The sequence below is a fragment of the Erythrolamprus reginae genome, chromosome 6 (assembly GCF_031021105.1).
Source record: "Erythrolamprus reginae isolate rEryReg1 chromosome 6, rEryReg1.hap1, whole genome shotgun sequence".
Lineage (NCBI taxonomy): Eukaryota > Metazoa > Chordata > Lepidosauria > Squamata > Dipsadidae > Erythrolamprus > Erythrolamprus reginae.
This window is the reverse complement of record NC_091955.1, coordinates 75,352,510-75,618,948: the sequence shown is the minus strand read 5'-3', so window position 1 is coordinate 75,618,948 and position 266,439 is coordinate 75,352,510. Positions and strand designations below refer to the sequence as shown.

At 39.4% G+C, this 266,439-nt stretch overlaps 4 protein-coding genes across 6 annotated transcripts; 2 read left to right on the top strand and 2 right to left on the bottom strand.

Annotated features, from left to right (window-relative positions):
• Positions 1-41,399: 41,399 nt before the first annotated feature.
• On the top strand, positions 41,400-147,211 carry MYBPC1 (myosin binding protein C1). Its single transcript, XM_070754969.1, has 32 exons — positions 41,400-41,555; positions 53,030-53,105; positions 54,449-54,490; positions 58,801-58,833; positions 59,207-59,230; positions 61,358-61,393; positions 63,210-63,302; positions 68,588-68,736; positions 69,697-69,814; positions 75,764-75,812; positions 82,097-82,153; positions 89,159-89,325; positions 92,340-92,472; positions 95,617-95,741; positions 98,496-98,601; positions 100,234-100,400; positions 102,750-102,912; positions 105,041-105,147; positions 108,219-108,352; positions 111,721-111,880; positions 114,153-114,257; positions 115,889-116,077; positions 122,015-122,149; positions 125,392-125,478; positions 127,909-128,076; positions 128,699-128,787; positions 130,562-130,757; positions 132,825-132,964; positions 133,973-134,132; positions 135,598-135,734; positions 136,860-137,046; positions 146,833-147,211. Exons 1-32 carry the CDS (start codon positions 41,400-41,402, stop codon positions 146,931-146,933), a joined length of 3,789 nt encoding a protein of 1,262 aa, XP_070611070.1. The 3' UTR covers positions 146,934-147,211.
• An 11,961-nt stretch (positions 147,212-159,172) lies between these two features.
• Positions 159,173-179,411, top strand: CHPT1 (choline phosphotransferase 1). The gene is made up of 9 exons (XM_070756289.1): positions 159,173-159,659; positions 163,677-163,824; positions 165,556-165,697; positions 169,087-169,171; positions 171,575-171,703; positions 173,505-173,663; positions 174,435-174,560; positions 176,680-176,790; positions 179,199-179,411. The coding sequence occupies exons 1-9, from the start codon at positions 159,429-159,431 to the stop codon at positions 179,241-179,243; spliced, it is 1,176 nt and encodes a 391-aa protein (XP_070612390.1). The 5' UTR covers positions 159,173-159,428; the 3' UTR covers positions 179,244-179,411.
• On the bottom strand, positions 177,897-189,755 carry SYCP3 (synaptonemal complex protein 3). Of its 3 annotated transcripts, none has more exons than XM_070756290.1 (9): positions 189,705-189,755; positions 188,339-188,484; positions 187,002-187,074; positions 184,635-184,669; positions 182,883-183,000; positions 181,708-181,807; positions 180,137-180,235; positions 179,419-179,523; positions 177,897-179,278 (listed from the first exon to the last, which is right to left on the bottom strand). In XM_070756290.1, exons 2-9 carry the CDS (start codon positions 188,469-188,471, stop codon positions 179,225-179,227), a joined length of 717 nt encoding a protein of 238 aa, XP_070612391.1. In that variant the 5' UTR covers positions 188,472-188,484; positions 189,705-189,755; the 3' UTR covers positions 177,897-179,224. The 3 variants fall into 3 exon arrangements, with proteins under 3 accessions (XP_070612391.1, XP_070612392.1, XP_070612393.1); XM_070756291.1 differs by having other exon boundaries at positions 189,566-189,743; XM_070756292.1 differs by lacking the exon at positions 189,705-189,755 and adding an exon at positions 189,505-189,580.
• A 2,058-nt stretch (positions 189,756-191,813) lies between these two features.
• Positions 191,814-250,272, bottom strand: GNPTAB (N-acetylglucosamine-1-phosphate transferase subunits alpha and beta). The gene is made up of 21 exons (XM_070756288.1): positions 249,997-250,272; positions 245,884-245,969; positions 237,626-237,745; positions 236,936-236,977; positions 232,154-232,359; positions 231,049-231,113; positions 230,615-230,749; positions 224,589-224,750; positions 221,768-221,947; positions 219,602-219,772; positions 216,609-216,732; positions 212,528-212,731; positions 210,498-211,567; positions 208,260-208,459; positions 206,666-206,885; positions 204,402-204,515; positions 201,458-201,543; positions 198,483-198,581; positions 196,913-197,080; positions 195,466-195,556; positions 191,814-193,724 (listed from the first exon to the last, which is right to left on the bottom strand). Exons 1-21 carry the CDS (start codon positions 250,111-250,113, stop codon positions 193,647-193,649), a joined length of 3,738 nt encoding a protein of 1,245 aa, XP_070612389.1. The 5' UTR covers positions 250,114-250,272; the 3' UTR covers positions 191,814-193,646.
• Positions 250,273-266,439: the final 16,167 nt, after the last annotated feature.

Sequence of the window (266,439 nt, the reverse complement as noted above, 5' to 3'; positions counted from 1 at the left end):
AACCAAGGGGAAATGGCAGGAAACTGGCCAGGCCTTCGTGTCGCTCTCAAATTTCCTGGGAATTTTTTCCGGACTCGGGTTCTTAAGTAGAGAATGATTCTTAAGTAGAGGCAGAAAAATCTTGAACACCCGGTTCTTATCTAGAAAAGTTCTTAAGTAGAGGTGTTCTTAGGTAGAGGTACCACTGTATATTCCAAACTTGCAAAATTTCCTGGGAAATTGTTCCAGGCTCAGGTTCTTAAGTAGAGGCAGAAAAATCTTGAACACCCTGTTCTTATCAAGAAAAGTTCTTAAGTAGAGGCGTTCTTAGGTAGAGGTACCACTGTATAGACAATTTGTGATTGTGATGTCTCTTGTAATCCATCTCCTGCCAAAATGAGAAATCTGCTTCTTGATAAATGGATTTTCAGCTTTTTGTTAACAACATTTCAGGTTGCCAGCTCCACTATTGAATGGTGTAAAATATAAATAAGTTCTTTTCCTTCTGTAACATGTTATTCTTGTGCAAATGCTGTGCCACTTTGGTCCTTACTCTGCATTCTTTTCACTCTTTTGTTTTCGACACACAAATCCTCCTTAGCATCCATTACATTGTCAACAGCAGAGCTAATTATGTTAAATGAAAATGGCAATTCATATCAAATTGGAACCTGTAAGTTCTCCCAGATGAGAAATGGTGACCCTAGGTGAGTTATGGGTTCTTTTATTCCTGCAATTTTCTGCAAGCAAGAAAGTTTGCTACTTTTGACATTCCTAACAGTAGTTTAAGGTATTTTGGGCACAGCCATTCATATAATGCTCTTATACACTAAAATGGGGCCATGTCACATTAAAAAAGTAATTGATAGCAGGACTTCTTCATACTAGGAGTCAGAGATTCCCTTCTTATCAGTAGCGGGTTGCTACTGGGATGCATGAGGACGCCACACCGATAGTAAAACCGGAGCTACATATGCAGCTTCGGGTCTCTGGCATGTGCTCTGGTGTGCGTCCCAGCAAGATTTTGCTTCTATGTATGTGCAAAAAGCTAAATCTCATGACAGGATGCACACACACATGAGATTTTGGTAATTTTTTTTCTTCTGCGCATGCTTAGCTGTTTGCAGCATTCAAGGGTCACATGAGTGGGTTTTTTGCATTGTTTTTGTCAGCTTATGGAGTTTTACTTCTGATTTCCGTCAAAAAAAAATCAATTGAAAAAAACGGGTTTACTTAATGGCATTCACTTAACAACCATGATATTTGCTTAACAATGCCTGCATTGTTAGGCATAATCAGGATCTAATGACTCACTTAACAGTGGCCACAATTTACGACCCTCATTCCGGGCTAATATTAAATATGTGTATTAAATATACAGGGCATAATATTAAGTATGAAGTAGGCAAAAAATAATATTAACCTGCATAATTAGTGAATTTACTTGCTGGTTAAGAAGTGAAGATGAAAGTGAGTGTTGTGTATGGAGCAACACTCATGAATTTGCGTGCCAGTCGTGGATTGGCTAAGACGCGACCGGCAAATTCAAAGCGCTGTCAAACCACGCCTCCAGCCCACCTGCCTTTAAAAGAAGCCGCGCGGTTTGCATATAGTCATCATATATACTTAAAAGGTGGTTTGACCATTCCAGGTGGGTACTGCATAGAGATACTCGTGCTACAATGTCTCTGCCTATTCTTGGAACTTAATAGTCAGTGTCTTCTTCCATCCAAAAATAGATTATAATTAAAAACTATAAAAAGCTTTTCTGGCATTCCCCCTCCTCCCCTTTTCCCCCTATACTTTTTCTTTTTTGAAAACTTTCTATTTTTTCTCTCTTAAACTGAAACAAACAACCACTTGAAACAAATATACGGTTGATTTGAAATTATGCTGGAATTACTTGAAGGGATCCAAAATGATAAAACTATAAAAAGCACGTGAAAGAAGAGAAGATGATGTTAATCCCAATAAGGCCATGACCAAATCTCCCCAGACCTCTGGGACTCCTAGGTCTGGAAGCATAGTCAGGTCTTGAAGGTAGAAGTAGAACTCTTGGCTGCATAGCTAGGGGTATAACAAGCAGGAAGAGGAAGATTGTGATCCCGCTGTAGAGAGCGCTGGTGAGACCACATTTGGAATACTGTGTTCAGTTCTGGAGACCTCATCTACAAAAAGATATTGATAAAATTGAACGGGCCCAAAGACGTGCTACAAAAATGGTGGAAGGTCTTAAGCATAAAACGTATCAGGAAAGACTTCATGAACTCAATCTGTATAGTCTGGAGGACAGAAGGGAAAGGGGGGGCATGATCGAAACATTTAAATATGTTAAAGGGTTAAATAAGGTTCAGGAGGGAAGTGTTTTTAATAGGAAAGTGAACACAAGAACAAGGGGACACAATCTGAGGTTAGTTGAGGGGAAGATCAGAAGCAACGTGAGAAAATATTATTTTACTGAAAGAGTAGTAGATTCTTGGAACATACTTCCAGTAGGTGTGATTGGTAAATCCACAGTAGCTGAATTTAAACATGCCTGGGATAAACATATATATATCCATCCTAAGATAAAATACAGGAAATAGAATAAGGGCAGACTAGATGGACCATGAGGTCTTTTTCTGCCATCAATCTTCTATGTTTCTTCTTCTTCTTCTTTTCTTCTTCTTCTTCTTCTTCTTCTTCTTCTTCTTCTTCTTCTTCTTCTTCTTCTTCTTCTTCTTCTTCTTCTTCTTCTTTTCCTCCTCCTCCTCCTTCTCCTTCTTGTTCCTCTTCCTCTTCCTCTCCTCCTCCTCCTCCTCTTCCTGCAGATGCATCTTCTCTCTAATTGGTGCCACACCAGAATGTTGTCAAATGATGTCATGCGGTCAAGAAGGGAGATGTCCGACTTCCAATGGAGCATTTGCACTACCATGGCATGGAGATAGCTTTCGCTCCCCCTTGTCGCTGCCCAGCATTCAGTGTCATACTGTTTGACAGGGTGGATGGTTGTCTTGTATCAGTTTAACAGTTCCTGATTTAACAGTTCCTGCTGTCAAATTAAGCACAGTAACCAAAGATAATATGCCTGGCACAAAATTATGCTTCTTTATCTGAACAGAGAGAGAGATGTTAATTTAAGGTTGGGACAGCCCATCCTTGCGATGAATCTCAGTCAAGCACACTCTGTAGTTTTGGCACACTCTTCTGGGTGCCGAGATGAAAATTCTGATGTGTTATCACATTTGCTAAGGTAATAATAACTTTTAGTACCTTTAACAGCTGGTCTGCAGACAGCTCCAGATTCTTACACATTAATACATGCTCTGAATTGAAAGTGCTCAGCTTTTGGTGGAGACTGATATAACATCATCGGTATGTCATCAGCACCCTGCACTAGTGAAAGCTGCCGCTGGTTTAATGGGACCATAAAATAGTTGTCCTGCTTGTAAAATAAAAACAGGAATCGTGAGGAAAAAATATTACACACAAAAATATTAAGAGCCTCTTGGTGGTGCAGTGGTTTGAGTGCAGCGCTGCAAGCTACTTCTGCTGATCGCCGGCTGCCAGCAGGTATTTTTAATTTATTTTTCTTGAGTATAAATATTAAAAAAAACATGTAAAACATTAAAATACAGATATTAGGCAATACAATATAAACAAAACACACATAACATCCTTTTAAACACTTTTTATGGTAAATTGCATTGATGTCATATTTCCATATATATACAGGCATGTTGAACTGTGTTTCTTTTACAGTTTTCATCTATCAATTTATATAACTGTTAATCAATGTTACCTATTGTTGTGGTTGGCTCTGGCCCAGCTCCTGCCTCAGGGAATGGGGAGGTGGATGCAGGGGAAAATTCAACATGTCACAGACCTGTGTTATTGCCAACAGAATCGGATCAAAGTTTAGTTTCCTCGGACGAAGAAGAAGGTGGGAGTGACTCGGCAGAGGAGGGCTTGGCACACAGCCCAGGCAGTCAATCTTCCTTATCTTCTATAGCTTCGGATGATGACATTTTGGATCCAAGCAAGCGCAGAATTATGCGTAGAAGAGACCAAGTAAGAACATATTACAGGAAATAAGGGAGGCCACCTGTGTTTGGATGGGGCTCCAGTAATTAGGGCTGCTGCTATAAATAGCAGCATGTGGGTTTGGCCATTGTGGAAGAATATCTGTTGCAGTTTCGTCAGGAATCTTGTGTGCTGGACTTTGTTGCTTTTTCACGCCTTTTAAACCAAAGCAGAGCAGCGTGTGTGTGTGTCTCCCTTCGTTGGAAGAAGTAGGGGTGTGAAGTTTCTCCCCAGCTGCGGGCTAAGTACTTAGGGGAAATTGTACAGACTACCTGGTTGTTTTGGGAAGAGTGCTCTTTGCAATACAAAAAGAGTGCTTAGTTTATTTTGACTTTTGTGATAAAGAACATTGTTTTGAATTATAAAACGTGTGTGTGTCTAAAATTTGTATCCTTGAATTTTCGGGAGGCTCCTATCAGAGAGCCCGACAGAACACCTATTATCATATAAATTATTTCTATTCCTCATGTATCCTTACTTTAATCAAAAAGTTTATTTTCCTCTACACTTATAGTAACTATGTATACGGCTCAAAAAAAATAAAGGGAACACTCAAAGAACACATCCTAGATCTGAATGAAATATTCTCATTGAATACTTTGTTCTGTACAAAGTTGAATGTGCACAACAGCGTGTGAAATTGATTGTCCATCAGTGTTGCTTCCTAAGTGGACAGTTTGATTTCACAGAAGGTTGATTTACTTGGAGTTATATTGTGTTGTTTAAGTCTTCCCTTTATTTTTTTGAACAGTGTACATTTATCCATCCTCTTGTCCCTCTGTTTTCTTTCTTTCTATCCATTTGTAAAACATATTCCAAACCTCTAAATCTTTTTAAAAATTTAATATTTTTATTTTTTAAAAAATATATAAACACACACACACAACATAAAATAGGTGCTCTGTTATTAGTGTCCACCACCAGACAAGCTCTAAATCAGTGATGGAGAACCTATGGCATGGTGCCACAGGTGGCACGCAGAGCCATATCTGCTGGCACGTGAGCTGTTACCTTAGTTCAGCTCCATTGTGCATGTGGGTGCTGGCCAGCTGATTTTCAGCTCGCCTGGAGGCTCTGGGAGGGCATTTTTGACTTCCAGAGAAAACGGATCTACTAGGCCCATCAGATGTTTAGAAAAGGGACTGTTTTAGGCCTCCAGAGGGCCTAATGGGGGAAGCCATTTTCGCCGTCCCCAGGCATTTAATTGTAGGTGTGGACACTCACACATGCGCAATAGTACACACATACACATATTGTTCTGCCGGGCTCTCTGGTAGGAGCCTCCCGAAAATTCAAGGGTACAAATTTCAGACACACACACGTTTGAAAATTCAAAACAATGTTCTTCATCACGAAATTCAAAATAAACTAAGCACTCTTTTTGTATTGCAAAGAGCACTCGTCCCAAAACAACCGGGTAGTCTGTACAATTTCCCTTAAGCAGTCATTAAGTACTTAGCTAGCAGCTGTGAAGAAACTTCACACCCATTCTTCTTCCAACGAAGTGAGACACACACACACGTTGCTCTGCTTTGGTTTCAAAGATGTGAAAAATCAACAAACGAAGTCCAGAAAACAGCAACACACGATTCCTGAAGAACTGCGATCAGATACTCTTTCAAAACGGCCAAATCCACACGCTGCTATTTATAGCAGCAGCCCTAATTACAGCAGCCCCACCCAACCACAGGTGGCCTCATTTTCTCTTGTAATAATCCTTCAGTTGTTGTCTGCTATGCATCACTCTACGCATGCGTGGATGTGTCATTAATTCTTGTTCAGAATCCAAGGATGATACAGATGATTGATCTCCTCCTGGGCTGTCTGCCAAACTCACCTCTTCCCTGTCACTCATGCTTCCTTGGTCAGAGGAGACTTTGTCGGCAGATTCCATTGGGAGCAAAACAGGCCTGCGGCATGTGGATGTCTCCCCCACATCCACCTGCACATTCCTTGGGGCAGGAGCTGGGCCAGAGCTAACTACAACAACACATGCTTTCGGCACCCGAGGGGAAAAAAAGGTTCGACATCATGCTCTAAATATTCTGAGTCTTCTTTTTGATTTAATTCAATTGTTAATTCATCTAGCTCTGCACCTTCTAGTATTTTCCTAATGATAACCTTGTCATCTGGTACCAGTATTGCGCTAACAATATTCTTACTCCTGTTAGTATGTGGCAGATCTAATCTCAGTAGGTTCAAGGTTGGCTCACCCTTCCATCCTTCCAAGGTCGGTAAAATGAGGACCCAGATTGTTGGTGAAAATATGCTTATTTTCTGTAAGCCGCTTAGAGAGGGCTAAAAGCACTGTGAAGTGCTGTAAAAGTCTAAATGCTAAACAACGCTAAATGCTATCTTTCAGCAGGAAAAGTTAGCGGAGCAATTGTGTATACCAGTATTAAGTGGTGCTGGAATAAGCTAAGTGTAGCTTCAGTATGAGTAGCTAGAAGTGCTCATTCTCCTTCCTTTTCTAACATCTCTTTTTTCTTTTCTTACATCTTCTTTTCCCTCTCTTAAGCTGCAGTTAACAGTCTTTTGAAAGAAACCGATTGTTGATTTTAAATTGTGCTGAGACGGCATGAATGAATCGAAAGGCCACCCATGGCCCACAGCTACAAATCGCTTATCCAGTCCTAGAGGACATAAGCAGACGTGACTTGATACAAGCTGCTTCAGGATGAATGAAAGGACAGATATAAATGGACTGCATTAATAAATAGGAACAAAATATAGAGGACTGCTGAAGCAAATTATTCAATAAATGAAACTTTGCAGAACGCTGATGTCGTTCAGTTGTTTGCACATTAAAAAAAAAATCAGGGGTTTCTTTCCCTCCACTTCCCCTGATCAATCATATTTCCCATGAGCATTATGTGTAATGTGTACAGCATTTTATGTCACCATATATTGTGCAAATTGGCAAGACACATATCATCTTCAAAGATCTCCATTTGCTATGGCAAGATGGGAGTCACGCAAAGAATCAAGTTGCTTTTGAGGCTGTCAGACAAGTGACCCCTAAAATCCTCTTAAGTGGCTAGGAATGTTAAAGGGTATATCTAAACCACAAGATTTGGACTGGCTAAAAATATTATCTCTGCTCAAGAAAGCTGAGAACTGGCTGCGGAGGGGCAGGTGGAGGGATGTAGGCAGATACTTCAACCAATGAAAGTGCAATATAGATATTTTTATTTTATTTTATTTATTTAATTATCAAGCATGTACAAGGGAGTAGGTATTGATATAAACATAAACATTAGCAAGGCAGGTATAGGTAAATTAGGCAATAGGCAGTGATGGGCTGCCAAAATTTTTACTGCCACACTGCTGGTGTGGCTTATATTGTGGGTGTGGCTTATTATGTGGGTGTGGCCTGATAGTGATTTGACTGGGTCGGGGTGGCTTGATAATCATGTGACGGGGTGGCTTAGAGGACATGTCATTTAAGGGGACACAATCTGAAGTTAGTTGGGGGAAAGATCAAAAGCAACATGAGAAAATATTATTTTACTGAAAGAGTAGTAGATCCTTGGAACAAACTTCCAGCAGACGTGGTAGATAAATCCACAGTAACTGAATTTAAACATGCCTGGGATAAACACATATCCATCCTAAGATAAAATACAGAAAATAGTATAAGGGCAGACTAGATGGACCAGGAGGTCTTTTTCTGCCGTCAGACTTCTATGTTTCTATGTTTCTATGTGCCTGGATGGGAATGGCTTACTGACCAAGATAAATTTTCAAATAGGTGCTTGGACTCTTTTTCATAATTGATTAAGTCACATTATTTGAATTGCTGTTCAGGATTGTGTGTGTGGACTCTCTGGACTTTTGAATTGGACTCAATTTCCCAGTTATTGGGTGAGCAATTGGACTGCATTTAACCTGTGCCTTGTGTATACCAGAAAATCCCTTTGACATTTAAAAAGGGAGCTGTTTCTGTTTTTCTGTTTATAAAACTTTTGGGTTTTCCTTTTATCGTGTGGTGTGTGTCTTCCTGGACTAATTACCCTGTAATTACGGGTGGTTGAGACACGCCGGCAGAACAATTAGACTGTTCCACAAGACACGGCATGCAATTGAATGCTCATAACTCTGCATCAATGGTTAATTACCTATAAAGCCCTACATGGCATCGGACCAGATTACCTGTGGGACCGCTGTCCCAGAGTTGGCCCTCTCCAGGTCATATCAAACAAACCTAGAGGAAGAGCCTTCTCGGTGGGGGCCCCAGCCCTCTGGAATCAGCTCTCCCCAGAGATTTGCACTGCCCCCACCCTCCTCACCTTCCATAAAATTTTAAAGACCTATCTGTTTTGCCAGGCTTGGGGCCACTAGACGCTAGCCCCTTGGCTGACAAATGCAGTATGTTTTCCTGTGTGAATGGGAATGAATGATTTTAAATTTTATTAGAGTTTTTAAAATCTGAAGTGAGTTGGGGGGAAAGATCAAAAGCAACATGAGAAAATATTATTTTACTGAAAGAGTAGTAGATCCTTGGAACAAACTTCCAGCAGACGTGGTTGGTAAATCCACAGTAACTGAATTTAAACATGCCTGAAATAAACATATATCCATTGTAAGATAAAATACAGGAAATACAGGAAAAAGACCATGAGGTCTTTTTCTGCCGTCAGTCTTCTATGTTTCTATGTTTCTAAAAGATTTTTAGCTATATTAATTGAATTTTTTACATATGTATATTGTATATTGTTTTGATATGTTGCTAACTGTCCCGAGTCCTCAGAGAGGGGCAGCACACAAATTCAATAAATAAATAAATAAATAATGCATCCCCCCCTGGATTTATTCTTTGTCCAGTAGAGGGGCTACCTGTGCTATTGTTTCCCCTGCTGTGCTGCTGTTGATATTTTTAACCAGGAAGTTTTATTTATTTATTTATTTATTTATTTATTCATTCATTCATTCATTCAATTGGATTTGTATGCCGCCCCTCTCCGAGGACTCGGGGCGGCTCACAACATATACGAAGACACAATAGTACAGTAATCCAATTAATACACCTAAAAATAATCTTTAAAATAATCTTTAAAAATTCTAACTTTCATTAGCATTCATTCAATAAAATCATACTAAAAACATTCATTGGTCAGGGGTAAGATCTAGTAACCCCAGGCCTGGTGACAAAAATGAGTTTTTAAACTTTTTTCAAAAGGCAAGGAGGGTGGAGGCAGTGCAAATCTCCAGGGGGAGATGATTCCAGAGGGCCAGGGCTCCCCAAAGAAGGCTCTTCCCCTAGGTCCTGCGAGCCAACATTATTTGGCCGACAGGACCCTAAGGAGACCAACTCTGTGGGACCTCACTAGTCACTGGGATTCGTGCAGCAGAAGGCGGTCTCGGAGATAGTCTGGTCCTATGCCATGTAGGGCTTTATAGGTCATAACCAACACTTTGAATTGTGTCAGGAAACAGATCGTTAGCTGTTGTGGTTAGCTCTGGACCAGCTCCTGCCCCAAGGACTGTGGATGTGGGGGAGACATCCACATGCTGCAGGCCTGTTTTGCCCCGGTAGAATCTGCTGATGAAGGCTCCTCTGACCAAGAAGACATGAGTGACAGGGAGGAGGAGAGTGGGGCAGACAGTTCAGAAGGAGATCAATTATCTAGCTCCTCCTTGGATTCAGAACAAGAGTTAATGCTACAGCCACGCATGCGGAGAGCTATGCATAGGCAACAACAACTGAGAGATTATTATCAAAGAAAATGAGGCCACCTGTGGTTGGGTGGGGCTGTGGTAATTAGTAAAGCTGCTATAAATAGCAGCCTGTGGGTTTGGCCATTGTGGAGGATTATCTGATCGTTGTGTTTCCCGACTGCTTTACTGACTTTGACCTTTTGTGTGCTGATTTTCCCCCGCTTTGAAACTAAACCAGGGCAAAGTGTGTTTCACTTTGTGAAAGAAGAAGGACTGTGAATTGCCCCCCAGCTGCAAGCTAAGTATCACAGAACTGATAAGGGACTTGTACAAATTACCAGTTTGTTTGGAGACGAGTGCTCTTTGCTATACCAAAAGAGGGCTTAGGTTAAGTGAATTTTCATTATAAATAACATTGTTTTGAATATTCAAACGTGTGTGTGTCTGAAATTTGTACCTGTGAATTTTTGGGAGGATTCTACCAGAGAGCCCGACAGAACAGTAGCCAATGCAGTCAGATGTCAGAGTTTCAGCCTGGAATATTCTACATGCACTTTGCCATTAAAATATATTTTCCCTTGGTGTGATCAGCTTATCTTGGGCAGCAAGTCAAGGTGCACAACTTTCCCTCACAATAATACTACGCTCAAAATAGTTTTGCAAAGTCACGTGCATTGATCTCAAATATTTCATCAGCCCGCAGTGTTTTTCTTTGTTTGCGTTTCTGGAGAGTCAGTCTCAGTTGGGCAAAGTTTGAGAAGGTTTGAATTCTCTGGGCGCATGATTTTCTTTCCCTCAGTTCTGTGGCTTCTTTTGTTAACATCCTAGGAATACCGTGGGGACATGTGCTTTTAGCCAAGAATAGCCTTGCAAAGTTCAACAGAAATAGAGAGAGAGACTTTTAAAGTGTGTATCGAATTTCTACAATGTCAAGCCAAGCAGGCCGTGAAGTTCTGGACACCGCTATCACTTTTCTCAAGACCGGCTTGGCCCTGAACATCAGAAAAAAAAGATAATTTTAGCAAAACTCACATAATTGAGTGATATGTCCCTGATGAATATTCTCCAGGAACTGCTATTTCATTATTTTTTTCTATCTTGGCATTTTAGTTTTCTGAAAGGAAAAGAGAGTAGCAAAAGAAGAGGAGGACATTTGTATTTAATCATGTCATAATCCTATTTTGAAAAATCTCCTTTATGTATTTATAATTTTACAGAATAATTTGTTCACTTTTGTAGGAAAGGGTTTTGAAACAAAGAAGATTCATTGTTGTGAGCAGCCCCGAGTCTTTGGAAAGGGGTGGCATACAAATCTAATAAATTATTATTATTATTATTATTATTATTATTATTATTATTATTAATTGTTATTATTTAATGTTCTTTAGGACTGAAACCAATGTTGTAGCTAGTTAGAGGAAGAAAGCAAATATTAATGGGTAAATCTCATCTGTGGAATTGAAATGAAATGTTTTTTAGTAAAATATTTATTGATGCCTTGATAGCCAGTCTGGTGTGCTGATAATAAGCCCTATCATGATTTTGAGTGCATGGAATAAGGCCAAGTGCTTTTTTCAGGATTCAAAAAATATAAGACAGAGTCTTATTTTCAGGGAAACTTGGTACCAGGTACACTTTTTTATTCTCTCTGAGTGTTTCAATTTTCCTTAGATGTAGATCAAGGGTGTCAAACTCAAGGTGGATCTGACCAATGGGATGCTTAGATCTGGCCTGTGGGGCTTCCCAAAAAAGAGCGAAGGACTGGACTGCCAGGAAAAAGAGGAGGAAACCCTGGAAGCCCTCCAGAGCTCCGTTTTTGCTGGCAGAGTGCTCAGGCCACCATAGGTGCCCCTGACATGAGTGATGTTTAGGTAGCCATGCCCACCTTAGCCAGTGGTGGGCCACCAATTTCAGCCCTACCGGAGCAGGGGCGCGCACCCGTGCCCGGTGTGTAATTTAGCTTCTGCGCATGCACATAAGCCAAATATTGCATGGCGTGCGTGCGTGCAATTTCTGACATGTTTTGCTTCCACGCATGCGCAGAAGCAAAAAACCCCAGAAATTGGAGAGAAGAGGTAAGAGCTGCATGCCGCGTCACCAGCCGTCACCACGCCCCTCACCCTTACTCCTCCCGCCGCTTGCCCTGCTGCACCACTTGCCCTTGCTCCCCCCGCCACTTCCCTGCTGCGCCCCTCGCCCCTGCTTACCTGATCACCTCCTGCAGGGGCCATGGCACAGGGAGCAGGCTGGGTGGCCCCAATTCTGGCCATGCAGCTTGCTCTATGCTTTCCCGTGCTGCAGTCCTGGGAGATCAAAGAGCAAGCCACGCGCCCGGAGCTGGGAGAGGTCACTTTTGCTGCCGGCATTAGCTGCTACTCTAGGCGCAGCAGCGAAATTCAGTTGCTGTGCATGTGCAGCACCCAAAATCTCTTTCCGGCAGCAAAAATTGCCAGTTTCTTTGCTTCCGGACATGCGCAGAAGCAAAAAACTGACAATTTTTCACCAGAATCACTTCGGTTGCGCATGCATGGCGTGTGCACGCCTGACCGCAACCACTACCGGCACGGGCCTACGCGCTCAGTTTTCCCCAGAGGAACGGGCATTCCGCATGTTCCACCTGGGGCCCATGCCTGACCCTAGTCATTATTTACACAATCTTAAAGCATCTATTATGAAATCTTCCATCCAGGACAGCCATGTGGCTATATCAACTGAACGACAATGGCAACAAAAATGCTAGCAAAACCTTTGTGTGGTTGCAGGTAAATGGCAACCAGCCTCTCCCTTATCCAGATGATATTCTTAAAATACTGTTGCAGCAATCCCAAATGGATTGTTGATGCTATCATAACAAAGCAATGACCACACTAAGTACAAATGCCACTCAGCCACATTTGGATTCATCATGAGCTTGTTTTGTTATGGTTCCAGACTACTAATACCCTTAAGCTTTAGGCTCTCAGGAAGATTTTATTTTTGGAAGAAGAATCTTTCCTGTAAATGAGTTCCAATAATTCCAACAAATGTCCTTTAAAAAAAATAACACCAGATAGAGTACGTTCCATTGTTTCATCTAAAAAAGACCATTGTTGCTATGACTCAAGGCTCTAAAAAAGCTGCTTTTGAACAATGTAACTACAGCAGCAGCACACTCAGATTCCAGTTATAATGTAGAACGGTGCTCAGACAAATGCATTGCATTACTTGAGATAATTTATGTGGACTGAAAAGCAAATACAGGAGTACGATTACACAGAGGAGATTTATCCATTAATATTTGCTTTCTTCCTCTAACTAGCTACAACACTGGTTTCAGTCCAAATCCTATTGCTATTATTTAGTGAGTGTTGTGGTTAGCTCTGGCCCAGCTCCTGCCCCAAGGAATGTGCAGGTGGATGTGGGGGAGATATCCACATGCTGCAGGCCTGTTTTGCTCCCAGTGGAATCTGCCGACGAAGTCTCCTCTGCCCAAGGAGGCCTGAGTGACAGGGAGGAGGAGAGTTTGGCAGACAACCCAGGAGGAGATCAATCATCTGTATCATCTCTGGATTCTGAACAAGAATTAATGACACATCCATGCATGCGTAGAGTGATGCATAGGAAGCAACAACTAAAGGATTATTACAAGAGAAAATGAGGCCACCTGTGGTTGGGTGGGGCTGCTGTAATTAGTGCTGCTGCTATAAATAGCAGCATGTGGGTTTGGCCGTTGTGGAGAATTATCTGATTGTTGTGTTTCATGAATGTCTTGCTGACTCTGGCCTTTGTTGACTTTTCACCACTTTGAAACCAAAGTAGAGCAAAGTGTGTTTCACTTCATGGAAGAAGAAGGGCTGTGACTTTCTTCACAGCTACAAGCTAAGTACTTACAAACTGATAAGGGACTTGTACAAAGTACCAGGTTGTTTTGGGACGAGTGCTCTTTGCAATACAAAAAGAGTGCTTAGTTTATTTTGAATTTTGTGATAAAGAACATTGTTTTGAATTTTCAAACGTGTGTGTGTCTGAAATTTGTATCTTTGAATTTTTGGGAGGCTCCTACCAGAAAGTCCAGCAGAACAGTGAGTAGTTTATTTTGACTTTTGTGATAAAGAACATTGTTTTGAATTTTCAAACGTGTGTGTGTCTGAAATTTGTAACTTTGAATTTTTGGGAGGCTCCTACCAGAGAGTCCTGCAGAACAGTGAGTAGAAATCATTTTCACTTCTTCAAGGCAAAGTCTCTCTCTGTCAGCCTTCCAATTAGCATATGCGAAATAAATCAGAAATACTGCATTTTTCAGAATATAAGACGCAAAATAGTTTTGGGGGAGGAAAATAGGGAAAAGAATCTGCTTACCAGATATTCATCTGGATATCATCCTAAGTCTGGTCAGCTTCAGCACAATATTTTATTCCTTTAAAAAAAAACCCTTATTTGGAGAGAGTAACAATGAAAGAGCTTGTAAACAGGTAGGAACTGGGAACATCATTAGTACCTGGTTAGGGTTGGAAAGAAACATTTGGAGCAAGTAGAGCAATGAAAAAAAGAACCTACAAAGACAAGGTTTGGAAAGCATTCTTGGCAAAGAGTAACAGTGAAAGAGCTTGCAAGTGGGTAAGAGCTGGGAACATCGTTAGCACCTGGTTAAGGCTGGAAAGAAACTTATACAGAGCAAGTTAGAGCAATGAAGAAACCCTGCAAAGATTTAAGGCTTGGAAAACATTATTTGCAGAGAGAAACAACGAAAGAGCTTGCAAGGTAAGAGCTGGGAAGATCCTTAGCAGCTAGTTAGGGCTGAAAAAAATAGCTACATTCAGAGTATAAGTCACACCCAAATTTTCAGCCTCTTTTAGGAAGTAAATCATGCAGTCACCCCTCCCCAATTCCCACAGTACTATTCTACTTGTGGCAGGCCAAAGTCTCTAACTCAAAATGATGGCTTCAGCCTGACATTCTGTCTCTCTCTCACTCTCTCTCTCTCTCCCACTCACTCTCTTTAATTTTGTTTGCTGCCCATTTCACCATAAGGTGTCTCTGGGGGAGCCCCCACCCTCCTAGCCTTTCGTAAGCTCCTTAAAACCCACCTCTGTCGTCAGGCATGGGGGAATTGACATGTTCTTTCCCCCTAGGCTTTAAAATTTATGCATGGTACGCTAGTGTGTATGATTGGTTTTTAACTTTTGGTGTTTTTTAAATTAATTTAAATATTGGATTTGTCTTACATTGTATTGCTATTGCTGTGAGCCGCCCCGAGTCCGCGGAGAGGGGCGGCATACAAATCTGATTAAACTTAAACTTAAACTTAAACTTACAACATTAAAAAGAATAAACCAATATGACAAAATGTAAGATTGAAACAATAGTAAAATACAAATTGTCAACTATAATTAAAGTTGATAATTGAATTAAAATTATAATTAAAGGGAGGAAGTAGATGAGTGGGGATGGGTGGGATCTATTATTAATCTATCTACTATCTCCAGTGTGACATTTTCCCCATTGAAGATCTTGGCATAGATGCCAAGAGAGAGGAGTTTTTAGGCATATGTTCTGGGAGTGCTCAGTAGTACAGAAATTTTGGAAAGTAGTGCAAGATGAAATGAACAGGATGTTAAATATTAATTGGACAATTACAAAAGAAATAACAGTACTGGTAAAAAAGGGAGATTTAAGAGAATTTAAAGAAATAAAAGTAGCAGCATTGCTCAAGCAGTAATTGTATTGGGTTGGAAAGAAGCAGCAAAATGGATGATACAGAATTGGTATTGGTACATGATGGACCACATTTGCTTTGAAATTATGGAGGTAAAGATAAATATGTATAATGAAAATAAATTGAAAAAACTGATGGAACGATGGGAAATGGTGAGAGGTTATATGACAAGTAGAATTCGTGATCTAGCCATAAAGAATAAATTAGAATCACTCTTTGATATGTAAATAGAATGCAGATTCCAGCTTAGAAGAATATTAAAGATGTTAGTACAGGCCCTCCAATTGGTGGTGGGGTATATATGTATGTTGTCAGGTGATGGGTGCACCTTTACAGGACACTGTTTTTATGTTGTATGTATGCAGTTTGTATGTTTTGACATTTAAAATTAATAAAAATAAATTTTAAAAAAGAAGATCCAGGCCAACTGGTAAAGCCTGGTCTTCAAGCTGCTGTGGAAGGTCAGGAGGTGGGGGCCAGAAGCTCTCCTCTTGGGCCCCACCAGCCAGAATCCCCTGACTTATGGGGTTTACAGCTCTGCTGGCAGGGGTGAAACGGACCAATCCCGGTGGGATGAGACAATCCCTCAAGTAATCTGGCCCTATGCCATGACTATCTTTTGCAGTGATGCACATTCTCCCACTACCAGCCCATTGGATCACAATAAAAAAAAGATTTTTAGGCACTTGTGTAGCAAGTTTAGATTATTGCAACGCACTCTACATGGGCCTACCCTTGAAGAGTGTTTGGAGACTACAGATAGCTCAGAATGCAGCCGCATGAGCTGTTGTGGGTGTTCCAGATAAACCCATATAATACCAACCCTCCGCTACCAATTGGTTTCCAGTCACAATTAAAGGTGTTGATTATTATCTATAAAGCCCTGCATGGCTTAGGACCAGTCTATTTGCCAGACCATCTCCTGCCATATACCTCCCAGAGATCTATTAGATCACAAGGAGTTGGCCTCCTCCAGGTCCCGTCAACTAAACAATGCAGGTTGACAGGCCCACATGGGAGAGCCTTCTCTGTGGCTGCCCCGACCTTATGGAATCAACTATCCACCCCCACCCTCGATGTCCGTACTGCTCCCATCCTTCTGCCCTTCTGAAAGGCTGTGCCAGCAAGCCTGGGGGCCTTGAATGTAATATCTTATCACGTCCGAATGTAACTGATTTTGTATGTATGTGGGTTTGATTGGACAGTTGATTAGAGTTTATTATGGTTTTTACTGTTCTTATTCCTATATTTGACTTTGTTTATTGTATGTACTATTTGTACTTGTATTTGTATTTATTAGATTTCTATGCCGCCCCTCTCCGAAGACTTGAGGCGGCTAACAACAATAAACAATATTTACTGTTGTAAGCCGCCCTGAAGGATTGGGCAGCATAGAAGTCAAATTAATTAAATTAAATTAAAATTGGCAGGAATGAGCTTGGGAATTATACATGCATAAACAACACCCTTACTCAATAATAACAACAACAACAACATCAACAACAATAACAACAACAACAACAATAATAATAATAATTTATTAGATTTGTATGCCGCCCCTCTCCACAGACTCGGGGCGGCTCACAACAATAATAATAACAATGTGACAATGTAACAAATCTAATATCTAAAAAACATCTAAAAACCCGTCATTTAAAACCATACAACACAAGCATACCATATATAAAACTATATAAGCCTGGAGAAATATCTCAATTCCCCCACGCCTGGCGATACAGGTGGGTCTTAAGCAATTTACGACAGGAAACTTTGCCACCAGTGTTCAGTTATTCTAGTCGGAAGTAATTTCAATAGTCACTACAAATGGATCTGCGTATTTCAAACTGCGTAGCCCTATTTTACTGCAAGAATGAGATAAACAAAGCTCATATTATTACTGAGTACCGCTACAGGAACTGCTATGATCTGCATTCTTGCCCTTTAACATTCTGAGAGAGTGTTATAAACAATCTATGTCTTTCCAGAGGACAAGTGACCTATCCACAATAACCTCTCTTTAAGCCGTGCGATTAATTTCTTCATTGTATCCTTTTCCACCCTTGGGGTCTCCTGATATGTTGAAAATCCCCTCTTCCCCCAACAGTTCTATTGCGAAGCCCAGTGACATCTGGAATCTTGTAGCTGGAAGCTACTAGTCCAGTCCTTGCCTTTGCTGCATAGTTTGACTTCTCCCGATAATACTGCGAATCGTATTAATTTAATAATAATAAATCTTAGGATACAAGCAACAAGTTACAGTCATACAGTCCTAAGTGGGAAGAAAAGGGTGATAGGAATGATGAGAAAAAAACTAGTAGAAATAGAAGTGCAGACTTAGTAAAAAGTTGACAGTGTTGAGGGAATTTTTTGTTTAGTAGAGTGATGGCGTTCGGGAAAAAACTGTTCCTGTGTCTAGTTGTCTTGGTGTGCAGTGCTCTGTAGTGACGTTTTGAGGGTAGGAGTTGAAACAATTTGTGTCCAGGATGGGATGACTCAGTAAATATTTTCACCACCCTCTTTTTGACTCGTGCAGTATACAGGTCCTCAATAGAAGGCAGGCTGGCAGCAATTTTTTTTTCTGCAGTTCTGATTATCCTCTGAAGTCTGTGTCAGTCTTGTTGGGTTGCAGAACCAAACCAGACAGTTATAGAGGTGCAGATGACAGACTCAATGATTCCTCTGTAGAACTGTACCAGCATCTCTTTGGGATGTACCAGTCTTTTGCCTTCTTATTCACAGAGAAGACTTGTCCATTATTTTTGATTGAAGAAGAAAACCATTATCACTTCCATTAGTGCTCCTTGTCTCAAGCAGCGCCACTGAAGCCAGCCATAATCTCCGGTCCCAGAAGACAAGCATTCTACGTTCCTCAAGTTAAGGAAAGCATTCTGAGCAACCCTTCCACCCTTCCACCTCTCACAATACTAGACAACACAGTATCAACAGTAGAGACCTTCAAATTTCTAGGTTCTATCATATCTCAAGACCTAACATCAAAAACATCATCAAAAAAGCACAACAAAGAATGTTCTTTCTGCGCCAGCTCAGGAAGCACAAACTGCCCAAGGAGCTGCTCACACAGTTCTACCGAAGAATCATTGAGTCTGTCATCTGCACCTCTGGTTTGGTGCTGCAACCCAACAGGATCGACACAGACTTCAGAGGGGAATCAGAATTGCAGAAAAAACAATTGCTGCCAACCTGCCTTCCATTGAGGACCTGTATACTGCACGAGTCAAAAAGAGGGAGGGTAAAATATTCACTGACCCCTCACATCCTGGACACAAATTGTTTCAACTCCTACCCTCAAAACGTCGCTACAGAGCACTGCACACCAAGACAACTAGATACAAGAACAGTTTTTTTTCCGAATGCCATCACTCTACTAAACAAATAATTCCTTCAACACTGTCAGACTTTCTACTAAATCTGCACTTCTATTCTACTAGTTTTTCTCATCATTCCTTTCACCCATTTCCTCCCATGTTGACTGTATGACTGTAACCTGTTGCTTATATCCTAAGATTTTTATTAATATTGCTTCTTCATTGCTTATTTGACCCCTATGACAATCATTAAGTGCCGTACCACATGATTCTTGACAAATGTATATTTTATTTTATGTACGCTGAGAGCATATGCACCAAGACAAATTCCTTGTGTGTCCAATAACACTTGGCCAATAAAAATTCTATTCTATTCTAAATTATCCATCAAAGCACTAAAAATAGTTAAGTAGCATTGCATATTCCTGATCAGACTGTCTGTCTGGACTATAGTGATACAGGGGCGGGGTGTGTGTGAAACGGCAATTCTCTATTGACTGATCTCTCATCTCTAAAAGCAGTTGGATAGCTTGGCAAACCGTTTGATTCTGCATGTTGTCTGTGGACCCACAGGTCTGAAATTAGAAAGTTATAACTGATCTCCTCAGCCACATGAAATGCAGCAGAGATTCCTTCCTAAAGCCAAGGGGGGCAGTGGCTTCAAACAACAGATGTAAGCTGAGCTCCCATAACTGTCAATTTTCAGAGGGTTTACATTGATGGGAGGGGAGGCGCTACTCTGATTGATATTTTAAGGCTGTATATAAAATGGAAAAATTCTTCCCACTCTTTGCTCCTCGTACTAGCCTGCACTTGTATCTGGGGGGGGGGCTCGATGATTCTTTGCTCTTGTATTTGCACATACTGGGAATAAAGACAAACTGAGACAATGCCAGAACCCACTAAAACAGCTGGTAAGTTTAACTGTTTTTTTAAAAAAATACATGCATATATCAACAGTGAAATTCAGAAATGTACATTTTCAAACCAGCTTGCAAATGCAGAGAAATCAGAGAAGGCACACTATGTTGGTGCTATATCGAATTTCTGTTCGCGGACACCTGCTAATGTATGCCATTAGTGTGAAACTAAAACAACTTACATGATTATTTAACCACATTTTAATGGCTTTTGTAAATAAAGATTAGAAAGCTCTGCCTAACTGGAAAATTATGATTTGAGATGTGTGCAAGTTTTCTTATCAGGATTGTTGGCAGTTGAATTATTATTCTATTATTACTACTTTTATGATTGTATTTAATTTTTATGAAAGCATGCTATCCTAACATATGCAAATCGGGAGATTCAAGAGGATAGTTTATTTGAATTTATACAAACTCCATTGATTTTTATCCTAATAAATAAACTATAGTATAGGTTTACAACATAACATGGGTGATATATAGATAGAGATAAAGGTAATGAATGAAAATGTAGTCTTTGTAAGTTATGAATTAAATTTCAAGGATGTTACTTTTTATCCTTGCCTAAAGTTTGGAGAAGCACCTTATTTCTTTACAACAAAACTTTTACAAAAGAACAAATTTATGAACATTTAGTCAAGCACTGCACAGAGATTGGGCAGATTGTCTACTTATTTCTTAACAGCTAGCTCTTGAGGTTCCTCAACTTTCATTGTCAGAAGTTCCCAACAGCCCAACTATTCTGCCTTTCCTCATATAAAAGTACTTCTTCAAACTCCGATAGCTCCACACCAAGACTCCTTTGCTTTGTACTATTCTTTTAGGAATACCTAGACCACATATAGACCAATTCTAAGGACTAGAAAACATTTGGAACCACCATAGACTTGTTTGGAATTTTGAGAAGCTGTTATGCGCACTCTCAAAAAATGGTTGTGCAGCATTTACAAATTGGCTGACAAAAAGGGTTTGATCATTCACAAAGCATCTATTTACAAGGTTATGAAGTACTGACATTGCTGTTCACCACCCCACCACCACCATTTGAATGTCCTGTATGCCCTTTGGCTACTTTCTCCATGCAGGTCAAATAAAGGACTACCTACTGGCCACCCACCATTCCATTTTTAAACAATACCTCAGAAGCCAGTGTGCAGAGGTATTCTTAGAAGTAAAGATGACCCCGATTGTTGGCACCTTGCTTTGTCACATCACATTATTTTTTTCTAAAGCTAAAATAATAAAAGGTTGAAGTCAGAAGTGACAAGGGTGACTGCAAGTACAATGTACCCACAGATCTTCTAATGCTTTTCAGTGTTGTGTGTATTCTTACTGGGAACAAAGTTGAATTTAAAGCTATTAAGACGAATGGGATTACTGTCAAATTGGAAAGAAAGGGTGGGGACTTTCCTTCCAATATGAAATATGAAAAAGACACAACCTTTTATTTAAGACCTAATTTAGGCATTATTCAAAAATACCTCCTGTGAGATAAATACAGTATACCATTTTTAATCTAGCAAGATGGAAATGAGATTTTCGTGGATAATTTCCATGTGTGAAGGCACCATCATTATTGCTCTCTGGATTGAGAGAACATATGAAAAAACCCCGTTGTTATATTAGCAACTCACACACACTGTGATATGTTTCAAGTTATTCTGTTTGTTTCATACTGTGAACATAATTCCCTTCCATTTTAGAGATGTGGAAATACTCTCTGGGCATATTAGATAGTGCCACAGTGGGGATTACACCTTGTCTGTGAGTCTGTGACAGGGGTGTCCTGAGTGTTTTATGAAGTGTGCTTTAAATGATATCCTTATACAGCTAGGTGTGTTTGACACCTCACCATCTTGTATTCCATTTCTTTCTTTTTGCATCCTATGCTGATAATATGAGTTGGTCTATGAGCCGGTTATGAATTTTATCACCTATTTTGATTGGAACGGTGGATTGAATGTGTACTTTTTAAAAAAAAAATATTTCTAGCTGTGACTTCAGTTGTGACAAGCTAAAATCTATCATATGGTCTCTGATTTAATGGACTGCCATGAGGTTTGAGACATTTGTTTTGAGCATTTGTAGTTAACTGTCTGAATGTGGTTGAAGCCACCCGATTATCATAGATGTTGGCTTTGTGGTACAATCTGCTGGTTTTGTATAATCTGGAGTATTATTATTATTATTATTATTATTATTATTATTATTATTATTATTATTATTATTAATTAGATTTGTATGCCTCCCCTCTCCGAAGACTCGGGGCAGCTCACAACACTAATAAAAAGGCAATAGAACAATAGAACAAATCTAATAATAAAAAGATATATAAAACCCCAACAATTAAAAACCATACAGCACATACATACCAAACATAAATATAAACGCCTGGGGGAGATGTCTTAGTTCCCCCATGCCTGGCGATAAAGGTGGGTCTTGAGTAATTTGCGAAAGACAAGGAGGGTGGGGGCCGTTCTAATCTCCGGGGGGAGTTGATTCCAGAGGGCCGGGGCCACCACAGAGAAGGCTCTTCCCCTGGGGCCTGCCAAACGACATTGTTTGGTTGACGGGACCCGGAGAAGGCCAACTCTGTTTGACCTTATCGGCCGCTGGGATTCATGCTACAAAGTTACTAGCTGATGAATTTTAAGTTAGGGATCTTTATCGTTATTTTATTCTGTTACATTCATAAGGAAAGGTTACACTCTCTCTTTTTTGTCTCTCTCATTCTCTCTCAATATACAACGGTTAGTTCCTAATAATTTTTAACATTCCTCTATGGTCAGGAATAGCTCTTGTTGTAACCTAAAGACAACATTTAGTAACTCTTCAGAGTCAGAGTGACATTTAAATGAATTTAAATTTAAATGAAGAATGATGTTTAAGCCAGAGTGACATTTAAAAAACAAATAAGGGGTCGAATCTCATGTTAACCTATTACAGTTAGTATATTATGCCAAACACCCATCACTTTCCAGGATTAAGATCTAATTGTGTTGTGAGCTATTATCTCCTTTCTGTCAAACCATGGAGATTAGAGATCTTTGGATTAGGTAGCAACAGGAAAGATCAATGGTTAAAATGACCTTCTCCAACACGTGGAAATTATAGACCCACTATATAATTATAGTCCAGTAGTCTAAGTTCAGGACAGTTCATTTTCTGCAGCATTGGAAGAGTGTGGAAAGCAAATTACTGTTTTACTGATATTTAAAATATTAGCTATTTTAAATTCATGGGTCTGTGATTTAATTGAGAAGTTTGTTATATACTTTGTTTGTTGGCCTATCAAGTTTATAGGCCACTATTATACATGAACATATATATGCTCATAGGTGGTACGAGGTGACACAGATTGGCTTGCTTGCCAAGCTGTTTAGTTATAAAGTTTTCTGTTCTCAATAGAAATAAGAGGTTAACATCTCTGGAAGCTATAAGGATTTTAGCACCTCAAAATGGGACTCGGCATCGCAGACAGGGCTGAGTCCAAGGCAACTAGTGTTGACAGGCTGAAAGGATTTATTTTCTTGGTGCCAAAGCTCTGTAATCAGGACAATGTATGAGGTACCTTCCCCAAAATAGCTGTATAAAATATGTGTGCAAATTTGAAAGCCCAACTCCTATTCAGGTCTTCCTTTTAAGGCATTCTATTTGCAATGCAAATGGAATATATACAGTAAATCATCATAATTTATCTTCAGGGCAGGGTTAAATTAGTTGGAAGTCTCCATTATCGGACATTACTTTAATAGGTTGATTTGTGGATTGCGATAGAAATGCAAGTAGTACTATATCCATAGCTGAAATGCTAAATTGTGCCAATCTCATGATTTATCTGTTCTATGGTTGTTAAGCCAGAAAATAACAGCTGATAAAACTGAGCATCAGTTAAGAAAAACTCTGTTCCATTGATCTATAGTTCTTTGAGTAGAAGCATCACTGATATTACTCAACATAATAGATCTTAATAATAGGTTAAAATGAAAAGAGTCTGGAAATGACATACATCAGCACCCGTCAATCTCTTGCTATGTGTAGTGGTGCCATTGTGTGTTCACAATATTTCTTGCAATGCTGCATATTCAGAATGTTTAAATCTCTTGCACACAGTCACAAATGGGAGATTGCTAGAGTCAGAATTGTTCGCATGAATGCAGAACAGCAGTTCTCCAAATGGCCTATGTGTTTGCAAAGACAGATGCATGCAAAGATAGATGAAATATTAAATTTATGAATAGAAACTACAACACCTACAACATTTTCACTTTCTGAAGGGGAAGTTATCTGCCTCAGACTCTTACCATCAGCTTTCAATGCACAGAATGACTTGTGCACAAGAGTTTTGGACTAGAATTGTATTATCTCTCTTGTAATGTAAAATATAAATCAATGTTGTTCAATTAATAATGTGCTGGAGTCATTGATTGGCTTTTTATTTTCTCTAGTAAGCTGTCAAGTTCACACGATTGGTAAATCAATTCAGTTTATTATCTTTAGTCGGCAATGAATTCATGCCTCTATTTTTATTGTTCAATAGTTTAGGGATTCTGAAATTATGCTCCAAATACTATACATCAAATAAATTCTTTGCCTGTATAATTTGCTTTAATCTTAATTTTAAAGATCTGTCTGTCTGTCTTTGTGCCTGCCTGCCTGCCTGCCTGCCTGCCTGCCTGCCTGCCTGCCTGCCTGCCTGCCTGCCTGCCTGCCTGCCTGCCTGCCTACCTATCTATCTATCTATCTATCGTGTGTGTAAATATAAAATTTGGCTCCCTTTTTCCTGAACATAACCAAAGATCTCACTAGGATAAGGCAGTCATCTTGAAGCATTGTCTAGGGTTAGAATTTGTTTTTGTAACTGCAAAAGTGCAAGGATATAGTTTATTTTGTTCTTTCGGCATTTGAAGTAAATGTATTCTAACAGAATTGAATTTAATGATCAGGAGATTATTGACTTTAGCAAATGTATGACATTTAGAATAATCAAATTTCCCTTTTTAGCTATAAAGTTTCATGCAAAGATTAAAGGAACAAATGAAAAACAATAATAAGATACCATTCTTCAGAAAGAGTTATTGGCTATAACATTGTTAACTGCTAATGAATTGCTATATAATGGCTCATTGGAACAGCATAATAGAATGAATGACTAACTAAACATTTGCTTATAGACAGTCAATCTTTGGAGGAACTTTTTCTGAAACTGAAAAAAAATTAGTTTCTAATTGACAGATAAATGGAGCATTTAAAAAAGATTGTCCAGGGTTTTTATTTCTCCTCTGCCACAAAGATACAGATATGAGAAAAGTTCTGCGGACTTTGACTCTTTAACATTAAGCACTAAGAGCTATGCTGTCCGACATTTTTCTTCCTTCCTTTTCAGGGGTGTCTGACTCATATAAAAAGGGGGATTGGGCTTCAATTGTGTGGCCTCAGGCATCATTTTGACATTTTTCGTAAGCTCTGAGGACGTTCCTTTTTCAAGAGCTTTCACGCAATTTATTCTGCATCAGTCAGACAATCTAGAATCCAACGCTAGTGCAGGACGTTGGGATTTTGGAAATCTTATAGATTTTAGTTGACTTTCAGCCCAATGTACTTGACTACAAAAACAGTCTGACAATGCAAGCAAGTCAGACTAGTTTAGAACACCATCTTTCAGCTGTGGCGAGGGGAGCGTTTGCCCGGGTTCGCCTTGTGCACCAGTTGTGGCCCTATTTGGGCAGGGAGTCTTTGCTCACGGTCACTCATGCCCTTATCACCGTGAGATTCGACTACTTCAATGCTCTCTACATGGGGCTACCTTTGAAGAGTGTTCGGAAACTTCAACTTGTCCAAAATGCAGCCGCGTGAGCAGTCTTGGGCCTTCCAAGAAATACCCACATCTCGCCATCACTCTGCGGACTGCATTGGCTACCGATCAGTTTCCGGGCACAATTCAAAGTGTTGGTTATGACCTATAAAGCCCTACATGGCACAAGCCCAGATTATCTCTGAGACCGCCTCCTACTGCACGAATCCCAGCAACCGGTGAGGTCCCACAGAGTTGGCCTCCTTAGGGTCCCGTTGACCAAACAATGTCAGCTGGTGGGACCTAGGGGAAAACCCTTCTCTATGGAAGCCCTGACCTTATGGAATCAGCTCCCCCCAGAGATTCGCACCACCCCCAGCCTCCTTGCCTTCCCAAAAAGCTTAAAAACTCATCTTTGCCACCAGGCTTGGGACTTTTAGATCTTCCCCCTGACCACTGAATGCTTAAGTATGATTGTTGAATGTTTGGTCGATAAGTTTTTCTTTTTATTGTTTTTAATTTGTAGTATTAATTGGATTTACATTATTGTCCTGTTTTTATATATGCTGTGAGCCGCCCCGAGTCCTCGGAGAAGGGAGGCATACAAATCCAATAAAATAAATAAATAAATAAAATAAAATAAGTGTTTGCAGAACATAGAAAGTGTTGTGTCCAGAGGACAGTTAGGCCTTGTACCCACCCCATATTCCTTGGGCGGGAAAATACTACAAGGTGATTGGTTGGCCGAGCCTGGCAGCCTGGGGTATATATAGCTGCCAGGCACGGCCATGTTTTGTTGTTGTCTTGTTCCATTCTGTAAACCGTTACCTTCTGCTCTAATAAAAAGAACCGTTACTTACTCTAAGTCTGCAGTCCTTCATTCTTGCAAGACTATAACAGAAAGTTTTCTCTTACAAGAGAAGACATTTTAAGTTAATTTACTATGATTTCCCCCACTTCTCTCTATGTACTGTCAACAGGAGAAGCAGAAATCAATGGTAAAGACAAAAGAAAAGAGATTTTATGAATAAAGGTTGCAGTGTTCAGATGTAGTAAAGCGGAAGAAATAAATTCTATCACAAGGTGATAGAACTCACAAAATCTTTGACGTTATTTCTATCCATTATACTTGGATATTGTTCTTACTTCAAAACAAAGAAAGAGTGCTCTCATCAATGTGCCGGTTTACCACATGTAGGTTTAAAAAAAAATACTTATTCACTTTCAGTTGAGATTGTTCTCAGGTCAGTTCTCTCAGTTGTGTGGAACAGTTTAAATATAACCCAAATATTATTTTTACTAGTGCTTGGGGGCCTATTGTGAAGCAGTACCATCTACCCCAAAGTGGAAAACACTAAGAGAAATAATAGATCATGCTAAAGAATCATCACGAAGACTTCAGGTCTCCATATTTATTATCCAGGCATTTTAGGTTCTGTAGGAGCCAATCAGAAGCACTGTTAGAACAGATTTAGTAAGCTGCTACTTTTTAAGGATGAGGGAGAATGTACTTGTGTAGTTAATCTAGGCATGCTGATAAATTATAAGGTTGCCATGAAGGAGATCTCAGGTTCAGTGCCTGACATATTAGTTTAAAAGAATCAGATTGCAAATATTTGGAAAAGTCCCAGCTGGACATGATGGATAGCTGCTGTTAAAGTAAATTCTCGCCTAGATGGAAAATGATCGGAGTACAGACTTACTCTTTCAGTAATGTTCTTTGTATTTCAGGAAAAAAAATTGGGAGAGCAACAATGTATTTCATTTCATGGCAATTCCCTGTACAGTGATACCTTGTCTTACAAACTTAATTGGTTCCAGGACAAGGTTCTTAAGATGAAAAATTTGTAAGATGAAACAATGTTTCCCATAGGAATCAATGGAAAAGTGATTAATGCGTGCCAAAAATTCACCCCTTTTGCCAGCCAAAGCGCCCGTTTTTGCGCTCCTGGGATTCCCATGAGGCTTCCATGCATGGGAAACCCCACCTCCGGACTTCTGTGTTTTTGCAATGCTGCAGGGGAATCCCAGTAGGGGAATCTCAGCATCCCAAAAATGAGTGCTTTGCTGGCAATAGAAGTTCAGAGGTGGGGTTTCCCAGCGAAGGGAGCATCAGTGAAATCGCAGCATCACAAAAACACCGAAGTCCTAGAAACCCCACCTTCAGACCTCTGTGTTTTTGTGATGCTGCGATTTCATTGAGGCTCCCCTCGCTGGGAAACCCCACCTCCGGACTTCCATTGCCAGCGAAGCACCCATTTTTGCGTTGCTGGGATTCCCCTGCTGGGATTTCCCTGCAGCATCACAAAAACACGGAAGTCCAGAGGTGGGGTTTCCCATGGAGGGGAGCCTCAGGGGAATCCCAGCAGCCCAAAAACGGGTGCTTCGCTGGCAACAGAAGGTCTGGAGGCAGGGTATCCCAGCAGCGGCGGGGGTTTTTTAAGGTGAAAATAGTTTGTAAGAAGAAGCAAAAAAATCTTAAACCCTGGGTTTGTATCTTGAAAAGTTTGTATGACGAGGCGTTTGTAAGACGAGGTATCACTGTATTTGTCCTCCAATAGCCCTTCAGCTCTGCATTTATACTCAGTTAACTTTTAAGTCTGTCTGATCTAATATGGAAAATAATTCTATTTTATCCCCAGCAAGAACAGCTAACAATCTATATTGCCTGCAATTCTTCAGAGAGAGAGAGAGAGAGATTATTCACATCTTTATCCCCCTTGCTCATCATCTTAAAATATTTTAACTTACTTGGATGTTCATTGCATTCATATACAGTGTTATTTCTTAAGAAAAGATCACAGTCTCAGATTGTATGTTGATTTCTAATTGGTCATTTCCTTATGCAGTGGTCTCCAAACTTGGCAAGTTTAAGACTTGTGGACTTCAACTCCAAGAATTTCCCAGCCGGAGGAAGTTTCTCAAGCAAGTTGCCAATTTTGGAGACCCCTTTCCTTATGTAATAGACCCTGCAGTAGAAAGAGGACTTAACTTCTGCAGGGAGGTTAGAGTTAGATTTACTGATACCTCGCAAGTATGTTTTCATGTTCAACTCCCACACTTCCTCCTATGATATTAAATTAATGTTGACCTTCAAAACTCCCACTCATCATGTTTGAATCTAGATTACTAAATATATGCATCTCAGTTAAAGACAATTGAAGTAGGCTGTTGCTAAATTGGTAAACACTGGAAACTATACCAGCCAATTTTTGAACACAAGTTATAAGTCATTTAGCTCACTATCAACTCCTAGGTCTACTTTAAGCTCTGCCAAGAGTTCACCACTTTGGGAATACATTTGATTATTATTCACTGTACATTGGATCCCTTCCCACACATATTACAATTATCACAAACTACACTGCTCAAAAAAATAAATAAAAGGAAAACTTAAACAACAGAATAGTGATCCCTCAATTTTCGCAGGTTCAAACTTCGCGAAACGGCTATACCACGGTTTTTCAAAAAATATTAATTAAAAAATACTCCACGGTTTTTTTCTATACCACGGTTTTTCCCACTCAATGACGTCATATGTCATCACCAAGAGTCACTTCTCTCTCTCTTTCTCTCTCTTTCCTGTCATTCTCTGCTTCAATCATTTTCTCATTTCTCTTTTTTTCTCCCCTTTTTTCTATCATTTCTCTCTCTCTCTCTCTACCTTCCACTCTCCCCCCTCTTGCTCTCTCTCTCTTTCTCCCTCTCTCTCTCCCTCTCTGTGAGCATGCCTGCCCCGCCTCTCCTGCAGCCCACTTGCTGATAGCTGGGACGAAAGTGTTCTCAGCTAAGGGACTGTGAGAGGGGCGGGGCGGGCAATCTCAAAGCGCTCAGAGTGGAGAGCGGCCGAATGAGGAGGATGAGAAGCCGTAGCCGCCAGCGCTGCTGCAGGAGGACCCGTGTCCCAAGAAAGCCGGTGAGAGGGGTGGATCGGGCCGGTGGGGGGTAGCGGCGAGGGGGTCAGAAGCGCTGGGGAGGTGGGGGCAGCCGACGTTCAAAACAATCTTTGCCGGCCTCCGCACTTTCGTCGCTCCCCGCCCCCAACTTCAAGCCCAGCTCCTTGCGCTGCCTTGAAAAAGGGTGCATGGGGGTAGTTTTTGGCTGTCCATAGCCAAAAATGGTGTTTTTACTTCCGCACCGCTATTTTGCGGAAATTCGACTTTCGCGGGCAGTCTTGGAACACAACCCCCGCAAAAATCGAGGGAACACTGTATAACTCCAAGTAAATCAAACTTCTGTGAAATCAAACTGCCCATTTAGGAAGCAACACTGATTGACAATTAATTTCACACGCTGTTGTGCACATTCAACTTTGTACAGAACAAAGTATTCATTGAGAATATTTCATTCATTCAGATTTAGGATGTGTTATTTGAGTGTTCCCTTCATTTTTTTGACCAGTATAGTTTGGAAATTTCTCATTTGGGAAGGAGCCTGAAAAGTACCAGCCAAAGCATTGCTCTCAAGTTATTCAATCCCAGTCCTCAACTAACCTACATTGAGCCATGGTGACACAGTGGTAGGAATGTAGTACTGCGGGCTACTTCTGCTGACAGTGGGCTGCCTGCAATTTGGCAGTTCGAATCTCACCAGGATCAAGGTTGAGTCAGCCTTCCATCCTTCCGAGGTTGGTAAAATGAGGACCCAGATTGTTTGTGGGCAATATGCTGATTCTGTAAACCGCTTAGAGAGGGCTGTAAAGCACTGTGAAACGGTATATAAATCTAAGTGCTATTGTTATTCCCTGAAAGTTACTAGACTTGAATCTCAACAGACACTTCTGAAAGAAGATATTCCCATAGTCACACTATTGTAATACTTTGTTGAACTTCAGGTCTCTGGCCTGAAGCCTTAACCACTTCAACAAACTGGCTCTCGAGGTTATCTTAAGTTAATTCAAATCTTTCATGGGTTGACATTAATCAGTGTTCTTGGAAAGGTACAGATGTCCACAGGTACAATATATGTAATAGTCAAGAAGAAAAGTGGATAAAGTATTCACCTGCTGATAGAGATGAAGATTTGTAAAAATTCTCCCAAAGATAATCGTTATCATATTTATACTACAAGTTGTTTTTGTGTGTGGATAGATAAAATAATCCAAGTAGTATATACTTATTTAATTTTAGATTACTTTTTGGTACAAAATGTAGTTTTAAAAGGCTTTTGAAATAGCAGGGAGGACATACACCAATGCAAACATAATCATGATTTTATTTTCCTACAAAATGGGATCTGCTGTGCTCTTAAAGAGGAGAACAATTAAAGTCTTTCTTTAATTGACTGGTTGCACATTTTCTAAATGTTCATTTAATTATCTATGTTTGCAGAAAATTAGAGAAATAGCGCTCTAAGCAAATATTTTACAGTCAAGGCAGCAGAAGCAAATTCAATTTTATTTCCACAGTATAATCATGAAGATGCTTTGTTTTAGTTAAACGTAAGTGGCAGAATATATGAATGGCAAAAAATTATGTGCCTTATAGTTAAAATAATAATTTTAACTATGTGCAAATTGTTGTTGTTGTTATTGTTATTATTTATTAGATTTGTATGCCGCCCCTCTCTGAAGACTCGGGGCAGCTCACAGCATACAATATAAAACAGTGAATACAGAGACAAATCTAATTAATTAAAAACTATGTAAGCTAAAAAACCCAATATATTAAAAATCAACCAACAAATTCAAATTGCAGACATCACAGGGGGTCTAGATCTAATTGCCCAGTTCTGATGACATAAGTGAGTCTTAAGACTCTTGCAGAAGGCGAGGAGGGTAGGGGCAGTGCGAATCTCCGGGGGGAGCTGATTCCAGAGGGCTGGAGCCCCCACAGAGAAGGCTCTTCCCCTTGTCTGGTTGACGGGACCTGGAGAAGGCCAACTCTGTGGGACCTAACCGGTCACTGGGATTCATGCGGCAGAAGGAGGTCCTGAAAGTAATGTCTATAGCCATGATGGTGAACCTATGGCATGCGTGCCTAAAGTGGCACATGGGGCCATGTCGCTTGGCATGTGTGACATCGCCTGTCCCTCTTTTGGGTTTCTGGCATGCATACATGCACAACAGTCAGATGGCCTTTATGCATGTAGCAGTGTCAGAAACTGGAACAACTGGTCTTCAATTTTCTGGCATGATCATATGTGCCAGCCTGCTGATCATCATGCGTGCATGCATGCCAGTAACCAGAAGACAAACTGGCCCATGCGCATGTAAATGCCAGAAACCAAAAGTTCATTTTCCAGCATGCTCATGCACCCTGGGCAACTCCTCTTCTGGGTTGTAGTCTAGATCAATGTTTCCCAACCTTGGCAACTTGAAGATATTTGGACTTCAACTCCCAGAATTCCCTGGCCAGCAAATGCTGGCTGGGGAATTCTGGGAGTTGAAGTCCAAATATCTTCAAGTTGCCAAGGTTGGGAAACACTGGTTTAGATGAGTGAGTGAGCATGCTCCCTTTTTAGTACTCGGTGCTGAAAAGATTCGCCATCACTGGTCTATAGCTTGAAAATTTATTGACAGATGTTTTATGAGACCACTTTATAATTTTCATTATTTCCATCACCCCGTTCTCTTTTTCTTCTGCCCTTCATATATCTGATAGAATAGCAATGGTTGCCTTTGCCAACACTTTGGGGGCCACATTTTATTTAAGTTCCGTAAATAAAGCAATTTATCATGCACTATCATGCACTTTGCAATTAATCTGATTTTACATTTAATCCATATGGGCAATCTGGTTCTTGTTTGTAGATACAACTGAGTATAGTAGATATAAGATATTTTAGATTGGATTGTGAAAAGGTGTGTTTCATAGATCTTTGCAAATCTGGCATGATATTGGTATCAAAATTCTACATTAGTATATATTTACTTTTCTCCTACTGTATATATCATTATTTTTCCCAATTTGATTGTCAAAGAATTAAAAACCATTTAGGCTGAAAGAGAGTACTATTTCTTATTTGGATTAGCTCGGATAAAAATGTGATTGATGAAAACCACAAATTTAAATAGAAATGTTCCAATGTGGGCATTTAGGTATTTATTTATTGATTTGATTGATATGTACAACCAACTTGTCAAAGTTACTTTGGGTGTTTCACAATGGAATGGAAGAACAAAAAAACCATAGGCATTCAAACAAAATCCAGCAAACACTTGGAAACAAAAAAGACAGTATTAGAATAACCAAATGAAATAATGACAAAATAAAATTGATAAATAATTTATTTTTAAATATTAAATCACAGTATAATGCACACAGGGAAATAATGCAGGCATATGTTCTGTTTCATATGTCTGCTTCTATTTCAGTGGCTGCCAGTCCAAATCTGACAAATAAGGAATCATAAGAAATAAATGAAGTTTCCCACGATCAGACAATAATTTGAAGAGGCATAGAGTCATTTGGTCAAAAACACCACTACAGCAGGGGTGGGCAACCTATTTACCACCTGTGGAATTCAACATCTAGAATGGTTGGCTCAGGCATTGGGGGAATTGAAGTCCACTGATCATAAAGAGGCTTTAGTTACCTATCCCCTCATTAGAGAGATGCAGGGTTAGCAATAGTACTTAGACCAGAGGTCTTCAAACTTGGCATCTTTAAGATTTGTGGACTTCAACTCCCAGAATTCTCCAGCCAGCTATGATAGCTGGAGAATTCTGGGAGTTGAAGCCTACAAGTCTTAAAATTGTCAAATTTGAAGACCTCTGACTTAAACCAATACAGTGGTACCTCTACCTAAGAATGCCTCTACTTACAAACTTTTCTAGATAAGAACCGGGTGTTCAAATTTTTTTTTGCCTCTTCTCAAGAACCATTTTCCACTTACAAACCCAACCCTCCAAAACTGTAACCAGAAAAGCGAGGGAGAAGCTTCCGGGGAGCCTCTCTAGGAATCTCTTTGGAGGAAACGGCCAGAAAAGGCAGGGAGAAACCTCCGTGGGGCCTCTCTAGGAATCTCCTGGGAGTAAACAGGGCTTCCACCCTTCCTGTGGTTTCCCCAATCACACACATTATTTGCTTTTACATTGATTCCTATGGGAAAAATTGCTTCTTCTTACAAACTTTTCTACTTAAGAACCTGGTCACAGAATGAATTAAGTTCGTAAGTAGAGGTACCACTGTATACTATTTCACAATGCTTTACAACACTCTGAATGGTTATAAATTTCAGCATATTGCCCCCAAACAATCTGGGTTCCCATTTTACTAACTTTGGAAGGATGGAAGGTTGAGTCAACTATGAGCCTGCCAGGATGGAACATCTGACTGTGGACAGAGTTAGCCTGCAATACTGCATTCTAACCACTGCACCACCACATAAGAACACCAATTGTATGTGTTTGTCCAACCAACCCATTTTCAAAATTGCAAAACATACGGCCATATCACAACATGAGGTTCAGCAGTTGAAGATCAGATCTCATATTTGGTGTGGGATTGTCTCTAAATCATGTACAATATCATATGCAAGGCAAGGCAGATGAAATCTCATCTAATTTTCCTAAAGTTTGCAATATCCACTTGTTTTTTTTGAAGTGCTTCTGGGAATCCAGAGGTTCCCCTGATATTTATCAGCACCCTGATATATAAATCTATATTTGCATCTGTGTCTACATCCATACCATCTCTTAAATTTGTATCATTATTGAGTGGCATATTTTCTTCAGATCTGTTTCTCTTTAGTCTTTTTCTTTAAAAAAAAAATAGCCATGCAGTTTTGTCTAAAAATAAGAATGATGGCAATGCATAAGCAGTCAACAAATACTCAAGCAAGAATCAGGCTCCTTGGTGAACTTGGCTATTGGTGTAAATCAGGATTCATAATCCTCTTCTTGGATGGCTAAACCATGAAAGCATTTCTCTGTGCAAACAGCTGTGCTTTTACTCTCTTAATTAGATGTTGCATCTTGATATTCTAAGCATGTTCTTCTAGCAGTATATAAAGCAGAGATGGGTTACATTTCCAACCTTATAGCATTTAGCCTTCTTCAACAAGGCTGCCTTTGAAACTTCAGGTCAACAGAGACAGTAACACAAATTTAGACTGACATTTATTGCACGCCTTATCGGATACTGGTTTCCAGTACAAGTGAAATTGCTTGAGCAGATCTGCTTTAGATTTTGTGTGTTGTATTTGTTAGGGAGTAGTCCAATCACACTTGGCCAATAAAAATTCTATTCTATTCTATTCTATTCTATTCTATTCTATTTGTTAGAGCTACCTTGTGCAGTGGGAGAGGAGAGAGTTCTGTTTCACATGTCACCTGGCCATCCCATCATCATTTAAGCCAAAGGTCTTCAAACATGGCAACTTTAAGACTATTCTGGCTGGAGAATTCTGAGAGTTGAAGTCCACAAGTCTTAAAGTTGCCAAGTTTGAAGACCTCTGCTCTATTGGGAAGGTCTAGCTTTTGGTTTCATTTCTCTGAGAAGAGAGAGCAGAGTCTGATCCGACCCAAAGGGGTGGGACAAGCATTCTCCAGTGGTGGGAATTCCAAGGCATTGATCCCCCACAATGGGTGGGTGGGCTGTAGTTCACAGGGAAGGGGAAAGGGAAGCTATGATGGCTGGAGAATTCTGGGAGTTAAAGTCCGCAAGTCTTAAAGTTGCCAAGTTTGAAGACCTTTGATTTAAACACTAACCTTTGCTTCAACATAGCCTGTTGGGTACTATACAATGATAAAATGTGCATTAAGATAAAGAAAGGTATAGGTAGAAACATAGAAACATAGAAGACTGACGGCAGAAAAAGACCTCATGATCCATCTAGTTTGCCCTTATACTATTTTCTGTATTTTATCATAGGATGGATATATGTTTATCCCAGGCATGTTTAAATTCAGTTACTGTGGATTTATCAGCCACGTCTGCTGGAAGTTTGTTCCAAGCATCTACTACTCTTTCAGTAAAATAATATTTTCTCATGTTGCTTTTGATCTTTCCCCCAACTAACTTCAGATTGTGTCCCCTTGTTCTTGTGTTCACTTTCCTATTAAAAACACTTCCCTCCTGGACCTTATTTAACCCTTTAATATATTTAAATGTTTCGATCATGTCCCCCCTTTCCCTTCTGTCCTCCAGACAATACAGACTGAGTTCATGAAGTCTTTCCTGATACGTTTTAATTTGTTTATTATTTTTACTTTCTTAAATATTTTGAAGTATGTACTGTAATAAATAAAATCTAGACTTTATAATTGATATAGCCTGCATGATAAACCATTGAAGTATACATGAAATTAATTTGTTAATGGGAATAAAAGCATGTACTAATTTATATACTTGAGACAGATAGTCTGGTGTATAATTAATATAATATAAATATAGTGACTTTAATGCTAATATAATGCTAATATCTGTATATACTATTATTAATTTAATTTTCTTTGATTTTCTTCTGTACTTACTATTGTGTTTTCTTTCTTAAAAGTGGAAAATTAATTAAAATATTTTTTTAAAAAGATTGTATGATACAGGAAGAATATTGGTTCTGCCCCAGTGTGCAGAAGTGACCTGTTGACTGAAGCATAGACCTGTTGAGTCACAACTGGCAAGAATACAGAAATAAGGCTGTGCAGTGCAGCAGGAGAGAGATGCTAGAGAGTCTGGAGTCTGACTCCTGCTGCCTTTTTCATCCATCTCCGTGGAGGCAATGGCTTTCCCGATGCAGTGGGAGTCTCCCTCCCACAGCCTCAGGCAACCTCTTGCCCCTCATCAGCTGTTCAGTCTGCACACAAGAAGCTAATACCCAGAGGCTCCAGTTCAAAGCTGAGGAGGTGGTATCCTGGCCCATGAGATTTAGGCCTGCCTGAGGAGTAGAACTTGATCCCTCTATTATGGCCGAGGTCGATACCCTTTGAGAAGAAGAAAAACGAATTTTGCCATAAATATCTCCTTCGTTTTAAAACTTAGTTTATACCTTAGAAAGAGATTTAGAAAACCTGAATGGTCAAAATGAAAGGAAGGCTTAACTTTTCAGTTATTAGATATACGTATTAAATCCTGCTTTCAAAAAACCCAAAATGCATAGATAGTCTTTGGCAGACATAGAGATGAGGCCTAACTAGGGATGGGCTGCCAAAAGGTTTACCGCCACATTGTGGGTGTGGCTTATTTTATGAGTGTAGCTTGATGGCCATGTGACCAGGTAGGAGTGGTTTGCCAGCCATGTGACCAGGTGGGAGTGGCTTGACAACCATGTGACCAGGGTGTGGCTTAAAGGTCATGTGACTGGGTGGGAGTGGCTTACTGACCAAGATAAGTTTTCAAATAGGTGCTTGGACTCTTTTTCAGTTGATTAAGTCACATTATTTGAATAGTCACAAAAAGGACACATGATAGACAGCATTATTTGTTGAGGAGCACAGTAACATTTTAAGGTTTTGTACCGAACCCACATGGTTCAGTATGATAACAGATTAGGCAAGTAGCTCAATTTTCTTTAATTGCTATAAAAGTTCAGCTCTAGACAATGATTAAAATAGTTAAAGCGTTTATGGATAAAAACACACTGTTTCATTATTTCCTATTTTAAAAGTAATTAAGGATGATACTAAGGAGCTAGAGAAGGAAGGACAATTTTAAAAACTATTAAGCATTCAATAAACTTATTACCCCCACTGCATTTTTTAAGTTCTTAAGACCCATCTCTGCCATCAGGCATGGGGGAAACTGAGACATCTCCCCCGGACCTATACAGTTTATACATGGTATGTTTGCTTTTAATAATGGGGTTTTTAGCGTTTTTTAAATTATTAGATTTGTTCTTACATAGTTCTTGTTATTGTTGTGAGCCGCCCCGAGTCTACGGAGAGAAGCGGCATACAAATCTAATAAATAAATAAATGAATGAATGAATGAATGAATGAATGAATGAATGAATAAATAAATAAATAAATAAATAAATTTCTCCCCTCCCTCCGTGAGGGTAGCAGCACATTACTCGGCTAACTCTCTGCTATAGATGGAAGGGATATAAAGAAAGGAATGTCCATGGGATGTGTCCTGAGGAGACCTTCCAGCAAACTTCCCTTAATGCGACCCAAGACATTCTTCTGCAACAGATACATTTTGGAAATGCAGGCTGTAGAATTTGCTGCTACATTGAGCCTCCAAATGTTTTTCTTTCCATGGGTTCATTCTTTGTTTCTCAGAGTTGTATTTCATAGGTGTACCCAGAATTCCAGAAAATGTTCAGAACCATGAATTTAACCCCATTAATATAAATAGATTAAGTGCTAAATATAAAAAACTTTTACGTTAAAACTTCTTTGAAACATCTTCAGGATCTTATTTAAACCCCCATAACGGGATGCCAAGATGTGACCGTACAACCACATATAAACCCTAAAAATGTTGCATATTTTTAAATGTTACATAAATAATGCAGATTACATCATCATCTCTGTCATGTATATGATAACATTAAATAAATATTTGCTCTTTCAGAAAAAGAAATAGCCATAGCCCTCAGAACCTGCCAAAGCTATCCCAGTGTAATTCCTAGTAGGAAGGAGAAATAGTAAAATGCGTGACTGGTGAATATATCAATGCAGTGGTTCTCAACCTTTCTAATGTCGTGACACTTTAATACAGTTCCTCATGTTGTGGTGAAACTTTTGCCAGACCCATCCTAGACTACTGCTCATCTGTCTGGAACCCATACCACATCTCAGACATCAACACCCTTGAAAATGTCCAAAGGTATTTCACCAGAAGAGCCCTTCGCTCCTCCACTCGAAACAGAATATTCTACGAAAATAGACTAACAATCCTGGGTCTAGAAAGCCTAGAACTACGGTTCCTAAAACATGATTTGAGTATTGCTCACAGGATCATTTGCTGCAATGTCCTACCGGTCAATGACTACTTCAGCTTCAACCGCAACAACACAAGAGCACGCAACAGATTCAAACTTAATACGAACCGTTCCAAACTTGACTGTAAAAAATATGATTTCAAAAATCGAGTTATCGAAGCGTGGAACTCATTACCGGACTCAATTGTGTCAGCCCCTAACCCCCAACATTTCTCCCCTAAACTCTCCACGATTGACCTCTCCAGGTTCCTAAGAGGCCAGTAAGGGGCGTACATAAGTGCACTGGTGTGCCTTTCGTCCCCTGTCCAATTGTCTCTCCTTTCTTTCACTTATCATATATATTTTCTTTCTTTCATATATTTTCTCCTCTAAGTTCACTTTACCCTTATATATATTACTACATGTCTATTTTTCTTCCTATGCATTTGTGTATTGGACAAATGAATAAATAAATAATAAATAAATAAAATAAAATCCCGGGCTACTGCCTGGACGGGGGAGAACGCAGTGGGGTAGCAAAAATGGAGCTCCACCCCAGAGCACCCAATTTGCATTGAAAGATGTTGAAAGAAAATGCCCCCAGTGTGGTAGTAAAAATTATGGTAGCCCTTCACTGCCCTCAGTGCCAGTTCTCCCAAGAGAGCTTTAAGCTGATTGGCAGAAAGGTCAGAGGGACACCCCCACTGTAAATGCCTGATTGGTCAGGTTGTAAAAATATCTTCCAAGGTGCCAGAATAGAAGCTTTAGTTCCTAACACCATGGGAAATTTGTCTTTTCCCCTGGTCTTATGCAACCCCTGTGAAATGATTGTACAAACCCCAAAGGGGTCCTGACCCTGAGGTTGAGAACCACTGATGTAAGGAAAGAAAATCACATTTAATTTGTCTCTAGCCACTTTTTCTGATTGTGGATCCTGGGTGGTCAGTCAAAGGCTAAATGAGGTACTTGGCTCAGAAAAAAAATGTGTCACCTTCAAACTTGATGACTGCTTTTAAGTTGATAGATACTCTGTTGGAGGACAAGACAATTGATCAGAGCCCAAGAAGAAAACAGAGCTATCTATTTAATTGCATGCATGTTGTCTTGATTCTTTAATTATGGGTTTTTAATTGGGTTTTATAGTTTTAGATTGTATATTTGACTTCTTTTTATTTGTTTTTGCATTTATATTATTATTGTAAGCCGCCCTGAGTCCTTTGGGATTGGGCAGCATAGAAGTAATAAATGAATGAATGAATAAATGAATGAATGAATGAATAAACAAACAAACAAACAAACAAACAAACATGTCCTCGGAGAGAGGCGGCATACAAATCTAATAAATAATAATAATTATAATATTGCTTTACCGCCTTCTGCCGCACGAATCCCAGCGGCCGGTTAGGTCCCACAGAATTGGCCTTTTCCGGGTCCCATCGACTAAACAATGTCGTCTGGTGGGACCCAGGGGAAGAGCCTTCTCTGTGGCAGCCCTGACCCTCTGGAATCAGCTCCCCCCAGGGATCAGGACTGCCCCCACCCTCCTTGCCTTTCGTAAACTTCTTAGAACCCACCTCTGTTGTCAGGCATGAGGGAACTGAGACATCCCCCCCCCCTTGCCTATGTAGCTGTATGTATGATATGTTTGCATGTATGCTTTTTTATATATTGGGGGGGGTTAGGCTTTTTAATGTAAAATTGTTGTTTTAAACTTTAATATTAGATTTGTTACAGTATATTGTTTTTATCATTGCTGTGAGCCGCCCCGAGTCTGCAGAGAGGGGCGGCATACAAATCTAATTAATAATAATAATAATAATAATAATAATAATAATAATAATATAAAATTGTTTTATTGTTTTATGACATAATCCTGGGAGTCCTTAGAATAAAGTGCAATGATTCTGTTGAATGCTTGTTTTGACTGATTGTTTTTTCTTGCAATTTTTCACCTCAGAACTATTGGTTGCATGTTACTTGGAATAATCTGAAAAGGTGGCAATATCTTGTTAACCTTGTAAATTAAGATGGTTTAGCACTAGCTATTACTTGAGCAAAAGACCTCCGGGGAATAGCTGAGTTGTAGAATAGACTGAAAAGTCAAGAAACAACTTGGAAGACATTGGTAGCCAAGAACTATGGTATTCTGTTGTGGTTAGCTCTGGCCCAGCTCCTGCCCCAAGGACTGTGGATGTGGGGGAGACATCCACATGCCGCAGGCCTGCTTTGCTCCCGGTGGAATCTGCTGATGAAGGCTCCTCTGACCAAGAAGACATGAGTAACAGGGAGGAGGAGAGTGTGGCAGACAGCTCAGAAGGAGATCAATGATCTCTCTCCTCCTTGGATTCAGAACAAGAGTTAATGATACAGCCATGCATGCGGAGAGCGATGCATAGGCAGCAACAACTGAGAGATTATTATCAAAGAAAATGAGGCCACCTGTGGTTGGGTGGGGCTGTGGTAATTAGTGAGGCTGCTATAAAGAGCAGCGTGTGGGTTTGGCCATTGTGGAGGATTATCTGATTGTTGTGTTTCATGCCTGCTTTGCTGACTTCGACCTTGGTGTGTTGCTTTTTCCCCACTTTGAAACTAAACCAGAGCAAAGTGTGTTTCACTTTGTGAAAGAAGAAGGACTGTGAATTGCCTCACAGCTGCAAGCTAAGTATCACAGAACTGATAAGGGACTTGTACCAATTACCAGTTTGTTTGGAGACGAGTGCTCTTTGCTATACAAAAAGAGTGCTTAGTTTAAGTGAATTTCCGTTATAAAGAACATTGTTTTGAATTTTCAAACGTGTGTGTGTGTCTGAAATTTGTACCTGTGAATTTTCGGGAGGATTCTACCAGAGAGCCCGACAGAACAGGTATTCTTACTGAGAAAATTTCACGAATGTACAGTATCTTTGGTGTTCTCAGAAACTGAATTTTTTTCCTACTGAATACATTACACTACATTTTTGAAAGATTTCAAATCAAGGCGGAAAAAATATTACTACGAGGGTCACCTAGAAAGTAATCCACCACATTTTTTTCCTCAACCTATAGTAATGGTACGAATGCAAAACTTTAGATATACATTATTTGAATTGTCAGGAGTGCGTGTGTAAATTTTGCGTTTCTTCAGACAGATAGAGTAGCTGCAGCAGTGTTTCAAAATGGCGTCTGTAAGTGATGTACGTTACAAGCAGCGTAGCGTCATTGAATTTCTCACTGCAGAGAAAGAAACTGTTTGGAACATTCAGAAACATTTGTGTACAATTTATGGAGAATCTACAATCAACAGAAATATGGTTAATTGCTGGGCACAGAGGGTGAGGCCATTACAGTGCAGAAATGGCTTCGTGACCAGAACAAGGAATGGTACCGACAGGGCATACACGCCCTTGTGTCTCACTGGAGAAAGGCCATAGAATGGGATGGAGATTACGTGGAAAAATAGGAAGTGTAGAAGAAGCATCATTCTTTCTTGTGTGTAAGTTACCTTTAAAAAAAAAAAAAAATTTGTCCAATACACAATGAAGGTTAAAGAGAATAAAAATGTAGTAATAGTAGTAATGTATATCAAAGAAAGGATAGAAGAAAAGTTATAAGAGTCTACGGAGAGGGGAGGCATACAAATCCAATAAATGAATGAATGAATGAATGAATGAATGAATGAATGAATGAATGAATGAATGAATAAATCAAATAAGTCAATGAAGAATAGGGGAAAAGATATATGAATGGAAGAAAAGATATAGGACAGACAATTGGACAGGGGACAAAAGGCACACTAGTGCACTTATGTATGCCCCTTACTAACCTCTTAGGAACTTGGAGAGGTCAATCGTGGATAGTCTAATGGAAAAATGTTGGGGGTTAGGGGTTGATACTACGTAGTCTGGTAATGAGTTCCACGCTTCGACAACTCGATTGCTAAAGTCATATTTTTTACAGTCAAGTTTGGAGCGGTTAATATTAAGTTTGAATCTGTTGCGTGCTCTTGTGTTGTTGTGGTTGAAGCTGAAGCAGTCGTTGACAGGCAGGACGTTGTGTTCAATAAATAATTGTTGAAGAAAAAAACATGGTGCATTACTTTCATACTTTCTAAAACGTAAGATTTACACTTCCAGGGCCTTAAGTCTTCTCTTATTCTGCCATTCTATTACAGGTATTTATAATCTTTTTGGTCATGTTCTATGTTTAGCAAGGCGTACCTTGAGCTTTCCTGGCTAAAACTGTATTGACATTTCCCCAGCCTTGGCAGCTGAGGAGGGTCCTCATGATTTAATGAGGAAAACTTCTCCCCGAGGGGATGAAATGCTTTGTCAGGCATTCAGTGTGAGGAACTGATCCATATTCTAAGCCTCCACAACACTTAACCAGAGAACCTTGTAAGGCAACTGAATGGTAAAGAATGACATTTAGGGAATTCACTGAGCATGCTGGATCAGAAAGCCTGAGCAGCTACAGAAGTCACATATCGTCTTTTTTAATTGTTCTTCCTTTCTTGGCAGAAAAGTCAATCCTGAAAGCTAATAGTCTGGTTAACCTTTGGTCCTGGGCGCTGTGATATGTTTACTGCTGGCTTCCTTCAAAACTGAAAGTAGCAGCCAAGGACACCTTACTGTTGATAGATAACTGAACCCTGCAGTCCAGGTTAATTGCTAACTGAAAGAGGCACTCTACTACAGACCTACTATGTTCAGCAGATGATACTAGTGCCAGTTCTTGCCTTCCTTTTTAGACTAATCTTGCTCTTATCTTCAAGTAGGCTGCTATTGCCTACTCCTATATGTGTCAGGCTGCATCTCAAGTTGAGGGTTGTCCTTGGTCTTCCGAGTGACACGTTGGAGACTCCGTTCAAAATATGAATGTAACTAGGACCCAAAAGTACGTAAGACAAAGCCAGGACATAATTTAAATTTAATAATTAAAGATCAGCTCCTCTGCCGTTTATCAGTGTCTATCTCTGCATCTCTAAAAGGACTTCTGAAGAGTTTAAGGAGCTAAGCCGATTAATCTTAAGGTCAACTTCTAGAATAGAAAATTTGTAATATTTATTTTGAACTTCCCGTTCTTAGAAGCTTCTGTCTTGAAGTCTGCTTGGTTCCTGGCGTTTCCTCCATCCCACCTGAGATCAAAGCATCAGGATGCCCTATATTCTACATCCAGGAGGCAGAATAACAGAATCAGAAGAGACCTTAGAGGTCTTCTAGTCCAACCGCCTGCATGAGCAGGAGATCCTATACCAGGAAAGTCAAAATGGCAACCCATTGGCTGGAAGCATCACTCACGGACCATGTCCATCTCAGCTCCATGAATGGGGGAAACGTCATGAAAAGTCACATGATGGCAACATGGTGTATGGTATAGACAAATGGATGTCCAATGTCTTCTTAAAAACCTCCAGGGTTGGAGCACCTACAACTTCTGAAGGCAAACCGCTCCACTGATTAATTATTGTCACTATCAGGAAATTTCTCCTTAGTTCTAGGTTGGTTGTGTTTTAATTAGTTTTCATCCATTGCTTCCATCCATCTTTAGCAAATACTTTGACCTCCTCTTTTTTGGAATATTTTGGAATATTTGAGCCCCTCAAATATTGGAATACTGCTATATTGTCACTTCTTTTCACTGGATTAGACATACCCAGTTCCTGTAACTATTCTTCATATGTTTGAGCTTCTAGTCCCCTAATCTTCTTTGTTCTTCTCTTCACTCTTTCCAGAGTCTGAATATCTTTTTTATACAAATGATATCAACGCATCCTTCGATCTTGATTCTATCCAAGGATTGTATTGAAATGAAGCAGGTGATAAGGAGAAGGGGTGATCGCTGAAGTTAAATGTGACTATTCCAAAATAGTACACAAATCATATAAAGGAGAAAATGTGGACGGTGGAGATTTTAAATGAATGGTTTAAAAGTCAATGTAGAAACAAAGCATAATGAATTCAGGATTGCAAAAAAAACCCACCCCTCCCTAAGAAAGTGACAGAAATCAAAATCATTATTAATTGATTGATTATATTCCATTAAGACTCAGGAGCTACATAATTTCCCCCCCATGTGATAAATTGTCCCTAACTGGTCCTTCAAGTCTTCTCGGTATACAAGAATTTGAAAAACTCAGTGACTAACAGTAGATTCAAGAGTGACAACATAAACTAACTTGTGAAACTTTGAGAACTCTTGAGAAATGCTATTGAAACATGGAATGTTTTTAAACGCATATAGTGTTCTTACAACACCGAGGATGATAACTGAGTGTTGTTTTTTATTTTTTATTTATTTTAAACAGTTTTTTATTTATAAAACAAATTTTAAAAATAGACAAGATATACATATAACATAGAAACAAGTAATTGACGGATATTCTAGTATATAAATTTAAATTCCCTTAGTTCTTGCTTCAGTGTTCATCTTAAAATATAAAGAACAAAATTATACATGTGTGTGTATATGTATGTGTATATATGTATGTATGTGTATTTGCATCACTCGGGTTCCCTTAATTTACAGTCCTGGTGGTCCTTTTCCCCACCAATATTATAATTTATTCCAGATTTCAATGTATTCAGTTTCATTTTTTTCCTTTCAATTCTAACGTCAGTCTATCCATTGATAATTGAGTGTTGTTTGGACACTTTGAAACTCCCTGTTGAGGAATTTCTGTTTTGTGTCTTTTACTGCTGGGAGACAATGTTTAGACTTGGGCAGGGTTAAGTATGCAAACTGGTTTTACTGGTGAGTTGAGATGAAGTAGGAACTTCAGTTATTTATTTAGAAATGCCCCTTTTTTCACATTTTTAGGTAAGTTGCCCTTTATATTATGTTTCCAAACTGTCAAGTTAAGAAAAGCAGCACAAACATTGAGAAATGTTCAAAGGGTTATGGTTCGTGTTTTCATTTAGAGTGAAGAGCCTAAGTTTAAATCTGTATTCAACTACAGAGATCAGTAGGTGACTTTAAACCAGTTGCTCTCTCTCTCTCTCTCAGTCCTTCCAATATCTGGAGGCATTTGGTGGAAAAAAGGATGCTAAAGTAGGTGGACCAGCAGGTACCTCTTTATGATAAAATTATAAAGATTTCCTTTCTGAAATGTTTCTTCATAAAACAATAACAAGAATGTTATACAAATGTAGCTAAACTAACTCAGAGGAAAATATACAGATAGTCCTCAGTTTATGACCATGTAGTAGTTTATGACTTACAATACTAAATGATGTCATGTTACATGAGGGCACCTGATGGTATGATCTTCTTTTGCCATGGTCACTACGTGAATTTCCCCCTTGACTTTGCTTGTTGGAAGTCAGTTGGGAAGGTTGTGTTGTAAGGGGATGGGACTTTTTGCCTCTGCCAGTTGGATGTAGCTCTTTCCTCCGCAGCAGCTTATCGGCCGCTGCCTTCTCTCCCTCGCCCAAAGGCCCCTAGCTCTTCGCCCCAGCCCTTTCGTCACAAAAATCCACATTCAGCCACAGCCTTTTGGCCACATGGGACAGTTCGCCACCATCCAATCAGAACAGTTGTTACAAAATGCTACTTTTGAAAGGAAAGAATGGTACAGTTTGCTCCGGACTTCCGTGTTTTTGTGATGCTGCGATTTCGCTGAGGTTCCCCTCGCTGGGAAACCCCACCTCCGGACTTCCGTTGCCAGCAAAGCACCCGTTTTTGCACTGCTGGGATTCCCCTGCAGCATTGCAAAAACACGGAAGTCCGGAGGTGGTGATTCCCATGGAGAGGAACCTCAGGGGAATCCCAGCAGTGCAAAAACGGGTGCTTCGCTGGCAACAGAAGTCTAGAGGCGGGGCATCCCAGTGGCAGCGGCTTGGGTTTGTAAAGTGAAAATAGTTTGGAAGAAGAGGCAAAAAAATCTTAAACCCCAGGTTTGTATCTCGAAAAGTTTGTATGACAAGGGGTTTGTAAGACAAGGTATCACTGTATTTCTATGGAAGCTTCAAACCAGCCCTTTCTGCTTACACTAGGACCTTCTATTATAAATAATATAGAATAGCATATAAATTTTTATTGGACATGTGTGATTGGACATACAAGGAATTTTTTTGGTGCACATGCTCTCAGTGTACATAAAAAAAAAGTTCATCAAGAATCATAAGGGGGGGTTGCCACTCCTGCCACTACCCGTGCACTGTGTGTGCAGCTTCAGGTTATTGGGATGCACCCGTGTGCATCCTGGGGAGATTTTGGTTCTGCGCATGTGCAGGAAGCAAATTCTCACGAGGGGATGCGCATATGCATGAGATTTTAGTGACCTTTTTTGCTTCCACGCATGCACAGAAGCAAAAAATCACCAAAATCTCTCTCGCACACATCACCTTGGAAGATTTTTCTTCCTGCACATGCACCGAAGCAAAATTTAATTTAATTTAATTTATTATATTTGTATGCCACCCTTCTCTAGAGACTCGGAGCAGCTCAAAACAATAACAACAATGTAAACAAATCTAATACATTAAAAAAATCTAAAAACCCATTATTAAAACCATACAACACATACCATACATAAATAATATAAACCCGGGGGCTCAATTTCCCCATGCCTGATGACATAGGTAACTTACGAAAGGCAAGGAGGGTGGGGGCGGTTCTGATCTCCGGGGGGAGTTGATTCCAGAGGGATGGGGCCACCACAGAGAAGGCTCTTCCCCTGGGCACCACCAACCGACATTGTTTAGTCGATGGGACCCGGAGAAGGACAACTCTGTGGGACCTAATCGGTCACTGGGATTCATGCAGGAAAAGACGATTCTGAAGGTATTCTGGTCCGATGCCACCGGTATCTCACCGGTACACATATGTGTGGATACCAGCGAACCAAAGTTGCGCATGCAGCTCCATTTTTAGTACTGGTGCAGCCTACTCCCAATACTGAATACAACACTTAATGATAGTCCAGGTATATATAAGCAATCAAATCATATTAGGAACCAGTCAACAGGGGTGGGCTGCTGCCCTGACCGGGGGGGGGGGGACACAGTGGGGTAGCAAAAATGGAGCTCCACCCCAGAGCACCCAATTTGCATTGAATGATGTTGAAAGAAAATGCAGGGCGTCCTGCATAAGCCACGCCCACAGTGTGTATCATTGTCCTTTCACACCAAGGAAAAGACAATAATCTGATTTTTGTTATCAAACTCCTTGCCCTTCAGGGTCATCTGGCAGTTCCAATTTGCTTTTTTCTTCTGCTGCACAATTCAAAATCCTTCACAAGGATCAAAGAAACATAGAAATATGGAAGATTGACAGCAGAAAATGACCTCATGGTCCATCTAGTCTGCCCTTACACTATTTCCTGTATTTTATCTTAGGATGGATATAGGTTTATCCCAGGCATGTTTAAATTCAGTTACTGTGGATTGACCAACCACGTCTGCTGGAAGTTTGTTCCAAGCATCTACTACTCTTTCAATAAAATAATATTTTCTCATGATACTGCTATTCTTTCCCCCAACTAACCTCAGATTGTGCCCCCTTGTTCTTGTATTCACTTTCCTATTAAAAACACTTCCATCCTGAACCTTGTTTAACCCTTTAACATATTTAAATGTTTCTCATGTCCCCCCTTTCCCTTCTGTCCTCCAGACTATACAGATTGAGTTCATTAAATCTTTCCTGGTAAGTTTTATGCTTAAGACCTTCCACCATTTTGTACCCCATCTTTGGACCCGATCATAAATGCAAGCATAGAGTATTAGTATCCTTAACACTCTGAAATATTAGGCATTTGGTGGTATGCGGATCCCAATCTAGAAACATTTTCAATCTTAAAGCCTAATTGCTGTTAATAGGCCCTTTGCACAAAAGTATTCAATTCTGTTCTTAGCCCTCTAAATCAGTGTGGCCATTGCCTTTCCTTGGAGTCCCACAGATTAATAAGGCTGTATTTTGACTGCTCTGCTTTGTAAGATTCCTCGGTCTTGATTTTTTCATACTTTGCATAATTTTCGATATCCGGATCAAGTCCCCACCTGTGTCATGTTTTATTCTGAAGCTAAAGACAAACATTCCTGCTCTTTCTCATAGGAAGGCAATTGAGCTGCCTGATAGTTTCAGATGAACTTATTTCAAGCTCAGTTAAACTCTTTCTTTTTCAAACCAGAACTTACATCGTTTTTCAGATGGAAAGGCATGCTCTAAACTCGACTGCAGGAAATACGACTTTAGTAACCGAGTAGTTGATGCATGGAACTCACTACCGGACTCTGTAGTATCATCAACTAACCCCCAAAATTTTATCCTTAGATTATCCACTGTTGGCCTCTCCCAATTTTTTTAAAAAATATACTTTATTAGTTTATTAAGAAAAAGGAAGGGGGATGGGGGTACAGAATGGTAAAAGGGATGCAGAGGAAGAAACATTTGTCAAAATAACATAAATACGTTGTTGTATATTCATTTCAGACATTTCAGACATTTAACTGTTAGTATTTATATTGTATTCAATATTTAGCATTGTATATTCTTATATCTATTAAGTATGTTGATTTAAAGATAAGATAGTGTTTGGATATATATATTAAGAGATAAGTAGAGTAGTAGTAAGAGATTTGGATAGGAAAAGGGAAGAGAGGTAATACCTGCAGAGTAGCAGGCGTGTGTATTTTAACAACATATTTTACTTGGTTATGTATAGTAGATAGTAGGAATACGACTTTAGTAACCGAGTAGTTGATGCATGGAACTCACTCGCGGATTCTGTAGTATCTTCAACTAACCCCCAAAACTTTATTCTTAGATTATCCACTGTTGGCCTCTCAGGATTCCTAAGAGGTCAGTAAGGGGCGTGCATAAGTGCCCCTTAGTGCCTTCCATCCCCTGTCCTAATGTTTCTCTTTTGGTAGTACCATGTATATAAATATTATATCTTTGTATACCACCAATACATTTGTGACAAAACAAATAAATAAAATAAAATAAATAAATAAAGACATTATCTGAGAATATTATTGAGCATTTTATTTCCAACCTCTTTCCAAATGATTCCTAGCATCGACAGTGCATTTTTCTTCCATCCATGTACTAGTCTAGTGGATATCCTCAAAAAACCCTCTAAACTTTTGGGGGAATGGGATTTTGCTCTGCAGAATCCATGCAGATTTTTCTCCCCTAGTTATATAGTATTTTTTCTTTGATTAGTACCCATCATGGAGCAGAAATTAAACAGATTGATCTATAATCTCCTTTGGGACCATTTTTAAAAATCATTGTCACACTGGCTGCCTTCCAGTTCTCTCCTACTGAGGATAAATTACATACATGTATTTTGTAAAGGGCTCAGCAATTTCACAACTGAGGCCTTTAAAAATTCTTGGGTGGATGTCATGAGAGTTCAGCAATTTATTACTGTAGTGTTTACACTCTAAAGAGGTCCCAGAATATCTTCTCGTTACCTCAATTGGCTTCTCTCAATTGGAGACATAGAGATCTTTTCCTACACCTTCTGTAGAAAATACATAGGTCAAACAATACATAGCTCTCCAGAATTGTCGCAAGCATGCACGCACCCGTCAGTGTGAGATTTCGCTTCTGTGCATGCACAGCAAGTGAAATCTCTTGTGCATGAGATTTCGCTGATTTTTGGTGGGGTTTTTTGCTTCTGCACATGTGCGCAAGTATAGAAATCACCGCAAATCAACAGAATCTCCCGTGCACGAGTGTCCTTGTGTGAGATTTCGCTTGCTGCGCATGCACAGAAGCGAAATCTCACACTGACAGGTGCATGCATGCTTGCGACAATTCTGGAGGGCTATCGGTAACGGCTGGTAAGTGGAACCCTTGCCTGCCAAGCACCTAAATTTTGATGATGTAACACTGTTAAAACTGCAACAGATGTGTAAGCAGTAATGGGCAGCGAAAATTTTTACTGCCACAATGTGGGGTGTGACTTATTTTGTGGGTGTGGCTTGATGGTCATGTGACCAGGTGGGAGTGGCTTGAACTATCATCATCGGTCAAGTGAACTGTTGAGACCTTGATTTACAACCTCACCAGTGTCACTCTCGCAGGTGACAATTTGCTTCGCGTTTCCCATGCTCTCCTTCCTAGGTCGCCCCGTGCCTCAGGCTGGGTAGCTAAGCGAATGGGCGCCGATCAGCTGTTGAGAAAAGAGGGGGAGGAAATGGGCCCCCTGAAACTCCTGCCGGTGTTAGTCTCCCTGCTGCTTTCTGAGCAGGGGGTAGAGGATGGGAGGGTGGGATAGTCAGGTAGAACTGGGCACACAGCTTTATTTGCGCCAGTGGAACTACGTTCCACCCCATCCTGCCTGCTGCCCACCCCTGTGTGTAAGTACTGGTGTGGGTGATGAGTAAGAGGAGGAACAGCTGGGTCCAGTGCCTGACGTGAGGATGTGCGGAAGACAGAGTAAAGGAGAACCGTGGTAAACTTATCGGCTGGTCCTTGGGATGGAAGAGCCACTGATGCTAACTGCATCTCACCTTAGCCCTGGGGATAAAAGGCCAGGGGCAGAGATGAATAGGTGTGGCAAACAACTATTCTTTTTTTATTTGAAATAATGTTTATTAGTTTTTCCAAGTTTTAAAAACAACATTACTATAGTTTAATACAGATCTATGCCTGATTTCTTATGTTTGTTACATTTCTTATACCAACTCTTTATAGATACATATGTTACATTACATGTTTATGTATTCCTGGTTTTTTTTAATACGTTCTTTCACACTTTATCCCTGATGAACAACTATTCATCTGCCCATCAACCAGCCACTTATTAGCCTGCTGTGTGTGAGAGACAAAGAAGTTTTGGGGGATTGCTGGCGCTCCTTATAAAGGGAACGTTTAGTTAAATACAGAGAACTTGTCGTGTTTGGGAGCCAGATCAGAACAACCGGTCATAAGTCACTTTTTTCGGGATATAAATTTTCACTTTTTCCCATTACCTTCAAGCTAGACAAATAGTTGTAGGCCGAGGACTATGTACATACAATTTTATGGGAGGATAATTAAAGTCCATTCATAGCTTTCCTAATTTTTGTCACTCAAACAGCATGTGAAGAAACTGCATTACTATCATTAAATGTCAGTGGGCTCTTAGCAAATGCTAGTAAAATAATTCCTTCTGGGAATTACACGGCAGCTTCATCTAATATTGCAAAGAGGAGGAAAGCTGAGAAGAATATTTTAACAACATCTAGACTGGAGCACCACCACAGTATTGCAGTAGGACAGTGATGGCAAACCTTTTTTTCCTCGTGTGCCGAAAGAGCATGCTCGTATGCTATCGCACATGCACAAGTGCCCAACCCATAATTCAATGCCTGGGAAGGGCGAAAACAGCATCCCCCAGAGGCCCTCGGGAGGCTGGAAACAGCCTGTTTCCCAACTTCTGGTGGGCCAGTAGGCTCGTATTTCACCCTCCCCAGGCTCCAAAGGCTTCCCTGGAGCTGGGGGAAAGTAAAAACGCCCTGCCTCATCACCCCGGAGGCTCTCTGGAAGCCAAAAAGGCCCTTTGTGTGATCTAAAAATCCACCGTCCTGCAAAAAGCATGTTGGACCTGAGCTAGAGCAATGGCTCGTGTGCCAGCAGATATGGTTCCGTGTGCCATAGGTTCACCATCACTTCAGTAGGATAATGCAACTCATTCAAGAAGGGTTCTATTTAAAACACGCTGCACAAAATACCCTTCCATGCTTGTAAACCAAAATTAAGCCTCTGGGCAGTTGAGTTGTATCCCATGTTCAGTTGAGCCTGCGGGAATTCTTAGGATGCTATGTAAGACAAGGCCCTCATACCAACCATCCCTGTTGTCCCCCACCTAAAAAATCTATTGCAGATGCTCAGGAGCTAAAGTTGTCTAGGTAGGATTAAATGTTCTAAATCAAGGACAAAGTCATGTGTGCGAGCACTACGGTCCCAAAGCCAGCTGTTCAATGATCTGTTGATGCAACCAATGATTAATAGAAATTTAGTTTTGTAAGTTAGCGGTTAGTAGCTTTTCCCCCCTGTTGGGGCAATATCTTGGACAATGCATGTAGAGTTGCCTAAAATTCAGAGTTAAAAATAGGTGGGGATAATTGTTCTCTAAAATCCCCTTGTTTATTTGTCTTTCTGACAACATTTCCTCTCTCCCCCAAACAATGGATTATATGGGAAGAACAGAAGCCAGACAGATCATAAGAGGGGGCAGGATTTTGTACTGGCTTCTTTCACAGCAGGTTGGAAATTAGACTGAGGTTCCATGAAATCAGACCAGAGGCTACATGGAAAAATGCTGGAACCAACCCTGTTGCCAAGCCTAGTTTTGCTTAGAGGGAAAGATATTTTTAGTTGTCCTGCGACCAATTTTTCAAGACTTGGAGGCAATGTGGATTGTCAGCATTTGGGGGAATAATCTTTTTTTGTATTAGATATTTGCTAATACAAATATCAATGTTTGCCTAAAAAATAATAAATAATAATAATAATAATAATAATAATAATAATAATAATAGCTGGTTATTAGAGAAAACAAGGGGAAAATGTTCTAGTAATTTGCTAAAAAAAAAACCCAACCTCCTGAAATAACGCATTACAATGTAATAAGCTACTACTATACTGTATATGCAAATAGAGCCCAGTTGTGTAGGTATTTATAATAAGAACAATTGACATGATTTTTAAAACTGTCATAATGCAGAATTTATATTACTCTACAGATATTCACTTTATTGATTAGCCCTTGGGCCATATCAAAGTGCAGAGTTCCAGACATAAATTATTACTAAAATATTTTTAGTATATTACTAAAACAGAAACATCATTGTGTATATGTCTTTTCTTTCAGAAGGTTATAAATATCTTTCTTTTAACATTTTCAGATATACCAGATATACCAGTAAAAGAAAGTGCACCTCCTCCAGGTTAGTAAAATGTCTGCCTGCCTGCCTGCCTGCCTGCCTCTATCTATCTATCTATCTATCTATCTATCTATCTATCTATCTATCTATCTATCTATCTATCTATCTATCTATCTATCTATCCATCCCTCCCTCCCTCCCTCCCTCCCTCCATCCATCCATCCATCCATCCATCCATCCATCCATCCATCTAAAACAGCAGAACATTGTAAAGGTCTCATTAGGAACATAAATAAGTGATTAGCTCTTTAAACTTGTTCTACCACACATTAATATTTTTGTGTGTGTGCTGTTGAATTTCTAAGAATCTGAGTTTCTGTTGACTACAAGGAAACATCTATCCTGTTTTTCAGCAGCATCTTCTGAGATGTAAATCTATGTCTACTGAGAATTTGCTGATAGTGCTCCATTCAAATAGTAGGCCTTGCTTAGCTTTTTCAAAATCAATGAGGGATACCGAACAATTGCTGTTGTATCCTTGGGAAAATTATGGAGGTTTATTTTTAAAATAAGCCATCATAGTCCTATTCTAGTACATGAAGCAAATGCCGTCTTTCATATTTTTCTTCATCTCTATTGATTAGTCTGATCAATAGAACGTATCAGGAAAGACTTCATGAACTCAATCTGTATAGTCTGGAGGACAGAAGGAAAAGGGAGGACATGATCAAAACATTTAAATATGTCAAAAGGGTTAAATAAGGTTCAGGAGGGAAGTGTTTTTAATAGGAAAGTGAACACAAGAACAAGGGGACACAATCTGAAGTTAGTTAGGGGAAAGATCAAAAGCAACATGAGAAAATATTATTTTACTGAAAGAGTAGTAGATGCTTGGAACAAACTTCCAGCAGACGTGGTTGGTAAATCCACAGTAACTGAATTTAAACATGCCTGGGATAAACATATATCCATCCTAAGATAAAATACAAAAAAATAGTATAAGGGCAGACTAGATGGATCATGAGGTCTTTTTCTGCCGTCAGTCTTCTATGTTTCTATCATATTTTAAATAGAGGTTTTTCTCATAACTATTGTTAGCTGATGCTGTTGCATTATTTCATCTCTTGCACAAGTATCCATGTTTTAAGTGCAAACTAATGGAGACTGTCATTCACCACATGTAAATAGATGCCATTCCAGTCTTTAGGAGACTGCATGTTAACAAACAAAAAAAGTAAAGATCCAGATTCATGCTTTGGTATTTAGGTTATTTGTAATATTGCTATGGAGTATCCCAATAGTTCAGTTTACCCATTTAATACAATTTGAACACTAGTAGCTGAAAAATGCACAATATTTATGATCAGGGCGTTTCTTTTAAAAATGTGCTTCTGTTTCCCATATAGTAGAAACCAATGCTCAGGAAGATGGGAATCCCCCAGAAAAAGGTGAGTACAAATATTCTTCAAAAGCAACATGAGATTCTACAGTTCAGGTAGATGATGTTTCTGTTCTTTCTTGTTTAGTCCAGTCCCCTATTGCAGTGTTTCCCAACCTTGGCAACTTGAAGATATCTGGACTTCAACTCCCAGAATTCCCCAGCCAGCAAGTGCTGGCTGAGGAATTCTGGGAGTTGAAGTCCAGATATCTTCAAGTTGCCAAGGTTGGGAAACACTGCACTATTGGATTTGAATTTCATTTCTTTAGAGCCAACATTTAGAGTCAACATTTACTCAGTCTTTTCTCCCTTTTCCTTTATTAGTTGATTTGATCTGTTTTGTGCACTTTTAAAAATAGATATAACACATTCCATTTTTCTGGATAAAGTAATATGTAGACATTTATGATTAAACAACTTAATACTGGATTATTGTAGTATACATTGCTATACTCTGTCTAAAATAAAATCATTAAAATATGTAATTCCATCATTATTCAACATTTGGGTACACACACACAGCAATTGTTTGTACATATGTAATATGCAATATACCTATGTAAAAATGTTTCTCATATATTTTATTCTCTAATATGCATTTATTAACATCCTTTTTTTCCCTAGAAAATATAGCAACTACAATATTCCTGTAACTTGGAATACTAACATTAATTTACTAATACTGTACGTATTCTCTAAATTCCATCAGGTATCCAGCTATCTAATGAACCCTCTTTTATTTCATTTTAACTTATTCTACCCTGCTTCTATTTTGTCAACACATGGAGTATGTGGTTGCAGTTTCTATGAAATCTGTCTATGATATCTTTCTTGCTTTCTAGAATACTTTTGCCATTTTTAAAGTTGGACCAACAATGACAGATATGGAAAGAAAGCAGAGGGAAAAAATTCCATCCCAGTTTTCAACTGCCTTATATTTTACAAATGATAAATAAGTTGTCCTTTTCCTTCTTTCATACTATATTCTTTTAATAACCATTGCAGTAAAGGTATATACACAGACCATCAGGAGAAACCCTGGAATCACTGGGTGTATTTCTACTTTTGTTACTTCTTTATTACATATTTTATGTTTTAATTCTACTTTTTATATTTGTAGCACACGTTATGTCAACACATGCTGAAGAAAATACTGATCAAATGTCCAGTTAAGGGAAAGGATTTTCTAAAAGTCAAATAATCCATAATTTTAAAAGAAATTGAGATGTGATTAAAGCCAAATATATTTTTGAAAAATAATGTTTGAGCCACAGTAACTGGATTCATATTATCCAGTTTCTCAGATCTCCCAACAAAATAGTAACGAGTCCTACAAAATATTGTAGCCATATGATAGCATCCCTGATTGACGGAATTTCAATTGTATCAACATTTCTCTTTTTCCTATTATTTCTAATGAATATCAATGCTAAAAAACCCTGGCAATTAGATTTCTCAGTTTTCAGCTATGTATTGGAAGTGATGAAGATTTCAGACACATCAACTGCCTTCTTCTTGCTTCCCTATTTTTATGCTTTTGATTGAAAGGTAGTTAGTTAACATCAATACCACTGGGAAGGCTAATTTCTGGGCCTGTCCCCGAGCTAAGGTACACTTCAGGCTTCCTTCCTTTGTAACGAGAAGCAACAGTTGAGAGCTGGAAATTTTGAAAGACTGAGAGGAACAAATGCTTTGTTTATGTCTGCCTAAGAGTGGCACTTAAAAAGGATCAGTGCTCGGTGCATGAGACATCCAAATGGGAGCGCTGAACAGGTGATTGAAGCCCCACCTCTTTTAAATGCAGTGCAACACAAGTTTTATAAAGACCTGGATTTCAATCACGTTTGTGGGTGCTATATTTACTTTAAAAAAAATACACACACAATCACACACATACAGAGAGAGAGAGAGAGAGAGAGAGAGAGAGAGAGAGATAGAGAGAGATTGTCATTGCCCCAAATAGCATCTGAAAAATATTTTATTTTATTGATTGATTGATTTGTCCAATACACAATGAGGGTTTTAGTGGTATACACATAGTAAAATACATGATGAAGGTTATAGAGGAGATACTCATAGTAAAATATATCTAAGAAAGAATAGAAGAGAAGATATAGGAATAGAACGTATCAATGAAAGAATAGAAGAAGAGATGTAGGAATAGAAGAAAGATATAAGACATATAGGAGAGCAATAGGACAGGGGACGGAAGGCACTCTAGTGCACTTGTACTCGCCCCTTACTGACCTCTTAGGAATCTGGAGAGGTCAACCGTGGGTAATCTAAGGATAAAGTGTTGGGGGTTTGGGGATGACACTATGGAGTCCGGTAATGAGTTCCACGCTTCGACAACTCGGTTACTTAAGTCATATTTTTTACAGTCAAGTTTGGAGCGGTTAATATTAAGTTTAAATCTGTTGTGTGCTCTTGTGTTTTTGTGGTTGAAGCTGAAGTAGTCACCGACAGGCAGGACATTGCAGCATATGTTCTTGTGGGCAATACTTAGATCTTGTTTAAGGCGTCTTAGTTCTAAGCTTTCTAGGCCCAATAAATCAGATTCCAGTCGAATTCTCTCATCCAAGGTTCGATTTATTATCAGAGCCATGTTGGTCACACCGTTGCCATCCTGATATTAACTTCCTTCCAGTACCCCACCCAGGTTAAGATTCATCCCCCCGTCCCCACACCCACAAGTTTATCACGAGGACCAGTCTGAGTGCAGGGACCTCCTCCTTACATCCACTGGTACAGATGACCTTGGACTCTAAGGAAGGAATTTGTTGTGGCTGGTAACTTTCCCTCTCATGAAACTACCTCTCCAAGTTCCCATAATACTATTCTACTGTGGTAGGCCAAAGTCTCTAACTCCAAATGATGGCTTCAGACTGACACAGATATTCCCAGATACATAGTCCAATCTCTTCTTAAAAACCTCCAATGTTGGAACACCATGATTTCTGGACACTAGTCATTTCACTGATTAATTGTTCTATGTCAGGAAATTTCTCCTTAGTTTTGGAATGCTTCTCCCCTTGATGCGTTTCAATCCATTGCTTCTTGTCCTGCCTCCAGTTTGACTCGCTCTTCCTTGTAGCATCCCTTAGATATTGGATCACTGCTATCATGTCTAGGGTTGACCTATCCAGATTCCTAAGATGTCAATAAGGGGCGAGTACAAGTGCACTAGAGTGCCTTCCGTCCCCTGTCCTATTGCTCTCCTATATCTCCTATACCTTTCTTCTATTCCTATATCTTTTCTTCTATTCTTTCGTTGATATGTTCTATTATTATATCTTCTTTTCTATTCTTTCTTAGATATATTTTACTATGAGTATCTCCTCTATAATCTTCATCATGTATTTTACTCTGTGTATGTATATATATACCCACTAAAACCCTCATTGTGTATTGGACAAAATAAATAAATAAAAATAAATAAATAAATGTCACCCCTAGTCTGCTTCTTAATAGTGCAATCGTAATGTTTCTTAATATCATTGTGGAAGCAATTATTATTGGATGAAGTCCTCATTATTGGTTTTAATTGATTTCAGTTTTAGGGCTGATTAATTTACAATGAGTAAGTGCTTAAAACTTAATTCTTCCTTTGAAAGGAACGGAACAGTGAATTCGCATTCTGTCAAAATGCAAACTTCTAATTTGGAAGAAAAGCCTTTTAAACTCAATAGGCATGTATATAACATTCTCTAAGGCTGGGTTCACACAACACACACTGTATAGCAGTGTTTCCCAACCTTGGCAACTTGAAGCTCTTTGGACTTCAACTCCCAGAATTCCCCAGGCAGCATTCGCTGGCTGGGGAGTTCTAGGAATTGAAGTCCAGATATCTTCAAGTTACCAAGGTTGGGAAACACTGCTGTACAGGATAGGTTAGCCAAGTACGATACCCGAGTCCATAGAGCATAGTATATCCAGAAACATAAATCTATAGTTTGGGAAACATGATGGCCTTTTTGCCATAATATGCTAAGACAATTACTACATTTCTGCAACAGGCTGAATATATTAGCCTTCTCCTCCTTCTCCTTTCCATTCGTTCAAACTGTGATCTTTCCAACCCTTTTTAGTTTACTGTAACATGTTATGCAAACCCAACCCTGTGTCTTAATTTTGATAGAAATAATAGGCATGCCGTTTGCTATTTTTACATAGGTTTCTTAATGCGAATGAAGAAAATTGTTTTATTTCAGCATTTTTTTTAAAAAAATTCTTAATTATATTATTTTTACCTCTTTAAATAAAAAACAACCCAAAAGATCATGGTGATGAATGTATCTGTGGTACACATTTTACTTGCAGACGGAAACGTCACTGAAACAACTTCTTCTTCAGGTCAGATATATGGTTGACCTTCATTTTTCCTTGTAACTTTTTTTGCATTCCATTTCCCTCCTCAGTTTTTGTATTTTGTGTCTAACAAACACAGCCATTTTGAAAGCTCCCATTCAAACCCATGTGTTAATAATCGATTACACATCATCTATCCCATTTTTGTTCTTGCGTGAAGCATTAAAGTTGACCATTGCTCGATCCCATAAAGCTTTCTCCACAAATTTACCTTTGTCAATACCAGCAACCCAGCTATCATAGTCTTCCCTTCCTTCTATTACAGGTTTCTTATTTTCTTCCATTTTTACTAAACTCCATTGTTGCTTTTTCTTGTCACAATTCTCTATTTTACCTGTTATGTATTTCTTTTTTACAGATGAAGAGGATTCTTCAGCAACAGGTTAGGAAGACTATTGCTTTGTAAATTCAATTATTTTTGAATGCCCCTCATTTGATTTCACTAGAACTTCCCAATAAGAGAATTTGAAAGGTTACTTTTAAAAACCTGCTATCCTTTATGAAGAAATATATTTCAAAATGCCTTAAGGAAGATTTTTAAAAGTAGCCTAACAATAATTTATTTGTTATATTTATACACAATTTTTTTATCATGATAAAACTCAAGAATAAGTAACTCATGATGAGTGGATTGATTAATGAGAATATAAATGGTTCTGCTGAGTCAGATGAAAAACTAGATTGTTGTTGTTGTGATTCAGTCTGAGGCTCCTCAGGGAACGGCTGGAACTCTGCCGGCTCCATGCTCAGAGGGGGAGGGGGAGGAACAGGAGGAGGAGGAGGACCAGGCAGACGGGGAAAAGGAATGTCTGGACGAGGAGGAGGGAGAACAGCCGGAGACCCCCGGGGGGGAGCTCTCCCCAGTGAGTAGCCTGGAGTCATTAGATGAGAACGCACAAGCCATCATAGATATGAGGCAGAGAAGGGCAGCACAAAGAAGGGGACAATTAGCCAGGTATTTCCATCCCTAATAGGCAACAGCTGGGTTTGGGTGTGGTTCTCCTCAGAAAGGTTGAAAAGACAGGCCCGCCCTTCCTGTATTGTGGAGAGTTATCTTTTGGGAGTCCTGTGACCTTGCTTCGATCCTTGGCGTCTCTGATTCTGGCTTGTGGCCTCGAAGGCTGAAAACTTGGGGAAGGCGTGGGTTTTATTATCTACAGTGGTGTGTGTGCCAGCAAGAAGCCTGTTGTATTGTCTGGCCGTCGTGACTCTTCTGTGAAGCTTCACAGCATTCCAGTTTGTAAGAACAGTTTTTGTTATCTGTGTTTGTTTTCAAAGATATAAAATGACTTTGCTTTTTACCAGCGTGTCTGGATACTCTTTTTAGTTGGTGTTGGCGTCTGGGGGAACCCAGACAGAACAGTTGTAGCCATAAACCTCCAAGGTAGAAGCAAGAAATAGGGTAAATGATCACCCAGGTATCATGGTATCATCACATATAATGCAAGTTGTGTCAAATATCAAGGCATGAATAATTGCACTATTGGTGCGATGATGTCATGAATGCTGTGTCATCATTTTAACGTCATGAGGTTGATAACTATGCCGACCCAAATGCAAGCAAGGGACATTCTCTGAAATTACTAGCAGAGCATATCCTCAGATTTCTCTGCCCCTGGAATGAAAAAAAACATTCATCCATTTTGAAGAGACCATACTTTAAATTTAAGAAGGAAACAAAATAAATGAAGCTACTCTCTGTCTTTGTTACTTCTGCTCTGTTGAAATTAGGAATATTTGGGAATATCATCTGAGGCTCTATCATAGGCATCCAAAGCATTTTGGAGTGAATTGCCATAATAAACTTATAGTAAATAATAATATCACCACCAATGGAAATCTTTTCTACAGGTAGGATTGCTCAACCCATTATCATACCAGGTGCTGTTCAAAGACCCCATCTGCTCTGCTTCAACAATATGATGTACAGTGTTCTCTCGATTTTCGCGGGTTCAAACTTCGCGAATAGCCTATACCACGGTTTTTCAAAATATATTAATTAAAAAATACTTCACGGGTTTTTTTCTATACCACGATTTTTCCTGCCCGATGACGTCATACGTCATCGCCAAACTAATAATTTTTGCAAATAAATAACAAAAAAATAATTATTGTTAATAAATAATTATGTTTATAAATATCAGGATCACTAATTGTCTTATGCAACGGTGAGTACCAGTAATAATGATGAGTAAATGGTTGTTAAGGGAATGGGAAATGGTAATTTAGGGGTTTAAAGTGTTAAGGGATGGTTTGTGATACTGTCCATAGCCAAAAATGGTGTATTTACTTCCGCATCTCTACTTTGCGGAAATTCGACTTTCGCGGGCGGTCTCGGAACGCATCCCCCGCGAAAATCGAGGGAATACTGTACCTTTAAGAAAACAATTCATTACATCCTATAATTTTCTTCCTTCCTTTTAAAATAAGAAGGGTCCACAATTCTACATAGTCAATTAAGCAATCAAGATAATAACTTTGAATCATCCAGTTTATGCTTACTTTTCAGATGGTACAAATAAATCTGGAGAGAGAAAGGACTCAGGTGAGATACGCTAAAACTGAAAAGAAGAAAACAAAACTCAAAACATTCCAATTTTTATTACCCATTAACAGGTTTTTTTGTAGCTTCTTTTTTTTTTAGTTGCAAAGTGGTTTATGCTCATCATAACTTTTTATTCTTCTTTTTTTAACAGATCTAGATAAAAAGCCTGCTTCAAAGGTTCCTGAAATCCTAATATGCAAGCACAGTTTCTTATGATTGAGGGCTCTTTAACCTTGTGCCTGGAGAGAAGTTTGAAGCCTCCAATCATATGAAGCTTTGGTGTACATTAGTACACAGTGGTGTTTCAAATTAGCTGTGATATAAGAAATGGATTTGGAAAAACTAAAAACTGACTTTTATTCATATACCACTGTAACTCATTTTTACAGTACATTGGGTTCTTTTATCATCTACACATGGGCAAAGCATTCCATGCATGTGCAGAAGGTAAAAGAACTCAAATGGTGGTGCCCAGGTGGGTAGGCGGAGCTTCGTGCTCCAGGGGCAGGTTCCTAAATGTTATCTACCATTCTGTGGGCATGCCTTATTTTGTAGGTGTAGCTTGATGGTCACGTGACCGTGTGGGAGTGGCTTGCCAGTCATGAGACTGGGTGATGAAGGCTTGCCAGTCATGTGACCAGGTGGCAAGAGGTGAAGGACCCATAGACTTGAAAATGTGTCAAGCCGTACAAACAGAAAATGTTTTTTGAAAATTTCTACCTCCCTGTTCTCTCTACCTCAAAAGACACCAATCCAAAACAATATTTTATTTAATTAGCTTCAATTCGGCTCCACTGTGCTGTGTAACTCCCTCACCGCCATTTTCATGCCCGCGAAGAGAAATGGCTCCTGGATTTCCAGTCTACGCAAGCCCCGGGAATTGCGGCAAGGAAGGCCTCAACTATTCCCTGGACTTGTGTAGGTTACTCCTGCCCTCTACCCAGTGATGGGCTACCAAAATTTTTACTACCACACTGTGGGCATGGCTTATGCAGGACACCCTGCATTTTGTTTCAATATCTTTCAATGCAAATTGGGCACTCTGGGATAGAGCTCCATTTTCACTACCCCACAGTGCCCCCCTTCCGTTTGGGCAGTAGCCCACATCTGATTATCTACCTATATAAAGTATATGTACACACACGCGCGCACAGCTCTTCTAAAATTATACACATTCAACCTTATTTACTGCGATAGGAAAAACATACCCAGAGCCCAGAAGGGAATTTTTTTTAAAAAAATCTATATTTTGCTACCTGACCAAAATTTTGCTACCGGTTCTGCATACCTGACCGTACCTGTAGAAGCCCATCACTGCCCCTACCATCCACAGTAACATCACCAGCGACCTGCCACTACCAGTGCAGGCGCACTCAGACCGCAATGGTAGGAACCTACCCCTGTCGCGCTTCCTTCGCAACCGGCTCTCCAATGACCGACAGGCCCAAGCGAACCAAGAGCATTTCACCCCTGATGCTATGTCTCTTAAGTCTTGAAACACAAGGAAGTATTCTGTGTTCATTACTGAAACAATGAAGCCATTCAAATTGTAAAGACCACTGTAGAGACTGTAACTGACAAATATAACTCAAATCCCTAGTACAAAACTCTATTCCATTCATAAGTGTGTGTTCTGTGTGACTCTTTTCTTGCTTCAGTAGCCTTATCTTACCTTGGAAAAGAGTTATGGGAAGGGCACATCTATCTTTAATAAATAATATTAATGTTTTAAAAAAAAGCAGAATCCCAGGTAAGCATTGCTTAATTAATAGGTTTCATTCTGACAATGGCTATTTCCCCTTGTTTTCCACATTAGTGGTATCATCTGCAGGAGAAGAAGGAGAAAAACAAGATTCCCAGAAATCTCTTCTATTTGTGGAAAAACCAAAAGGTGGCTCGATTAGTGTCGGTAAGTGTAAAAAGAACAATTGCACCTGCAATCAGTGGCTGGCAGCCACTTACCTCGCTACCCGGACGATCCTTGGCAGCCGGCATGGGCATGCACGGTCCCAACACATGCGCCCCACACGAGATTTGGCTATTTTTGCTGATATTTTTGCTTCCGCACATGTTCCTAGGCCAGGAAGTCTTTGCTCACAGTCGCTCACGCCCTTATCACTTTGAGGTTCGACTACTGCAATGCTCTCTACATGGCGCTACCTTTGAAAAGTGTTCGGAAACTTCAAATTGTGCAAAATGCAGCCGCGCGAGCAGTTATGGGCCTACCAAGATATGCCCATGTCTCTTCAGCACTCCGCGGACTGCATTGACTGCCAATTGGTTTCCGGACCCAATTTAAAGTGTTGGTTATGACCTATAAAGCCCTACATACTATCTGCGGGACCGCCTTCTGCCGCACGAATCCCAGTACCCAGTCAGGTTCCACAGAGTTGGCCTTCTCCAGGTCCCATCAACTAAACAATGTCATTTGGTGGGTCCTAGGGGAAGAGCCTTCTCTGTGGGGGCCCCGGCCATCTGGAATCAATTCCCCCCAGAGATTCGCACTGCCCCCACCCTACTTGCCTTTCGTAAGAACTTGAAAACGCACCTATGTCGGCAGACTTGGGGTCCCTAGACTCCAACCTCTGCCCAGTAAATGTATTGAATGTGACAGTATGGATGTGATTGTTCGTTTTTAAATGACTAGTTTTAAGATAATTTTTAAACTAATTATTCTATTAATTGGCTAGAAATGTTTTATATTGTATCTTTTTGTTTGTTGTGAGCCGCCCCGAGTCCACGGAGAGGGACGGCATATAAGTCCAATTAATAAATAAATAAAATAAATTTCCACTACCCAGACAGCCCATGACCGCCTGCAACACTGTTTATATCTACTTTGCAAAAAAGGACTTACTTCTCTGTAAATGTTTGTAGGATTTGATTGCATATGTATGCATGATATGGTTCGTGATAGAGCTCACTGTACTTATGAATTAACATTGCTCAGGCACCCCTAGTCAGTGCATGCAGTTATAATGCACCCATTCAATCGTATATTTAGCTTGCCCGTCGGCAACATTCAATCAGAATCTCTTTCCCGTGAATTGAAGCTATTCTTCCATGTCCTGCACGCAGAATGAGAAGAACATGTCTTGACCTTCCCCAGGGTGACACATCCTTTCCAGCATTGTAAGAAGGCTATCATGTTTCCTCTGAGGCATATTTTCTCAAAGCTAAATTTACCACTGCTTTAAATCTCTTTTCATAGGATTTATCTTTTAATCCCTTGGTCGTTTTCATTGCCCTTCTCTGAACCTACACCAATTTCTCCCAATCCTAAAAGTCTGGCGTCCAGAATTTGCTGATGATCCAGCCTCAAATTGCATTCTCACCTCTCTGCTAGTCCATGATCAGTTTCCAATTTTTCTAAGCTATTTTGCAGCAGTAATAATAGACCTTTATTACAGTCAAAAACCATCAATATAATAATAATAGTAATAATAAAAATTAAAAATTAAAAACAAAAACAAAACAGAACATCCAAGAACCGTTTCAGATTCTTAGAATCTAGACATTTTAGTATCTCTTTGATCCTAGTAGCAGATTCCTGGGTGATAAATGTAGTCCTTGACTTACAGCAGTTCGTTGACCATACAAAGTTGGTCGTCACCCAAGTCAACAAAGACATGCTAGGTGTTGAGGTTCTTGGACATCTGGAGGCAAACGACTTACAAAACTCATGACTTTTGGCTGACCAACCAAAATTGAGCCATTGTAAATATACAAAAGATGTACATATCTCGCTATGATGAAGGCACACATTTGCAACGAATCCCCACTGCTACTGTGCAGAATCTGGCCACCTGTGCTTTAATTTTGGCCTGTTCGTCTTTAAGCAGCCACTGGAGATAGGTAGTGTCTAAGTGGCCAGGATACCTTGCAATTAGTGGCATTTTGCACCAGTGCAGTTATCCCATCCTGTACAGCAGTGATGATGAACCTTTTTTTCCTTGGGTGCCAAAAGAGTGTGCGTACACAGTATCGCACATGCGCAAGTGCCCACACCCATAATTCAGTGCCTGGGAAGGATGAAAACAGTTTCCCCCACTCCTCAGAGACCCTCTGAAGGCTGGAAATGGCCTGTTTCCCAACTTCTGGTAGGCCCAGTAGTCTCGTGTTTTTTCCTCCCCAGGCTTCAAAGGCTTCCCTGGAGCTGGGGGAGAATAAAACTGCCTTTCCCCATTCCCCCAGAGGCTCTCTGGAAGCCAAAAGCGCCTTCCCAGAGCCTCTGTTCAGGCCAAAAATTTTATTTATTTATTTATTTATTTATTTATTTTGTCCAATACACAATGAGGGTTTTAGTGGGTATACAGTGGTCCCCCGATCATTGCGAGGGTTCCGTTCCAGGACCCCTCGCAATGATCGGTTTTTCGCGAAGTAGCGCTGCGGAAGTAAAAACACCATCTGCGCACCATCTGCGCACCATCAGCAGCGAGGAGCCGAAGATTGGGGTTTCCCCACCGCCCACGCAAACACCTCGCTGCCGCTCGCCCGCCCTTCGCCCGCCCACGCCGTTCGCTCACGCCGCTTCCCAGCTGAGTCCTGAAGCCAATTCGCTTCAGGACTCAGCTGGGAAGCGGCGCGAGCGAACGGCGTGGGCAGGCGAAGGGCGGGCGAGCGGCGGGTGCGCGGGCAGGCAGGCGGCGGACAAGCCGTTCGCTCGCGCCGCTCGCTCGCGCCGCTTCCCAGCTGAGTCCTGAAGCCAATTCGCTTCAGGACTCAGCTGGGAAGCGGCGCGAGTGAACGGCGTGGGCGGGCGAAGGGCGGGCGAAGGGCAGGCAGGCAGGCGGCGGACAAGACAAGCGGCGGGCGCGGCAGCAGCAAGGAGTTTGCGTGGGCGGTGGGGAAACTCCTCGCTGATGCCCGCCGCTCGCCCTCCCGCCAGCAAGAGGGGGAAGACCCAGGGAAGCCGCCCAGCAGCTGATCTGCCCGGCGCCATCTACGCATGCGTGGCCATAGAAAAAAAGGGCGCGCATGCGCAGATGGTGTTTTGACTTCCGGGTTGAAAAATGACCATATAGCCGTTTCGCAATGATCGGGATCGCAATACCCGGGGGATCACTGTATATATACATAGTAAAATACATGATGAAGGTTATATAGGAGATACTCATAGTAAAATATATCTATGAAAGAATAGAAAAGAAGACATAGTAATAGAACATATCAATGAAAGAATAGAAGGAGAGGAGATATAGGAATAGAAGAAAGGTATAGGAGATATAGGAGAGCAATAGGACAGGGGACAGAAGGCACGCTAGTGTATTTGTACTCCACCCTTACTGACCTCTTAGGAATCTGGATAGGTCAACCATAGACAATCTAAGGGTAAAGGGAAGACACTACAGAGTCCGGTAATGAGTTCCATGCTTCGACAACTCGGTTACTGAAGTCATATTTTTTACAGTCAAGTTTGGAGCGGTTAATATTAAGTTTAAATCTGTTGTGTGCTCTTGTACACACATGCATGTTGGAACTGAGCTAGGCCAACCGCTCGCGTGCCAGCAGATATGGCTCTGCATGCCACCAGTGGCATCCATGCCATAATTCGCCATCACTGCTCTAAGCCATTTTACACCAGTACAGTTATCCCATCCTATACAGTAAACTGTACACTAGTAGGGTTATCCTATCCTATATTAGTGCATGTGGATTTTTTTTTAAAGGGAGGAACTTTACACTGGTCCCGACTCAAGTTCATGTTACTTGCTGATCCTTTTCTTTTAGCCAATAGTTTCTCTGACATCTGAATTATCTACCTATACCAGTGATGGCGAACGTTTTTTGATTCAAATGCCAAGAGGGTGCATGTGTGAATGATAGCATGTGTGCACATGCCCATAACCATAATGCAATGCCTTTTCTCCACACATGCGCACAACCCCCCCCCCCCCCATTGCAATGTGCACAGGCCTCACTGAAGCCTCTGGACTACTGGTAGGCCCATTGGGCTGTTTTTTGCTGTGCCCTGGGGAGAGAGAAAAACGGTCAAACAAGCCAACCGGAAGTTTGGAAATGAACTTCCGGTTGGCCTGTTGGCCCATTTTTCACCATCCCCAGACTTCAGGAAGCTTTCCTGGACCCTGGGGGGAGTGAAAACAGCCAAAAAAGAAGGACAAAAAACCTCCGGCCTTTTATTCTAAAAGGCATTTATTATGGAAGAGGGTAGTATACATGAACATTGATATGGAGGAGATTTTGAGAACATTGAAACATTATGATCTAATTAATTTGATGTGATTAAGAATAGTAACAGCCTTAAATGTATATTGGCTAACAGGTTTTTAAAAAAATTCTTGTCATATAAGGAATTGGAATAATTATTTTTTGTTCAGAGGTCAAATGGAAAGGTTAATCTATGTTAATCTATGTATACCGAAATTGCAAAAATGATATACTGTAATGTAACTTAAAATTAATGGTATCTTTTTTTCTGTACACATGATTGGAGAAGAAAAATTAAAAAAATTAAAAAGAATTACCATCCCCCCCCCCCCCCGAAAAAAAATATCCACTGGCCTTTGCGCGTATGTGCACTGGAGCCAACATAGGGCAATGCCTCATATGCCCTCAGATATGGCTCCGCATGCCACCTGTGTCAGACGTCATCACTGACCTATACTTTTCCTTTGAGGCCATTTCTTCTTCCCATATCCTTTGATTTTCAGTACACTATATTTGTAGCCAAGTGGGCTGTTAATGTCATAGAGGCATCGCAAATTTGCAATGATGCAAATTATTAAAAAGGAGTGGGTTTTTTTACAAAGTGAAAATAATAATAAAAATTTAACAAAAAAATAAAGTAATTAAAGTAAAAATAAAAGAGATGTTAACTGTTCAATTAGCGAACCCACAAGAAGGACATACTCTCGGGAGAATTGAATTCCCAGATTCTATTCTATTCTATTCTATTATCATTTTTTTCCAGCTATGGCAAAAAGTCTATAAGAGGTTTCAATCACTGACAAATGTTATTGCCTAAGATTTTTATTTGTTAGGGATTTTTTATTCCCTAATTAAACAAGTCTAATTTTGCCTTTTCTGCAATTTTTTTAACAATCACTTTTCCATTGCATGCTTTTCGGTCTTTCCGGCTTTAGAATTTGGTATTTAAATCTCATTATATGTGTCAGATATTCCCTACAGATAAATTCTATTTTGATTTATGTTGGCTGGCTTGCTTGTTTTCAGGGCAAAATATTACATTCATAGCCAAAGTAGAAGCTCAGGATCTTCTTCGGAAACCTACTGTTAAGTGGTTTAAAGGAAAATGGATGGACTTGGCAAGCAAAGTTGGAAAGCATCTCCAATTAAAAGAAACATTTGAGCGACAAACCAAGGTATGTGTATATGTATGTATGTATGTATGTATGTATGTATGTATGTATGGAGAGAGAGAGAGAGAGAGAGAGAGAGAGAGAGAGAGAGAGAGAGAGAGATATGAGCTATTTCAAAGTACATCATTCAATATGCAGTATATTTACATATAAAAAAATATTCTCAAGTTTTGGACCAAATTGTCGTTTGTAATTCTGCTAATCTGCAAATGTTAACACCACAACAAACATACCCCTAAGGAAAACAATTCAATGGTGGTGGGTGGGAGCCTTTGTCTAAAATCACATGTTTGGAAAAATAGAAAGATGATACAGTAATTGATCAAAATGATTCTTGTGATTTTACAGTGATGAATTGTCTTAGAAGCAGTGGTTCTCAACCTGGGGGTCACGGCCCCTTTGGGGGTCGAACGACCATTTCACAGGGGTCACCTAAGACAATGTGAAAAGACAAATTTCCCATGGTGTTAGGAACTAAAGCTTCCATGGAACATATTTTTACAATCAGACCAATTATGTGTTTACAGTGGGGGTGTCCCTCTGACCTTCCTGCCAATCAGCTTAAAGCTTTGTTGGGAGAATTGGCGCTAGACTTATGGTTGGGGCTCACCACAACATAAGGAACTGTAGGCTCATAAAATTTCTGGGAAATGGGGGGTTGCTGTGATCAAAAGGAAAAACTATAACAGACCTGGAGTCAGTATAATTGCAATCCAGTTTGGAAGACCCAAAATTGTTGTCATCTTCTGGATGGTGAGAAGAAGATCAAGATTTTGGTTTTGGAAATCAATTATGAACAGATTAGTGTGTCAAAATAACAGAACTAAGAAATGTGAAAAATAACTTTAAAAATCAATCCATTTCATTATGTCAAAATACAAGATGCTCATAAGTAGGTGTGTTTAATTTCCAATTATTCTTGCGATTTTATATGAATAATTGCATTATACCTTTGGGTTTCAGATGTATACATTTGAGATGCAAATCATCAAAGCTAAGGAAAACTATGCAGGAAATTATAGATGTGAAGTAACATATAAGGATAAAGTTGACAGCTGTTCTTTTGATCTGGAAGTCCATGGTAAGAATATTTTTAATATATATATTTTAAAATATAGAATATGTATCACATATTAAGATAAAAACTTATTTATGTTCATATGTTTGTTAGTCAAATTTTGTTTATTTCAATTTAAATATTTAATAAAGATTATTTTTTTTAAAAGGTAAAAACTTCTTTTCCCAAAACTAACCCTGAATTTATTTCTCTACGCCATGTTAGATTTCAGATCCTGTAATTCCACAGACAAATTAGATTAACTCTGTGGGCCAGTGGGATTATAGAAGACGAAATCTATCCCAGGCTTGGGAAGGCTACTTTCTATTTACTTAAATTTTAAATGGCTTCCAGGCTAAGCATTTTCTTCCATATTTGAAAATTATCCTGCATTTTTAGCACTATTCAAAGATAATAAGCAGGAGTATGCCATCCTGAACAACTTTTTAGAGCTGGAATTGAAATCTATTTTAAAGGGTTTTTTGATTTGGCACTATGAAGTGGGGTTGAGGAAACTAAACTCAGAAAGACAAAAAAAGAAGAGATCAAAAGACTCATAGAAGATGAAAGCATCAAGAATTAGACAAAATATAATTTGTTACTACATCCCTAGAGTTTTGTACCTGTGTCCTGTTCTGTCGGGCTCTCTGGTAGAATCCTCCCAAAAATTCACAGGTACAAATTTCAGACACACACACGTTTGAAAATTCAAAACAATGTTCTTAATAATGAAAATTCACTTAAACCAAGCCCTCTTTTGGTATAGCAAAGAGCACTCGTCTCCAAACAAACTGGTAATTTATACAAGTCCCTTATCAGTCCTGTGATACTTAGCTTGCAGCTGTGAGGCAATTCACAGTCCTTCTTTCACAAAGTGAAACACACTTTGCTCTGGTTTAGTTTCAAAGCAGGGAAAAATCAGCACACAAGAAGTCAAAGTCAGTAAAGCAGTCATGAAACACAACAAACGATCAGATAATCCTCCACAATGGCCAAACCCACAGGCTGCTATTTATAGCGGCCTCACTAATTACCACAGCCCCACCCAACCACAGGTGGCCTCATTTTCTTTGATAATAATCTCTCAGTTTTTGTTGCCTTTGCATCGCTCTCCGCATGCGTGGCTGTATCATTAACTCTTGTTCTGAATCCAAGGAGGAGCTAGATAATTGATCTCCTTCTGAGCTGTCTGCCACACTCTCCTCCTCCCTGTCACTCATGTCTTCTTGGTCAGAGGAGCCTTCATCATCAGATTCCACCGGGGGCAAAACAGGCCTGCAGCATGTGGATGTCTCCCCCACATCCACAGTCCTTGGGGCAGGAGCTGGGCCAGAGCTAACCACATGTCCCCATTTCAAAGATATGTCAGTCCTATCTGGAAGTAAGACTGGTATCAATGTATTGGCATTTAGCTCCTAGGCTTTGGGATTTCTGACAATAATTTTTGATATACAAGACCCATTAATTTGGTCATGGTCTAATTGAAACATCCAGGAAACTTAAAAGGAAAAACGTCTGAAAGTCTACAGGACAGAATTGGACCACTATTGTATCCCAACAACTGGTACTGAGTAGCTAACGGCTCCTGAATGTGAAAGCTTCATGTAACATTTTGGCTAATATCCATGGAAAGACCTATCTATCTCCATCATATTTTAAAACACTCACTTTAATTCACAGTTGGCGGGAGAAAGGATTCAGAATATCTTTGAGCTGGTGAGCTCAGGCTATAGCCTTAAAGCAATTATTTCTGAAGCTTGCTGAAGTATTCGGTTTATATTTGGACAAAGTGGATACCGGGGCTGACGGATCAAGACTTTAAATTTATCCTTTTGGGAATGTCAAAAGCAGCTTTCATTTCGACTTGAGCAAAAGCTTTTTCCATTAGTAGATCATCACGAAACCCCAAAAGAAAGGAGATTAAGTCTTAAACTCCGTTGAAACCAAACTTTTCCTATCATTGTAGACAAAAGGATGAAATAAAAGGCCATCACATTTTGAATTATTTTAGCATAGGTACAGTGATACCTCGTCTTACAAACGCCTCATCATACAAACTTTTCGAGATACAAACCCAGGCTTTAAGATTTTTTTGCCTCTTCTTACAAACTATTTTCACCTTACAAACCTACCGCCGCCACTGGGATGCCCCGCCTCCGGACTTCCGTTGCCAGCGAAGCGCCCGTTTTTGCACTGCTGGGATTTCCCTGAGGCTCCCCTTCATGGGAAACCCCACCTCTGGACTTCCGTGTTTTTGTGATGCTGCAGAGGAATCCCAGCATTGCAAAAACGAGCGCTTCGCTGGCAACGGAAGTCCGGAGGTGGGGTTTCCCAGCGAGGGGAGCCTCAGTGAAATCGCAGCATCGCAAAAACACAGAGGTCCGGAGGTGGGGTTTCAAGGACTTCAGTGTTTTTGCGATGCTGCAATTTCACTGATGCTCCCTTCGCTGGGAAACCCCACCTCCAGACTTCCGTTGCCAGAGAAGCACTCGTTTTTGCAATGCTGGGATTCCCCTGCTGGGAGTCCCCTGCAGCATTGCAAAAACACAGAAGTCCAGAGGTGGAGTTTCCCATGAAGGGGAGCCTCAGGGGAATCCCAGCAGTGCAAAAACGGGCACTTCGGCTGGCAAAAGGGGTGAATTTTGAGCTTGCACGCATTAATCGCTTTTCCATTGATTCCTATGGGAAACATTGTTTCGTCTTACAAACTTTTCCCCTTAAGAACCTCGTCCCGGAATCAATTAAGTTTGTAAGACAAGATATCACTGTATAGATTTGTTAGCAAAAGAAGAAGAGCTGACATAGAAATGTAAGCAGAATTCTCCTTATTATTGCATAATGAAATCATCAAAACACCTTAGAGGTGTCTATATTAACACACCCTATTCTATATTTTTCTAGGAGGGTGAACTGTTTTTCCCAAACAGCAGATGTTGGAAAGTGGGATAATAGGTGTTGAATGATAGAACTGTCTTTGTCAAAATCATTTGGTGAAACTCCCTGTGCAAAGAAATGTTGTCAGTTCTATCTTTTAGAAATGAAATGAGAGTTGGAGAAAGGGCCATGTTTGAATTCCTCAGGGAGTAAACTATCTTAGGCTGTCTTTGTCTCTCAGAATTATTTGATGGCAGTCCAAGAGCAGAGCAGCAACCTCGCCATTGGTTTAGTATCCCAGTTGACTGAAGTTTACAAACAATGATGAAAACCTTCTTAGGGTATATTTTTAAGCCTCAGCCCCCAGCTTTAAAATGAAGCACAGATGGAAGATCAAAACCTAATACTTGTCTAGCATGTTTAGATCTGTCTAAACCTTATAAGAGAACCAGGTGTAGTGGTTAAGGCATAAGGTTAAAAATTGGGATATTTTGGACATAGAGCCAACTGGGTGACTTTGAGTCAATCACTTTCTCTCTCTCAGCCCTCAGAAGAAGGTAATGGCATGTATCTTCTGAAATCTTGCCCCCCCAAAACTGCAGAGATTTTTCCAGGCAGTTACCAGGAGCCAATACCGATTTGAAGGGAGGGGGAAAAAATGTCCTATGAGAATTTTCAGCATATAATTTATTTATGGATTAAATTGAGTCCATCCAAGATCAAAGGATTTAGATCTCAGTACGCCACAACTCCTGGAATTTTGCTAACCATATGGCTGTCAATAACATCTAACCAAGCCTTCCAAATATACAAGACTTGGATACTTGGAAGTCCAGTATCCAAGACTTCCAGGACACACACAGAGATGTTCACCCTAAGAACACAAATCTATCAGATTTCCAAGGTCAGGACCTTCAAGCCAGGGGTGGGTTCCTACCGGTACAGTACAGTGTGGGCACTCTGGTAGCAGCACACTGATGATGTAATTTAGGCGCGACGGGTTCTATCCCTTCTATTTTTATATCATTGTGTTTCTGGTTATTTAAAAATTCATCATCTTTAGAAAACAACTGTAACTGTTTCCAAAATATACAGTTAGTCCTTGACCTAGGACCACTATTGGGCCCAAAATTTCTGTTGCTAAGTGAAACAATTGTTAAGTGATTTTTGTCCCTTTTTACAACCTTGTTTGCTTTCTGAAAACTATTGATTATATTTATTTATTTATTTGATTTTTTTTTAATGCCGCCCTTCTACTTAGACTCAGGGAGGCATACAAATCTAAATAATAATAATGATGATGATGATGATGATGATGATGCAAGTGAAGCAGACAGTGGAAGAAGAGAAGCATGCATTAGCTGACTATGTGAAGGGGAGCAAAGAGTCAGCGTTGATGGAGGTCAACAATAGGAAGCTTCACAAGGTGAAGCAAACTAAGGACCAGTACAGAAAAACTGTAATTCAATGTCGTATGGACAGTTGGCAGAACAAAGCATTGCATGGGCAGTTCTCGGAGAAGATTGAAGGCAAAGTGGATAAAGAAAAGACCTGGTCATGGCTTACCAGTGGAACACTCAAAAAGGAGACAGAAGGTCTAATACTGGCGGCACAAGAACAGGCCATTAGAACAAATACTGTCAAAGCCAGAATTGAAAAATCAACAGACGATCCAAAGTGCAGACTCTGTAAAGAAACAGATGAAACAATCGATCACATACTCAGCTGCTACAAAAAGATCGCACAGACTGACTACAAGCATAAACATGATGCTGTGGCACAGATGATCCACTGGAACTTGTGCTGGAACTACCATTTACCAGTGGCAAAGAACTGGTGGGATCATAAGCCCGAAAAAGTGGTCGAAAATGAGCAAGCAAAACTACTGTGGGACTTCCGACTTCAGACTGACCGAATTCTGAAGCATAACACACCAGACATTGTGATCGTGGAGAAAAAGAAAGTATGGATCATCGACATTGCAATCCCAGGAGACAGCAGAGTTGAGGAGAAGCAGCTAGAGAAATTAGTGAAATACGAAGATCTAAAAATCGAACTGCAACGACTCTGGCATAAGCCCGTGAAAGTGGTCCCAGTGATACTTGGCACGCTGGGCACAGTGCCAAAGGATCTCAGCAGACATTTGAAAACCATTGTAATTGACAAAATCTCCATCTGTCAATTGCAAAAGGCCATTTTACTGGGATCAGCAAACATAATTCGCTGCTACATCACGCAGTCCTAGGTGCTTGGGAAGCACCCGACTGGTGATGAAATACGAAATCCAGCATAGTGATCTTGTTTGCTGTGTTGTACTGACATAATAATAATAACTATTACTATTATTGTTATTACTATTATTGTTATTACTATTACTATTATTACTATTATTATTATTATTATTATTATTATTATTATGTCAATACAACACAGCAAACGAGATCACGAAATCCAGCATAGTGATCTCGTTTGCTGTGCTGTATTGACATCATAATCATAATCATCGTAATCATCATCATCATCATAATATTGCCCCCACAATCCGGGTCTTCATATTATATCATGCAACTGCAGGGCAGGCTAGTAGTTGTTGTTTTTTTAACTCCACATTCTAAGGCTGAGAGAGAATAACTGACCCCCAAATCACCTGGATGGCTTCTATGCCTACCAAAAATTCCAACTTACGTCTCTTTACTCATAGTCTTGCACTTTAATTAGTAGACCACGCTGATATTCATTTTCTTCCTCTCTTTCATATATAATTTCCTTGATTATTATATTTGATTAAATTGCAGATTCAGGCTTTCAAAATTGCTTTCATTTTAGGAAGGAACTCTTTTATTATTTTTAATATTTATCATTTCAGGTTAAACTGTTCTGAATAATGAATTATGCTGCAAAGAGGTTTATAATACTGCCGAGGGTTGGATCCTTTTGTCATTTGCCAATAGGATTCTGTTCACCTACATTTACATGAATGTGACCATATCACATTCTAAATCAAATAAATGCCATATGTCGCACAGTAATGCTCTGCCTAAATTTAACCCTTGAGAAATTTCAAAAATGAAAACTTTAATTTTTTATTTATTTTTTTAGAATCGGTGTCTACACCATCAATAGATATCCGGTCTGCATTCAAAAGAAGGTAATTTTAAGTGATCTTGGAAACATCTTCAGTAATAGTAATTGAAAACGTCACACAAGGTACACTATCTTTAAATCCCCTTTGCAGGAAATAGGTTCAAACAAATCTAAAACGACCGACTACTTTGATTGTTCCCTACAAAACTCTTTACCTTATTTTTTTTGTTCCAAAATTGGTCCAACATATTAAGCAACTTCCAATTCTTCACAAAACAATTGAAAAACATGATCTATAAGATCAGATCAAACAGAATGTGTAGTAATATGTCAGAGCTTAAAATGTTCCTAGCTCCTTCTGTAATTATCTGATTGTGAGTTCCACAACTTTTTTAGATTTAGGGCGAGAAATTTAGGGGATCTGCTCCCGATATAGAAAAGTCCTATAATCCACTTTCCTTTCACTTCCTACAGTAGCCTCCAATGGTATATTTACACAGGTTGCTACTTAGTCAAGAAGATAAGGAGGATCCATTTTTTCTGCCAACTAATTTGATATGGTCTCCTTTGACCAGTCTTACCTACATGGACAGATCACTTTGACATATTAAAGAAAAAGGAACTGGCGACAAGAGTGTAAATCAGTTGTGGAACTTATATTTCCTTACACCTTCACTTAAGAAGCAGTTGAGAGAAGTGACTTTGCTTCAGAACCCGACCACCTGTTACGAGTTAGAACAGACTGTGAGATTTAACCTTACAGGCAGCTTGACTAAATGTGAAGTAAAAAACAATTGAGACTCTGATTTGTAAAATGATCTTTTATGGTTTAAGACCACTTAGATGCACCATATGTAGGGCACCACATGCCTTAGAATTATTTAGACTTAATAGCTTTTTAAAAATCTATTGCCACAAAGACATATTATTTTTATGTATAAAATCACATTAAAATTGCAATTAAATACAAGCTATATTTATTTATTGGATTTGTTAGATTTGTATGCCGCCCCACTCCGTAGACTCGGGGCGGCTAACAACAGTAATAAAAACAGCATATAACAATCCAATATTAAAACAGTTAAAAACCCTTATTATAAAACCAAACATACATACAGACATACCATGCATGAAATTGTAAAGGCCTAGGGGGAAAGAGTATCTCAGTTCCCCCATGCCTGGCGGCAGAGGTGGGTTTTAAGAAGCTTATGAAAGGCAAGGAGGGTGGGGGCAATTCTAATCTCTGGGGGAGTTGGTTCCAGAGAGCCGGGGCTGCCACAGAGAAGGCTCTTCTCCTGGGTCCCGCCAAGCGACATTGTTTAGTTGATGGGACCCAGAGAAGACCCACTCTGTGGGACCTAACTGGTTGCTGGGATTCGTGCAGCAGAAGGCGGTCCCTGAGATAATCTGGTCCGGTGCCATGAAGGGCTTTATAGGTCATAACCAACACTTTGAATTGTGACCGGAAACTGATCGGCAACCAATGCTGACTGCGGAGTGTTGGTGTAACATGGGCATATTTGGGAAAGCCCATGATTGCTCTCGCAGCTGCATTCTGCACGACCTGAAGTTTCCGAACACTCTTCAAAGGTAGCCCCATATAGAGAGCATTACAGTAGTTGAGCCTCGAGGTGATGAGGGCATGAGTGACTGTGAGCAGTGACTCCCGGTCCAAATAGGGCCGCAACTGGTACACCAGGCGAACCTGGGCAAACGCCCTGGTAAAGCTAAGGAGGAATAGAGTAGAAGAATAGAGGATAGAAGAATAGAGGAGAAAGGGAGAGCTAAAGACCATGAATATTTGAACAAGCTAATCTTTGTTCCTTAAAAAACCTGATTAGATTTTTTAATATAGTACTGTATTTTACAGTTTTTCAAAAATGTTGTTGCCGTATTTTTTGGAGTGTTAGACATACCTCTTTCCTCCCTAAAAGAGACTGAAAATTTGTGTGCATCTTATACTTCAAATGTAGCTTTTTCAAAGCGTTCCCCCCCCCCCCAGCCCTAACTAGGTGCTAATGATCTTCCCAGCTTCTTATTCCCTATGAAGGTTTTTTCCTTCCCTAAATTTTTGCAGGCTTTCTCAGCCCTAAGCAGGGGATAAAATAATATGTTGAAACTGAACAGACAAAGGACGCTAGCCACATGAAAACCTGATAGGTAGATTTTTCCCCCTATTTTCCTCCAGCAAAATTAAGGTGCGTCTTATACTCTGAAAAATACGGTACTTTTGGACCATTTTCCCCCTTCCATTCAGTCATATCTGATTCTTGGAAACTGCCTAGTCAAGTCCCTGCACTTTTCTTAGCCATTTTTTCCCAAAGTTACTTGCCGTTGCTTCTTTCTTGGAACTGAGAGAAAGTTACTGGCCCAAGGTCTTTCAGTTGCCTTTGTGCCTAAAGGCAGGACTCGAACTCACAACCTTCTGGTTTCTAGCCTCATGACTTCCCCACTATTCCAAACTGGTTCTCAGGTATTTAACTACGAATCTCTCATTATTAAATAAATTTGAGCAGCTGAATCCTTTGTTGACTACAACTCCATTCTATACAACTCCATGAAGACCTCCTGGTTCCTCCACTGAATCAGAAGCAGTAATGGGCTGCTCCCCTCATCCCTGGGTGGTAGTAAGTTTATGCACTATTTATTGAATACTTAATAGATTTTTTTTTATTGTCCTTCCTTCTCTAGTACCTTAATATGATCCTTAATTACTTCTAAAATAGGAAATAATTAAATAGTATGTTTTATCCATAAACCCTGTAATCATTTTCATCATTATCTAGAACTGAACTTTCATAGCAATTAAAGAAAATTGAGCTACTTGCCTAATCTGTTATCATGCTGAACCCTAAAATGTTACTGTGCTCCTCAACAAACAATGCTGTCTACCATTTGTCCTTTTTGTGGCTATTCAAATAATGTGACTTAATCAACTGAAAAAGAGTCCAAGCACCTATTTGAAAGCTTATCTTGATCACTAAGCCACTCCCATCCAGTCACATGACCTTTAAGCCACCCTGGTCTCATGATTGTCAAGCCACTCCCACCTGGTCACATGGCCAGCAAGCCACTCCTACCCAGTTACATGACCATTAAGCCACACCCACAATGTAGTCGTAAATTTTTTTGCAGCCCTTCACTGATCAGAAGGAAGCATTTGATTCTACATGAACTTGAAACTTCTCTATTTATTTTACCGGCCAATATTCAGGTTCTAAGATAAGAATTGTAAGGATCTGACAAGGTGACTTTGGAGAAAATATTCTGAAACCTTACAAAAAAAGAAAGTTTAGATGCAGGCCTTGAACCCTAGAAAGGAGAAAGTGATGTATCAAGAATAGACTCAGCCTGGCTCCTCCCTGACTCCTTTTGAGGGAAGGGAAAACACAATCAGACTTATATATATATTCTTTGAACATAGCCTATCACAAGAAAGCATGGTTCTAGTTCTCTTGTGGAAACTGTTTTCTGATCTAAACAATCTCACAGAACTGATTGTCAATTGTTTTTAAGAGGGCAAAAGAAGGCTTTTATAAAGTTTTAAAAAAGATTTTATACCCAGCAAAAAAAAAATAATCAATGCCATATTAACTTTTTCTAATATTCTTTTAAATAAGCAGAAATATAAAATTCTGTTTCAAGAAACTACCAATTGTGATGTCATTTTTTTTTTTTAAAAAAAAGATACGTCTACTTAATTTTGTTCTCCATCTAGTATTATTTCTGGTGACTTTGAAATTTGATGTTGCAATCGATGTGGTGGAAGAGAAATAAACAGATAACAGAATAAATGCAGGTTGCATGTACATTAGTGCAAGGGAATAGAATGTTTTAGCTGTGTGGCTGGTTGGTTGATTGATTGATTGATTGATTATATGCTATCAAGTCAATGTTGACTTTTAGCAACCACATAAATACATTTTCTCCTTGACAATTTGTCGCTCACCTGGTCTTTCGGATCTTCCAATGATGTTCCCATTGCAGTTGCTATTGAGCCCACCTACTTTATCATTGGGTTTCCTCTTCCTTTTCCTTTCACTTCCCCAGCATTAGAGCCTCCTCCAGAGAGCTAAGTCTTCATGTAAAGTAGAAGATCCTGGTCATTTGCATCTCAAGTTTTGGGTTGATCTATTTGTTTGTTTTGAGATTATCCATGGTATTCTCAAGAGTTTTCTTCAACACCAGATCTCAAAAGTGTCAACACTTTTTCTATGCCTCTTCTTCAAAGTCCAACTTCACTTCCATAGTAGGTCACGGTGAATACCCACTGCCTGAATTATTCTGATTTTTGTAGACTTAGACATATCCTGGCATCTGAATGCCTCCTCCATGATCTTTATAGTTATTCTGCCAAGTACCAGTCTGTGTTTATTTCTTGACTTCTTATTCTTTTACTATTGATGTTTGATCCTAAAAGAAGATGCTATCTCCCACTTCAATATCTTCTCTGTCAATTCTAAATATGGCTGTTGTACCTGTTGTCTTTAGTTTGGTCTTCTTTAAATGTAATTACTATGTTTTCATGGTGGTTTTTATTGCTAGAGCTTGCCAATCCCTTGCATTTTCAGCTATCTGAATAGTCTCATTAGTAAAATGTAGATTGATGTTTCTTCCTCCAGTTTTAAAACCACGCTCAACTTTTTCCAATCCAGCTGTCTTAATACGCATTCAATGTATAGGTTGAATAAATACACAGTGATACCTCGTCTTACAAACGCCTCGTCATACAAACTTTTTGAGATACAAACCCGGGGTTTAAGATTTTTTGCCTCTTCTTACAAACTATTTTCACCATACAAACCCAAGCCGACGCCCGGACTTCTGTTGCCAGCGAAGTGCCCATTTTTGTGCTGCTGGGATTCCCCTGAGGCTCCCCTCCATGGGAAACACCACCTCCAGACTTCCACGTTTTTGCGATGCTGCAGGGAAATCCCAGCAGCGCAAAAATGGGCACTTCGCTGACAACGGAAGTCCGGAGGTGGGGTTTCCCAATGTGGGGAGCCTTAGCGAAATCACAGCATCACAAAAAACACGGAAGTCCAGAGGTGAGGTTTCGAGGACTTCCGTGTTTTTACGATGCTGCAATTTCACTGATGCTCCTTTCATTGGGAAACCGCACCTCTGGACTTCCGTTGCCAGCAAAGCGCTTGTTTTTGCGCTGCTGGGATTCCCCTGCAGCATTGCAAAAACACGGAAGTCTGGAGGTGGGGTTTCCCATGGAGGTGAGCCTCAGGGGAATCCCAGCAGCGCCAAAACGGGTGCTTCGGTTGGCAAAAGGGGTGAATTTTGGGCTTCCACGCATTAATAGCTTTTCCATTGATTTCTATGGGAAACATTGTTTCGTCTTACAAACTTTTCACCTTAAGAACCTCGTCCCGGACCCAATTAAGTTTGTAAGACAAGGTATCGCTGTATTTAAGGGAAGAGAATATAAAGCGTTTCTTCTCCCGTAGCCATGCAATAGGAAGAGATAATTCCCTATTCACACACAGACAACAAAACAACCTAGCTCTCCCCCTGCCACTTTTTTAAAAATTACCGATATACACTGGTTTACATATTTTCCCAGTTATTGCCTAAGCAGGCAAGCCTGGTTTCAAGCTGTTGAATTCAGTGCCAAGGCAATCCTTAGAGAAGCAAAACACATTAAACTCTATTTATAAATATTTCAGTGATAGTGTTCATGCTCAATATGTTCTAAACATGCATTTGTCTATTTTTAACTATCTTTCGCTATGGCTTCCCATTTTTACAATCATGCAACATGTTATGCATGTGAGGTAGGATCTCAGCTTCTCAGATTCTCCTTGCTAACTAGTCTAAAAAGAAACTTAATTCATTTTGTACAATTTTGCATTGTTTTGTACAGCGCGAATAACAATGCAAGTATTTGATTAATACTTAAAGCAGAGTTCAACATAAGCCCTTTATTTTATTCATCGATGCATTTTTAGGTACGCACACTGGAAGCTGTTAAAAGCCCTGTGTGCTAACTCACCTTAAAAACACGTTTGTGTTACACAAACATATAACACAAATTGGGGGCAAATTTATGATTCTACTTACAAGAATTTGCCTGAAACAGGTATAACCTGGAGCAATGCAAATCTTTGTGTTCATGTTTCACAAGTGCTTGTTGCAGAAAGTGTAAATCCTGTGAAAAAGAATACAAGTTTGTGTTGACATAATAGTTTTTTTCTTGTGTGTCGGCATATATATTGCATTGGTAGGGCAGCTAGGATATATGCAATATGTATTGTTTGACTTTCTGCATATTAAATGAAGACTTGATCTTTTTTTGTTTGTTTGTTTGTTTTTGTTTGTTTGTTTGTTTATTAATAACAGTGGTGAAGGACAAGAGGATGCAGGAGAACTTGACTTTAGTGGTCTCCTGAAACGTAGGTGAGAACCAAGCAATGGAGCAATGTTTATTCAAAATGGTTAAGTTCGTGCATAGCAACTGTCAGGTGTAGAGTTAATACATTCAGAAAATGTTACAGGTTTTCCTTTATTTTATAAAAGCTGAGTTCTCAAAAGAACAACGCATGTTTAAATTTAAGTCAGCACATTGACAAGAAATGAGTTAAATCCTAGGACAGTGATGGCGAACCTTTTTTCCCATGGGTGCCGAAAGTGCACGGGCGTGCACTATTGTGCATGTACAAGTGCCCATACCCATAATTCAATGCCTGGGGAGGGTGAAAACGGCCTCTCTCTTCCCCTGGATGGCTCTGGAGGCCAGAAATGGCCCGTTTCCCAACTTCTGGTGGGCCCGGTAACCCATTTTTCACCCTCCTCAGGCATTGGAGCCTGGAGAGGGCAAAAATGTCCTCCCCTGTTCCCCCAGAGGCCCTCTGTAAGCCGAAAATGCCCTTCCATAGCCTCCATGTGAGCCGAAAATCAACTGGCTGGCATGCACATGCACATTGGAGCTGAATTAGGGCAATAGCTTATACGCCAGCAGATATGGCTCCGCGTGTCACCTTTGGCACCCTTGCCATATGTTCGTCATCACTGTCCTAGGATATAATGCTATTTCTTACAGTTGAAGAAATTATTCAACTGTAATTATTATTATGCTTTAATAATTACATTGAAGTATCTCAGATAAATTGAAGTATAACATAAGATGAAGGTTTTTTGTGTTTTGTCTGGCATGCTTTTTCCTTCCTATATGGAGAGGAGAAATTCAAACAAATGATCCTGGTATGGAATTTTTATTTTAAAGAAAATTAAACTGACCTGGAGAATTCATTTTCTAAGCATACAGACCACAGAAGAAAACTTTTCTTACCCTGTTTTCTGCTAGAATGCTACAAAACGATTTACTAATCATTTTGTATAATAACTGTACATGTTTTCATAGGGTGACTCTAAACATAAGCATCTCTCTGGAATTTGAGAAGGTGTTATAAAACGAGACACATGGAAATATTTTTTTAAAAAAATTAGAATAATCCAAGAAGCTGTCAGCTGTACTTAAAATCCTGTGATATGATTAACAACACAAACAAGTGTTCAGGCACTTGTATTTTTATAGTTCTATATGGTTTTGATTTTCCACACTCTATTCTGCTACAACAGACTACAAGAACAATAATAGTTAAGACTGACAAGACTGAGATCCCGTTTCAAGTTTGCGTGGTGAACATAGTTCCCCACTACATTTATTTTATCAATAAAATAAATGTTGTGACCAGCTCAGATCAAAAATCAAGTAAACAGCCCAAACAAAGAACCTCCAAGATAATTTTTACCAACATTGACAGGGCAAACCATTAAAAAATTAATTGAGAATAAACTCCATTCCTTACTAGCACTGATGATGTTATCTAATTTGTGTAATGAAAAGGTTTAGAGTCACCAAGGATCTTTCATTTCTTTTATTTTCTTTCTAATGGGATTAGTAAGAGAAAGAGCACTTGGATTTGTATACCACTTTATAGTGCTTTACAGCCCTCACTAGGCGGCTTAGAGCCAGCACATTGCCCCCAAGAATCTGGGTCCTCATTTTACCCACCTTGGAAGGGTGGAAGGTTGAGTCAACCTTGAGCCAGTGAAGATTGAAGGAATCAAACTCATAGCAATGGGCAGAGTTAGCCTGCAGTACTACATTCTAACCAATGCGTATCACAGTTCTTACCCTGTTTCCCCGAAAATCAGTCACCCCCAAAAGTAAGATATAGGAGAGGTTTCGTAGAATTGCCTAATATAAGGCATCCCCGAAAGTAAGATGTAGGAGATGTTCCATTTCGCACCATTCCCGAACAGAACATATATAACACTGCTGTCCATAAATTGCATCCCAAAACGCTGCATCAATCAGATTTAAAACACATCCAACATGCATCAAACATGCAGCTGCGTGTTTGGATGCGTTTTTGTTGCAGCAGGATACAGAATACAATTCATTGGAAAAAAATAAGACATCACCTGAAAATAAGACGTAGCACATCTTTGGGAGCAAAAATTAATATAAGACACTGTCTTATTTTCGGGGAAACACGGTATTGTATTGTGAGCAATTGGGGTTTATTCAGAGAAGGATGGTGGATAAATCAAATTCTTTTATTTTGTGCTTTACATTCAAGTTGACTGGCTGGATAAGTCCCCAAAGTTTTATTGACAAGATTTCAGGAGTCGCTTGCCATTGCCTCCTTCCTATGGCTAAGAGAAAGTGATAGGCCCAAGGCCACACAGCCCAAGTCTAGCAAAACTAGAATTAACAGCCTGCTGGTTTCCATTCTAGCGCCGTAACTTTACAGATAGTCCTTGAGTTATGACTGCAACTGAGCCCAACATTTCTGTTGCTAAATGAGACAATTGTTCAATGAAAGATTCACCACTTTACCATCTTCCTTGCCACATTGTCAAGTGAATCACTGAGATTGTTAAGTTAGTAACATTGAAGTTGTTGAATGATTCTAGCTTCCCTATTGACTTTCCTTGTCAGAAAGTCATAAAAGGTGGTCACATGACCTCAGGATTCTGCAAGCATCACAAACGTGAGCCAGTCGGATGCTGCAACAGTCATAAATGTGAAAAAAGGGTCATAAGTCACTTTTTTCATTGTCGTTAACTTCGAACAGTCACTAAACAAACAATTGTAAATCAAGAAGTTCCTGTATACCTAAACTGATTCCAACGCTTTTAAATAAAATTAAATAAAAACACACATGTGGAACGGGTAGTATATGACTCCAAAACATAGCAGATACTGTTCTCCAATAAATTATTTTAAAAGTTAAACCAAGCTTTTTAAAAAAAGTTTTAATTCTAATTTTAATTAATAATTTAATTTTAATTCCTACCAGGTCTTCATTCTTTCTTTCTCTTTCCATATGTATATTTCATACGCTTGGCTTTACTTTTATGGTTTTATGATTTCCTACTAAGATGCAACTTAATGCACAGAAAACCCTTTCATTAGAGTTTGTGATAGTGTGAAATGATGACTTTGGATAACATTAATCTTGTTGCATATGGATATAAATGTCTCTTTATTGATGTGTAGAAATGTATTGTTATGTTGATAGTGGAATCATGCTTTGAAGTGAATCTGAGGACTTCTCTTAAATATTAAAAATGAAACTTCAATCTCCAAGAGTAGGATACTGACAATCAAGAAGAGCATTGAAATAGGCATCTACTTCCTGTCTAAGCATAACTGAGTTTTGCTTTATTAACCTAATTATTTTTTAAACAGATCTCTAGCAAATGATGCAGTTATTCTCACTTCCTAAAAAAAATTGTTAAACATGGTCTGATTTTTAAAAATTGATTTATCAGTCAACTTGCAACATTCTTTTCAATATATAACTTCAGTGTTTTATGCCAAATATAATATTCTAAACTTATTTAACTGGGTTTTTGAACTGCTATTTTTAGAGGTTTAGAATTTCTGAAAGTTTACTCAATACGTTGTGCAGAGTTTAAGCCACTAGTGTTGGAATATCAGTATCAATTTAAAATTTAATGCTGCTGATTTCAATAGAACAGAAGCCAAGTTACAGGCAGTTCTCCACTTACAACCAAAATTGCAAGTCAGTTTTTAAGAGAATTGCATCCGATTTTACACCTTTATTCCCATGGTTGTTAAGCAAATCACTCCATTGTTAACCAATCACATGGTTTTAAATTGAATCCAGGGTTGGAATCCCTGTTGACTTTGCCTATAAAGAAAGTTGGTTGAAAAGGTGACCACATGACTCAAGCGTTGCTGTTTTCCTAACACATGAATTTTGATCATGTGATCATGGGGATGCTGTAATAGTTGTAAGTGTGAAACCTGGTCGTAAGTCACTTTTTTCAGTGCTGTTATAACTTCAAACTTATGCTAAACATAAGAGGACTATCTATTTATGGATTGATGTAGGGCAGTGATGGCTAATCTATGGCACGGGTGCCACTGGTGGCACATGGAGTCATATCTGGCCCAAGCTTAGCTCCAACGTGCATGTTTGCGGTGGCCAGATGATTTTTGGCTCACACAACGGCTCTGGGAGGGCGTTTTTGGCTTCCAGAGAACCTCCGGGAGGTGAGGAAGAGCATTTTTACTCTCTCCCGGCTCCAAAGAAGCCTTTGGATCCTAGGGAGGGCGAAACATGAGCCTACTGGGCCCACCAGAAGTTGGGAAACAGGCCATTTCCAGCCTCCAGAGGGCCTCCGGGAGGGGAAGGTATTTTCACCCTCCCCGGGCATTGAATTATGGATTTGGGCACTCTTTTGGCACTCAAGGAAAAAAAGGTTCGCAATCACTGATGTAGGAGAAGGAATGGCAGACATTGGGAGTAGAATCTCTACATAGTCACAAACGCACTAAGTCCAAATTCTGTTGAATTCAGTGGATCCATATCTAACTCCTAGTTTCTTGTGCATACACATGAGGAACAACCAATCAGTTAACTCAGTGGTATCAAATTCACAGCGTCACGGCATCATCACATAATGTATCATGACCTTTTCCCCCTTCGCTAAACCGGACATGGGCGTGGCCAGCACGTGACACATCTGGCCCGTGGGCCGCAAGATTGACAGCCCTGGCTTAACTGGACCTTAACATGTCGACTTGATCTTTCACACTTGTCATGATGTCAGATTACATTATAGTCTGTATCAACGATCAATATCCTAATCATTAGATAAATCTGACCCTTTGCCTTGCATCAAATAGTGGCCAAATTCTAGATTAAACTAACAGTGGTGATGTAATCAACTAAATTTCAAAGGCAGCTGGATATGTATTTAAGTATATATATCACTTGCTGGAGAAAAAGAAATAAATATTAGAAGCTAAGTACCTTTAAAAATTTAGTTGTAATGAATGTACCAGTAGTAGTTAATGGCAGGAATTTACTGATTTGGGCTTTTTAAAAATCAAAATGACTAAAATAGTTTTACACATATTTTAATGACTTCTTTTTTTAAAAAAAACCAGACTATGGTTAATAAAGTATTTTCTGGGAAGAGAGAAGAAAGCTGCACCACTTGCTGGAGATTGGTCCTTAAAAAAATGAAAAATCCTTCTATTATTCACCCAACCTGTCTTTTCATTTATGAAATATAATTCTGGTCTCATCAAGATGCTCTCTGCTGAACTAATGAACAAATCCCGATAGAAGCACCATCTTTAATTAAATGAAGAGGCTGGAAAACGCTTGATTGCTATGATTTGAAAATCAGAATGCATCTTATTATTGATTAAAAATAAATGTGCACATCCTTATTTTGATTCCTGCTAATAGTGGCAGGTGGCTGCCTGGTAGCTTCCATAACTAGAAAGCACAGTCGAACTACTGGAATGAAAAAATGTCTCTTGAATGTATGGAAGTTCTACAACATGCTTATACACTGCTCAAAAAAATAAAGGGAACACTTAAACAACACCATATAACTCCAAGTAAATCAAACTTCTATGAAATCAAACTGTCTATTTAGGAAGCAACACTGATTGACAGTCAATTTCACATGCTGTTGTGCAAATGGAATACAGTAGTTGTGCAAATGAAATATTCAGTGAGAATATTTCATTCATTCAGATCTAGGATGTGGTATTGGAGGGTTCCCTTTATTTTTTTGAGCAGTATATTTTGATATGACTTTTGGAAAGATACTGCAGTATTCCATCAAATAGCCATGCTCAGCAAATTCTAATTGTAATAAATAAATATGCCATAAATAAAACCACTATCTTAAATATTAATGCCATAATTTAATTGCCTTAATATTTATTAGCTGCTTCCAGTTTTCTCATATATTGACAAGGTGATCGTGTAGAATTGCAACAGGTGTTGACTCACTATGTTGTCATATTAAAAGAACATAAGGTTTTTCTGCAGTGTGGTGTGATTATACCAGCTATAGTCATTGTTACCATCTTTAAAATATGAAATGATTTCATGAAGCAATTTTTAAAAATAATCTTTTCTAATAACTTTTATCTCGAGAACTGTTTATTCCAACACAGTTCTCTCTTAATTAGAGTGTAAGATTAGCATGAGACTTATGGATACGTTTTCCTCTTATGAAAGTTAATTTTTCTATGTGCAAGTATTGTATCTGAGAACAGTTTCTTTAAGAAACAGTTTTCTTCAATTATATCAGGATCGTACCAAACTAAAAATTAAAGAGTTATAAAATCCATCCTTTGTTAACCTGGTGTTATCCAGATGTGTTGGACTTTGATCTCCATGACAATTGGGAATTCTGGAACATCTACAAAAACTTCTTAGGTGGCGGGGGGGGGGGGGAAACCAGGTTGTAGAAGGCTAATTTCAAAGTGAATTTGTAAACAGAATTCTTTTGAAGGTATCTGCCTTCCATGTTGATCTCACCAATCCATCCTTGCCAAAAAAAATCTAAATATGGCAGGGGATAGCAATCTAATTGTGATAATGATGTCCTTAGAATCAAGGGCATCATTAACTAATGTCCTTTTTGTAGGTTATTAAATGGCATCTCATTATGTTTTGGACTAAAATATTAATAGATGTTTTCCATGCCTAATTCCTGATCCAACTAATCCATTTGTTGTCCATCCCAGACCCTTCACATTTCCTATTTCTAGCACACCTCATAGTTTTGAGACAATGCACAATGCAGACTTCTAGTTTCATTCTTCTGAAAATGCATAGGTTTTCAATTCAAAGGGCTAATTCAAGATCTATAATATACTGCCCACTGAAGACACGGGGTAAGTGTGCATCCTGCTATTCTCTTCCTTTCTGCTATTAAGATCTTTAACCGTATAACCAAACCCATTCCTAAGCCTAACTAAGCATTTCAGTCTTTAGTCTTCTTTGGATTTGATTTCCAGTTGCCACATTCATAAATGTACGAGATCTCATTAAACTGGGCCACATCCCTTTATTTTTCTTGGTTTTTTAAAAAATCTTTGTTCCTGATTAGGGAATTTAAACAGGAACCAGAAGAGCCAGATATAGATGTATGGGAACTCTTGAAGAATGCAAATCCTAATGACTATGAGAAGATTGCATTTCAGTATGGAATTACTGACCTGAGGGGTATGCTGAAACGTCTGAAGCGCACTCGGCGGGAAGAGAAGAAGAGTGCAGGTATCAATCGCTTGGGAATGTTGTGTCTTTCTTCCCCCAGGAATCTCCCCTCACTCTCTCTCCCACACACAAATCTTCCTTTAAAGCTTTCAGAAAAGAACATAGGGGAAGGTTTGGTAGGGAAGGTTTGCCTATTTGCCGATGACTCTAAAGTGTGCAATAGGGTTGATATTCCTGGAGGGGTCTGTAATATGGTAAATGATTTAGCTTTACTAGATAAATGGTCAAAGCAATGGAAACTGCAGTTTAATGTTTCCAAATGTAAAATAATGCACTTGGGGAAAAGGAATCCTCAATCTGAGTATTGTATTGGCAATTCTGTGTTAGCAAAAATGTCAGAAGAAAAGGATTTAGGGGTAGTGATTTCTGACAGTCTCAAAATGGGTGAATAGTGCAGTCAGGCGGTAGGGAAAGCAAGTAGGATGCTTGGCTGCATAGCTAGAGGTATAACAAGCAGGAAGAGGGAGATTGTGATCCCGCTGTATAGAGCGCTGGTGAGACCACATTTGGAATACTGTGTTCAATTCTGGAGACCTCACCTACAAAAAGATATTGACAAAATTGAACGGGTCCAAAGACGGGCTACAAGAATGGTGAAAGGTCTTAAGCATAAAATATATCAGGAAAGACTTAATGAACTCAATCTGTATAGTCTGGAGGACAGAAGGAAAAGGGGGGGACATGATTGAAACATTTAAATATGTTAAAGGGTTAAATAAGGTTCAGGAGGGAAGTGTTTTTAATAGGAAAGTGAACACAAGAACAAGGGGACACAATCTGAGGTTAGTTGGGGGAAAGATCAAAAGCAACATGAGAAAATATTATTTTACTGAAAGAATAGTAGATTCTTGGAACAAACTTCCAGCAGACGTGGTTGGTAAATCCACAGGAACTGAATTTAAACATGCCTGGGATAAACATATATCTATTGTAAGATAAAATACAGGAAATAGTATAAGGGCAGACTAGATGGACCATGAGGTCTTTTTCTGCCATCAGTCTTCTATGTTTCTAATTGGTTTTAATTAAGCAACTCCATTGCTTTTTACTGAATAAAACAAAGTTGGTCTTCCTGTATATCAAGATCAACTCAAAGCCTAAACATGGAGTGTTTAGATCTGGCCCATGGGGCTGCCATGGAAATAATGAAGGACTGACCGGTGGTGTCTCTGCCAGTGAAAACACACGCGGCCCTCCCAAGCTCCATTTTTGCTGGCAGATCACTTGGACCACCACAGTTGCACCTGACGCGAGTGATGTTGAGCTTGGCCATGCCCTCTGGCCACACCCACCTGTCCCTGCCAAGGTCAAACACATCTCTCAATGGAATTGAGTTTGACACCCCTGATGTACATTATCAGTTTAAGTATACAGCTCCACGAGCAATGACAACTCAACAGTTTCTCCACACATTTCTCTGATAATGAAAGAATAAACCATAAATACTGATAATGATAAGCTATATCATTATCTTAGCATGCGGCCCTATTCTGCCTTCTGAGTCTTTCGCTTTGTTTTCAAATCATTGCATACTAGACACAATTCAGTTAAACTGGATCTCCAGACTCCATATGTTTGAAATAGAGCTAATTATGTAGAAAGAGGTACTGAAATTTATTTATTAGATTTGTATGCCGCCCCTCTCCGAAGATTCGGGGCGGCTCACAGCAACAGAACAATACAAACCCAATAGTTAAAAACAGTTTAAAACCCTTAATATAAAAAAACAATCATACATCTCATACAAACCATATGTAAAGCGGGAACGGCCCAGGGGAATCAATTTTCCCATGCCTGACGGCAGAGGTGGGTTTTAAGGAGTTTGTGAAAGGCAAGGCGGGTGGGGGCAATTCTAATCTCTGGGGGGGAGTTGGTTCCACAGGGTCGGGGTACACAAAGTACACAATTACAATAACTTGGGAAAATTAGCATTAGCATTTAGACGTATATACCACTTCATCCTCTCCAAGTGGTTTACAGAATCAGCCTATTGCCCCCAATAATGTGGGTCCTCAATATACCCACTTTGGAAAGATGGAAGGCTGTGTCAACCGTGAGCCAGTAGTGAGATTTGAACTGCTGAACTACAGCTAGCAGTTAGCTGAAGTAGCCTGCAAGTCCTACACTCTAACCACTGCGCCACCCCGGCTCTTAAGATTGGGACCCTTCCTTCCCTGTCCCTGTCCAAATTGAGTTTGGGGGAGGAAATGTTAATTCATGAGGAAGTTCGTATTTACCTAGTGTATAGATGAAGTTCATTTTTATCTCATCTGTAGTACATGCAGCAGCAAAAATACAGATGAGAACAAGATATTAGTGAGGTTGTTTGCTTCTCTTTGCTACCATCTGATATTAACCTTGAGATTTGGTTATGACCTTTAAAGCCCTTCATGGCACTGGACCAGAATATCTCCGAGACCGCCTTCTGCCGCACGAATCCCAGCGACTGATTAGGTCCCACAGAGTGGGCCTTCTCCGGGTCCCGTCAACTAAACAATGTCGGTTGGCGGGCCCCAGGGGAAGAGCCTTCTCTGTGGCGGCCCCGACTCTCTGGAACCAACTCCCCCCAGAGATTAGGACTGCCCCTACTCTCCCTGCCTTCCGTAAACTCCTTAAAACCCACCTTTGCCGTCAGGCATGGGGGAACTGAAACACCTCCCCCGGGCATGTTTAATTTATACATGGTATGTTTGTGTGTGTGTTTGCTAGTAAATGGGGTTCCTTTTAAATATTTCTAAATGTTTTTAAAGCTATTTGGATTTGTTATGATGCGCTGTATTTTGTTGTGAGCCGCCCCGAGTCTGCGGAAAGGGGCGGCATACAAATCTAAATAATAAATAAATAAAAATAAATACATTTGCAGGTCAGATGTGGAAACTCTACTGTAATAAAATATAATTTTAAATAATCAGCTAGAACACTTCATTTCAATTTTGTGAAGTTAAATGTCAACTTTTACTTTCCAAAGGCTTTCTTTTTTAATTGAATGCCCATCATCTTTTTTCACTCAACAGCCTTTTCTAAGATTCTGGACCCTGCTTATCAAGTGGACAAAGGAGGTAGAGTAAGGTTTGCTGTGGAGCTGGCTGACCCAACAGTTGAACTGAAGTGGTATAAAAATGGCCAAGAAATACGACCAAGTGGAAAGTAAGTATGTGCATTGACTTAAGTATAAAGAAGCTTTCTTACTCTTATTTCACTGAAAGAGTAGTAGATCCTTGGAACAAACTTCCAGCAGACGTGGTTGGTAAATCCACAGTAACTGAATTTAAACATGCCTGGGATAAACATAGATCCATTGTAAGATGAAATACAGGAAATAGTATAAGGGCAGACTAGATGGACCATGAGGTCTTTTTCTGCCGTCAGTCTTCTATGTTTCTATTCTATTGGTGATGTAACCGTGGTTGCTTATTAGGCATTAGTGAAAAGTCATTCATGAATATATGGGCCTAGGGACAAGCCAACTTGGTGACATGGGACCATGGCTTCATTTATTTACTATGCAGTTTTAAGTTTATTTATGTTTGGTTTGGAATCAGTTTTGACTCCTCGTGACAGGTCCATTGAAGGTTTTTTAAACATCTTTATTCTTTATTGGCCAAGTGTGATTGGACACACAAGGAATTTGTCTTGGTGCAGATGCTCTCAGTGTACATAAAACAAAAAGATACATATGTCAAGAATCATGAGGTAAAACACTTAATGATTGTCATAGAGGGTCAAAAAAGCAATGAGGAAACAATCAATATTAATAAAAATCTTAAGGATTCAAGCAACAAGTTACAGTCATAAAGTCATAAGTGGGAGGAAATAGGTGATATGAATGATGAGAAAAAAACTAGTAGAAATAGTAGTGCAGATTTAGTAAATAGTTTGATGGTGCTGAGGGAATTATTTATTTAGCAGAATGATGGTGTTTGGGGAAAAAACTATTCTTGTTTTTTTATATTTTGATAGCGGCAAGGATAGCTTATGCCCAGCTATGGAAAAATGAAAACATACCAAAAGAAGGAATGATAATTTAAAAAATTATGGATTGTGTAGAAACGGGCATGCTAACAAGGAAATTAGAAGGGAAAGAGGATTTAGAGGATTATTATGGGATAAATTTTACAATTGGTTAAAAGAAAGAAATGACAAAGGAAGTGAAATTAAATAGAAATATAGCCCGAACGATTAACAATAGATATAAAGCAACTTTATTTGAAGTTTAAATAAAAATGTGCAAGCATAAATGTTAACAAAATAATTTTAAAATGTACATATCTCCGATTGAACTTCTGATAGAAATGGGGATATAAGTATCCAAAATGTATGTTTTTGTGTTTCTTTTCTGTGTGTGTTTTAATCGAAAAATAAAAAATAAAAATAAAAATCCCGTTCTTCCATGTTTTTTAGCACTTTATGTTGGAAAAGAACAAAGGAGTCTACATTGTTTTAGAGAAATTGTCAATAAAAAAAATTCAGCGAAGATTACTGCTCCTTGTTCTTGTGGAAGCTCTCTCCATCACTGTTCATTAGCAATGAAATCTAGGAGCAAGGAAGCAAGAAAACAAGATGATCTAGTTAATAGGACCGCTGAGGAATTAGTTTGAATGTCTAGAACCCCTTTAGTTCAGTGTTTAATATTGGATTAAAGGCGGCATAAAGCAGTGTTTTTCAACCAGTGTGCCGCGAGATATGGTCAGGTGTGCCGCGAAGCTCAGAGAGAAAGAAAGCAAGAGAGAAAGAAAGCAAGAGAGAGAGAGAAAGCAAGAGAGAAAGAAAGCAAGAGAGAGAGAGAAAGCAAGAGAGAAAGAAAGCAAGAGAGAAAGAAAGCAAGAGAGAGAGAAAGCAAGAGAGAAAGAAAGGTAAGAGAGAGAAAGCAAGAGAGAAAGAAAGCAAGAGAGAAAGAAAGCAAGAGAGAGAGAAAGCAAGAGAGAAAGAAAGCAAGAGAGAGAGAGAAAGCAAGAGAGAGAGAAAGCAAGAGAGAAAGAAAGCAAGAGAGAGAGAAAGAAAGCAAGAGAGAAAGAGCGAGAGAGAGAGAGAAAGAACAAGAGAGAAAGAAATCAAGAGAGAGAAAACAAGAGAAAGAAAGAGAGCAAGAGAGAGAGAAAGCAAGAGAGAGAAAGAACGCAAGAGAGAGAGAGAAAGAGGGGGAGGGAAGGAGAGAGAGAAAGACATAGAGGGAGGGAGGGAGGGAGAAAGAGCAAAAAAAGAGGAAGGAAGGAAGAGAAAAAGAGATGGAGAGAGAGAGAAAGAAAGAGGGAGGGAGAAAAAAATAGAGTGAAGGGGAGGAAGAGAGAGAGAGAGAATTTTTTTGTCCAAACTTTTTTTACACCCCCACCCCCCCGCTCAATGTGCCCCAGGATTTTGTAAATGTAAAAAATGTGCCGCTGCTCAAAAAAGGTTGAAAATCACTGGCATAAAGGACAATATAGTCCTCCTTTAAGTTAACCTTCTGACCCAAGTGTGAAAGGATTTCAAATTCCAAAATATAGTCTGCATCTTTTTCAATACTTTCTTCCCCAAAGCCCAGGACTTCTCTTAAGAACGAACTGGCCTCAATACATCAAGTCCAGACTATTGAGCAGCTGCAGGATGGCAATGAGATTTGGTCATTATTGACCTGAAACAAATGTGAACCAATGACCTTAAGGTGAAAGGCACTATATCCCATTACGTACCCCATGAGCCATATGGCCTACCAGAAATGTTGGCTGCTTGGCCCCAGCTATTATTGTACTTTTGAAAATATGTCAAGAGTGCAGGAATGGAACTAGGCTCCTGTTACGGTTATTTCCATCTTCCCCGAGCTAGGGTTTCAACTACTGTTGTGTTCAGAACTCTTGAAGTTTGCAATGCATGTTTCCCCATGAAAGTTTTAGGGCCAATTGTTTAATCTGTTTTTGCATCAGTCTTGGCCCCAAATGCTAAAAAAGCACTGGACCTGTGGACATGGAGGCATTTGGTACAAAAAATATCCGCCAGAGAAGAGACAAGAGAATCATTTTTGATTAGGGGAAAATCCCTCATTGTTGTCAAGACTACAGCAAGAAGGAAAGGGCTAAATATATCCACCTCCAAATTGCTACCATGATCCCTAACTTCACATAGCCTATCTATCTATCTACAGTTTAAAAAAGAAACCTGAATGCCAGACACAGTGACCTAATTAGATAAGTGTTTTTGAATACCTCCTGTTGCATCAATCACTTTACAGTGAAGTGCCCACTTAGGATCTGAAGGCTGAAGAATCATTATATCTTCTAATAATTCCAACTTTCTTAATCTGCCATTTCCCCATAGATACATATTTGAACACAAAGGTAACGAGCGAATTCTATTTATCAACAACTGCTCGCTGCTAGATGATGCCCGTTATCATGTCACAGCTGGAGATGAGAAATGTTCTACTGAATTGTTTGTTAGAGGTACAGTAATGAATCATTGTTGTTATTTCAAAGCTTTGTTCTATTTATTTAATAGAGTGAAATTTCAATTCAATGCTGTTCAATAAAGTATGTTAGATTTCAGATTAAACACAGACAATTTAAACTCAAGTTTATCTCCATTTAACAGACAATCACACTCATTTTGCAGACAAATGGGGAAATTTCAATAAGCTCTAAAAAATGGAGGATCCAATATATCTCTGCAGAGTTCTGCTGTTATTTCTGGTTGAATGGGTGGGTGGGGATCTTAGAATCCAATGCAAAGTAGATCCAATTGTATAACCCTAACATGTAATGCCAACTAGCCTCTGAAATCCCCGAGAACTTCATTTTTCCAGGTGCTATATAGGAACTTGGTCTCTCTGATTCAAAGAAAGCTATAGCATGAGAAATCACCTAATATCAGAGATGGCTTGTTTAGGAATAGAATAGAATAGAACAGAACAGAAACATAATTGGACATACAAGGGATTTGTCTTTGGTGCATAAGAAAAAAAGAGATAAAAATACATTCATCTAGAATCATAAGATGTAACACTTAGTAATAGTTATAGGTTACTAATAAGCAATCAAATCCAACTAGAAAAAAACAGAATATACAATATGCTCGTAAAATATGCTCGTAAAAATACAAGCAGCATGGTTATAGTCATAAGTGGGAAGAGATAGGTAATAGGAAGGATGATGATGATAATAATAATAATAATAATAATAATAATAATAATAATAATAATAATAAACAATAAACAACAATAGATTGGGATCGCCAAACATAATTCGCCACTACATCACACAGTCTTAGGTGCTTGGGAAGCACCCGACTGGTGATGAAATGCGAAATCCAGCATAGTGATCTCGTTTGCTGTGTTGTATTGACATAATAATAATAACAATAATAATGATAATGATAATAATGATAATAATAATAATAATAATGTCGTCTTAGTAAATACAGTAGTTTGACAGTGTTGTGGGAATTACTTATTTAGCAGAGTGATGGCATTCGGGGAGAAAATATCCTTGTCTCTAGTTGTTCTGGTATGCAGTGCCCTATAGAATTGTTTTGAGAGATATGCAGGCTGCTATCATCAATTGACTGATTTATTATTATTATCATCATTTATTGGATTTGTATGCCGCCCCTCTCCACAGACTCGGGGCGGCTAACAACAATGATAAAAAACAACATGTAACAATCCAATTAATAAAACAACTAAAAACCCTTGTTATAAAACCAAACATACACACAAACATACCATGCATAACTTGTAGTGGCCTAGGGGGAAGGAATATCTTAACTCCCCCATGCCTAGCGACATAAGTGAGTCTTGAGTAGTTTACAAAAGACAGGGAGGGTGGGGGCAGTTCTAATCTCCGGGGGGAGTTGGTTCCAGAGGGCCGGGGCCACCACAGAGAAGGCTCTTCTCCTGGGGCCCGCCAAACGACATTGTTTAGTCGACGGGACCCGGAGAAGGCCAACTGTGTGGGACCTTATCAGTCGCTGGGATTCGTGCGGTAGCAGGTGGTTCCGGAGGCAATTTGGTCCAATGCCATGTAGGGCTTTAGCTTGGTTTCAGTGAAACAGAGAGCTGCTGAATTGTAAAAATCAGAATTGCATCTATTTAAAAGAAGCATTTCATCCATCTTATTAGTGAATGAGGTAAATTAATCAGAAAGAGTGAAGGGAGAGGGAGTTTTATCCCACTTTTCCTTAGTCTATTCAAAATTCCCAGTTGCTTACTCCTTTTCTGCCTCCGGTGTCTCTTCTATTTGTTTTTGTTTATTCATTGTTCAGAGGAAGTTGCTTCTTCCTCTGATAGAACATCTTCTGCATTTGTAAAGACGGGGCGAGGGGGAAGTCACAGAAACCTGCCCATGAAGGGAGCATTGCTTGATGCTTAGTGGTTTTTTTCTTGAGTATCCTCGTCGCCACTGTTAAATCAGGAGACTGGAGACCATGGGCTAATAACAGCTCTTTTATTAGATTAGATTAGATTAGATTTATTGGATTTATATGCCACCCCTCTCCGCAAACTCGGGGCGGCTCACAACAATAATAAAAAACAGTACATAATAACAAATCCAATGCCCACCAATCTAATTACAATTTAAAATTCATAAATTCATAAAAACATAAAAACAGTCCCAATAAATATAAAAAACAGGCACACAGTCAATCAGTCAAATGGCAAAAACAACATGGGCAAGGGGCAGAGAACGATCAGGAGTGTTCAGCTCAGTTCACAGTCTCCAACAGAGAACAGCGGCTCAAGCCGCGTCTATTTATACTTTTCAAAAGTGCGGGAAAACCATTTGACAGTTATTTGATTTTGGCGGCAAGTCTATTTGACTTGCTGCGCCTTAACCAATCAGCGATTGGCTTTCAACAGTTTAACAAGACATAACAAAGTCCATAGTAAATCACAGATGATAAAAAACAGCAAAACTATCAGAGAGCATTTCACCATGGCTGTCATTGGCTGCAGGCTTTGACGAATGAAGGCAAATATACGTGTCCCAGGATAGGATCCCATCTGGGTCAATTAATGGGACCAGAGGTTTTATCTTCTGAGTTTTCAGACTCGTGCTGGAGCACCTCTTCAGGGAACGCCTTTCTAGCAGGGTGTGTGCTATTCTATGTGTGGTGTTTATAGGGTCTGTTGTAAGTGGATTTTTTAAAAAAGAGTCTTTGTGATCATTTGTTTACAATATTATTTATTTTTCTTCCTTCAGAGCCTCCAGTAATAGTGACAAAAGGCTTGGAAGATACCAGTGGTTACATTGGTGACAGAATAGAACTACCAGTTGAAGTGTCTGAAGATGATGCAAATGTGAAATGGTAGGCAACTTACGTCTTTCTTTCATAAACATTTTAAACCCGAATTCACGAATGTCAGGGGTAATGAATCAAGACAGTCGCACCTAATTTCACTCCCATTTTTTTTACCTGAGTTTGATTATGACTCTTTAGCTGAATTGGATCGTTATGAACCAAACACCATTATATTTTCTAAAGTAGAACAAAAGAGCCAGAATGCACATGGAATTATGCAGCAATAAGAATTTTGCATGTCTCTATGTAGAGTATTTCCCGGGAATAAAGAAAACGGAACTTCTATGGTTCATACCAGGTGAAGGCTTCAATGTGCACATATACGAGATCCCTTCTAGATGCCAATTTGTTTTATTTAGCTATTGAAAAAAAGTTGGCGAAATTTAATAACAGTGTGGAAATGATGGTAAAAACTCTTGCATTAGATAGATTAGGTCTTATGACCAAAATAACCCATCCAACTATATAGAACTATGATTTTGCTAAAAGTGAAAACCAAAAATAATTTTCACGCTTATCTGGTTTCTGATATATATATATATCAGAAACCATACATATACGTATATGTAGGTCTTGGTATATGTCTGGGAAAGGACCCGAATACAGTGTTTCCTCGATTTCCGCAGGGGATGCGTTCCGAGACCGCCCGCGAAAGTCGAATTTCCACGAAGTAGAGATGCGGAAGTAAATACACTATTTTTGGCTATGGACAGTATCACAAGCCATCCCTTAACACTTTAAACCCCTAAATTACCATTTCCCATTCCCTTAACAACCATTTACTCACCATTATTACTGGTACTCACCATTGAATAAGACACTTAGTGATCCTGATATTTATAAACATAATTATTTATTAACAATCATTATATTTTTGTTATTTATTTGCAAAAATTATTAGTTTGGCGATGACATATGACGTCATCGGGTGGGAAAAACCATGGTATAGGAAAAAAACCGTGAAGTATTTTTTAATTAATATTTTTTGAAAAACCGTGGTATAGGCTATTTGCTAAGTTCGAACCCGCGAAAATCGAGGGAACACTGTACACCAAGACCTACATACCTATACGAAAATGAAACGTGAAAATCTACGAAAACACACACACACACAAAATGGTGCAACATAGATCAATACCATGCACCTTTGTATATCCATGCAGTTACAGTACAAGCTTACCTATCTTTGATCATAATCACAGATGCTAGTATGCTTATCGTTAAAAAAACAAAACTAAGTTAAACTCTGCAACTTTATACCTGAACCTACTTGGTCAAAATTTCCCCCATCCCACTATCCCTATACCATGCTTTTCTTCCCCCCCCCCCTTTTCTTTTCTTTCTTGTTTCATTTAAAAGATGGCTTTTTTTCCCAATCAAATAAAGATTTTGATTGGATTTGGATTTGGATTTATTGGATTTATATGCCGCCCCTCTCCGCAAACTCGGGGCGGCTCACAACAACAATAAAAAACAGTACAGTACATAATACCAAATCCAATGCCCACCCATCTAGTTACAATTTAAAATTAATAATCTCATAAAAACAGTATATATAAAAAACATGCCCTTTTTTAAAGCAAAAGTAATTTCAAGTTAATCATAACGTTTTGAATTGTTGTTGTTCTTGTTCATCAGGTTTAAGAATGGTGTGGAGTTGCCCCTTGATAGTAAATCAAGATATAAAGTTAAAATCGAGGGTAAAAAGCACACTTTGATTATTGAAGAAGCAACAAAAATGGACAATGCAACTTACTCAGTCATGACAACCGGAGGACAATCGGCTGCCAAGCTCAGCGTTGGTTGTGAGTGAAGATTGTATTTCTAGTTTATTAGCAGGAATCCTTTTTTAAAAAACAATATTTACTATTAGCATGTCCTTGTCATCTCATGAATAGGCTTTGACTGCTTTGAAGATAAATTGGTATGCTAATTTGCTAAGTCGTAAATTATTGGTGAACAATATGGTTAACAAATTAGTTGTATACGTGGAAGGTTTGCATGGTAACATCATAAATCTATGGGGATTAGCTTAACTATATCTTATGTACTTACAGAGAATACGGGGGGAAATGCAAATTATACTAATTTACATATATTGAGTATTTATTGACAATTTATTTATTTATTCATTTATTTGTCAAACAAGTATAGTATTATAGTACATATTAACATAACATAAAATAACATAACATAAGTGGTGGTGCCGTGGATATTGCCTATCTGGACTTCAGCAAAGCCTTTGATACGGTTCCACATAAAGAGCTGATAGATAAATTAGTGAAGTTTGGACTCAATCCCTGGATAGTTCAGTGGATTTCAAGCTGGCTGAAGCATAGACATCAGAGAGTTATTGTTAATCGCGAGTATTCTGAGCAGAGACAGGTTACAAGCGGTGTGCGACAAGGGTCTGTTCTGGGTCCTATTCTTTTTAATATGTTTGTGAGTGACATAGGGGAAGGTTTGGTAGGGAAGGTTTGCCTATTTGCCGATGACTCTAAAGTGTGCAATAGGGTTGATATTCCTGGAGGGGTCTGCAATATGGTAAATGATTTAGCTTTACTAGATAAATGGTCAAAGCAATGGAAACTGCAGTTTAATGTTTCCAAATGTAAAATGATGCACTTGGGGAAAAGGAATCCTCAATCTGAGTATTGCACTGGCAGTTCTGTGTTAGCAAATACTTCAGAAAAGAAGGATTTAGGGGTAGTGATTTCTGACAGTCTCAAAATGGGTGAGCAGTGTGGTCGGGCGGTAGGAAAAGCAAGTAGGATGCTTGGCTGCATAGCTAGAGGTATAACAAGCAGGAAGAGGGAGATTGTGATCCCGCTATATAGAGCACTGGTGAGACCACATTTGGAATACTGTGTTCAGTTCTGGAGACCTCACCTACAAAAAAGATATTGACAAAATTGAACGGGTCCAAAGACGGGCTACAAGAATGGTGGAAGGTCTTAAGCATAAAACGTATCAGGAAAGACTTAATGAACTCAATCTGTAAAGTCTGGAGGACAGAAGGAAAAGGGGGTACGTGATCGAAACATTTAAATATGTTAAAGGGTTAAATAAGGTTCAGGAGGGAAGTGTTTTTAATAGGAAAGTGAACACAAGAACAAGGGGACACAATCTGAAGTTAGTTGGGGGAAAGATCAAAAGCAACGTGAGAAAATATTATTTCACTGAAAGAGTAGTGGATCCTTGGAACAAACTTCCAGCAGACGTGGTTGGTAAATCCACAGTAACTGAATTTAAACATGCCTGGGATAAACATATATCCATTGTAAGATAAAATATAGGAAATAGTATAAGGGCAGACTAGATGGACCATGAGGTCTTTTTCTGCCGTCAGTCTTCTATGTTTCTATGTTTCTAAGTAGAATGTAGTAATAGAAAGGATAATAAGACAGTAGGACAGGGACATTAGGCACAAAAGTGCACTTATTCACCCCCCCCCCCTTACAGACCTCTTAGAAAAAGGGAGAGGTCAATTGTAGGTAATGTAAGGTTGAAGGTTTTGGGGTTGGGGGAAGCAACAGCAGAGTCAGGTAATGATTTCCAGGCGGTGACCAATTACTACGTACAAACTCCATATATTGAAAATATAATCTCAAATTGTTGCATTACTATTCTTTTTACGATGTTTATCACCTATATCACACTATGGAAATTGTATTCTTCCTTCTTTATTGTTTGCCACTTTGTTTGTTTTTCAGTTTATGTTGTTTTTGCCTTTTTAAAATGTATAATAACCCATGAAAAATATTTGTTAAAAAGAAGAAGATAAGTTGGTACGAACGGTACCTTTAGTTGATCCAAAATGTGATGGCCTGCCTGTTGACATATCAATAGGAGATTAAGTAATGTAACATTTGTACGGCAAGAATGGTTCTGAGTCTAATTCAACAGATTATCACTTTTAAATTCCTCTATCCTTGATACCTAGATACCTAAGGAGAATCTTTCCAGTCTAAGTGTGATCTATCCTATGATTCTGAGGGCGGATACATAAAGGGAGATGGGAACTTAAACTTTTATCTTCTCAAATGCCGCCACCCCCCCAAAAAAAAAATTGGAATCCCATTCCTCTTGATCTAGTCTGGTGTCACTGACTAAATAAAACTTAACTAGCAGTTTTTCATTCCTCATTTCTTAAGTGAGGCCACTGAAGATATTGCATCCACTGGAAGATCAGACCGTCAGGCTCGGCAAAGAGATCTCTTTGAAGTGTGAGATTTCTGAGAACGTAGAAGGAAAGTGGTACAAAAATGGCCAGCTGCTCCAGCCCAGTGATCGCATCAAGTTGTATCACAAAGGAAGGTAAGCTTTTAACTTACACCAGGAGAAATAATGATAGTAAAAGCAATGGATTTTGTCAAAGATATTTGTGAAGTTTGTTTATTTTTATTTACTTTTATTTATTTAGCTTATCAAACATGTATGAGATAACAGGTATAAGCAGTAATGGGCAGCCAAAAATTTTACTGCCACACTGTGGGGTGTGGCTTATTTTGTGGGTGTGGCTTAATGGTCATGTGACTGGGTAGGAGTGGATTGCTGACCATGTGATCAGGTGGGAGCGGCTTGAACGATCTTCATCGTTCAAGTGAACTGTTAAGTCCTTGACTTACAACCTTACCAGTGTCGCTCGCTGGGGTGGCAATTTGCTTCACGTTTCCCGCGCTCTCCTTCCTGGGTCGCCCCCCTGCCTCAGGCTTAGTAACTAGGCGAACAGGTGCTGCCAGAATCATAAATGCTGCCTTCTGCTTGCACCTCAGATGGGAGGTGGCCACGTGAGGCTGGAGGGGAGAGAGGGAAGCTCGGCCTAGGCCAGGAAGGAGGAAAGAGGAAAAAAGCAAGGAGTACAGACGCAGCAGCAGCAGCAGCAGGGAAAAAAAGGAGAGCCAAGCCAAGACCGGTAATCCAGGAAGTGACAGCCGCCAATCAGCTGGAGCTACATGCACATCTTCATTTCCACCAGTGGAACTGCATTCCACCCCGTCCTGCCTGCTACCCACTCTTGGGTATAAGTAAAAATATGAACATGAGCACAGGGAATAAGTATGAATAAATGGGGACAGTAGGACAGGGCCAGTCGGCACAATGGTATGCTTATGCATGCCCGCTTTTACAGACCACTTAAGAAATTGCGTAAGGTCCACCATAGACAGTTTGAGGTTAAAGCTATGGTGATTTAAGGAAGCAACAATGGAGTCAGGTGGAGCATTCCAGACAATTGCAGCTGATCCGAGAGATTAGAATTGCCCCCACCCTCCTTGCCTTTCGAAAGCTGCTTAAAACCGACCTCGGCCGCCAGGCATGGGGGAACTGAGATATACTATCCCCCTAGGCCTTTACAATTTTATGCATGGTATGTCTGTATGTATGATTGGTTTTTATATAATGGATTTTTAACTGTTTTTAGTATTGGATTTTGTTATATACTGTTTTATTGCTGTTGTTAGCCGCCCCGAGTCTGCGGAGAGGGGCGGCATACAAATCCAATAAATAAGTAAGTAAGTAAGTAAGTAAGTAAGTTAGTTAGTAAGTAAGTAAGTAAGTAAGTAAGTAAGTAAGTAAGTAAATAAATAAATAAATAAATAAATTTACCGCTCTATTGAACCAGGATTTTTTTTTAAAAAAAACACATTTTGGTCTAACGATTATTGCTCCAAATGATTCCATTCATGCTTCAGATAAAGTTGGCAATGATCTAGTTGTGTGCAAAAGTCTGTGGTTTCCAGTTTAGTTGTCCTTTTGTCTTTACCCTCACCCAGTTTCTCCAGGGTGGGGCCCTCTGCCCCATGTAGGAATAAGAATACAGTGATACCTTGTCTTACAAACTTAATTGGTTCTGGGATGAGGTTCTTAAGGTGAAAAGTTTGTAAGACGAAACAATGTTTCCCATAGGAATCAATGGAAAAGCAATTAATCCGTGCAAGCCCAAAATTCACCCCTTTTGCCAGCCGAAGCGCCCGTTTTTGCACTGCTGTGATTCCCCTGAGGCTCCCCTCCATAGGAAACCCCACCTCCGGACCTCTGTGTTTTTGCAATGCTGCAATTTCACCGAGGCTCCCCTCACTGGGAAACCCCACCTCTGGACTTCCGTTGCCAGCGAAGTGCCCATTTTGCGCTGCTGGGATTCCCCTGCTGGGATTCCCTTGCAGCATCACAAAAACACGGAAGTTCGGAGGTGGGGTTTCCCATGGAGGGGAGCCTCAGGGGAATCCCAGCAGCGCAAAAATGGGTGCTTCGCTGGCAACAGAAGTCTGGAGGCGGGGCATCCCAGCGGCGGCGGTGGGTTTGTAAGGTGAAAATAGTTTGTAAGAAGAGGCAAAAAAATCTTAAACCCCGGGTTTGTATCTCGAAAAGTTTGTATGACGAGGCGTTTGTAACATGAGGTATCACTGTATTTATTTTGGTTTCCTATCTTGACTTTTTTTCATAGAATCCATCGGTTAATTATTGGTAGCTCACTGGTAGAGGATGATGGTGAATACACGTTTGTTCCAGATGCCTACAATGTCAACATCCCTTGTAAAGTTCATATTATAGGTAACTCCTATGTTTTTCTCTTTTTTTGATTCTGTCATGTATTTCTATAATAAGACAAATGCACAGAAGTGACGTGATGTTCCTAAAATGGACTGGTTGTTGAATGTTCTTAAAGTCAACTGAGTTATAACTGTCTTGCCATGTTAGGACCACAACTTCAAGATTCCCAGGCAGTAGCCAGAGTTTCTAGTCTATTTCTTGCATTTCAACCTTATGGAATTCTAGAATTCTACATAATTTGCAGTGATCATGTTGGCCATTTCTACAGTGAAATTGTGTTTTAAATATTGTAGAAAATGGCCTAGTAGATATTGATCTGGACTGGAATGAATCAGGAGGAAAGCATTAAAGGTGTGGAATTTATTCTATGCTGTGGAATTAAAGCCCTTCATGGCACCGGACCAGAATATCTTTGGGACCGCCTCCTGCCACACGAATCCCAGCGACCGGTTAGGTCCCACAGAGTCGGCCTTCTTCGGGTCCCGTCGACTAAACAATGTCATCTGGCGGGACCCAGGGGAAGAGCCTTCTCTGTGGGGGGGCCGACCCTCTGGAACCAGCTCCCCCCTGAAATTAGGATTGCCCCCACCCTCCCTGCCTTTCGTAAACTCCTTAAGACCCACCTCTGCCGTCAGACAGGGGGGAACTAAAACACCTCCCCCTTGCCCATGTTGTTTTGTTGATTGATTGACTGTGTGCCTGTTTTTTTATATATATTGGGATTGTTTTATGAAATTACTAATTTTAAATTGTAATTAGATTGGTGGGCATTGGATTTTTATTATTGTTGTGAGCCGCCCCGAGTTTGTGGAGAGGGGCGGCATATAAATCCAATAAATCTAATCTAATCTAAATCTAAAGGCTTTGACAGCATTGAATAAAGTAAATATTTATGTGACTACTAATAACCACAAGTCACAACATTAATGATGTCATGCCCCATATAGATAATATAGTGTATCTATCAAGAAGAGGCTTCATCTTGATGAAGGTTTATGCAAAGGACTTCTTCATAACAATATGATGCAATAATCTGTCCCCTCTAAAGCAGGAATGTCAAACTCACAGCGTCATGATATCGTTGTGTGATGTATCATGACCTTTTCCCACCTCGCTAAACCAGGGATTGGCGTGATCGATCTGCAAGTTTGAAGGAAGTGAAAGTGTTACATTGCTTCACTTCACATCACCCTCTGGCCTCCCAAAGTGCATCGCATCTTTGCAGTGACAAGGCAACACAATTCTCTTGATAAAATGCCTTTCCCCCCCTTTTCATTTACGGCAGCTTTGAAAGGTGGGAAAAAGTCAGACATATGCAGTAAATGTAATTTTCTAGGTTTCACACCCTCGGAAAATACACCTGGTTAACTTCTTTTAACTTTTAACTTCCTTTCAACTCCAACCAAGGATACACTGTCCATTTAGGGCTGACTAGATCACATCGTATTTTACTTACTTATTTATTTTTACTTAGAGATGCCAGGAAGAATGGAAAGGAATGGAATGGAAGTGTGGAGTGGAATGAAAGTGTGGAGTGGAGTGGAGTAGAATGGAATGAAATGGAAATGTGGAGTGGAGTGGAATGAATTTTAGGGCTGACTAGAGCACATCATAATTTACTGACTCATTTATTTCTACAGTACTTAGAGCTGCCAGGAAGAATGGAATGGAAGTGTGGAATGGAGTGGAGTGGAATGGAGTAGGAAATGAATGGAATGGAATAGAATGGGAGTCCTGACTATAGCACACTAAGGAACTAAACATATTGATGCTTTTTTATTATTGCATCTGAACAAATCAGTTTAATAATAAGTATTTGGGACAATACATAGGAAGAACTGATTTAAAAATAATAAGGAATATATTAATTTTTTAAAAAATGTATATTTAGACATTGTTTTTTTTTGCTATCCTCGGTATCGTATGATAATTTTTCCAGAGGTATGTTTGAACCAGAGACTAGAACACAATTATTGTATGTCGAAGCATAGTTTATGGCAATGCTGGAGATAAACACAAAAAGACATCGGATTATATGCAAATCAGGGTGTACACATGATTAGAAATAGCAGCGTGATGTGGCTGTAGCACATCATGTATCTAATGAAGTCAATGTCAGGGTTAGGGTGTAACTATGAGATAAGAAAGCAGAACTGTAACGAACCAGGGTTGAAAGACCAAAAAAAGCCATAATTCATGTACATAGTTTCTTTTTTGAGGAGTTAATGTTACAAGGTTAATCAAACTGTTCCTACTTTTCAAAGTCTATCTTTGCTCTGGTAACATTTCTCAGACACTGTCATAATTGCTCACCTTCTAAATGTTTTTTGGGTTGAGTTGACAATTCATTTTCCCTGGAAACGTGTTTTTGGGCAGAGGGTGACTGCTAAATTTGATACTATATAACTGAGCTACTGCTACTAGCATAGTTCCCTGTAAGCTGAGCAGTGAGCAATCGCTCACTTAAAAATCATCATCAACTCAGAGTTTTCCAAACCTGCCCAGAAGCCGAGAGGGAAAGAGTGAGAGGGAAGGAAAGAGAGAGGAAGAGAGGAAGACAGAGAAACAGATAGAAAAAAGAGAGGAAGGAAAAGAGAAAGAAAAAGAATGGGAGTAAGGAAGAGAGAAAGAAAATCAAAATCTAGTTTGAAACTAGCTCAACTATTTAAGTGGCATTTTGATATTGATAGAGTTGCCCTATTATGAGCTCACTGTTATAGACACACAGTACAGTATTTTATTTTGAAATTCTCTGAGGCAAAACAGGGTGGGTTTTTTATTTGTTTGTTTGTTTGTTTGTTTAATATTTCTGTGCCGCCCAGTCCCAAAGGGACTGCCGCTCAGACACTATACTTTTCCGCCCACCCACCCCAAAAGATTAGAGGGAACACTGGCTACTAGCTCTAGGAAGGTTAGGGGTGTTTAGCTTGACTCTCAAAACTCTTCTTCAGCATATTACACTAATTCTGGCTTTGTATGTATGAAGACGTTTCTCCATTCTGAGAGGGAAATGTCTCTTCTATCACACATTCAAATTTTGAGGTGTTTTCCTAAGTACCTTGGTTTTGCAGATCCTCCTAAGCTTCACCTTGATGGCCTTGGTGATGATAACACGGTAACAGTTGTCGCAGGAACGAAATTACGTCTTGAAATCCCTGTTTCTGGGGAGCCTCCACCAAAGGTTACGTGGAGCAGAGGAGATAAGGTAAAATTGTAACATCTTAAGTCCAATCTTTTAAATAAGTTGTAATAAAATATGCAATGGCATGAAAGGGCTGGCTTAGTGGTTAGAAGGCGGTACTGCAGGCTAATTCTGCTGACTGCCGACTGCCACAGTTTCGCAGGTCGATTCTCACTGACTCAGCTTTTTATCCTTTCGAGGTCGGTAAAATGAGGGCCCAGGGAAATATACTCACCTTGTAAACCGCTTGGAGAGGGCTGTGAAGCACTGTGAAGCAGTATATAAAAGGTATTAGTGGTTATTGAAATGGATGTCCAGTTTGGCAGGTCGATTCTCACTGGCTCAAGTTTGACTCAGCCTTTTATCCTTTTGAGGTTGGTAAAATGAGGACCTAGAGAAATATGTTTGCCTTGTAAACCACTTAGAGAAGGCTGTAAAGCACTGTGAAGCAGTATATAAAGGATATGGTGGTTAATAATAATAATAATAATAATAATAATAATAATAATAATAATTATTATTATTATTATTATTATTATTATTATTATTATTATTATTAATTGGATTTGTATGCCGCCCCTCTCCATAGACTCGGGGCGGCTAACAACAATAATAAAAACAGCATGTGACAATCCAATAATAAAACAACTAAAAACCCTTATAATAAAACCAAACATACAGACAAACATGCCATGCATAACTTGTAATGGCCTAGGGGGAAGGAATATCTCAAGTCCCCCATGCCTGGCGGTATAAATGAGTCTTCAGTAGTTTACGAAAGACAGGGAGGGTGGGGGCAATTCTAATCTCCGGGGGGAGTTGGTTCCAGAGGGCCAGGGCCGCCACAGAGAAGGCTCTTCCCCTGGGGTCCGCCAAACGACATTGTTTAGTCGACGGGACCCGGAGAAGGCCAACTCTGTGGGACCTTATCTGTCGCTGGGATTCCTGCGGTAGCAGGCGGTTCCGGAGGTAATCTGGTCCAATGCCATGTAGGGCTTTAAAGGTCATGACCAACACTTTGAATTGTGACTGGAAACCGATCAGCAGCCAATGCAAGCCACGGAGTGTTGAGGAAACGTGGGCGAATCTTGGAAGCCCCACGATGGCTCTTGCGGCTGCGTTTTGCATGATCTGAAGTTTCCTAACACTTTTCAAAGGTAGCCCCATGTATTGAAACAGATGTCCAAGTGCCGCCTCTATGTTGGTTGAGGCAGGCGGGGTTTCCCTTGGGTACCATTTGTTCGGGGTCAAGGGAAAGGGAGGGTTTTGCCTTCTCTTTCTACTCAAGATCCCCATGGACAATCAGTGGGCCACTGTGTGACACAGAATGTTGGACTCGATGGACTTTGGCCCGATTCAGCATGGCTCTTCTTATATTCTTATAAATCTAAGTGCTATTTCTAAAGTACTCAGAATCTCCTTTACCAATAAGTACCATGCATCTGAACTAAATTCAGGAGGGGTTGAAAGCTGCCGGAGTTGCAATCACATCTAACAATCTACTATCAGATAATTAAGTACTGTATATTAGGAACCATTCATGAAATAGCACAGGTATCCAGAAAAGATATAGGATAGAAGGAATAATTGGTATCTTTGGGAGGTGACAAACAGGTAGTCCTCAATGTGCCACTGATTGGTTAGTTACCTGAAGTTATAATGGACCTCCCAATGGATACTTATTATCTGGTTCTGAACTTCCAATAGCCACACACATCTCTATAATCATGATGGTTACTTGCGAAACAATCTGCATTTACAACCATTTTGAGTGCCCATAGTCACACGATCACATCTTATAATTTTACCTCAACAAAACTAAATGCTATTGCTGTTGCCCATCATGGTTGTAACATGGTTCACTGTGGAACGGATCTGATTTTATGATATTTTTGTGGTGGCCCATAGCTAACAATTGGTTCACTTAACGATCACCACAAAAATATCATAAAATCAGATCGGTTCCACAGTGAACCACGTTACAACCATGATGGGCAACAGCAATAGCATTTAGACTTATATACCACTTCACAATGCTTTACAGCCCTCTCTAAGTGGTTTACAGAATCAGCCTATTACCCCCAACAATCTGGGTCCTCATTTTACCCACCTCGAAAGGATGGAAGGCTGAGTCAACTTTGAGCCGGTGGTGAAATTAGCACTGCTGAACTACAGCTAGCAGTTAGCTGAAGTAGTCTGGAGTGCTGCTCTCTAACCACTGCACCACCACGGCATCTCCACTAGGATAACCAGTAAAATTAGGCAAATGTTAAAAATGTTAAAAATAGATCAACATTCTTTAAACGCTTTCTGCAAATTTCAGTCAACTATGAAGGATGCCCAGAGGCAATAGTCAAAAAAGCCAAAATAGCTGCTGTAATGGTGTGATCAAAAATCTAGACTTCACATTTGATACATTAAAAATAGACAGCGCTTCAACCACACCATTCCCACTGGCATGCTGCGTTGTTGTTTTTTTTAACCATACCCAGCAGATAAGACTGTCTACTATCCCTCCTACTTGATAGACCATTGCTTCCTAAATGTTTTCAAAACACTCATGAAAAAATGCAGGTAGTCCCTTGGTTAGGAACTGCCTCATTTAGCAAACCGTTCACAGATATAACTGTGATTTTAAAAAGTAATCTTGCAATCAATCCTGGCATTTATAACCTTCACAGATCTGTAAAGCCAAGTAATGCTGAAGCCAGATCATAAGCACAGTTGCGGCTTCACTTAGTGACCACTTTGTTTAATGACCGAATTGCCAGTTCAGTTGTGATCACTGAATAAGGATGTACAAATGAGAAATATTGCTAGACATTACAGAGCTTCCTTAATACAAGAGTAGGGAGATAAATTTTAAAGGATGCAAGTATTTTTGCAGGGAGAGTTCAATAATATCTGGGCCTTGGGCACAGTGGAATATTTCTTGCAAAATAACCATTTATTAATTTTCCTTCATTAGTTCAAGTGATTTCTCCACCGCGCACACTTTCTCAATAAATAGATATGCTTCCAAATTCAAACAAAGTGGCAATCATGTACTTTTAATTGTTCTAAGAAAGCCTTGAGGGCACATGTTATGCTGTAGCTAGTCTTTAAACATAAAGATGTTTAGGTGACATGATGCTTTGCTTTATGGTATACCAGCCTGTCATCCTGATTTAAAAAAAAAAAAAAAGGATTGTTAAAGGAAGCACAAAGCCTGAGGTATCAAGAATGTATCCATGGAGTATTTGACAAATTCCTTGCTACATTTGTGCAATTTCCATATGATTTATCCCAATGAAATTCTAATTCTTGATTCTCTGATGGTTTCTGATTCTTCACCCCCACTTTAAACTATTTTTCTTCCCCTACCCTATTCCCTTTTGCAAAATGATTGACAGTGGATCATGGATTCTGCATCCAGAATACGGGCAGAGAATTATCCAGACAGCAGTTGTTTGGTGATTGATTCTGCTGAAAAAGATGACTCGGGTTCTTATAGAATAATGCTGAAGAATGAAGCTGGAGAAGACTCCGCCCACATCAATATCAAAGTAGTTGGTAAGTCAATGCAGTATATGGCTTTTATACTGAACTTGCACCAATGCTCTTCCTATTTCAGCCTTTTCCAAACTGATGCCTGATGTTCTGGAGACCTCACCTACAAAAAGATATTGACAAAATTGAACGGGTCCAAAGACGGGCTACAAGAATGGTGGAAGGTCTTAAGCATAAAACGTATCAGGAAAGACTTAATGAACTCAATCTGTAAAGTCTGGAGGACAGAAGGAAAAGGGGGGACATGATCGAAACATTTAAATATGTTAAAGGGTTAAATAAGGTTCAGGAGGGAAGTGTTTTTAATAGGAAAGTGAACACAAGAACAAGGGGACACAATCTGAAGTTAGTTGGGGGAAAGATCAAAAGCAACGTGAGAAAATATTATTTCACTGAAAGAGTAGTGGATCCTTGGAACAAACTTACAGCAGACGTGGTTGGTAAATCCACAGTAACTGAATTTAAACATGCCTGGGATAAACATATATCCATTGTAAGATAAAATATAGGAAATAGTATAAAGGCAGACTAGATGGACCATGAGGTCTTTTTCTGCCGTCAGTCTTCTATGTTTCTATGCCCTCCATAAGTGTTGTGACTTATGTTGTGAAATTCAATGTAGATAAAAGTAAAGTCTTACATTTAGTCAAGAAAAACCAAAAGTACACATACAGATTGGGTGAAACCAGGCTTAATAGTAGTAACTGTAAGAGGGAGCTTGGACTCTTAGTGGACAACCAGTTAAATATGAGTCAGCAGTGTGCGGCAGTAGCTCAAAAAGCCAATGTAATCCTAAATTGCATTAACAAAGGGATACAATTAAGATCAAGTGATGTATTAATACCACTCTATACAGCCTTAGAAGGACCACACCTGGAATACTGCACCCAATTTGGTCACCACACTATAAAAAAAGATGTCGAGACTCTAGAAAAAGTGCAGAGAAGAGCAACCAGGATGATTAGGGGACTGGAGACTAAAACATACAATGAAGGGTTACAGGAACCGGGCATAGCTAGTCTAGTGTAGAGAAGGATCAGGGGAGACATGATAGCAGTGTTCCAATACAGTATTTGAGAGGCTGCCATAGAAAGGAAGCGGTCAAGCTATTTTCCAAGGCACCTGAAGGCCAAACAAGGAATAATGGATGCAAACTGATCAAGGAGAAATTCAACCCTAAAAACAAGGAGGAACTTTCTGACAGTGAAAACAATCAACCAATGGAACAGCTTGCCTTTGATGTTGTCGGAGCTTCATCCCTGGAGTCTTTCAAGAAGAGATTGGACTGCCATTTGTCAGAAATGGTGTAGGGTATCCTGCTTTGGCGGTGGGTGGTGGTGGTATTGGACTATGACCTACAAAGCCCCCTCCAAAGCTGTTAATCTGTGAAATTTATTAAACTCCTATAATTCTAAATCAGCATGAAAATTGACATAATGACTTAGAATTCTGCAATAGAGTACGTTTCAGTCATTTTAAAGTGTGTTGCTTTAGCTTTTCAATGGCCTCTGAGTTAAAATAGGACTCAAAGTTATTTTTCCCCAAATGAATTTCTTTCTCATTCAGTAGAGGCTTTAGATTAGATTAGATTAGATTAGATTAGATTTATTGGATTTATATGCCGCCCCTCTCTGCAAACTCGGGGCGGCTCCCAACAATAATAAATAAAATAATAATAACAGTACACAGTAACAAATCCAATGCCCACCAATCTAATTACAATTTTAAGTTAAAAAAATTCATAAAACAATCCCAATATATATAAAAAACAGGCACACAGTCAATCAATCAAAAGGCAAAACAACATGGGCAAGGGGGAGATGTTTTAGTTCCCCCATGCCTGACGACAGAGGTGGGTTTTAAGGAGTTTACGAGTTTAGGCTGGAAACCTCAGCAACTTTCAGTTGTGTGGACTTCAACTCCCAGAATTTCTGGCTGAAATCCATGCATTTGTAAGGTGCTGAGTTGAGAAACACTGATATAGATTATAACATTTGTAACACTTCATTAAATGTTATCTGCTTAATGAAAACCTGATGTGAAATCCCAAGTAAATAGGTATTCCAGCCAATCTATTGAAACTAATGGGATTTAGCTTATTTGTGGTTAATTTAAATTCCATAATGTAAGTGAGATTGAATTTTTGCTTAAATTGAGTCCGGATATTTGTCCAATACATGTATAGCTATAAATAATTTTGTCTGAGATGAACAAATACTGTATATTTGCTTTTCCAGTAAAACTCTTAACAACTTAAAACTTCTGATTGCAACAGATATTCCTGACCCCCCAGAGGCACCCATTGTGACTGAGATAGGAGAAGATTGGTGTATTATGACCTGGGAACCTCCAGCCTATGATGGTGGATCTCCTCTGTTAGGTATGTAGACCACTCATTGAAACTGGTATTTTAATGATTTTGTAAAATTATTCAGTGGCTGTTTGAAATGGAAGTATACACTATTCATAAGCAGAAGGGTTTCAACTGAGAGTTTTTGCTCAAGGAAATGTGTAAGTTATATTATAATTATTTAGATGGCGTGGAGGTGACCAGGTGAAATGGGTCTTCTGAAAACTCAGAAGATTAAATCTCTGGTCCAGTGGTGAAATCTATTTGCCTTCCCTATTGGTTCAGAAGCGCATGTGTGCCACCATCAGACACACAAAGAAATGGTGATTAAAAAAATATTAGACAAATATGCGCCAAATTTAGCAAATTAACATATGAGATACAAAACCAACAAAATAAGGACTATTACAAAGTGTGGAAAAAATATACAACTGAGTGGAAGTTAAGAAAAAGATATAGCAAATAGAATTGTAAAAAATAAATCTTGTAAATATATAAATCGTAGATGTTCAATGTTGTATTGTATGATGTCTAAATGTTTGTATGTCAAACAAAATAAAAATAAATATAAAAAATAAAAATAAATAAAAAACACTTTTTCACCCTTTGCGCATGTGCAGAAAGCTTTGCACATGTGCAAAGGGTTAAAAATAAGAAAATGGTGACTTCTGGGCGGGTGGGCGGAACCTTGTTCTGCCGCCACTACGGGTTCGCCAAACCACCAGTGGCCGCCACTATGAATACACATAATAATTAATAATAATAATAATTTATTAGATTTGTATGCCGCCCCTCTCCGAAGACTCGGGGCAGCTCACGACAGTGATAAAAACAATATAACAATGGGACAAATCTAATAATAAAAATATATAAAAACCCCAATAGAAATATATAGTGAGCTTGTTAATAATATGTGTTGAGTTACCTTGCTGAAATATGAAAAAAAGAGATTATGATCCCACTATATAGAATGCTGGTGAGACCACATTTGGAATACTGTGTTCAGTTCTGGAGACCTCACCTACAAAAAGATATTGACAAAATTGAACGGGTCCAAAGATGGGCTACAAGAATGGTGGAAGGTCTTAAGCATAAAACGTATCAGGAAAGACTTAATGAACTCAATCTGTAGAGTCTGGAGGACAGAAGGAAAAGGGGGGACATGATTGAAACATTTAAATATGTTAAAGGGTTAAATAAGGTCCAGGAGGGAAGTGTTTTTAATAGGAAAGTGAACACAAGAACAAGGGGACACAATCTGAAGTTAGTTGGGGGAAAGATCAAAAGCAACATGAGAAAATATTATTTTACTGAAAGAGTAGTAGATCTTTGGAACAAACTTCCAGCAGATGTGGTAGATAAATCCACAGTAACTGAATTTAAACATGCCTGGGATAAACATATATCCATCCTAAGATAAAATACAGAAAATAGTATAAGGGCAGACTAGATGGACCATGAGGTCTTTTTCTGCCGTCAGACTTCTATGTTTCTATGTTTCTATATATAAATTGGTAGCATTTCACCTCTGCTCTGTGGCTGTTGATGGACCCTGATTAGATCCTGGAATAGATCCTCTCCATAACAATTGCATTTCCCCTTTTTGGAAATTTTGAGCCCTCAACTAATAGTTTTATATTTATGCATATATTTTTATTTAGGATACTACATTGAAAGGAAAAAGAAGCAAAGCTCCAGGTGGATGAGATTAAATTTTGATCTTATTAAAGAAACAACTTTTGAGCCCAAAAAGATGATTGAGGGAGTTGCCTATGAGGTGCGTGTGTTCGCAGTCAATGCCATTGGGACTTCGAAACCAAGCATGCCGTCAAAACCTTTTGTGCCTCTAGGTAAGTAAATCATATCTACGTATCTAATTATGCATAACTTTTATTAAATGTTTTCATTGCAATACAGTACTGCAGCACCCTGGAAATTATTTAAGAATACAGGAGATATTCATTCACATAAAATCCAGAAAGATAGTTGATTTAATTCAGTTTCAGAGAAGATTTCAGAGATCTTTAGAAATAGGAAGCTGGAAAACACATTAATCTTTCTCACTTGATGTTGCAGTCATGATGCTTTGAGGAAGCAAAGTTAAAGCTACAGGCTTGCTTTGACTGCACAGACTGGAATATTTTTAAAGACACCTCTGCAGATCTAGATGAACTCACAGTTATTGTAACATCGTATGTCAGCTTCTGTGAAGACCTACGTGTACCAACCCGGAACGTGAAAATATACAGTAACAATAAACCTTGGTTCACAGCCAAACTCAAGCAGTTACGTCATTCCAAAGAGGAAGCCTACAGAAAAGGTGATAGAATGCTGTACAATCAGGCCAGAAATATATTAACAAGGGAGATCAGAGCAGCAAAAAGGAACTACTCTGAAAAGCTAAAGAATCAATTCTCAACAAATGAACCAGCAAACATGTGGAAAACTCTCAAAAACATCACCTATTACAGCAAACCACCTTCCCAAGCTGAAGGAGATCAGCAATTGGCAGATGACCTGAATGTGTTCTACTGCAGGTTTGAAAAGAAACCTCAACCACTTATGTGCACAACCTCCATCCCAGACACACCAACAACAGCTAAATCTTCTACAACTGAACCCATCCCATTGTGTTTACAACCCCTAGTGATCACACAAAAGGAAGTGAAAGATCTATTTCTCAGACAGAAGCCTGGAAAAGCACCAGGCCCAGACAAGATAACTCCTTCTTGCTTAAAAGTCTTTGCTGACCAATTGGCCCCCATCTTCACCCAAATCTTCAACAAATCACTAGAGTTGTGCTATGTTCCTTCCTGCTTCAAACGCTCGACTATCATCCCAGTGCCAAGGAAGCCCTCCATCAAGGAACTGAATGACTACAGACCAGTTGCTCTAACATCTGTAGTTATGAAAACCTTTGAAAGGCTAGTGATGTTCCATTTGAAAGCCATCACGGATCCACTATTAGACCCCCTGCAATTTGCATACCGAGCAAATAGATCAACAGATGATGCTGTTAATATGGCTCTACACTACATCCTTCAACATCTTGAATCTCCAATGACCTACGCCAGGGTCCTCTTTGTGGACTTCAGTTCAGCATTCAATACCATTGTACCGGACATTCTCTTAACCAAACTAAATTAGCTAGCGGTACCTGTACACACTTGTAAGTGGATCACAAGCTTCCTAACAGACAGGAAGCAGCAGGTGAAGCTAGGAAAAATCACATCAGATATATGTACAATTAGCACAGGTGCCCCCCAAGGCTGTGTACTCTCACCACTTCTCTTCTCTCTATACACTAATGACTGCATCTCATACGATCCATCTGTTAAACTACTGAAGTTTGCAGATGATACAACAGTGATCGGACTCATTCGAGACAATGATGAATCCGCATACAGACGGGAAGTTGAACAACTATCCTTGTGGTGTGACCAGAACAATCTAGAACTGAACACACTCAAAACCGTAGAAATTGTGGTAGACTTTAAGAGAAACCCTTCCACCCTTCCACCTCTCACAATACTAGACAACACAGTATCAACAGTAGAGACCTTCAAATTTCTAGGTTCTATCATATCTCAAGACCTAAAATGGTCACCTAACATCAAAAACATCATCAAAAAAGCACAACAAAGAATGTTCTTTCTGCGCCAGCTCAGGAAGCTCAAACTGCCCAAGGAGCTGCTGATTCAGTTCTACAGAGGAATCATTGAGTCTGTCATCTGCACCTCTATAACTGTCTGGTTTGGTGCTGCAACCCAACAGGACCGACACAGACTTCAGAGGATAATCAGAATTGCAGAAAAAACAATTGCTGCCAATCTGCCTTCCATTGAGGACCTGTATACTGCACGAGTCAAAAAGAGGGCGGGTAAAATATTTACTGACTCCTCACATCCTGGACACAAATTGTTTCAACTCCTACCCTCAAAACGTCGCTACAGAGCACTGCATACCAAGACAACTAGACACAAGAACAGTTTTTTCCCGAACGCCATCACTCTACTAAACAAATAATTCCCTCAACACTGTCAAACTTTCTACTAAATCTGCACTTCTATTCTACTAGTTTTTCTCATCATTCCTATCACCCATTTCCTCCCATGTTGACTGTATGACTATAACTTGTTGCGTATATCCTAAGATTTTTATTAATATTTCTTCTTCATTGCTTATTTGACCCCTATGACAATCATTAAGTGTTGTACCACATGATTCTTGACAAATGTATATTTTATTTTATGTACGTTGAGAGCATATGCACCAAGACAAATTCCTTGTGTGTCCAATCACACTTGGCCAATAAAAATTCTATTCTATTCTATTCTATTTTGTTTTGGTCTGGTCTGACGTACTGGAATGCCATCAGAAAGAAATCCCTTTACCAGTAAAGTTGACTAATGTTAAACATAATTATTACTGATTATTCAATATTGGCTGCAGTTTTATTAAATGAACACATATTTTTCATCAGAAAGTGTTCTGGTTTCTGGTAGAAGTTTAGTAATTACAAATAACTCTCATTAAATGCATTATTTCATGAATAAAGCAATTCCGTTTATTTCTCTGCTCTCTTGTACTTCAACACATTCCAGACATCAATCGGTCCATTATCTCTCTTCTAGCTGCATTCCTCACATTCCTTTTCCTGCTTCACTTGGACAAGATTTATTTCCTAACTACATATCTATAAAAAATAGCAACACTGACTAAATACAATACAAAATACTTTGGCTTACTTTAGCGTGGCGAAAAAAACCCCTCCATATTTCTTTTCAGCAAAGTTGAAACTTCACCCTTCACTAGCCCCCTGACGTGCCAAATACCTCACTACAACATTTAACCCATTCCTCTCCTTAATATCTTCTTCCAGACCTTTACTCTCTACGTTTCTGAATCCTTCTGAATTTAGGGTTAACCCAGCGCGCGTCTGATTCTCCCTCGCTAGATCCTGAACTCATAGCCCCATCCTGTGGCTGGCCTCCCACCTGTTCTACTACCTGTAACCCCGGGCCCCCCACTACTTCATAAACACTATCTGAATCTGAGTCCTCAATACTGATCAAGAGTATGTACAACAGAAAGTATTACAGACTTGTGTAGGATCATATGTTCGCTGTTTCACAATCTCAGAAACTTTAAGGTGCATGGACTTCATTTCCTAGAATTGCTAGTTGAGAGCAAATTCTCAGACTTGAAGTCCACATCTTAAAGTCGCCATGGTTTTAAAAACTGTAGTTTAGACTCCTACAACCTTCTCAATAGTATCCAATTTACAATTTCTAAGGTTAATAGTTGTTTCCTGTGCTAACTTTTGTCTATATTCCTCATCTTTAACAGCCATCCCCATTCTAATCCTTATTCCATTCACACTGCCATTTCATTGCTCTTATCTGTGTTTTGATTATTTTAAGACGATATTTCTTTTGAAAAATCAGATTTTTTCAATTGTTTATGTTAGCGACTACCAAAGATGAGCTCAATGGTTCTAAAGGGAAGTGTTTTTAATAGGAAAGTGAACACAAGAACAAGGGGACACAATCTGAAGTTAGTTGGGGGAAAGATCAAAAGCAACATGAGAAAATATTATTTTACTGAAAGAGTAGTAGATCCTTGGAACAAACTTCCAGCAGACGTGGTAGATAAATCCACAGTAACTGAATTTAAACATGCCTGGGATAAACATATATCCATCCTAAGATAAAATACAGAAAATAGTATAAGGGCAGACTAAATGGACCATGAGGTCTTTTTCTGCTGTCAGACTTCTATGTTTCTATGTTTCTAAATATCACCTGTTCTAATGAAAACAAGAGAAGTGTACAGATAATGAGCTATCATCTCATATCATCTCGTATTATCTTCTGTATTTTCCTAATCAAAAATTATTTAGATTAGTAATGCAACACTGAAAGTCTTTCATATGCTTGTTAATTTTTCAGGTGCTGTAAGATTCTTTGTTAACTAATATAACAAGCATGAACTTTGTTTAGTGACCTGTAAGAGATTATGTATACTTTTGTTAAGTAAAAATTTTGTTAATAAATGAAAGTCTTACATTTAGGCAAGAAAAACAAAAAGTACTCATATAGACTGGGTGAAACAAGGCTTAATAACAGGAACTATGAGAGGGATATTGGAATCTTAGTGAACAACCAGTTAAATATGAGCCAGCAGTGTGCAGTGGCATATGAAAAAGCCAATGCAATCCTAAACTGCATTAACAGAGGGATACAATTAAGATCAATTGAGGTACTAATACCACTCTATACAGCCTTAGTAGGACCACACCTAGAATACTGTACCCAATTTTGGTCACCACACTATTAAAAAGATGTTGAGACTCTAGAAAAAGTGCAGAGAAGAGCAACCAGGATGATTATGGGACTGGAGACTAAAACATACAATGAACAGTTGCAGGAACTGGGCATAGCTAGTCTAGTGAAGAGAAGGACCAGGGAAGTATTGCCCACAAGATCATATGCTGCAACGTCCTGCCTGTTGGCGACTACTTCAGCTTCAACCACAACAACACAAGAGCACACAACAGATTTAAACTTAATATTAACCGCTCCAAACTTGACTGTAAAAAATATGACTTCAATAACCGAGTTGTAGAAGCGTGGAACTCATTACCGGACTCCAAAGTGTCATCCCCAAACCCCCAACACTTTACCCTCAGATTATCCACGGTTGACCTATCCAGATTCCTAAGAGGTCAGTAAGGGGTGAGTTCAAGTGCACTAGAGTGCCTTCCGTCCCCTGTCCTATTGCTCTCCTATATCTCCTATATCTTTCTTCTATTCCTATATCTCTTCTTCTATTCTTTCATTGATATGTTCTATTACTATATCTTCTTTTCTATTATTTCTTAGATATATTTTACTATGAGTATCTCCTCTATAACCTTCATCATGTATTTTACTATGTGTAAATAGATATATACTCACTAAAACCCTTCATGGCACCGGACCAGGGTATCTACGAGACCGCCTTCTGCCGCACGAATCCCAGCGACCGGTTAGGTCCCACAGAGTGGGCCTTCTCTGGATCCCGTCAACAAAACAATGTCGCTTGGCGGGGCCCAGGGGAAGAGCCTTCTCTGGCCGGAGATTAGAATTGCCCCCACCCTCCTTGCCTTTTGTGAGCTCCTTAAAACCCACCTCTGCCGTCAGGCATGGGGGAACTGAGATATTATTTTCCCCTAGGCCTTTACAATTTATGCATGGTATGTTTGTTTGTATGGATGTTTAGTTTTACAGTAAGGGTTTTTTAGTTGTTTTTAGTATTGGATTTACATGATGTTTTTTATTACTGTTGTTCGCCGCCCCGAGTCTACGGAGAGGGGCGGCATACAAATCCAATAAATAAATAAATAAATAAATAAAATAAAATAAACCCCTTATTTTGTATTGGACAAAATAAATTTTAAAAAAAAGACATGAAAGCAGTGTTCCACAGAGAGGAAAGGGTCAAGCTAATTTTCCAAGGTGCCTGAAGGCCAAACAAGAAATAATGGATACAAACTGATCAAGGAGAGATTCAACCTAGAAGCAAGGAGAAATTTTCTGATAGTGAGAATAATCAACCAATGGAACAACTTGCCTTCAGAAGTTGTGGGAGCTTCTTCAGTAAAGGTTTTCAAAAAAAGATTGGACTACCATTTGTCACAAATGGTGTAGCATCTTCTGCTTGGGTGAGGGTTTGGATTAGATGATGTACAAGGTCCCTTCCAACTCTGTTAAGCTAACGTCAATATTCTCTTTTGTTGCCTTTAGCTGTCACAAGTCCTCCTACCTGCCTGGCAGTTGACAATGTCACCGATACTACAGTTACCATGAAGTGGCGACCACCAGATCAAATTGGAGCTGCAGGTTTAGATGGTTATGTTATAGAGTATTGCTTTGAAGCAAGTAAGTCCCAATCATATTTTATGCAAAAGATAAAATATATCCATTTTTTTCTATTCGACAACAGCGTTAGTTTTATGCGTCAATGTATGTAAAATAAAAGATTCCCCAAAGTAAACTAAAAAAACAATCTTTTCAAAATTTGTGTTGAATTCATCACAGAAGAAATTCTTAAGTGACTAGTAAGCTATGTATTGTTCTGTTCTATAAAGTTTCCCAACTGTTGAAAACAGCTGGCTGTGGATGATTTGTGTCACTGATTATACTTAAGATATGTTGGATTTTTAAGAATGTCAACCTACGGACCAGATTGTAACTTCCAAATGGTTCTCAATATCTCCCAAATTCTTAGACTAAGTCTTAGTCTTAATCTACTTAGTCTAAGTAGAAAAGATATTGATCTGAAGTAAAGATCAATAATCAGCTAGAAATTTTAAGGAACAGGGCAGGAATGGAATGGAACACAAACATGTTGTATTTGATGATGATGATGATGATTATTATTATTATTATTATTATTATTATTATTATTATTATTATTATTACTGCTACTGCTTCTGTTGCTTCTACATTTATGGAACAGCTCAATAATAATTCAGAAATCTCATGCTCCATAAATCTAATGTTAACTGATTTATGAGTGTCGTTAGCCTATATAATTCCTGGCTCATAAAAATTTAGCAGATGGTTTGGGAAATTTTCCCAAAGTAGAAAAATGGAGAACACATCTGGAACATAGCTAATAGCTTCCAATTTATATTTTGTTCTCCTTAACAAATGATTTATCATTTCTTTCTAGCAAGAATTTAAAAGCTTAGCTCTCTTATCTTTTGTTTTTTCCTGTCAACATGGATCTGCTGTACAAAATATTTCAGGCAATTTTAAGCCTCATATTTGGAATGTATCTGTTTTAGAGCAGAGATGTAAAATATTTTATGCTATAAAAGTAAGATGTGTTGTTTTGCTAATTATTATAGCTAAGCAGAAATAGTTTTTCCAGACTTGGCCTTGAAAAAGAGAAAGTATCATTTAGGTTAATTGGCTAGGCAAAAGATTTCTCTCCTACTGGAGTTTAAATTTCTTCCCGTGTTGCTAGCCATTCTCATATGGAATTAATTTTCAAAAATAGAAATTATATTTTAAAAAAGCAAGTAAGTAATATTTTACTAAGCTAACTACGTACATCAAGAAACAAAAGAGCCTGAACACTGAGGATATACAGTATCTCAAATGTAGATTGTACCTGCCATTTTGACATGACCTACCTTAAATAAAACACAATAATGATGTATTTTACAAACAAAGGTGGTATATAGCCTGTATATTCTTTTTATCTTTGCATATCTGAATATAAATTATACATGCTACATACAGTATGTACTGTCTGTGTATATATATGCATGCAAATACACAGACACAAAAATAATGCTACTCATGTATATATTGTAATGTTTAAGAACAGAACAATGTAAAAGATTATTTACTTTGTTATATCTCTTGTTATGCATTGTTTCTTTTGTTTGTCTTTTGTAGTATCTGGATTTCTGTATTCTTCATCTTCTTTTCTGCAGAACTTTTCTTTCCACTAATGTCTCTATAAAACTTAACCTCTTACTTGGATCTTCAGCAAACTTTTTCTTTAACAGTCAATCTTTCAACTCCATTTTTTCAGTTCTACCTTTTCTTGCTTATACTTATTTATTCTATCAACCAATCTCTCTTTTCTCTGCTTTTCTCTCTTGCTTGCCTGATCCCCTAGAATGGGGTATTAGTAGAACCACTTTAATCAAAGGCAAATTTTATCTTTAAAAAAATCTTTTCAAATATACAAAACCAACCTTAGAAAAATAGACAAACATCATGACTGTTTAAAAGTTAATGAAATATACTCTTCCATCGGAAACAGTACTATATTGTAAATAGACCTATTTAAATAACTTCAAAGGATTGAACAACAGGATTGAATCACCAGAATGGAATGAAAAGTTTTTAAGAACTGAAAATAAAGGAGCAAAAGTATCCCTTTCTCCTGTTTTGTCACAGATTACCAACAATGAAAAATAGATGAAATAAAAATAAACTTATTTTTGTACATTTTAGAGGTAGACATTACTCCAAAGTGTTCTTCAGCTAGTGAAAAACATTATCATGAAGAGATCTCCATATTTGCCTTGCATATATTTTTCAAATTTATCTATATGATACTTCCTTCAAACCTATCACTCAGTGGAGAAAATGGCACACAATCTCCTGATTTGATCCAAAAACTATTATATGATAAAATATTGTTTTCTTATCTGCTGCAAGGAATCGCTAACAGAAGCATGGATTCTGTTGAGATCACTGTACCAATCCTGTGGCTGACAGATTCATGATATGCCTCAGAGGTAATCATCCACATCCTGCATATAAAAGTTCAAGGCACACCTATCCTTCCTACGTTCAGTGCAAGGTACAGGATGCAAAAGGCAGAGAACTTCAGATGCCAACATCATTTGCTATAATGTCCTTCCTGTCAATTTCAACCAAAACAACACTCGAGCGCACAACAGATAGAAACTTAAAGTAAACCGCTCTAAACCCGACTGCAGGAAATACGACTTTAGTAACTGAGTAGTTGATGCATGGGACTCATTACCAGACTCTGTAGTATCATCACCTAACCCCCAAAACTTTACCCTTAGACTATCTACTGTTGACCTCTCCCAATTCCTAAGAGGTCAGTAAGGGGCATGCATAAGTGCACCAGAGTGCCTTCCATCCTCTGTCCCAATGTTTCTCTTTTACTAGTATCATGTATATAAATATTATTATATCTTTGTATACCACCAATATGTACTTGACAAAACAAACAAACAAACAAACAAACAAACAAAATAAATAAATAAATAAATAAATATCCTGGAAGAAGTACTGGCAGACCCTGAGTTTCTGAAAATCAATGGATTTCAACAATAGCCTTGCCAACCATCTTAAACCTATATATATATATATAGCCCTCCATGTATATCTTTCTTCTTCTTCTTCTTTCAGTTTCCTCTTGCTTATCTTGGAGTATGCTTTAATTTTCTCTTCCTCTTAAATCTCTTTTTATGAATGGATGCCTTTTGCTTATCTCTCCTCTTCTGCCCCTACATTTCTCAACTGTCTTCATTTCTGACTCTATGGATGCTCAGCTATAGGGGTCCAAATGGCACTTTTGCCTATGACTGTAAATCCCCATCTGTGCTTTCCAAATCATTTAGGTCCCTCTGAATCTGGTTCAGAGCAAAATATTAGTGATGATACTGCCGGGGGCCAAGGGCAGACGGAAGAGAAGACACCCAAACCTTGTGAGTGTTCAGCATCAAGCTTTTTCTCCCCTTCTTTCTCGCCTCTTTTCATTGTACCATTTTTCTTTGAATCAGTGGTTGGAGCTGAAACACTGGGGTGGGGGGAGACACAAACTATGTTTTATCCTAAAGGAGTTGCCGGTGCCCCACATAAACGCATACTTGGTTTTATTGTCTTATCAACTCTGTGATCATCACAAGCTCCTCTTCAAGGTGCAGTACTTACTAACAGAGAGTACTAACTAATTATGCTATGCTTGTCCGAAAATGGATGTCTTTGAATTAACAATAAAAATGAATCCACATAAGGTTACCAACAGAAGTATGTAATGCTGACTTTCTGAAAGGAAGCCATAAACCGGGAGGTAAAGTATGCAAGATATTTAAATCTTCTTACTGAAAGAGCAATAGACATAGATGGATAGGGAAGTAGATTCCAATAAAATCAATGTAATTTGGAAAACCTGGAAAATGAACAAAGGGCTGAATTTATACTTTAATACATGTAACTGGTTTTCAGCTCATGCCTTTATTTATAGTATCTCTATAAGATACATCATCATTATGGTTAGACACAAAGACTGGATCTGGGATTTTTATCCACCTATTGAGTCTTCCCCAAGGTTGCTATTATTATTTTGTAAGTGGAAAATGAAAAGTAAGAAAGATTGGATGAAAAAAAAATTGAATGTGGACAGAACCTTTCCAGAAACTGGCTGGCACATTCTTAAAAATTGAGGTCCATTTGGGTGGACTTCCTGCCTTTTGCTGAGGTCGCATAAAGTAGCACGGGACTAACTCTGTTCAAAGTAGTGAGCAGTAAGGACTTCATCCCAATGCCTGAATAACCAAGGGATCCCCTCTCCTCAGTCAGCTTGACCATGTGCCCAAAGTGAAATCTCATTTGAAGATGCTTGCCCGGGCGAGATTTTGGCAACTTTTGCCTTGTTTTGCTTCTGTGTGCGCGCCCGCCCTAACCCGGTAGGAATAGATAAGTGGAGCCCTTCATTGCCCTGCGGCCACTACCCTGTGAGCCCCCAGACCTTGTGGTCTAGGGGGGCAAACTCATTATGAGGTGCAGCAAATCCTCAAGTCAAGGTGGCACAGGAGACAACTCCAATACTTAATCAAGTGGAAGGGCTACCTGTTATCAGAGGCTAAGGTTGAGAAACCCCGGTTTAGAGGTTCTTATCCAATGGCCCAGTTACTAAAGCACAAAAAATCTTTTATAGCTTGAATCTCTTTTTTGCAAGAAGATATTATTTAAACTGCATTGAGTGCTACTTCTTTTTTATTTTATCATAGAATGCATCTTTGGTATCAAAAGAACTTTTTAAAATAACATTGCTAGTTGAGTCCTTCGAAAGTGTTTTTGTCTGTGTAAGAGATTTATGTTGCCTTTATATTTCTGTTGTCTGTCAGTAAAATTGGTTGTCAGTAAAGCCATGGTAAAAAAAATGATTACAGAGAAAAATAAAAATCATATTGTAATGATAGAATAAGAGATTTACGTTTATATTTGCTAAAAAGAAAATAGTAAGTTTCTTCTTTAGGTTTATTTTCTTTTTTTTCTTTGTTCTAAATATTAGTTTCTGCTAGCTTTTATTTTTCATTTAACATTTTTAATAAAGTTATAACAAAATCACAGTTTGCATCACATAATAATATGCTGTTTATGCAATGTGCAGGTAAATTAACTCAGTTTTCATGCAGTCTTCTTAATCCTGCTGATAATAGTAAACTAACATTTGAAAATTGAGGAGTATTTGCTTGCTGGAAATTCCCCGGGGTTACATTAACACGCAACATATTTATATTAGGATTAAATTAGATTACTCTGCTTGCTCAGAGTACTCAAAGATTTGCAGGATATTTTGGAACTTTGGCATTTCCTTGAAAAAAAAATGCTGTCAAACAGAAGGGGGAAGGGATTGTTGACCAATCACAAATCTTTCTTAGTGAATATAACACGTATGATGCAGAGTGAAAATATAGATATGGAAACCTCTTCTTTTAAAAAAATAAATAAATAAGGAAATCGTTAAGATCCACAATTTGAATAGATTCTATGTGGAAATGCGTTTTTCTAACTGAGAATTATGTTGCTTGCAAATTAACATTTCTCTTAAAAAGACAGTACAATAATATTGATGGCCTGGCCTTCAGGATTATAATTATTTCTTGATCGACTATCTGTCTGTGCTTGTTTGTCTTGTCTATTGATTCTTCTTTGGAGGCTAGTAACATTCGTTTCTTCCAGTTGCACCACAATAGGAGCTAATGACCTGACCACAAAAATGCAAAATTTCATGACATATACTTCTAAAAGCAATTTTTTTTAAAAAAAAAGAACCATATTTCATCTGTCTTTCAATGTAATTCTGAATGTTTTTCTTTCTCTTTGTCTTTCTGTTTTTATTCCAACTTTAGCGGAACAATGGATTGTGGCCAATCCAGATCTAACAGATAAAACAAAATTCACCATCCCTGATCTTCCAACTGGGTCAAAAATCTTTGTCCGAGTAAAAGCAGTGAATGCTGCAGGCGCCAGTGAGCCCAGGATGCATCCACAACCTATTTTAGTTAAAGAAGTTATAGGTGAGGCTCATCGTTTATTTATAACTCATATAAGCATTGATAAAAGTTATTTTTCCTTTCCTAATAGCGGTGTCATTTTTGCCCATTGCTTTGATTTACAATGGGGGGGAAATCTAGTAGTGAGGAACCAATGACATCGGTTTTGTAATTTGTTAAGCAATATAGTTAATTTATACTTTAATCTGATTTATTTCCTGTTTTTTAAAAAAAATGATGTTTAGGTTTATTATTTTAAAATTCCTAAAGTGATAAACAAACTGAAGACTAGCTTCAGGTAAAAAAAGGTTTGATGGTACAAATTGGGGTCTGGCTTATCTATTTTGTGAGCTCTTAAGAGCCTTCCTCCTTACAACGTGTAGGCTATTATCCTGTCCAATCAACTTTCCTCTTTCAGATTTCTTTGTTATGTTAACTATAAAAAGGGATGTCAGCTAAAGATCAGGGTTCTCTCTTTTAATGAGAGGAAACCCTTTTTTAAAAATATTACGATAAATTCCCATCTCAGTTTGTCTCATTGGAAATTATGCGTGCCGAGGCACGAGCCTGAAAAACCATATCTGGCATTCAATTGCCATATTTTGATCTTATGAATTAAGAAAGAAATTTATTTCTTTAAATTAAGAACCTCCGAAGATTCGTCTGCCGAGACACTTAAAGCAAACCTATATTCGAAGGGTTGGAGAAGCTGTGAATCTTGTTATTCCTTTCCACGTAAGGAATGCACGAGTGTTTGTGTGTCTTCATGTATGTGGTTCTACATCTAATCCTAGGTGTTGTGTATGTAATGGGTAAAATTCAGCTGGTACTATCTGGTAGGGACGACTGCGTGAAGCCCCGCCCACCACACGAATGTCATTGTTGTGACTATTTTCATCTTATGCGCATGTGCAGAATGTTTTGTGCATGGGAATTTAGTGAGTAAGCGCATAGCAGGCACATTTGCAAGTCAGTAGGGCAGGTAAGTGAATTTCACCCCTGGTGTGCAACTTATTTGTTTGTTTGTTCATTTATTTAATCTGTGGAGGGGGCGGCATACAAATCTAATAAATAGATAGATAGATAGATAGATAGATAGATAGATAGATAGATAGATAGATAGATAGATGGATAGATGGATAGATGGATAGATGGATAGATGGATAGATGGATAGATGGATAGATGGATAGATGGATAGATGGATAGATGGATAGATGGATAGATGGATAGATGGATAGATGGATAGATGGATAGATGGATAGATGGATAGATGGATAGATGGATAAATAAATAAATATTAGACTTCTATGCTTCCCAATCTCAGGGTGGCTTACAACAATATAAAATACAAAAACAACTCATACAAATTCATACAATTTGGCCACGATAGTTGTTAATTCATGGCCCCCAGGCCTGCCGGCAAAGCTAGGTCTTAATGGCCTTTCGGAAGGCCAGTAGGGTGGGAGCAGTACAGACATCGGGGGGGGGGAGTTGATTTCATAGAGACGGGGCGGCAGCAGAGAAGGCTCTCCCCCACGGCCGCGCCAGCCTGCATTGCTTAATCGGTGCAGCTCGCAGAGCTGTGAGTGCCCGGCAAAGGCAGCGCTTATGGACCAGTCGGCCACCCCAAAACATTGGCTTGATTAAGCTGGCCTAGCCCTGAGTCAAAAGAGAGTCCTAACCACAGTAGCCTATGCCTGTCTAACCAAAAACAGGTTACACTGAGTTAAGTGTGACTTACTCCCAGGTAAGAGGGTAGAGCAGCCTCCCCCAGCCAATTTATTTATTTATTTATTTATTAGATTTGTATGCTGCCCCTCTCCGTAGACTCGGGGCGGCTCACAACAATAACAAGAACAATGTAAAAAACAAATCTAATAATTTAAAAAACATTTAAAAACCCATTATTAAAAGCAAACACACACACAAACATTCCATGTATAAACTGTATAGGCCCGGGGGAGATGTGTCAATTCCCCCATGCCTGATGGCAGAGATGGGTCTTAAGAACTTTACGAAAGGCAAGGAGGGTGGGGGCAGTTCTAATCTCTGGGGGGAGCTGGTTCCAGAGGGTCGGGGCCGCCACAGAGAAGGCTCTTCTCCTGGGTCCCGCTAAACGACATTGTTTAGTATGACGGGACCCGGAGAAGGCCAACTCTGTGGGACCTAACCGGTCGCTGGGATTCGTGCGGCAGAATAGTTTGCTTGCAGATTATGATAAATAAAATAATAAATTTTAACACTAAAATTCCATTGGGTCCCAGATCGGAGAGTTAGGGGGTGCACAAAATGTTTACTTCTTCCTGGAGGGAGGGTGTAACATAAAATAATTGAGAAGTACTGGCTTCAATCAGCAGCTCACTTGTTTTAATTGGCATTTCTCTGCTATTCAAATATATTTAAGGAATATCTCAAAAAAGAAATAATAACCACGGAACATCTAATAAATAAATCTAATAAATAAATCTCAACGGATAAATGTCTGCGGTTTTTTTTTTTCTTCCATAGGGAAGGCCAAGACCAAAAGTATCTTGGAAGAAAAATGGTACCCATGTTGACAAGAACCAAATTAATATACGCAACAGTGAAAATGATTCCATCATCTTCATCCGAAAAGCAGAGAGGAGCCATTCTGGGAAATATGACATGAAGGTCAAAGTAGATAACCTCGTGGACAAAGCCACAATAGACATTCAAATAGTTGGTATGTATTGAAATTCCCTCTGAGTATAATATGGTGTGTTATCTATAATTTGACTACACTTTCGCCTTAACATAACATAAAATGAGGCTATTTTATATAGGGAGCAGGATAAAAAAGATAAGAAATTGTGGAGGGCTGGATTAAGTCCATAGTCTGGAGTCTTTCAGGCCTCTTCTATAATTTAAGAGTTTGTAATAAGCTACATTATGGTCCTTACTTTGCCACTGCTCCGCATTTTCTGGTGCACGTGTCCCCTTGTGCAATTTTATATCCACGCCTGCTCCGTAGCTCGAATCAACCCGAAACACAGCTGAGCAACTAATCAGCTGTGTTTCCGGCAAAGTAATAAAGGTCGGTATAGACCTGGGGGCAGGTGGAAGGTAATAATAAAAATAGCAATAATAATTTATTAGATTCGTATGCCGCCCCTCTCCAAAGACTCAGGGCGACTTACAACAATAATAAAACAGTGTGACAATGTAAACAAATCTAATATTAAAAAAGCATCTAAAAAACCTACCATTTAAAAACTATGCAACACACGCATAACATACATAAAACTATAAAAGCCTGTGGGAGATGTCTCAATTCCCACATGCCTGGCGATATAGGTGGGTCTTAAGTAATTTGCGAAATACAAGGAGGGTGGGGGCAGTTCTGATCTCTGGGGGGAGTTGATTCCAGAGGGCTGGAGCCGCCACAGAGAAGGCTCTTCCCCTGGGGGCCGCCAGACGACATTATTTAGCCAACTCTTTTAAAAGGTCCCTTTTAAAAGGTCCCTTTTAAAAGCAGCGAAAAAGAAACATATTTCAAAACAGTAAAAAAAAACAAAACTAAAAATCACTAAAAAAGATGGTGGCGCCCATGGACCAGCACCAATCCGGTTCAGTGATGTCACCAGCGGGTCCCTACTGGTTCAAGTGATCCAGTCCGAACTGGGAGGAACTGACCTCTATCTTTACCATATCTTTCTTAACTTTGGCCTCTTACAAACCAGAGTTAAGACCAAAGCTACATTTTGTCTGGATATGGAAGGCCTACAGTCGAACAGTTAAAACATAGTCTTGCCTGTAACAAATATAGTTTCTGAGGATGTCTTCGGGGAGCACAGAAGGACAAATTCTGACGCATGCATAAAGAGGCGTCACATAAATGGTGCAATTTACATATGTCATTACAAACATCCCTAAAATCAATATGTCTTGGTATCAGTACCGGGTCCCTACCAGAACCAATGAGGACACCACACTGGCAGTAAAACAGAAGCTACGTGCGCAGCCTCAGGTCTCTGGCATGCGCAGATCCTGGCAAGATTTTGCTTCTGCGCATGGGCAGGAAGCAAAATCTTGCGAGGGGACAGATGCGTGAGAGAGATTTAAGTGATTTTTCTTGCTTCAGCGCATGCATGGAGGTCTTCTAGTCCAGTCCCCTGGTCAGGCAGGACACCATAACCATATACAGTGGTACCTCTACCTAAGAATGCCTCTACTTAAGAACTTTTCTAGATAAGAACTGGATGTTCAATATTTTTTTGCCTCTTCTTAAGAACCATTTTCTACTTAAGAACCCGAGCCCGGAAAAATTTCCCAGGAAATTTGAGAGCGGCACGAAGGCCCAGCCAGTTTCCTGCCATTCCCCCTTTAATCCCGGCCCTCTCAGGCTTTTCTGGGCTGCCAGAGGAGCCTTTCGATGGTGCTTGAGGAGGCTTTGGCAGTCCAGAGCGAACAGAGCATTTTCCTTTCTCTGGGCACTTGGAGAGGGAATAAACCTCTGCCAACGCCCAGAGAAAAAAACCGCTCCCTTCGCTCTGGGCAGCGACTGTTCTCCTCCTCTTCTTCCTCCTCCTCCTCCCACCCAAATTCAGAGCTTTTATTTCTTTCCTAATGGGTTTGCACGCATTATTTGCTTTTACATTGATTCCTATGAGAAAAATTGCTTCTTCTTACAAACGTTTCTACTTAAGAACCTGGTCACAGAATGAATTAAGTAGAGGTACCACTGTAACTAAGAAAACCTGGAAAAATGTCTTTTACCTGTACTGTTAACATTTCCTCTTTACTGTTCCAGATCGTCCAGGTCCACCCATAGCAGTAAAAATTGCAGATGTCTGGGGAGAAAATGTTGCTTTGGAATGGACACCACCAAAAGATGATGGCAATGCCAACATTACTGGTTACACAATTCAAAAAGCAGACAAAAAGAGTATGGTAGGTAGACTTTCTAACATGGCAAAATTCAGAATAAGTCATTTGTGAATCTAAATGACTTTTGAAAACTGGAACTTCTGCCATTTAAATGTGTCTTAAACTGATCTTTATAAAAGACCTTGTGTGAAAATGACAAATATCTTTGGCAATAGCATTTAGGCTTATATACCACCCCGTAAAGCTTTACAGCATTCTCTGGGTGGTTTATAACATTGAAGCTTTATTTTCAAATCACACCCAATAATCTGTGTCCTCATTTTACCAGCCTCAGAAAGATGGAAGGCTGAGTCCACCTTCAGCCAGTGTTCCCTCTAATTTTTTGGGGGGGTGGGCAGAAAAGTATAGTGTCTGAGCGGCAGTCCCTTTGGGACTGGGCGGCACAGAAATATTAAATAAATACGGTAAATAAACAAACAAACAAACAAACAAAAACCCCACCCTGTTTTGCCTAAGAGAATTTCAAAATAAAATACTGTACTGTGTGTCTATAACAGTGAGCTCATAATAGGGCAACTCTATCAATATCAAAATGCCACTTAAATAGTTGAGCTAGTTTCAAACTAGATTTTGATTTTCTTTCTCTCTTCCTTCCTCTCTTTTTTCTATCTGTTTCTCTTCCTCTCTCTCTCCTTCCCTCTCACTCTTTCCCTCTCGGTGTCTGGGCAGGTTTGAAAAACTCTGAGTTGATGATTTTTAATTGAGCGATTGCTCACTGCTCAGTTTAGAGGGAACTATGCCTTCAGCCCCAGACTATGGGCAGAGTTAGCCTGCAGTAGGCCACCCTATATTACTATTACATTGTTCGAATGCTAATGTACCAATAAACTTCTTTATTTAATATTACATATCTCAATTGTCTTTCAATGAGGGGAATGCTAATAAAATTGCAGTCATTCTTCAGGCTGTAGCGTAATACAGAGAGATAGAATTGATATCTCAGCCAGGCTACCCCTGTGTGCATAACTCTTATGGCATTACAAGCTCAGGTTAATGTGTTCTATCTTTCAGGAATGGTACACCGTCATTGAACATTATCACCGGACTGCTGCTACTATTACTGAACTTGTCATCGGAAACGAGTATTTCTTCCGCATTTTCTCTGAAAATATGTGTGGCCTCAGTGAGGATGCCACAAGAACAACAGAAAGTGCTGTGATTGCTAAGGATGGTTAGCCAAATTCCTGAAATTATCCAACACAAATATGGCAATGGAAATCAGCTAAAAAGGATATGGGAGGCTTATGTTAATCTATTAATTATATTAAACTGGCATAGTTTTAGCAACCACACCATTTTGTAGCATAGCCAATCATGTTAGTAGTTAAATGGTGAAATATTTTATTCTTTTTTTTAAAAAAATGTGTAGTTTGGAGGGAAAGGATAAAATAGTGGAGATTCTGTTCTTGTTTGACCTGTAACACAAACACATCTACATTTGGAAGAAAAAAATGTTAACTTTTTTTTCATGCATCCCATCTGCTAAAAAGTGTAGGCATTATATCTAATTTGCAAAAATACTGATTGGAAGCAAGGTGTCCCATGTGGATATTGCATAACATTGTCCTGTAGGTTCTTAGTAGAATTGAATGTACCATAATTATCAATATCAAGCAAAAATCATTTGTGACTACTGACCTCTTTTGCATAGAAAAACATGGTCAGGAAAGTGACTTAATTTTTTCCAGTAACAGCACTTTATTCAAAACTATTTAAGTGTTCTACACTCAAATCTTCCTTAAAATTTCTCTTGTATTGGCAGCATGAATTAAATGTCCATAAAATCCATAAATCTTCCTTAAAATAAAGGATTTTATGGACATTTAATTCATGCTGCCTGTACAAGATAAATTTTCAGCATCTATTCACAACACCAGTATAAATTAAACATGGTGTTTTGCTACCTTGGAAGGAGAAGAGATGTGGTTAGTTCACATTTTAGGCAGCAATAGTACATTTTCATCCTTTTCTTGAAAAATAATCTACAATAAATCAGGTGAAGAACCCAATGATGGAAAAAAGCTACTAGCCAATCAGAATGTCAAATCAATCAAAAACATTTCCTTCCTCTAATCTCATTTATATTCTTGGAGGTTCAAGATGACATACTTCTTTTTAATCTCTCCCAACAAAATCAATGGGCAAGAAAGATGAAGAATTTTTGCTTTTTAAAAAAAAAACCTGTATAAATTATAGGCAATTAAATTATGAGTCCACAAAATATAGAATTTCTAAAGGTCCGTGTTCAATTTTTTAATATTTATGCCATCTATAAATATGATGAAAAAAAGTTTGAACTCATATTCTAGAACTCTTGAAGGAAGGAATTTTTGATTGTGTATCTTTTATTGTGGATAGTTTATAAAGTAGGTTGCAGACAGTTGAACAATATGTACTATGCAAGATTATAGGTCAGCTGCAGAGGTTAGCTTCATGACCCAGGAAATAAAGTTGCTGCTTTTAAGAAGAAGAAACACACACTATATTTGCCTGTCAGTGCTTTCACAGGCTAGACCTGAAGTACACAGTTCCATGATTTACTGCTAAACTTTCTTCTTATGTAGGTAGCAATTGGGGAAGGGAACATGTTACAAAATTCTGCCTTTTCGCAATTCTTGAACCCTTCTCTTTTGCAGGTAAAGTGTACAAAAATCCAGTTTATGAGGACTTCAATTTCACTGAATCACCAATGTATACTCAGCCTTTGGTTAATACATATGCCATATCTGGTTATAATGCAACTTTGAACTGCAGTGTCCGAGGAAATCCAAAGGTAAGATGCTCCTCTATTAAGAATCACAAGAAATACACAAGAGGGTTTAAAAAGATGTGGATAGGACAAATCACGTACAACAGTATTTCTCAACCATCCGTGTGACTTAAGTGCGGACTTCAATTCCCAGAATTCTCCAGCCTCCACTAAGTAACTGGTCATAAGTCAATAATTATCTATATGAGAGTTTATTTATTTATTAGATTTGTATGCTGCCCCTCTCCGTAGACTTGGGGCGGCATACAAAAGAAAGGTTATCATTTCTTTTAAGATTTCCTTAAACAGAAAATTTATTTACGGTATTCATTTGTCAGAACAAATATAGAATTATAGTATGAATTACCATGACATAAGTATAAAGTAAGAGATAAAAAGGATAAGACAGTAAGACAGGAACGGTAGGCACGAAGGTGCACTTATGCACGCCCCTTACAGATCTCTTACAATAGGGGAGAGGTTGATTGTAGATAGTGTAAAGGTTGAAGATTTTGGGATTGGGGGAAGAAACAACAGAATCCAGTAGTGAATTCCAGGCGTTGACCACCTATTGCTGAAATCGTATTTTCTGCAGTCTAGTTTGGAGCGATTTACAATTAGTTTGTATCTATTACGTGCTCTTGTGCTGTTGTTAAAGGTGAAGTAGTCGCTGACAGGGAGGACATTATGATATATGATTTTATGATCAACAGTTAAATCAGTTCAGAGGGGGCATAGTTGTAAATTTTCTAAATGTAGTATTTGAAGTCTGGAGGAGTAAGGTAATTTGTTATGTGAGGAGTAGTGAAGGACTCTTCTTGTGAAGTATTTCTGGACTCCTTCAATTGTATTAATGTCTGTTTATGCAGTGTGGGTTCCATACAAGTGAGCTCTGAGCTGTATTCAAGAATTGGTCTGACAAATGTTTCGTATGCTCTGGTTAGTAGATCAGTGTTTCTGCAGAAGAAGCTGCGTAGAATTAAGTTTGTAACTCTTAGTGCTTTTTTTGGCAATGCTGTTACAGTGGGCTCTGGCACTTAGATGATTGGAAATGAGATCACCCACTTTATTCATATCAGATATTAGGATTATGCTATGAAAAAGGAATTTGATTCATTAATTAATTTCCTATCTTCTCTTTCTGTGTAGCCCAAGATAACATGGATGAAAAATAAAATCATCATTGTGAATGATCCACGGTACAGAATGTTTAGTAACCAGGGTGTTTGCACACTGGAGATTCGGAAACCCAGCCCCTATGATGGTGGCACATATACTTGCAAAGCAGTCAACAGTCTTGGTGAGGCTGAAGTTGAATGCAAATTGGAAGTCAGAGGTAAGATGGTAACTTTCTTTGGTATTAACAAAAAATAGCCTGGAGGAAGTTGTCTTCCTCATGATGACAATTGTTGCCTCTTTTGCTTGCGGGAAAACATCAATAAAATATTAAAAGAAGAATATGAAAAGAATAAATGACAGATTGATTCCATGGAAAGCAATAGCAATATTTGGATCAAATATTTATGCTATATGGAGAGTATGCAACGTGGCATTTTGAATATCATAAATATATCTGCACATCCGTCATAAATACCTCTTCAGGATGTTTCGAGAGTAAAGTAATACATAAAGAAGATTAGCAACTGGATTATAATGTTCCATTTTTAATTTTAAAATAATCTAGTTACAAACAGACCCAATCTAAGGAACAGTTTGAGGGTTACCTTCTTTCACTGAGCTTGTACAAATACTCTGTAGTACATATTGTCTGTAGAATCTATATACCGTATTTTTCGGAATATAAAACGCACCTTTTTCCTCCCTAAAAGAGGCTGATAATTTGGGTGTATTTTATACTTTGAATGTAGATTTTTTTTTCCAGCCCTAACTAGCTGCTAATGATCTTCCCAGCTCTTACCTTGCAGGCTCTTTCATTGTTTCTCTCTACGAAGAATGTTTTCCAAGCCCTAAGAGTTTGCAGAGGTTTTTTCATTGCTCTCACTTGCTCCGGATAAGTTTCTTTCCAGCCCTAACCAGATGCTAACAATGTTCCCAGCTCTTACTGGCTTGCAAGCTCTTTCATTGTTATTCTCTGCAAAGAATGTTTCCAAGCCCTAAGACTTTCCAGGTTTTTTTTTTTCATTGCTCCAACTTGCTCCGAATAAGTTTCTTTCCAGCCTAACCAGGTGCTAACAATGTTTCTAGCTCTTACCCGCTTGCAAGCTCTTTCATTGTTACTCTCTCCAAATAAAGTTTTTTTTAAAGGGGATAAAATAATGTGCTGGCTAAGGACACTAGCCAGATGAATACTTGGTAAGCAGATTCTTTTCCCTATTTTCCACCCCAAAAACTAAGGTGCGTCTTATATTCTAGTGCATCTTATACTTTGAAAAATACGGAGAGTCTAGACTCATTAGTTTCTGCCTTTTGGCATTGTCTAGCTTTTGTTTCTGACTTACTCCTCAATCTTAATTAGCTCCAAAATTATATTGTTATCACATTGAAAACCCAATGTGGCATTCATTGCCCATATAACACATCTGATTTAGTTAATATATTATTAGGTTATTATTTTATTTGCTTTGGAATTTGTGTACTTTCTTTATCTTGCTCAATGACTCAAGCAAGATAGAAGTGACCTATCTTGGGGCAATGTAGTATTTACATTTCCTGACTGTCCCGGGTCCTATATTAACTGTTTTTCTGCACAGAAGCTATGCCGTCATTTCAAGGCGTTCACTCTTCCATATCACATGATAATAGAACTACAACTCATTCATAAACATCTAAACCAGTGGTTCTCAACCTTTCTGATGACGTGACTCCGTAATACAGTTCCTCATGTTGTGGTGTGACCCCAACCATAAGTCTAGTGCCAATTCTCCCAACAGAGCTTTAAGCTGATTGGCAAGAAGGTCGGAGGGACACCCCCACTGTAAACGCCTGATTGGTCGGATTGTAAAAATACGTTCTAAGACCCCAGAATAGAATAGTTAGTTACCTAAGAACATGGGAAATTTGTCTTTTCCCATGGTCTTAGGTAACCCCTCTGAAACAATCATTCCACCCTCCAAGGGGTTCCAACCCCCAACTGATCTACACTTATACTTTCTGCAAATTCTATATGTAGTTGTTTCATTTCAATCTAGCAAAGAATGCCACGGTGGGAGATTCAAGTTGGGTAGTGTCCATGGCACTAATAACCATGATTTATGTGCTCCATTTCTGAGCATTGAGACACTTTAGAGCTCCAAATGTTAATCCAGTTTCCTTGGAAAGAAGCTACTGAAGGCTGATAGGTCCTTGACAAATATAACCAAATTTCTTTTTCACATTCATTTTCTTCCTTTATTTTTCCCTTCATTACCTAGAGATGGAAAGACTAAAAACACTCCATACTGAAAGCTTGGTTGCCAATTTTTTGCAGTCATAAAGAGATGTCTGCTAAATATTTCACTGGATATTTTTGTTTTGCTCTCTCTCTTTTTCTCCATTTTCCACTTAATATTTATTATTTGAAATCCAATACTTTTAATTCACTGCCTGAATGATCATCAATCATTAGAGCAGTTCATTCTGCTAAAAGTGGTTGGACATGTACTCAAACAGCCTTCCAAATTTAACAGTCATCAGTTAAATTTTCATTGATTTCAGAGTTAGCCCCATTGGTTATCAGTGGGAATTACTCCTGAACAAATATACACTTAGCAAGGAGTTGTACTCAGCAATCTTCAGTAAACGTATGATGTATATAAGGCTTTCATATGAAGCAGTGAAGGGCCACCAATATTTTTACTACCACACTATGGGCGTGGCTTATGTAGGATGCCCTGCATTTTCTTTCAACATCTTCCAATACAAATTGGGTGCTCTGGGGTGGAGCTCCATTTTCACTACCCCACTGCGTTCCCCCCCATCCAGGCAGTAGCCCACCCTTGATATGAAGATACATTTCCAGATACTCAAAATCACCTGGTTTCACACAAACTAAGTACCTTCTTTTGTTTAATTTATTTTAATGGGGGTTTGGGGTGAAGCAGTGAAGGGCTGCAAAAATTTAACTACCACACTGTGGGTGTGGCTTATTCATGGGCGTGGCTTGACGATCATGTGACCAGGGGTGGCTTAAAGGTCATGTGACTGGCTTAAAGGTGGCCAACTTAACGTCATTCACGTCAAGGGTATGGGTTAGAGTTAGGGTGCTTGGCCTCTCCTCGCCTCAAAGAGATACAATTTCCCTTACTATTACTGAACATCCAAAATATACTATTTAACTCTATGTATATATGCCATATGTGTACGTATGTATTACACACAGGCACACAAAAATATAAAAAGTGTATGTACACACATGCACGCTCAGCTCTTCTAAAATTATACACATTCAACCTCATTTACTGCGATAGGAAAAACATACCCAGAGCCCAGAAGGGAAAAAAAGAAAAAAAATCTATTATTTTATATCAGTTCTGCGTACCTGACCAAAATTTTTCTACGTAGAGCCCATCACTGGGTGAAGATATCAAACACTGTAAGAGTAAGGAAAAACAAGAACTTTAATGCAGAAAAATAATCATTTATGGTGGTTTTGTGATAATCATAACTAGGCCCCAATTTTGTTTTTCTCTTTGCACTTTGATTCACAATTCCTTGTACTCTGAAAGTTGGAAGTGCTTATGCATCTACTACAGTCATCTGTAAATGGAATCAAAGAAATCTGATGTGTAAGATATTTGAATTTGCCTAAGCCCTTGATACCACAGTAAAAGGCTTAACCCCTTCCCCTGCATTTTTCCTGGGTAAAGATTGCTTCTGAAGCAGTCAATATTTCTTTTCCTTTCCTGCTGAAAAACAAAAAATGGCACCTTCTGGATGTGTAGGGAACCTTCCAGAATGGCAAAGTTTGGAAAAGTCAAAGCCAACTTATAATAACTGTTTGGAGTTGTGGGAGAAATGATATTGTTTTACTGTTAAATTTTGCCCATTGTTTATTCTCTGTTCCTAACCTGCCCAAATATTCACCTGTGATGCCAAAGAGAATAAACTACAAGAAACTAGATATCTCTGATATTCATCCATGGAATTCATCCAACAATGATGAGAGAGACTCTGAACATTATATTACAGTGTTCCCTCGATTTTCGCGGGGGATGCGTTCCAAGACCGTCCGTGAAAGTCGAATTTCCGCGAAGTAGAGATGCGGAAGTAAATACACTATTTTTGGCTATGAACAGTATCACAAGCCTTCCCGTAACACTTTAAACCCCTAAACTGCAACTTCTCATTCCCTTAGCAACCATTTAGATTATTACTCACCATGTTTATTTATTAAAGTTTATTAAAAAAAATATTTATTAAAGGTGGATGAAAGTTTGGCGATGACGTATGACGTCATCGGGTGGGAAAAACCATGGTACAGGGGGGGAAAACGCAAAGTATTTTTTTATTAATATTTTTGAAAAACCGTGGTATAGCCATTTCGCGAAGTTCGAACCCGCGAAAATCGAAGGACCACTGTATAACATTATATAATCATATTATATTAAATTATATTCTTTATAATTTTAAAAAAACAATGATATGACTAAATAACTTATTTTATTTTATTTTCAAAGAATTGGCAGATGAAAAAAAAGATAATGCTCATTGCCATTAAAGTCAGGCTGACTCAGATATTTTCAATTGAACAAGTCACTTTGGATCATTCCCAATGCTATAATTAATTATTTCCAATAAATGCTACTGGCATCAACAGAACTACCCTAGATTGTGTACTCTGATTATGGTGCCCTAAGATATGTAGATGCTTTAATATCACTCACTGCAATTTAATATTGGACATAATGTTTATTTTCTTTCTATGTGTTGGAAGCTTAAAAGAATTACAGCTGGTGTTGTAGTTCTGAAAGAAAATAATATTATTAAACAGTGGTGCAATAGAATGTAAAAGGAAAGTAAATATTCCTCAATGAATCTGCAATGATATATTATGAAGAAATGTTGCCAGAAAAAACAATCTTCTTGAAGGAACAGAAACTGGTATTTAAAACCATATTCAACTGGACATTTTATCCATTTCCTATTAGATAAAACATGTTTGCATGATAAATGTGTATTTCAGACATGTTCTTTACCTTTGCACCATGGCATAATTCTATGGCATGGGCAAAGGTCAAATTAATCAAGACTATACTAACTAATGTCTAGATAATAGCAACTAAGTTTAAATTTTCATTTTTTAATAAATATATAACTTTATTTCCATGTTCTTTTATTTTAAAAAATACATTCTTAATCAACGTCAAATAGATTTTTTTTAAATGACAAATGTATCATATCTGAAACAGTATTTCTAAAATAATTTCTATTCAGAAGAACAGAATTATGAAGAATAAAGCTGAATAAGTAATAAACAGTCTCTCAGCAATCACATCCTCAGTGTTTCAATTGTCAAGTATAGAAATGATAACATATACCGTAATTTAATGGTATATTAAGAAGGTCCAGAGAATAATCTATGATAGACACAATGAAATTTACTATTGAGGAAATACAGGAATGTGCAGTAAATTATATAAAGTGAATTATAACCTGTAATATAATGATTTAGTAGCTAACTATACTGTGTTTTTAAGAAAACATTTTTATCCTATAAAATGCATGGTTTAAAAGGCTAATTTAGAGTAAATACAGCTTTGTTGTGCAAAAGTATATACTGGAATGTTATCTTTATATGGTAATGCTTGATACATTTGCCTAGTAGTTATTCAAATGAAATAGATAGATATAGATGGTTCAATGCTATGCATATGGCTTTTTCCTATACTGAGAAACACTCTAGATACACTTGTGTGCGTGTGTGCGTGTACTTTTATATCTGTATCTCCAATTTTAATTTTAATTAAAATATTTTAATTTAGTTTAACCTAATTTTTGTTTTAGTCTTAGATTAGTGACACAATTGGATTGGCTCCTTTATATCTCTTACGTTAGTGTGGCAGCCAATCATTTGTGTTGTGCATAATTAATTAAGCTTCCTACATTAATGATAATGCTGAAAGTGTGCTAGATCCCTTCATCCTTTGACTTCCATTGTCTTTTCATTCTCTCTCTCCCTCTCTCTTTCTCTTTCTCTCCCTCTTTCTCTCTCTCTCTCTTTCTCTCTCTCTCATGTTTTACATGACTAAGCGATTAAATCATCATCTTTTCATTCCTGTGGACATATTTTCACTCAATAAAATCTGTGCGTTTGTGTTTAGGAAGTAAAGTGCTTAAAACTTCTTTCTCTCTCTCTCTCCTGTAGTTACACAGTAAGGATTTTTGAATGTATAGTGTCATCTAAGGTAAGCTTTCATATGGTCTCTGCATATGAAGCTTATTTCTGTTGTCATGTCATACAAAACCCACCAAAGTATGGCATAATTTTCATTATGTCATTTAATGAAAATGGGGTAGTAAAACCAATGTAGCAATGGACTGATTATTTGTACTGTGCTAATTAACAACTCTCGGCTGAATATGCTGAATCAATGTTTGTGATAGCAACTCCCGCTGTGATACCAACACCTACTAACAAGCTGTAGAGGAAGTGATAAAGCATGGACCAGGTTAACAGCTTACTATACATAAATAAGCATAAATCACAGCATTTGAACCGTCTAATGCCAGTTATTTGCCCAAGGTTCAAGCAGCTAGGAAGCAATACCACTTAATTATACCCAATTCTTAATCTCCTTTTGTTGAAAATGTACACTGCAGCAATTTTAAAGAACTAGTTTAAAAGCATGCTAGATTTTGTGTGTCAGAGCATAAAAATGTGAAAGAAAGAAAGAAAGAAAGAAAGAAAGAAAGAAAGAAAAAAGATCTTTGACAACATCCTTAATTGCTCTACGTTAAATCAAGTTGTTTTGTTTTAGCTGGGTTGCGCGCAAATTGTCATTTGCATTTTTATTTGCTTGAATGTGCAATATATGTATATCTGTGACAGTAGAGTACATCGTAAACAATATAATCCATAGAGCTTTGAAAGAGTCTTGCATTTGAGATTAATGGTGCAAACATTCAAAGGTAAGTTCTTTTTAAAAGGGCATGGTTTCTCTCTCTCTAGCCAAGGCTGTCTTAAAAGCATTTCAATGTTTGTTTGTTTGTTAACTATTGTTACTTCACTGAAGCTCAGCAAACCTAAGGTAACTCTTCCCGGAATTTAGACAATTACTATGGCCTAGATCCTGTACGGAATTCTCGTGATACCAACATTGCAAAACAATCCAAGAACATGAGCATGAAGTTACTAGATTTCACTAGGTTGGCACCTTATGCATATTCTTACATTACTGGTCTGGTAGCTTTTATTAAAGTCCCACTGCAACATTATAATATAAACCATTCCCACCTAGATAGGCTAGTTTCAATAGCTGACAAATGTGTTATGCGGTGAAGGTATTGATAGGGAGGTCATTGACTGCAATAATACCATACATTAAGACGGTGATCATCAGCTTCAAAATGGTTGGCACTGATGGGCAATCAAAATCCCATCCCCCCTGCATGTGATGCATGTTTAAAAGGACTAAGGCTTGGACTGCCCACTTGCACCCACCATTTTGGGGATGCTGACCCTCCCCTAGTTATAGCTCAGTGTAACAGAGTTACTAGGAATTGTAAAGGAGAAATGTGGAAGCAAAAACAGTCACATGGTTAAAATGTAATAATAATATAATAATAATAATAATAATAATAATTATTATTATTATTATTATTATTATTATTTATTAGATTTGTATGCTGCCCCACTCCGAAGACTCGGGCAACTCACAACACAATACACAAGTGTTGGTATGTCTCGGTATAGCTAGGCTATGAGACCTTTGACATACACTGAGCAGAGAATTTTAACAGAGTGTGGATGTGTGGTAAAGCCAAAGAACAAAAAGACAGACTTAGTTATGTTACGTATATACAAAACAGAAACAATCCACAACAAGCACTAAGTCATACAATATAATAAGCACTAAGCAAACACACTCCCCCCTCAAGGCAAAGCAAAAGTGAATGAGGGTTAAAGCATCATTGAGGGAAGGAGTACTGGCGCCCTCTTATGGCGAACCAGCCCAAAATATTTAAAGTGGTAGTACAAGAGACTACAATAGGTATTTTACAATGGCAAACCCTAACAACCATGTACCTTGTACTAACACAATGTACAAATCCAATATTAAAAAACAGATTAAAACCCCTATCATAAAACTTAATCACACAACCCAAGCAAACCATACATTAAATCATAGTAGCTAAGGAGAATATCAACTTCCCCAAGCCTGGTGATATAGGTGGGTTTTTAGGAGCTTGCGAAAGGCAAGGAGGGTGGGGGCAGTTCTAGTCTCCTGGGGGAGTTGATTCCAGAGGGCTCGGACCGCCACAGAGAAGGCTCTTCCCCTTGGTCCCGCCAGATGGCATTGCTTAGTCAACGGGACCCAGAGAAAGCCAACTCTGTGGGACCTAACCGGTCGCTGGGATTCGTGTGGCAGAAGGCGGTCCCGAAGGTGATACTGATAATATAGGTTCAATATCATTATTGTTGACAGAAGAAAGGTGTTGGGTTGCCCTTGGTATTTACCTTTTGAATATTCTTGATGCTATAACCATTTTTATTTTATTTTGGATGGCTTTCACTATGCGGATCCCCTGAGTCTCCTTTCTTCTTCTCCTTCTGCCACTCCATTATTCCAATAATTAGAATAGGGCTAAGCAACTTGGCTTGAAGAATTTACAAAGACTCACACGATGAGTCTTTGATGAGTACTTGACAACTTTACAGCCACAAGAATAAGTTGACATTATTGGCAGCAACGACATGCTGGATCCATCACATCCCTCATCCAATGGACAATGAAAATGGTCAATGGAACATAGAAGTCCTGACCTATCATTCTTGGAAGAATTTATTTCATTCACATGCAAAAAAAAAAAGTAGCAATTAGAAAGCCATCCCACCTAAAAATCCTAAACCAGTGATGGCAAATCTTTTTTTCCTCAGGTGTTGAAAGAGCTTGTGCATACACTATCGCGCATGTTCAATACTTCAATGCCTGGGGAGGGCGAAAACAGCCTCCTCCACCCCCTGGAGGCCCTCTGGAGGCCAGAAATGATCTGTTTCCCAACTTCTGGTGGGCCCAGTAGGCTCGTGTTTTGCCCTCTCCAGGCTCCAAAGGCTTCCCTGGAACCAGGGGAAGGTAAAAATACCCTCTCCCATCCCGACAGAGGCTCTCTGGAAGCCAAAAACGCCCTCCCATGTGTTAAATGTGTGAGCCAAAAATCAGCTGGCGGGCACATACATGCACGTCAGTGCTGAGATATGGCTCCACATACCACCTGTGGCACTTATTTATTTTATTTATTGGACTTATATGCCGCCCCTCTCCGAAAACTCGGGGTGGCTAACAGCAATCATAAACAGTATACAATAATAATCCAATACTAAAAGCGAATTAAAAACCCCTTAATATACAAAACCAAACATACATACAAACATACCATGCATACAATTGTAAAGGCCTAGGGGAGAAGAAATCTTAATTCCCCCATGCCTGGCGGCAGAGGTGGGTTTTAAGTAGCTTACGAAAGGCAAGGAGGGTGGGGGCAATTCTAATCTCTGGGGGGGGGGGTTCCAGAGGGCTGGGGCCGCCACAGAGAAGGCTCTTCCCCTGGGTCCCGCCAAGCGACATTGTTTAGTTGACAGGACCCGGAGAAGACCCACTCTGTGGGACCTAACTGGTCGCTGGGATTCGTGCAGCAGAAGGCGGTCCCTGAGATAATCTGGTCCGGTGCCATGAAGGGCTTTATAGGTCATAACCAACACTTTGAATTGTGACCGGAAACTGATCGGCAACCAATGCAGACTGCGGAGTGTTGGTGTGACATGGGCATATTTAGGGAAGCCCATGATTGCTCTCGCAACTGCATTTGTGCCATAGCTTCGCCATCACTGTCCTAAACTTATTTGCACTACAGGAAGCTCTGCTAAAATGATGGTGCATTGCTCCTTTTGTAATTGCACAGTCATGTGCAGGTGTAAAGATCAAAGCTATCCTTTTGGTTGTTTTCATAATTGTCTTGTCCTCAGGTGGTCTCTCATTCTTCCGACTACTACTGCAAGGGGTACCTCCGCATATCGCCCAGTCCTATATGAAAGAAATGGAAGCAAGCATGTATGGAAAAAAATAAAACCCTGGCCCCAGCGCTTCTCTGCTTCTGCACCAGAAACTGCTAGACACTCTACAGCCTCTCATTTCTCCCGCGATCCTCCTCAATCGTATATATGGCACCTTCTGTCTTCCTCTCCGATGATGATGGTGGAAAGAAAAATGCACGCATGGATTGCCTTTTTTTTTTTTTTTTTGGAAGTTGAATGAAATAAGCCGACGCTTACCTGCATTTTGTACCACTGTGTATTCCTGTTCCCTTCTCTTTCCCCTCTTCTTTTTTAATGCAGAAAACAAGGCAAGCTAAACCAATGTTTCCCAACCTTGGCAACTTGAAGATATTTGGACTTCAACTCCCAGAATTCCCCAGCCAGCGAATGCTGGCTGGGGAATTCTGGGAGTTGAAGTCCAAATATCGTCAAGCTACCAAGGTTGGGAAACACTGAGTTAGACAAATACGCATGAAAGCTCATTTGTAGTTTCTAATTTGTATATTTTAATTTTTTTGGAAAAGCAGATGCTGCCATATCCAGTAACAATGGAATCAGTACATACAGTACCTCTTTTGATAACCAAGTAACAAATTATAGGTTGACATGTCCCGTGTACACATGATTTACAGCAGTTAACCATTAATTGAGCTGAATGAATCTCAAATTAAACAGGTTTTTCCTGTTGTTCATTTGTGAAACCTATTTCTTTGCGCTACTACCGGGGATATTTTTGGTGATGTATAATAAAGCTGAAGTGTTTATGACCTAGCCACATATTTGGGATTCTTATGATTATTTTGTGTTATTTTGTTTTCATAATTGTCTTGGCTTTTTGTTTGCAATCACAAACACTGGATTGCGGGCTGGGAGGCAGATACACTCACGTATATACAGTGGTACCTCTACCTACAAATGCCTCTACTTACGAACTTTTCTAGATAAGAACTGGGTGTTCAAGATTTTTTTGCCTCTTCTCAAGAACCATTTCCCTCTTACAAATCCAAGCCTCCGAAACTGTAACCGGAAAAGGCAGGGAGAAGCCTCCGTGGGGTCTCTCTAGGAATCTCCTGGGAGGAAGCAGGGTCGGAAAAGGCGAGGAGAATCCTCTGTGGGGCCTCTCTAGGAATCTCCTGGGAGGAAACAGGACCAGAAAAGGTGGGGAGAAGCCTCCATAGGGCCTCACTAGGAATCTCCTGGGAGTAAACGGCCTCCACCTTCCCTGTGGTTTCCCCAATCGCACACACTATTTGCTTTTACATTGATTCCTATGGGAAAAATTGCTTCTTCTTACAAACTTTTCTACTTAAGAACCTGGTCATGGAACGAATTAAGTTCGTAAGTAGAGGTACCACTGTATTCCTGTCCATTATTCCATTTGGGGTAAGCACTGTTGTATAAAGCACATAAGAAAGGAAAATTAAAGGCATCGTTTTACACAAAGAAACATCATATAAGTGAATTACACCAACTCCATTCATTATGCCTCTCCATACCTGCAAATCTTCTGGGCTTTCATCCTGACCATTTATCACTTCACACATCTTGCAAACTTTATCCAAACACAACTTTCCCAGTCTTCTCCTCTCAATACATTCAGTCTTTCCTCATACACTTATTTGGCGAGTCGGTTCTCACTCTCTCTATGAACACACTTCCTCATCTTCCTGGTCACAAATGTTTGTATCATTTATTCAGCACTTAATTCTTTCTCGACTCTATCTTTTCTTGCTTATTACACCCACATCTTAAGTACCCGCTGCATTAAATGTTTGTGTTTTTATATCATGGCAAACTCTCATTTTCATATAGCAAAGTTTGCCGAAGCTCACTATGAGCAATTTCAATTCTTTACACAAAGTTGCTAATAGTAACTGACAATAGAATAGAATAAGAATAGAGTAGGGTAGAATAGAGTAGAATAGAATAAGAATAGAGTAGAGTAGAATAGAATAGAATAAAATAAGAATAGAATACAGTAGAGTAGAGTAGAGTAGAGTAGAGTAGAGTAGAGTAGAATAGAATTCTTTATTGGCCAAGTGTGATTGGACACACAAGGAATTTGTCTTGGTACTTATGCTCTCAGCGTACATAAAAGAAAAAGATACATTTGTCAAGAATCATGTGGTACAACACTTAATGATTGTCATAGGGTCAAATAAGCAATGAAGAAACAATCAATATTAATAAAAATCTTAGGATACAAGCAACTAGTTACAGTCATACAGTCGTAAGTGGGAGGAAATGGGTGATAGGAATGATGAGAAAAAACTAGGGTGCCATATCTGCCGGCATGTGAGCCATTGCCCTAGCTCAGCTCTAGCATACGTATGCACCAGCCAGCTGCTTTTCGCTTGCACAGAGGCTCTGGGAGGGCATTTTTTGCTTGCAGAGGGCCTCTGGGGGGGGGATGAGGGAGGGCATTTTTGCCCTCCCCAGGTTCCAGGGAAGCCTCTGGAGCTTGGGGAGGGTGAAAAAATGGGCCTACTGGGCACACCAGAAGTTGGGAAACAGGTTGTTTCTGACCTCTAGAGAGCCTCTAGGGGGGACGACAGGGGACGCAATTTTCGTCTTCCCCAGGCATTGAATTATGGCTGTGGGCACTCACAAAAGTGCAATAGGTACACACACTTTCAGCACCCAAGGGGACTGAAAGTGGCCTATAGAATGTTCAAATTATTAGACTTATTTTTTTTAAAACTGCTTTATTATTGTTCTAGACATCTTGACAAAATGAAGGTTTTTTTAAATAAATGCTTGATCTGAAGAGTGCTATTCTATCTTCCAGAACACCACATCAATTTTAAATATCTGTAAAAATATAATCTGAAATGTCCCGTTTTAGTATTAAGTACAGTGATCTCTCGGTTAGCGCGGGGGTTACGTTCCAAGACCTCCCGCGCTAACCGATTTCCGCGTTATATTGGATGCGGAAGTAAAACCACCATCTGCGCATGTGCGCCATTTTTTTCATGGCCGCACATGCGCAGATGGTGGAGTTTGCGTGTGGGCGGTGGGGAAGACCAAGGGAAGATTCCTTCAGCCGCCCAACAGCTGATCTGCTCCGCAGCGCGGAAGCAGCGAGGAGCCGAAGATGGGGTAAAGGCAAAGGGGAAACCCCATCTTCGGCTCCTCGCTGCTGCCGCGCTGCGGAGCGGATCAGGTGTTGGGCGGCTGAAGGAACCTTCCCTTGGTCTTCCCGCTTGCCGCTTGCCAGTCCACACACGCCCCCCTGGATGAGCCGGCCACAGGGGCGAGGGGTGGGGATGAAGGGGCAGGACTTCCCGGGCGGAAGGCATGCTCGGCTCTGCCGCTCCAGCCCCTTTCGGCCGAGCAGCCAGGGAAGTCGAGCCAGGCGTGGCGGCGGCAGCGCTGCTTCTCCGGTCGCCCGGTCCTCTCCTGCCTCCTGCGCCGATGTTCCCCGCTGCGACGGAAGGCAGTCGCTTGGCTAGGGAGGCTCGGCCGAAAGCGGCTGGAGCGGCAGAGCCGAGCACGCCTTCCGCCCGGGAAGTCCTGCCCCTTCATCCCCACCCCTCGCCCCTGTGGTCGGCGGGGATGAAAGGGCAGGACTCCCTGGGTGGAAGGCGTGCTCGGCTCTGCCGCTCCAGCCGCTTTCGGCCGAGCCTCCCTAGCCAAGCGACTGCCTTCCGTCGCAGCGGGGAACATCGGCGCAGGAGGCAGGAGAGGACCGGGCGACCGGAGAAGCAGCGCTGCCGCCGCCACGCCTGGCTCGACTTCCCTGGCTGCTTGGCCGGGGAGGCTCGGCCGAAAGCGGCTGGAGCGGCAGAGCCGAGCACGCCTTCCACCCAGCGATTGTTCCGCTGCCGCCAGCATGGCCTGGCTGGCAGCGGAAAATGTAACGGAGCCCACGGGGGATTCGCCTTCCTCCCACCCGCAGCCGAGACTGATTGTGGGCTCCTTTGCAACCTCGGAGAGCTTCCGGGGCATGAAAGCTCACGAAAACCAGGAAGCTCTCCGAGGTTGCGAAGGAGCCCACGATCAGTCGGCTGCCGGCGGGAGGAAAGCGAATGCCACGGGGCTGGGCTCGGCTCCCCCCTCGGCTCCCCCCCTTACCAGCCCCGCCGCGGAAGGCTCCATTCTGTTCCCTGCCGGCCCGATTGAGCGGCCGGCGGTCTCCATTCAGGGAACAGAATAAAAAAAAAATTTAAAAAAAAAAATTTTTTTTTTTAAATAATATTTTAATATTTTATTTTTTAAATAATATTTTTTGAAAAACCGCGTTGCAGCGTTTCGCGCTAATCGAGAACGCGCAAGTCGAGGGACCACTGTATTAGTATTAAATATTGGTATTAAGATAAGACAGCTGAGTTAAGCCCTGACTCAGTCATGTTTGGAGTAATTAAATAATTGGGAGGAGTTAGTGTGATTACATTTAAGAAAACTTTCTGGGATTAACATACGGTGGTACATCTACTTAAGAATGCCTCTACTTAAGAACTTTTCTGGGTGTTCATGATTTTTTTGCCTCTTCTTAAGAACCATTTTCTTCTTAAGAACCCAAGCCAGGAAATTTGACAGCAGCACGAAAGCCCGGCCAGTTTCCTGCCATTTCCCCCTTAATCCCGGCTCTCTCGGGCTTTTCTGGGCTGCCAAAGGAGCCTTTCGGTGGCGCTTAAGGAGGCTTTGGCAGTCCAGAATGAACGAAGCATTTTCCTTTCTCTTGGCGCTTGGAGAGGGAATAAACCTCTGCCAGCGCAAAGAGAAAAGAAACGCTCCCTTCACTCTGGGCAGCGACTGTCCTCCTCCTGTTCTCCTTCCTCCTCCTCCCACCCAAATTCCAAACTTTTATTTCCTTCCTAATGGGTTTGCATGCATTATTTGCTTTTACATTGATTCCTATGGGAAAAATTGCTTCTATTTACAAATTTTTCTGCTTAAGAACCTGGTCACGGAACGAATTAAGTTTGTAAGTAGAGGTACCACTGTACTGCCATAATGTACGTACATTTCTCCAATTCTTTGCTATTTCTATGGTTCAGGCATACATTCACAGAAATACACAGCAAACAGTGTATATCATCTGTGCTGTTTGCTTTTTTTTGCTATTTGGCAAATTGCTGGGAGGCAGAGGCCTTTTTTCCTTGTTTTTCTCCCCCCAAACTAAAGGGTGTCTTATACTCTGAAAAATACAGTACATCTGAAATTCAAAATAATATAGGAGTGCCTGAAAGATCCATTGCAATCCTTTAGGTCAATAGATACAAAACCAATTTTAATTATTTACTTTATGAACAATTACTGCAATACTTCCCAAACTCAAATGAAGCATTTTGAAGGAAATTATGCTGATCAACTTCCTTATTTCTGTGAAACAGGCCGAGGCAATGGGGACATGCAAGGCTACTAGACCTAAGCAGAACAAAATGTATTTTGGGTTCTTTGTATTATGGCTACTATGTAATGGTTTGCTGCCCAGATCTGATAACCTTAGTTTGTATAATTGATTTAGACTTCAGAGAATGCTTTCCAAGTATTCTCTGAAATATGTTCTGCATCTCAGATGGTCCACAATCTATATGCACTGTTTAAAGTAATAAAAGTCTCTCTTCTTCAGGAAAACTTGATACGTATTTGGAGGCCCCTTTCTGCAAAAATACATCCAAAGACCACAAACACACTAGAACAAAGGTACGCAAAGCTGGCTCTTCTATGACTTGTGGACTTCAATTCCCAGAATTCCTGAGTCAATCATGCTAGCTCAGGAATTCTGGGAGTTGAAGTCTACATATCATAGAAGAGCCAACTTTGCCTACCCCTACACTAGAATGTTATTCTTCGTATGAGGACTGCAATGCAATACAAGACACCCAACTCTTTCTTCAATGACTTGCTTACAGCAGGAGTTTCATAGACATAAACATGATACAGCTGAAAAGTGGCTTTATTGCATATAAGAAAAAGGCCATTTGTGCAAAAACATTCTGCGCTTCATAGAACACAGAAATCAAGTTTCCTAATATGTATGTTCCAGAGTTTAAATTCTAGGGGTCTTTGAATCAATGGACTTGTGGTCCCTCTCCCCTCCCACCAAAACTTTCAGTCGTAGACATGTGTTAGATGTTTATGTATTTTTCTGTCTGGACAGATAATTCATTGGTTACATCTCACTAGCTGAGTTGAGTTGTGTTGAGTTGAGTTGAGGAGAGGAGAAGAATAGAATAGAATTCTTTATTGGCCAAGTGTGATTGGACACACAAGGAATTTGTCATTGGTACATATGTACTCAGGGAAACCTGTACATAATAATTCAAGGTGTCATAATCATGGTATTAGATGCAACAAAAGGATTAAATAGAACAACTGCTTCCTAATGTGCCTGGAACATGAGACTTATGATGACAGGTTCTGGAAAAGCATTTCAGTTTGATAATTATAGGTACCTTCTTTCATCTTGTGCTATCTAGATATCAACTCTTGTCATTGCTAATTTGTAAGGGCAGTGACTCAAGATGGGGGCAAGAGGAGGCGACTATAGCAAACATGACCATAGTTTAGTACCATGCACACCCTTCTATGTGAAAATATGGGGTGTAGTTCAGTGTGCTGTTCATATCCAAGCAATCGGGTTCCAAAGGTTAAAAATAATAATAATATGATCAACAATATATTATGTGGCTGCAACCAAAAGTAAACCATGCAATTTTTGTCTCTTCATCTCCCAGTACAATAGATACAACTTTTTTTTTGTACATGTATGTAGAAATGCCCCTACATGGTGATCACCTAATTGGCAAGACCTGCTGAGCCCTGGTTTACTTAACCTTTGGTTTGCTCAAACTAGCCTCCTGAATTTGCCCGCTGGGCTAATCCACACAACACAGGTAAATAAACACAATGTTGAGGCGCAACGTAACGCACCCACAGCCTTCCGGATCACCTCAGAATAGAATTCTTTCTTGGCCAAATGTGACTGGACACACAAGGAATTTGGCATAGAATTGAATCGAATAGAATAGTATAGAATAGAATTCTTTGTTGGCCAAGTGTGACTGGACACACAAGAAATTTGGCCTAGAATAGAATAGAATATAATTCTTTATTGGCCAAGTGTGATTGGACTCACAAGGAATTTGGCCTAGAATAGAATAGAATAGAATTCTTTATTGGCCAAGTGTGATTGGACTCACAAGGAATTTGGCATAGAATAGAATAGAATTCTTTCTTGGCCAAGTGTGACTGGACACACATGAAATTTGGCATAGAATAGAATTCTTTATTGGCCAAGTGTGATTGGACTCACAAGAAATTTAGCATAGAATAGAATAGAATAGAATTCTTTATTGGCCAAGTGTGACTGGACACACAAGAAATTTGGCATAGAATAGAATAGAATAGAATTCTTTCTTGGCCAAGTGTGACTGGACACACAAGAAATTTGGCATAGAATGGAATATAATAGAATTCTTTATTGGCCAAGTGTGATTGGACACACAAGAAATTTGGCATAGAATAGAATAGAATAGAATTCTTTATTCGCCAAGTGTGATTGGACTCACAAGGAATTTGTCATTGGTACCTGTGCTCTCAAGGAAAACATTTCAGAGCGTTTCACCAAGGCAGCCTTCTCCTGGCGCCATCTTGGATTTTAGTGCCATAAGCATCAGTGATGCTGTGTACCATCTCCCAGTACAGTAGCATTTCACGGGTAGCTTCTATGTTCTGTAAAATATTTAAAAATCAGACATAAAAACAAGCAAAGGAAACTAAACTGAAGATTTTTGGGAAGGGAAAAAAGCTTAAAGATGGATTGGAGCTGGTGTTTTGGGTATTGTCACAAGAGTAACCATCAGAATCATGATAATTAAGAAGTAGAGATGAGTGATTAACCCCTAATAGCCCCCTCCAGTTCATGGAAAAACCTCACTCCACAGAACTGGTCCATGGTGCCCAAAAGGTTGGGACCTGCTGCCTTAACACCCTTACCTATTAAAAACTGTCATTTTCCCAAATACCATCACTCTGCTAAACAAATAATTCCCTCAACAAACTATTTACTAAGTATGCACTACTATTACTACTATTTTTTTCTCATCATTCCTATCACTCATCTCCTCCCACTTATGACTGTATGACTGTAACTTGTTATTACTATTATTATTATTAATTAGATTTGTATGCCGCCCCTCTCCATAGACTCGGGGCGGCTCACAACAATAACAAAGCAATGTAAGAACAAATCTAATAATTTAAAAAACACTAAAACCTCCATTATTAAAAGCAAGCATACACACAAACATACCATGTATAAACTGTATAGGCCTGGGGGAGATGTCTCAGTTCCCCCATGCCTGACAGCAGAGATGGGTCTTAAGAACTTTACGAAAGGCAAGGAGGGTGAGGGCAGTTCTGATCTCCGGGGGGAGCTGGTTCCAGAGGGTCAGGACAGCCACAGAGAAGGCTCTTTTCCTGGGTCCTGCCAAACGACATTGTTTAGTCAATGGGACCCGGAGAAGGCCAACTCTGTGGGACCTAACCGGTCGCTGGGATTCGTGCGGCAGAAGGCGGTCCCGGAGATATTCTGGTCCGATGCCATCAAGGGCTTTATAGGTCATAACCAACACTTTGAATTGTGACCAGAAATTGATCGGCAACCAATGCAGACTGCAGAGTGTTGGTGTAACATGGGCATATTTGGGAAAGCCCATGATTGCTCTCGCAGCTGCATTCTGCACAATCTGAAGTTTCCGAACAGTTTTCAAAGGTAGCCCCATGTAGACCTTTTCAAAGGTAGCCCCATTGTTGCTTGTATCCTTAAGATTTTTATTAATATTGATTGTTTCCTGATTGCTTATTTCACCACTATGACAATCATTAAGTGTTGTAACTCACGATTCTTGACAAATGTATCTTTTGTTTTATGTACACTCCGAGCATATGCACCAAAGACAAATTCCTTGTATGGCCAATAAAAAATTCTATTCTAAAAAAAAAAGCAACAGTACAGATGAATAAATATCTTCAGCATTTATTCTATACTTTCTTTTCCATGTGACATGTTTCTGAAGTGGATACTTTTTTCTACCATTTATATACTGGTGCAGTAACTCTGTACATTAAAATATATGAATACAAATCATATTATGTATGAAATAAACATTCAAGCTGTCATAATCGTGATATTAGCTGCAACAAAAGGATTAAATAGAACAACTGCTTCCTAATGTGCCTGGGGCAACTGTAATCTAATGCAAGGCTTATAATGACAGGATCTGGAAAAGCATTTCAGTTGGATAATTATAGGTAAGGCAAACATGCTGATATCAGCTGTCTTTCCTCCTTGTGATATCTAGGTATCAACTCCTGCCACTGCTAATCTATAAGGGCAGTGACTCAAGATGGGGGCAAGAGTAGGCGACTCTAACAAACATGAGCATAGTTTACTACCATGCACACCCTTCTATGTGAAAATATGGGGTGTAGTTCAGTGTAGTTCATATCCAAGCAATTGGGTTCCAAAGGTTAAAAATAATATGATTAACAACATATTATGTGACTGCAACCCAAATTAAACCGTGCAGTATTTGTCTGTGCTTCATCTCCCAGTACAGTATGTATGTATGTATGTATGTATGTATGTATGTACTTACTTACTTATTTATTTAATTTGTATGCCGCCCCTCTCCGTAGACTCGGGGCGGCTAACAACAGTAGAAACATAGAAACATAGAAGACTGACGGCAGAAAAAGACCTCATGGTCCATCTAGTCTGCCCTTATACTATTTCCTGTATTTTATCTTACAATGAATATATGTTTATCCCAGGCATGTTTAAATTCAGTTACTGTGCATTTACCAACCACATCTGCTGGAAGTTTGTTCCAAGGATCTACTACTCTTTCAGTAAAATAATATTTTCTCATGTTGCCTTTGATCTTTCCCCCAACTAACTTCAGATTGTGTCCCCTTGTTCTTGTGTTCACTTTCCTATTAAAAACACTTCCCTCCTGAACCTTATTTAACCCTTTAACATATTTAAATGTTTCGATCATGTCCCCCCTTTTCCTTCTGTCCTCCAGACTATACAGATTGAGTTCATTAAGTCTTTCCTGATATGTTTTATACTTAAGACCTTCCACCATTCTTGTAGCCCATCTTTGGACCCGTTCAATTTTGTCAATATCTTTTTGTAGGTGAGGTCTCCAGAACTGAACACAGTACTCCAAATGTGGTCTCACCAGCGCTCTATATAAGGGGATCACAATCTCCCTCTTCCTGCTTGTTATGCCTCTAGCTATGCAGCCAAGCATCCTACTTGCTTTTCCTACCGCCCGACCGCACTGCTCACCCATTTTGAGACTGTCAGAAATCACTAAAATAAAATAAAATAAAATAAACAGTATATAACAAATCTAATGTTTAAAATAATTTTAAAAAACCTTATTTAAAACTAAACATACACACAAACATACCATGCATAAATTGTATAGCTTTTTTCTGTACATGTGCATAGAAATATTCCTACATGGCGATCACCTAATTGGCAAGACCTGCTTTGCCCTGGTTTACTTAACCTTTGGTTTGTTCAAACTAACCACCTGAATTTTCCTGCTGTGCTAATCCACACAACACAGGTAAATAAACACAATGTTGAGGTGCAGTGCAATGCACCCACAGCCTTCTGGATCACCTCAGAATATAATTCTTTCTTGGCCAAATTCCTTGGACACCACAAGGAATTTGTCATTGGTGCATATGCTCTCACTGTACATAAAGGACAAGATACATTTCTCAAGAAACATGAGGTACAACACTTAATGATTGTCATTACAGGGGTCAAAACAGAATCAATGCAACTGGGTCTGTCGCCCTCCGGATGTCTGAAGATGACCGAAATCACCCCACCTTCTCCAGACCAGAAGAGGGGCGAGAGAGAGATGTAAACCATCTTCTTTAAAACTTCCAGTGTTGGAATATTCACAAGTTCTGGAGGCATGCTGTTCCACTGCTTAATTGTTCTGTCAGGAAATTTGTCCTTAGTTCTAAGTTACTTCTCTCCTTGTTTAGTTTCCACCCATTGCTTCTTGTTCTATGCTCAGGAGCTTTGGAGAAGCTCCTTCTTCTTTGTGGCAACCCCTGAGATATTGGAACACTACTATCATGTCTCCCCTGGTCCTTTTTTCATTAAACTAGCTATGCCCAGTTCCTTCAATGGTTTTCCACTCACAATAGAAAACCCTACACAACTAGACTTACAATCCTAGGTTTAGAAACCTTAGAACTACACTGCCTTAAACACAACCTAAGCAAAGCTCATAAAAATCATCTGCTACAATGTCCTTCCTGTCAACGACTTCAGCTTCAACCACAACACACGAGCACAGAACTTAAAGTAAACCGCTCTAAACTCGACTGCAGGAAACTTTAGTAACCAAGTAGTTGATGCATGGAACTCACTACCAGACTCTGCAGTATCATCACCTAACCCCAAAAACTTTACCCTTAAACTATCCATTGTTGACCTCTGCTGATTCCTAACAGGTCAGTAAGGAGCGTGCATAAGTGCACCATAGTGCCTTCCGTCCCGTCCTAATGTTTATTCTTTTATTTTTTTACTAGCATCATGTATATGAACATTATTATATCTTTACATACTTCCAATACGTACTTGGCAAAACAAATACAATAAAATAAATGTTTTAGCCTCCAGTCCCCTATTCATCTTTGTCACTCTTCTGCAATTTTCTACATCTACATCTGTCTATCTATCTATGTATCTGTGTATGCATCTATCTATCTATCTATCTCTCTCTCTCTCTCTCTCTCTCTATCTATCTATCTATCTATCTATCTATCTATCTATCTATCTATCATCCATCTCTATCTCTGTCTGTCTATCTATCATCCATATTTATCTATGTCTATCTATCTGTTTATCTGTCTATCTATCTATCTATCTATCTATCTATCTATCATCCATCTCCATCTATCTACCTACCTACCTACCTACCTACCTACCTACCTATACATATAGATATGAAGGAGCCAATCTAATTGTGTCACTAATCTAAGACTAAAACAAAAAACAGGTTAAACTAAATTAAAATATTTTAATGCAAATGAAAAGTGGAAATATAGATATAAAAGTACACGCACACAAGTATATCTAGAGTGTTTCTCAGTATAGGAAAAAGCCATATGCATAGCATTGAACCATCTACTGTATATCTATATACCTACTTTATTTGAATAACTACTAGGCAAATTTATCAAGCATTACTATATAAAGATAACATTCCACTATATATTTTCCACAACAAAGCTGTATTTACTCTAAATTAGCCTTTTAAACTCTGCATTTTATAGGAGGGGGGGCCTGCGGAGCCGAGGAGGTTCCCCCCCACCCCGAACCGCCCCCGGAGACGGAGCGGCCGCGGTTCCCAGCCTGCCCCTTCCTGCCCGCCTCCAGCCAGGCCAGCGGGCTTCCCCGCCCTCGGCTCCTCCCGTCGCGGCCGCGCGATCGCTGGCTCGTCGGGAGGCGAGCCCGGGTCAAGCGGGAAGAAGGCGCCATGGCGCTCCTGGAGCCGCTAAGCGGAGCGCAGCTGAAACGGCTGGAGCAGCACACCTACAGCGCGTCGGGGCGCTCGCTGCTGGAGCCACCGTTGCAGCTTTTCTGGGCTTGGCTGGTGGAACGGACGCCGCTCTGGGTGGCCCCCAACGCCATCACGCTCACCGGCCTGGGCTTCACCGTCGTCCCTTCGCTCATCCTCATGTACTACTGCCCCAGCGCCACCGAGGAGGTAGGGTCGTCCGCGCCTGCGCCGTCGCCCCTCGGGATTCGCGCTTCCTCTGCCCTGTCCCGTTTGGGAAGTTGTTGGTGTGGGCGCACGGGTAGGCAAAGTTGGCCCTTCTGTGACTTGTGGACTCCAACTCCCAGAATTCCTCAGCCAATCATGCTAACTCAAGAATTCTGGGAGTTGAAGTCCACAGGTCATAGAAGAGCCAACTTTGCCTACCCCTAGTGTGGCAGAGGGTCACATTAGGGTTACCAGGCGAGGGGAAAGCCTGGGCTGCCCCGTATTTCAAATATTCCAGGGTTCAGTCAGTGAAGGGCTACAATTTTTTTTACTACCACACTGTGGGCGTGACTTGTTTTGTGGGCGTGGCTTGCCGGCCATATGATGGTGTGGCTTAAAGGTCATGTGACAGGCTTAAAGTTGGTCATATCAAGGGTTAGGGTTAGGATGCTTGGCCTCTTCACCTCAAAGAGATACAGTTTCTCTATCTATTTGCTCTGATTGATCATCCAAAATATACTCTTTAATTCTATGTATATATGCCATGTGTGTACATACATATTACACACAGGCACACAAAAATATACATTATCTACTATATAAACTGTATGTGTATATACACACACACACATGCACAGCTCTTCTAAAATTATACATATTCAACCTCATTTATAGGAAAAACATACCCAGAGCGGAAAAAATAAAATTTCATAGATGAGTGAAAGCAAATAGACGAGATGTAATAGCAAATAGCACTGTAAGTTTAATAAGGATATTAAAAAAAGTTTATATTGAAGTTTTTCAGGTGATAAAAGTAAAGGGGGCAGCATTGTTGGATGATAAATATCAAAAGTAAATTTAAATTCTTTGTATTGTATTGAAGATTGAAGATATATGATACTATATTGTCTATAAGTGGAGAAAAATAAACAATTTTTACCCACAAAAAAAGAAATTTAAGCAGCTCACCAACTCTGTGTGTGTGTGTGTGTGTGTGTGTGTGAGTGTATTTATTTGTTAGACTTACAACATGCCTTTCCTGTGCTAAGGCGTTTAGGATTGGCACTTTGGACTGGTGATCTTTGAGCAAAGTCACAGTATGCACAAGGTTTTGAGCTTTTTAAAATTTATTTGTAAAATTTATATGCCACCCAACTCCAATGGGACTCTGGGCACCTTACAATAATAACAATATTTAAAGGACAATGTAAAAATACGACTTACAATAATAACAACAGTTAAAAGGCAATATAAAAATACATTCATAACCCTTTTTAAAAAAAAACCATACATGCTCTCAATCATTCATGGCCGAATCAAGATGATAATTTAACCGCCCCAGGCTGTTTGAGTAGAAGCTAGGAAAGGGCTGATTTTAGACATTTGCCTCTCAGAAAGAGAAATTTTATTCTCGTACAAAACAAGGTTTGTATTTGCATGAGACCCATAAAGATACAGTTTCCTTTTTGTGGAGTTTCACTGCTGATGGCTGCGTAGATATCTTAACTTCTCAACAACAGTAAGGAAGTGATTATTGGTTGCTGTAGCTTCCCCTTCCTTTTTAAAGTTCCCGAGCTAGTTTTCTTGCTTCTGGGAGTTTCTGATAATCTGTATCTAAGGACTAATTAAGTCTGACCCTGAACGGTTTTTTCCAAGGTTGACTAGATCTCGTAGTTTATGGTGCAGATTATTATTATCGCCTGAATCTGCTGCAGAATGAAGGACTCTTGGCTGAGGTTGATATATTTTTTTATGTGTTCAATTTCCATAGCTGCCCATCTCAACCAAGTGACTCTTGATAGAAACATAGAAGACTGACGGCAGAAAAAGACCTCATGGTCCATCTAGTCTGCCCTTATACTATTTCCTGTATTTTATCTTAGGATGGATATATGTTTATCCCAGGCATGTTTAAATTCAGTTACTGTGGATTTACCAACCACGTCTACTGGAAGTTTGTTCCAAGGATCTGCTACTCTTTCAGTAAAATAATATTTTCTCATGTTGCTTTTGATTCCCCCCCCCAACTAACTTCAGATTGTGTCCCCTTGTTCTTGTGTTCACTTTCCTATTAAAAACACTTCCCTCCTGAACCTTATTTAACCCTTTAACATATTTAAATGTTTCAGTCATGTCCCCCCTTTCCCTTCTGTCCTCCAGACTATACAGATTGAGTTCATTAAGTCTTTCCTGATACGTTTTATGCTTAAGACCTTCCACCATTCTTGTAGCCCGTCTTTGGACCGTTCAATTTTGTCAATTTTGTCAATTCCATCTGTCCATCCATTACTCTGGGGGGGGACTTCTGACCCCCTCACAGAGGGTTCGCAACTTGGGCATCCTTCTTGATCCATAGCTGACATTAGATTCCCATCTTTCAGCTGTGGTGAGAGGGGCGTTTGCCCAGGTTCACCTGGTGCACCAGTTGTGGCCTTATCTGGATAGGGAGTCACTACTCATGGCCGCTCATGCCCTTATCACCTTGAGATTCAACTACTGCAAGGCTCTCAACATGGAGCTACCTTTGAAGAGTGTTCAGAAACTACAGATCATGCATAATGCAGCTGCGCGAGTGGTCATGGGCCTTCTCAGGAATGCCCATGTTTTTCCGACACTCTGCAGGCTGCATTGGCTGCCAATTGGTTTTCGGACATAATTCAAAATGTTGGTTATGACCAGTGAAGGGCTACTAAAATTTTTACTACCACACTGTGGGTGTGGCTTATGCAGGACACCCTGCATTTTCTTTCAACATCTTTCAGTGCAAATTGGGTGCTCTGGGGTGGAGCTTCATTTTCGCTATCCCACTGTGTCCCCCCCGTCTGGGCAGCAGCCCACCCCTGGTTATGACCTATAAAGCCTTACATGGCATTGGACCAGGCTACTTATGGGACCACCTTCTGCCACATGAACCCCAGCAACCGGTCAGGTCCCAAAGAGTCGGCCTTCTCCAGGTCCCATCCACTAGACAATGCTAGTTGGTGGGGGGCCAAGGGGAAGAGCCTTCTCTATGGGGGCCCCGGCCCTCTGGAATCAGCTCCCCCCAGAGATTCGCACTGCCCCCACTCTCCTCACCTTCTGTAAAAATTTGGAGACGCACTTGCCGACAGGTCTGGGGACACTAATCATTAGCCCCTGCCTATGGATGAATGTATGTTGAATGGAAAGTATGTTGGCAGACTAGAATGATTGTTTTTAAATTAAATTGGGGTTTTAGGCTGGTTGCTTTTAGTTATTATTTGATTTTAGAATTGTATTGCTTTTACATGTTGTAAGCCGTCCCGAGTCCTCGGAGAAGGGCGGGATCCAAATCCAAATCCATCAATCAATCAATTAATCAACCACAGTAGAGCTGTGGTTGTAAGTTGAGGACTACATGTGCTAGCACAAATAGAATAGAATAGAATAGAATTCTTTATTGGCCAAGTGTGATGGGACGCATAAGGAATTTGTCTTGGTGCAGATGCTCTCAGCGTACATAAAAGAAAAAGATACATTTGTCAAGAATCATGTGGTACAACACTTAATGATTGTCATAGGGGTCAAATAAGCAATGAAGAAACAATCAATGTTAATAAAAATCTTAGGATACAAGCAACAAGTTACAGTCATAAGTGGGAGGAAAAGGATGATAGGAATGAGGAGAAAAAATTAGTAGAAATGGAAGTGCAGATTTAGTAAAAAGTCTGACAGTGTTGGGGGAATTATTTGTTTATAATGATGTTATAATGATGTATAATGATAATGTTACCTAGTTAGGACAATGAAATATCTGCAAGAAAACAAGAAAAGTCCAAGAGTATCAAGGACCCCTTCATTTCAACTCTGAGCTACAAATAAATGATCTACTGTTGACCTCTCCCCTTTTCTAAGAGGTCTGTAAGGGGCGTGCATAAGCGCACTATTGTGTCTACCATCCCTGTCCTTCTGTCCTGTTATCCTTTTTAGCACTTTTTAATTTATTTATATAAATAAATAAAATATATATTATCCTTGATTGTTTCTGTGTATTTGTTTCAGGCTCCTCCTTGGGTGTTCCTCTTTTGTGCATTAGGACTCTTTATTTATCAGTCTCTGGATGCGATCGATGGGAAGCAAGCCAGAAGAACAAATAGTAGTTCTCCTTTGGGAGAATTGTTTGACCATGGCTGTGATTCTATTTCCACAGGTAACATTTTCATTAGTTTAATCTTGCATTGTGGAACGATAAGAGTTGGAAGGAGGTCTTTTAGTCTAACCCCTGTAGACAATCCCCATTTCTAATCAAAATATAGGATTGCTTCTCTCTGTGAATTCAATCCAGGCCTTTCTAGGGAATTTCAATGCACCCCATTCTCAAGTTCATTCTACAAAACGTCTGGTGTAAATGAAGCCACCTTAACACTAGAACTGCAAATTGCTTGCAGGATGAAGGGAAAAGTGATTTGGTGTGGGGGGGGGCGGCATGTAATACCTTTCTGCAATTCTTTAAATCAATGGTTCTCAATCTTTCTAATGCCGTGATCCCTTAATACAGTTCTTCATGTTGTGGTGACCCCCAACCATAAGTCTAGCACCAATTCTCCCAACAGAGATTTAAGCTGATTGGTCGGATTATAAAAATATGTTCCAAGGCGCCAGAATAGAATAACACCATGGGGAATTTGTCTTTTCCCATGGTCTTAGGTGACCCCTGTGAAATGCCCATTCAACCCCCAAAGGGGTCTCGACCCCCAGGTTGAGAACCACTGCTTTAAATTGTGTCTTTTCCCAACATCTAGTAGCAACTCCAGAGGGCTGTCATGGGTCCTGAGGGGAGGCGGGATTCTTGTTATTCTTCCATTCTAGTTGTTTTTGAGTTTACACTTGCTATGTGAGCTATTTTCTGGTTTGCCAAATTCCCAAGTATTTAACCTTTGTTGTTATCTAAATACCCATTATTCTTTCCAGTTCTTTTTTTGGTTTTAAAAAAAGGTTATTATCTTTGTTTTACTAATTTTGAAACTTGATATTTTACCAAATTCCTCCATTTTTTGTATTAATTTATGCTCTGTTTCTAATGGATCTTATGTTTCATATTCAGTCTTTGTAGTGTTGTGAAAGTTTGGTTTTTTCCCCACAAGTGAGTTTAGTCCATTTATATTTATTGAAAGCATCTTAATTTCCTGCTCCCTTTCATTACTTATACTGTATACAGTTTTTAGTTTTCTTGTGGTCCTTGTCCCTGTGTTTTTGTTCCTACATCCTCTCTTTCTATTTATTCTTTTTCCTGTTACCTTCTTTCTACTCGTGGTGTCTTTTAATAGGGGTAAGAAAACAAATGAGGTTTCTGAGATGGGTAGAATCTACTAGTTCAGTGATGGCGAACCTATGGCAAGGGTGCCACAGATGGCGCACGGAGCCATATCTACTCACACATGAACTGTTACTCTAGCTCAGCTCCAATGTGCATGTGTGTACCGGCCAGCTTATTTTTGGTTCACACAGAGGCTTTGGGAGGGCATTTTTGGCTTCCAGAGAGCCTCCGGGGGTTGGGGAGGGCATTTTTACCCTCCTCCGGCTTCAGGAAAGCCTTTGGAACCTGGGGAGGGCAAAACTGGGCACACCAGAAGTTGGGAAACAGGCCATTTCTGGCCTCCAGAAAGCCTCCGGGGGGAACTGAGAGAAGCTGTTTTCGTCCTCCCCAGGCATTGAATTATGGGTGTGGGCGATAGCGCCTGCCCACACTCTTTTGGCACCCTAGGAAAACAGCGTTTGCCATCACTGTACTTGCTAATACAGGGTTTTCCTCCCCTACTTAGCATAGCTTCCATTTTACTTATCAGTGAAAAGTTAAGTACTAGCTTTAGCCAAAGTCTTAATTTATATATTTTACCAAAAACAGCTATGAGATATAACCTAACTTAATTGGCCTTTTCAGTATTCGTTGGCGTGGCAGCCTGTATTGCAATTCGTTTGGGAACAAATCCAGACTGGCTCTTTTTCTGTTCTTTCACTGGGCTATTCCTGTTTTACTGTGCTCACTGGCAAACCTATGTCTCGGGCATACTCCGATTTGGCAAGTAAGTGGATGCCTGGATAATTGAATTTGCAACTTGTCTTTAGAATTGCTGTCACCCTCAATTGGGACACCACTTGTTGCTTTTTTCCCCTCCCTAGGAAAAATGTTATTTGTGAATTTCATGCTGAGTTAATAGTACATGAAATAAGATGATAATACTTCACAAACAGGCGGGGATTCCTCTTCGCCAGCGCTACCAGAATGCTCCCGGCAACCGGCATGGGTGCGTGGGTGCATAGGTGCAAGATTTGGCTTCTGTGCATGCGCTATAAACCAAATCTCATGTGAGGATGCATGCACAAGTGAGGTTTTGGTGATTTTTGCTGATATTTTTGCTTCCGTTCATGCACAAAAGCAAAAAACCACTGAAAATGGGTGAAACCGTGAAACCTCATGCGCGAGAGCATCCTCACGTGAGATTTCACTTCTGGCAGATGCACGAAAGCTAAATCTCATGCACAAAAGCTAAATCTCATGCACAAAAGCTAAATCTCATGCACAAAAGCTAAATCTCATGCATGCATGAGTCGGGAGCATGGAGATGCATGCACATCTTCATTTTCCCCTAATGCAGGGGTCCTCAAACTTGGCAACTTTAAAACTTGTGGACTTCAACTCCCAGCAAGCTGTGCTGGCTGGAGAATTCTGGGAGTTGAAGTCCACAAGTCTTAAAGTTGCCAAGTTTGAGGACCCCTGCCCTAACGGATCGCCGATCCCACTCGTACCGGGTGCAACCCGCTATTGTTCACAAGGTACACTGATCAAAAAAATAAAGGGAACACTCAAAGAACACATCCTAGATATGAATGAGTGAAATATTCTCATTGAATACTTTGTTCTGTACAAAGTTGAATGTGCAGAACAGCATGTGAAATTGATTGTCCATCTGTGTTGCTTCCCAAGTGGACAGTTTGATTTCACAGAGGTTGGATTTACTTGGAGTTATATTGTGTTTTTTAAGCGTTTCCTTTATCTTTTGGAGCAGTATAGTTTGAAAGTTATGAAGATTAAGTGGGAAGGATCAAAAACTTTCGCAGGAAAGGTCATGAGATAATAAAGATGAGGCAGAAACCTTAAACATCTGCTGTTGCTTTCAGCTACCAAGATTGGAACCAAAAGGGGATGAAAAGAGCCCAGATGGCACAACTGTTAGAATACAGTATTGCAGGCTAACTCTGCCTGCAGCCTGGAGTTCAAACCTGAAAAAACTCAAGGTTGACTTGGCTTTCCATCCTTTTGTAGTGAGGAACCAGATTGTTAGGGGCAGTATGCTGACATTGTAAACCATTCAGAGTGCTGTAAAGCACTGTTGAGCAATATACACTGCTAAAAAAAATAAATAGAATACTTAAATAACACAATATAACTCTAAGTAAATCAAACTTCTATGAAATCAAACTGTCCACTTAGGAAGCAACACTGACACTCAATTTCACATGCTGTTATGCACATTCAGCTTTGTACAGAACACAGTATTCAATGAGAATATTTCGTTCATTCAGATCTAGGATGCGTTGTCCGAGTGTTTCCTTTATTTTTTTGAGCAGTATATAAATCTAAGTGCCATTGCTATTTTTTTTTAAATGGTTATCAAGAGAACAGTCCTCTGTCGGAAGGTATTGTCATTTGAAGGGACTGGCTGGTTTGGATTTAATCCCAGTTTAGATAGAGGACCATGAAAAGAGAAAATAGGCTTACTAGTATCCAGCAATTTGTATTTGGTTAGCAGCAGGCAAGTAGGTAGATGTGAAGCTTGGCTCAGATATACCACGTTAATGATTTTTAATCACAATTTGTAGAATGCATCAGGATTAGTTGGATTTACTCTCAGCATTAGAAACAAAGCAAAACACAGATGTTGCTTTATAGTGCAGGATAAGGCATTCAATTACTTTTATATTACCCTTAGCACACATATTGAGCCTAAGTAAATTGGTGCTTTATCGGTTCTCCTTTGATGTATGAGGGTCGCCCAGAAAGTAATGTACCACATTTGTTTCCTTCAACTATTATTTAATGAATGCAATGAAACTTACACACAAGAAAGAACGATGTTTCTTCTGCACTCCCTATTTTTCCACGTAATCTCTGTCCCATTCTATGGCCTTCCTCCAGCAAGACACAAGGGCGTGTATGCCCTGTTGGTATCACTCCTCGTTCTGGTCACGAAGCCATTTCTGCATGGTGCAAATCATCTCTTCGTCATCCTCAAAATGTCTTCCATGACTACCCGTAGTTCTGTCGACTGCAGATTCTCCATAAACTGTACACAAATGTTTGTGAATGTTCCCAACAGTTTTTTTCTTCGCAGTGGAAAATTAAATGACAATACGCTGCTTGTAATGCACATCACTTACAGATGCCATTTTGAAACACGGCTGCAGCTACGCTGTCTGAAGAAATGCAAAATTTACACACACACTCCAGACAATTCAAATAATGCATATCTAAAGTTTTGCATTCGTACCACTACTGTAGGTTGAGAAAAAAAAATGGTGCATTGCTTTCTGGGCAACCCTTGTATAAATGACCACCCTGTATAAATGAAGTGGGTGTTACATCCAGTTTTGGATCTGTTATGTTTTTGTTTATGATCCCAATTCAAAATTTCAATTGATTATAATCCAAGTTTGATTTATAACTGTCAATTTTATTCCAAACAGCTGCTTTTAAATTAAGGGAGTTTAACTTGATTTTCTTTAATAAAGCTCTGTCTTCATGCTGCACAGTAAACAGTTCTGAAAGGCAGAGGACTTTCAAAAGTAGTTTTTAATATGGCAGCAAGTTGATGATTTAAAAGGAAAAGTAATTCTAATCTAATTCCATTTCTTCTTCAGCTTCCTTCTTCAGTTGCTGGTTTTAAATCTAGTATGCTAAGTATCTTTGTTTTGATACATTATAGGATCCCTTTAACGGGATATAGTGCAAATACCATTCTCAACTGCTCAGGCATCAAGTATTATCTAGAGCAGTGTTTCCCAACCTTGGCAACTTGAAGATATTTGGACTTCAACTCCCAGAATTCCCCAGCCAGTGAATGCTGGCTGGGGAGTTCTGGGAGTTGAAGTTCAGATATCTTCAAGTTGCCAAGGTTGGGAAACACTGCTCTAGAGCATAGATGAGTTTCCATTACTTTTAGAATAGATAAATTTTCATCTTACTTTGGGTAGGAAGAGATAGTGATGCTTTATTTATATTCCAGCTATTATTTCTGCCAGTTCATACATTGAATTAGTAAAATATAATTATGAGAAATACATTAAATTATTAAGCTACTTTCATTATTTATTTATTTTAGAAAAATGTTGGATTGATTTTTGGTAAATGTTTTTTCCATTCATGAAAGCAATACATGATTCAATTTCTCCCCCCCCCCTTTTTTTGTTCTAGAATTGATGTGACTGAATCTGAAATAGCTATAATGTTGATATTATTGTTAACCTCATTTGGTGGAACAAGAATATGGGACACAAAGGTAAGTCAATATGCCTACAGATTTCTGAAACATATTGATATTGATCCTTTCTAATTCTTTGCATTTTGTTGAACATTGATTTCCCCCCCTCCCTTTTTAAAATAGGGTACTTTTATATGTTTATTGTAACATGCCTTTTCCCATGTAGTATATTGTAACTTCTGCACTTGTAATGCGCTTTCCAGTGCATGAGTTTAAAACTACATAAAGGAAAAAGACTCCATATGCTATAATTAAAGTTTGTATTAAATCACTGCAATTATTTAAACATATGACGTTACATAATACTTCCAGTTCTGTGTTCATTATTAAGTACATGTTGCCAGCTGAACGTTACTCAACATTCATGTAGCATTCAAAGGTATACTGAATTTATTGCTATAAATCAACAAGATGTATTTCCCTTTTACAGTATTTTCTTTAAAATTCAAGGTAAATTATACTCCTGCTGCTTTCAAATCTGGACTATTTTGCCAATATGGTAGGGTTGCAATTACAGAAAAGTAATGAGAACTACTATTCAAAGGAGACATCAGCTAGGATGACTTCTTGAAAATTTTGAGAATTACATCCTCTAGATACAATTTTCTCAGGTTTGGTAAATCTGATTTTTTAAAATAGTGATATCTTAGCTTGCCTGGACTTTTCAGCCATTTAGAAATCCAGCACATTGAGTAAAAAATATTAACTGCATTGTAAGGCAATAATGAAACTACTGCACACGTATTTGTATTGTTATAGTATATACTTTCAATATTTTACATTTATAAACATTTAAACAATTTGTAAGAATCACTTTGACTGGCTTTATTCTTGAAACTGATTTAATATTCTGGCATGCTTGAATTATTGAATACCTCCATGAAACAAATTCAGTTTCAAGTTTTCCTTTCGGAAATATTTTTTTACTCCCTGAAGCTACAGTAGACAGCCAAACTACTCAATTTAAAATTATCTTCATGGCACAAGTTATTTTTATTGGAATATTTAAAATACAGTAATCTCGGAAGTAGCAATGTAGGCAACTTTGTGTTCTGAAATGTAACCAACTTGGTTACAGGATTCATTTATTTTGCTTTTCTTTTTAACCTTGTGCTGCTTCTTGGAAATTTCCTTCAAACTACAGCTGAATAAGAAAGGTAAATATTTATGCTAAGTTGTATTAGCTGTAGTATATGGATAGTATCATCTGATCTAAGCAAAATGGACAGGTGCTATTTAGGTTTAGGTTTAGGTTTATTGGATTTATATGCCGCCCCTCTCCGCAAACTCGGGGCGGCTCACAACAATAATAAAAAACAGTACAGTACACAATACCAAATCCAATGCCCACCCATCCAGTTCCAATTTAAATTAATAATCTCATAAAAAACAGTATATATAAAAAACAGGCACACAGTCAATCAATCAACAAAACAACATGGGCAAGGGGGAGGTGTTTTAGTTCCCCCATGCCTGACGGCAAAGGTGGGTCTTAAGGAGTTTACGAAAGGCAGGGAGGGTGGGGGCAATCCTAATCTCAGGGGGGAGCTGGTTCCAGAGGGTCGGGGCCCCCACAGAGAAGGCTCTTCCCCTGGGTCCCGCCAGACGACATTGTTTAGTCGACGGGACCCGGAGAAGGCCAACTCTGTGGGACCTAACCTTTCCTGAGGTGTTTACCTCTGTATAGATAATTGAACCTGGAGGAACTATTCATTTTCTGAAAATGTAGTATAGTACATAGAGAGTTCACATTCAACAACCATTCAAACTTACAATGACCTTACAATTCCACTGAACAAGGAGACTTAAGAGCAGTCCTTGTAGTTGCAACCATCACAGCACCCCTGTAATCACAACTGCAATTCAGGCGCAATTGTTGGAAGCATCCCAGGGTTATGTGGTCATCATTTTTAACCTTCAGTGCCAGCTTCTGACAAGCAGAGTCAAGGGAGAAAAAGGCAGGAAGTTGCAAAAGAGGATTACGTGATATTGTGTCGTAATGACTGCAAGGGATTTGCTCAACAACAGCAACTGGAAACTATTTAAATTGTCATTGTAAGTTGGAACAGTCGTATAATATTGCCCTTTATGCATGCCTCCATTAGCAACAGAGTTGCTGCTCTCAATTACTCTTGTTAAGCAAAGACTATCTCTCTGCTAAGCTATACAATCCGTTCACGTTGCTTAAGAATGTTCTTTTTCTTAATTCCAAATTCTGTGTCATATATAATTGTAAGAGAGTTGAAAGAATAGTTTCTGTGTGTCCCATCCTTCAATCATAATCTGGGATCGATAACAGAATTTCTGGATGTGAGTGGCATTTGCTTATAAGCAAAGGAAAATGGATAGTTCAGATAAATTGCTATGTTTCAATAGTTATGGAAAGTTTTAAACCTTTTAAATGATCATTTTCTTTACAAGATCCCTCTGCTCGAACTACAGTTGAAGTCATTACCTATTGCTGGCTTTGTTGTGGCACTACTTTCAAGTTATTATTATTTCCGAGTAATCCTTGGAGGAGGAGTGGGGAAGAATGGCTCTACAATAGCAGTAAGTATTTGTAAGATGTTAATTGTTGGGTTAATGCAAATTTTAATTAATGTTAATGCTAATGCAAATAGTTTTTGAGTGCTATTATGTGTATTTAGTTTTAAAAAGCCTAAAATCCAATATTCACTGTGAAATGTACTAGTAAAATTATGGTATAGCTTGAATTGCTCTATAGCTTCATATTACAAGGAAGTGGAAAGGAGATAATACAGCAGCTATGCAGTTTCTAGATCAGATTATTTGTTTAATTCTTAAGTATCTGTGGAATTTTTGCTCACTCTTGCTAAGAGTTCTTAAAACAGAGCCAATCAAGCAACTTACCAAACAATTTGATACTCCTTTTTCTACTTCTAACTGATGCAAAAGCCAAAATCCTCTTTAACGATTTTAATCAACTATTGGGACACCCTAGCTTTTACTCTTGCTGACAAAGTTAAACTTTCTGAAACCACTTCTTCAGAAATTGCTCAAAGTGATAGTGGCAATGAACAAGGAGGATCTACATCCATCCTCAAGAGTTTTGATTGTCATGCTGTTCCCAGTCATGTGATTATAATTTGAGTGCTTTGTTAGCTGACTCACGATTACATAATTACAACCAGCCACATTTGCAGTCTTTCCTGCCAGCTTCCCACAAGCAAATCAATGGGGAAACTAGCAGAAGGTTGCAAGTTGCACCTGTAAGTCACTTCCGCTTATTTTTCTCACTGATATGTATTGGCACTATAGATAATGAATGGGCCTGTATATTCTGTGTAGCAGCCCTCCAAAACCTGGCCATGATCCATAACACCTACCTATGGCCACTAACCCACATTCTTGCCTGCATCCTCCACTAGACAGACTGTATTCAGAAGCACCTGTCCGCAGCCTCTGTCGGCCTTTGATTCCATTGATATGTGTCCATCGGTAGCACTCATCCACCACCTGCATTTCTCAACAGGTTGCTTGCCTAAGACTTGGTCATTTGAGGTATTCTCTTAGGGACTTGCAGAATCTCTGGGTTATGATGGCAAACAGGATGCAGTCACGATACTTTGATTTAGGAATATATTGCTTGGTGGCGGAAATTTTGGTACCAATTGCCATCACAAACTTGCCCCCAACATTTCTTAAGAGTTAAATTGTTCTGGGAGATTCCCCAGCTGGTTCTAAAACCATTTGGAAACTTCAAATGGTGAAAAAAGCTATTTGCCCAATTTTCATCTTCCAGTTTCAAGATATTGTTAAATTCTGGGTAATTCAAAATTCTGTCCCAAAGGTGCTTTTTCAAGAGGACTTTCTGGACTTTCTGGGGGTTTTTTTAAGATGTTTCGCATCTTGACTGGGAAGCAAAATGTCTTCAAAGAAAAACCAGAAAGTTCAGTTGCCTCTTGAAACAGCAACTTTGGGACAACCATGACCTGGATGGCTCAGAATCTACATAGGCACTCAAAATTCTGACTTAGTATTTAAAGGTCTAAATCGTAGAATAGGGCAGATTTCTTCCATGTTTCTTCTTACATGCACTTTTTTTTTGTAAAAATAGATTTGATTCAAATTTAGTAGATCATATCATTTTCTAGTTTCTTAGGTCTAATATATTTTTGATATTTATGTTGTAATTTATCGGTTACATTTTAACATTTAATTGTGTTTACTATTATTATTTGAGCTATAGAGAGAAGTAACAGAACATGCCTTACTATACATATATATATATTATATATAGCATATAGTATATAGAAACACACGCGCGCACACACACACATACATAGAGAGTGAATTTATTGAATTTATTATATATCTTTATGTATTTCAGGGAACAAGTGTTTTATCTCCAAGCCTCCATATTGGTCTAATTATTACATTGGCGATAGTGATCTACAAAAAATCCCCAAGTCAACTGTTTGAAAATCATCCTTGTCTGTATGCCTTAACTTTTGGATTTGTGTGTGCAAAAATTACACAAAAATTGGTGGTAAAACATTCTTGATATTTGTTATACATATAAAATGTTTATCTGATGTATGCTGAATATTTTAACATATTAAATAATGCTACAAATCAAGGATAATGTGATATTAATGAAATTGTCAAACTAATACTGTAGTTTGATGCATATTCATCAAGAAAACAAGTCCTTTGAGTTCAGTTCAGTTTATTTCCAAATTACTATGGTTAGGATTGGAGCTAATGTGGGCAAACTGAACATGTTTTTTAAAAACTATTTAGATATCTAGAATATGATGATCATATATAGATTCAATTTAAAAAGTGGACACTTACTACAAATTATGTTTTATTAAGACAAACAAGACAATGGTTTCATGGTATTGTTTTTGCCAAAGCAAATACAGTACCTGGAAAACAATATAGTTTCAGATTTAATTAAGGCCATATTTACCAGAAAGTCCACTGGGCTGTATTTACTTCATGTAAATCCAGTTTTAATAAACATGGAATATATATTGTATATTACAATTCCTAGTCTACATCAAGCTTATTAAAGTCTATATCTGTGATTATGTGTACCAGTATCAGCAGACAAAATCTGTTTAATATTTTTTGCAGTTTTTATTAAGAAGTGAATTCTTACAATTCTTACTGAGTGTACATTTTAGATCAATTTGAATAGTTTTTGATTTTATAGCATTCTAATGTCTCCCATAAGAGTTCATAGTATATTGCAAAATGTTAAATAGGATCTAAAAAGTTTTCATTTAGTAGATAATCTAATTTCTGTTTATAGGTAGCACACATGACAAAAAGTGAGATCTTACTTCAAGACACAGCATTCATTGGGCCAGGCCTCTTATTTCTAAACCAGTACTTCAGTTGTTTTATTGATGAATATATTGTTTTATGGATAGCACTGGTAAGTAAATGTATTGTATTGTTATGTATAAGATTACACGTAATGATTATAATTTGAATTTTGAGTGGATTGTCTAATTTATAAATCAAGAATTGAAACATGTATTTTAAAAACGGAAAGAGACCAATGTAATTGGAGATGAAACGATTTCGTAAAGTTTAGAAATTTTCTTAACAAAAAAGATCAATATGCTTTATTTGTAACAAGGCATCTTGATGAGGAAAAGGCAAAGATGGTTGTGATCCTCAAATAATGGATAGTGATTCTTCCAGAGGCAATAGAGGAAAAGAAAATTTAGAATCGATCTACCTTGAAAACGTGAATTCTTTGTCTTAAAATAGCCTTCTCAAAGTATATAGTCTTATAAAGAAAATAAGTTATCATCCCTTATCTGTCCAAACTATGTTAAGGTTTATCCAAAGTAATATAGTTTTAGACAAAATGAGATCCTGAAGAAGAACTAAGGTTATTGGATCACGCTGAATCGATTATATTTAATTTTATACATTATAAGAATTCTGTTTTCTTTTTAATAAGGTTTTTTTTTAGTGATTTTAAATTATTAAATTTGTTATATATTGTTTTGTTGTTGTTGTGAGCTGCCCCGAGTCTACGGAGAGAGGCAGCATACAAATCTAATAAATAAATAAATAAATTTATATGTTATATAAAATTTTATACATTTTATAAAATTAAAATATCTTCAAATGTCTTTTAAAAAGACACCAAAAGACATAAACTAAAAGAATCACATTAATAATAAAAGTGATTGTGAGTTATCAGCATAGTCATGAAAGGATGAATAATAGATGTTGATTGTGTGGGATCACTGACATAAGAAATCCAATACCTTTACTATATTCCTAGAAACTCTATGCAATGAAGCATAATTATCCAAACATGTAGGAAATACTAGGAGATAGGTTAAATACAATTAACACGCATCCTTTCCAATTGCTCCCCTGAAAAGCTGGCCTACATATCAGCCTTATTGAAATACAACTAATCCCTTTTAAGCAGACCTCAACTATTGCAAGGACAAAATAATAAAGTGAAATCTTCTTTCTATAAAGTCATTTCTATAACTCATTGGGAATGGGATTTCTATCTGAGGAGAAATCTGGCTCCAGCAAAGATACATTGAAAAGGAAGCTAAGTTAATTTGACCAAAAAGTTGTTTTCCTTGAATACTTTTTTTTTTTTTTGGGGGGGGGGGGGTGTCTGTATCAGACACTAGTCTCTTAACTTTTTGAACATAAAAAAATATTCGGCTATTATTTGAGGAAATGTTTGCAGAAATTCCATCATACCATTAGATATGAAAAAACTTATAAAAATGAATTATTTCCCCTAATTTCTCAATGAGGATAAAGACAGGCTCGTCTCATATCTTTTTTCATATAATCTGTATTACCGTTTTACATTTATACTGATCAATATGCTTTTCAGCCATAGACCACATTTCCTTTGTCTCCCATCTAAATCCAGCTTGAACCTGCTTAACTTTAGAGCTTGTTGTTTATTGCAGCCGAGAGGTTCTAGCAGGCTTTCTTGTCTTCTCTGGGAATACCCTTAATTAAACTCAGTTTTCCAGACTCTTTTATGGGGGAAAAAGTAAGGGAAAAGGTAGAATGTAACTGAAGAGAGAAAAAAGACTTGCATCACATGATTTAGGATTTGCTGTTAACTATCAGTGTGGATTAATGTTTCCATTCATGAAATGCATCTTTTCCAAATGTATAGGTTTTATAAGAGTGAAATGTACCATTATATTTGCATTTACTAATTCAATACCAACTCAGAAGGGGAGTTAACCATTGCCTTTCTGTTTCATTCATTCCTCTGTAATTTACTGGATGCACAATTAGAATTCTCTCTTCCTGGGGGATGTAAAGGAGAGAAAATTAAAGTTCTGGAGAAAAACATATTTTCTATAATTGTACAACACAGTAAAATATTAAAAATACTGCAATTCTCACTTGATTAGCAACTTTTTTTCAGTTGGCTTTATAGTTTAAATTATCTAATATACCTAATAGTAGGAGGATAAAAGGAAGAATTCTGTTGTATGCAATAGCTGCTGTAATATTAACTTGTAAGCTTTCCCCTTCATCTCTAGTTCATCTCGTTGTTTGATTTGCTGAGATACTTTACTGGAATATGCATACAGATTGCTGCTCACCTTCACATACAAGTCTTCAAGCTCTCACCTCCTCAAGCTCTTGAACAGGTTCAGAATCATAATGAGTGATTTATAATTAAATGTGAAGAGAAGTAGGGAAAAATCTTGAATTATAGAAAATATTGTATTTAAAGAAATATAAACCTGAAGGTTTTTAAGAAAACCAAATATATGAAGGAATTCATAAAATTGCAAATTAAACTAAGACATATAGTTATTTTGATCAGAATTATGGAAGCTTTTGTTAAGAAACCCCTGTTAAAAATCTCTGTGTAAATACTTTGTATACACTTTCAATCATAATGTAATGTAGATAATGTAGATAACCATAATATAGATAATCCCTAGCGCTGACTACTCAATGAATGAATTTGAATTTTTAGGAGAGTAAATTTGCCATTAGTGTATACTACAAAAACAGCATAATAATTCATTCAACATTCTGTAAAGTCCTGAGCTTTGCTAAAATTTGCTAAAAATTTAATAAATGTAATTAAAGAAATTAGTGATTAAAGGATATGGTATTCTTTTCTGGCTGTATAATAGTTTGCAGTTTTGACTTCCAGTTAAAGTTTGTGGTAGACAGAAAGATTTAAACATTTCTCCTGTAGTGCTCAGATTACAATGGCAATTGGGACCTGAATTCCCATCCTTAAACAATACAGTCATAAAACACAGATTGTCACTGTTCCAGCTGGCATTGCTAAATTTCATTGGCTGAAATTTTTGACCAGTTTCCCAATTGACTTACATGTGGGCAGCTAGCAGGGAACATAAAAAATAATGATCGTGTGATCAGAGATGCTGCAATGGATAGACGTATAAGGAACCATCTTAAGTACCATTTTTTCAATGACACTGCAACTTTGAATCGTTGCTGAATGAATGGTCATAACCCAAGGATTACCTGTATTTGCTTTTCATCGGATGAAAATACAGGATTGGATGCCCTATTTTGCTATTTGCAAATTGCAACTTCTCAGATAGCGGTTTATAAAAAAGAAAATTTGGGAATGGTATGAGAAGAGTAAGAATTGCAACAGAGTCTTAAATATAAGATGGAATGAAATCAATATTTTTTAAAGTGTGAAGCCATTCCATTTTTGAGCATAAAATATCTGGTTATGGAAAGCAAATGTAATGATGTAGAAGCCATGTCTGAACACATTTAATAGGCATTATGCTTGATTTCAAAAATATGTTTCATCTTAGTTTTGACACTATTTTACACAAACACACACATATTCTCATTTCTATTGTACACTTTCATAAGGGAATCAGTCCCAAGTGGCCACTGCTTATATATTAAGTAAAAAAAATCCAATCTGCATCATTAATTATAACATCTCTCAAGAAATTAGAAAACCCAAAAGAATTATAAGAATAATCTATTACCTTAAGTTTTAAATGAGGTATAAATAAAAAGGCCTCATAAGGTATTTATGTAAAAATTACATTTGCAGATTCAGTTGAAAAATTGCCATTATGCAACCATAGTGAATTCTATATAGAAAATCATAACTTAATGGCATCAATATAATTAGTAAGTGCCAAACTTTGATATTTAAATATAATCAAATATTTCAAGCAAATTTTGGTGAAAAATGGAAGAAATATACTTGATTTTTAAAAAATCAGATGTAAAACTCAAACACAATTCTAAATTGCTTTAATTATTCCATAACTATGTAAATACTGCATCGGTAATGTTTAAATGTTTTTAGAACTATGTGTAAATTACCTTTTCAAATTTTGATTTGAAACCTCATTGAATCAATCTTTTGGTATTTCAACTGATGATAAGAAATATTTCAGTTGGCATTTAATGCTTTCTTATTCTATATTCGGTATCACTCCATTGATGCTTTAACAGTTTTTAATTTAATTACAAGCTTAATGTATCAATTTATTAGCCCATGACATTTCTTTCAAATAGAACATTATACCACATATTCATACCTTTAAATTATTACAGTACTAAATCTGAAACACATACATTGTAACATTTTACTATATGATAGTAAAGAATTTGTAAACAATATTGTTCAATTCTTATGTTAAAGCACTTTACTTTTAATGTGTATAATGCCCCCCCCCCTCCAAGCATTTAGGACTTTTTCATTTTGACTTGAATTTCCAATTGAGTTAATGGACTTTTGTAACCACTGTGCCTAACTAGGGATAAGTCTACAGTATAGGTATTTTTAAGTTTACAAACACTATCATAACCCAGGAATTTACATTTGTAATTTGAAAATGAAGGAAACATGTATGTTAAGATAAAAGAATCATACTGTGAAAAATGAAGAAAAAAAACAGTAATTGTTTTTATTACTTGTTGATTTCTCTTGTAACAATGGAATATTCAAGACACATGTAATATTTAACATGGAATGTGAAACAGTCTCTTTTCTCCTCACAATGGCTAATGTGTATAATTGTATCGTATTATTTAGGTACAAGTTGTTTCTCCATTGAATCATCAGTATAACATGGACTGAAGAGATTTGCGAACAGTTGCCATCTCTTGCTGTTGCTGTTATGAGAAAGAAAGAAAAATATATTGATCAAATGCAACATTTTGTATCACAGTTCTCTTAGCTGGTGAATTATAAATATTGTTTATTTTTTCTATTTAAGTTGCTGAAATTTTCATAAATCAGTATTAATACTTACCGTGTCCATCATGATTTTCTTTTGCCACATGGACATTTCTTTGCGAAGTTCACTTTGTGCCCCTGCTAAAAGACTTTCATGAGTCTTTTCCATGTCTTCCATACTCTAAAATTAGAATTCACTTTCATGACAACCAGATAATAATTCACATCAAGAAATCTCTTGCATTTGTAAAGTATATATATAGAGTAAAGTCACTAAACCCTCGGAATGCTTAGTATTTTGAGAAGCATAATCTTGGAAATACGGAACACGTTAAACACCTTAGCAAGCTAGCTAGAAAGAAAAATCACTAAATGCAACATTTATGTAATGTATGAAGAAAGTGTGAAAGTGGAATATAGTTGATGAGATAATACATATTATATAAGAAATTTGTCAGGAATGAAAATGGAATGTTATCAACACAGTACTTATACTTGTACAATAAGTACTTGTACTTGCAGTGTTAGACTGATCGCAAAATTATATGATGGAACAAAAATTAGTAGAAATTTGGTTAAAGAAAGTGGTAACAAATCTAAATAGTTAATATCTAGTAGTAGAGATGACTTTCATTTTAAAGCATAAATGTCTTGCTGTGTCTTTAACCATATTATTGCAAGTAATACGCACATCATATATACCGTGAGCACCATTATGAAATTTTAATTGAAAACTACACAAATATGAACTTGATAAAACTATGTCCAAAATTACAATTTGATTTTAAAATGACCTTTATAAACTGCTCATACAACTGCTTAATTGTTTTCAGCCTTTGACTTTGAACTATTCTTGCTTGCTGGAAAGCTTTCTGTTGTTGTCGAAATACATTCTGAAGGGGAGAAAGTATAATGGTTAATAAGTTGATATAATTCAGTTATAGACATTTTCTTTGTTAACAAAAGACATCAGGAATAGACTTACTCCATGTAGGATGGTGCATATTTTAAGTTTAAAAACTGTGTGTGTAAACCTAAATTCAACTTTAACCTTCAATTTTCAAGTTTATTTGGGGAAAGTGATCACTTACAAAACAATTTGGACAGTTAATTTGAGACTTAGTTGTGGCAGAAAAGAAAATTACATATCTGACCTACCTAAAAAATCTAAATCTCAATTATTTTTCATGGTTAAGCAAACCTTATAAAGTGCTTGACTTTGCTAATTTTACTTGAATCCTAAACTCTGAAGAAATAATTTTTTTCAGTTAGTAATACAGTACACGCAATTCTAAATCACTGAATATTTCATTTTTGGTTATTGAATGATAATTGATAATGATAATTCAATAACTAGATAATAATCATCTTGATTATTGCAATGCTACCCTTGAAAAGTGTTCAAGACTTCAGTTAGTCCAGAACACAGCAACACTCCGTGTGCTGCATTGGCTTCTGATTGGTCTCCGGTCACAATGCAAGGTGTTGATTATTACCTATAAAGCCCTACATAGTTAGAACCAGACTATTTACAGGACTGTCGCCTGCTGTACACCTCCCTGCTACTAATTAGAGCCCACAGGGTTGGCCTTCTCCGGGTCCTGTCGATTAACAATGCCGGTTGGCGGCCCCACAGGGGAGGGCTTTCTCTGTGGCGGCCCCGGCTCTTTGGAACCAACTACCCTCTGAGGTCTGCATTGCCCCCATCATACTGGGTTTCTGAAAAGCCTTGAAAATCTGGCTTTGCCAGCAGGCCTGGTAACCATGATAAAAGTCAATTCTTTATCCAGCCGAGACATGAATTGATTGGGATGTATGGTGTATGAATGCAGTGATTAAACTGTACAGTTTTTATTATTATGAAATGTTTTTAACTATTTATTATGAATCATTTTTTATTATTATGACAGGTTTTAATCTGCTTATATTGTTTTATAATCATTGCTGTAAGCTGCCCTGAGTCCTCGGAGTGGGCGGCATATAAACTCAATTAATTAAATTAAATTAAATAATTTCTCCTATACAAGCCATCTTTAACTTACGATCATAATAAGGACCAGTAGTTCCACTGCAGTAAGGTGGTGGTTAAGTGAGTTACACTAATTTTGTGTCAGAGTTAACTGAATCACTGCAGTTAAGCGAATCAGTCATTAAATGAATAGGGTTTTTTAAAAATCACATGACCATGGGGAGGCTGTGATGGTTATAAGTGAGGACTGGTGGTAAGTCACTTTCAGTGCAGTTGTAACTTTGAATAGTCACTTAAACAAATGCTTGTAAGTTGTGGGATACTTGTATCACAGGAGGAAAAAGGAGAAGTCAGCATGGTATAGCAATCTGGCTAATATATTAGAAGAAAACAAACCACTAGCTTTTCTTCCTGTTCCTCTGCTTTCTGTATATCAGCATCCCATTGTTGAAATACGTGCAGGAACTGCTGAGAGTACTCATGGTTAACCTTTTGCCTGCAATATACAGTATATTTATCATTACAAAGAGTGCAATATGTAATATCTTGTAAAATAAATCCACAGGAATATGAAATTGTCGTTTTAACAGACTAAATTGACATACCTGAGGGGACTCCTGGAACATTGCAGACTTTAATGCTTCAAATATCAATATTGTGGCATTTTAAAATACAGTGGTACCTCTACCTAAGAATGCCTCTACTTACGAACTTTTCTAGGTAAGAACTGGGTGTTCAAGGTTTTTTTGCCTCTTCTCAAGAACCATTTTCCACTTACAAACCCGAGCCTCCAAAACTGTAACCGGAAGAGGCAGGGAGAAGCCTCCTTGGGGCCTCTCTAGGAATCTCCTGGGAGGAAACAGGGCCGGAAAAGCCAGGGAGAAGCCTCTGTGGGGCCTCTCTAGGAATCTCCTGGGAGGAAACAGGGCTGGAACAGTTGGGGAGAAGCCTTCATGGGGCCTCTCTAGGAATCTCCTGGGAGGAAACAGGGTCTCCACCCTCCCTGTGGTTTCTCCAATCGTACACATTATTTGCTTTTATATAGATTCCAATAGGAAAAATGGCTTCTTCTTACGAACTTTTCTACTTAAGTACCTGGTCGCGGAACAAATTAAGTTCATAAGTAGAGGCGGGTTTTTTTAATGCTTATTTTTAAATTCCTGTGTTAACGCAATCCAGATTCAATCATAATTTACAAGTAGTGGTCATGTGACCATATTTCTAGCACTTGGGAACTGCATTTATGGGGTTTGCAGGATCCTGCAGTCAATTTATGTTTTTGCACGAAACTGGCCTTTACTGGCAAAAGCTAGCCCATAGCAAACAATTAGTTCGCTTAAAAACTATCTTCACTTAATGATCATAGGGTTTTGCTTTACAATGTGCTCACTTAATGACTGTTGCAAACAAGTTTGTAAAATGAGATCAAGTCACATGGTGACTGGCTTTATAATGGCATTGACTTATGACCAAAATTGCAAGCTCAATTACAGTCATAAGTCAAGGACTAGCTGTAAAGAATTAAGTAATTATTTTCCTGTGAAATATATATTGCTCTTGAACTAACTTACCTTTGTTCCTGTTGTGTTTTCCAAACGAATTCTATTTTCTGGTTGCTTGTTTTAAGGGAAGCCTTTGTATACATTTCTAATCTTTTTCTTTTAGCCAGAAGAGCTTTGTTAATGTCCGCTACAGTAAGATAATTGTTATTTTTATCAAGAAGGTTTAACACTTTGTAATAAATCCAAACATTACTATAGCAACTTTTCAGACTAATTTTGAATATTGTACACCTAACTGTGGTATTTTCAACAAGCCAGTATACTGATAAATACTAAGTCATTAACATTATCAAATAGATAAATTCTACAACAATACCAAACTGTACTGTAGACAGAATGTGTACTAATGTACAATGATCAACAGAAAAAGCAGTAAATTAAGATTTTGTTACAGTACCACTTTATATTTGGGTGAAACTTTTTTCAGTACAGCCATTTCACTGTTGAAATGAAAACCAAACTGGAACCACACTGTTTACCATATGTGCTTTTATTAACACTGCAACTAATTAAGTAAAGTTTAAATGATTAGTGAGTAAATTCTATAATAAACTACATATAACAAGAAACAATTTATTTTGGGGAAGAACATGATGCACATGAAGATCAACATTTTGCTACTTTGCTGCAGACCATCATACTAATAGGTGCAGAGAAATAAAAACAAAACATAGACTTTAGACTGAATATTGATATATTAATTCAATGTTAGCTGACAACTTTGAATATAGTAATTATTTTTACTTACTACTGATGTTGCACTTCAAATATTAATATATGCTAAAGAATCTTATGAACTGATTTACCCAGTTTATATTATTGTTACTTATCCCTCCACACTTACTGGAGAAATTACAAAACCAGGAAACCAAAAATATTTTGAAGAATGTAGAACAGAGTTACTACAGGGTGCTTTCCAAAATTAATGCAATTTTTTAAAAAAAAAAGTAATTTATTGAACAGATTTGCACAAAAACTTAAAATTCTTCAAAGTACTGTCCTTGGGCCTCTACACCTTTTTTCCAGTAACTCTGCCATGACCGGTACGCGCCCTGGAAGGCGTTTTCGGAGACCTCTCACAAGGTCTTCATCACGGCTGATTGGATCTCTTCTATGTACAAAAAACACGCCTGGCCACAACGCGCTACGAGTTCCTGGCCTAACACCAGGTGCCAACACTGCCCCACCCCACCCCCACCCCATAGTCGTGACATCGGCCCAGCAGACCTCTTCTTGTTCCTAGCCCTGAAAGGAACCTGTTTTTCGTCCATAGAAGAGATCTAATCAGCCATGACAAAGACCTTGTGAGAGGTCCCGAAGATGCCTTCCAGGTCGCGTACCGGTCATGGCAGAGTCACTGGAAAAAAGGCGTAGAGGCCCAAGGACAGTAGTACTTTGAAGAATTTAAAGTGTTTGTACAAATCTGTTCAATAAATTACTTTTTTTAACCAAAATTGCAATACTTTTGGAATGCACCCTGTAGTAACTCTGTTCTACATTCTTCAAAATATTTTTGGTTTCCTGGTTTTGTATTATACATTAACTCCTTCATCTTTGGATTTTTTCCCATCCACTGGTAAGAGTCATGGTCAAAATTTCAAGTACATATAGTTTTAGTATTTGTTGCCTGGTCCTATCTGGGTCTGGTCCCAGTGACTGACCCAGATACTATAATGCAATTTCATCCTGTGACATTTATATTCACCACCTTCATGCATGTATAATACTGTAATAGATATAAGAGTATTTTCAAAAACATACCTCCAAATCGTTCCAGCATATTCTGCACTTCTCCCCTATAAAATAGATCAATTTATAATGTACATTATAAGAAAATAGATTTATATTTTTCATATTGTTCTGTAGCAACAAAATATTTATTTAATATAGCATGACAATTACAGTTAATATACACCAATATATTAAATATATAAAATATGACACTAAAACATGTTGGCAAAATCAATACTGTGAATGACACCTATCAATATTAAAAATAACATAGAAAAATATAGATATTATTAAATGAAATTACTGAAGGCGGTAGCTGTGAAGAAATAAATAACAGCATTATCTTTAAATTATGGTTACTAAATTCCTCAGTTCAATGAACATTCAGCTAATTCTGAACCAAGCCTTTATATTATTATTATAATAGTCAAATCATTAAGTACCCTGTTTCCCCCAAAATAAGGCATCTCCTGATAAGCCCATTGGGCTTTTGAGTGAATGGCAATAAGGACATGCACTTTTTTCAGGGCTCAAAATAATATGACAGGGTCTTATTTTGGGGGAAACATGGTATGTGGCCTGTATTTAGTATGTGTGTATTTTATTGCAGCCACTTTGTCTGAACTGGATGAGATTATAGGATCAAAGGTAGGATATTCAACAATGGCATTTTATTTATAGCTATTGCTAGTATGCTAATCTTTATTTTGCTTTTCATAAAAGTAATTGTGGGAGATTAAAAAACAATCAAATTTTGTATTAGTTCATTTACTTTACTATACAAAAAACCCCCCAAATAGATCTTTATCAAATGAAATTTGGATTTCAATTTTCAAATCTACAATTTCTTTCTTAGAAGCAACTCACACTTAATTCAGTTAGATTTAATACCTATTTTTACTGTGAAAATAATTGTGTTTTTCAATTACAATATATCTGTATTAAAGAGCTATTTTAATATTTTAAATTAAGCTATACATGCAGTTCTTGTGTTACAAAGGCAATTGGGTCTGGAATTTCCATTGTCAAGTGATACAATCGTAAATCATGATGTCACATGACTGCTTAGAAAAGACAATTGCCACTATTCTCATTGGCCTTGTTAGGCAAGGATCATGGATGGTTAAGCAAGAACTTCCTTGCAATTTCCTGCTGGGTTCCAACAACCAATGTCAGTGGAGAAGCTGGTAGAAAATTGCAAGTCTTGGTAGCTTGCAAGGAGGTTGGGAGATAGATAAGTGACTACTGCCAGGTGGGGAAGGATGGAGCCGGGGTGGCGCAGCAGGTAGAGTGCTGTACTGTAAGCCACTGAAGCTGACTGTAGATCTGCAGGTGAGCGGTTCAAATCTCATCACCGGCTCAAGGTTGACTCAGCCTTCCATCCTTCCGAGATGGGTAAAATGAGGAGCCGGATTGTGGGGGCAATAGGCTGGCTCTGTTAAAAAGTGCTATTGCTAACATGTTGTAAGCTGCCCTGAGTCTAAGGAGAAGGGCGGCATAAAAATCGAATAAATAAATAAATATGCTAGTGGCCAAGAAGACAGTGTTAAGTGCAGCAAGGGTCCAGGAGGGGTGGGGGAACGGCATGTGAGATTTATCTGAACTACTTGTGATTTTCCTTGTTCACTTCCTGATTTTCTTTGTGTGAAGTGAGGATCATAAATTGCAATCTCATAACTGCCAAAGCATGGAAACATTATAAGTGCAAGCTAGTTGTCAAGCACCCAAATTGTGATTATGTGACTGCACAGGTACTAGAATGTCTGGAACTTTGAGTCAGTCATAATCACAACTTGTCCAGCATCATTGTAACTTCAAATGGTCAATGAATACGTGGTTGTTAACCAAGCACTGTTTGTAACTTAGGTATATATTGTTAAAATCTCTCATATACCAGAACTAATATGGAGCTCAGCATATCTGGTCTGAAAAATTCAGGAAAATTTGTTTGTTGCAAACAGTAGGTGTCTTCTGTATTTTTGTTATCTAATGTGCATCCCGTTTTGCATCTCAAATATGGTGTACTATTCTATTAGCATTTATTACATTTATAAATTCTGCTCTATGTGATGGTTATAAGTCAATTACAATTCAATTCTTGGGTATGAATGCTTGAATTTTCTTACATTGGTATTTTTTTTAATCCAATCCAGTAATTTAACAAATTCTTAATTGTTTCTATGTAAAATAAAAATCTATATAAACATGCAATAGACATTTTTTTTGCAATGCCATTTGACACTGACAATCTTTCTATGCAACATTGTCTCCGAGTTGTTATAAAGAGAAAATTACTTTACATTGTCACCAAATTTGTGAAAAGATTTATACATATGCAGCTCATATACTGTATAATTATATTTAATATAACAGCTTGCAAGTAAGAGAGCAATTTACCCAACATCCTCAACTCCTGCATGAGGAGTGGCTGGTCTTTTCTTCCCATGTTTATCAATCACTGGAACTTCATCTTTACAGAAAAGCAAAAAATAAATTTAATTAACTGAATCACCAGGAAAAGATGAAAGAAAACAGATCAGTCCTTAGTATTCTTCAAGCTGTTCAAACCTCTTCAAACACTGAGTGTATCTTGTAATGCCCACTTAAAAGCATGAGGCCAATGAAGCTGTGACATGGTAATTATACTAATACAATCATGTTTTTGATACTCAAATTTAAACATTAAATCTGTATAGTTCTATGCTCAGCCTGATATATTAAATTATTGTGTTATTATTTATATCTCATCTGTATTATTTTTGTAAATAATGCAAGATGACACAATAAATACTTGTTCCTCCTATTTTTCCCACAGTAACCCTGATGTAAATTGGACTGTGTGTGTGTGTGTGACTGGTCCAGTCACTCAGATAGCTTTCCTTATCTTCTGAGTACATTTTTCTGTAGACAACCAATAAAAAAGTAAAATAATGAAATAAGTTGTATTTCAGAAGAAAATAGAGGGGAGTGAACAATAATTGTATTGTTCCATTGATATCTGCAATATTTAGCCTAATACCAGATCTCCCAAATCCCAGAATTATTTCCTGTAATATTTTATTAATTATTCTGAAGACTGCATTTAAAGATTGTACAAAAAAGTTATACTACTAAATCATACAAAGACTTTAGGGTCAACACACAAAATTGTTTCATTAAATATAAAAATGTTACTTAAATTCTAGTTAATTTTTAAAACATGGGGTTTTTTGGAGAATCAACTATTTTTTTCCCAGCACTATACTGCAGTGACATACTCATGATAAAAATTATGCAAAAATCTTAACTGAAATAAATTACAAAGCATGTCAGGTTGTAAAGACTGTGTCCAAAAGTTTTGGTATAAAGTAAGTTTTAGGGAGTAGAATTTTGTTTAAATTGCCTTGATTTTTATTGTTGTTTTTAGTGCAACAAACTATGACACACACTTCAGAGCTCTTCAGAACACAGTTCAAATGCCTCTAAATCACTAAAAATATAACAGAATTCTGCTATTTCCACTCCCATGAGCACAATATGAATACAATATTTTTTAAAAAATAAATGTCTATCCAGTTGTTTTGGTTCACAACAAGATGATTGTTGACAATTGTTTACTTTGTTGAGTCTACTTTCCACCTCTCAAAACCTGTCTGTAGATAAATTTCACATGACAGATAATTGAGTTTCTAAACAATTGATACTTGGTGTACTCATAATAGTGGATTTTTTAATGATTAAGCTGACTACTGCACCTTCTCTAATATCATCATCAGAACCACTCAGTTGTTTTTTTAGGTCATCTTCAAATTTATAGATATGTACAGCTGCACTTTCCTGTGCTTGTTTGGTTGTTTTTCCTGTGGATTTTCTTCCTGGTGGTGCCATGATTTTCTAAATGCTGTAAAATTTACATAAATGCACATCAACTTTCAAATGTCACATTTGTTTAGTTAAATCTCAGTTGTATCTGGCATCTTTCTGTAAAGCTACCCTAATTGGCATTCACTGCTATGTCCCTTAAGTACAGAATTTCTTAGACATTAGTGAGGTTATGAAAAAAATACTATTTTTTAAAACTCAGCCATTATATATAAAACAACTCTATTTCATCATGCAAGTTTAATTGAATAAACCAACCTCATAAATTAACAACTTAATTTATTTTAATTAAACTGCAAAACAAATTAACAAGTACAATTTTATTATTATTCCAGCTTTATAGATTTTGTTCCTGTATCAAATTTAAACTGTTGGCTCATTAAAGTTCTTTGTGAATCAGTTGCAGCTCTCAATACCCTCATGTTTCAATATTTAAATACTGCAACTGGAAAGTCCAATATGTTAGAAAAGAGAAGTCTTTAAAAAGATTTTAAAAAGCTATCACCAGAAATTTTCCTTTATGCTTTTAAGCTAAAGTAGCAGTTGAAGGACACACGGTATTGCCAAGATTATAGTTCTACATTTTCTTTATTACTCTGGGACTGGTTGTTGCCAACTTGGGTGTACTGTAACAATAGTGAAACACTGACTGAAAAATAAGAGAGACCGTAGTGTTTTGGGGTTTTTTTAAGTGTCAAGGCTGTAGGTTAGGATTTTATTTGTATTAAGACTGTAAAATTCTCTATACTGTACCTTGCTGGCCTATGAGTTACGTTAACGTTAATAAGTTTGGATTGGAGCATGCAAGGCACACTTAAAGTCTACATTATAAATAAAAATCTGGAAGAGGTTTAATAAATGCGATGTAAGCCTTTCCTGAGCATCCTATTTCCTTAATCGGCCTGTCTTTTACTTCGCTCTTCCTGAAATAATCTCTCCCCTGTAGATGTGCCCCTTTGAGAGGAAAAAAGGACCGCGCAAAACGCGCCCTCTGCTCCCACTTCAAAGCAGCCAGTCTCTTGTTTCCCGCCAAAATCACCTCAGAGCCGAACTGGCGGCCCCACTTTCTGCCCGAGCTCATCCCCCTCCCGTCCGCATACCAGGCCAACAGCAGCCACCGGCCGCTCACACACATGCCCCACGCCTGGATTATCCCTCCCGAGTCCCGCCCCGGTCCTTCGTTCTCGTCCCCGAAAAGTGGAAAGAGCCACGCTGAGAAGAAAAAGACGCCGCCCGCACCAGGCTCTGCTCTCCTTGCACCTTTCCCGCCCTTTCTTCAAAGGGTCCGTCTGTGCTTGCGTCAGAGAGGGCGGCGAGGAAAGCCCACGTGACTCGCGAGGGAGCGTTCCAGGCCGCGGATAGTTAGTCACTAACGAAGTTGGGGGGGTTTCGGTGCTTTCTTTCTTCGCCACCATTGAGAATTGGGGAGAAAGGACATCCCCTGAGATAGGGATCATATTTATATTATATATCAATAAAAATGAATAACACAAGGTTGCGAGATAGAGAGAGAGAGGGAGAGATCTGTAGAAACACATTACTATACAAAACAGGCACAACCCAAATACTGTACAACTTTTTCAACCTACTGCATGTCTGCTTGGCGTTATTTAAACCTAACCTGGATGCTATTCATCTAAACACCTGATCTAGTTCACGAAGCCTTAAAATTCCACTCCGCAGTGGAAATTTCACTCTCCCTCTCCCTCCCTCATCTCTCTCCCATCTTTCTTTCCCCCTCCTTCGTTCTCTCCCTCCCTCTCAACCAGGGGTGGGCTACTGCCCGAACCGGGGGTGGGAATACAGTGGGATAGTAAAAATGGACCTTTACCCCAGAGCATCCAATTTGCAGTGAAAGATGTTGAAAGAAAATGCAGGGCATCCTGCATAAGTTAGGTCCAGTGTGGTAGTAAAATTTTTGGTAGCCAGTCAATGCTCCCATCTCTCCCCCTCTCCCTTCCTCTCATCTCCCTCCTTCCTTCCCTCCCTCCCTCTCATCTTTCTCTCATCTCTCCTACCTCCCTCTCATCTCCTCCCCGTCTGCTTAATACTTTTCCCTGCATGCCTTCCCATTTTTAGATAGTCATCCAGCATCAATGTTTGGGTGAAGGCACTTGAAGCCAAACTGTGAAGATTGGAAACAGCTCAGCAACCTGAGAAACGATGGCTTAATTTAAAGAGAAAATAAGGCAAAAGAGATAAGAACAGTTTTACCACTGCAAAAATTTTATTAATAGAAAGCAAGCAGAGACCATTTAGTTTTCCTATTTCCTTACTGTACAGAAGTACAGCTATAGAATTTTAAGCTGCCCAGTCGTTCAGCTGATGAATGAATGTGTGCATATATACACACAATAGGTAACTCTAACTTTACTGGAGTTTGATGGGAAATCATAAGACTACCAGAATTGGGGGTGTCATCTACTATTTGTCGATGTTTTCATTCAGATTTGATAGCCCTAAGATTGTCATTTTGTACTGAAAGTCAAAAGGTGGTCCCAGTCAAACCTAGAGCATACACATGGTAGCAAGGTGCTGGGTGGCTATTCCAATTGCCCGATTCACAGCTTAAAAGCATACCAAAAAAAGCAAAACAAGTATATATTCTTATTGGTGAAATGAATATTGTTAAAATGCATTTTCCATGGCTGCATTTTTGTTCATTTTTTATGGCCCTCAATAGTGCTTGTTTGCATTTTCCCTTGAAAGTAATCTTAATCTTTAAAAAATGTAGCCAGCAGCTGTAACACAAATCTATTATACATTCACTTTGGTTCCAGGTACACAGTGAACTTTGGACTCCAGTGGACTTACTGGAGAAGAGGCTAATGCTGGGAAAGATTGAAGGGGACAACAGAGAATGGGGTTGCTAGATAGAATCATTAAAGAAGTCAGCATTGGCTTAAATGGGCTCCAGAGGATAGTGGAGAACTGGAAGGTCTGAAGGAACGTTGTTCATGGGGTCACCATGGATTGGACATGACTTTGCGACTAACAACACCACATAATGAACTTTACTTTTCCAGTAGAACTGGGCATCTATGACAATTGTATTCCTTGCGCAGTTCTGATTTCAACTTGGACTCAAAATAAATGGCAGCAGTCATACTTTGTTACCAAATTTGGAAAACACTGCAAAGATGTAGAAAGAAATCCTTATAACTTATCTTTTTCGAGCATTAACTCCATAAATCATTCACTTTTTTCTTCTTTCAGGAAAAAGTTTACAGAAAGTTTCGTGTTTTTAAAAAAAGTACTTATTGTTTTTTCCTGATCAAACAGGTCAGTTTTCTCATTTCCAAATGTTAGTCTTCATCATTTAATAACTGAAATAACCAAGTACAATAATGCTTTTTATTGTTCATTTTTATTTAAAGTTTTTACATAGCTAAAAGACATATAAAGAAAAGAAAGAAGAAAAGGGTAAAAGAAAAAGTGCAGCATAGATTACAGTTAAAGGGGGGAAAGCCCCATAGTTACAGAAGTGACTTCTACCATTCTTTATATCAGTTACAAACAAACTTCTTATCTCTCCGCCACTCTTTGCATTGTAACAATCTCTTCAGCCCTTTATTCAATTTTTTAAGGTTGTGGTATAAAATGGTTTTTTTTAAGTTAAAAAGAAGTTACTTTACAGAAACTGATTAATCATGTATCTTTCTAGATAATTGAAAAAGTTCCTTTTTATTTGGAAATACTTAACAGTATTCAGAAAATTAAATCTCTGATCATTCATCGACACATCCTCCAGAAAACATTTTAAATCACTGACACTATTAAAAGAAAATATATTTTACAACATATATACAATGAAAAGCTTTTATCTTCATTATTAAATGACTGATGCAATTTAAACTCTAGTAAAGTTATTCATGACTGAGGACTATCCATTCAAAATATATTTTTTAAATTACCCTTTTTTGTTCCTCCTGATTTTGGAAAATTACAGATAAAGCAGATTACAGAAGAAATCTCAGTTTTCTAAAAACATGATATGAGAAATTAAGTCGATATCGTGCTAATACATTTACAAAGCAATACAATGTATGACAAAATGTAGCCACCCATTTTTACTGCTAAAATATACATGGTTGCATAAATAATAGTTACATCTAAACCTCTTTACTAGATTGTAACCGTTAAGTGTTAATTCGGCATTCAGTTATTAATGTGACTAAAAATTTGATTGAGCAGCAATTTACATTATGATCAACAAAGGCATTACACTGGCAACAGATTTGAACAGTATTTGTGTACCAATTTTTTTTGTACCTAATTGCAGAAAATATAGCAACAAAACTGACATTCTTAATCTTTGAGAAAATAGTCTATAGTTGAACCCATTATATATAAATACAATAAGTAGGTGATGTGTAAATTGGAAGTAGGGAAGCTAAAGTAGCATTTTTGCCCCTTTGTGTTACAAGTGCAAGATTCACAGTGGTTCCCACAGATGAACAATAGGACTCTAACCCTGATAAGGATTCCAGTTGTGGCCCAATGCTGCCAGGGAACTCTGTCAATTTAAAGATTACTCGCATATTCATAAAGGCATCTGGAAACTGATCCTATTTTGGGCTTCATATCACATTCTTCCTTCTCTTGTTGAATAATCTACAGATAAGGATCTTCAAATTAGTAATATAAATACTCCTATTGATCTAATTGGCTGCAGCAAAGAATATCATGGCATACTTGTGATAATGATTTTGATGTCTACTTCCCATCCTTTGATTAATGGGATGCAGAATTAGTGCCCATAATTTGTATATTTTCTGATTCAGAGAGCAAAATAAACAAAGTAAAGGAGTAATCAAGTGGTTAATAGTTCGTTAAGACCTTCCAACAGAAGCTTAGAACACATCTAATAGAAACACAACTTCCCAATATTATATTTCATTGGCAACGGATGCTGCAATAAATGCAGCTGTTTTTCAGTAACCCTTTTTATGAAAAGGATAAAGCATTCAGAAGATCACTTGTGAGTCACAAACATTTGAAATCTGGAAATGCGATGCTTCCTGCCTCACAAACATATTTTCCCTTTCTCGTAAATTCAGTAGCATGGATCACACATAGAAACACAACAATAAGGGAAGGGGCCACTTCTCCAGAAAGAACTAAAGACTTTACACGCTTATCACATGTTGAGGTAGTCTGATTTATAAATAAGCATTCTTTTTACACTTTCATTCGTTCATAACAAACTTCTTTCTGAATCCTCCTCCTTGGAAAAAATTTTCGTTTAAGAGCTATTAGCTGTAAAATAAAAAAACAAGTTATTTTTTTAAAACATTGATACACATGATCATGTCACTATATTCTATAGCAAGGGTGTCAAACTCAAGGCCCGGGGGCCAGATCTGACCCGTGGGGTGCTTAGATCTGGTCTGCGGGGCTGCCCTGGAAACGGTGAAGGACAGGCCCGCGGTGCCTCTGCCAGCAAAAATGGAGCTTGCAAGGGCTGCTGGCGGGGGGGGGGGGGGGCGCTCCCAAGCTCTGTTTTCACCGGGAGAAGGTTGGAGGAGGCTGTCACAGGCAAAAACGGAGCTCGGGATCCCACCTTTGCTGGCAGATTACTTCGCTGGCAGAGCATAGGTGCCCCCAAGACGAGTGATGTTGCGCTGGCCATTCCCAGCCTGGCCACACCCACCCCAGCGCCCCAAAGTCAAACACAACCCCAATGCAGCCCTCAATGAAACCCAGTTTGATAGCCCTGTTCTATACCCTGGAAACTTCTACCAAAACCCTGCATTTCCAACATCTGCATTTCAGAGGCAAGACTATTTTCCTCTAGAAAGTGTGGCAGACTTTATAGCATAATAACAACTTTATAGCATAATTTCCCTTTGAGGAAAACCATGGAACCCTGTATAAAATGCCTTTGAAACTGTTATATACATGGTTCCCCATTAATCTAGAAAGTGACACATTCCATCAAATCGTTATAACAATTCTAACCATGATTTTTTTTCTGGGGAAAAACAATCTACTCAGTCTTTCTTCCCGAATAGGCTATTGGTATTATTGAGGATGAATATACATATCAATTTTGGGCTCCAGCCCTTGAGTCAGATATCTATAAACGTGTTCATAAAACATGTATAAGCAACACCTAATAAATTCAAATGTGCAGTTGTAAAGAATGCCCATCCTAAAAACTTGAAACTAAGAACCTTTGTTCTCATGACTGCAACATCAATGCTTTTCATAGAAGCAAAAAAAATAGAAACATAGAAACATAGAAGACTGACGGCAGAAAAAGACCTCATGGTCCATCTAGTCTGCCCTTATATTATTTCCTGTATTTTATCTTACAATGGATATATGTTTATCCCAGGCATGTTTAAATTCAGTTACTATGGATTTACCAACCACGTCTGCTGGAAGTTTGTTCCAAGGATCTACTACTCTTTCAGTGCAATAATATTTTCTCATGTTGCTTTTGATCTTTCCCCCAACTAACTTCAGATTGTGTCCCCTTATTCTTGTGTTCACTTTCCTATTAAAAACACTTCCCTCCTGAACCTTATTTAACCCTTTAACGTATTTAAATGTTTCAATCATGTCCCCCCTTTTCCTTCTGTCCTCCAGACTATACAAATTGAGGTCATTAAGTCTTTCCTGATATGTTTTATGCTTAAGACCTTCCACCATTCTTGTAGCCCGTCTTTGGACCCGTTCAATTTTGTCAATATCTTTGTGTAGGTGAGGTCTCCAGAACTGAACACAGTACTGTATTCCATAAAATAAAAAGTGAAGAGGTCATTTTAGGGACATTTTTTCTCATCTCCACACCCATTGTATCCCCTTACATCTTCTATTACTTTTGATGGATTCATTTCCGTAACTGTTTGATACTGTAGAAACCACACAACTGGTGGCTGGTACAACAAGGTAAAGATTTTTGACCTTAGGATATTATTTTATTTCCCCATATTTGAACTTCTGCTATGCAGTGATTGGTCTCCCAGGAAGAATTCAATGTGGGTAGATTTACCTGCTCAGCAAAAAATGAGGTCACTGTGAACACAATCAATGTGACCAATACACAATGTGTCCAGAATTTCAGCTTATCTCTGTAGGCTCTCCTAAGTAAATATGATAAAAACAAGTAAGATTTTTTTTAAAAAAATGAATGATTAAATCCAACATACCAGTGAAAATTTATGTAACCAAAAGATTACTCCCTATACCAGCGATGGCAAACCTATGGCACGGGTGCCACAGTTGGCACGCAGAGCCATATCTGCTGGTATACAAGCCGTTGCCCTAGCTCAGCTCCAATGTGCATGTGTGTGCCAGCCAGCTGATTTTTGGCTCACACAGAGACTCTGGGAGGGCATTTTTGGCTTCCAGAGAGCCTCCAGAGGATCGGGGAAGACATTTTTACCAACCCCTGGTATGGGGAGGGCAAAACACCAGTCCACTGGGCCCACCAGAAGTTGGGAAACAGGCCATTTCCAGCCTCCAGAGGGCCTCGGGGGAGGGGAGCTATTTTCACCCTGCCCAGACATTGAATTATGGGGGTGGGCACTCATGAATGCACCCACACTTTCAGCACCCAAGGAAAGAAAGGTTCTCCATCACTGCTCTATACAAAAGGATGCTTTCAACAAGCTTTGGGGAAGCCTTTTTTAAGAACTAAAAATAAGAAGCCAACACTCTGAGAAGTGGAAGGAGAGGATTCCCCCATCCTTAATTTTAGATTTGTGCACTACAGGTAGTCCTCGCTTAATGACCAATTGATTAATTATTTTGAAGTTATCTTAGACTAAAAAAAGTTATACCACCACCACTCCCATATCCACATACATGATTGCATTTACATGATTGCATTACATGATCACAATTTGCAACTTTTTTGTCCTTTTCAAGCAGAAATTGTTAAATTAATGACTTCTTGGTTTGTTTAATGACCGTGTGATTCACTTAATGATTGCAGAGACTTGCTTAAAGAATGTCGTAACAATGGTCAGTGAGCTGTTGGACAGTATTACTTGGTGTGTTTTGTTGACGTTTAGGTGGTTCAGGGTGGGGAATTTGGGGGGGGGAGTTATTTTATTTTATTTTTTGGATTGTTATATGTGTTGGGACTGGTCTCTAGTGTCATGCGACTTTATCTATCTATCTATCTATCTATCTATCTATCTATCTATCTATCTATCTATCTATCTATCTATCTATCTATTGGTTGGATTTTTATGTCGCCCTTCTCCTTAGATTCAGGGCGGCTTACAACATGTTAGCAATAGCACTTTTTAACAGAGCCAGCATATCGCCCCCACAATCCGGGTCCTCATTTTACCCACCTCGGAAGGATGGAAGGCTGAGTCAACCTTGAGCCGATGATGAGATCTGACCCACTGACCCACAGATCTACAGTCAGCTTCAGTGGTAATAAAAAAATAATAATACTTGCATATCAAGGGTGCTGAAGGACTCACCATTCCTGAAGCTCCTGCGTATGAAGAAACCGGTTTCGATATTCTCTTGGCAGTTCAAATTGGGATGGAATAGGAAACATGGATTCATAAAAATCCCTAAGAACAGCCTTTACAGTCTGGGCATCCTTATGATTGTGATCAATGTTGTCATTAAGACAAACAAATTTTCTGCAAAAAAAAAACACATCATAAAAAAATTTATTGGTGCAAAAATCAACTTTGCTTTTTAATTAGCTATTAATCTCAATTGATACATTCTCCTATTTCAGTTAAAAGCAATGAGATGATCTTACATTTCAAGCTAATATAAAATGGTTGAGAAGATCCACTACATAGAACACTAACCATCTGTACTTACACAGATATTTAAGTCTCTTTGTACTACCTTTCCTTTACATTACTAAAAGATTTATCTTCTTTTTGTACATAGTATGTATTTTACAGAGAACTAGCAGTATTTGTTTTCCTAATATAAGAAAATGGTTTTAATCAGTTTTTGTCATTATTAGTAATGTGATAGAAATGATGTATAACGATTCACAGAGAAAAGTAAAATTAAACCATATTGAAAGATGAGAACTATAAATCCATTAGCAATTTTAAAACATTCAAAATTAATCAAGGGAGTGAAAGTCCTGCTTAGTTCCAGAATGCTGTTATTCCTAGTCTGGCAGTGATTTTGGACAGCCTGGATTGAGTGTCACTCAAAATTGCCTGTTTTGCAGATCTTTAACACAAAAAAGAGCCTATAATGAGATACCCAAAGACTCAGATAACCAAGCTCATTGCTGCTCAAAATTTTAAGGTTTACATCTACTATCTTCTGAAATCAGGAAATAATTGGCAATTTATGCTGACCTTTCATATACTCACAGTATGAGGCACTATTAACAATCCAACAACTATGTTTTCTATCAACTGAAATCTTTGGCCTCCCTTCAAGGAGAATGCAACAGAGTGCATTATAAGACATGATACAACAAAGGCATAGATAATTCTTGAAGATCGGAGGCATTCAAGAATGGCCACAGCTGACATACTTAACACAACTGTACATTCTTTGCAACTTGTTTCCCCAAAAATAAGACCCTGTCTTACATTTTTTGAAAATAAGCCCTTGGCCTTGTTGCCATGCACTCAAAAGCCCGATTGGGCTTATTATCAGGGGATGTCTTATTTGAGGGAAAACAGGGTAGTATTATATGAATACAGTGTTATATGTGAAAATCTCTGTAGATGCCTTCCTGCTCTCTCATAAACTTATTCAAACCTTAAAAGTGACAGATAATGCAATAAGATTCCTATTTAAGCTCTGGAACAATCTCAATTTAGAAATTAAACAAATCAAAGGCAACTGGGATATTAATAGTTTTGATCATTATAATTGTGTTTATTAAAAGATGCTTAAATGGTCATTAAATGAGAATAATTGAAAATCACTAAAATTTCAGTATAATCTAAAATAAGCATGAAATTATAAGTTAAACCATCAACAATCAAAAGCCTATTCAAAGTATTTCTTCTAAGAGATTAAAAAATAAGAGATTAAAAATTGATTAGAAATGCAGACCTGGGATTTTTCCGTATGTCATCAAGCTGTCCAACTACATGAGAAACATTAGTACGGATCATTTTGAATGCTACTTCTTCTTCTCCCATGATTTCAAACCTTGATGATATATATAAAAAAACGTAAGCATTAGCAAAATAATATGAACTAGGAAATTAAAGGAAAGGCATTATCCTTTTCTTCATAGTTCAAGTCAAGAACAACTGAGTTGGAGTCAAATTCATGGCCCTATAGAGTCATGGATTTGACTCCATACAGTCAAATTCTATGGAGAAATGCTTGCAATCTTACCCCGTCTCCAGGAATAACTAATAGCTCTTTCAGCACTATTATAGTCATACTTCTTTCATCTGCTCTATTTTCTGTTTCTACCCTTTCACCTCCCTCAATTGTGTCAAAATTTCATCCACTTGCATCCCTCATTCAACTTGCTGATTATTTCAAGGAAGTAGCCAGCTTTTATTTGATCCAGAACTGTCTGATTCATCCTTAGTCAGTCTGTGATATTTTAGTAAATACCTCCAAATGTGAAAAATTCTATTTTCTTCCATTCTTTCCCATATATCCGTTAGAAATTACTTAAAACTCTAAAGGTTAACTCTAAAGAGCCAGGGTGGCGCAGCAGGTAGAGTGCTGTACTTCAGGCCACTGAAGCTGACTGAAGATCTGTAGGTCAGGGGTTCAAATCTCATGGTTGACTCAGCCTTCCATCCTTCCAAGGTGGGTAAAATGAGGACCCAGATTATGGGGGCAATATCCTGGCTCTGTTAAAAAGTGCTATTGCTAGCATGTTGTAAGCCGCCCTGAGTCTAAGGAGAAGGGCGGCATAAAAATTGAATAAATAAATTGAATAAATAAATAAATAAAATAAATTCATATAATGCAGAGATAGAGACATGGAGATCTGCTTTCTTCATAATGACCTGGTGTGCCGCTTGAGATGAGAAAAGGCATCTGTATTTCCTTCTGTGTGACAAAGGAATGTATTGTGCTTGCATCTGCATTTCTGAACTCTCATGTTGTATTTGTGTGTATGTGTGTGTTGAAAAATGGGAAAGACAGGCAGGGTGAGCTACGTATGCTTATCTCTGTTCAAGAGGTCTTACAATGGAAGAATTAGGAGAATCTGAGCCACTGCCCAATTGCCTCTCCTATCAGGATGAGTTAGGGCAAGAGTCTGCAACTGCAGTTCCAGAGTCATATGTGGCTCTTTCATCCCTCTGCTGTGGCTCCCCTGTCACTTAAAATATGCATCAGAATCACCAATGTGCGACACTCGCCGGCATGTGATTTATTGAGCATTTCAACCCATTTTTTTTCTGGAGTTCAGAATGTTTTTTGTTGCATACAGAAATAAAAATGTGTTTTCTATGTAGCAGGTCACTGCTTTCATATATGCAGCACACTATAGTTTTTTAATATAGAGCATAAAGATAAAAAATGATATATGCAGTGTTATCTTCATTTTAGGATGTCAAAAGGGTTTTGGGGCTCCCAGTGTTTCCTTTTCTGTGGGAAAAGGGTCCAAAGGATCCTGCCCATTTTTGAACTTGATCTTTCTTTTGCTAGCTTTTCCTCACCCTGTCCAGGATAATTACTACATGGAGAGGTTTTAAAATCAGAGTTCTGGTCCTTTTACATTTATTATTTATTTATTATTTATTAATTCAACCATTCCCAACCTAATTTCCTTCTTCTAGTTTGCAAATAATAAAACCAGGATGTAGCATCTCCATTATCAAAAAAAGTCAAATTGGCATCTGTGACCACACAATCAAAGTGTTACCCTTTTTGTATTTGTATTTATTACATTTGTATGCCGCCCCTCTTCCGAAGACTCGGGGCGGCTAACAACAATATAAAAAGACAATGTAAACAAATCTAATATTAAAAAACAATCTAAAAAACCCCAATTTAAAGAACCACTCATACATACAAGCATACCATGTATAAATTCTATAAACCTAGGGGGAAGGGAAATTTCAATTCCCCCATGTCTGATGAGTTTAGGTTTTAAGGAGCTTGCAAAAGGCAAGGAGGGTGGGGGCAACTCTGATATCTGTGGGGAGCTGGTTCCAGAGGGTCGGGGCCGCCACAGAGAAGGCTCTTCTCCTGGGTCCCATCAAACGACATTGCTTAGTCGACGGGACCCGGAGAAGGCCAACTCTGTGGGACCTAACCGGTCGCTGGGATTTGTGCGGCAGAAGGCGGTCCAGGAGATATTCTGGTTCGATGCCATGAAGGGCTTTATAGGTCATAACCAACACTTTGAATTGTGACTGGAAATTGATCGGCAACCAATGCAGACTGCGGAGTGTTGGTGTAACATGGGCATACCTTGGGAAGCCCATGATTGCTCCCGCAGCTGCATTCTGCACGATCTGAAGTTTTTATATGGGATACACATTTTTAAAAATGCAAGGCTTCAACCCTTGATGGCACCCCTGCTAGTTAAATTTTGCATCTATCGCTATTATTGAATAACTTATAATGAAGAGACCTACAGTAGAAAATTATTGATTAGAGTTTAATTATTATGGGCATATGGCATAATTAAGGCTAATCATTCTACGTATCACACAGTAGTGGGTTGCAAATACTGTCACTACCGGTTTGTTTCTGCACCTGCACGGAAATGCCCTGAGTTGGTGGGTGGAGCCTCCCACCACTGCCACTACTGGTTTGTTGAACCAGGCTGAACCAGAAGCAACCCACCTCTGATATCACTACACTAGGTGCCATTGAGGGTTTATAGTCCTCTTATGAAAATACAATGTTGCATATTAAAGACAGACCTAGCATCGTATATATTCAAATCCTTTTAAAAAAAAATAAATTATTTTCACTTCTATGATGTCATGCTTTGTTACAAGGTGGCTTTAAATCTGAGTTTTTCAAAACAAACACAGTTCATAGATGGTTCTTTAGTTATTTATTATCATTGTGGCAGTTTAAGTAAAATAACACATCAATACCTATATTTGTTTTTGTCCTTATATGCTTTGCGAATTCTATCAGTCACTAGTTTACAGTTCATTAGCAGACCTTTAGTCACTGGAGGCTGGAAAAAAAGAAATTATGAAAAAATATGGATCATTACCTCTATATTTTTATTTTCAGTTAGAAAAGGTTGCTGATATTTTTTTATTTCCACAAAGAACTAGAATTTATAGCATTTATTCAGCAAATGTCAAGACATAATTCTAATATTATACAAAATAAGGTAATTTTAAAAATAATTGCCCTCATTTCCATATTTCATATATACATATATATATATATATACATATATATGTGTGTGTGTGTGTGTGTGTGTGTGTGTGTGTGTGTTACAGTACGCAATGTATTCTCCAGCAGGGAAGAAAAATGCTTGTCAATCTTTGAGAATCAGAAAATACACCAAGATCTGAGCAGGGATTCCTAATTCCAGTTAAATAACATTTGCTGGCAAAACTATAAATAATTCTAAAAACACATCCATTCTAAAGTGATTTTTTTAAAATAAAAAACCCCCAGACTTACATCTTATACACAGAAACCCAACTGAAACAATTCAAATAAAAATGTGAAGATTCTACAGCAGTGGTTCTCAACCTGGGGGTCGGGACCCCTTTGGGGGTCGAATGACCATTTCACAGGGGTCGCCTGAGACCCTGGGAAAAGACAAATTTCTCTGGTATTAGGAACTAAAGCTTCTATTCTGGCATCTTGGAACATATTTTTACAATCCGACCAATCAGGCATTTACAGTGGGTGCATCTCTCTGACCTTCCTGCCAATCAGCTCAAAGCTCTGTTGGGAGAATTGGCGCTAGACTTATGGTTGGGGGTCACCACAGCATGAGGAACTGTATTAAGGTGTCGCGGCCTTAGAAAGGTTGAGAACCACTGATCTATAGCATCAGTAGTATATACTATTGTAAGAGAGAGGCTGTCAGGTCAAGGGGAGGAGTCAAGTGGGGCAACAGTTTAGAATTTCTATGTGGTCACAAGAGGATTAAATCCAATTTCTCCCTTACTGTTGACCCTTGTCCAATTTTATCCAAGTGGAACATTTTAATCTAAGAAGATTCTTGTGCAAAAGCTTGGGCAATAAATCAGTAATTTTGAATCTTCACACATGGACTCGGTTGTTTGTACCTGACATGTATAGTGGTATATAAAAGTATAGTATAGTACATTTCAAGCACGTTTTTCTTTAAAGATGAAAATTGCAGCTTAATAGAAATCATGAATGTTCTTAAGTACCCAAAGGGGACCATGAAAATATTATAGAACTGAGCTTTTTGTACATTGTAAGATGTAAAGCATGTAAAATGTCTTATACAGTGGTACCTCGAGATACGAGTTTAATTCGTTCCGGACCTGGGCTCTTAAGTCGAGCAGCTCTTATCTAGAACGACTTTTCCCCATAGGAATTAATGTAAATAATTTTAATTGGTTCCAGCCCTCAAAAAACTCACAAAGTTAGTCTAAATTATGCAGAAAGACATGTTTTTAATGAAGAAATGTACATGTACATATAAATGAATAATGAAGTTTCTTTCACTTAACTTGTAAACTTTCTTAAACTTTTAAATTTACATATGTTCAACTTCTCTGCCACCCAATCCTGTAGGACAGAGGTCCCCAACCCTTTTTGCACCAGGGACCGGCTTTAAGCGATCAAGAGAGGAATGGGTGAATGAATGGACGGAGGGTGGGAAGGAAGGAAGGAAAGAGGGAAGGGACAGGAACAGAGGAAGGAAGCAAGGAAACTTATGAAAGGGGAGAGTAAGAGAGGAATGAGTGAAGGGAGGGAGGGAGGGAAGAAGGTGGGAAGGAGAAAGAAAAGAAGAAATAGAGGAAGGGAAGGTAAAAGAGAGAAAGAAAAAGAGCAAGAAAGAAAGCTGCAAGCACCCCCCCGAGCCCCCCAGGCCGGCTGCAACCTTTTAAAACACGCGCGCCGCTTCGCAGCTGTCTCCTGAAGCCGAACGCGGAAGTTAGCGTTTGGCTTCAGGAGACAGCTCCTTGGCGCTTGTATCTCGAATTTGGGCTTGTAAGTAGAACAAAAATATCTCTCCCCTCCCAGCTCTTATCTCGAGTTGCTCTTAAGTAGAGCAGCTCTTATGTCGGGGTTCCACTGTATCTCATTCTGCCAAAGACTTTGTACACAATTTCACGTTCAATATTTTCCTATTTCCATTTTTTTATTTATTGTCAAATTTTGGATTATTATCCCTTGGAGTAAGAATTTGTTTCCTTATTATTTATAAAGTATTTGAACAGAATCATGGCATTTAGGGTCAGCAGAAAAAAACTATACAGTTCAAATCAAATATATGCAGTTTAGGATTGAATTGAGGAGTTCTTAGTGTTATCTGAGCTTAGTTGTTTGCCTGTAGAAATTTCATTACCTAACTAGGTAACATCATCAGTGGATGATTACTGATCAACATCACAGTTGTTATACAGTTCAATTCCAGGCAATGGAAAATGTTAGTTTTGTGATGAATTAAAAATATTATTGTTAATTTCCAAAATCTAATTTAATATAGTTGTAGAAAATTTGAATTCATGAATTGCAGTTGTTTCATACTATTATTGCTATTTTTTCTTTCCCTAACAAGATTTTCAGAAGTAGTTCTGGTGAGAGGAAGCACTCTATTTATCAATGAATGAATAAACAGAAAAATATGGATATGTTCATTCTGTTGACATATAAAATGGAGATTGTTTCTTATCAATGAAATGAAGCATCTTTAAACATGCATTTTTCACTATGGCATCTAACAGTTTATTGAATAGAAGATATTTAAGTATGTTAATTTAACAATGTTATCTACCACAAATTATATATTTGTTGCAAATTAATTTTGTCTGATATGACTGCCTGTACAAATTAAAGTCAGAACGAACTCACATTATAGCAGTTGCTTACCAGATTGGGATCGTAGTATGCTTCTTGAGTTGGTGGTATGATGTTAATTCGAGTTATATTTAATGGAAGGGATTTAGAACAATTTATTAACATTTGCTCCAGTCCTGTTAAATCCTAGTAAGACAGAGATAAAAAGGGAAAGGGTTTATGCATTTTTCCTACTGCAATCTTCACAGTCTTAAAAATATAATAAATATAAATGTGATTCTCTCAGCATATTAATCTGTTTTAGCATCGTGGTGAAAGCTGCCCAACCTGTACACAGTTTCTGCTTGAGATGCAAATAAGTCACTCCCCCAAAATTCAATAATATTTTTTTGTAAGATTGGATAATCAAGAAAAGGATAGGCAATAGTCTTTCTTCCTGTTTCTATAAAAAAGGAATTTTGGTATATGGAACAACATTCAACAATCTGAAATGGTATATTCAAAATATATTCCAAACTCTCTGAGAATTAAGATTCAAAATAGGATACAGTAGTCCCTTGCTATACCGCGCTTCACCTACTGTGGCTTCACTTCATCAAGGGTTTCTGAGGAAGTCGATCGGCAGATTTAAACAGCCTGCCGAACTCGATCGGCAGGGTTTTTTAAAAAAAATAAAATCTAAAATTGTAAATACTGTATTTAAATACTGTATCTAAAATAAATACTGTGTGGGAAGGGTTTATAAACACTTAAAACAATGAAAACTTACCAAACAATTACAATATAAATACTTAAATAAGTACTATCAGTCGATAAATTCCCCATCGCGGATTTCACCTATCGCGGCCAGGTCTGGAACATTACACCAGCGATAGGTGAGGGACTACTGTACTTCATTTTAAATAGCTACCAAAAGTCACTTTAGAAATATCATAGGAACCTATGTATCAGTTGGCAACTGTCTTCTCCTCAGTTCATGTCACAGAATTTTATTTTGTTTATGAAAACTCTATTTGCTTCAAATTAGCACTATTTATCTTTTAACCTTATACACTCCCGTACTCAACAACTCTGTGAAACAGTTTACAATAAGATTCCCCCAACATTTATGAAATAAGTTCCATGATTGAATGAGATTCTAAATCTAGGGATTCCGAGTCCTAGGTCAACATTAATTTCTATAGCGACTTTTACATCCCAGCTGCAAAGTGGAATTGTTTTCTTAACCACGGTTTGAATGTAGCTCGCTTAAAACTTTCCACAATTAATATCAACCACTGCTTATCTTGTTCAGATGATGCAAGCTGTGGTTCATTAGAAGTAGAAAAAACACTTTTTATGTTTTTACAGAAAATACAAGCCTGGGAGAGGTTACTGTGCTGACACATATGGTAGAGGCGATATTTTAAATGAATATAGTTGTATCATTTGTCATATGTTTAAAAATATAATTGGCACAATCCTTTAGGAAGATACCTTTTCATTTCACTCATTGAGCAAGATTCAGTGACTTTCTGTGAAATATTTTAGAAATGTATTTATTGTATTTATTCAATTTTTATGCCGCCCTTCTCCTTAGACCCAGGGTGGCTTACAACATGTTAGCAATAGCACTTTTTAACCGAGCTAGCCTATTGCGTCCACAATCCGGGTCTTTCTTTCTTTCTTTCTTTCTTTCTTTCTTTCTTTCTTTCCTCCCTCCCTCTCTCTCTTTCTTTCTTTGTTGGATTTGTATGCCGCCCCTCTCCGTAGACTCGGGGCGGCTAACAACAGTAATAAAAAACATCATGTAAATCCAATACTAAAAACAACTAAAAAACCCTTATTATAAAACTAAACATCCATACAAACAAACATACCATGCATAAATTATAAAGGCCTAGGGGGTAGGAATGTCTCAATTCCCCCATGCCTGACGACAGAGGTGGGTTTTAAGGAGCTTACGAAAGGCAAGGAGAGTGGGGGCAATTCTAATCTCTGGGGGGAGTTGATTCCAGAGTGTTGGGGCCGCCACAGAGAAGGCTTTTCCCCTGGGCCCTGCCAAGCGACATTGTTTTGTTGACGGGACCCGGAGAAGGCCCACATCCACCTCGGAAGGATGGAAGGCTGAGTCAACCGTGAGCCGGTGATGAGATTTGAATCGCTGACCTACAGACCTACAGTCAGCTTCAGTGGCCTACAGTACAGCACTCTACCTGCTGTGCCACCCTGGCTCTTATGTATGAAGCCCACTCAGAAAACTACTTTGGCCAATTAAATTGCATGTTCGTAAAGCTGAATCTAAACCCTACTTTCTGTAATTATATGGAAGAAGATGCTTGTTGTTTTTTAATTACCTGCAAACTTAGAGGGAGTTCATGAATTCTTGTGGCCAATGTACGAATTTCCCGGTCAGATAAGATTCCAGAGTGATCTGTATCAATTTCATCAAAAACCTGGGAAATATTGAGTTGCTGAACTGCACTCATGAGATAATAGAAATATGAAAAGGCAAACTGCATATCTTCAGAATGGCGTACTTTATGAAAGGAAGTCTTGTCAAATTCTTCAGGAAAACTGTCCAGAAAAAAAGAAATTAATCACTCACATTTGCAGTTTGAATAACTATTTCTAGTAGCAAAAGCACTTCAGACTTCTATACCGCTTTGTAGTGTTTTACAACTTTTTCTAAGTGATTTACAAAGTCAGCATATTGTCCTGCAAAAATTAAAATTGTTCAGACATGACAGACATTTGTTAAGATTTGTTATAAGTCATTCTTCTGCAATGTCAATCCTAAGCATGTGTCATGACATCTGTGCAACTCAGGTCCTACAAAAATCAGACCTTTTCCTATCCTACTCCCAACAAGAAGCCCTATTCCAGTGCATTTATACAGTGGTACTTCTATCTAAGAACACCTCTACTTACGAACTTTTCTAGATAAGAACCGGGTGTTCAAGATTTTTTTTGCTTCTTCTCAAGAACCATTTTCCACTTACAAACCAGAGCCTCCGAAACTCTAACCGGAAAAGGCAGGGAGAAGCCTCCATGGGGCCTTTCTAGGAATCTCCTGGGAGGAAACAGGGCCGGGGAGAATCCTTTGTGGGGCCTCTCTAGGAATCTCCTAGGAGGAAACAGGGCCGGAAAAGGCAGGAAGAAGCCTCTGTGGGGCCTCTCTAGGAATCTCCTGGGAGGAAACAGGTCCGGAAAAGACAGGAAGAAGCCTCTGTGGAGCCTCTCTAGGAATCTCCTAGGAGGAAACAGGGCCGGAAAAGGCAGGATGAAGCCTCTGTGGGGCCTCTCTAGGAATCTCCTGGGAGGAAACAGGTCCGGAAAAGACAGGAAGAAGCCTCTGTGGAGCCTCTCTAGGAATCTCCTGGGAGGAAACAGGGCCGGAAAAGGCGGGAAGAAGCCTCTTTGGGGCCTCTCTAGGAATCTCCTGGGAGGAAACAGGGTATCCACCCTCCCTGTGGTTTCCCCAATCTCACGCATTATTTGCTTTTACATTGATTCCTATGGGAAAAATTGCTTCTTCTTACAAACATTTCTACTTAAGAACCTGGTCATGGAACGAATTAAGTTCATAAGTAGAGGTACCACTGTATATGCAAAAGTTGCCTTTCACATTGTCATCCAATCCATGGCTTCAGAGGCAGGGGAGTCGAGTATATTGACAGCAGTCATACTCTCCAATCACTGAATATTCAAAGATATTTGCCTGGAACAGCTTAGAAAAACAACGACAGCCCTACATCATTTTAAGACTCTGAAGATAACTGAGCACAAACCATGCTAAGTGTGTATATTACAATGAGCTTTTATAATATTTCAAGCAACCAAGAGCTATGATTATTTAGTCATAGAGGGTTTCAAGTAGAAAAGCCAGAGAAAAATATTTAAATAAATAAACAGAATTCTTAAGGAGGCACCCTTCCCCATTGGACTTACAGATCATGTAGTTCCTGCATGACTTTTCGATCAATCATATGGGGCATATGAGCAGGGACTTTCCGAGAGGTGAATCCAAATTTTCCATTTAGAAGCTTATTTACATATCTGAGGGAATCAGCAAATGTATCTTTTAGCTGCCTTCCAACAAGTTTACTTTCTATAAAATAGGCCAGCTCCTTCTTTAATGATTCTTCTTCCTAAAAAACAAGGGCACAGATCATGCTCACATAACCAAAAAAATCTATTCAGCTTGAATATTTTTTTTTTACTTAATCCAAGAGCCTAAATTACTTTCTTAACCCATCTTTGTTTATAACAGTGATGGCGAACCTAAGGCACGGGTGCACAGGTGGCACGCGGAGACATATCTACTGGCACGCGAGCCGTTGCCCTAGTTCAGCTCCAACGTGCCATGTGTGTGCTGGCCAGCTGATTTTTAGCTCACACAGATGCTCTGGGAGGACATTTTTGGCTTCCAGAGAGCCTCCAGGGGGGTGGGGGAGGGCGTTTTATCCTCCCCGGCTCCAGGGAAGCCTTTGGAGCCTGGGGTGGGTGAAACACCGGCCTACTAGGCCCCCCAGAAGTTGGGAAACAGGCCATTTCCGGCCTCCAGAGGGTCTCCAGGGGTGGGGAAAACTGTTTTTGCCCTACCCAAGCATTGAATTATGGGTGTGGGCACTTGCGCATGTGCGGTAGTGTGCGTGCATGTTCTTTCGGCACCCGAGGGGAAAAAATGTTCGCCATCACTGCATTATAATTGGTTTTTAAATTAATTGCTTAATTTAGAGCAGGGATCCTCAAACTACAGCCCATGGGCGGATACGGCCTGCCGAGGCAATGTATCTAGCCCGCGCAGTGGAATTCAATCCCGCCCGAGCCTCACACCTCCCAGCTGTTGTCCCTATCTTCTAGCCCGCAAAGGTCTGTTCACCGCAAAGGTAAGGCTGAAGGGCATGGGCCAGCAGGTGGGTGGGGGCAATATTGGCGGTGCAGCCATATGGTCCTTGGCCACCCCAGCAGCTGTGCTGAGGAGTCTGGGTGAAGATATATATATTATATATTTATATATTTATTAGATTTATATGCCGCCCCTGTCCGGAGACTCGGGGCAGCTCACAACAACAACAAAACAATATACAGAGTACAAATCCAATATAAATTAAAAACTAAATTTAAAGCCCATAAATATTCAAAACAATCATTACTGCACAATCATACCATTCTCATGTATTACAGTCAGGAAAAAAGATGGTAGTGGGGGGAAGAGATAATTATTCCCCCCATGCCTGGCGACATAGATAGGTCTTCAACATCTTGCGGAAGGCGGGAAGAGTAGGGGCAATTCGAATCTCCGGGGGGAGTTGGTTCCAGAGGGCCGTGGTCGCCACAGGGAAGGCCCTTCGCCTGGGTCCCGCCAGACGACATTGTTTAGTCGACGGGACCCGGAGATGGCCAAGTCTGTGGGACCTGATTGGCTGCTGGGATTCGTGCGGCAGAAGGCGGTCCCAGAGGTCCCGGGGGAGAGTACTAAGCACACTCAGCCTTACCTATCAGCCCGTGGGACATGTAAAGCTAACCATGGCTGCCCGCAAACGTAAGGCCAATAGCAGTGGAGGGAAACATGTTTGTGCCCACTGCACTTGGTCAAAGGGCGTGCGCTGGTGGGTGCATGGGGACCTGAGAGCTACACAGGGATGGCTTACCCAAAAGAAGTACAGCAGAGCCTTGCAGTTCTTATCTGCTGGTAAGGCCCCTCCTCCTTCTCTCCCTTTGACCTTTCTGCACTGTCCTGTTTTTCCAAACACCCAGGCTGGACCAGGCAGCGATTCCCAGGGAGACGCCCCAACCTAAGAGCCTCAGACTGGATCCCTCCCACTGCAGAAACTGCTCCTGCCCCATTCAAAACAGCCACCCGGTGCTTCTCTCAGGCATCAAGCGGCACAGCAAGCGGCTCTTCCAAGAACCAGGGGAGGGAAGGCAGGCGCACCAGTGGAGGAGATGGGCTCAACTCAAGACCTAACAGGACTAAATTTGAGTCTCTTCAGTATGTCCCAACTTTCCATTTAAGACTGACTTTTGTACAGCAACCAATTCACATGTGTCTTTCTTTTGATCACTTTATGAACCTTTTAACTGTCTTGCCTAAAACAGAATTCTTTAAATTCACATTTTGGCTAATGTTCCAGTTGACTTAATAAAAAATTGCTAAAATATTTCAGTCCTTTGGATACTCACATCAAGAAGATCTTGGAAATACTTATGTTTTTCCCATGGCAAAAATCCTTGATAATTCCCAGTGTAATACTGTAATTTTCTTCTCGGACCTTCTACGATATCTTCCTCAGAAAATGGCGGATTTACATCTATTTCTTTCTTCTTTTGTTCAATTATCCTTTCCTGGATTTCTGTCTGCAGAAGGATATTCAAGGCTTTATCCTGGGACCTGTGCTTTTTATCCACATTCCTAACAACAGATGTAGGTTTCGGTTTTACTGTAGAGCGGTTGTTTAAATTGTTGGTTACCCTCATTTCCACCAAAATGCTACTTGTTGGTGCAAATCCTGGTATTTTGCCTTCATCGCCATTTTGGAAACGTCTCTGCGAAAGCATGGCCTTCCCAACCATTTTCAGCCCTTTGTCCCCTGTCCTTGATTCCTCAAGATCATTTAGCACCGACTTTGTTTCTGAAGGCATCAATTGGAGTGATCTAAAGAGAGCAGCCTTGGATAGATTATAACCTTTCTGAGTGATATCGCCAACTATCAGCTGCAATTCCAAATTCTGCAGAGCTATCTTTACATCTTCAGGGAGAGCAGACATATTAACTGCCTGAATTACCATCTCTTCATCTAAATTATTGGACGTATCGTTGAGACGTTTTTTAACTCTTGGGAAACGTCTTTCTTCAGGAATATTCTCAAATATCATTTCCGCTTCTGGCTCTGAAGTTGTAGCTTTCAAATCTCCCGCAGGCTGCTGAGTGGCAGTTGTATTCGACTTGGATTCCTCCCTAGTATCCACTTCTAAGGTTATTTGCATCTTGAATTCTTCCTCATCTTTACTTTGAAATGTAAGATTAAAATGAATCACAGTCGCATTCATTCCACTGTGCATTAGCAGGTGGATTGTCTTCCATTTGTTAGCAATAGAAGCATGGCGTATGATTGGGTTGTCACTATAAGCGCCTTCCAGCCCTTTCTTGGCTATTTCAGCAAAGCTGAAATAAGGTAGACATTCACCTTTCGGGATGATATAATGAGTCTGATTCTTTTGAAGAGTCACTTTGTACAGCTCACCAAGGTGATCTGGAAGAAGAGAGTAGTGTTATTTACATACTGTATTTTTAGGAGTATAAGACGCAACTTTTTCCTCCCTAAAAGAGGCTGATAATTTGGGTGTGTCTTATACTCTGAATATAGCTTATTTTTCCCCAGCCCTAACTAGCTGCTAACGATCTTCCTAGCTCTTATCTTGCAGGCTCTTTTATTGTTACTCTCTGCAAAGAATGTTTTCCAAGCTCTAAGTCTTTGCAGGGTTTTTTTTCATTGCTCTAACTTGCTCCAAATAAGTTTCTTTCCAGCTCTAACCAGGCGCTAACAATGTTCCCAGCTCTTACTGGCTTGCAAGCTCTTCATTGTTACTCTCTTAGAAGAATGTTTTCCAAGCCCTAAGTCTTTGCAGGTTTTTTTTTCATTGCTCTAACTTGCTCCAAATAAGTTTCTTTCCAGCTCTAACCAGGCGCTAACAATGTTCCCAGCTCTTACTGGCTTGCAAGCTCTTCATTGTTACTCTCTTAGAAGAATGTTTTCCAAGCCCTAAGTCTTTGCAGGTTTTTTTTTCATTGCTCTAACTTGCTCCAAATAAGTTTCTTTCCAGCTCTAACCAGGCGCTAACAATGTTCCCAGCTCTTACTGGCTTGCAAGCTCTTCATTGTTACTCTCTTTGAAGAATGTTTTCCAAGCCCTAGGTTTTGCAGAGTTTGCTGGCTGGAGAATTCTGGGAGTTGAAGTCATCCAATTAAAAGACAGAAAGGTTAGGCTCCTATTTAACCATTCAATTTGCTTATCCTATTATGCTATCTATTAGTAAAGGCCTATTTTACTCCACCTCTATATATCTTAATAAGGAGAAAAAAAGGGTAAAAACAGCGTAAAAAATAATAAAATGTCCCCAAACCAAAAAGTGTCCAAACCAAAAAGCATTTGATTTCCGGTGCTAACGTCCTTCGCACACAAGGCCTTGTTACTAAATATGTATTGACTTACCTTGCCCACAGTCACCGGCATCAAATCCGCAAGAGGGAACGTTGCATGCCTGATCACAGAATTTGTCAGCCAGCCATGAATTCGCACAGCCTTGGTTGCAATAAGAAACTCCATTTATCCCTGCACCAAACTGCCAGGATGGGACATTTCCTACACCGCCAACAGCTCCAACACCAGCACCGTAACGGCTACCCGCACTGTTACCTAAACGAGGAAAACAAAAATGGCAGTGCTACATATTGCCAGGGTGGAAAATCTTAAGTAAAAGAGAAAAGGTTAGTCAACTAGACCAGCGTTTCCCAACCGGTGTGCCGCGGCCACCGCCAGGTGTGCCGCGGCTCCTGCCCGATGCCGCAGTTTCTGGCGCTCTCCTGCTGGGCCCCAAAGAAGGAAGGCAGGAAGAAGGAGAGCTTCATTCTTCGCACCTTTTTCCCGCCTTCCTTCTTTGGGGCCCAGCAGGAGAGCGCCAGAAACCGCGGCATCGAGCAGGAACCGGGAGGTCGGAGGCACCGGCACGGCAGCGCCCCGTCCAGCTGCAGTTTCCCTGTCGTCGTCGGCACACCTGGCCGTGTCGGCGGCGGCAAGTGTCCTTTGGGGCCCGGCGGGAGGGCACTGGCGGTGGGAGCGCTGCAGCGGCGCAGGCAGTCGCGGGGAGATGGCGGGGGGCGGGGGGGCGGCTGCAGCGGCCCCGGGCACCATTCCCTGTAGGCTTTTCCAGGGGCGCGCAGGGAGCCGCGGCCACCCGCCCGCCTGCCGGATTTCCCTCCGCGCGGCTGGGGAGGTGGATTCGCCGCCCCCGCCAGCCCGATCTCCCTCCATTGGCTGGTGACGCAGATCTACCGCCCTCGCCAGCCTGATCTCCCTCCGTGGGGGGGTGGGGGGTGACGAACCAACGACCGGGGGCTGTCCGTCTGTGTTGTGTGGTGCAGGGCAGGCACAGGCAGCCCCAGGGGAGAACAAGGGAGGGAGAGAAAGGAAAGAGAGAGAAAGGGAGGGAGAGAAAATTGAATGAAGGAGGGAGAGAAAGAAAGAGTAAGAAGTAGAAAGGATAGAGAAAAAGGAAGAGAAAGGGAGGGAAAGAAAGGAAAGAGAGAGAAAGGGAGGGAGAGAAAATTGAATGAAGGAGGGAGAGAAAGAAAGAGTAAGAAGTAGAAAGGATAGAGAAAAAGGAAGAGAAAGGGAGGGGGAGAAAGGAAAGAGGGAGGAAGGGGGGAGAGAAAGAAGATATGAAGGAGGGAGAAAAAGAAAGAGATAGGAAGGAAAGAGAGAGATAAAGGAATGAGAGAGAAAGGGAGGGAGAGAAAGGGAATGAAAGAGGGAGAAGGGGTGAGAGATAGAAAGGATAGACAGAAAGGGAGAGAAAGGAAAGAGAGAAAGGGAGGGAGAGGAAGGAAAGAGAGATGAGAGAGGAAGGAGGAGACAGAAAGAGAGGAAGGAAGGAAGAGAGAAAGAAAGAGGGATGGAGAGAGAAAGGAAGGAAGAGAGAGAAAGAGGGAGGGAGAGAGAAATAGAGCGAAAGGGAGGAAGAGATATTTTTTTTGTCCAAACTTTTTTTAGCGCCCCCCCCCTCCATGTTCCCCAGGATTTTGAAAATATGACAAATGTGCCGCGGCTCCAAAAAGGTTGGGAAACACTGAACTAGACAATGTCGCTTGGCAGGGCCTAGAGGAAGAGCCTTCTCTGTGGGGGGCCCCCACCCTCCTCACCTTCTGCAAGAGTCTCAAGACTAATTTATGCCGCCAGGGTTGAAGCCATTAGACCCTAGCCCCCTGGCCAAACAAATGTAGTGTAACTTTGTTGTGTGAATGGCAATGGCTGATTTTAATACTATGGTGGTTTTAGATTAACTATTTTAAATTAATTGGATTATGATGTTGCATAGTCTTTTATATGTTGTAAGCTGCCAAGCCCTCGGAGAGGGGCAACATATAAATCCAATTAAATAAATAAAAGGGATGACTGTAGCTTAATTCTTAAATTACGAAGTGCTTTTATATATTTAAAAGTAAAATGTTTTACAGGTAGCCCTTAATTCATTTATTTTTATTTATTTATTATAAAATTTATATTGATGTTTATATATATTATTTATATAATTGTTTTTATGTTAAGGGTTTTAAACAGTTTTTTAAAAAAAATATTGGATTTGTACTGTTTTCTCTTGTTGTGAGCCACTCTGAATCCTCGGAGAGGGGCGGCATACAAATCTAATAAATAATAATAATAATAATAATAATAATAATAATGTCCCGCCAGATGACATTGTCTAGTTGACGGGATCTGGAGAAGGCTGACTCTGTGGGATTTAACCGATCGCTGGGACAATTGCCGATGTTAAGTCAATAACACGGTTGCTAAGTGAATCTGGCTTCCCCATTGACTTTGCTTGTCAGGAAGTCGTAGAAGGGGACCGCATGACTCTGGGATACTGCAACCGTCATAAATATAAATTAATTGTCAAGGGTCTGAATTCTGACCACATGACCACAGGGAGGCTGCAACGGTCGTAAGTGTGAAAAATGGACACAAGTCACTTTTTTTCAGTACCATTGTAATGGCAAATGGTCACTAAAAGAACCATTGCCCAGGTTCGTCTGGTGCACCAGTTGTGGCCCTATTTGGACAGGGAATCATTGCTCACAGTCACTCATGCCCTCATCACCTCGAGGTTCGATTACTGTAATGCTCTCTACATGGGGCTACCTTTGAAAAGTGTTCGGAAACTTCAGATCGTGCAGAACACAGCCGCGAGAGCCATCGTGGGGCTTCCAAGATTCGCCCACGTTTCCACAACACTCCAAATCCCAGCGACCGATAAGGTCCCACAGAGTTGGCCTTCTCCGGGTCCAGTTGACTAAACAATGTCGTTTGGCGGGCCCCAGGGGAAGAGCCTTCTCTGTGGCAGCCCTGGCCCTTTGGAATCAACTCCCCCCGGAGATTAGAATTGCCCCCACCCTCCCTGTCTTTCGTAAACTACTCAAGACTCACTTATACCGCCAAGCATGGGGGAGTTGAGACACCTTTCCCCCAGGCTCTTTTATACTTTGTTGTATGTTTGGTATGAATGTGTTGTTTGGTTTTTAAAATAATGATAGGGTTTTATATGTTTTTTAATATTAGATTTGTTCTACTATAATATTGTTTTTATTATTGTTGTGAGCCGCCCTGAGTCTTCGGAGAGGGCCGGCATCCAAATCTAATAAATTTATTATTATTATTATTGTTGTTGTTGTTGTTGTCGTTGTAAGTCGAGGACTGTAATGAGAGATTTTAGGTTTCGTCTCGCCTGCTTATCAAATGAGCACAACCATTTCCATCCAAATGGGGAAGTTAAAACCAATGAGTAGCAAATGCTCGGTGCTTGTAATAAAATCAACACTGCACACTCAGGTCTCTTATTTTCTCTGTAGAAATACTTGTGTATCAGTAAAGCATGGCTGCAGGGGAAATGATTTGTTTCCTGTCCTGATGCAGTTGCATGGTCATGTTTACCACTGAACGTTGGACTAAAATGTCCTGTCATTGTAACCAGTCCGTTGAACGGCTCAAGACAGTCTGATGAATGTGCATCTGTGGCTTCCTAAAACATAAATGTAGACATAAACGAGTCTACGGAGAGGGGCGGCATACAAACCTATTAAATAATAAATAATAATAAACATGCCATCAGCGATGGGTTCCTCCCGGTTCGGATCAGATCGCTCAAACCGTTAGAATAGAAACATAGAAGTCTGACGGCAGAAAAAGACCTCATGGTCCATCTAGTCTGCCCTTATACAATTTCCTGTATTTTATCTTAGGATGGATATATATGTTTATCCCAGGCATGTTTTAAATTCAGTTACTGTGGATTTATCTACCACGTCTGCTGGAAGTTTGTTCCGAGGATCTACTACTCTTTCAGTAAAATAATATTTTCTCATGTTGCTTTTGATCTTTCCCCCAACTAACTTCAGATTGTGTCCCCTTGTTCTTGTGTTCACTTTCCTATTAAAAACACTTTCCTCCTGGAATAGAGTAGAGTAGAGTAGAGTACAGGAGAGTAGAGTAGTGGAGTAGAGTGGAGTAGAGTATTCCTTACCAATACAATCGCCTCCATCCCAGTCACAAGCAGAGTTGTTACAGGCTTTATCACAATAACCATCTTTAATCCATGAACCCGGACATCCTTCAGCACAGTTGGGCACAGGCCAAGTCAAATAAACCTGGTAACGGTTAGAAAAACAGGATACATTTTCAAGCTCACATTTCCCCCCGAAAGTGCTTAAACTCACCTCTGTAGAGCAGATTGAGCTGCATCTGCAAAGAATATAATGCTAACCTTGATTTATATGTGGACAAACATGTTCTTGTTGTTCCTTCATGTGACAGCAAAAAAGGAAAAGAAAAAAACTGAAATTCCAAATTCTCAGAGTAAAAGAAAAAGGCTTCATTTGCCTCATCTAAAATTCCTAAAAACCCAGTAATCTCTGAGTGATTCAGTTATCTGACAAACTTAAAATTGCGGAGCAGTTACTAAGCATCCATACATTTTAAATTAACGTGTTAGTCTTTACACAGCCATCGGATTGATTGGTGCTTCCTGGCACTTGTCCTTTGCCACTACATGCTCTGTGGCACCCATCCACAGCTCTCACTAGTGACAGCAATAGCACGAATAGCTCGAAACCCCACCTCCGGACTTCTGTGTTTTTGCGATGGTGCGATTTCGCTGAGGCCTCCCTCCCTGGGAAACCCCACCTCCGGATTTCCGTTGCCAGTGGAGCACCCGTTTTTGCGATCCTGGGATTCCCCTCCTGGGATTTCTCTACAGCATCACAAAAACGTGGAAGTCAGGAGGTGGGAATTCCCATGGAGGGGAGCCTCAGGGGAATCCCAGGATCGCAAAAACAAGCGCTCTGCTTTCAACGGTGGGGCATCCTAGCGGCGGCAGCGGGTTCGTAAGGCGAAAAAAGTGTGTAAGAAGAGGCAAAAAAAATCCCAACCCTGGGTTCATATCTCGAAAAGTTCGTATGATGAGGGGTTCGTAAGACAAGGTACTTCTACTTATTTCATTCATATTTCCTAACCCTTATTTTGAATACATACCCTTTAAAAAGAAAATCCAAATTTGCTTATCTTCAAACAATTACATTACATAACTTGTATCATTGCTTATTTGTTATGTTGTATTTTTTCATGTTACAGTTGCATCATTTTAGGATTTTTTCAACAAACCAAAAATATCAAACATTGTATGATTAAATTAAATATCATGCCCTTAAAATATAATATTCAAATGTCAATCAGCATTACGAATAAAATTCTCCATTAATCAAAAAATAGTCAAGTAAAATATTGTATATCACCAGCATATGTATGTATGTATGTTTGGTTTTTATATTAATTGATTTTTAATCATCAATACCAAATTACTATTGTACACTGTTTTATTGTCGCTGTTAGCCGCCCCGAGTCTCTGGAGAGGGGCGGCATACAAATCAAACAAACAAACAAACAAACAAACAAACAAATAAATATATCCTCATACTGACTTGATGGCAGATAATCACTGAATGAATCATTAAAATCATTAAAATAATTGATCCCTAATCCGTATGCAACAATCATTCCCTTTTACACACAAATCTTTCTTGCACACAAAAGTACAGACACCACTATTTCCTTACTGCATCCAGAAGAAACAGCAAAGAAGAATGCAACAGAAGACAGCTATGGGGAAAGGAGAAATAGAGTAGGAGGTAGTGGAGAGGGGAAGGAGAACAAAACTGGAGACTGTTGTGGTTGGCTCTGGCCCAGCTCCTGCTCCAAGGACTGTGGGGGTGGATGTGGGTGAAACCTCCCAGTGTCAGAGGCCTGTTTTACTGCCGACTGCTTCGGGCAGCTAAGTATCGTGGGAAGCAGGGAGTGACTGTGAAATGGGACCATCAGAGGGGGTCATGGCAGGCAGCCCATTAGGAAGCAATTCATCATCATCCTTATCTTCGCTGGACTCTGATGAGGAAGCATAACCCACGCATGCAAAGAGCCATGAATAGAAGAGAGCAGCTACGGAGGTATTACAAGAGATAAGAGAGTTCACCTGTGGTTGGGTGTGGTTCAAGTAATTAGGGCTGCTGTTAAATGGGCAGCGTGCGGACCTTTCAGTGTGGAAGATTATCTGTTCGTGATTGTGGATTTGCCTTGACTCTTCGGATTCTCCAAGGACCCTTTGCTTTGATATCGGGACTCTGAACGTAAATCATAGTTAACCGTGTGAGTTAAACCAAGTCTGAAGGAGAGTAGCTGTGACGACTTCACAGCTACTTGTTAATTGCTTTGAGTTTGTTTGTTTTTTTGTTATTTCACTGCCTTCAAGTCTGTTTGTTTTACACTTGAGCCCTTTGACTACAAAAAGAAGGGTTTGCTTCTATTTTTCTGTGGATAAAGAAAGTATTGTTGACTTTTCCCGTGTGTGTGTCTGTTTTGGCTACTTTTGCATTTAATTAGAGGCTCGTGCCAAGAGCCGGCAGAACAGAGACTAGGAATGGGACCAAGATAACCAAGAAACAGCAGATGTCTGCTTAGATGTTACAAATCAGGACACATTCAGCAGTCAACCAACTCCATCCAATCATCTACTCATCTTCACAGGGTTCCACATTGTTTTCAACAACTACTGCTTTTCACTGAAAGTAAGACACCAACACTCACATCTCACACGTACGTATTGGGGAAATGGGTAGGAACTCAACTTCCTACGGCTATTATGACAGACACAATGATAGAAACATAGAAGATTGACGGCAGAAAAAGACCTCATGGTCTTTTACTATTTCCTGTATTTTATCTTAAGATGGATATATGTTTATCCCAGGCATGTTTAAATTCAGTTACTGTGGATTTACCAACCACGTCTGCTGGAAGTTTGTTCCAAGCATCTACTACTCTTTCCATTACATAATATTTTCTCGTGTTGCTTCTGATCTTTCCCCCAAGTAACCTCCAAACTGATTAAGTAGAAGCTGGGCTAGAAGAATGGCTGTTTGAGCTATCAAAACCCATGTATCCATTTGTTTTTTGCAGTGAACTTACCTTTTGACCTTTGGAGTGGCTATAGAAATCATCAGGCCAAACATCCTTCCCAAACATCACATCGTCATTTAAATAAACGAACTTCTGGGACAGACCTTTAATGCGGTGAACATGGCTTTCAATGGCAGGGGAACTAAAGGTGGGCAGATGACTCACATTCTGGAATATGTCCTAGATTAATAAAGCAAAATAAAAAAATAAAAACCCTTTACTTGTTAAAAAAATTATTAAAACATGCTTCAAAACATATTGTCCAAAGGTTTGGAGAAGCTCACTTTAATTGCTTTCTATATACTGACAGCAATGATAACAGGAAAACATCAATGTACTTTAACATATGTCATACAAGAATAGTTGATTTTTTAAAAAATAATACTTTTAATAACAAGTAGTGTTCCCTCGATTTTCGCGGGTTCGAACTTCGTGAAAAGTCTATACCACGGTTTTTCAAAAATATTAATTAAAAAATACTTTGTGGTTTTTTTCTTATACCACGGTTTTTCCCACCCGATGACATCATATGTCATCGCCAAACTTTCGTCCACCTTTAATAATTTTTTAAAAAAATAAACTTTAATAAATAAACATGATGAGTAATAATCTAAAAGGTTGCTAAGGGAATGGGAAATTGTAATTTATGGGTTTAAAGTGTTAAGGGAAGGCTTGTGATACTGTTCATAGCCAAAAATAGTGTATTTACTTCCGCATCTCTACTTCGCGGAAATTCGACTTTCGCGGGTGGTCTCGGAATGCATCCCCCGCGAAAACTGAGGGAACACTGTATTATATAATTCTTATAATGAGTGTATTTTATCACTATGTTATCAGAGGAAGGTCGAAATGAAAGAGGTTGTGTCACTTCTTTCAAGATACCTTTAGCCCAGGAAATGAGATCATGATTTGGAGGACTCTCTGTTATCCTAGACCAGGGGTAGACAAAGTTGGCTCTTCTATGACATGTGGACTTCAACTCCCAGAATTCCTGAGCTAAAATGATTGGCTCAGGAATTCTGGGAGTTGAAGTCCACAAGTCATAGAAGAGCCAGCTTTGCCTATCCCTGTCCTAGACACATCACACTGAGATTGTTTTACAGCAAACCATAATATCTGAAGGGAAGAGTCAACCTTCACAAAAAGCCAAAAGCAAGAACCCATATGATAGATTAAAGTGTGAACCAAATCAATAGAATGGAATGGAATGGAATGGAATGGAATAGAGGGTAGGGTAGGGTTCTTTATTGGCCAAGTGTGATTGGACACACAAGAAATTTGTCATTGGTGTAGATGCTCTCAAAGAACATTTCACTGAGGCAGCCTTCATTGTGCCATCTTGCATAAAGATTAGTTTGTGCCTCCATATCTACAATAAGTTCACCAAGAATTTTTTTATCTTCTGTTGATTTAAAACAAATCTTATGGCATATTAGTGAAACTAGGACACGAAGAACTGCTTTCCAGTATTTGAGGTGTTGTCACAAAGAAGGGGAGATTGATTTATTCTCCAAAGTACCGGAGGGCACTACAAGAAGTAATGGGTGGAAGAAAGATTCAATCTAGGAGAAATTTCCCAACAGATTAACTCAAAGGAACAGCCTGTAGGTGCTCCAGCTCCAGATGCTTTTTGAGAACAATTTGAACCAGGATGATATAAGGTCCCCTGCCTTGAGTAGGGAGTTGGAATAGAAGACATCCAAGATTCTTTCCTATGATTCTATGTTATATGTTCTGCTTTGTTTTTAACAAATAATAGTGAACATCAACCACTATTTTAGGTCAGGCAGCATTGCCATGTTGCACGTGAGACAAACAGAAAAACAAGGAAGAAGGGTTTACTACGATATATGCCACTATTCAGATTGCAATAAATCAAGGTTCTCCAACTTGGTGTTTTCTGATTTGTGAGGATTTGAAGACACAAGATTGGGGAAGACTGTACTAACTCATTTTTCCATGAGCTGTGAATGCTGCCCTTGTCTCCTTCACCTGATCCAGTGGTTCCCAACCTTGGCATTCGCTGGCTGGGGAATTCTGGGAGTTGAAGTCCAAATATCTTCAAGTTGCCAAGGTTGGGAAAAACTGACCTAATCTATCAATGTCACAAACACCTTTCTTTTTTCTTTTTAACTTTAGGCAAGAAGGAAGTAGAAGTTTCAAAAAAACATTTACCTGATGTGTTACTATAGTAACCCGAGGGTTGTCCAAATTGAGCCAGGAAGGAATCTGACCATTTGTGACTATGAAGATATGCCGTACCCATGGGGCGTGCCTCTCTATGGATCGCAGTGAGTACCGCAACTCTTCATTGTCTTCAAAGCGGCTGGGTGAAATATCTTCATCCTGTTTAGACTATTGGAAGAGCAGGTGCTTTTCTCAACATATATATACATGTATTTGGACTATAGCTCTCATTCTTGTAGACCATCTGATTGAAAATGATATCTGTGTTCAAAAGATCTAGTCTACAGATACACACTTTTAAATTCACTTTTTCTAAATTTTTTCATCATACTACCATGTTTTTCCCAAAATAAGACCTCCCTGAAATTAAGCTTTCCCCCTGAAAATAATCCCTTTCCCCAAAATAACCCCTCCCCCCCAAATACCATTTCCTCTGCTTAAGGTTAAGGAGACAGAGCTGGAAATCAGGTAAGATGGCAAGAGGAGCCCAATCTTGCTCCACGCGCCCCAAAATAATAAGACGTCCCTGAAAATAAGTGCTTATTTCGGGGTTCAAAAAATATAAGACAGGGTCTTATTTTTTCAGGGATACATGGCATAAAATGTACCGTATCTTTCGGAGTATAATTTTCCTCCCTAAAAGAGGCTGATAATTTGGGTGCATCTTTTTTTTAAAAAAAATATTTTTATTGATTTTTAACAAGTTTAATATACACACAACATAAAACAGTGCATAGTGAAATGTGCCCACCACCCCGACACATGTACCGTATCTTTCGGAGTATAAGATGCACCTTTTTCCTCCCTAAAAGAGGCTGATAATTTGGGTGCGTCTTATACTCTGAATGTAGCTTTTTCCCCCCCACCCCTAACTAGCTGCTAATGATCTTTCCAGCTCTTACCTTGCAGGGTCTTTCATTGTTTCTCTCTGCAAAAACTGTTTTCCAAGCTCTAAGTCTTTGCAGGGTTTTCCCCCCCATTGCTCTACTTGCTCTGAATGTTTCTTTCTGGGTACTAATGATGTTCCCAGCTCTTACTGGCTTGCAAGCTCTTTCATTGTTACTCTCTCCAAATAAGGTTTTTTTCTTTAAAGCTCTAACCAGGGGATAAAATAATGTGCGGAAGCTGACCAGACTAAGGACGCTAGCCAGATGAATACCTGATAAGCAGATTCTTTTCCCTATTTTCCTCCCCAAAAACTAAGGTGCATATTATACTCTGGTGTGTCTCATACACTGAAAAATATGGTAGTTGTCATCAAATGTGGAAACATTTCAATGTGTTTTCCCTTACTTTAACTGCTGTTCTGTTCGAAAAAACTCCCTAATCTTATGTTCCCGGGTCTATTTGACCCGGACTGCAAATTGATCATTTTAGGTACTTATATTTGGTCTTTTTGAAAGCTTTTTTCACCTGGAAACAAGTTTGAACATTTCTGCACACAATGGAATGAAAATTGAACTGAAAAGATTAATCCTTATTGGTTTATTTTGCACATAAATGTGCCTCCCCCCCGTTTTTGTGAATTTCTTTTAGGTTTATTGATAGTTTTGCCTGCAAAATGCATTCTATTTTACTAAAGTTGGTGTGGGATTGGTAGCTTGAACATTTCTGAACATAATGATATGAAATTTGAACTGAAAAAAATGATCCTTATTGGTTTATTTTGCTCATAAATGGGCCCCCATGCTTATACTCAAATAGGCTTATACTCGAGTAGGCTTATACTCGAGTATAAGACAATATGGTTTATATTAAAAAATAAACCAATAAGAATCATTTTTTTTCAGTTCATTTCTATTTTTCTTATGTTTAGGATTGTTCAATTTAGTATATCAAAACTTTTGGGGGAATATTCCTTAGAGATTTGTAGCCTAAAAAAAATATAAATTGACAAAAAAATCAGAAAGCACGGGGGGAGGGGCTTTTTGATAAAAATAAAAATATAAGCCTCAATTTTTTCAGTTCAATTTTCATATCATTATGTTCATAAATGTTCAATCTAGTTTTCCAGTGGAAAAAAGTTTTCAAAAAGACCAAATTCAAGTACCTAAAAAAAATCATTTTGGTCAGGTCTATATGACCCGAAACAGAGTCAACGTGATTTTTTTTTGCCCAGAAAAAAAATTTTCCCCCACCCCCACAAATATTTTTATGATGATCAGGCATGTTAAATGAGTAAATGAATGCCTAAGATATTAAAAATATTTCAGATTTGAAGCCTGCATAAATATAAAGTGAAAATGTTTGCATGCAGCCAAGGGGGGGGGGAGGGCTTATTTATGATTGTAAACAACCAATAAGAAACATTTATTTCAGTTCATTTATATTTTTCTTATATTCAGAAATGTTCAAACTACCAATCCCACACCAACTTTAGTAAAATTGAACACATTTTGCAAGCAAAACTATCCATAAATTGAAAAATATTTCACAAAAACGGGGGGGGGGCCATGCATTCTATCAGCAAAATAAACCAATAAGAATTACTTTTTTCATTTCAATGTTCAGACTACTTTCCAAGTGAAAAAAGTATTCAAATTGACCAAACATAAGCACTTCAAATGAAGAGTTTTCGGTCCGGGTCAGGTTGACCTGGGAACATAACAAGTGTGACTTTTTTGTTTTCAGCAAGAAAGAAAACCCCACCCCCCAAAAAAAATTCTCATAGTGAGAACCCCTGAAATGATGAAAAGTCATGAAATTTCAAGTTTCAGATATGCAGGGAAATTTTTTTACAGGGACTCAAACTTGGCTTCGGGTCACATACAACCCGAACAGAACAGCGGGGTTAAAGAATTTAGCCTACCTGGCTGATGGCACTGAGATCCCATAACAAATAAGCTGGATTAAGAGTCAGTTCTTTTCCTTCTATAGTCATATTCTTCTTTGCTTGTTTGTTCAGCTCTTGGAAGCCCTTGGGATCAATCAGTTGCAAGAGTGCTACGCTGGCTTCAGAATAAAGCTGCAGCTGTATTAAAAAAAAAACATTTTCAGATTCTGGAATGAAATTAGTAATTTTTCTCCCTTTTTCATGACTCCCGTGGCTTTCTATTATGTCTGTTACAATACACAGATTTGGCACCAATATACAACCCTGGTTTTGGAAGAACTAATAAGCCCAGTCATTAGATTAAAAATGACAAACTATTATTTGACAAATAATTTATACAGAAAAGCAACACAAAGGGAGAGGAAAAAGGGGAGAAAAAGTATGAACATAGAATGTGCTTTCAATTCAAGTTCAGCTTCAGAAGGTCAAATATGGTTTCCCAAATATGCTCATGTTACTCCAACACTCCGCAGTCTGCATTGGTTGCCGATCAGTTTCCGGTCACAATTCAAAGTGTTGGTCATCACCTATAAAGCCCTTCATGGCACCGGACCAGGTTATCTACGAGACCTCCTTCTGCCGCACGAATCCCAGCGACCGGTTAGGTCCCACAGAATTGGTCTCCTCCGGGTCCCGTCAACTAAACAATGTCGTTTGGTGGGACTCAGAGGAAGAGCCTTCTCTGTGGCGGCTCCGACCCTCTGGAGTCAGCTCCCTCCAGAGATTAGAACTGCCCCCACCCTCCTTGCCTTTCGTAAACTCCTCAAAACCCACCTCTGTCGTCAAGCATGGGGGGAACTGAAACATCTCCCCCGCCTATGTAGTTTTTTTGTGTATGATATGACTGTATGTATGTTTTTTATATATTGGGGTTTCTTGTTTTTTAGACTTTTCAAATGTATTATTGTTATTTTAGATTCTAACTATTAGATTTGTCATTGTATATTGTTTTTATCATTGCTGTGAGCCGCCCCGAGTCTACGGAGAGGGGCGGCATACAAATCTAATTAATAATAATAATAATAATAATAATAATAATAATAATAATAATAATAAAAATGTGTTAAACCTTGCATCAACTGGTTTCTTTGATATTTTTTATATTAGGGTCTATAAATCTGGATTTATTTTTTAAATAAAAAAATTAAAATAAACACTTTATAATCTTTACATCATCCTTACAACTCCAAACAACGTATCATTTATGTTTAGATATTAAGATATGATTCATTACAATCCCTTGTAATGAAACTTCCAAACAATTTAACTGTGTACGGTATTCTCCAAAACACTTGAATTTAGCTTAAAGCAGTGTTTCTTGACTTCAGTAACTTTAAGAAGTACAGACTTCAACTCCCAGAATTCCCCAGACAGGATGAAACTTAAAGTTACACAGGTTAGGAATTACTGAATTAAAGCAAAGAGAAAACTGAGATAAAGAACAGGAGAACAGGTTTGAAAGGAAACTACAGCCACCTATCTCTACAACCTCCATCATAGATACACCAATAACAGCCAAACCTCCTCCAACTGACCCCATACCATTGGGTTCACAACCCCTGGTGATCAATGTTCCCTCTAAATTTTTTCTGGTGTGTAGTGTAGTGTATAGTGTCTGAGCGGCAGTCCCTTTGGACTGAGCAGCATAGAAGTATGTATAAATAAATGAATGAATGAATGAATGAATGAATGAATGAATGAATAAAGTCAGTCAGTCAGTCAGTCAGTCAGTCAGTCAGTCAGTCAGTCAGTCTTTCCTGATACGTTTTATGCTTAAGACCTTCCACCATTCTTGTAACCCGCCTTTGGACCCGTTCAATTTTGTCAATATCTTTTGTAGGTGAGGTTTCCAGTATGAGCATATGAGCATATTACATAAAATTATGAATAAGGCAAATTTACAAAACAAGCCATTTTGATAAAGGGAGAAAGGGTATGTTTTTTCAATGGGATGCATTAAATGCCACACATTTAATGCATCCCATTTAATCCATGTATGTGTAATCTTTCAATGCTAACTAATCTAAAAGAACATAGTTTCTTAGGTGAACAGTGTCTGTCTGAAATTAGACAAAGAACCTTATTAAATATAGATAATCCTTAACTTCCAATTACAACTGGAGCCAGAATTTATATTGCTAAGCAGGGGCCTTAAGTGAGCTGTTTGTTAAGTGAATCACATGATTGCTAAATAAATATGGCATTCCCCACTGACTTGGCTTAACAGAAGGTGGTTGGGAAGGTTGCAAATTCAGATACAGAATGCTACAATTATTCTAGATATTTAGCCCAACACCCAGATTCTGATCATGTGACTGTCAGGAATACGACATTAACTTCCTTAGAAAAAAACCAAACAATTCTGGCAAAGCAGCACCATGGTGTCATAAAATATACTTGCCGTGCCTACTTATTCAGCTATCATAAATGGAAGGTTGCTTGGCTGCATAGCTAGAGGTATAACAAGCAGGAAGAGGGAGATTATGATCCCGCTATATAGAGTGCTGGTGAGACCACATTTGGAATACTGTGTTCAGTTCTGGAGATCTCACCTACAAAAAGATATTGACAAAATTGAACGGGTCCAAAGATGGGCTACAAGAATGGTGGAAGGTCTTAAGCATAAAACGTATCGGGAAAGACTTAATGAACTCAATCTGTATAGTCTGGAGGACAGAAGGAAAAGGGGGGACAGGATCGAAACATTTAAATATGTTAAAGGGTTAAATAAGGTCCAGGAGGGAAGTGTTTTTAATAGGAAAGTGAACAGAAGAACAAGGGGACACAATCTGAAGTTAGTTGGGGGAAAGATCAAAAGCAACATGAGAAAATATTATTTTACTGAAAGAGTAGTAGATCCTTGGAACAAACTTCCAGCAGACGTGGTAGATAAATCCACAGTAACTGAATTTAAACATGCCTGGGATAAACATATATCCATCCTAAGATAAAACACAGAAAATAGTATAAGGGCAGACTAGATGGACCATGAGGTCTTTTTCTGCGGTCAGACTTCTATGTTTCTAAGGTAACTTAGCTCTGAACCAGAATTACCGTATTATAAAGACCTTTCCCCCTTTTCCCCCCCACCTTTGTTTACTTTATCCACTGCATTCAATCACGAATGTTAAGACCAGCTGTCTCTTATGACACTTTCAGGCTGTGGATGATTTATATTCTCCTGCTACCTGATAGCTCCAAATGTGACTCATGACATCTACCGTTGGACAATCTGATAAATCTCTGTCTTTCTGGGGCATTATCTTCTAGACAATCTGATGAAAGGCTAGCGTCCTTGGAGTTAAGACCAAGGTGAGTTATGGAAACACTCTCCAAAAATAATGCTACCGCCCTCAGAAATCTTGTATGGCTTTACAAGCTCAACAATGTCACACTGTCCTTTCTGCAGTCATATATATATATATATATGCAGTGTTCAAAAGTTCCATTCCATGTGAGGAGATTGCATTAATTTATCTGTTGTGCAGCAACATATACCTTCCTAAATATCAAGGAATACAACAATTATTTCCAGTATAAGACCAGGTAACACAGGTAGGAAACACAGGCAAGGTTTGACAGATAATTATCTAACGCCAGCATTACTTTTTAAACATCCAGTCTCTTGGGAAAAATCTTGTGATATTTTTGGAAATGTTTTAAATTTAAGTAAAAATTAGTTTAAATTTTTAACATGGATTTTTTTGGGGGGGCGGGGATTTTGTGGGAAATATATAAGGAATCTCAATCTTCAAACTATCCTAATATTTAGCTACATTACATGATAATTCTACAAATTCCTACGTGAGACTTCTGAATGCTGTAATCCACTATAGCAATGGCAATATGTTTAGGATCTCGTTTTGTGAACTTGATGTCCGTTCCTGAAACAAACATCAAGTCCACAAAACAGGAGGTTCTATACATTTTGTCATCACTATAGTGGATAATATGTACAATTATTATATAGAGCCAATTAAATTTTCTTTGTTATGAATCATAATTGCTTTGAAATACAGTGTCTGCAGGTTGAGAGTGGTATTATAGTTAAAAACATATGAAAAGATGGGAAAATTCTGGAGAAGCCAAATGTAGCCTCTTTAATTAAACATTCAGTTTTTGTTTTTATTTTTTATAAGGAACTGAAAGCTTTTTCCTGGTGGCGCAGTGGGTAGAGTGCACTAATGCAGGTCCCTAAAGCCGACTGCTAGATCTGCAGGTCAATGGTTCAAATCTCATCACCGGCTCAAGGTTGACTCAACCTTCCATCCTTCCAAGGTGGGCAAAATGAGGACCCGGATTGTGGGGGCAATATGCTGGCTGTGTTAAAAAGTGCTATTGCTAACATGTTGTAAGCCGCCCTGAGTCTAAGGAGGAGGACGGCATTAAAAAAAAATTGAATAAACAAAAATAAAATAAATAAATAATAAGCCCAGATAAAAGGCAACTATAAAGCTTACTGCTGCAACCACAGCTAAGGAATCTTATACAAACTTTGTTCTTCATAACTGTGAGTATAAACTCTTTAGACTAAACCTAGGAGGAATGGGGATAGAACAGAACAAAACAGAACAGGTTCTTTATTGGCCAAGTGTATTTGGACAGACGAGGAATTTGTCTCCAGTGCACAAGCTCTCAGTATACATGCAAGCATCAAAGTGATAAATCATAAATCTTAAGACACAATCATAAATCTTAAAATATAACCAACAAGTGATAGTCATAATATATACCAATACGTGTATAAGCAGAAATATGCCTTTCCAGTTTGGCTGGTACCAGTGTTCATATATACTGGTAGAAAAATAGATTTTAAAATTAAAAATTATCCTTTCTGGATCCAAAAGGCACAAATCTAGAACATTTATTTATACGCACTTTAAAAAAATCTTGACCTCAGTATTCAAATGTATAAGATAAGGCTACAGTGACATCTAGTGATCAGACGTAAATATATGAAAAGTTATTTCTTGTATCTGCTATGAAGTAAATGCAATATTCGTCTCAAGGAGGGTAATAGAACAAAGTAACATCCCTTTTCTCAACTCTGCCACACTCTTAATGAAATCCTTAATTTAAATAACATGTCGATGTTAAAAACTTGGAATTCCTGGAAATATCTCCACAGATATTCAACCAACTTTTAAAGTGGTCAACATCAACTATCTCAGGTTCAATTTTGGATACGAAGGGAGGTCAGTTCAGCCCTTTGTGAGCGTGTTTGAGAAGAAGTGGTGCAGCTGATATGTTCAAGAGCTTTAAATTTGTGGTTTTATTATGTATGCATAAGTTAGTTGGCTAGGGCTGTTTTATATAGTATACACAGGCATAGAAATGTTGAAAATAAATAAATAAGTCAGTGTTTGGTTCCTGCCGCCCCGGGTTTTTGGAGAAGGGCAGCATTCAAATCTAATAAATAAATAAGTAAGTAAGTAAGTAAGTAAGTAAGTAAGTAAGTAAGTAAATAAGTAAATGAGTAAGTAAATAAATAAGTAAGTAAGTAATTAAGTAAGTAAATAAGTAAATAAGTAAGTAAATAAATAAGTAAGTAAATAAGTAAATAAGTAAGTAAGTAAGTAAATAAGTAAGTAAGTAAATAAGTAAGTAAATAAGTAAACAAGTAAGTAAATAAATAAGTAAGTAAGTAAGTAAGTAAATAAATAAGTAAATAAGTAAGTAAGTAAGTAAGTAAGTAAGTAAGTAAGTAAGTAAATAAACAAACAAATAAACAAATAAATAAATAATAATGATGTTATCCTGCAATTTCTTAATTACAAGACTATGTTTTTCCAATGAATTGGGACTTCACAGTAAGATACAAAAGCTTTATGGACCTCCAGATTTTCAAATTTCAGTGTTTATTTTAGGAGTATTCTTACTTTAATATTAGGCAGAATAAAATAAAAGTAATAGAGAAGAATGGAAAAATAAAGACTAGTTACAATTGTGAGGTTTTATTGAATCGGCAGTTGATTTCATTCCCCAGGTTCCCGCCATCTTACCTGCTTTATTTTGGAAACAAGGATGTCTGGCAGCTTTGCTCTTAGCTGGTTTGTCTCTTTGTAAGTAAGTGGAAATCCTTTAAGGAACACCAGCTCTTGCATTATCACTAAGCCTGGAACTTCTTTATCAGTCGTCTGAAAGAAGAAGGAAAAGTCACCAAGGTTTGGTTTTCCAGTCCCAGAACATCTGAGAAAGGCTGTGTAAAGAACCTTGGAATTCTGTCCATCAGTCCATCAGGATAATAACTCTTTCAAAAACTAAAGCAAATAAAACCAAATTCTGGGACCTAGGGGACCAACTAGAAAAAGGAAAAGGCTGGAATGAAAAACGGACCGGTTTAAAATCTTGGATTTCTTGTCAAAATATTTGGCTGCTAGTCACAATTGATTACAAGCATATACACTAACTTTCCAGCAGATGTTTGGGAACATACCAAATATCCCCTCCATGCTGTTTGCTTGATATTCTCCTTCAACATCAAGGAATGGGCATCTTCAGCTGAAAAAAATAAGGAATTCAACCATATAGATGTTTTTATTAAAGCAACCTCAGTTCATATTTTTAAATATTATTTTTCTCTGCAAAATGCAACCTTCTCTTGGAAGATAGATTAGATAGATAGATAGATAGATAGATAGATAGATAGATAGATAGATAGATAGATAGATAGAGCAATAGCACTTAGACTTATATACCGCTTCACAGTGATTTACAGCCCTTTCTAAGTGGTTTACAAAATCAGAGTGTTGTCTCCAACAATCTGGATCCTGTACCCACCTTGGAAGGATGGAAAGCTGAGTCAACTTTGAGCCTGGTGAGATTCGATATGCCAAATTTTGAGCAGTCAGCAGAAGTAGCCTGCAGTACTGCATTCTAACCACTGAGCCACCATGGCATATCTAGATCTCTAGATCTCTAGATCTCTAGATCTCTAGATCTCTAGATCTCTACTCTAGATAGATAGATAGATAGATAGATAGATAGATAGATAGATAGATAGATAGATAGATAGATAGGCAGGCAGGCAGGCAGGCAGGCAGGCAGGCAGGCAGGCAGGCAGGCAGGCAGGCAGGCAGGCAGGCAGGCAGGCAGGTAGACAGACAGACAGACAGATAGACAGATAGACAGGTTGATAGGTTGATAAGTTGATAGATAGACAGACAGACAGACAGACAGACACAGACAGATAGACTGATAGATAGATATCTAGATATCTAGATATCTAGATATCTAGATAGATAGATAGATAGATAGATAGATAGATAGATAGATAGATAGATAGATAGATAGATAGATACTGTATATAGTCTATTTATGTATATTTGCATATGGAATTAGATTTAAAGATTTTTTTCCCCAGACACATTGTTTTCAGGTAATACATTTATCCAACGATTTTCATAAATCACGGCAACAAAGGGAGAAGGAGTGGAATTCTTTACAGAAAGTTCTGAAGAAAAGAAAACCGATGAGAAAAGCCCAGAGGTAAATTAAAACCATGCACATTGAAGCAACAGCAGATGAAAGAAGATCCATACCTTCTTTAGCAGTGTCAAAAACAACAACTGTCACATTGGTGGAAGGATTTTTTGGCTTGGCAACAGAGAATATGTTGTTGGCAGATCGCAGCAGAGGATAGACAGATGGCAGGTCCTTAAGAGTAATGTTGTTTGGCAAAGCCGGGTCCAAGACAAGCATTGGCACTTTGATGCAATGCGTCAATAAACACTCCAGTTGTTTTTCACTAGGATCGAGAGAGGATCAAAGCCAGACTTACATTTAGCATGAAAGTTGCACAGCTCATTATTTATGTAAGACAGATGTTTGATCAAACAGAATCTGAAAAGCTAGTAGAGTATTGTTTTGGGCATATTTTTACTTCAGCAACTCATTCAGACCCATGTCAACATTGCATACAGTGTTCCCTCGCTTTTCGCGGGGGATGTGTTCCGAGACCGCCCGTGAAAATCGAATTTCCGCGAAGTAGAGATGCGGAAGTAAATACACTATTTTTGGCTATGAACAGTATCACAAACCTTCCCTTAACACTTTAAACCCTAAATTGCAATTTTCCATTCCCTTAGCAACCATTCAGATTATTACTCACCATGTTTATTTATTAAAGTTTATTTTAAAAAATATTTATTAAAGGCAGACAAAAGTTTGGTGATGACATATGACGTCATCGGGTGGTATAGGGGAAAAACCCGCAAAGTATTTTTTAATTAATATCTTTGAAAAACCGTGGTATAGACTTTCCGCAAAGTTCGAACCGGCGAAAATCGAGGGAACACTGTATATGGTATCATTTTAAAAAAAGATTTCTCAACTAAGACGTCACACCTTGTTGCATGCAGATTAAATATATCACCCAGTTTAACCAAATACTTAAATTAGGGATGAACTGGGAAACTATCTATTTGAAACATTATCAATGAACATAAACAAGCATAAAAAGTACATATTTTAGTGAACATGCTATTTATAAACATACTAATACAACATTCTTCACTTTGGTTTTGTAAAATATTGGCCATTTAATGATTAAGATTATGTTGGTTGACTTAGTTCTATAGACATCTGACAGAGTGCAGGAGCCATTGCATCGGTGGCTGAGAAATTGCCAATCTGATGGATTAGTTCCCTATAGGAATTGCTATAATATAGAGGTGGGCAACATTTAAGAGGCTAGAAGCAGTAATATACATTCTAAAAGGCCACTGAAAGTCGTTCACTCAAATGGTGACCTCACCAGAGGAAGCACTTTTCACCTGTGCTTTTTAGAAGAGTTGGGGGGCTTTAAGGGTGGGGCTTGAAGCAGAAGGCCTCGTGGAGATACTCTACTCCCATTCCACTTTTAATTTCAAAACAAAACAAAAACTTCTAAGTGTCTGTAAAAGGTTCTTGGGGTGCACATGAGGCCCTACCACAGTAGCCAAAGGCTTTCCTATAACCTACCCACCCTATTTCAACATTGTTTGACCTGGTTCTAGTAAAATGAATAACCCTTTTCTTCCTTCCATTAAGATGGACCATCTATGGATCCTGCACATTAGTCTGTCTGTCTGTCTGTCTGTCTGTCTGTCTGTCTGTCTGTCTGTCTGTCTACCTACCGATCTATCTATCTATCTATCTATCTATCTATCTATCTATCTATCTATCTATCTATCTATCTATCTATCTATCTATCTATCTATCTGATTTTATTTTTATGCCACCCTTCTCCTTAGACTCAGGGCGGCTTACAACATGTTAGCAATACCGTGTTTCCCCGATAGTAAGACCCCCCCGATTGTAAGACATATGGGGGGTTTCAGGGGGGTCGGCTTATATAAGCCATACCCCGAAAGTAAGACATATGTCTTACTTTCGGGGAAACACGGTATAAACGGTATTGCGGGGGGGGCGATGACATTGCTTCCAAGCTCCCCGCGCGCCCCTCGCCTTCGCTCGCCGCGGCGCCACCGCCTCTTCCCCTGCCGAGGCTCAGCTGCAAGCGGCCAGCGAGGCCGATCGGCTCCGAGGTGAGCGGCCGGAGCTGCGCCCTCCTTCGCCCGCCTCCTTTCCGCTCGCCTCGGAGCCGAGCGGCCTCGCTGGCCGCTTGCAGCTGAGCCTCGGCAGGGGAAGAGGCGGTGGCGCCGCGGCGAGCGAAGGCAAGGGGCGCGCAGGGAGCTGCCGGAAAGGAGGCTGGTGAAGGAGGGCGCAGCTCCGGCCGCTCGCCTCGGAGCCGATTGGCCTCGCTGGCCGCTTCCCCTGCCAAGGCTCAGCTGCAAGCGGCCAGCGAGGCCGAGCGGCTCCGAGGCGAGCGGCCGGAGCTGCGCCCTCCTTCACCAGCCTCCTTTCCGGCAGCTCCCTGCGCGCCCCTCGCCTTCGCTCGCAGCGGCGCCACCGCCTCTTCCCCTGCCGAGGCTCAGCTGCAAGCGGCCAGCAAGGCCGCTCAGCTCCGAGGCGAGCGGCCGGAGCTGCGCCCTCCTTCGCCCGCCTCCTTTCCGCTCGCCTCGGAGCCGCTTGCAGCTGAGCCTCGGCAGGGGAAGAGGTGGTGGCGCCGCGGCGAGCGAAGGCGAGGGGCGCGCAGGGAACTGCCGGAAAGGAGGCGGGCGAAGGAGGGCACAGCGGCGGCCGCTCACCCTTTTTGACTGCCCATCCACCCCTTGACCTGCCTTTAGCCAGCCAGCCGAGCGTCCGTGTCGCCGCGGAGTTGGCCTCCCCTGCCGAGAAACATTGCCGGGAGCGGCGAGGGGATGCTCCCCGCAACCCGCCGAACGTCGAGGTCGGCGCCCGCCTCTTTTCCGGCAGCTCCCCGCGCCCGAAGACGAGCCGGCCCCGGTGCCCGGGACAATGTAAGACATACCCCCAAAGTAAGACACAGTGGGACTTTTGGGGGTAAAAAGATAGTAAGACACTGCCTTACTATCGGGGAAACACGGTAGCACTTTTTTAACAGAGCCAGCCTATTGCCCCCATAATCTGGGTCCTCATTTTACCCACCTTGGAAGGATGGAAGGCTGAGTCAACCTCGAGCAGGAGATGAGATTTGAACCGCTGACCTACAGATCTACAGTCAGCTTCAGTGGCCTGCAGTACAGCATTCTACCTGCTGTGCCACCCCGGCTCAATTCCACTAGTTCTTATTCCACTGCGGGTAATAGCATTTTTGACAGCCACTAGTCTGATTCATTTCAATCTTGTCATCCAAATAATTTAATTCTGTATTGTATTGCATTGCATTGCATTGCATTGCATTGCATTATATTGTAACCTAAATATCTCTTTTTAAGACAGGGGTCACCAATGCCCAGGCCATGGCCCACTAGAGGCCATATGAGTGGTGGGCAAATGCGGGCATGCAGTTCCACTTGCGTGAGTGGCGGGCACTCGCCTGCCACTCACATAGAATAAACAAGCTCCTTTGTAAGCTCCTTAAAACCCACCTCTGTCGTCAGGCATGGGGGAATTGACACTTTCTCTCCCCCTAGGTTTATAAAATTTATGCATGGTATGCTAGTGTGTATGATTGGTTTCTAAATTGGGTTTTTTTAAATTAACTTAAATATTAGATTTGTTTACATTGTATTACTATTGCTGTGAGCCGCCCCGAGTCTGCGGAGAGGGGCGGCATACAAATCTGATAAATAAATAAATAAATAAATAAATAGATAAATAAATAAATAAATAAATAAATAAATAAATAATCCCCTCTGATCCCCCACCAGGCTGGCAAGCCAAGAAAGGTTGGAGACTACTGCTCTAAGATGACTTATATAGTACCGTTTTCTCCAAAATAAGACATCCCCTGATAATAAGCCTATTCAGGCTTTTGAGTGCATGGCAATATTTCAGGGTTCAAAAATGATAAGATAGGGTCTTATTTTCAGGGAAATGTGGTATATGTATACTTATGCAGCACTTGAGCCGTGGTGGTTCAGTGGTTAGAGTGCAGTACTTCAGGCTACTTCTGCTGACGGACTGCAATTTGACAGTCTGAGTTTCACCAGGCTCAAGGTTGACTCAGCCTTCCTTCTTTCCGAGGTGGGTAAAAGGAGGACACAGATTGTTGGGGACAGTTCTGTAAACTGCTTAGAGAGGGCTGCAAAGTGGTGTGTAACTCTAGGTGCTTTAGCTATTGCTATATAGCAGTGATGGCGAACCTATGACACGGGTGCCACAGGTGACACATGGAGCCATATCTGCTGGCATGTGAGCTGTTGCCCTAGCTCAGCTCCAGCATGCGTGTGTGTGCTGGCCAGCTGATTTTTGGATCACACAGAAGCTCTGTGAGCCTCCGGGGGGAAGGGGGGCATTTTTACCCTCCCCCAGTTCCAGGGAAGCCTTTGGAGCCTGGGGAGGGCGAAACACGAGCCTACTGGGTCCACCAGAAGTTGGGAACAGGCCATTTACGGCCTCCAGAGGGCCTCCAGTGGGTTGGGGAAGCTGTTTTCGCCCTCCCCAAGCATTGAACTATGGATGTGGGCACTCGCGCATGCGTGATAGCGCACTCACCCACTCTTTTGGCACCCAAGGAAAAAAAAGGTTTGCCATCACTGCTATATAGTCACAAGGAGAGTGACATATACTTTATAAGACTTGGGTCATAATAATCAGAACCTAACACAGAATATCCATATGGTTACTTCAATACATTAGATATTTATTATTGGACACTGGAGAAAATTTACACATTTTCCTATAATATTCTCTTGTCTTGATTTTTATTAAGGTTAAATATTATGTACTTTGCTCATTTAAAATTTGTCATAACTGAGCTCCAGTGTGAAATATGGAAAACAGAAAACATAACTCTGAAATACTTATTTTTTTACCTTTTCTTTGTTGGCTCAGTGACATTCTTTCCAAGAAATTCCCTAAAGAACAAGTAAACATAAAACAATTACACATTTCTAATCTATTACACGTTTACATTACGAATGTACAGTAGTACCTCTAGATACGAGCTGCTCCACATGCGAGTATTCCAAGTTACGAGCTGCGACGCGAGCGAAATTTCTGTTCGACACCCGAGCTCAAATTCGGGATACGAGCCGAGCTTCCGCTAGGTGGCGCAAGAATCTCCTTGCTTCCGGTTATCTCGGCGCGAAAAACAAAGTCTAAAGGCATTCGTTCGAGATGCGAGTTGATCGACTTACGAGCTCGGGTCTAGAACGAATTAAACTCGTATGTCGAGGTACCACTGTATGTACTACATATATATATGCACTATGCACATAAAATGTTCTCTTTCTTGAAAAGCAACAAAATCTCTATAGGGTGGCCTTTTTTTTGTTAATAGTTTTGGTCATTAGTATTTTCTAAACCAGGGGTCTCCAACCTCAGCAACTTTAAGCCGGGAGGAATCAACTCCCAGAATCCCCCAGCAAGCTGGCTAGGGGATTCTGGGAGTGGAAGTCCTCCAGGCTTAAAGTTGCCAAGGTTGGAGACCCTTGTTCTAAACAAAAGTACCTCATTAGGAAACAACCTTTTTTTAATGGTTTAACAAAGAGCAAAATCCATACCTTATTGTTCTCTGTTCTTCTTCCATCTGTTTCCTCACTTGTTGCAGTTCCCTCATCAATTCAACATCAGTACCATTCACCCAGGTATACACCACATCAATAGGCATAGGTAAACAAAGCCTTAGAAATAATTGAAAAACATTTTTTTAAAAAAACCTAGTCTATCCAGGATTTCATTGTGAAGAATTATATAGTGCTATACAAATTAAGTTTTTCTTCAAATACTAGAATACACGAGTTGCAAATGATAAGGGATTTAATACATTTGACACATTAACATCATTAGGTTATTTAATTTATTTAATTGGATTTGTATGCCGCCCTTCTCCGAGGACTCGGGGCGGCTCACAGCATATATAAAAAAAGAACAGTAATATAATCCAATTATTACTACAATATTAAAAACAATTAGAAAGAGAAGATTAACCTAAAAAATTAACTTATTAACCAAACATTTAGCAATCATACTTAAGGCATTCAGTGGTCAGGGGAAGATCTAAGAGTCCCAAGCCTGGCGGCAAAGGTGAGTTTTTAAGCTCTTTCGGAAGGCAAGGAGGGAGGGGGCAGTGTGAATCTTTGGGGAGAGTTGATTCCAGAGGGCTCCCACAGAGAAAGCTCTTCCCCTAGGTCCCGCCAACCAACATTGTTTGGTCGACGGGACCCTAAGGAGGCCAACTCTGTGGGACCTCACCGGTCACTGGGATTCGTGTGGCAGAAGGCGGTCTCGGAGATAATCTGGCCCTGTGCCATGTAGGGCTTTATAGTCATAACCTACACTTTGAATTGTGCCCGGAAACTGATCGGTAGCCAATGCAGTCCGCAGAGTGATGGTGAGATATGGGCATTTCTTGGAAGGCCCAAGACTGCTCGCGCGGCTGCATTTTGGATAAGTTGAAGTTTCCGAACACTCTTCAGAGGTAGCCCCATGTAGAGAGCATTGCAGTAGTCGAACCTCGAGGTGATAAGGGCATGAGTGACCGTGAGCAAAGACTCCCTATCCAAATAGGGCTGCAACTGGTGCACCAGGCGAACCCGGGCAAACGCCTCCCTCGCGACAGCCGAAAGAAGGTTAAACTTTCCAATTCCTGTCACTGAACACCATAAGGTTTGTTATAATGAAACTTTCCACTATGCCATCAAGTTCCGAAGCTGGCAGGCATCAAGCATTTAGTAATCTAAACTGCCTTTAATAAATGATTGGTGTGATTTTCTTCTGTAATGGGAATCATTCCAGAAACGCTTGCGTGAAAGAAAACAATGCATCCGCGGCCTTTTGCATTCAAAGAAATTGTTAATATTTAAAAAGCCAAAGAGTCAACCTGATCTCAATGATTCTGCTACTTTGCCAACAACCAAGTACTCACTGTTTCAATTAACTGTAGAATGACCACAAAGGAGGTCGGAATGGGATAAAAAGGAATAAAGATAAAACTCAATATGCCTCAACATCTCATGATACAATATAACGTTCCACTGATTCATTTCTCCATTTTATTCTTCTGATGACCAATTATGAATAAAAGTTACCTACAGAGCTTCTTCGTCAGGAATTAAGAACAAAACCTTTGCCTAATTGTGATAGTTTATTTATTTATTTATTAGATTTGTATGCCGCCCCTCTCCGAAGATCAGTTCCTCGATCAGATAAAAATATAGTTGTTTTTTTTAAAAAAAAATATTCTTAATAATCTGCTCCCTAATATCTTTATATTTTTACCCTGTTTCCCCGAAAATAAATCACCCCCCCCAAAAGTAAGACACAGGAGAAGTTTCGTAGAATTGACTAATATAAGGCATCCCCCGGAAGTAAGATGTAGGAGACATTTCATTTCGCAGCATTCCTGAACACTGCTGTCCATAAATTGCATCCCAAAATGCTGCATCAATCAGATTTCAAACACATCCAACACGCATCCAACATGTGGCTGTGTGTTTGGATGCGTTTTTGCTGCAGCAGGATCTCACCCTACCATATACCTTAGTTTTAAATACGGTGGGTGGTCTGTTGCGTCCTTCGGATCAAGAATTGACATGTCAATTCTTGGAACGGATCAGAAAGATGTATACGATATAATACATGCATCTGCGACACTGTTCCCTCTAAGCTACATTTTTTCTTCATTGAAAAAAAAAAGACATCCCCTGAAAATAAGATGTAGCACATCTTTGGGAGCAAAAATTAATATGAGACGCTGTCTTATTTTCAGGGAAACAGAGTAGATACCTGTACTTTATTTTATTTATTTATTTATTTATTTATTTATTGTTAGAGTTGGAAGGGACCATGCGGGTCATCAAGTCCAATCCCCTGCCTAAGCAGGAACCCTATAGCATTCCAGGCAAATGGCAGTCTAGTTTCCTCTTAAAAATGTCCAGAGTATTGGAGTTCACAACGTCCGCTGGTAGGTTGTTCCACTGGTTGATTGCTCTGATCGTCAGGAAGTTCCTCCTTATCTCCATGTTGAATCTCTCCTTGGTCAGTTTCCAGCCGTTGTTCCTCGTCCGGCCCTCCGGTGCCCTGGAGAATAAAGTGATCCCCTCCTCTCTGTGGCAACCCCTCGTATACCTGTAGACTGCTATCATGTCCGCTCTGGCCCTCCTTTTCTCTAGGCTATCCATGCCCAGTTCCCGCAGTCTCTCTTCATAAGTCTTGGTTTCTAGTCCCCTGATCATTTTGGTTGCTCTTTTCTGCACCTTCTCCAGAGTTTCAATGGACTTGTTCTTTTAATTAGGAAGGATAGGTATTGTTTATTAATGTTATTGTCTAATCCTTGAAATAGCCAGTCTATTCTAAAGATCCAAAACAATTTGCTACTACTTACTTTTAATTATCTGGCCTGTGTAGAGACTAGTAGATACTTATGACCCAAATGCTAGGCAAAGTTATAAATCCTTATTATTATTCTACTAGTAGCAACTTACAACATAATTGAGGCCAAAATTTCTGTTAAATGAGAAATTTATTATATGAGGTTTACCCCATTTTACAACCTTTTTTGCTACAGCTGTTAAATGAATCACTTAAATTGATATGTTAGTAACACAGCTGCTGTGTATTTTATCCCAAGAACTCATAACTGCTCTGAATAAGAACATATATAAATGGTTTATACAAGAAACACCCCCGATTTGGTGGTGGGGTATGAATGTTTGTCGGGTGGTGGGTACAATTCACAAACACTTGTTTTATGTTGTGTGTATATTTATATTGTAAAAAATCTAATAATAATAATAATAATAATAATAATAATAATAATAATAATAATAATAATATAAATCAATAAAAAAATTTGAACATAGGCCCGGTGCAAAAATGTGTTATATGTGGTAACACTCATCCCAGTAAACCCAAATCTCTTATCAATTGAGTGTAAGCAGAACAGAAGGAAAGGACACTCCAAAGGCTTGGCATGTTTTTAAAAAACTGAAAAAACTTGATGAGCTTTACTAGTATATTTATTGGGAACCCTGAAAGTCATTGGTATTGTTAGAAATTCTCATGGTCTCAATTTGGATGTACGATAGACAAAGTTTTCCATAAAATCAGTTTTTAGTAAGCAACGGCAATACCACTTAGACTTATATATTGCTTCATAGTATTACAGCCCTCTCTAATTCATTTACAATCTCGATCTTTATTTTACCGTCCTCAGAAGAATGAAAGGCTGAGTCAACCTCGAGCCTGGTGAGATTCGAACTGCCAAATTGCAGGCAGCCGGCAATCAGCAGAAGTAGCCTGCAGTACTGCATTCTAACAGTATTGCACCACAACAACTCTATCATGTCCTACAATATTCCACAGAAGCTTGTACTGTATATAGTTTATTTATTTATTATTTATTATTTGGATTTGTATGCCGCCCCTCTCCGAAGACTCGGGGCGGCTCACAACAAGTGAAAAACAATCCGATACATAATCCAATTAATTAAAATATTAAAAGTTTTAAAAAAAACCTATACTAACATACACACACACAAGCATACCATGTATAAATTCAATCATAAATTCAATCATACGCTGATATATAGAAGTCTTCCCATTTATAAATTTTAATAGTTTGAAAGCTGGACAGTACTACCTCTACTTAAGAACTTAATTCGTTCCATGACCAAGTTCTTAACTGGAAACGTTCTTAAGTAGAAGCAATTTTACCCATAGGAATCAATGTAAAAGCAAATAATGTGTGCAAACCCATTAGGAAAGAAATAAAGAGTCTACGGAGAGGGACAGCATACAAATCTAATAAATAAATAAATAAATAAATAAATAAATAAATAAATAAATAAATAAATAAATAAATAAATAAATAAATAAACAAACAAACAAACAAACAAACAAATAAGCTCGGGATTTGGGTGGGAGGAGGAAGAGGAAGAAGAGGAGGAGGGGGAGAGTCGCTGCCGAAGGAAGGTGAGGTGAATCCAAAACGTTAAGGCTTAAAAAAAAAAGAGGGACTCTGACGTGGCGAGGAGGAGCACCCACCTCCAACCTGATGCAAGGCTGCCTTGCATACACTGCCTCCCATACACTGGCTGCTGTTGCTGCTGCTATCTCTTCTTTCCCATGCTGAAAGGCTCCCCTCTCCCCTCGCTTTATAGCCGGTGCCTTTCCTTCACTGTGGTGACTCCTTGGCTGTCCAGAGCAAAGGGAGCGTTTCTTTTCCCTGGGCGCTGGCAGAGGTTTATTCCCTCTCCAAGCGCCCAGAGAAAGGAAAATGCTTTGTTCGCTCTGGACTGCCAAAGCTTCCTTAAGTGGCAGCCCAGAAAAGCCCAAGATGGCCAGGAGTAAAGGGGGAATGGCATGAAACTGGCTGGGCCTTTGTGCTGCTCTCAAATTTCCTGGGAAATTTTTCCGGCCTCAGGTTCTTAAGTAGAAAATGGTTCTTAAGAAGAGGCAAAAAAATCTTGAACATCCGGTTCTTATCTAGAAAAGTTCTTAAGTAGAGGCGTTCTTATGTAGAGGAACTACTATACAACCATTATTGTTATTTAGCATATAAGAACATGACAGAACAGAAATAAACATAGCCTATGTAATTACAAGTAAAGCTGCAACAGAAGTATGGCAGTGTCCTCATAATTGGATGTCCAATTTAGTTCTCATGTTGCTTCATAGATTGTGTGTGTGTGTGTGTGTGTGTGTGTGTAAGGGAGTAAGAATGCTCACATGGAATCAGCTAAAAATGATCCCAAATGTCTCATTGCAACTTGACCTCAAGTCCAAAGAGGAATCTAGACTACTTCTTAGCAAATTTTGTTCAACTTTTTAAAAATTGGGACCATCACATCAAGACTATACCTTGGTCAATTACCTCAAGTGGAATTCCAGCATTTGTTCATAACATTGCAGTAGTGAAATAAAGTATGTTTAGTAAAGTGGAATTTAAGAGATTTTGCAGCAACACTGAGCAAGTATCTTCATCCTTCTTATGATTATTAAAAATTATAAATGGCCAATAACACAAAGGGGAAAAAAATCTATTTATGCTTACTTAGAACGTGAATTCACATCAGAGGCAATGTGATTCATCTGTGTGAATCAGAACCGCATCTACCACAAATTACACACAATTATTAAATAAAAATATTTTAACATTAGGAGCATTTTTCGGCTGTTCTTTCTTCCAAAATCTTGCAAATAAAATCCATGTTGGATTTTAAAGAGCATGAATAGCAGTACAAACAACTGAATATTCATATATAGTTCAGCGGTGAAATCTACTTAACTGCCCTACTCGTTCGGAAGCACATGCTTTGCATACGTGCACCACCGTCGCACATACTTTTTCACCCTCCATGTGCAGAAGGCTTTGGGCATGCGCAGAGGGTTAAAAACAAGAAAATGGTGATGTCCAGATGAATGGAATCAGGCTAAATCAGAACTTTTTTTATATAATAACTTTTTATGGGGTTTTTTAGTTTGTTATGTTTTAACCTTAGTTAACTGTTCGACTTCTTTTACTGTTTTGTATTTATTCTTATTGTACTTATACCGCTGTTGTAAGCCACCCTGAGTCTTTCGGGATTGGGCAGCATAGAAGTCAAATAAATGAATGAATGAATGAATGAATGAATGAACGAACAAACGAACAAACAAACAAACAAACAAACAAACAAACAAACTTGTTCCTGCCTAAGCAAGGATCCAAACTTACTTTCTTACTTTTGATGTAAAGGTAAAGGTTCCCCTGGCACGTATGTGCTAGTCCTCCCTGACTCTAGGGGGCAGTGCTCATCTCCATTTTAAAGCCGAAGAGCCAGCGCTGCCTGAAGACATCTCTGTGGTCATGGGGCTGGCATAACTAAACACCGAAGGCGCACGGAACGCTTTTACCTTCCCACCAAAGGTGGTCCCTATTTTTCTACTTGCATTTTTTTACTTTCGAACTGCTTTCAAACAGCAAGTTGGCGGAAACTGGGATAAGTAACATGAGCTCACCCCGTTACATAATACTAGGGATTCGAACTTCTGAACTGCCGACCTTTCGATCGACAAGCTCAGTGTCTTAGTCTCTGAGCCAACCTGCCCCTGTACTTGATGTAAGATATCTTGCAAATAGAGCTGTATTTTGTTCTACATTTAATGGCTACCAATACACCAAATCAGAGCTATTCTTAAGGTATCATGTTTTTGGAGAAGCTATTGCCTATTTCCAGATCTCTGAAAATGCCAGGAACCTTTAGTTCTTTGTAAAACGCACTAAGCTACAAATAAATCAATCACATTTCAGCCTAGTATGTACAAACCCAACTTCTACATTTAACTGTTTAAACATTGAAAAGTGGATTAACTGACCACGGCTAATCAACCAAGACAAGAATATAACAACTAAGTGACACAGGAAACATTTCTTTGATAACAGTTGGTTGGGTTTTGAACCAAGTCATGGGGTCTAAGATTAAAGGCATCTAAGATTCCATGCTGAAAGACTGTTTCTATAACAGATACTATATATTCATATGTACATCACTTCTATTTACAAAGTATCATATTATGTTATTTTTTTTAATGAAAACATTTATCTTCACTTCCAAGAATCTGGAGAAATTGCAGCAATATTGTTTCTTCTGTACTATCATTTTTAACAACTAAACTATTTCAAAGAAAAAAAATTACCAAACATTTGTATATAACATTTGTATCAGATACAACAATACGTGGTTTTAAAAGAACATCCTTTTCTTCAATTTGTACAGACAATTTATACTTTTCTTCAGTTTGCACAGTGAATTTATGACTTAAGGAAAGGGGAGAGGAAAAACAATGCAGAAGAAATAGTTTGCAATTTCTCCTTTTTGTGTGTGTCCTTTTGACTCTGTGCTGACTCTCAAAGATTGTCTCTGAAACAATTTTTCAGATATCCTTTGCCATTGCTTTCTTCCTATGCTGAGAGAGAAGGACTGGTCCAAGGTAACTCACTCATGGTCGCTAAATTTCTCACCTGGTGCCTTAACCACTAGACCAGGGGTCGGCAACCTTAAACACACAAAGAGCCATTTGGACATGTTTCCCACAGAAAAAAAAAACACCGGGAGCCACAAAAACCTTTTGACATCTAAAATTAAGATAACACTGCATACATTGTTTTTTTTACCTTTGTGCTATGTATAAGAAAACTACAGTGTGTTGCATTGATATAATTAATGAACTGCTACATAAATAAAAATATAAAAGTTTATTAAACATTTTGAACTCCAGGAAAAAAAGATGGGTGAAAGATAGGTGAGGGTTCCACTTACCAGCCACTACCGGTACACCTTCCAGGATCATTGAGATTTCGCTTCTGCACATGCGCAGCAAGTGAAATCTCGTGCAAAGACACATGCACAGAAGCGAAAAATGCCAAAAATCAGCAAAATCTCACACATGAGAGCATCCTTGTGTGAGATTTCACTTGCTGCGCATGTGCGGAAGCGAAATCCCACATGTGCATTCATGTGCATGCATTGGGCACACAGCGATGCATGCGCATCTCCATTTCCACCACTGGAACTCTGATCCTGGGCATACTGGCTGCAACCCACTATGATCAAAGAGCTCAAGAAATCACATGCTGATGGATGTTGTGCATTAGCAGTTGTGACACATGTTTTGAGTGGCAGGGAGCCACAGCAGAGGGATGAAAGAGCCACATGTGGCTCCAGAGCTCTGGGTTGTAGACCCCTGGCACTAGACCAGCCTGCCTCTTGAACAAACACTAATATCTGCATTTCCTGCACAATGAAGGAAGCAATGCCTTTCCGGATGTGAGGCTCACCTGTTTTGAAATGATTTCCCAGCCACGTTATCCCTGTAAGAGTCAAACAGGACATGATACTGGTCCCTGCTCCACTCCAATACAACCTGTGGAAGAATATTTAAGATTATATTCTAAAGCAATTGAACTGACATGGATTTTAAAACTAAAATAACTTCTAGATGGAAATGGAAAGGACAAGGTTTAAGTCTACACTTTCTTAACTTTTTATTTAAACAAGATAAAATGTTATACTTTATAAAGCAGAATAAACTAATTGTTTTTTTCTGAAAATCCTCCTCTAATATAGTCAAATTTATCAAGTTTATTAAGCTTTATTATTAAAGATCCTAAACTGAATCATGGGTATAATTCTTTTTCCAGCAATATATACAAAAGGACTGGTAAGACTCCAGTAGAGAAAAATGTTGTGTCTTTTTATTTTTATATTCTACCATCCAGTTTGCCACATACCTTTATCCCACCAATAATTTCAACATAGAATTACCATAGGATTGTAAAATTACTCAAGTCTCCAATCCTATGAAGTCTTTATCGACAACTAGAATTCAAAGAATTGTTAAACGGTTCAAACTACAATGTCAAAAAAAAAAACATATCGTAACATAAGTCTTGGCCTTTTGTTCTTATGTTCTGACATCAGATAAGATATAAGCTTGACTACTGTAACGCTCTCTACATGGGGCTACCTTTGAAAAATGTTCGGAAACTTCAGATCGTGCAGAAGGTAGCTGCGAGAGCAATCATGGGCTTTCCCAAATATGCCCATGTTATACCAACACTCCGCAGTCTGCATTGGTTGCCGATCAGTTTCCGGTCACAATTCAAAGTGTTGGTTATGACCTATAAAGCCCTTCATGGCACCGGACCACATTACCTCAGGGACCACCTTCTGCTGCACGAATCCCAGCGACCAGTTAGGTCCCACAGAGTGGATCTGCTCTGGGTCCCGTCAACTAAGCAATGTCGCCTAGCGGGACCCAGGGGAAGAGCCTTCTCTGTGGCAGCCACGGCCCTCTGGAACCAACTCCCCCCAGAGATTAGAACTGCCCCCACCCTCCTTGCCTTTCGTAAACAACTTAAAACCCACCTCTGCCGCCAGGCATGGGGGAATTGAGATCCTCTTTCCCCCTAGGCCTTTACAATTCTATGCATGGTATGTATGTATGTATGTTTGGTTTTTATATTAATAGATTTTTAATCATCGATACCAAATTACTATTGTACACTGTTTTATTGTCACTGTTAGCCGCCCCGAGTCTCTGGAGAGGGGCGGCATACAAATCCAATAAATAAATATGTACATATGTCATGTGGTTTGCCTTACAGGGTCCAGGTTGTATTTGTCCTGATTTACCACCCCTGCAAACCCCTATTAATGGATTCTGAAACAACCTGTATATTCTATAGCAAGACCCCATATGATCTACAAAATAAAGATTACTATAATATAAAGCACTAGGGGAGTTTACTGACTCTGTGATCAGCAGATGAAAGCTGCTAAGCATCCAGTATGGTGCTCAACATGACCTGGAGCTTATCTATAAACCACAATGTCCTTTGATAATAACTAGCTAACTATCCGTTTCCATGGTCATGAGAGGAACAGAGGGAGAGAGTTTGCTTTGCCCTTTGCAGAAATCCTTCAACCTTTCACCCATTCGCCTCCATTCATTTAAGGGGAAACAACTCACGTGAGGCTACTTTAAGAATTTTACAAGCTAATCTTCTTTAATCAACCTCCTCTATCAGAAAGTTGGGATATGGCCTTTTTCATTACCACATACCATAATTTCCAGTGGTGAAATCTAGGCGTGGCAGGGGAAGGGTACTGCAAAATCTCTATTTCCTCCACTCTTCTGGGGGAAGGATATTGCAAAATCTCCATTCCCACCCCACTCTGGGGTCAGCCAGAGGTGGAATTTGCTGGTTCTGCAAACTACTCAAAATTTCCGCTACCAGTTCTCCAGAATCTGCAGTATTTTAATCCCTGACAATTTCTAAATAGCTAATTTCCAGCTTGGTTTATATTTATCTGTCTTCTAGTTACTGAACAGTGGTTAGAGTGCAGTCCTGCAGGCTACTTCTGCTGATCACCAGATGCCAACAGTTTGGCAGATTGAATCTCACCAGGCTCAAAGTTGACTCAGCCTTCTATCCTTCCGAGGTGGATGAAATGAGCATCCAGATTGTTGGGGGTGATAGGCTGACTCCCTAAACCGCTTAGAGAAGGCTGTAAAAGCACAACGAATCAGTGTATATGTCGAAACATAAATATAAGTGAGTGTTTGGTATGGACATCTGTGTGGCTGGATATTTTATTGGGTTTTATAACGGGTGTTAATATTTTCCAGTATTCTATACAGGGATCCCTCATTTTTCGTGGGGGATGCATTCCAAGACCACCTGTGAAAAATGAATTTCTGTGAAGTCGAGGAAAGATGGTTTTTTATGTATTTAACGCGTATTTGGACTTTTAAAACCCACCCTTCGCATTAAACAGTCATTCTATAATGTTTCTCAGCTTGCACAACATGTTATATCCTACCAGTTTCTTTAATAAGTAGTACTGTAGAAGACTTTTATGAATTTTTAATGGATTTAAAATTTTAATGGATTTAACCCCCTTTGAAAACCTATGAAGTAGCGAATCCGTGAAAAATGAACCGCGAAGTAGCGAGGGATTACTGCATTTGACTTATTTATTATTTTTATATTGTTGTAAACTGCCCTGAGTCCCATTGGGATTGGGCCACATAGAAATCGAATAAATTAAATTAAATGCTATTGCTATTAATGCAATCAAGTGAAGGCAGTGATATTTGTAGGGAAGTAATTTTTGTTTTTAACGTTACAGAAAAACTGGACCAAAAATCTTCAACAGTTGACCTCTCCCCATTTCTGAGAGGTCTGTAAGGGGCGGGCATAAGCACACCACCGTGCCTACCGTCCCTGCTCTACTGTCCCATTGTCTTCTTTTATCATTATTTTCTATTTTATTTATTTGTTTGTTTGTTTGTTTGTTTGTTTATACAAATATGGTATTGTATTGTAGTATGCTTAACTTTATTTATTTATTTATTTATTTATTTATTTATTTATTTATTTATTTAGTTAGTTAGCCCAATGCACAATAATACACAATGAAGGTTATAGAGGTTATACTCGAGTAAAATATATTAAGAGAAAGAATAGAAGTGAAAATTTAGGAATAGAATATATCAATTAGAGAACAGAAGAATATTATGAGAGTAGTATAAGAAGAATAGAATAGAATAGTAGATACGATATATGAGATATAGGAGAGACAATAGGACAGGGGACGGGAGGCACGCTAGTGCACTTATGTTCTATTGGAAATGGGGAGAGGTCAACTGTTGAAGATATAATAAAAGTATAAAGTAGTGTAATATAATATAATATAAATAGTATAATATAATATAAGTAGTATAATATAAGTATAAAGTAATATAAGTATAAAGTAGAGATAAAAAAGATAAAAAGACATTAGGACAGGAACGTAGGCACAAAGGTGCACTTATGTTGTGTTTATATAAACCAGTGTTTGCCAACCTTGGCAACTTGAAGATATCTGGACTTCAACTCCCAGAATTCCCCAGCCAGCAAATGCTGGCTGGGGAATTCTGGGAGTTAAAGTCCAGATATCTTCAAGTTGCCAAGGTTGGCAAACGCTGATATAAACTACTATCCTATACTTGATTGACAAATAAATAAAACAATAAATAAAGACAAGGACGCCAGCGCGGAAGAGAAGCTCCCGAGCTTCAAGCAAGCCCGGCGCAAGGGGGAAAAAAAAGTTGGCAGCAGGAGCTTTGCCTCGTTCTTATAAGAGAAGAAGAGGAAACCACCTCGGGGCCACTTAAGGCTATTTTGTTCAAGGTGAAAGAACCCTCGAAACCCTTCAAAGGGCCCAGAGACGCCCGGGCTGAAATGCACGGGGGGAACCAAAGCACGAAACGGGGGAGGCCCGAAAGAAGAAAGATCGCTCGAGGGAGACGGAAGGCCGCCGTAAAGAACGAAGGAAGACAGGATCGCGGGCAAAGGGAAGCTCCTCGCTGGGACGCTTTGCAAACCCCGGGCAGCGCGCCTTACCTCGCCGAACTGGAGGGCGGAGACGATCAGGAGGACGATGCCTCCGAGGCAAAGGCAGGGCCCATAGCGGTGGGACAGACAGGTGTAGGTCTGCCTCTGCAGGAGCTTCAGCAGCATGGCCCGCCGGGCACCATCACCCCCCTCGCGCAGGCCACCCGTGCACGCCCTCCGCGCAAATCGGCAGCCGGCGCCGATTCCTTATTGCAGCCGCCCGAGTCTCGTCCCCGGCACATCGCAAGGAGGCTTCCGGCAGCCGGGCGCCGCCCACAAGGGGGCGGGGAAAGGATTTGCTCATGGCGGGAGGGAGGGAGGAGGGAGGGGTGTCGGTTTGGCCCGTCGCCGCAAATCCCGTCATGTGTTTTTCTGTCAGGAGCCTCGGCCTCTCGCCTCGTGATTGGGAGGGAAAGAAAAATAGGCGCTCTTTGAGGTGGTGTTTTTTTTTCGCCACCTCGGGGCCACGTAAGGCTATTTTGTTCAAGGTGAAAGAACCCTCGAAAATCTCCAAAGATACTCAGAATACCCTACGAAACTAGACTCGCTATCCTGGGTCTAGAAAGCTTACAACTTAAACATGATATCTAAGTACTGTATTGCCCAAAAAATCCTATGCTGCAACGTCCTGCCTGTCAACTACTTCAGCTTCAACCACAACAACACAAGAGAACACAACAGATACCAGCTTAATATGAACCGCTCCAAATTGGACTGTAAAAAATAGGCCTTTAGTAATCGAGTTGTCGAAGCGTTGAACTCATTATCGGACTCCCTAGCCCCCAACATTTTACCCTTAGAGTATCCACAGTTGACCTCTCCAGATTCCTCAGAGGTCAGTAAGGGGCGTGCATAAGCGCACTAGCGTGCCTCCCGTCCCCTGTCCTATTGTCTCTCCTATATCTCATATATCGTATCTGCTATTCATGTGCTTTGGGGAAGCACAAGATCATATGCTGCAATGTCCTTCCGGTCAACGACTACTTCAGCTTCAACAGCAACAACACAAGAGCACGCAACAGATTCAAACTTAATATTAACCGCTCCAAACTTGACTGTAAAAAATATGACTTTAACAATCGAGTTGTCGAAGCGTGGAACTCATTGCCGGACTCAGTGGTGTCAGCCCCCAGCCCCCAACATTTCTCCCTAAGACTCTCCACGATTGACCTCTCCAGGTTCCTAAGAGGCCAGTAAGGGGCGTACATAAGTGCACTGATGTGCCTATCGTCCCCTGTCCAATTGTCTCTCCTTATCTCATATATATTTTCTCTCCTTTCCTTCTACTTCTCTTCTTTCTTACTTTCAATCTTTATATATATTACTTAATGTCTATTCTCTTTCATATGTATTGTATATTGGACAAAGAATAAATAAATAAATAAATAAAATAAAAATAAGTTGAACTCCTCTTCTTTCTTTGTGATAGCCCTTCAAATACTGAAATACTGCTATCATGTCCCCCCATTACTCAGGGGGGGTCAAATTTACTACCACTACCGGTACTGATGTGTGCGCAGCTTTGGGTAACTGGCAGGCGGGTGTGTCCGGCGGGTGAACGTGCGCATCGGAGTGAGATTTGGTTTTTTGCACATGTACCGGAAGCAAATCTCATGAGAAGATGCATGGGTGCATGAGATTTTGCCAATTTTTTTGCTTCCGTGCATGCGCAGAAGCAAAAAAACCCAACAAATTTTGCTGAAATTTTGCACCCACGCATGTCCTTTCACAAAGTTTTACTTCCTGCACATGCGCAGAAGCCAAATCTCACTTTGACATGCCTTCCCGCTAGTCGCCCAGAGCTGTGCGTGCAGCTCCATTTCCGCTACCTGTGCAGTGTCCCTTCCCTCATTTCGGTAGGAACCCGGTACTGCCGCTATTCCTTTCCTCTAGAGTAGGCGTCTCCAACCATGGCGACTTTAAGACTTGTGGACTTCAACTCGCAGTTGAGTCAGGGAGTCTGGGCTGGGCCTTGCATTTTTCTTGACGAGCCTTTTCAGATAGGATTGTGCCACTGCTTCCTTTCTAGGGTTGAGAGAGAGTGACTGACCCCAGATCACAAATCCGGTTTTGTGACAAGGGTAGGACTGGAAAGTACAGTCTCCTGTTGCTAATCTGGTGTCTTAAGCACTATAACAAACTGGCTCTTGTTTTTAGTGTGGAGATGGTAATCCCACTTTTATTTGAAATATGTGTGCCTATGAGACAAACAGCTCTGTGGCCTTTCGAAGAGTCATTTATTATCGAATAAGCTCAAAGGAATTGCAGTCAGTTTCATCAGATAACAAACCTATTTCTCTTTAAGATGCTCTTTGTTGTATTTCTTGCCCAACTGTGGCAACCTACACAGCAGATTATTATTATTATTATTATTATTATTATTATTATTATTATTATTTAGATTTGTATGCCGCCCTCATAACAAAGACAATGTAAGAACAAATCTAATAATTTAAAAAACACTAAAAAACCCATTATTAAAAGCAAACATACACACAAACATACCATGTATAAACTGTATAGGCCCGGGGGAGATGTCTCAATTCCCCCATGCCTGACGGCAGAGATGGGTCTTAAGAACTTTACGAAAGGCAAGGAGATGTATTGTGTATAAATTTATAGACTCAAGCTTAACCCAGACAAGACCGAGTGGCTGTGGCTATTGCCTCTGAAGGACCATATCGTCTCTCCGTCCTTGGTTCTGGGAGGGGAACAATTATCCCCCTCAGAAAGGATTCCTAATTTGGGTGTCCTCTTAGACCCCCAGCTGAGACTTGAAAAACATCTCTCTGTAGCTAAGGGGACTTTTGCACAAGATTCATCTGGTACACCAATTGCAACCCTACCTAGATCAGGAGGCTCTTCTCACTGTCAATAATAATAATAATAATTATTATTATTATTATTATTATTATTATTATTACTGTATTATTATTATTATTATTATTATTATTAATTAGATTTGTATGCCGCCCCTCTCCGAAGACTCGGAGCGGCTCACAACAACAATACAGAATACAAATCCAATGATTAAAAACGAACAGTTAAAAACCCTTAATTAAAAAGCAATCATACAACCCAAACAGACCATATGTAAAACGGGGCGGCCGGGGGAATCAATTTCCCATGCCTGGTGGCAAAGGTGGATTTTGAGAAGTTTGTGAAAGGCAAGGAGGGTGGGGGCAGTCCTTATCTCTGGTGGGGGAGTTGATTCCAGAGGGTCGGGGCCGCCACAGAGAAGGCTCTTCCCCTGGGTCCCGCCAGACAACATTGTTTTGTCGACAGGACCCGGGGAAGGCCAACTCTGTGGGACCTAACCGGTCACTGGGATTCGTGCGGCAGAAGGCGGTCCCGAAGGTATTCTAGTCCGATGCCATGAAGGGCTTTATAGGTCATGCTCTCCTCACCTTACGGCTTGACTACTGTATTGCAATGCGCTCCACATGGGGATAGCCCTGAAAAGCGTTTGGAGTCTTCAATTAGTCTAGAATGCACCTGCACAACTGGTCGTGGGTACACATAGGTACACCCATATTACACCAACCCTCCGTGAGCTGCACTGGTTTCAATTAGTGATGGGAGAACCCAACGGTGTTCGGGTTCGGCAAGTTCAGACAAACTTTACTCAAAATTCGGCCGAACCTGAACCAAACCCAAACCCGAACCCAAATGGGGAATCCCTCCCACGAAGAGATTCAGGGGGTGGAGCTTTGACGTCACCAGCAGGTTGCTAAGGACGCCAATGTGATCACTTCCTGGATTCCATTAGGGATATTTTTTGGGGGAAGGGATTATTTAATTTTTTTTGTCACTGTGGATGTGCCTGTGTGACACACCTATGCAGTGCAGGAGGAAGCAAAGTAAGTTAGAACTCGCTCCTGGACAGGCCCACTTGCATTGTGCCTCCCAAGATGTCCTCTCACCCTCTGAGACAGTGGTTCTCAACTTTTCTAATGCCACAACTCCTTAATACAGTTACTCATGTTGTGGTGACCCCCAACCATAAGTCTAGCACCAATTCTCTCAACAGAGAATTTAAGCTGATTGGCAGGAAGGTCAGAGGGACACCCCCACTGTAAACGCCTGATTGGTTGGAAGTTGGATATCTTCCAAGATGCCAGAATAGAAACTTTAGTTCCTAACACCATGGGAAATTTGTCTTTTCCCATGGTCTTAGGTGACCCCTGGGAAACAGTCGTTCAACCCCCAAATGTGTCTTGACCCCAGTTGAGGACCACTACTCTGAGATATCCTGTGCTCTGCTTTCTGCCCACTAGGTTTCCTACAGCCCTACGGGCCTATTCTCTATCCCACTTCAGCCCAATTATCTTTTTAAAGATATCCAAAGCTCTGAAAGTTGGAGTTGGTGAAGTTGGATGAAATTCATCCCATCTCTACCAGTTGTGTGGGCATGGCAAGGGAAGGATACTTCAAAATCTCCATTCCAACCCCACTACTGAGGGAAGGATACTGCAAAATCTCCATTGCCACCCAACTTTGGGAACCAGCCAAGTAGGTGGTATTTGCCAGTTCTCCGAACTACTCAAAATTTCCGCCACCGGTTCTCCAGAACCTGTCAGAACCTGCTGGATTTCACCCTTGCTGCCAACACATTTTAAAAAGATGTGTACAGTGATCCCCCGGGTATTGCGATCCCGATCATTGCGAAATGGCTATATGGCGATTTTTCAACCCGGAAGTACAAACACCATCTGCGCATGCGCGCCCTTTTTTTCTATGGCCACGCATGCGTAGATGGCGCCGGGCAGATCAGCTGCTGGGCGGCTTCCCTGGGTCTTCCCCCTCTTGCTGGCGGGAGGGCTGTTTTAAAACGTCGCCGCCGGCATGGGGGGCTTGCCAGCACCCCCCGGACCCCCAACATGGGTTTGGGGGGCTGCTAGGAAGCCCCCCATGCCGGCGGCGACGTTTTAAAACAGCCCCCAGCACCCGCGACATTTTAAAACAGCCCCCAGCACCCGCAACGTTTTAAAACAGCCCCCAGCACCCGCTCGCCCGCCGTTCGCCACTCGCCCGCCCTTCGGGACTCAGTTGGGAAGCTGCGCGGCTGTTTTAAAACGTCGCCGCCGGCATGGGGGGCTTGCCAGCACCCCCCGGACCCCCAACCAGGCGCGAGCGAACGGTGTGGGCAGGCGAAGGGCGGGCGCGCGGGCAGGCAGGCGGCGGACAAGCGGCGGGCACGGCAGCAGCGAGGAGTGGGCGGCCGGTAAGACCCCCAGCGCCGCTTCCCAGCTGGGAAGCGGCGCGAGCGAACGGCGTGGGCGGGCGAAGGGCGGGCGAGCTGGGGGCGCGCGGGCAGGCAGGCGGCAGACAAGCGGCGGGCGCGGCAGCAGCGAGGAGTTTGCGTGGGCGGCGGGGAAACCCCAATCTTCGGCTCCTCGCTGCTGCGGCGATAGTAAAAACACCATCTGCGCATGCGCAGATGGTGTTTTTACTTCCGCAGCGCTACTTCGCGAAAAACCGATCATTGCGAGGGGTCCTGGAACGGAACCCTCGCAATAATCGGGGGATCACTGTACTGTCAAAAGTACAGCCGTGAGACTTTTCAAGTTCTCGCTCTACAATTTCGGTTATCAGACTTCGAGCCACTAGAGGGCACCAAAATCCTTCTGTCCTTATGAGCTGCTAACTCATCTGTATTCTAGAATAGAATAGAATTTTATTGGCCAAGTGTGATTGGACACACAAGGAATTTGTCTTGGTGCATATGCTCTCAGTGTACATAAAAGAAAAAGATACACTTGTCAAGAATCATGTTGTACAACACTTAATGATTGCCATAGGGGTCAAAGAAGCAATGAAAAGACAATCAATATTAATAAAAAATCTTAGGATACAAGCAACAAGTTACAGTCATACAGTCCTAAGTGGGAGGAAAAGGATGATAGGAATGATGAGAAAAACTAGTAGAAATAGAAGTGCAGACCTAGTAAAACGTTTGACAATATTGAGGGAATTATTTGTTTAGCAGAGTGATGGCCTTCGGGGAAAAACTGTTCTTGTGTCTAGTTGTCTTGGTGTGCAATGATCTGTAGCGACATTTTGAGGGGAGGAGTTGAAACAGTTTGTGTTTGTGCGAGGGGGTCAGTAAATATTTTTGCCACCCTCTTTTTGACTCGTGCAGTATTGAAAATAAGGTCAGGATAGAACTCAACAAAATAAGAATGCAATTTATCCTAACCCAAGTTATGGTATTATTTGGGATTGAAATAATTACTGTATGGGTAAAATAGCTAATCATTGCCTGAAAATGATACCAGCCCATTGTCATCATGATGTCACCAGCAGATCACTAATGGTTTGTGAGAACCAGTCTGAACTGGGAAGAACCCACCCCTGGTGGGGGGGTGTGTGTGTGATTTGATATTTTATTTAGATCTGGTCAATTTTCTTTATGTAGCTCTTGATAGTTACTACAGTTTGCGCAATTTTGTAATATGGGGGACACAAAAAAGCATTCCTCCCCCCCCCCAATTTATACTTCTCCAAAACATTTTCCTTATTTACTGTCTCACCCACATAGTTCAACATAAAATTCAGCTATGAAAGCAATTAGAAAATGCTAATGCAAACATTTTCTAAATATTAACTAAGGGGAAGAAGAATGGGGAATGGAGGCAGCTGACATTGGAGAGTAGAAACAAAGGAAGAGCTGAAATGCATTTTGTGGGAAATTATGTAAGGGGATTAAAATTGCAATGGGAAATTGATACTAATTGTGGGTTCTTTCATTAAAATGTGATCTGTTATTAAAGTTCACACTGAAATTTCATTTTTTTGCCTTAAGGGCCGTTTGACCCAGTCCTAAAGACTAAACAATGTCGTTTGACGGGCCCCAGGGGAAGAGCCTTCTCTGTGGCGGCCCCGGCCCTCTGGAATCAACTCCCCCCGGAGATGAGAACTGCCCCCACCCTCCCTGTCTTTCGTAAACGATTCAAGACTCACTTATACCGCCAGGCATGGGGGAGTTGAGACACCTTTCCCCCAGGCTTTTTAATATTTTGTTTTATGTTTGGTATGAATGTGTTGTTTGGCTTTTTAAATATGATAGGGTTTTATATGTTTTTTAATATTAGATTTGTTCTACTATAATATTGTTTTTATTATTGTTGTGAGCCGCCTCGAGTCTTCGGAGGGGTTGGCAAACAAATCTAATAAATTATTACTATTATTATTATTATTATTATTATTATTATTATTATTATTATTATTGTAAAATAAACATTTTGAAGAGAAACAAAGAAAATGAGGGAATAGGTTTCAGTTTCCACAGGAAAGGAATACAAGGTTAAAGGAAAGGGGGGAAAAGCAGTGACTTTTAACTTTTTTCAGTATATTAAAATACAAAATGAATGAGCCGGGGAGGCGCAGCAGGTAGAGTGCTGTACTGCAGGCCACTGAAAATGACTATGGATCTGCAGGTCAGCAGTTCAAATCTCATCACCGGCTCAAGGTTGACTCAGCCTTCCATCCTTCCCAGGTGGGTAAAACGAGGACCCGGATTGTGGGGGCAATACGCTAGCTCTGTTAAAATGTGCTATTGCTAACATGTTGTAAGCTGCCCTGAGTCTAAGGAGAAGGGTGGCATAAAAATTGAATAAATAAATAAATAAATCATAAATACTATAAATAAATAAATAAATAAATAAAATAAAGCTGTATCCTCAGCTTTTTGCTTTATAAGTGCTAGCCATTATCTGTCACAACCAATGATGATCTAATTATCAAACCTAAAATCAAAATTTCATTTTTGTCTGCTTAAAGCAGGGGTGTCAAACTCACAGTCTGTGGGCCAGACGGGTCACGTGCTGGTCACGACCACGCCCAGTTTACTGAAGTAGGGGGAAAGTCCTGATATGTCAGGTGACGCAGCCATGATGATATGAGTTTGGCACCCCTGGTTTAAACCCTAAAGTCCAGAAGCAGATTTTAAATGGAAACAAAGCTGGATGAATCCTTTTCTTTGATTATAAGGTTAGTTTTGCATCTCTGTCAACAACATCTTTTTTTTTAATCCATTCAAATGTTGATGTATCTTTCTATTTGTGTGCCTAGAGCAGTGATGGTGAACCTTTTTTTCTTTGCATGCCGAAAGAGTGTGCATGCACACTATCGCATATGCGTTAGTGCCCACCCCCATAATTCAATGCCTGGGGAGGGAGAAAACAGCTTCCCCTGCCCCTGGAGGCCCTCTGGAGGCCAGAAACGACCTGTTTCCCAACTTCTGATGGGCCTAGGAGACTCATGATTTGCTCTCCCCAGGCTCCAAAGGCTTCCCTGGTGCCGGGGGTGGGGGGAAAACACCCCCTCCAAGGCTCTCTGGAAGCCAAAAACACCCTCTTTATGAGCCAAAAATCAGCTGGTTGGCACATACATGCATGTTGGAGCTAAGCTAGGTCAAGAGCTCACATGCCAGCAGATATGGCTTCATGTGGCACCTGTGGCACCTGTCACTGGCCTATAGGATTCTCACCACAGTCACTATATATAATAACAAAGTTTCACTTTTTTCAATTTTAATCCAATATTCTTAAAAGAAAAAAAATCTGCTTTTAGCTGTTTTTTTTTTTCCAGAATCTTCTGAATTAAAACAGAATTCTGGCCTCAATAGTTCTTCAGTTTATTACAGAGTACATTGGTGTCTAACAAGAAATGTTAGACAAGAAATGTCAGACTCAGTTTTGGTCGTAAGCCAAAGACATTCTTCTGAGATGAGATTGGCCTCAATCCTGTTGGCCTTCTGGAAAGTCCTCAAAACTTGAATGTGCCACCAAGCTTAGGAATCCCAAGGAAATACAGAGGTCATTAAATGGTTACACTGTGTGCATAGCATAGATGTAAATAAACTGTACTTTGGTCTCCAGGCGCAATTCAAGGTGTTGGTTATCACCTTTAAAACCCTACATGGCTTAGCGCCAGACTATCTTTGAGACCTTCCACATACCTCCCAGTGACCGATAAGGGCCCACAGGGCTGGTCTTCTCTGGGTCCCATCAACTAAACAGTGTCGGCTAGCGGGCCCACAGGGGAGGGCCTTCTCTGTGGCTGCTCCAGTTCTTTGGAACCAGCTATCTCCCGAGATCCAGACTGCCCCCATCCTACTGGCCTTCCAAAAAGCCCTAAACACCTGGCTTTTCTGGCAAGTCTGGGCTCATTGATCAGATGGTATACCATCGGGATCTGGACACAAGAGATATACATGGCTTTTCCTAATTGTTTTAATTGCTTTTAAAAAGTCTTTTTAATAGGAAAGTGAACACAAGAACAAGGGAACACAATCCGAAGTTAGTTGGGGGAAAGATCAAAAGCAACCTGAGAAAATATTATTTTACTGAAAGAGTAGTAGATCCTTGGAACAAACTTCCAGCAGACGTGGTTGGTAAATCCACAGTAACTGAATTTAAACATGCCTGGGATAAACATATATCCATCCTAAGATAAAATACAGAAAATAGTATAAGCGCAGACTAGATGGATCATGAGGTCGTTTTTCTGCCGTCAGTCTTCTATGTTTCTATGCTTGATTGTTGGTTTTAGATGTTTTGAATTGTTTTTAGGAGGCTTTATGTTATATTTTAATTGTATTTGGCTGTGAGCTGCCCAGAGTCCTTTGGGAGGTGGGAGGCATATAAGTCCATATAGGAGAGAGAAGGTGAGGGAGCGGGAGAGAGAGTGTCCCAAAGAGAACAAGAATACATCCACTTCAGTTTATAATGACTGGATTCGCACAATACTTTTAAGCCATGTTTTATTTAATCATGGTTTAAATTTTTTTTAAAAAAATCCGCAATTGGCAATACAGTGGTACCTCTACTTAAGAACTTAATTCATTCCGTGACCAGCTTCTTAAGTAGAAACATTTTTAAGTAGAAGCAATTTTTCCCATAGGAATCAATGTAAAAGCAAAGAATGCGTGGAAACCCATTAGGAAAGAAATAAAAGCTCGGAATTTGGGTGGGAGGAGGAGGAGGAAGAAGAGGAGGAGGACAATTGCTGCCGAAGGAAGAAGGTGAGGTGAGGGGAATCAAAAAAATCCAAAACTTTAAGGCTTAAAAAAAATATAAAGGGACTCTGAGGCAGCGAGGAGGAGCATGTGCCTCCAATACACCGGGTGTGAGGCTGCTTCCAATACACTGCCTCCCATATACTGGCTGCTGCTGCTACCTGCTGCCTCTTCCTTCCCATGCTGAAGGGCTCCCCTCTCCTCTCGCTCACTTGCTTTGTAACCAGTGCCTTTCCTTCGCTGTGGTGACTCCTCGGTTGCCCAGAGCGAAGGGAGCGTTTCTTTTCTCTGGGCGTTGACAGAGGTTTATTCCCTCTCCAAGTGCCCAGACAAAGGAAAATGCTTTGTTCGCTCTGGACTGCCAAAGCCTCCTTAAACGCCACCAAAAGACTCCTCTGGCAGCCCAGAAAAGCCCGAGATGGCTGGGATTAAAGGGGGAATGGCAGGAAGCTGGCCAGGCCTTCATGCCACTTTCAAATTTCCTGGGAAATTTTTCCGGGCTCAGGTTCTTAAGTAGAAAATGGTTCTTAAGAAGAAGCAAAAAAAATCTTGAACACCAGGTTCTTATCTAGAAAAGTTCTTAAGTAGAGGTGTTCTTAAGTAGAGGTACCACTGTATTTATCAGATTTGCAAAACAATAACATATAATGACATAGAGTGATAAATTACATGTAATCCAAGTCAAAGAAACCATTTTATGATCTAACACAACATATAAATGAATTATTAACTGAACCAAGCAACGGGTTGTTTGCCTTTTTGGACTGAGATTCCCTGAGAGTAAGACTTAGTTGAAATTAATTGGTTATTTTAGTCTATAGGACTATACACTAAGGTTCTAGTTCATATATATTCATGACTATACAGTTGTGTTTTTAAAAAGTAATTACAGCACTCTATAAGAGGTTATTTTAGGTGGCTGTTAGCTATGCTACGTTGAAATAAGACTTTGGACTTAAACATAAACTTAAACATATGGCAAACAGCAAATGTAATCCAGATAAGTGACCTTGGTTTGTATAAGAAAGTGAGAGCATGACTGAGGTGAAACGGGTTGTATTTGCAGTATCTTGGCTAAACTGTGCCCAAACTAAATAAACACTCCTTTTATTGTTAACAAGGAAAAAACTGCCATGTGCCACAGATATTTTCAGATTAAATATTCATCTCACTCTGATTAATGGAATAACTAACTTGGCACATTCCGCCGAAAGATTAGTAACTTTCGGTCTTGCTATACAGGTAAAACTATCCTAAGGCACTAATTAACATGCTTGCTCTCTCCTTGTGCTGCTTATTTTCAATAGGTTTTTATTTGCATTTTCCCTAGGTTGGCTACTGGACTTGTTCTCTAAAGGCTCTTCCGATTCTGTAGTTCCTTTCATGCAAAGCTAAATACATATTACAGTATTTTTTTAAATCATGGTTTTCTGACTTAGCCAATAGTCATTTCTGTATTATACTGAACAACAACAACAACAAAAACCCAGAATAGGATTCTTATAGTCACAAGGCAGGACTTACCTAAGGGAGTGTAATATAATTTTGTTACATACTATTCTCTGTATAATCAGATTGATCTGAGAAACAAAGTTTTCAGATGAGATTAAAAGATATCCACCACTATTATACTGCATTGATTCCATGATTATTGTTCTTACTTTATCTATTATATCCAGCAGCGGGCCACCATTTTTGCTGCTACCGGAACAGGCTGGTAGTATGGAGCGTGTGCGTGATTTCCAGTATTTTTATGCTTCTGCACATGCGCAGAAGCAAACTGTTATGTATAGGCAGAGTTGCTAAGCAGATTGCATGAAGTAGGGAAAAAGTTGTTTACCTTGTTTTGATTGGCTCCCAGGTTTTGGCGCCAGAATTGTATCCATGTCAAAAGTTGCCTGTTGCCAGGCTGTAAGAGTATAAATAGGAAGAGACTCTGTATTACGCGCTCTCTCTATCTCACGTACAGCATTAACAGTAACTGCGTTTGTAAGTGTTCCAGTCAGTAATAAACTTGCGAAAAAGTTACCGAGTGAGAGTCATTTTACAAACCCCCGCCAAAAATGGTAACAGACGCTCACCCTTGCTCTCCCCACTGCTTCCCTGCTGCGCCTCTCGCCCTGCTTACCTGATCATCTCTCCTGCAGCCCGGAAGATCAAAGAGCAGGCCCTGCGGCCAGAGCTGGGGCAGGGTGCTTTTGCTGCTGGCCCCAGCTTCCACTCTAGACACGGTAGCGAGATTCAGCAAGCACATGTGCAGCAGCTGAAATCTCTTTCTGGCAGCAAAAATCGCTGGTTTCTTTGCTTCCGGGTATTCACAGAAGGAAAAAATGGGTAATTTTTTACCGGAATCGCCTGACCACAACCGCAACCGGAACAGGCCTATGTGCTCCATTTTCCCTGGAGGAACGGACGTTCCGGCCATTCTGTCTGGGGCCCGTGCCTGGTTATATCTTTAATCTGTACACAAATTAAGACTTGTAATTATTGGGTGGTGCAGTAATATAATAAATTAAAAACTGACATATCTATTTTGGATCACCGACTTACAGTCAAAATAACTTCCAATGTAATCACTACAGACATATTTTTGAAAAATAATTTCTCTATGAATTTTGGCAATGTCACCATTCTTAATTACGAATGGACTAACAACTAATGGATTAACAACTAAGAATTGTTAATCTAATCTTATGTAGCTTCTTCTCTGGCAACATTGCACTGCTAACCAGAGCATACAAAACATTTGTCAGACCAATTCTAGAATACAGTTCACCTGTATGGAACCCGCATTGCATATCAGATATTAATGCAACCGAGAGAGCCCAGAAATATTTCACAAGAAGAGTCCTTCACTCCTCTGCTCACAACAAAATTTCTTTCTCTGCCAGACTTGAAATACTGCAATTAGACAATTTACAACTATGTCTCCTCCAATCTGACTTAACTGTAGTTCACACCAAAATATCCTTTCCGTTAATGACTACTTCACCTTCAACCGCAGCAATACATGAGCACGAAATAGATTCAAACTAAATATAAACTGCAGAAAATACGACTTCAGCAATAGAGTGATCAATGCTTGAAATTCACTACCTGATTCTGTGATTTCTTCCCCAAATCCCCCAAAACTTTAACCTTAGACTGTCTACAGTCGACCTCTCCCCATTTCTAAGAGGTCCATTGTGCCTACCGTCCCTGTCCTACTGTCCTTTTGTCCTTTTTTTATCATGATTTTTTACTTATGTTTATACAAACTACTATCCTATACATGTTTGACAGACAAACAAACAAACAAACAAACAAACAAACAAACAATTGTAGGTCTCTCCTTATTCTCCTCTCCTTAACCAACAGCATATTTCTAAAAGTTAACTTTGAATGGGATTTACTGCAGAGAATTTCAGTGATACCTTGTCTTACAAACTTAATTGGTTCCGGGACGAGGTTCTTAAGGTGAAAAGTTTGTAAGATGAAACAATGTTTCCCATAGGAATCAACGGAAAAGCGATTAATGCGTGCAAGCCCAAAATTCACCCCTTTTGCCAGCCGAAGCGCCCGTTTTTGCACTGTTGGGATTCCCCTGAGGCTCCCCTCCATGGGAAACCCCACCTCCGGACAGTGTTCCCTCTAATTTTTTGGGGGGTGGGCGGAAAAGTATAGTGTCTGAGCGGCAGTCCCTTCGGGACTGGGCGGCACAGAAATATTAAATAAATAAACAAACAAACAAACAAATAAAAAACCCACCCTGTTTTGCCTCAGAGAATTTCAAAATAAAATACTGTACTGTGTGTCTATAACAGTGAGCTCATAATAGGGCAACTCTATCAATATCAAAATGCCACTTAAATAGTTGAGCTAGTTTCAAACTAGATTTTGATTTTCTTTCTCTCTTCCTTACTCCCATTCTTTTTCTTTCTCTTTTCCTTCCTCTCTTTTTTCTGTCTGTTTCTCTCTCTTCCTCTCTCTCTCTCCTTCCCTCTCACTCTTTCCCTCTCGGCTTCTGGGCAGGTTTGGAAAACTCTGAGTTGATGATGATTTTTAAGTGAGCGATTGCTCACTGCTCAGCTTAGAGGGAACTATGCCTCCGGACTTCTGTGTTTTTGGATGCTGCAGGGGAATCCCAGCAGGGAAATCCCAGTATCGCAAAAACGAGCGCTTTGCTGGCAACGGAAGTCTGGAGGTGGGGTTTCCCAGCGAAGAGAGCATCAGTGAAATCGCAGCATTGCAAAAACACCGAAGTCCTCGAAACCTCACCTCCGGACCTCTGTGTTTTTGTGATGCTGCTATTTCACTGAGGCTCCCCTCACTGGGAAACCCCACCTCCGGACGAAGCGTCCGTTTTTGCGATGCTGGATTCCCCTGCTGGGATTCCCCTGCAGTATCACAAAAACACGGAAGTCCGGAGGTGGGGTTTCCCATGGAGGGGAGCCTCAGGGGAATCCCAGCAGCGCAAAAACAGGTGCTTCGCTGGCAACGGAAGTCCGGAGGCGGGGCATCCCAGCGGCGGCAGTGGGTTTGTAAGGTGAAAATAGTTTGTAAGAAGAGGCAAAAAAATCTTAAACCCCGGGTTTGTATCTCGAAAAGTTTGTATGACGAGGCGTTTGTAAGATGAGTTATCACTGTACCAGCTAATACTTTATCTGGAGGATCTCTACAGTAAACCAGAGAGTACAGAGAGTTCCATTTGATATCACCTTTGCTCACACTTTTACTTGTCTAGGTGGAATGCTTGGCAGCGGCTGGGAAGGAGCTCACCAACACTCCGCAGTCTGAATTGGTTGCCGATCTGTTTCCGGTCACAATTCAAAGTGTTGGTTATGAGCTATAAAGCCCTCCATGGCACCGGACCAGATTATCTCAGGGATCGCCTTCTGCTGCACGAATCCCAGCGACCAGTTAGGTCCCACAGAGTGGGTCTTCTCCAGGTCCCTCAACTAAACAATGTCGTTTGGCAGGGCCCAGGGGAAGAGCCTTCTCTGTGGCGGCCCCGGCCCTCTGGAACCAACTCCCCCCGGAGATTAGAATTGCCCCCACCCTCCTTGCCTTTCGTAAGCTCCTTAAAACCCACCTCTGCCGTCAGGCATGGGGGAACTGAGATACTCTTTCCTCCTAGGCCTTTACAATTTATGCATGGTATGTTTGCTTGTAGGTATGATTGGTTTTAAAATAAGGGTTTTTTAGTTGTTGTAGTATTGGATTTACATGCTGTTTTTATTATTGTTGTTAGCCGCCCCGCCCCCGAGTCTACGGAGAGGGGTGGCATACAAATCCAATAAATAAATAAATAAATAAATAAATAAATTCTCGCTCATTACCTGCCCGGGAGAGAGGGAAGCTTTCCTGCGGCCCTCCTGCTGCTTGTGCCTGGCCCAGGGCAGCCCGGGCTCCAGCAGCACCTTGCCGGTCTCCTCCCTAGACTCCTTGGCAGGCGCTACATCGGCCATCTCTCCAAACTGTTCGGCCAGGAGATGTGCCGGGTGGCTCGAGCCCAAAGCTTACCCTGCCAGTTTTCCTGCCTAAAAATTCAACAATTATCTCTGAAAGATCCCTCTTAACAACTTGTTCATTCCTTCTCACTCCAATGGCGGACCTACATTTTTTTCACATTTATTTAAACAACATGGTGTTGTTGCTTTCTGTACTAACATACCAATATTTTGTAGGCCTTTGCCCTAATTTTGCTTCAAAGGAGGAAAATAAAGCTGGAGTGTGGAGGCTCTTACAACAGCTGTTACTTGGGCAGATATTAATAAATTAATCTATAATCTACACACCTATAATGTATAATCTATAATTTGAGTTGAGACTTATTTGTCATCTGGTGCAATCTACTAGCACAGCAACTCTTTAAAGGCGGCTGTATAATGTATATAAAAAGAAAGAATTCTTCCCTAATTGTAATTATCCTTGCAAATTCCCCATCCATTTAGATCATAATTAGGTAGCTAGTGGAAGAACAGAGTTATTTTAATATTAATAGAAACTCTTGGAAAGACATTAAAGAAATATTTGAGACTGAAGCAATCTCTCTCTCTCGCTCTGTGTGTATGTATACATGTAGTATATGTACGTTTACATATATATGTGTGTGTGTGTTTAGCAATAGCTTTGGAAATTGTGATCCAAAATTGAAAGAAACAAAAATAATAGGATGTCTTCAGAACTATTACAGATGTATAATTGGGGTGGGGCACCAATGTTCTTTGAGATGTTCATAAATCTCAGCTCTCAGCATTTTTCAATCTTGTCCATGCAGGCTGGAACTTCTGAAAATTGTAGTTTAACTATATTAGGAGCACACATCTGTTGTAGGTTGTTAAGAAGCTGTTTGAAAATAAAAACACTTAGCATCCTCTTTCTCCAAGTATCACTGTTCAGTGATCAATGTTTCTTGAAATCTTTTTTAAAGACACTTTTAAAAATTATGG

Coding starts and splice junctions, on each gene's coding strand:
- MYBPC1 (XM_070754969.1), top strand. CDS start 41,400: ATGGCGTCTGTAAGTGATGTACGTTACAAGCAGCGTAGCGTCATTGAA. Junction 105,148..108,218: donor TTGTAAAGTTCATATTATAG/GTAACTCCTATG, acceptor TTGGTTTTGCAG/ATCCTCCTAAGCTTCACCTT. Junction 111,881..114,152: donor CATCAATATCAAAGTAGTTG/GTAAGTCAATGC, acceptor TGATTGCAACAG/ATATTCCTGACCCCCCAGAG.
- CHPT1 (XM_070756289.1), top strand. CDS start 159,429: ATGGCGCTCCTGGAGCCGCTAAGCGGAGCGCAGCTGAAACGGCTGGAG. Junction 173,664..174,434: donor AAATTACACAAAAATTGGTG/GTAAAACATTCT, acceptor TTCTGTTTATAG/GTAGCACACATGACAAAAAG. Junction 174,561..176,679: donor TTGTTTTATGGATAGCACTG/GTAAGTAAATGT, acceptor CTTCATCTCTAG/TTCATCTCGTTGTTTGATTT.
- SYCP3 (XM_070756290.1), bottom strand. CDS start 188,471: ATGGCACCACCAGGAAGAAAATCCACAGGAAAAACAACCAAACAAGCA. Junction 187,075..188,338: donor TGATGATGATATTAGAGAAG/GTGCAGTAGTCA, acceptor TTTTCTGTAAAG/ATGAAGTTCCAGTGATTGAT. Junction 184,670..187,001: donor GCAGGAGTTGAGGATGTTGG/GTAAATTGCTCT, acceptor TCTATTTTATAG/GGGAGAAGTGCAGAATATGC.
- GNPTAB (XM_070756288.1), bottom strand. CDS start 250,113: ATGCTGCTGAAGCTCCTGCAGAGGCAGACCTACACCTGTCTGTCCCAC. Junction 195,557..196,912: donor ACGCAGGAGCTTCAGGAATG/GTGAGTCCTTCA, acceptor ATATTTACTTAG/GAGAGCCTACAGAGATAAGC. Junction 193,725..195,465: donor CCTCATTTTTTGCTGAGCAG/GTAAATCTACCC, acceptor TTTATTTTACAG/CTAATAGCTCTTAAACGAAA.